The sequence below is a fragment of the Phalacrocorax carbo genome, chromosome 8 (assembly GCF_963921805.1).
Source record: "Phalacrocorax carbo chromosome 8, bPhaCar2.1, whole genome shotgun sequence".
NCBI classification, from domain to species: domain Eukaryota; kingdom Metazoa; phylum Chordata; class Aves; order Suliformes; family Phalacrocoracidae; genus Phalacrocorax; species Phalacrocorax carbo.
The window spans coordinates 28,511,424-28,732,432 of record NC_087520.1 but is presented as its reverse complement, the minus strand read 5'-3'; the positions used below and the strand labels follow the sequence as shown (position 1 = coordinate 28,732,432).

The 221,009-nt window shown below is 38.1% G+C and overlaps 1 protein-coding gene and 2 long non-coding RNA genes across 5 annotated transcripts; 1 reads left to right on the top strand and 2 right to left on the bottom strand.

The window, feature by feature from the left end:
* Positions 1-55,166: 55,166 nt before the first annotated feature.
* Positions 55,167-131,134, bottom strand: TOX3 (TOX high mobility group box family member 3). Of its 2 annotated transcripts, none has more exons than XM_064459400.1 (7): positions 131,033-131,134; positions 79,292-79,357; positions 75,144-75,398; positions 61,731-62,000; positions 60,163-60,390; positions 58,702-58,782; positions 55,167-57,018 (listed from the first exon to the last, which is right to left on the bottom strand). In XM_064459400.1, exons 1-7 carry the CDS (start codon positions 131,132-131,134, stop codon positions 56,284-56,286), a joined length of 1,737 nt encoding a protein of 578 aa, XP_064315470.1. In that variant the 3' UTR covers positions 55,167-56,283. The 2 variants fall into 2 exon arrangements, with proteins under 2 accessions (XP_064315470.1, XP_064315471.1); XM_064459401.1 differs by having other exon boundaries at positions 75,144-75,395.
* Positions 131,135-131,245: 111 nt separating this feature from the next.
* On the top strand, positions 131,246-200,392 carry LOC135314770 (uncharacterized). Of its 2 annotated transcripts, none has more exons than XR_010374249.1 (5): positions 131,246-131,335; positions 142,025-142,251; positions 168,836-168,971; positions 174,885-174,981; positions 197,955-200,392. It is a non-coding gene; the product is annotated as an uncharacterized LOC135314770 (long non-coding RNA). The 2 variants fall into 2 exon arrangements; XR_010374250.1 differs by lacking the exon at positions 197,955-200,392 and adding an exon at positions 183,930-184,796.
* Positions 191,128-197,968, bottom strand: LOC135314771 (uncharacterized). Its single transcript, XR_010374251.1, has 4 exons — positions 197,852-197,968; positions 196,855-197,035; positions 195,302-195,375; positions 191,128-193,759 (listed from the first exon to the last, which is right to left on the bottom strand). It is a non-coding gene; the product is annotated as an uncharacterized LOC135314771 (long non-coding RNA).
* Positions 200,393-221,009: the final 20,617 nt, after the last annotated feature.

Sequence of the window (221,009 nt, the reverse complement as noted above, 5' to 3'; positions counted from 1 at the left end):
TGCCAGCTCAACCTGGCACAATTCCTCAGCATCCAAAATTAAAAAAGAAAAAAAAAAATCCTTCTGCCTCCAGTGAACGCACTGTGGATGGAGAAGGCAGGGTGCTGGGAGAAAACAGTTCCAGGATCTGAAAGCCTAACCCTCCTAGAGCTGATAAGAGTGACAAGCCTTGACATTGCTTCATATTTTTTTCTCAGTTTGTCACTTGTTGTTGTTGTTGTGGTTGGTTTTTGTTTTAAGAAAAATAATGGCCAAGGAAAAGTATAATCCTAATAATTTAAGTCCTAACATTAAAGCTACTTCTCTCCTCCACACTCCCACTGGACCATAGTCCACTGAATTTTTATTTTTATTGATAAATAAAGGCAGAGAACAGCTTCTAAGCTTATCTTTCCAGAAGAAGTTGCTAAGGGGAAGAACTGTCATTAACACATTCTTGCCATGAAAGGTTAAACCCTATCAAAAAGATTCATTTTTTAAATCATTGTCTTTACTGGGAAGCTTCAAGGAACATTCTCACAAAATGCTCCATTCTGAAGGTCTACCAAAAGGAAGGGTATTTGATCTGCAAACAAAGTAACAGCATCTATACAACACGCTGTGGTTAATTTGACCTCTGAGGACACTGAAGCACTCTACTAACTATCCCAGATTTTCAGGCACAGAAGTTGTCCCTTGGTATAATCTGAGTTATTGTCATCCCCTATGAGCCTTTTGAAATTCTCTGAATACAAGTGTTAGGACCTAGGAATCCTTTGGTAGACAGTATAAATGCAAGCCAGAGAACATTGAATAAATCAATTATTACATCTCACAGTGTCATTCAATAGGATTAAATAACCTGAAGGTCTGATAGATACCCCAATCTAACTGTAGCAGACACAACAATGACCACCATCAGAGAATTTTAACTGGTGTTCTGATTTGATGCATTAGCATCAAATCTTGGAAGGGAAACCACATTTTGGGAGTGCCAAAGACTCACTAAGGCACAGAAGTGAATGACCAAATTTGTCTTTCTAGCTTTTTAAAGAACAAAATAAGGACTCTACAATAGCTTCTGCTTTTAGGTTGCCGGGGAAGGGGTGGGGGGTGGTGTGCATCTCTGTCCACCTTCTTCATGATACTGATGCTTAGCATCTCCTGAGCTCTTGTCTTTTGTGATACATGTGAATAAAAATCTCAGATTCTTATAGTCTTAGAAATACTTTTGTTTTAGGATATACAGCTTTTGTATGCAATATCTGTTTTTGTACTCCTTGCAGAAGTAATGTAGAAAAAATAACAGTCTGAAATACAAAGCCTGTGCAAGACTTAGTGTATCGCAGGTTTCCGCTCAGCTCTGCTAATGGACCTTAGTTCAACTTTTAGGATCTTTCTTTTTTAACAAGGCATTACTGCCTGGGTTTGAGTTGTGCTACTCTGTGACATAATCACATGTTCTGCAAGCAGAAAATGAGTGAATCCACTATTCATATTCTTGTGCTTCATCATGTAAACAATGACTTGAACCTGCACCTTCAGACCTGCCATCCTAGTTCACTAATAGATCAAGCAATGCATGCAACCCTAAAGTGAGCAAATGTCTCTGTGGGATATGGCTGACTTCAACTTCAAATTCCAAGACAAAGAAATCCAGCTGAGACCTTTGTTCTTTTCTCACATGGCCAGCACTGAAAACCCCACTGGAAGTTCAGAAGGATAAGATACACTTTGTGGGTTTCCACAGGGGAAGGCCTTAATATTTAGTACTTATGGTTTGTGGAAGACAGGTTTCAATAACCACCCACACAGATTAGCTGGTAACTTTGGAAATGCATTTATTAAAATCTCATCACAATAAGAAAACAATATTTTTAGAAATATACTCTTCAAAAATTCACACAGTTCTTATATTCTTGAACATTTCCAAGGTCATAACTAACATATATAACAGCATAACTAACTTCTGGACAGAAAATCTGAACTGCATTAAATGGTATGAGATTCCACTGCTCTACTAGTTGACAAATACAATTCAGAAAGCTCAGTGCTCAGTTCTGAGTCACTGAGTCTAGTTTGCAAAGAAAACTGAAAAGTTTCTTAAATGTGTATTCTGATGGGGAAAAAATCACTGTAGGATGGAAACAGCAAGATTCCAGTACAAAGGCTAAAGTCAAGACATAATATTGAAGAAAAAAAAAAAAACAAAAAGGAGGAGACATCCACAGTGAAAAGCGGGTGTAAGAAAAACAACTATGAGTGGAAAAAAAAAAAAGGCAATGCGAAGGAATTTTCTGTTTATTGTTAAGTTGCTATTCTCTCATTTTAATTACCATATACTTTAGAAGCTAATAAAACAAAATAAGGAGATGAGAGATCAACAGGAGCAATAAGTTTCACCCACAGATTAAAAGCAGGTGGTAGAATCAGAGAATAACATGAATGGGGGAGGACTTCTGAAGGAGAAAGATGTGGGCTCATCTCACTGCGGCTGGGTTCCAGCATAGCTGGGGAGCATGGCAGCTTCCCCCACCCCCTCCCAGCTGAGGCTCCTGCAAAGAACCCGAGTTTGCAGAGCAACACTGTCCAGAGCATCTCTCTCACTCAAGTAACATGAAACCACAGAAAGAAAACTAGAACCCTCTCAGGTGTTTTAAGTTACAAAAGCTTTTGTGAGTGTCAAACAAAGAACACAACCGAGGCAGTGCCATTGAATTAATAGATAAAAGGCAGAGTTTCAACATGTATTTATAATCTAAGTAGATAAAGTATGCCACATCTATGATGCATAGATATCTCCTTAAAGATACAATCATGGCTGTTATGATTTATGTATAACTAATGTATTTAATGCATATGTAAGCACTATATAGAAAATAGACATTTTATGGGTACAATATAGATCATATATGTACAAATAATCACCCACTGAGAAGAGAGTCTTTACATTACAGTCTTTATGTTATCTTTCCTACACACCCAGCATATGAAGGTCTTCCTAAACCCCACATCAACTCTGGTAGCCCTGAGGCAGGCTTGCGCTGGGTGCCTGTGTTCAGACAACCAAATTCTACTGTCAACATTTAGAACCATGATCAACAACACATATCAAATGGTTTGCTTATAGTGGTGTTGAGCAGCTTCTAAATTTAAAAATCTGAGCATATTACCCATTACCCGCTCAAAGGGGATATTCCTTGTTATTTTTATGTTAGGTGTGATTTACAAGGCCGACAGGTAAACAGCACAAACAAATCCATAACACACAGATGTGACTCTATAGATTACAAACATGCTTCAACTCAGCTGCCCTGCAGTTTATCTTTTCACTTACCTATATGCCTGCACTCAGGCTTTATCCAGACTCTTTTCCAATATTGCCATAGTCCAACAGTTAAAAAATTGAAAGCAATTTCAACCAAGAATTTCACAGACCAACAATGCAAATAGTCTTGGGAAACATGACAGATCCATCTCTTTAATGAGCATTTGTCATTAACTTAAAGAACTATGGCTGGAGGGGGAAAAAAAAAACACCCAGAAAGAACAAAAAGGAGAGAGAAAAAAAAAAAAAAGAGAATAAGAAAAAGTAAAACAAAGTGCTGCCCTACTAATTGACCAAAGTGGTGATTAAAACACAGGAGTTCCCAGCACCCTTAGCAAGGAACTGGTTGGGCAACTGGCAAACCAGAAGCTTGACCAAATAATTGTCTTGAATAACTCACAGGATTGAAGGGAGCATCTACTTGGGGGGGGGGGGGGGGTAGAGCAGGGAAATCCATCAGGCATCTGTCTTCTCATTTTTTATATTATTGACCTGATCACTTGGCAGGGTAGGTGAACAACGTGAAGTCAAACTCTCAAATGGTTTAATTCAGCACAGCTTAATTCAGCTTTAATTTAGCATAGTTTCATTGACTGCAGTCCAGCTGGGCTGATTTATTCCCACTAGAGAGTTGGCCCCGTTCTAATGTAACCAGTGAAAACTATTATCCATGATCATGAACAAAAAATTATAGAAAAGCATAGTATGAAATACAGGGTGCTGATATACTGAATGCTAACAATGTTAGTAGCAAAGACAACTCACTCACTGCTGTGATTACAGTTGCCTTTTGTTACTACAGAGCAAAAGAACATCATCTTTATTGCTTGCAAGTCCATGTGCTCCTCCTATTTATCTTGCATTTGAAGTCTTCACCCTTAGTTTGTGACAACATAATTATCTCCATGAAAACTAAATAAACTGTCATGAAATAGAACACACATATAAAATTTGGACCCTGCTACTTACCTAGCAAGCATACATACTGTACAAACTGCCACTGCAGTCAGATTTTGTATAGGCCCACTCTCCCTTTTTAAAAATGCTAGAAAACAATGCTTTTCCTGTTTCTGTTCATCCAGATTATATCACCTACTACATTAAGACTTCATAACCATCTTAATTGTTCAATATAATGAAGAATTACTCTGGTTTCATATTCAGATATATGTATGTCTACCTAAACCAGGCTTCTGATGATTTATTGAACAGTACAACATATGGAAGCTATCATCAAAAACAAGAACACTTAGCAAAACTGAATTTCCAATTTTGTATCCTGAAAACACAAGTCTAGCAAGGAGAATATTTTCTAACATAAGTTAGAGGTTCATACCATGAAAGCTTAGCAGCAATGAGAAGATTAAGTATGGGAGTTCTGTTGCAGTATTTTCTCCTTCAGTGCTTTTGAAAATCCCACTGTACACTATTAGCTGCAACTATGCTGGGCCAATCCTATTAGCTATCTCCATTAAGTGTTCATAACTTCCACTGAAAGATGTGGTCTTCCATTTCAGGAGGTATTTAATAAGTTAATTGCAGGCTTTTCGCAGTTAAGTTGCATTCATCTTAGTTTAAATTCAGCATGCACTGATGCTTTGGATAGCATTACATAGAGACCCTTGAATACTTCACAATATTCTAAAAATAATAATAAAGTATACACACACACTCTTTCCCGGGGCTAGAAGGGAGGAAAGGGAATCATGTGGTAACATACCATGCTTTTGTAATACCTTGCAGATATCTAAAGGCCAAATTATTTTTAGCCTGCTCTCCTAAAGAAATGAGTCTTTTGTGCTTGTGCCTGTCTGTCTCTTTGAATCCACTGGCCAGTTACCCTTGACAGATATGCAGTATTATCAGAGAGATTGTTGCTAAAGATTTCATGAAAGCCAGAGGCTGGTTAGAGGCCAGAGCCACATTAAGGAGATGCTCAGAGGACTTTGTCCCTGTACATTTTCACAGCATTACTGCTGGCTGCTTGTGCTGAGGACACGTTTACCCCTGGACTAGCAGTGATATGTGCTGTCTTTTGACCCTCTAACTATGCAAGAACTTATGGCTGTTGGGGAAAGGTTACAAACTACTAAATTAAACAACTGCAGTAGAAGACAGGGCTGGAACATGGAAAAGACTTTGAGGTACTTCCATGGAGAAGACATCATGAGGGTAAATAAAATTGCTGACAAGACAGAACACATGAAGAAATTGGACAGAAATCTGCAAAACTTTATTAGGAAAGGTTCAGAAGGGAGTTTTTCCTGGAAAAACAAGTGCCCTCTTATGGTAAGGCAATTAACTGGAATTCACTGTCAAATGTATTACAATTTGGTAATTATTTCAAGAGAAAAATCATCTAAATATACTAATGCTTTTTGTTCCAGGTGAATGCATAAGGCTTCCTGCCGCAAGCTACTAATTTCTAAAGCTGTCCTGTGCTCCAACAACAGCAATTTCATCCCACATTGTATTTAGTAAATTACACTGAAGCGCATGAAGCCTTCCCATAATCTCCGTAAACGTGGCCGTATATCTAAAAGCAACTGTTACATATGGGTCATTATCTATTCTACTGCTCAATATCTCCTATTCATGACCATGTCATTGCAGTAAAAATTAAGTTGTTCTGCATTTAGATGCCAAGTAAGATGTTCTAAAATATATAAAATACAAACATTTCCAGAAACATAATTTGCTATTCATATAGTAGATTATATCATTCATATAATACCTTTAAAGCAAACAAAATATACATCTGGAGATTTAACCAGCTCCACAAGCACAAGGTATTTTGCTTTGGATATGTATACATATTATCTTCTCCTGGGCAGTGGTAATGGGTGAATCTGAAATGTTTTGGAGGTTTTGTCATTGATCTGAAGTTCAGTATAAACAGATTCAGGAAAACAAGAGGCCTGGCACAACAATTTTGCAGAAACTCAGGATGGTGAGTAACATAGTTTACACATACAGTGTGGCACCTGATGCTTACTATGTACAGAACAAACAAGTTCATCATTCTTGTAAAGCATTTCTCCAGTATGAGCCTGCTAAACACCCTTCTCTTCCATTTCTCTCTAATTTTTAGACATCACGGTCTAAAGGTGACAACCACTAACAAAAACATACTATCTTGCCATCAGGGAATAGACTGCAGCTGAGTTCCTCATTTCTAAAGACTTGCATTTTGTGGTCCTTTAAGATCAGGGCACACAACCCACTTACAACAGCTGACAGCACTTAAGAGTATCCCCCTCCCTCATTTCATGGTATGAGTATGCATTTCAGAAGGTCTAGATGGGACTGAAAAAAAACATCTAACAGGAATAGCAGAAAGCCTGTAAAACCAATGCAAAAAAACCCACATAAAATAGAATTGCTAACAACCTGCATTTGAAGCAACTTGGTATAAGTCTTGCTGCAGGATCTGGGCAGTTGCAGTGGTTACCCCAGTGAAATATAACCAGTGGAGAATACTATCCAATGTTATTTAATAAAATGTAGCCCTGTGGTGTTTGCATGAGTAGATACATACAGTGCAACCTCTAAAGGACTTCTCTCAAGGTTCTCTGAGTCATCTCCTACAACACTCCCCATGTCTTTTTTCTTAGGTTTGCAAGAGGCAGAACACATTTAATGACCTAATAATTAGCAAAGAAAAGCTTAAATTATATGATACTTTGATGGCTGGTTTAGGGACAGCTTGCATTAAGAAACTAGATGTCTTACAGCAGCACCTTCGTGAAGCACACATTTCAAAAGTAATCCTTTTCTATTTTCTATGTGCTTTTTGGTCTAGATTATTGAAAGAGCCCTGCAAAAAGGATGAGCTGATGCTGTGGCAGCCTCATGATTATATCAAATAGTATAAGGAAAAAGCACCATCCTGCTTCTCTGGGCAGCTGCATAAGCCAAGAAGGTCTGTAGTATGGCATATCAATTACCCATTCAGTAATTGCCCCCTCAGATTCCACTTAAAAAAAAAAACAACTTTCCATCTAGTTTTCATATAGAAAAGGTGATGCTAGAGGAAGAGGCCAGTATTCTCATGTGGTATTTTTCCCCTTTTAATTAATAATAAAAGAGCAGATTCTGCCGTTTTTAACTTGTATTAGAGTTTAGAGTCACTATAGATTCTGGAACAGCTCAAAATAGAAGTTGTAGAGTCAGGCACAGAATAGTAAAAAATAACTGTAATTCAGAATAAAGTAAACTAAAGTAAATACATATATATCTATAAGAAGCTACTATCTAACATTTCCATATAAAAGTTCATCATGGTGCTATTTTGTGATATTTTTAAAATCTAATTTTTGGGGTAATTGAACTTACATTTAATATCTGTTAACTTTTTTCCCCACAATTTAAAGTAGGAGCTTCACTGTCATTGCAACATTAAAACATCATCTATCAGAAGGAGGACAAAAGACTAAAGCACTATTCAAAGATGATAACATAAAAGGCTTTGGGGGCCTTTCATGCTTTCAGTCACATAGCTCTGAATCCTCCCTTTCTCAATTATTTCTGTATATTACTATATACAACTGTGATTCTATCCAATGACAGATCTCATCTGGAGGTCAGGATTTAGAATAACACTCATGCTAAACCTCAAATTGTTCAGATGCTTTCTCAACTTCAAGGGCTTTTTTCCTAGTTCTCATAGCAGTTATAATAAACAGGTAAAGGTATCTGTCATAAAACAATTTATCCTTAGGGTCAGTATATTTAGGCCCCACACCTATTTATTCATTAAATCTTTATTAAATAATGCTTCTTTTCATGTCTTTAGTGCTTTTCTTGGAGGACCTCAAAGCATTTCAGAAATTACAATTAATAACATCATAATCAGACTCATATTTTTATTCTCATATTACCAATACAGAACGAGAAACAAGGGCAGGTTTCTTCAAGATTTTTTGAAATCTTAAAATGAGCCTGTGGCAGAGTTAAGAACAGAACCCATAATCGCAGATATCCAAATACTGTGCTTGGAACACAAAAGCATTATTTCAGAATGTGTCCTGTTTAGAACAATTTTCTATGCTAGTAATTTTGTAGACAAAATGCAGCAGAGTACTGAAGCCTCTCAGTGTTTTTTGTCTAGCCATAGGTACATGAAGTATTTATGCACATGTTGACATGAATTGTGTCTATGTAGCCTATAAGAATTCTTTCTTATTCTGTTTTATTTCTACTACGTCTTAAATTTTTCCACCTGTCATCAATCCTCCAGAAGTACAGCACATGCATTGTAATGGAGAATATATCAAAGGTCCACAATGATGCCTGGCTACTTAACAGAATGCCAAACTGGTGAATCACAGCTCACAGACAAAACAAAGGCCATTCTAAACACTTCACATGTGCTCAATTTTTAACATCTGTATGCAGGAATATGCTCAATGTATTTTCCTGGGCTCAGCAACATTCAGCTGTGCTTCTATTGTTCACACACCGTTTTTGCAGCTTTCTAGAAATATCAGCAAAATCTCTAACACCTAGATCTGTTAGAACTTTGCCTTTGCCAACCCTCCTGAAAATGTCTTTAAACAACATATTAAAATGCTAGTTGAAGAATTAAAGCGAAAAATTAGGTGGAAGGGTTTTTGCAGAACAGTGTATGAGAGATTTAGACTCTTGTACTTGCAAAAGAGCTTTAAAGGGAATATAATTTATCAAGAGGTAATAAGCTATATCTTAGATGAGGTCAGCTCTAGAAAGCATTGTTTGCTGGAATTAGAGGCAACGGCATGTAAGACAGTTCAAGAATTTAATCCATTTCCAATATGTTCCATCCATTCAGTAATACTGCTATTGTTGCACAGTGCCTCTCCCCTCTGTAGAATCATTTCATTTTTAGTGGAATAAATACATAAATTTGAAATCTGAAAGCTTGCCTGCAGCCATTAGCTGACTATTGACAACGTCCATACATTTTCCATTAAAAGACCCTTCCTTACATCCCTCAGCATTGGCAAGTCAGAGGACAGAATGAGTAAAATGGAACCAAAAGTTGAAAACCAATTTTCTAATCCACGAAAATGTTGGGTTACACCTATTTTTTGTTGATTATTGTCTCTTTTCACATGTTGTCTACTATCAGACCCTCACAATACTGAAGACAACAGTTAGCAAAAAATAAGACGACCTGCATCTCCAAAAGGCGGCACCAATTCTACACCAGCGCGAGTCCAGGGCAACAGGAGAATGGTTAGCACCACAAAGCTTCTGTGATGGAGTGATGTTTCAGGCACAAAAATCTACTCTTATGGCTGACCAGAAATGCCAGGAAACTAATGACAGAAGCCATTCTACAGCTATTTTACTTACACCAGATGTGCTTGTCCCGGGATTGACGCACAAACACCAATCCCATACCAATGGTGACCATAATCCCAACACTTCTCTCCTCAGCACTGCTGGAGGTATGGAAGAGGGACAGGCCTGTGCCCAGGACAGACCATAGGAACAAGGATTTCCATGGCTGGGGGACAAACTCCTCCTTCCTTAAATCTCTTGAATGCCACCTAATTATCCCTGTTGCTGACCAGATCATCAGAGGAGGCTGCCAGGATCTGATGGTGAACAAACAGAGCATCTTTGCTAAGCAAGCTTTCAAGATATTGCTAATGGGATGCCAAGAGACGTCATCAGAGAAGATCTAATAAATCTTAACAATCTGACATCATAGCAGCTTTTGTTTTCTTTAGTCAGAGACCCAACATTATCTAAAAGCCTAGCAAAACTCTGATGTTATTTGTGCATCACATGATGCAGATACTGCTTTGCATCAAAAGCTAAAAGATATTTCTTTCCAAGGCACATAGCTTGTTAGAAGCCATGTGGACCTAGAGGCATGAGACATCTGTAGAAAAACCAAAACTTTCATATGTTTTAAAGTGTTTAAAGTGTTTAGAGTCCATCTACCCTCCCTGCTTTGCAGAGCAAAGCAGGCTCACATTCATTCCTATTTTTACCCCAATACATACCTAAATTAACTGGGAAGTGAGAGGTGTAACCACAGCTGAGTGGAGGCTACAAAAGCAAAGCTTTGGAGTAGAGAAGTTTGTAAGAACTCATCCTTCTGAGAAGACACACCTGAGTATGATATTGTCATGGAGATAGCATTGAAACAAACTGAAAGCAAATAGTACATTAGAAATAAGATAACAGGAAAAAAAATATGTGGGGTTTTTTTTAATATTAAATATTCTTGCCTAGTTTTCCTTAGCTAATTAGCATTCTTTCTTAGTGGTTTAAGTAACTGCTCATTTAGATCAGTGAATGATTGCTCTGAGATTAGGGTGTGGGAAAAATCTTTCTGTTGGGAATAATCTACTTATGCTACTGTTTATTTGAAGCAGTGATAAATATAGAGATTTTTCCTTCCATATGTGCCAAGTGTAAGAGAAAGCAGAATGAATAATGAACGCTTGCATTTTACCAATAAATTACTAACTTCAGACACAAATTTATAGTTTTCATTAGTACAAGGCATCACAAAAAACCATAACTAATTTAAATTGGTTTCATTGCAAGCTTTTTTCTTTGAGAATGTTTATATTATTTCTTTTCGATTTGCTGGAAATGACATTCTGCACACCATTATTTAGAACCTACGAAAATTAATTATGCTTCTAATTAACAGCATGCAAAAAAATTATTGCTCAAGGAGTTACTTAGTTGTAAAGCAGGAGCTTTAAAGCCATATATCTATACACACACATTTCAGTCGTGATCGTAGGGTTTTCTACTTTTTCATTTTATTTTTACTTACTTATTTCTTCCCAGATTTCTGAGGTCCATTAGAGTCTGGCTTTTGTGAAAGTTTTCAGATGCTCATATTCATCTTTTCTTCAATAAATAAGAACTGGATATACAATTTCTTATGCATTTCCTTTCCTATACAATGGGTAAGAAGTCGAAGAAAAATAATAATGTGAAAGAAAAAGTTAAACTATAGACTGGTTAATATACTCCCTTCTCATGGCCATTTAATGAAGTTAACAGTTGTGGAATACACCAAAGATAGCTCCAGAGACTGAAGTCGCATTATCTAGAGAGTATATAAACTGGACAACTACAATGCAAGCTACTTTCTTTTGCCCTACTATTTTATTCAGGTGCAATCAAAAGGAGTTATCTTGTGAGGGAAAGTAGGACAACACCCTGTCCCACTCCATTCTCACCTCCTTTTATCAGGTTCTTAAAAAAATTTAGTGTCAGTTCTCACTGTGGATTTGCAGCAGACTTCAAGGCTTGTTTCTGAGAAGCAGGTCTGACACCATCTCTCGCTTTTCAGAGAGTCTCCCCCAATAGCCGTTACACGATAGAAACTCTCCATTGCAAAAGGGGCTGAGTGAATGCAGCCACACAATTACTCTGTTTGTGCCTGTTTTCCATCCATTTACAAGTTTACGGTAGATGCAGTCATAAAAAAATATTTTGATCTGATGTTGCAGAATATTCAGAGAAAATGCACTTTGCGTCATAAATATTCATTCGCCCAAATTTAAGAAGTAACTACTCCATGCAGGGTACCAGGGAAATTGTAGGTGGTGTTATATCCAGGGAGAACACCTCCAGTTTTGAAATACAAACAGCCAGAAAAAAAAAAATTGAAAATGTTTTATGGGCTGCAGTATGCTCACAGGAATAATTTCAAACATACAAGCAAACCCATCCCGTCTGCTCATGGGCAAACACAGGATAAAGAAAGAAGGTAACTATCAAATTAATTGAATGGTTTGGGTTGGAAGGCACCTTAAAGATCATCTAGTTCCAACCTCTCTGCCATGGGTAGGGACACCTTCCACTAGACCAGGTTGCTCAAAGCCCCATCCAACCTGGCCTTGAACACTTCCAGGGATGGGGCATCTACAACTTCTCTGGGCAACCCGTTCCAGTGCCTCACCACCCTCGTAGTGAAGAATTACTTCCTTATATCTAATCCCTCTTCCAGTTTAAAGCTATTACCCCTTGTCCTATCACTAAATTCTTAATCGTTAAGCCAGAGATAGCCTAAACATTTTTTTTAAACTAAGATAATAAACTACTGAAATAATTTACCTGAGGCTCAATGAACCATTCAAAAAAGCCTTCAAAAATAAAGATTAAGCCATCTAGGACAGTTTTTAATAATATTCCCACTTTGTGTTTTAGGCCATGGTGCACACACACATCTAAAAAATGAATGCTCCTTCACCATGGGTTGTCTGTACCTCTCTCCTTTTCCCAAGCCCCTGACATCAGCTGAGGTTTAGTTCTTTGGCAGAGACAGGCAAGCACTGCCTCTGTTTTCCTGCAGAAACTGTCACACCTGCTTCTGCAGAGCTTGCTTCATACTCTTGCTGTTCATATTCTGCAGCCAGAGCCACTGTACAGCTGTCCACGGCAGCTCCTCTGCTCTCCACCGAGTGAGACAGAGCCAAAGTGACCAGCTCCATATCTCTGGCAGCCAGTCTGCATTAATCTGCCAGCTATTTTCTAGAGATTTGCTCTGGCACAGTCCACTTCAAAGGAAGCTGCAGAAGCAGCTGGAGGTTTTTGGTTGCAGCCTAAATTAATAAGATGTTTAAAATGAAACAGATTTGTAAAAGACACAGCCTTTTATTTGTAGATGGGGGCAACCACTGTTGAAAAGGAGTCCATCATTGTTAGTAATGAGAGTTTTGTGCATAGCAAACACAGTGATGGTTGATGGTGACTGATCTGTTCCACTGAAAATCCGTCAGCTCCTCCTCTTGCTGTCAGTGAAACTGGAGAAGGCTGTTTTCTCTCTGGGGAAGGGACTTCATTTAAAATATGAGGTTTTTATTAGCTGCCAGTGAGAATCTTGCTTCAGCCACTCGTTAGCTACGTAGCATCTGCCACGGTGACATGCTGGGCCCCTTAGCAAGAACAGGAGTGCAGGTTGCTACGTAGCATCAAAAAGAAAGGAGAGCATGATGACAGTCATGTAAGGGCAATCTGGTGGCAGCAAGAGGGAGAGGCAACTCGGAGTCTTCTGAGGGAAATACTTTGTGAACTTGTTGCATATAAATGTACTCCCATAGATCAACATTATTTCAGGCTTCATGCACCTACCGCAGGCTGGACTTAGGGCAGGGATGCTTCTGCTTCATGAAAGACTTCCCACTGCAGAGGTCAACATATGAAAACACCCACACAGAGGAAAAGCGAAGGTCCTTGTCCAGACCCCACTGCTTGAGGACTATCTGGATGACACCCAGCCCAACTGTTTTAACAGGGGGGCAATATACAGAATAACTGAATATAAAACACTACCAGGGACCAAGTGCATAAAATAAGGGTCTTATCAAATCACTGAATACTATGGCACTAAGACCATATTGATCTGAAAATTTACAATAGTGGTACAGCAATTTTGCTTGAAATATACAGCACATATGGAAGGAATCATAGAATTGTTAAGTTTGGAAAAGACCCTTAAGATCAAGTCCAACCACTAACCTATCACTGCCAAGTCCACCACTAAACCATATCCTCAAGCACCACATCCACCCTTCTTTTAAATACCTCCAGAGATGGAGACTCAACCACCTCCCTGGGCAGCCTGTTCCAATCCCTGACAACCCTTTCGGTGAAGAAGTTTTTCCTAATATCCAACCTAAACTTCCCCTGGCACAGCTTGAGGCCATTTCCTCTTGTCCTATTGCTTGTTACTAAGGAGAAGAGACCAACCCCTGCCTCGCTACAACCTCCTTTCAGGTAGTTGTAGAGAGCAATAAGGTCTCCCCTCAGCCTCCTCTTCTCCAGGCTAAACAACCCCAATTCCCTCAGCTGCTCCTCATCAGACTTGCTCTCCAGACCCTTCACCAACTTTGTTGCCCTTCTCTGGAAATGCTCCAGCACCTCGATGTCCTTCTTGTAGTGAGGGGCCCAAAACTGAACACATTACTCGAGGTGCGGCCTCACCAGTGCCGAGTACAGGGGCACGATCACCTCCCTGCTCCTGCTGGCCACGCTATTCCTGATACAAGCCAGATGCTATTGGCCGCCTTGGCCACCTGAGCACAGTCGGCTCATGTTCAGCCAGCTGTCAACCAACACCCCCACGTCCTTTTCCTCCAGGCAGCTCTCCAGCCACTCCTCCCCAAGCCTGTAGCGTTGCATGGGGTTGTTGTGACCAAAGTGCAGGACCCGGCACTTAGCCTTGTTGAGTCTCATACCGTTGGCTCTGGCCCAATGATCCAGCCTGTCCAGGTCCCTCTGTAGGACCTTCCTGCCCTCCAGCAGATCGACACTTCCACCCAGCTTGGTGTCATCTGCAAACCTACTGAGGGTGCACTCAACCCCCTCATCCAGATCATCAATGAAGATACTGAACAGGACTGGCCCCAACACTGAGCCCTGGGGAACACCACTCATGACTGGCTGCTAACTGGATTTGACTCCATTCACCACCACTCTCTGGGCTCGGCCGTCCAGCCGGTTGTTAACCCAGCGCAGAGTGCACTTGTCCAAGCCGTGAGCAGGTGGATTCTCCAGGAGAATGCTGTGGGAGACAGTGTCAAAGGCCTTACTAGAGTCCAAGTAGACAACGTCCACAGCCTTCCCCTCATCCACTAAGCGGGTCACCTTATCATAGAAGGAGGCCAGGTCAGTGAGGCAGGACCTCCCTTTCATAAACCCATGCTGGCTGAGCCCGATCCCCTGGTTGTCCCACATGTGCTGTGTAATGGCATTCAAGATGATCTGCTCCATGACCTTTCCCGGCACCGAGGTCAGGCTGACAGGCCTGTAGTTCCCCAGATCCTTCTTTTCAAGGAAAAGTTTTCCTTTTCAATACTGGCCCTTGATCATCTGTTTTCTGTGATCATCTGTTCTTTGCAAGCCCCATTGGCCATGTGGGTCATGTTGAAAGCACAATGAGACTATCAAAAGATATGTTGGACAGTTTAACAGAGAAGTCTAATAAACAGATGTTAGTAATGAACAGCTACCAAATATATTAACATATATTCTTTCTAATAAAATGTAACATACAGTAGATAGATTTTGATACTCAACCTCAGTAGTGGAGTTAAAACTGAATTATATGGAAGAAAAATCAGCTCTGTTCTGATATCAAAATTATTATGATTTGCTATTATGATCCATCACTAGCAGAGCAGTAGGTGAAGCAATAATAAGTCAGTTATTTATAATTCAGCAAATCATAAAAAGTATCAAGAGGAATTATAATTCATTTTCACTTCAGGTCATAATTAGATATCTAGTGCATTGTATTTTTGCATAGGTATATCAGTAACATGATAATTCATTATCCATCACACAGAATCAAAACAAATGCTAACTCAGTAAAAAAACTACTTTTCTCCCCAATGTATTTAATATCAGCATTAAGTAACTGGAATAAGTACAGATATGCATTACACACAAGTGATATGCAGCATATTTTTTTCTATTATGCTAATATATATCAAGAATTTGTGCAAAATTCCCTAATGGCTTTTGAATTTGAGAAATTATTAAAAAAAATTGAATACTTCCAAACATATATTTACCAGGTCTTTGCAATGCTTTTTGGACAATATGAATAGTGATTTGCCAGGCAGATAGTGGCTGCTGGTTTCCTTCTTGGTTTCTGAGTGCACAGTCATTCAAGGGAGCTTAGTAGCAAACTGGTTCAGATTTGATTCTGAGGGAGAAATTCAGCTATTTTACCTTCTCCTCCTTCTTTTTTTTTTTTCCGCTCATACTGAGATATTTTGCTCCGTGGATCACACAGGAAGCTCTGTGTTGCTGAAAAGCAGCAACTGTGTTATGCACCTGTTCAGATCAGTGATCAGTGGAGTTTATTGTAACAGGGATTAGAGAGTCTTAGTTGTATTTACAAAGAATTTCTCTCCAAAGCAGAGTGAAGCCCGTGCAGCTTGTTCTTCATAAAGAAATTTTTTTTTTTTTTTTTTAAAAAAAAGTAAGTAGCACAAGATTAGTTTGGTCATAAAGATTAGTTTGGTCATAAAGACGTTGACTTTTTCTTTGAGATACTGTAAAAGAAGCCTAGCCTGCTGGAGGCAAAGTGCTATGTTTCCTAGATGCCAGATCCAAGCATCCAAAGTCCGGGACCAGCATAGTTGTTTTTTTAATATACATCCAGGTTTGTACATGCAGGCATTTCTGATGCACAGTTGCTGTTCATTAAAGATGAAAATAAGACACTGCACTGTACATCTCTCAGTGGCACAGACAGCCTAGGTGGCTCCAAGGCAAATGGATACCCAGCAAATGCAAGGCATAAATTCAGAGGCATCTGAAGAAAGTTATAACAAAATGCTTAAACTTCCTATGGATTGTGGTATTACTAATGCCCTGTGTTACTCAACTTGTCACCTCTCCATCCTCTCCTGCTAAGACCTTTCCCTCAAGCACTGCCCCTTCAGTTGGGCTCCTGACACCCTGACCTATTCCCAGCAGTAACAAGCAGCACATTTCAGTTACAGTTTACAGCTGGCCGAGGTCAGACTTTAACACCTCTAAGCATTAGTCTACAATGCTGTTGATTATAGAATTATTTCATCAGAACATCTGTCTTCCACTTGAAATGTATCCTCACATTATTTTTCACTCCTAAGGGCACAGCCGGAGAAAGTAGCCACCCAATATCAAAACAAGGCAACTTCTGAAGAACCCTGTAGGAAATGTGAAGGTAAGCTATACATCATAGTAGTTACTTGTGCTTCACAAGGCTTTAATCAATAAAAAGTTATTAGCGTTATTGCTCATGTGGCAGAAAGGGCATTGTTTCGCAGGGCTCATTCACCCTATACAGCTTGCAGAGCCAGCAGGGTTAAACACATCCTCTCCCCTGCAGGTTGTCATAAATAAAGCACCATTACCCTGTAGGGGGAGGGGATCTGCCCCTCCATAGCTATGTACTCCAGGTTTGGTAGAGACATCTGTCTGATAAATAGCTCATTTTGCAGTCACTATCGTATAATTTAGTATTTTGACAGGTGCATAAACTTAACATGGCCTTATATAAATATTAAACAGTCTTTCTAAAAATGAAAGTTCTGAAATGAACACAGCTCCCTAGGCCTGCCTTAATAATTATTCTGAGGAAAGTTTTTTCTGAAGAAGGGAAAACTGGTTTCTCTAGTGTAAAAGTATTTGAGTAATTTGGTTATATTGTATCCAGGTTTTGTGACTGTCAGTTTCAGATGCTATCAGATGGTACCAGTGATGATAGCTTTATACCAAGCTTTCCTTTCTTCCCTTTGTTTTTGTTTTGTTGTTGTTGTTGGGTTTTGTTTTCTTTTTCTTTTCTTTTTTTTCCTCTTCCACTTCAGGTTTCTCTCTTCTTCACTATCCTGAAGGGAGATGTTTACTATAAATCTGCAAGGATATCATAGAATAGAATCAAGGCTGACTGAACACACAAGAAGATTTAGGAAAGTAAATACATGATAAATTTAATGAAGATGTTCCCTCCTGATGCTCTTCCTGTTGTGTTACCCCTTTCACCCCGTGATAGCCTTTCTATTGTCCAGCCCCTTCCCCCGGCCTCTGCTCCTGCCCCTGCTGGGCACGGCTTTGTTCCCGCAGAGGCACTTAGAGGATAAATCCCTCAGACTTTGTGCTGCTGCCTAGCCCCCCCACCCCACCCCCGACACTGATTTTACACAGAATGCACTCTACTCTCAGCATTTATTGCAATTAACATGAAAATAGTGTGGTACATCTTCTGAGGGTACCTTTCCTGTTTTGTCTCCTATTATAAAAGATCATTTAAGGAGAATGATACAGCTGAATCCTGCTGTTTAACTTCTTGTAAAAATGTTCTCTTCTTTTTCTTGTCCTTAAATACAGCATTTAAAGTAACCTTTTAGGAGGCCTTCCTTTTGCCATAATGAAACACCTGAAAAATAGCGGTCTAAATATTCCCTTGCTCTTGTCCTAATAATGACAATTAAAAGTTACACCAAATGCATGCCTTATTTTAAAGATGCTTAAGGGTCATCAGTTAAGCAATACCATCCAATTTCTTTAAAGAGAATTAACTAAACCTATTAACAACTTCACAATTACAACAAGGAAAATGTTTCTGAACAGTTACAAGTTTTTCAGCACAACTGAAGGAGCCGGTCTAGGACTGAAAGTTAAGAGCCAGAAGCTCCTGGCTTCTAATTCTCCTCTGTGGTTATATCTAATGGCTCTTCTTGGCCAAACATCGTGTGCATGCCTCAAAACCTGACAGGGACACACCATCCAAGACACTAAAATCTCCGTAGGAGACATCATGTAAATCACAAAGCCCCTGTTACTTTCCCCTTAGTTACTTTCTTGTACATCATTTTTGAAAACACCGTCACATTTACCTGTTTATAACCTACTTACTTACTCATTACAGCTTTGTGAAATTCTGTACATTCCATGCTTCACTAGATATTTTTGCTCATTTGTTATTTTTGTAGTATAATGAAATACTTTTAGAGTGGATTTAACTTCGTGATGAGGCTTTCAGGTTTTTCTTTTGTTCTATAACATCAGCTATACTTCAGTCTTTTGTGTCCCTACTGAAATCCCCTGCTAATACATAGATACAAAAAGAAAAGAAATATTCACGCATCATTTCTATTAAGGACTAAGTTCTGGTGGGTATGACATTGAAGGTGAAGTTTTCAAAAGATAAACTTTCCCACAGGAGTGAATGACATAAATCTAAAAAAGCTTTCTTAAAATGGCAATTTATTAATAATGGTCTTATGCATACACAATTACTGTGAAGCTGATTTTTGTGACATATCTGAAGTAAAGTAAGCCCATAAAATCCAGAATTTATTCTTTAGTATTCAGACACTGAACATGTTTTAGTGTCTTTTTTTATTGTGAATTGATCAGATAAGCTCCAATTCATGATATTGGACTATAGCATTCATCTTCCTTTAATATGCAGGGTATTTGTGTATGAACTGGATACCTGATTCTACAGCTCTGTGTCATCGTGATGCTAACAAAGGGGTGAGGAAAGCCAGCCTGAACTGTGCTTTCAAAGTCCAGTCAAATAAATCTGATATTTAATCAATTTAGTGTATTATTTAAAGGAAGGTGCTGATAGCTGCTCACCTCGGGTTTATGTCTTATGTGTGCTATTCTTATGCACATGAGTGATCTCATCTATGGAAAAGGGTAAATTAACTATAAATAAATTTCACTGCAATAAGTTAATATGCAGAACTGTTCCTAGCATCATATGTAATATTCTAACACGAGAAAATACAGCCATGGGCACATAAGTTGAAAATCTAGACCAACTAAAAGATACTTTGAATTCATAATCAAGTTGATTAAATGCAAATTCCAAGAACATTTACCAGAATTTTTCAGGAAAACTAAATCAATTTCTTGTGACTTCTATATTAACTCAATTCTAATTCCTACAAACCTCTATGTGAATATTTCTATACCATGTTATGCTGCCTTCTTACTTACAAGAATAAATCCCCTGAAGTCCCTCATTATTATTTTACTAAAATGACTCCAACTAGAGATTTGCATGTGTTGAAGTGACTTTTAAGAACAGATTTTTCCAGTAAAATATGGACCTCAATAAAGTAAGAGAACTCCCAAAATATTTAGCAGTGGTTATTTTTAAGACCTGCCTGAATTTCATGGACAGGTTTTATCATGTGTAATTTCCATTCCATTTTCTTCATCTCTGTTATAGCATAAAATTTCATCAAGTGTAAATGTCAGATCTTTTCTTTATTATTTGCTAATGTCATAAAAAGCTGAACTGTTTGCTTTGTTAAAGGGCTTACTGAGCATTGACTTTTCTTTATTTGTATTTTACTACCAAAAATGTTTTAAAAAATAAAATGATTAAAAAAAATCCCATCTGAAATGGGATTTAAATAACAGAGCAAGGTTTGCCATCATCATAAATGTATAAAGTGCTTTGTGAGTAATAAAACGGATCATGGATTCTGGATAATTCCAACTGAAATGTTATGTTCAGTATCAAGATTAGATTACATTAATGCAGTTCATTTTAAATGGCTTAAAGGCCATCAGATGCATGTGAAAAGAATCTGTATCATAACATAGAATAAATAGACTGAGACATTTGTTTATAATGTCAATGCTAAACAAATCTATTACTACATTTCTGCATGTAACATTATTATCACAGTTATTAAACAAGCAGAGCATGAAGATAAATTATAGTTTTAATTATAAATATTACCTTTGCAAATTTATTAATTTAAAATGAAACAATGTTCACTAACTTTGTATTATTTATATTTGCTAACTTTTTAATTAACTTTGTTTTATTTATGTAAGTTCTTTGTTGCTGTGGGTCATACATAACCACTTAACTTGTGTAATCTAATTTGTCATACTACATATTATCCAGGAAATCATACAATGCTGTTGTGACTAGTTTTACTGTAAGATACATGTTTTAAAAAAAAAAAGAAGAGTTAATGACTGATGGGAACTCCCTTTAAGCTCACTCTTAGACATAAAATCTAGCCTTGGTTTGTTGTTTGTTTGGTTGGTTTTTTTTAAATACACCTATCTATCCAAGATGTCAGTCATAATTCAAAGAAAAGTCTACTTACCCTGAAATGATTCCATTTGACAATATGTCCTTGGTTCAATATTGCCAGCATTCATTCTTAAAGCGATCTGGGGAGAAAAAAATCACTTGAAGGACTCCATGTTTATTATTGCTCAATAATGAGCAGATAATGGGTTATATGGAGGAATTAAGGTCATAATACAGCCTGAAAATTTTCTTTGCCTGGTTGAAGTATATCAGAGGAAGAGAAATGAAGTTTCCAATCCTTCCAATTTCCAGCTAAAACACAGGAAAAAAAGCTTAACAGAGAAATTTTTACTCTTGCTTTACAATGAACCTCTTTATAACTTCCCATCAGCCAAACTTAGCTAAAGTCAAAATAAGACTCAGCTGACTTCATAGCAATTCTATAGGGCCTACCTGCAAAAATCAGCTCTCAGCAACACGGACTATCTTCAATACCGATGACCCAATAAAAGGCAGTTATGCCAGCATTTGTCTTAGGATGGAGGTCTATGTGTGGCTGGTGAAGTGGGTAAGAGCCAAGGACATTCCTACACAAATACTTTTAAAATTCTTCTTAAATTTTGATATTAAATATTGTCTTATAAGGATTTTCTTGGTCCTGCATAGCTGGAAGAAAATTTATTTAATGCTGTCTCTAGTTTAAATATAAAAGAGAGTAGTAAGAATTTGTCTTATTCTGTATAATTAAAGTTTTATAAAATAAATAGGAAATGCTTTTAAATTTAAGTAAATAACAAATATTTTTATTGTATTTTTCCCTCCCTTGCCAGAGTTGCTTTAGTAAGCATGACTCAGAGACACTAAAGAAAGCCAACTAAACAGGCCTTAGAGTGGAATGAAATACTAATACTTTTTAAATATGAAATAGCTTAAATTAAGTTTTATAAAGGATTTATGCTCTGTGATCCTTATCTTTATTACATTACAGCATCAGATATTCTGAATAACTGGTAAGCTTGGTATACCCTATCTTCTGTGTGTTACAACATTCAAACCCAATTCTGCAAAATTTTACTTGCAAAAGTGCTGAAGATGACTTGAAATCAACATGACCTGTGTTGAGATTTAGCCAATGTTCAAAGAGAAGCTACTGGTGTCTGCTCCACTACAACCAGCTGCACATTATTAGCAAAACAGTGGGTTTTAGCCCTCTGGTCAAGCCCTAGTACATCTGAAATTAAATAATTAGATGGAAGTCTAGATCCCATATTTTGTTTTGCTACTCTAATATTAAAAGGGATGGAGTGGTGTTTTTTTATAAGTCTTTCTAAGTGACACAGAAGAGTTGGACTTCATAGACAGTTCCCTAAAATTTTGGTTCCCCCACCATAACATGGCTGTCTAATTGTCCACATCCAAGATGATGTTCCTGTTGTTTCAGGAAATTAACTTTTTTTTTTTTGTTACTATGACCCCCCAAAAAGGATTATGCTGTTTTAATAGATGTCTTAATTACAAACAAATGAGCCCAAATGTTGTCCTTTTCCTACTTTCTACATCCAAAGCCAAAACTCAACCTCCATTTTTATCTAGGACTCTTTAAGCTTCTATGTCCTTAAATAATATATACAATACTGAGTTACCATCCTTGCAATACAAAAAATACCTTTATTAATGGTAGAGCTGCCGCTTTGTCAAAACCTTAACAGTAATCCCATCTAAGAGCAGTTGAAACTCTTTAGTGAGATCACATGTTAATTTCTGATAATCATCACTAAAACTGTCTAATTATTCCAACTCATTATTCATTATGACAACTGAAACCTCCTTTATCAGCTCTTTTGACCTCTACAGTTTTATTATTCTTTAAATCATTTACAGCATGTCTCTTGCCATAGCTGAAATTGTAATTAACCTTAGCGATATAATAAAACATTTTATCAAGTTCTTCATCCAAAACTTTGGAAAAGGTTGAGAGTAGTAGGCAGAACTAAAAATAAAATGTCCTCAGTGGTGGACCTTGTTCATTCCAAATTTGTTGTGAAAAAATGATGTAAAATTAAGGTTATATACAAATGATAAAGTAAGAATGATTATTCTTCCTTCAGAAGAATATTGTGTTAGTTCCTGCATAAGAAGACAGTATTTTTAATTATATCCAATTAAACTCAATAAACCAATTAGCATTAACTCTCAGGGTAATTACATCTCTGGGCTTGGCAAAGATCATACTTTAACCAACATGCTAGCAGAGCTTAGAGACTAAATAAATGTGTGGTTTACCTCACAAGGTCATCTCCCTGATGATGTTATCCCTGGCAAAGGAGTCAGCACTGCAAGAGCAGAGCAAGATGGCAATTGTGCACACTTGTCTGATCATGCTTTTGCCCAATTTTGTTGATAAGCAAGAAACATCTCCTGACAAAGCTTAGCAAAACTCTGCACCATTCTCACTCTTCTTAACAAAAATGGAGGAGAAAAGCAATCTAGCCATGCAGAAATTAAAATAGGAAGTGCCAAGATAATGCAATTTTACTTTGTATATGCTGGAAAGGCTGGTTGAGCAGAAAGAAAAGCCATCCATGCGTGGTGTACCTGGAGAGATGCTGCAACTGCGAAACTCTTGTATCTGCTTTAGAAATGATTCTTGGGCTGTATTTCCCAACAATTCTATTCCTGTGCAAATATAATACAGAAGAGCAAAAAACAAAATCAGAATCTTTTGCATTCATTAAAAAAAAATTCTACAAATCTCACAGTACCATCTTAAAACATCTCAGAAAATGCCTGAAAACTGAACTATTGATTTCACTGATTCTAGTTATAATTTCAAACACAAGCATTTTCTTCAGTTTTGATTTAGTTTAGGCTTTGCAGAATCAGTCTCCTACTAATCCAAATATGCAATATTTTATTAAGAAAAGAGAAGGAAAAAAGAATTATCTTATTTTCATCCATTTTTTCAGGTGGTTGGAAACCCTACAAGAATTATTTGCTACACAGCATTATAACTCTTCCTGCCAATGTTAACACCTCAAAATGCAAAATTGAAAAAAGGTGGTATGCATTTATTATTACACTGTATAAAATAAATTTATTTCTCATTTAGTCCTAAATTGATCCACAGTTTATTTACTTTTTCTTAATTAGCTCACTCTTCACTAATAATCTTCACTTGTTTACATCAAAACACCTTAAGAAAAGAATTTGAAGAGAGATAATACTAATTCTGCTGTGACATCTTTAATATTGTTCCAGATTTGACAGTTGAAAAAAACCCTATCTCCAGCATGAATCTTAACTATAGGATTTGACTAAAGATTTTAAAAGTTGCATTTGAACTTCAATGGTGAATGCTTCCTATTTTGAAAAATAGAGATGAAGTGGCGCTCATGCTTGTGAACCCCTGAACATCCAGGGCTAAATCCTGCTTTGAAATATAGCAAGCACTGATTTCAAATGCTGTTGCCTTTTCCCTGACTCCAGTGAGAGCCTCCCCAGAGGCCCAACCTTTTGATGAGGGGAGGGGCATAACTGCACCTAATCATCTTCCGGCAGGGTCTCCTCCCCTTTCTCTTAGTGGCAGCTGATACAAATAAATATGAGAAGATACAGATTCCCTTTGTAGGTAGGAGGGACAACTGGCAGGACTTGTTCAGACCAGGCTGTCTGAAGGTTCAGGATTTGTATTCAGCATGTGGGAGTCACATCTCGGTGGCTGGGACTCCACCAAAGTTCTTTTTCAATTTCACAGCACATATCTGAGATGTTGTTCTAAGGATGTTGTGTATATAATCTTAATAACACACTGATTTAATCAGGTCTGCCACAGTACCTTAGCTATCATTTAATTGACTGTGGTTTATATCTTGCATATTTAATAGTTATGTGATTTATCCACTTAACCAAAAATAGACAAATATTAACAATTGTTATACTGTGAACTCAAATTAAATATGATGGTTTTATTTCTCTGGATTTTTTATTGTACTAAATAAAGCTCACAAGCTGAATCTGTAGAGGAAAAAAAAAATGTTCCTAATTATACCTTTCCAGTCTCTTACAAGGCAATTGAAGCATCATTGCAAATACAGCTGAAAAAACCCTCATTATGTCCCGCTCATCCTTAGCTCCAGGTCTTTTTCTAGTAGCAGGTGATCTTTTATCTCCCCCTTTTTCTTCCAGGTTAACTGCATTCAACATTTGCCAAAAGCCTGCAACATGCCTCATGACATTTCATAAGCTTTATAAATTCAGTTTTTCCCTTTACTTGTTTCCTCTGGTAGTTTTAAATCAGTTTATCTCTCCCACAGAGCAGAGGTCCTGACCTGACATGGACCTTTAACCATCACAGTGCTAACACAAGAGCTCACTTACCAGATCCAAGTGCCTTGGAAACCCAAAGACAGCTGGCACTTACTGAGAATGGGAGGTTAGTAAAATTAATGATGCTGTAGTGAAATACACAAGGTAAATATTTTGATATGTTAGAAGAGTGTGTATACCCATAAACATCCATATGGACACCACACATGAGTGTGGCCTGAGCCGGAAAGTGAGAAGCAATACTGAGTGCCAAAAAATGGTTGCTTCCTTTCCAAAAAAAAGTTTCATTTTTGCCTCCCTCATTTTATTTTCTATAACTGAATTTTAAAATCAAAGGGAGGTCACACTGCTTGTCCTTGGGCTTCCTGGAAAATTATTGAAAGTTAGAGATACATGGAAGGTATCATGACCTCTTCTGCACATCCCATGAAGGAGCAGTCAGGTGAAATTCTTAACTCAATTTGTCACCTAATTTAGGACAAATACTTGAATTAAATAAAATATTTTGGGGATAATATCTCTAAAATGAATTTTTGATATTAAATGCTAAGCAGAGATAGATGTTATTTTAGGTAACATATTGATTTGCCTATTTTCAAGAAAATGAGTTAGGAAACAATTGTATTTTTTTGCACAGAAAAAAAAAAAACAAACCAACCTTGACGAAATTAGAGTTTACTTAAGGTTTTATAAAAGCATGGAATACATAGCACGAATGATGTTTTCCTCAGAAATTCACTCAATTTTCATCATTGGAGAAAAAAAAACTGGAACATTTGTGGAACAATCCCTGTTTTAATTGCAGCTCTGTATGGGTTCAAGTTTGCTATTGCTGCCACAATGTTCACGTTTGCTAAAATGTTTTCTGGGTATCTGAGGAAATTCCTGGATAATTATGTAATCTCAAGAAATTTAAGAGGGAGAATTCACCACCTCCAAAATTAGATCGCTCTCAGGAAATATATCTGCAATGACAAACGATAATTCATTTGTAGTTTGATGGAGTGAATTTCAACAGATAAGTTAGATAGTCAGTCTTACCTAAGCACTAGTTTGATTTGAAATTTCACATTCCTGCCTTCCTCTACCACCTCTAGGTCTGTGCTGGGGCCAAGACAAGGAAACACCTTTTGGGGTTTGGATTTACAGCTGGGGAAATATGGCTGTAGTCAGATTCTGCACAGCCTCATCCCAGCAGGGTTGCCCTGCAAACTGGAAAACCTCTTATTCAGCAGGGAAAATGGACCTAGGATATAAGGGTCACATTTCGCTTCATCTTCCTGGGGCTTCCTCATGTACACATATATGAAGAGTGCCACAGTTATCTGGATAGCTAGTAAGCTGCTTCCCAAAAGTTGTGAAATATCTGTAGCTAATGTTTCCAAACAAGTTTTGTAATTGTGAGCGGAGGCCACCAAATCTCACCCAATAATCCATCCAAGTCGTTTGCATTTGTACCAGCAGATACACTGTGGTTTAAAAACATTTAGGAGTAGACAGATTAATGTATTCCTTCCTAATCATTTTTGCTGTTTAATTGTCCTTATAATATCCTGCTGAGAAGTGGCATGTCAGCTGGGTTTGAATTCCACTCAGTTCACAAAGAAAAATTAAACTAAACTTGCACTGTTTAGCAGAAAGGAAGGGGGGGGGGGCGGGATGGGGGGGAATACTGAGGGATGATCAGCAGTAGTCCTCAAAAGTTTGCAGAAGGCATTGGCACAGAGGAAAGGAATCATGTGTGATGGTTACAGGGAGGAGCACTGGGCTGTGTGCAGCAGTGACTCTGGGAAGCCCCTTGAGGAGAGGAAGATACAACAGCACTCCCTGCTGAGGTTTTTGAGGACAGATCCAAAATATCTGTCAAAAAAATAAAACCTTGCATAACAGGTCTGCCTTCAGAAACTGGAGCAGGTAACCACTTGGGAGTCTTTGCAACACAAACTTATGACATTCTTTACTTTGAATCTTGATGGTCATTTTCTACCTATTGCATTATGACTTGGGTTTGTTTGCTGGATTCATGACCACTGTAGTATCAGATCTCTGTTTCTAACATATACCCATACCCACGTTTTATTTTAAGATTTTTCACTTGTCATATAGATGCAGCATGTCTTGCCTTAGGCTAGTCGTACCAAAAATGCAATCTTCACTTTCATGAACTCTCCTAGTAATGGCAATGGGAAAATGTGTATGAGTAGGAATATGCAAACAGGTTTGTTGTTCTTAAATCTTGATTATTCTAGTAAAAACTAGCTTGGCACATAATAAAAGTAGTGCTATTAACATGTTAACAGGAATATTAATATTACTGGTGCAGTTAAGATCCCATAGATTTCAATAGTTTTTTAACAATGGATTTCTTTCCCCACCAAAAGTGTATAATTCAACACAATCACTTGCCATTTACAAGCAAGCTGTGCCTGTATTTTAGTGAAAATTTTCCTTTTTCCTAAGCACAGAAAAAAAAATCAGGCCCTGATGTTAATGGGTAACCCTCTGGCTTTATTAAATACAATGGCAGTTTTGCCATTGGCTTCAGTAAAAATAAATAAATAATTAGGATTTCAGTCCAGTCCTTAGATGTCCATTTTGCATTTCCTTCTTGCTTTTGTAATTAAGCATGCTCTAGCTTGCTTAATGCAGTTTGTATTATTTTACAAATAAATCTTTCATTGGCACTATTCTACAGAAATGGACTAATTGCAATTTAGAACATAGCTTATGGGAGCATAAATAAGGGTGTGTCTTCAAGTTTGACTTTGGAATGGGATTGTCAGTAATGTTGGACAGTTTACAAGCTGTCCCCTAAATCCTCAATGATGTGTTTCTTGCTGAGTCTATTCCCCACAGGATCTGCCAAGCAGGCATCACACTAATCCTGTATTGAACTATTCAAGCATGTGGGAGTTTGAGCTGTCAGGAAATGTAAGAATCATATGTGAGAAACTCAGCTTTTCTCTCTTTTTCTTGCCCATTTCATATATGTTACGACATTTATCAATGTTATGTGTTCATCTCACCACTAGCCTATTTTGATTTCTTGCCTTGAAGAAGCTGCTATAACAAATCTAAACAATCAAGGAGTCTCATATGTTCATTTCAGAAAGAGCTTCTGTGAAGAAAAGGTTTTTACAATTCATGCAAAATATGAATGCAGGGGTAGGTAGCTGACACAGGACAAATCTCAAAGTGATCACAGACTTTCACTGAATCCTGAACAGTAATTCAGAATAGATATTTGAGTCTCTTTTCCCCTTTATCTGAAAAAATTCTCAATATGGCCTCAGAAATCAGTAGATAGTTTGGCAATCAAGAGTTTACAAAAACCATTAACAACCCCAGTTCTTCCCCAACCCCCCCAAGTTTAAAGACAGAGAGGAAGAAATGGGCTCACCCAGTGCTGCAGGATTGTTTGGCTGCATGGTGCTCCTGCTCAGGCTTGCCTTGTTGCTGAATGATTTGCAAACGAAACAGCACAATTTGTTTTAAACACGTGGTTTGGCTTGGCTTTAAGGTTACTATATAAAACCCTGAGCAACTCTTCAGAAATGCCTTGACACAGATTTACTCCTAGGTTACACAGTGTAATTGACCCTGCAGTTCTGAGAAAGGTCTTCAAGAAGGAAGAAAAAAGCCCTAAATATTTGGTCCTGCACAGTGCGGAGATGGACTGTTGCGTACAACCCAAAAAAGGTTAAGAAAAGCAGATCAAGAAGGCAAACCTTCCTGAGTTATGTGACCCCATGAATGGAAAAGATCCCAGCTTGAGCTCTCTGTAGCAAAGTGGGCAATATCTGTTTCAAGAAAATGTTTTTATCATTTATTATGTCATGAGCAAAAGAATAAAATAAACTGTTTATTATCATGTATAAAATGCTTTTGACCAGCCAACTGAAAAACTAATTTCATTTTCTCATTACACTGCCTCAGGCATCCTTTAACGTCAATTTTTATTTCAGACAAAGAAGGGAAATTAAAATGATCAGTTACAGTGGAAGAAAAAACATTTTTTTCAGAATTTTAAAAAGTAAGACTAATAAGCACTGAACCTTTTAATCTTTCTTGGTAATTACCATTAATTTTGCAAGAAAAGGAAGAGAGGTCCTAGGGATCTGTATTTTAATGCCCCAGAAAGAAGTCTCCTGCGTGGAAGTATTAAGGTTTCTAAGAAAACTTGAAACAGTAAAATCAGGTGTCTCTGCAGAGACTGCTAGGTCGCTGGGCACTGGAATAGGAAAGCTAGCTATATAGATGCTCCCTAAAGGAGAATTAGAGGCTTTTATTTTTTTTGCTTCTAAGTGGAATTTATTGCTCTCCTTTGGGTACGATTACACCAGCTTCACCTGCACAGTGACATGCCTTAAGATCTTTTATACTACTAAAGTACATCAGATTGCAACAGTTTTATGGACTTACCAACCAAGACAAGAAAATGCCTACAAGGGAGGTCACTCGGAGCCCTCCCCACCCCAATGGGTCATGTCAGCCCTTTTCCTCCACAAAGGAGCTGTACTAGAGCAATCCCAGACTGAAATTAGGCCCCATGGTGATCCCTGAAAGAGACATGGGGACTGGGAGGAGGGAATCGGCACTTACAAATGGCCCAGCAACTCACTTTGTAGTGTGGATTTTTAGCAGGTGTGAAGGCCTTTTAGACATATGTGGCCAGGAAATCAATAAGCAACAATACTGAAATATATGACATAAGTATTTACTATATTGTGATTTTTTAAAAAAACTTTTTTTTTTCTTGAAAGATTCAAAGAGTTCTCTTGAGCTCATCACCATGAGGTGCCTGGCAGAGCCTATAGCAAAACATTTTGTCACCTGGTTCTTGCAAGACTTTCCATGTGCTTCAGCTTCTGGGGGATTGGCAGGAGGGAGGTCCTCCATGGATGTAACATCAACTGCCTCTGAGCAGTGGTAGCAAAAGTGATGCACTATTTACAAAGAGATTCTGCCATAAACTCTACCAAAGCAGCACATTCCAACAAGACAACAACATAAATGATACCTTTAATAAGAAAAGAGAATGTCACATCTTTTTGTGTAAATATTTCATAAGCATTTCCAGTCTAATTCCCAAGTTAGTCACAGACTTAAAAATTCAGGCTGGTTTTGTTTTCCTAGGACAGTTTTAGGAGCCATTCTGTTTACTTTCCTTTTTTTTCCTTTTTTTTTTTCCCTTCCTTTCCTATCATTTTCTTTCTTTTCTTAGAACACCCTGGACTTCAGTGGAAATGATGAGTTTCAAATGATGACAGAATACTACCTTAAATTACTATCCCTTCCATGGAAAAGACTCCAGGGAAGTATACGTATAAATATATAAAGTTTTAATTTGACTACATATTGAACAATCATCTTAAGATAATGGAGTTGGTGATGGATGGAGGAATGATGGCAGAAGCGCATGCTACAAAAGCAATCAACTTGGTCATTCTCTGGAGTCAAACTATAGGGAATCGATCTTTACCTATCTGCAAAATTCTCAAACTCTGCTAAAATGCTAATTCTTAGGAGGCTTTTACTTTCAAAGCATCCTCCAGGGCAGTCCTTCCAGGGACCCAGGTGAGATGGATTGCTAAGGCAAGTTCAGGCCTGATCATCAGGTGTTGTATTTTGCTGTAGCTACTCTAATTTATTCAGTAATTAGGCCAGTTGATATCAGTTCAGAATATAGTTTGCAAATTTCTGTTTGCAATGATATATGCAGTGTCAAACATGAGATAAAAGTGTCCTCATTTAGCTCTAAGCTCTAGACAGGTGTTTTTATTCCCCGCCCCCCCACCCCGAAAATAGTTTAAATATTTCAGGCAGGTGCTTCAATGATCACCATTAAAAGCTAACTTACCATCAATCTCCTTTCTAAATGACATGTTGATTTAGGGCTGCATGGCACATCGGTCACATCAGCTATAACATGACTAAGCCCATCTTAATTATTCTTTTATTTAAGTCTACACATTATCTGAGTTGTTTCTCTGCCAGGCTAACATTGAGATTGTGGCAAGTACCTTTCACTTTAAAGTACTTCTGACTGGTATGAGGCAAAATTAATGTTATTATTAAGCTGTTGAATCCTAATGTAATTCATATTAAAAACAGGCAGCAGCAAACAGTTAATGCATAAGGATGATGAGCAAAGCTTGCTCTTAATACGCTTGCAGGAACCTACCACTAGCTAATGGTATGCAATGCAGTTTGCTTGGATCTGTAAAACAATCTAGACTTTCAGGACATAAAAGTAATATAACATTGGATTAAGGATACAAGAGGTGCTGTAATAATATTTCCAGAAAGCAGGAAAGATAGTTAAAACAGAATGCAATCACTATACAGAAGTAAATACAGTATTTTGAGAATACCTTCTATTATTCTTGTGAATATTCTCAGGGGGATAAGGAGGCTTTATGTCACAGATAATTAAATGCAGGCTCCTTACTATTATATCTGTTGTATTCCAGAGACCAGTAGGTTATAGGGCAATAGACTGAAATTAGATTTTAGCAGAACATGTGTCCTGACCTTTCTTTAAAGCAGAACTATTTACTTTATAATGCAGTTCATCTTGTAGGAACTGATGTACTCATAGCCAGTGTAAAGGTTAAGACATATGTGACACTTAAACCTTCTTGCTTCTAACTCTAACATAATTCTCTTTGTTTATATTGTGCAAAGAGATACTTTAAAAAGCCAGTGTAGAAAATAATCTTTTTTGTGGTGATGTTAATTTCAGCTATCCTAACGTTTATGCATGCAGTGGAGCAAATGCATTTCTAAATTGCAAATCTAATGGACCTGATCTCAGCGTAAATCAGAAGAGCTCCACTGAATCAAATACTGAAGCCAATGAAATTTCACTGATTTATATCTAGGTACCTAACTCAGAGCTTAAATGGATTAAACCCAGATTTACATGATTGTAAGTGATAAGATCTTGGCCTCATGTATTTTGATACATTATGGGCCAGATTGTGAAATGCTCATGTCAGCGGCACAACTTGCATGAGTAAGTGCTCACTGATGTGACTGTGGGCTGCACAATCTGGCTCTGTATTACACAGATGTAAACAAGTAACCAAGAGAAAGTTATTAAGTGGCTTTGATGATCTCATAAATAAACACGTCATGACACTTAAGTACCTTTAATAGTATCAGAACCAAAAGAAATATGTACAGTCCTATATTACAGATGCCCTGTGTTATGGTCTTTAAACATAATGGATGAGAGAGGATTCAACTATATCATTCCATGATTCTGGATACCATGAGATTTGCAAAGAAAGAAATAGCATAAAATAGGACAATGTTGCACTCTGCAATGCAAATAGGAGGTTTTGCAAATTCCTCACTACTCTGTTGTTGTCTATTGATCACCCAAAACCTTTTTCCTTTGGCTTGTGATCTTGGGTTTTTTCCTCTTGTTCTTATTTTATCCTCCTTCATGTAATTTATTTTCCTAGCAAGACCTTCACATTTGAGCATTACCCTTTTTTGCAGTAGGTAAATTTATCCATTAATACTGCTAGCAATTGAACACTAATGCATATAATAGACCTTATATGTGTGTGTTTGTGTGCACATACACATTTTGCAGACATTAATACATATATACATATATTAACAAATGCTGATTCTATGTACATCGCGTAGGCTAACTTACAAGAAACAGAGTCATAAATTTTAAGTGGTGACAGCATCCAAAGTCTTGAGGCAGTTACTATGTAGGGAATCTCTCAAAATCCATGCCCACCCCTGGAGCCACTGCCATGTTGTAGCAGAACAATGCTTCGTGATGTGAAGTTCTGCTGCCATTTAGGATCTGTACAAACACACTCCCATAACACATCACTTAGCAGAAGGTGAGAGATTATTGAATTAGCTCATTGACCACGTCTGTAGCTCTTAACAGTGAACACTATGTAAATTATCACAGCCAAGCTCATGGGTCTTTCTCTACTAACAGTACTATGAACAATTAAAAAAAAATGGAAAAAAAACCCAAAACATTTTACTTTCAGACAAATGGTAGTTCAGTTTAGGGAAGTTTCCTTTAAACCTACTCTGTTTGACCATTTGCATGTTGACCAAAATTTGCAACATATAGGGGTAGTACTCAAAACATCAATTGAGTTGGGAGGGGAAGTGAGGAGCAGCACCTCAGCAGCTTCTCAAATATTGCAGGAAGCAGACCAACAGAAAGCTTTTACAAAAGAAACATCTAAAAACAAAAGAGCAACTAAGAAATTAGTTAATAGGGCCTACTGGAGGTGCCATGGTCTTCAAACTCATCCCACACCAAAGCTGCTTGCTTCTTCCAGCGTGGATTTGTCATGGACCAGGTCAGTCACTTCCCAAGGGGCAGTACTCAGCTCATAGCACATTCACTAACAGTGGCACCTCACAGCACTGGAAATACAGTTCCCAAGGAGCACTCTGTCTATCTGAAAAATTATTCTGAAAAATGTGTTTCCATTTGGGTCAAAGGATATTCCCAACAAAGTTAAAATAATCTGTACACACAAAATAGAAAGGTAAAAGCATAAAATATGTTGTTCATCTACAGAGCAACACAAAATTCTACCATAATCTTCTCGAGAAATATAAAAAAATTAATGCCTTAGAGAAATAATTATTTTTTTCTTTTTAATAATTTTCCATGTTAGTTTTTATACTTCTTGCTGTTGCCACTCCTCCCATTCATTGTATGGGATTCATATGAATTACAAATTCCAGTTTTAAGAAGAGCAATAAGTAGTAAAACTAGGAGATTCCAAGGGGACAATCTGGACTGATAGCTCTGTTCTGAAATGATACCATAAATATCGATTCATCTGGTTGTTAGGCCTTTCTATTGGATTATCCCAAGTTTGTTTTTATTAATGTGTGCACAGACATATGAAACTATACAGCAGGTTTTAGCAGTTAGCAACTAGTATCAATGTGGATTCCCAGCCTATACAGAGGTGATGGCTCAGCATGGGAAGAACGGTTTGCAGCTTGGGGAGAGGTGCACCAAGCAGCAATGGACCTGGGAGCTCTCTGAGCAACCTGCCTCCCAGGTACTCAGCACCACACCTGGGATCATCTAATTTGCTAGTGTCAAGTCACATATGTAGGGTACACAGAGAAAAGAAGGGTCTGGGGACAGTGTTTGGTAGGCATATTTGCTCCCTGGACTTTTTGTCTGAGGACCAGGGGGAGTAAAAGATTATTTTAAAGGATGACTCAGAGTAGGAGTTGCACTACTGCAGAGAGGAGGGGGGGCCAGGAATCTTACGATGGCTAGTACATACAGCTGCAGCCTAACCACTATCATTTCTGCTGTAGAAATGGGAACTTTGAGGGCTGCAGCCACTAATGTTGCTGTTAGTGTCATGAAGAGAGGGGTCCTCACAGCAATGCAGTGGCACAGGGGGGTTCCCTGCAACATCCTCTGTGGGTACCCAGTGATTCCAAGGTTTCTGGCAGGACAGCAAACTCTACCCCTGCCATAAGAAATGGGAGGCAAAATGGCAAAGAGAAACTCCCTCTTTTTCCCCTCAAACGGAAGCTTTCCTGTGAGAGAAATGATCTGTCCTGGAGTGAAAAAAACGCCTATGAAAGGACAGAGCCTGTATGATGGTTGCTATATACAGCCTGCTTACAGGAGCAAGAAGTGGCTGAGAGGCTGTAACAGAACATACAACATGCTGCAGTCTGTGCTTCCCAGCACTGCCATGGCGCTGCCTCAGAGGCAGCCATGAGATTTTGCCTGCGAGCACTAGCATATGCACAAACTGGCTGAGGAGAAGTTCTTGCAGCCCCTGGTGAATCATGGAAAACAGTCATTAATGCTGAAATGCCATGTGCGGCACTTTTTGAACACATTGCATGGGGTTAGTGTTTTATATGGATTTTTTTTCCAGTAAAAGACGAGGCTTTCTCTTACAACTAAAATAAAAAGCAAAGAAAACTACAAAACAGCACCAAAACCACAAGCTTGGTAGCCATCCTCAGTAATGTAATTTCAAGTCCCACAAAAATTTACTTATTCTGGAAATCTCAAAATCTGCAGAGCAATTACCACCAGCACAATATGGGATATCAGCACTACTTTTAATGTGAGTGAAATGGCTTCTGCAATGCTCTTATATTATGGAAAAGGCCTTACATAATAACCTTTTTGTAAAGCTTGGATAGCAAGATGATTCTGTAAGACACTGAAGTCACGTCATTAATCAGAAATGACAGTCTTTATTCATGTATATTTGACTGAAACTGCATAATTTTAGACTCCAATAGCCCTGGATAAATGACCTTAAGTATAGCACTTTTTCAAATTGACAGTGATTGATGATGGACCAAAAAATTATGAACACAGAAGAAGTAAACATGAAAAATAGACAAAACCTTTAGTATCAGATTTCTTGTTTTCACTTTTCCAGCTCTTTCCCTCTCAGTTTTTATATTCATAACCTTGCTTATCATGTTTTAATCATTTTTATGCTAGCACATTTGTTACATTTTGCCTGCAGTGCCCCCGCACTAAACCCTGAGCTTGCTGAAAGATTCATTCAGATAAATAGAATTGATTTCATGTTTTCCCATTCATGAAAAAGAGTCTTCAAAGTTAGAAACTCTTTATGCAGTATGAAACTACAGCAACTGATTACTTCTAGGAGGCATTTATCCATATCTCTTGACAAAACTGCAGAGCACTTACTCACATGAGCAGCATCCCTCACACAATGAGTCATTAACCAGCCTTAATGGGGCTGCAAAAGCCCTGCAACTTCCAAGTTTCCGTTATAAACACAAACCACCTGACTGACCATGGGATGAATAACAGAATAATGTTTTTTAAGTAATTTAAACCCCACCCTATTTATCTTCTCACAACCCACTATGTGCTTACAGTAATTGATGAAATAGTACGGAGAAACCAGCACCTAATTAAACTTTTTGTGCATAAACTAGTCCTCATCTGTAACAGTAACTGCTGCCGCAGTTAATTACTGACCCCCACCTTGGACCCAGCACAGCTCTGCACTGTGCCTCGGCACCAGCTGATGCTCCCTACATGAAGGGGACACAGCTCTGAGCCTGGAATTAAATACAGTTGATTATATACCTTCTTCAAAGTGTCTGCTTGTATGTGAGCCTGAGTTTATGGCAAGACATCTGTACTGGGGATAGTGTGAACAACTATGATGTGGCAGAGGGGGTTCACGTACTTGCTGACAGGGCTGGTCTGTCTCACTGTGACCCACCAGGATGGGACCAGCTGGGAGATGGGGAAGCGCAAGCACTGCCCTGCACCTATTCCCTCCGCTGTGTGCAATCAGCCGTATGGCAAGACATGGTTTCGGATTTCAGATGGGCTTTAGATGGTCTAGTCTACAAAACAAATTTCATACTATGAGCAAAATAACTGAGCCAGTGGAAAACCAGTGGCTTCCAAAATGCATAAATGTTTGGACTTATTTTGTAATTCATCTCCTTATGAAAAGCTTTAAGATCTTAAGATTAAACTAGAAATAGATGGTGGGCCTTTTTTTTTCTTCTCTTCAGATTATGTATTGGCCAAGTATGAGCACAGTCCAGAAATCACCACAGCCCTGCTATTTTATTTTGCTACCTAGGTTGATGGTTGAGCTGATCCATCACACACCATTTGATTTCCCCATTGCAGTCAGCAGAGCTGAGCGTGTGGCAGCGGTTAGTCGTCCTAGCAACTGAAATGCAGTTCTAAATGCTGCTTTTATCTGGAGCTATATGACAACACAAAACTCTTCTGCCTGTCAGGCTTAAATGAAAAGTTGGGGGGGGGGTTGTTTAGTTTTGTGGGGTTTTTTAAACCAAACAATTCTTGACCTAAGCAAGTACTGGCTGTTGTTATGAAGGTAAAAATGAACCTTTAAAACTGTTTCCATTGGTATTAATTCGCTGTACCCCAAAGCTTTGAACGGATTCTGGGAGATTAAAATTCTGCATCATTTTATTAAGAATACACTGCTGCATGTGCTGTTAGCCTGTACAAAATTAAAGACTTTTATTGGCACTTTATCATGAGAGTGACTTTCATATTGGTTTAATAAGGCTAATATTGCCACCGCATTATCGCTTTATGAAAACTTGCTTATGAGATTTGAAATTGCTTAATGAAAATATCCCAGTCCTTCCAAACACCTACCCTGCTGATCACCTGCTGAAAGGTGGACTGCATAGCTGGTCCAAAAATGGGGAGCAAGTATTTGATGCCAGGAGAGACAAACTTTTATTTTCTCACACACTGCACCATGTAATGTCATTCCACATCAAGGTCCCCTGAGTTACACCATGTCAGCCCAGCTTAGGGATTCATGCAGTGTAACAGAAGGTGACACAGTGTAATCCAAAGCAATAAGCTTGAAAGAGCCTGTTGCCTTATTAAAGCATTTGTGCAACAGGGCTGGGTCCTGCTGTGATCGATACTCCCAGTCTGCTGAGCCCCGCACCCTGCTTTGAGCAGGGTCAGCATAGGACCCCGGACCAGTCTCCACATTGGGCAGCCAGACCACACTGCAACCACCAATAGTCATATACCCTATCACAAACGAGCTGACAGTTCCCATAATTCAAAATAAAAATAATTTTAAAAACTCAACACAAAACCGCAGCAACAAAAGTTATCCCCTGCTTTTTACTTTGAACAGCTTCCACTTTTGGGTCAAAAATGAATGGCGCTTTACCAGACATGTAGTTTTAAGCTTAGCTTGTCCCACTTTGCTATTCCTTGCACTGAAGAGGCAGAGCGATGGTTTGAACACTTGCAGGAAGTAGCTGCTGTTTTGGATTTGCAAGTCGGAAGATCTTGAAGATATTTACCATTCAGACACTCCCAGGAAGCACTTTGGGACTAGAAGAACAATCACTATATATATGCAGACCTAGTTCATGGATTTGGGACAGATCCATTTAGAGAACCAGTTCTCACTTCTTACAATAATTGCTGAAGGCCATCTGACTAGTCTGGAAAGCAATAAAGCTCCATTTTTTCCCCTCAATTCCAGCTGTCACAATTTTCTACTCGGCCATGAAGACAAAGAAAAGCTGGAAAAGTCTCGGTCATGATACTGCATTCCCTGGCATGTTTCTCACCCGTGGAATTATGCAATGGAGGAATCTGTCCTCGGGTGTCTGCTTTTCTCCTGCCATAAGTCATGGCTTGTAACACTGCATTCAATACCCAATGAAAGAAAAAGAGCCCCTCTCTGTAGGAGGCTTTTGGCTTGACTTTAGCTGCGCAAAGGGTTCAATGCAGGGAGCAGTGTGCTGTGCTCTAGGAAGCGCTGAATGCCAGTGTTTATCCAGCAGGAATCTGGAGCATCTGAATTTCTTTCTTTTTTTTCTTTTTTTTTTTTAATTCTTTACTATCTTTTCATCCAAGTGAAAAGCTTATGGAGAAGACCGACTGTGCAGTTTAAAAACAGATTAGTGAGCAGATGTTCATCTAATCTGAGCACCCACCATGAATTTTTGTTTATTATTAGATCATATGTAGGCCACAAGAAAAATGAGGCTGCTCTTAAAGGTTGCATGCATGTGTGGCTCATCAGGGCCATGTTACCGAAGGTCTTAATGCAGAAAACCCAATCTTGGATGCACAGCCACAATAACATTAATAGGTAGCCCTTAGGTCAAGCAGTTTACTTTAACACTGAGCTCCTGGTGCCACCCAGATTTGCACCAGCTGGGCTTCACCAGCACTACAGAGACGTCTGATGTTCAGCTGTAGGCCATTAGGACTGATTTCCAAGCATATAGGCCAGACTGTCTTAGATTTACTGTTTCGTTTCATTTTACTTCTCTGCAAGTTGGTATTATTTCACTTTACATCTGGGAAAAATGTACACCTTGATTTGAGCACTATGCCAAAGGCAGGTGGATCTATTGGTTATGTCACTAATTAGTCAATCCCCAGCACAAAAAGCATAAGCAAAGTTACATGAATCAATGTTAATAAAATATTAAAACAAGGACTGCCAAACAGTCTACGTGTATTGATCAGACAAGGAAAACCACAGAAACAAGCAAAATCCCAGCCCCTAAGCCAACATCCAACATGGCATTTGAGGGACTTGGAGCTCCTCATTCTCATTCATACAAAGGTTACTCTGGCATCACTCTGGCAACATAAAGACACTTCAAAGGGAATATAAATATTCAAACCTTAAGGCCCACTTATATTGCTAGAGAGGGGTAAAATGGCCTTAGGGTAAATGAGAATTAAGATAATAGATTTTAAGGCCAGAAGGGATCACTGTGATTACCTAGTCTGACCATAGCATTTTACTCAATAATTCATTTATCGAGCTGATGTCTTCTGGTAGCAGGAGTGCATCTCAGTACCACAGGTATTTACTGCACAGTGAGACATGACAATATTTTGCAGTGAATATGAAAAGGCTACACAGTGCAGTGAAGTGCTCTTGTGGTATTCTGACATCCCATTTGTAAGAGCTGGGTCCCTTGTATTTGGACTGGTTCCCACCAGGCTGGAAGTGCTCAGGCTAATGGCTTTAGCATTTTGGCTGGGGCACAGCAACAGAAACAGCAGTCAGGACAGCCATCCAGGGAAAGTACTTGCTAAAAGGTGCTCTTTTTTAGACAGTTAAAGCAACTGACTTTACACATGTGGAGAGGTCACAGCCTGAAACAGTATTTATATTAATCCCATCCTTCTGCTGCTGGTGGTCACAGTCACTGGTGGAAGGAAACATGGTACTGCAAAACACAGTGCTGAGAAACACAGCTGTAGAAAAACACGAGGAGGTGGGAAGACAGCAGCTCCAAGGTGGGTGAGATAGCTCCAGTCTGAAACATGAGATGATGCAGTCCCTGACCTCAGGGCTCCTCTCCTATCCTTCTGGGTACAGAAGTTCATATGCATGGTGCTGGATCAAGCTCTTTGTGCTCTAGATTACTTACTTGTAAAAAATTGGGTTCAAATATAGGCCCTTGCAGAAAAACAGATGCTGCAAGTGAGCTGAACAATCTTGGGTAATTAAATGGTAATAAAAAAATTGCTTCATTCATTAACTATGGTAATTGACCAAAAAGCAATAGGACACCTGCTATTTTCATTAGAACTGCCCCAACATGATTCAGGGTGCAATCTCCATGTGGAACAGGTCATTTAGATTTAACATGGCTTCAGATTATTGTATTAAACAGCTCATAAATATCCTCACTTTGTATTTCCAGTTGCTGCTTTCAACAGAGTTTGACCAAAGATGAATCCTTAACCCAGGATTTCTAACAGACAGTGTTTCATCAAATTTCTAAGAGTGTTCGCACCTTCTTTTGCCCATTCCTCTAGGCCCTATCTAGAATGAAATGCAGTCTTTAGAGATCTCTCAAAGTTCAGCAGCTGTTGCCTCCTATTTTCTTTATTTGTTATTTAAATGTGATAATGTACTGACTTACTGTTATTTTTATTGTTTACAATGTGCCAAATACATTGAAGTGTCTCCCCTACAGTCTGACAGAAAAATGTTCTGGAGATGCAAAAGAGGACTTTTATTTTTCAGCAGAGGGCTTTTGCATTTTTTCTTTTCTTTTTTTTTTTTTTTTTTAAACATCCAGTGTAATAGGGATTTATTGTCTAACTGTATGGATGTCAATGCTGAGCCAATTCTGTGTCCCAGTCAGACAGGGTTCTTATTACAATAATGTATTTACCCAGATAACAAGCATTGTGGCAGTTAGTTGCAAGGACCCAACCAAACACATTCCTCCTGGTTTTAATTTAAGTAGTGATGGAATAGTGATAAGTAACAAGAAAATGAAAAGACAAATTCATATAAAGTAACAGTTTCAGTGGTTTCTTGTACTGTCAAAACTACCCAAAGCTCCTAAGTCATGTCTTCAGAATTTTAGCTAAGCTGCTTCTTGGCTGTGTTTTGTAAGGGCTCTGCTTATTTTGTTTCAGCTGTACAACTTGTACAGCACATTGAATGATTTAACCAAGCAGATTTAGAGTTCAGTAGACAGTGTTCTTTGTTAGATTTTAGTCACATACCAAATTCAATAGACTCTGCTGCAGGCATACGTCAAAATGCCAAGAAGGCACGAGACATTGTTGAATATGTTGGAGTTTATTGTTTAGAAAAAATTAAACTCGGTCTCTCATTCAATCTTTAATTAAATAGTCATACTCTAAAGCTCAAAGGACAAAGGAAAAAACAGAATAAAGACAGTTGTTCTGTAAAACACAACAGATATTTCTTTATATCTGTATTGAACAAGTCAGTATGTCATCTTCTCTGAAAATAAATACAAGTATTTTGGGTAAATGTGCTCCAAGCAATGAATTACCATCACTACTGCTCGCTGCTACCTATATAAGATCATTAACAAACAGACAGCTTTTCTGCATAAATAGAGCTGTGTTTGTTTCCTAATAAGAACTGCCATCATATTCTCTGCCGGTGAGTTTTGGAAAACAAGTCTTAGATCTCTCTGTACAGACCTCACACAAAAACTGAACAGCCATATGTGATAGCTAGCTAAAAAACAAGTCATTTCTCTGCTCCCTGTCTGCAAATTTGTCCTTAAACATGAACACTGAGCAGACTGTATGTTAGATCCTAGGCATCAGGCATCAGCATTAAATTGCTTAAGCCTGAAGAACTGCCAGGAGTCTGCTCAGCCTCCCATTTCAAGGAATCCTTTCAAAGGCCGCTATTAGTGGTCTGACCCCAAATCCACCCAACTGGATTTGGAGTGGGAACACTCGAAAAGTGCTTAAAGTGTGGTGAACCACACCACAGAAAAGCAGTAGCCCTTAACTATGTCACCCCTGCAATGGTGGAAGTATTTGCACTCTCCAGGGATCACCATGGGAAGCATGCTGCTCTCCAGCAGATTTTTTGCTTAATTCTGTTAAACCATGGAAGCAAGACTTTTATTTCATGCCCTCCATGGAACATGGTCCCTACCATTCTATGCCATGTTTGCCCAGACAATAAACCATGTCATCAACCTACATTAAAAATAACAATGGTTTTGGCTGCTTTCTGGCATTGACTGTATGATCATCAAAATAACTAATAACAGAAAAGACAAATTTCTTTTACCCTAGTAATTGCTAAATTATGTGATGGAAGCCCTTTATTCCTGCAAATGTAATGAGAATAGGAAATGGTACAAATTCTAACCCATTTAATTACAGTCTTTAAATTGTAATCTTGTTTTTCTCATTGCAGCCCTTATTCATCGTCACTTGCAGCAAATCCATCAGTAGCACTTTAAACTGGGCTTCTTAATATTCATATTCTTAATTATCTATTTAATGTGGGTAGTGAAAGTTCATTATTCCTCTTCACTCCAAATATTTTTAAAAGCAGACTGAAGTTTCACAGAGTTATGGCCAAAATACACACTATTTTCTTACACTGAATAGTGAAGGACAGTAAAGTCATCCAATTAACAGTGATCAAACAGCAGCCACCGTTGTACAGGCAGGAGCCTCCATCTGTTCCCATTGAAACTGAGAGTTACTTGGCCAGTTCAGCAGAGCAGGGTTAGGTCAAAGCTGAGTGGTACTCAACTTTAGTAATATTTGAAAAATAGAATAAGAAAAACCTCTTACTTTACATACAGTTTGGTTAAAAAAGAAAATTAGCAGTTACTGTTCAGTGCTCGATAATTAGGCTTAAGGCTTGGAAGGGACTGACTTAACCCAATATAGTAAATTTTCCCATTTTCTTAGCCTCCCATTTGCACAGATTTTGCCTATAGAGTGTTCATGATACTCAGCTTTCCCTTCCCCATTCTGAAACTTCCCAAAGCTGGAGTAACCTTTGCAGCAGTTTTGAAATTAGTCCTTTAAACATAGGACCTAAAGACAAGCACAGCAAAGGTTTACCCAGCCCATTCTCCAGTGTCCAAAACCAAATGCTGTGGTATGAGGGTAAGCACAAGACACACACAACATGGTATTTTCCCAGGTTGCTTTCCAGTCTCCAAGAAATTTTATCTAGGGGGCTTCCCGAACTAGAAATTGTGTCTTTTTGTTGAACAAACTTGAATGGATTTTCCTTGATAAGTTTGACCTGTCCATCCTTTGAACTCACATAAACTTTTAGCATCCTGTCAGGGGGAATCCCACAGTTTGATTACATGTTTTGCAAGAGCAATGGGATGGCGAGTACAAGTGCTTTACAGGCAAAGAGTGGAGGATTTAATCTTTTTCATGAATATGTCAGAGAAGGTCTTTAACTGAGAGTACAGTTGCTATGTGGCAGTTTTGGTTTTGGTTTGTTTTTATTTTTAAGCAGAAGTTAACTTTTTTGTTTAGTTGAACAGGCTTTAAGTGAACTCTACTTACTTTCATTTTCAATAGCCAATAATCACAATCCAGGTGCCAGGGAGGTGTGCAAGAACCTTTTAAAATGCAAAATAACATGATTCTGTAACAAATGGAAAGGAAATCATTTTCAATCTAAAAGCAGTTGGAAAATTCATTATGTGTACTCATTAAAATTGCCTTTAAGTTATGAAGACAGGCTTTCTCTATAAACACAAGATGAATAAAAATGGTAAGTAGCAGCTATGATGTACAAAACACTTCAATAAAAACAGTTGGGTTTGGTTTATGCTGCTGGGTTGTATTGGTTTTATTGGTTTTTTTTTTTTTGTTTTGTTTTGTTTTTTTTAAAGCAAACCTGTAGTGCTTTAAAGAGCTGTACATGGACCAAAAGCGGGAAGAAGAGTAGGGAAGATAATCTAACCCCACCACTATGTGAAAACAAACAAAAAAAAATAGCCAGGCTGATTTAGTTCTGTAACCAAATATCAGGACAGTGGAGGCAGCATCTGTTTTTGTAATGACTAGCTGCTTAATTGCCTAGTTGTGGAAGACAAGACACTGCTCTCACAAATACTTGAATCAAACCATGCTTCAAGGGGAAACAATATCAACTCTTTCACCACCAACTGCATCCCCAGTTTCTCCCCAAGCTCAGTATCACTCACAATCATTCACACAGGACTGCAAAGCTAAACAGTCAAATGAGTCAAAATGGCCTTCTCATAGCTTACAGTAGGCATTTAAGCACAGCTCTGAGTTATAATAATTATTTTACTTAATAAAAGTATTGAAGGTGCTCTGTCAAGTTTTGGTCCAGTAACACCGAAGTCATTGTGAGCTTTACAGTTTATTTCAAGAGGTGATGGCTAAAACCCCACTCGCACTAAACTAAAACCATAGGATGGAAATGCTATATATGATACTGTAATGGATTAATTAATCTTTATTCAAGTGCTGTTTAATTCACAGAGGAATCATCTATCTACAGTACTCCAAGGACTCAGGTTCTTTCAGTACCCTACCAGCAAACCTCAGCCACAGCAGTATTTACCCTGAGCTGCAGATAATCAGCCAATCACCCTGTGCTTTTCCACACAGGAGACCCAGGAGGATGTTTTAAAGAAACAGGCACAGTTATCAGCACCTAAACATCCCAGACTTTAATTAATCACCAAGAATAATAATGACCTGGTTCAGCTTTTCATGAAGTCACCTATTTAATCTGCTGCTTCAGTTTTAACAAAAACCTCCCTAACAAACTTTTCTTCTCACTTCACTTTCATAAAATTAAATCCTTAACAGAACCGAAAACTAAAATAAAAGTAAAACACAAATCCTTTGGGAATTCTCATTATTTCTATTTCCAAGGCCTGGAGAAAGATGAGATGGATTTTGAGCAGTTACAGGCTTCTCTGCTGTTCTTAAATCTTAATTATGTTTCCTACTCAGGAACATAATTCATAATGAGCTTAACTTTAAGCACGTGCTTAAGAGTCATTGAATCCAAGAGGAACAAGGTAGAGCCAGGATGCTGGCAACCAGAAATGGTCTCTTAGCAGCCCACAGATACCATTAGCTTATCTCCAGGTATAAAGGGTGACAGAGACCATTGGTGCCTGTGGGACACTTAGACTGGTTTGATTTGATCGGGGCTTTCATTAGTGTTTATAATTTTTCTGTAATTAAAATCTTTTAATTTTAAGCAGTTTTTTACACCTAAACACATGCCAAATCATTGTCATCTGAATATTAATAGGCTTGAACACATGCTTTTACACTGTACAGTAAGGGCTGAAATAAAATTAGGCCAGCCCACAGGGGTTGGTGCCCCATACTCAATCCCAATCCTAACATCCATCACAAAATCAGCAGCTGAACATTTAGTAACGCTCTTCCTCTCGCTAACCAAACCATACCAACAGACAGGAAGGCAGTGAACCCCCTGGAACTGGTTTCCTTCTGTAGGCATTTCCAGTCAATTACACTGTGTCCCACCTTTCTCCTCATTGCCTTGTTACCAAGTATTTTTCAGTAGCGTACAGCGTCCAGCTGCAGAGATCAGTGCCACATTACAGTATCTACCATCCCAAGAACAAACTCTCCTTAACCCCAAGGTGTTGCAATTTAAACAGCTAATGTTTTGCAACAGAAACCGAAAAACATCAAACAATCGAAAGTGCAGAATTACAGGCTGGAAATCATCTCTCTCCTGTCCCTCCTACTCCTCCCCAGGCTTTTATCTTACAAGGAACACATAATGTTTTCTGCATGTGCATTAAGCTAGTCCTTTCCAATAACTTCATACTGACTGTAGTTTTGGATCCTCTAGTGAAGATATTTGAAGGCAAAAATTATCACTTGTTTCTTTCTGCTTATCTAGTGATGCTGCTGCACAGTTCACAGCTTGCACACTTCCTGGTTCTTTTGCAAACAGCCTCCATTGGGGCTGCCGGCAGTGCCTGTGGCTGAGCCACCACAGCAGCCACAGCAAGGCTCCTCCTTGCCAGCAGTTCCCTGAAGGCCACCAGCACCCTCGAGCACCAGCACAGCAGGTGTAGCTTTCCAATTCAGGCAAGTTTTTCTTTCCCGTTACATCTTGCTCAGGCAGCACCTACAGGAGCAGCTTAAATCAGCAAGATAGAGAGGCTGAAATGACATCCCAGGTAAGCACTCAGAGGAGACCTGCAGAGCAGATACATCACTAGGCACCTTTCTGTTTCCCCATGCCTGATACAGGCAGCAGTCGAAGTGCCCTTGGACAGCAGGGCCAGCATGAGCCCATGCACCCTGTTTCACAGGGAAGGTTCCCTCACATCTCAGGGGCTTCTTATAATGGTCCTGAAAGTCACGTTACCATTGATGTTGCCTGGCTGGGACTGGCTGGCTGTTGAGAAGAGGCTTCAGAGGCTCTATGATGTGGCCTCAAGGCTGCATAAAAATAACAGTACTGACCCAGTGGTAACAAACAGAAACTAACATTTGCCCTCCAGAATGTAGTTTGGATATTGCCTACACATGCAGGGACTCTGCAAGTCTGTCATGTTACTCCCACTTGAATATTAGGAGCAACAAATACAATTCTGGAGGAATTTTTACTGCCCATAAAAGCTCATGCAGTCCATAATTTTAAGAGGAAAAAAAAAATATTTTTTTGGTACTGTCAAAGAACCTGAAAGGTATTTAATCTCTTCTTTATATGGTTTCTTGACTTATTCAACTTTTATTTGCCTGTGTTCTCTGTTGAGACAGTACCCATGTGAAATGCTTCTGGTTTGCTGAACCAGATGATGCTGATACAAAGTTCTCACGTATCCTGGCACTTCCTTGGCTCCCAGAGGTTGGCTGAATATCTGTGTAATTAAAATCGTGCTTCGCCATACAAATGCTTATTTGGAGTCTCTGCTCTGAGTAGGGCAGCAACTGCTTCTTTTTAGGGTTTCTTAAGGGTGCAGATTATCCCAGGATACATAGTATATGCAGTCTATCCCAATATATGTAGAAAAGAAAATATCTAGTAATTTCCTTTTTCTAAGATTACTTCCATTTCACACCTTTACCAGCAGAAGGGAGGGCTTGTGCGGTCACCACCCTCCCACCTGGCAGCACCTGAAATGACCCCACGTGAAAGCCATGACTGTGCCACAGACAGGCTTGCACAAGAATTGTGTAACTCTCCAAAGAGGTGACCTTCCTCTGCCGCCTGGGCTCATGTTATCTCAGTCCATCTGTTTGTTTGGGCCTCTTGTGCTCCTGGCCCCTTGGAATGGCCCTGGAGAACTGTGAGTTACTGCCTGAGATAAAAAAGATAAGGCCAACAGTCTTGCCAACTGCGATGGAAAGATCTTGAAATCCACCTTTACTACATTTGTATGTTAGCCAAAACTCATGCTCAGTTAGGAATACTACAAGTATTTTGCATTTTGTACAGATAAGGCACCTCATACTGTTAGCAGCTATTACCAAGTATAATTGCACTGTAGTTCCATAAAATAAAATGTAATATAATACTTACACTTTCCAATTGCACAATAGTAATTGTAAATAATTATACAAAATCTTGGGGTTTTTATGGTCATTTCTAACACTGAGTTTTTGTACAGTATATAAACACCATCTGTAGAGAATGTAAGACAACTTCTGTTTGAGCACAGATATGTAAAACTGTATCAACTTTTCAGTGAGCATCCAGTGAAACAGTTATTGTCTGTATCTTCTTCTAAACTACATTAATTCAGCAGCTCACCCTTTTGGATTCACACTCCTGCTTCATTGCACCCAAGCCTACATACCTCCAGTACTTTAATGCAAGAACATTTATGCATATGCCCTGAATCCCTGACTTCACCTTCACGCAGCCCTCCCTGGGCTCAGTTCGGCACGTGCACCACCACATCCTGCCCCAACCCCTCCATGTGCGGGTATGGTTATGCACCAGAGGTTGACACAGAGCAGTGGTTTCCAAATTCTTGCCATGAAAAGCTTTTGAGGTGTTTCAGTAGAAGGCTACTAGCTGTGCATACCAAAGCAGGGGCTTTCCCCTCTGCAGAGGCCCCTTCTTAAGTATAAAGTACAAACAATGAACATGAAAGGCAATAACAAAAGGAGAGATCAGGGCTTTGAATGCTTCTTAGGGTCAAGCACTAAACCCTCTTTTGACAGCTACACAACCCGCACTTGTTCTCCTCAAGAGAATTTGACCTCAAGTAAGGAATTGAACAAAGTACGTATTTTGTCTACAGAGGAGAAATACGTTGTTCTAAAGCAACAAACAAACTTCAGATAAAATATACAGATAGTGATAGGGCAAAAAACCCACACTCCGAGAAATGAAGCCCCACTATAATTTATGCAAATTTTAAAAAAGAACAAAGTATTTCTGATTTCATTGACTTTGTGCTGTACGGCAGAAGGTTAATCAAGCTAAAGTGTTACAATTCCCCTCTGTTATTGATTAACCAAAGTCAAATAACATTATCATTTTCTTACTGCATTTAAATAACGAATATTTTCCCAGATGCTCTGCACAGTCACTTTGCAGATTTCAGTGCAAGTTGTTTACATGCTGAAGCATTGATCCTGCATAAAAACACTTTGCTGTGACAGCAACACATACCCAACAGTTTTCATTTTCTCAGTTCAGGAGGAAAATTGCTGTTCCTCCCTCTCTTTCAAATTATCTCTCTTTCTGCAGGAATTATTCCTACATCGTTTGAAAAAATTACAAGCATGCTCATAACGGCTGCATATTTGTGCCCATCTTCACCTAAACCCTGGTCCAAAGTCCCCTGAAATCACTGGGATTATTTCTACTGGCTTCACGACCTCTTATTTAGCCCTGAGTACACTGCAAAGCTGGTTTTCAGTTTTAATAGTCCGGTGATCAGTGGAGTTGCTTATGCAGAGAATTTGGCCTAATGCCATAGAAGCGATCTCCTGCCCCACTGAAGTGACTGCAGTTACACAACCGATGGCAACAGGGCCAAGATGCAGTGGTCCGCAACTGGCTGATCTTCCTCCCTTTGAAATTATCAGTTATATTTTGCATTGACTTTTAACACTAAGATGATGTGAAATGAGATGAGAACGGAACGGAGCCCGTGCTGATGGACTCGCACTCACTGCCTGCCGTGTCCATCAGCTGTGCTGTGGGTACCAGGCCTGGCACAGATTCCCAACAGGGATCTGCCTGTTGTGCAGCTGAACTGGCAGAAATGCAGAATCATGTATCAATTAATTTTTGCTGATCAGCAGCTTTGAAAATGGAAAGAAATAATCAGAACAAACTCAGCCTTGTGTTTAAAGCCAGGTACAGCTTCAGCAGACTTCAACAGAAGTGAATGTGAGAATATTACATTTTTATTACTATTTTTCTTCACAGATGTTTCATTTGTCCAAGACTGTTAGCAAGCTCTGGCTGTTTTCTGAAGTGATGGATAAGGATTTCATTTGCATTGGGATTAAGAAAAAGGAAGAAAAAAAGAGAGGCTGCTCTTTGCTTACAGAAACAGAAGTATCTCTAAATTGACATTTGGAATTATGTATATTCTACCAGGAGCTGAAGATCTGCCATAACATGCTATCTGCTGTAAAAGACCAAAACACTTATAGATTTATCTGCCACAATATTATAAGGGAGAAAGTCTGTTTATACAAGGATGATTCAGTAACACTAGCTTCATCTATATTCTGGCAGTGCCACAGTATGCTAAGCTGTAACCAAATCCTTTGGCTGCCTGTGCTGCAATGCACCTAGAATATTACCCAAAAAGTCCCGAAATACATGCCTCATTTTCACATATATTTTGGACATTTTCCACATAAAATTAAGTGCACACATCTGGGCACCTCTTTATGTAAACAAATATGTGTCATTTATGGGGACTATTTATTTGTTTCCTTGTGATCATCAGGAATAGGAGGAACAAGAAAGGGGTTTGAAAGAGGAGCTCTTCAGGAGGTGCTTTCCATAGGTGGTGAGCAGGTAGAAGCAGGGTACAAGAGCTAGCATGGGGCAAGTAAGCCCTGGCTGCTACTGTGATTAGCAGAGCAGAGAGGAAGGCGGAAAGGGACAATAGGAAAAGGGGGAAGAAGCTGGGAAGAATGGGGAATATGATTTGGTTGACGCCACAGTGCAGCTCCCCAGCTGTTTGGCCCCACATCGCTGAGATCAATACCAAAACGCTCACTACCCCATGCTAAGGGCACACATGGAAGGGCACTTTTGTGTAAGGCTGGAGTACTTACATGGATTGCTTGCTACTACCCATTTATACTTACATATACAGACATACGTACATTCATCAGTGCAGCAGTGAGAATCCTGATCAACAGCTGATACAGCAAAATTTTCAAAAGTGACCTATGATTTTCAGCACTTCCAAAATTAGAAACAGGAAAGAAATTAAGCAATGGTATGGCTATTTATTTTTTAAATATCCATGCTGTATGGTCAATTCTCATGATTCGTGGAACACCAAAACCAATTCCAGAATTAAGCACCTATAACCACCAGTGAGAAAAGTATAACATGTGGAATTTATTATCTATGTACTTTATGCTAATGCAATGTGTATAGGTTTTTTCAGTACACTATGGGATATAGCATTAAAAACAAATGAGCCTGCAGTAACTATACCCTTTAGGTTTCACAAATATTGCCAGTACGTAAATGGTGCTTTGTTTGCCTGCATTTACTCTCTGTTTTGTAAATACAAATATTTGGTCCAGGCATCTGCTAGTCAAGAGCTGTGACTGCTGATCCAGGTACCGGTTTTCAGACCTGTGCAGCAGAAACCCATCTAAATGACTGAGTATAAAAATCACCAGTCAGGCGGTTAATTCTTTACACATTTTATGATGATGCACAGTCACTGAACCAGCACAAAGGTTAGATACCTGTGACTTGTTTAGAATAGAATTTAATAAACTAAAATGCAGAAAATATAAGTTAGGTTATGTTACTTTTAGGTTCTGATTATTCTTATTATCGCCACTTGGAATTGTTTGGAAAACAAATACAACGTTTTGCAGTTAGAGCCCTGATCTATGAAAGCACTTGAGCAACTGTATAACGGAGCATATGAGTAGTCACTTTAATGAAATAACTACTTATATACATGAATTATCTACTCATTTTAAGTGATTTGCTGGATCAAAGCCTGTTTCAATTAGAGCAGCAGAGTTAAAGTAATGTAACAACTCCAGTTTGGAGAAAATAACAGACCAAAGGTGGCCGCATCAATAAAGATATTCCCACTGGGGATGGAAAATAAATTATACCTGTAGGAAGTGCCCATATAACTACGCTACATCAAGTATAATTATCCTTTCAACTTTTTTTTACCTAGAAGATTAAAAGAAATTTCATTTCAAACCTTGTGAGAAAACTGCGCTACTTTGGTTTGTGTAGGGGCTGAAGATGTTAATGCTCCAAGAACTTAGTCAAAACCCTCTATTTAAAATACCACTTCTACTTTTTAGCTGAGATAAACAGGGTACATTATAAATCTCCAGCGTAGCCTACTGAAGTGTCAGAACAGCTCATTCAAAGCAATACATTCTCTTCTGAAAGACTTTTGTATTATAATAGAAAATTCTCTCCCTCGGATGCACCTGAGAAGCATTAACTTCTTGGTGACTTTAAGAACCAAATCCTTTAATACAAACCTAGATTTTCCCACAGGCACTTGAAAATATTTAGCATTTTTTCAGCTGAATGCAATTTTCATAATAAAGTAGCTCACTCGGCTACCTGACACCACAGACAAAGACACCGAATAAGCAGCTCCTGCCAACTTAGGCAGAGCATGATCACAACCCCCGGTTACATGCGTAAGTAGGCTTTTAAATATCCCACTGCTGTAACAATTAAAGTAATTTATGTATTATATGCTATTGTTATATATTTTATTATTTGTTAATATGTATTTTTTCCATAACATCCAGACACAACCCTTGCATAAGCAATGTCTTTCAGTCAACCTTAATGCAGGATACAACAGATCTTAAATTTCTGTAACATTTAAATTCTACCTCTGTGACCAGTTTTAGGATACCATAGCAGCCCTTTGCTACTCTAAACCCAATCTGGATGCCTGGTTCTAATTTCTGTGGTTTAGGGGCTGGTAATAAGAATTTGCTTAATATAATATCCCTTCTGCTACAAAGTAGATTCCTCCACATAAACCCATGTCCCTTTCTGAACAGCACCGACTCATCATTACTGGTGCTGCTCCCTACTTTTAGTCAACTGTTCATTTAAATTTCACTGGCAAACCTCTCGGAAAAGTATGGGAATGAGGTATATTTTGTTCTGTGCCAAAACACTCAGTCCAGTCTATCAAATCCAAAATCTCCACATTTAACTGCATCTCTGGCAGTTTCAAGGGTATAATTTTAAAACTAGAGTATATTTTGTTAAATCAGGCCCCAAAATGATCCTGTCTTACTTCCGTCCACTTAGCCTATTAATGCAGGCTAATACTGCATGTTCTTGTGGCAACAAAACCTAAAGTGTACCGGGAGACTACAGTGATAGATTACATGTACATGCTGTGTCATATCCAATTAACTCAAATTGACTGTGTACTGCATTATGCTGTTAGTGCATGGAAGATCAATAAATATGGAGAAAATCCAACGAGGCTCTCTCCATTCCCATCCAATTCTAGTAGGTCTGAGACAGATCATGCTCTTATGATGTGTATGCTGCTGCTGAAGAGGGCAGGTGGTGCATAGACACCATTCAAACTTGGCCTATTCAATCTAAACTCCTCTAACTCGCCATTCATGCATAGCAAAACACCATCTGGTCCTATTTTGCCTCTAGCAATCACAGCTGACCAAAAACTATAATAACAGCTGTCGCAAAACAAAAGCCAAACAAAGGGGGGAGGGAAAGGTTAGAATGAAGTCCAGTGCTGAAAAATACTCTATGAAGTGAGAAATGGAAAAGGAGCCATTCAAGTAGACAACCCCCATTGAAAAAAGTCAGCGCAAGACTTCTGGTTAAACTCGAGATATTTAATCCATCTGTCCTGCCAACCACAATGGTCAGGTGATAATATAAAATTGACATTAAGTTGCATAGAGGTATTTAAAGCCTTTGTTCTCTAAGTTAGAAACTAATGACCCTGTGTCAGCTAAAAATTAAACCTCCTTATGTTCTTTCATCGTGTGTCAACCTGGGTTAATGTGAAAGTGGAATGTGGTTAACTGGGGTGATAAAGCATCTGAAACCTCGGGAAAAGAAGGGAGCAGTTAAGTGCTTGTAAATGATATGAAGGAATACATTCTTTAAACTATGCATGACACTGAAATCATATGGATACTGCATTTTTCCAGTATAAATTGCATATTAAGTGATTTAAGTTTACAGTTTTGTTTATGACCTATGATAGCAGTTACTCAGACTTAGGGAATATGAACACCACGTGCACAGTTTGAAACACAAGATGTTCTGCAATATGCTACTGTGGGTAATGTAAAATATAATTTGGTAGCAAGCAGGGGGATGCTCCAGTTTTTCAAGATTCAAATTTTGATATTTAAGATGTACAGTCCTGCTTGATGATTTGGTTTTTTTAGCTGCAGTAATTAAAACTATTTTTCCTGGAATTGACCATCAGTAGTTCAGCAGCTCTTAATCAAATGTGATAAAACCCAGGATTTATGAAATCATTTAATGAGTGTAATAACACCTGCTTCTCACTGCAAATAGTTGAAAACAGACTTCAGTTCTAATTAACTGTTATCACTAGTGACATTTTTCCAATGATACTTCATAGGTCTTCAAAATGACAATTACAGAACTAATACACAATTAGTGTCACATGCAGTTTAGCAATTATTTCTGAAAACATTTGTCTAAAGGTTTCAAAACGACTATAAAATGGTTCCCTTTGTTATGTAACATTGGTTAAAACCGACAGAGAGAAAAACCTCTCCCAACCAGCGTCTGCCGTGCCGTTTCTAAAGCAGGCAGGCTTCCTTGCGCTTGGAATAAACATCCGCCGTCCCAGACATTATTAGATAACATACTAAGGTTATTATGAGCATGGGTAGCTGTCAACGAACACTTATTATGAAAAGCTTCAATTTATACAAGATTTTTCCTGCTTCAAGAAATCTATAAATTTATAATTAGAATCTCTTGCTGTTCAATATTTGTACATAATAAACAGAGTACCTGAGGATGATGAAATATTGAAAGCTGAATTCATTATTAATAAACTCACACGGTATAGCACCTCTTCCCTCAAGTCTGGCTGCAACTTTTCAGGGATCTATATTCCATTATTTTTTGGTTGTGGCCTGCACATGGTAGCTATGGACAGAGTCTCAAACAGGATTAGGATTCTGCTCAGGTTTGACACTTGCTGTTTTTAATTTTCATTTTATCATAAGCAGTTTAAGATTATTGCCAGTGGTAATTTGCAATTTTTATCAAGACCTCTTCATTATAGCTTCTGACAGGACAGATGCTGTAATTAATCATGCAAGACAACTGGGGATAGTGGTCAGACTGCACTCGCAGTACAGCTACTGCAGACAAAGAAGGGAAAGAAGAAAATAAAGGATTTCTCCTCTCTATCAAGAGTAAAAATGTATAAACAGCACTTATATCCTGACAACACATTGTATGTGAATGTTTCCACATCCTTCATATGAAATACCTGCCCTCTCCACCCCTTCTATGTCACATCCTACTTTTATGATAAAGTATAGATCAGACAACTCGGGGTTAGAGTTAAGGGCTTATACGTGAGAAGCCCATGGCAGTTCCTGCATTTGCATCTGAAACTCAAAGATCCAAAGAAAACCACAATTTGTGCTTATTTGCATCTCTCTCTGAACACTGCTGCTGAGAGGTTTGCTGTCCTGTTCCTGTGGATAAATGTAACATGGGGTGGCACGAATGCTTTGTAACTCTGCCACCTGCTTTTTCTCTCTGAAGTAAGGCGTAGAAACCTCAGAAAAGTTGTACATGACTCTTCAGCAGCAGATCTTTATGGGCAGAAGAGCTGATCACACACTTGGTTGCAATTGGTACCTGTTTACTCAGTATGTTTGATAAAATAAAAACCCAAAAAGTTAAATAGATTTTCCATGAAAGTGTTTTCATAAGGCAACATTTCTGGTTTTTGTATCAAAGACCATCGGCTTTACTGAAACATGTTTATTCTATAGCAAGATAAAAGCATTTATTTTAGATAAGCAAAATACAAACAACTTAATTGCTGCTATCATAACTCATAAAAAAGTATAAAACAGCATAAAAACACAATAAGCAATGTAGCAATTAATAATTCATGTTACCAGTGTTTACATTAAAGCCTCATTTATGAAAACTTTACAACGCATGATATGAAAACATACAACTTTTAAAGAAAATATTTACACTGATTATTCGATTGTGGAGTTTCCTTTAAATATTCTACTGGTTTTACAGTGTATTAAAAACTCTTGCATTTTTCATCTTAGCTTTCTGTAATAACAGTTTTATTTAAGTGCATTTCCCTTTTAAAAATACAGTGTATTAAATCTGAAACTCATCACTTTGACACAGAATATAATATTCACATTTGTTCTGTAATTGGAATTAATGTAAGAGGGTAAATGTCAATATATATTTTCTTACAAACTATGGCAGGTTTTTTTGGAGAACTGAAGTGAAAGGTTGGGTCAAATGTTTCAGTTCAGTTACTTGCATTTATTTTTCTGAAGACATTTAGAAGAAAAAATTAAGAGCTTTGGCAAAAATCTGTGATTTACTCTGTTTTTTTCATGACAAAAAATGCCATCAACTAACCCATGTCATACAAGATTGATTGTATGAAATCCAATCATCATGTTACAGGTAGTTACAACTGTGCTTTAAGGGCTCCATGAGTTCATACTGCCTTGAAGTGCATTATTCACTTTTAGAAAAAGAAGGGTTATATCATATAACTCTGAAAGGCCATTTTGCAGTCATAAGGTCCAAGTATTTATTAGGCCATTTGATTCACATATTGCAGGTAAAGCTTAAATAAATTAAAAGGCATCACATGAAAAAGAGCACAGATTTTTTTTTAAACAAAATGATTTATAGTCAGCTAAATGATACACAGCTACATTGTAGTTCTTTATTGCCTATCTAATAGACACTTTAGAGGATCATTTGATCTGTTATGCATCCCTGCATAACTACCATCAAAAATTTACAGTTTTCAGCCAAACATGGTTTACCCCTACCCCCTCCATCAACAAAAAGCCATGTTGCGAGATAATTTATCTTCAGAAAATACTGACCTGTGATAATACTTGAGTCTGTGTCTGAGACTGTATTTGTGACTGGTGCTGCTGAGGTGCTGGCTGAGGGCTCCCAATGGCAGGGATAGGAGAAGTGATCTGAGAAGCTACCGGAGAATGCTGCTGAGGAGAAGGCTGTGACTGGTGTTGCATATGCTGCATTTGCTGCTGCTGCATTTGCTGAAGCTGTATGTGCTGCAGTTGCTGTTGCATTTGCTGTTGATTAATTTGCTGCTGAAGATGCTGCTGCTGCAAGTGTTGCTGCATGTGGTGCTGAAAATGCTGTTGTTGCATTTGTTGTTGTATTTGCTGATGCATTTGATGCTGATGTAGTTGCTGCTGTTGCATCTGCTGCATCTGTTGTTGCTGGAGCTGCTGTATCTGGTGCTGCTGACTTTGCATTGAGGGACTGACTTGAGATGAAGATGGTGTTGCCACCATATTTGTTCCCATAGAGCTTATCAAGGGACCTGCAATGTTTGTTGGCATGTTTGGTGCAATGGTAACAGAAGCTACAATCTGATTCATTGGCAGTCTCATGGTTAAAGGTTTTGGAGCAATTGCCCTGGGAAGGGACTGCTGAAGAGTTTGAGGAGATGCCGATACTGTTGCGTGTTGAGAAAGAGAAGTATTCAGAATAAGGGAGGAAGACAAATTTGTAGATGCCAACGTTTGCTGAACAGAACGAATTGTCTGGGCCTCAGCGGATTCTGCAGCAGCCTGTGTTTGGAAAAGAAAATCATTGTATTTTTAACAGAAAAAACATTGTTACTGTTTACATGGAAATAAAAGTCACAGCTACTCAGGGACACTTTTTTGTCTTTTGTTTTCTATCAGAAAAGACCAATCAGCAATCTGAAAAAGATCACTGATCCACTGATCCATTACATCACCTATTCATCTGTCTCTGTACATGGTACCTCCAGTTCTTACTTGGACAAAAAACTAACTTGTGCACTTGTTCAACACCAGGAAGTCACAGGTGTCACATACTTAGTGTGGCTGATAGAGCTAAAGAGGGCCTAACACTTTCTGTATTTACATGTTTTCAAAAAAAACCGTGTTATTTGGGAGACAAATCTGAGCAGAAGCATATCACCCTGCACCAGCTATCATGGCATAAGAGTAGTGGACAAAATAATAAAACTTCTCAGACAACTTTTTTAATTTGCTTGTTGCGGTTCTTCACAAAAGCTTCAGCAAGGATGTCTTAAGTTCAGGGAGATGAATTCTGGCCTTAGGATGTAATTTCCACTCAGTCTTCCCACAAGTTTCTTGGCAGCCTAGGTCCCATGGATTTGAGGAGAAGATATGATTTGTGATAAAAGGCAATTTAGGATTGACAAAAAAATTCCTAAATTCCCTCAAAGACATTTACAATTGTAGCTGCCATTGAACTTGGCATTGGAATACGAAAGGCTTTGAGAATATTATCTAAGTCCTAGAGACAACAGAAGAACGCAGCTTCTCAACACAGAAGAAATCTTGTGGCTTTAAATATCTGTTGTATTTCTGCTGTTGTATTTCTAAGCATTTAATTAAAATACACAGCAGCTTTCAGTGTGAGTTACTAATGCTCCACAGCTGTACATTCAAATAAGTATTCTCAGGAGTTAGATATCATCATGTGCTTCTGTTGCTTTCTTGTGATCAAAGATATTTTTGTAATTGATCTTTATGAAATACTATTAGAGAAATAACCACCTTGATTAATTTTCACCCATATTTTAGATGTCCATAATCATGCTTCCATTTATGGTATTCAGATGCAACAGATCTACAACCAGTGTAGTGCTGCCGGTTAGAAAGGTAAATTCTCAAATAAGACAGTGGAACTTTGTTTTCTTCATGAGTTCTGTTTAAACTTGGGATCTGCTAAAATACTCCATGTGGCTCACTACTGGCTAGTCCATTTGTAAGTAGTCTCCAAAGTCAGAGCCACCATGCGTTCCCCCACCACCACCTGCAAGAAATACTTAAGCTTTGTCATACAATAACTGCTCTCCAGCTCCATGCAAACCAAGTCTGTCTTTTGAGAAGTAGCACTTGAGGAAAAAACAAAACTCTGCAAATAGCTTGCAAATGTTAATGTCAAAAGGTCAGTATATTTTTCATGACTGAATTTTACTTTTTGTAGTGAAGTGCATTATTTTGCCTCCATAGATAAAGGAAGATGTACATTTACACAGTTACTGTTTGGTAATCATTACTGTGCCATTAGAGAGATGACTTTTTTTTTTTTTCCCCAGAGACTAAGCAGGGTCAAGCAGCAGCACATCATCTTGTCTAGCTGTATTACAGAAATTCTAGGATTCCACTTTTATTTTGCGTAACACCCACCCCCGTTTAAACACCATTGCCAAAAGCTAACTTGCATTACATTGAAGGCATTATTAGGCTTACCTTAGAAACAAGGCTTGCTCTATAGGCAGCAAGTGCCTTTAGGTATTCTTTTTTGGCAGCTTCAGTTTTTCTTTTATATACCTATTAAAAAAGACCACAGTTTCATCAACTTCAATATTAAGACGTTTTTGCCAGAATGCTCTCAAAATCACTTGCAAAGATACAACAACAACAACAAAAAAGACCAAAAACAACTGAAAACACTCTACTGTTAGGTTTGCTTTTTCTTCCCTGAAAGATCTCAATATTCTTGCAGGTGATTACAGACTTTCAGGTCTACTCGCTGCACTTGCACCACAATTTATGTTGATTTATTGTGAATAAAATAGCTGCTAGAGCAGCCAACTGTTTGACAAGGCTACCTATGTACACCTTAACTCCCACGAAATGATATTTTAATGATTTTAAGTAACAGGGATATTAGAATGCTGAGTATTTCAGATGCTAAAAATCATCTGTAGTAGTATAAAATAGCAAAAAAAAATGCCTATGCCCTATGCAATATTTTTTAAAAAACAAATATTTGAACTACATATAATATATACCTTTAGAAAAGGCAGTTCATAGAGCTTGGACAGTTCACCTTCCCCAAAGCCAGTATGAGAGAATCCCATTGAGTTAAACAAAAACAGTTAGGCAAACGTGAATTAATCTGTATTTTTAATCATCAGTAAATTTAAAGTTCATTTTAAAATCATGTTCACCATTATCTGTTAGATCAGACTGAAAGTTTCCAGATGTATTTCACAAACAAGTATAATTCATGTCTTGCCAGAAAGCATCCTACTTGGGAGTCTACTCTTCCATTGCAGCCTCCATTAACTGTTACTGGGAGCTGCTTAGAGTATCAACAGGCAAACAGCCTCAAAGGGTTTATTTTTCCCTTCAATCCCTGCGTAGGAGTTACATGTGTATAGAAAGAAGAATAACCCTCGAGGAAGAACAAAACTCATCATTCTGTACCAAGTTTGAGTTGGAGATAACATTTCACACACGCCATTGTAACGAGGCACTGAGGATTGGCTTCAAAGGTTGGAAATCAACATGCTTTGTAACAAATTCATAAGGCAGATCAATGGAAAATGCTAAATGTGCTGTACCTTCCCTGTTTCTCTTCTAACTTCTAATTAATGGGAAACAAGACCTTTGAAATAGGAATAATCAAAAGACGGTCTTAACAGGAATTTGGACAATATCACCTGAGCTTTTTTACAAACTTCCCTTTAAAATTTAAAGACAAATACAGCCATGTAATACTACCTACTGACTCTTACAGCAAAATGCTTTTTAGATGCCAGGTCTTCAGCAAGTTCAAAAATCAGTGTAGCTTCTGAGCTCTACAGAGGAAGAGGTCTACATCAGCAAGTAACATAGTCCACTCAGAGCAGAGGCAGGAAGAGTTTCTTTAAAAGGAATATTATTTTACTTCTTGTGAGACAACCATGCATCAGTTTTTTTTACCTGTTTTTGTTCTTCTCCTAAACTGTCCCACATAGATGCCACTATTTTTGAAACCTCTCCAAATGTAGCATTTGGGTTCTGCCCTTTAATTGCAGCTTGTGTATCCCTGAAGAAAAGGGCATATGCTGACACTGGCTTTTGTGGCTCATTGGGATCTTTCTTTTTCTTCTTCTTTGGAGTCTTGGGCTTTTTGCCAGAATCTGGGGCAGCTCTTTTTTCTCCAGTAGCCTAAGAAACAGTGAAAAGAACAGTCAATATAACAATGATATAAGTCAGATTATTTCCAAAAAATTATTAACAGTCTGGCTTAATAATATATGGATAAAGCTACTATGTAGGCAACATTTTGGAAAGTCCTGTTGTGCAAGCCTTTCTCCTACCAAAGAGTACTTAGTCTCAGCTTAATCTCATCAGATCTACTGGAACTAAACGCATTAATAATTACTACTCACTGTAAGCGTGGCTCAAAGTCAAATCTTACAGAGCTTGATCTGAAAAAATACACCCCAACACTAATTTTAAGCTTTAAAGTACGGTATATTTTGAATGGGCAATCTATGTTTTTCCATTAAGATGTAATTTCAGTAGTAGAGACTCAAAAGACAAGAGCTTGGAGGCATTTCCTGATTCCCAGACTTAGACTGTCAACTTAGACACAGCTCAGGGGTTAAAAAGCCCATCCTTCAGGCAAAAAGCCGAAGCAGCTCTGTAGTTTCTATCCACCTTCAGCAAATACCCACAGGTGACCCTGCACCCTCTGCCTCCGCCGCTCCTTGCGCAGGGTCAGGGGCCTGTGCAGTAGCACCGGAGGCTCTGTTATTGGCAGGCACCAGCCCTGCACCTACGTCTCCCTCTCACCTCTGGGGCAGGGAACCCCCAGAACAGCACACCCAGGACTACAGGTAACTCTGGTCCCTGTGTGCTCCTCGTGTCCTGTACCCTCTTTTGTTGAACTGTGTACAGATTATTGCAACAAGGGAATGAAGTGGCTCTAAATATATTTCTATGATAGTTATTTTACTTCGATATTTTGAGGATCCTGTACAATGATCTTTCCATATGCACAATTTCCATTAACTTAATGAGAAAACCTTTCATGGAAGTCTAAACTAGGCCTTTTAAATGTACAACATTTGTGCTTTATTTTGTTGATAAAATATTCCTAACAGATTTATTTAAAGCAAAATGTAAATTAACTAAACCTTCAATTAGAAGAAGCTTATTTTATTTCTATTTAAATGCATCTGTTTTATATGACTCCAGAGAACGCCAAAATGACAAAACTGTCCAAAGTTGATGAGTGAATAAATTTACCAGATCTATAAAATCTGAAATGAAATATGAATGTATTAGACCAAATACATATATATATTCTTATGCTTATTATTATGGAGTTGTTATGGAAACTTCTTAAGTAAAGAAGCTAAAAAGCGAATTAATCATATACCACTATAATGTAACGTGTATTTTTATTACCACATTGCAGCTGAGATGATACTGCCACATTCATGAAAATATAGCATATAGACCTGTAAAGCTTACTCACTACAGTGCATGGAATAACTTACTCTATTTGATTCATCTGCATCTTCTTCATTTATAGAGCTGGATGGGGAAGGAGTGGCTGATTTACTTGCAGGAGGGGAGGGAGAAGTGTGTGGCAAATTAGTGCCTCCTAAATTTAGCCCCAGCTGCGCACTTAGCTGGGACTGGTTAATGGTGGTCAGCTGAGAAGGAGCCATAATTCCCGAATGAGCAGCGTCAGTCATATGGACAATAGATCTCATAATCAGAGAGTGATCCTGGCGATACTGGGAAACTTGTGTGTGACTCTGATCCTAAAAGAAATGTAAACATTATTTAGCCACTAGCAGTTACCATATAGCATTATCAGGTCAAGTTATTTCCACAGGCTTACAGAACTAACACCATTAACTTGCAGTGTATTTCTTATTCACTAATTAAATATATTTTTAATAAATTAAATGCAGCAACAGTTACCACACTTGCCCTGGACTTCACTTCTGCCCGACTTGTGGGTGGGGATTTTTTGTGGAATAAAAATTGTATTTCTTCTTTTTTAAACATTTCGTCTCTTGATGGGTTGCAAAATACCCACATAAACACAATACAGGCGTTTCTGGCCTTTACACCGAGGCAACAAAATGTGATGACATGGGTTACAAACCATTTACTCCAAGTCTTGTCATTTTGCTTGCATCTATGATTTTATTGAGACTAAATTCTCTTGACTTGCACTGCCCCAGAATCTAATTTTATACACAAGCCATTGAATTCTTAACTGTCCCTTTTTCTGACACTATTTGATGCTTGTGTGTTTTTTTACATCCACTTATTTAATCCAAGTTTTTCTTTTCTGTATCTTTTCCTAATTTTTTATGCTGCTTTTTTTAATCTTAAAAACTTCAGTAAAAGCCAGAAGTGGAAACAACAATATTTTGCAATTGGCTATGGAACACCAAACAGGTAAGACATATTCTATACAAGAAAATATTTTGTGTAATTTCAGATCTCTTATTTACATCATATGTGCATATGATAACAACAAACTATATTTTCTGCACTTTGAATTTAAGTTATATGGCTAATCAATATTTTTAAAAATTAAAAAGAAAGGAATGGCAATTTTATTTTTTACTTTATGGTACAGTGTTGTGGGCCTCAACAACCTATGGTACCTATAGAAGAGCTTTGAGACAAGGAAGCATAAACCATTTTTTATGTTTGTACAATGGCTTGGCAAGTTGCAGGAAGGTACAGGAGCTAGTCAATAGCAACATTAAAGTCCACAGCATTTGTACATAGCTTCTGAGCAAACAAAATCTTCTAAGGAGGAATCTATAACCAAGAAAACAAAATTTCCATCTATTATCTTAACACTCATTTTTTCCCTTATATTACAGACACCAATACTAAACCAAAAGGATCAGTAGCATTTCATTATGCACAAAATGTTTATTGAAGAAATGGTTACCAACAAAAATCATCTTGCATCAGGAGCATGCATGGAAATACAAATGCACTAAAACATCCACATGACATCCTAATTACATTACTACATGAAAATGGAAAAGCTCATGTATTCAGAATAATCCATGGAGAATACTATGAAAATTTTAGAGAATATCATAAGCTCTTACATAAACTTAACCAGAAGTAAAAGTGATACACAACTATTATGAGCATTCAGGATTTTTGCAAAATTATGCAAAAATGACAGATTAGTTCTGACAAAAATTCATTAACTTCTCAAGTGGACAGAATCAAGTTTTGATTGAGCCTGATCTGCTTTACAGTCTTGGATTGAAGCTAGGCAAAACTTGGTGATTTTAACACAAGTCAGGCAAAACTCACTCATGGGTTTACTCAGCATGACAATCAAACAAGGACATAATGTGTGAAACAGAAGACCAAAGAGTAATAACTTGTGTGATTCCTCCACAGGCTAAAATTACTGTCTCAGATCTCTCTGTTGTTATCCTACATGAGTGCTATAAAAAAAACCCTAAGGTATAGAGACATTTACTGAGGGGAATGCCAGCTACCTCTCTGGTCTCTTCAGTTATACACATGGATAAAAAAAGCAAAGTCCAAAATGTTCACCCCTTCACAAGACAACTTTATGGTGACTGTATCTAGGTACATTGGCTTTCCGTCACCACTCTCTTGCACAGTTCCAATAGCACATATTATAAAGACATTCCACATTTGATGCATAGAACGCCTGATCAAAGAAACCATAAGGATATCCATCCATCAAACTATCCTACTCTCAACTATTCTAATCTATTTAGACTGTCATGCCAAAGAAGTCACATTTGGTCATATTGCCAAAGGGCACATGACTCATGACATTTGCTAAATATATAGCTTCTTTTACTTTGATTTGTAGAAGTATAAGTTCTCAAAAATTGATAAAATATCAATTCCTCAACAGCCACTGGAAAGCAAAAAACAGAGCAATGAGACTTAAAAATACGGAATGTGTGAACTCCCACGCTTTAATTTGTAACAGTTTTATCAAAGGTGTTTTTCAACAATAACTGCACCTGAGCCAGCAAAAGCAAAATATACCATTGAGTACTAAGGGAAAAATTAAGGTAATAAAAGATAGTTCATTCTTCTGTTATCAACTCATTAAGCATCCAGTAGTTAATACAGCTACTAATACAGCTAGTATTAATTTTGACAGATAAATGCAACTAGCTATTACATCAAAAGGTGCCCTAAGTTCCACTTATGAGAATCATCTACATACAGTAGCTTTATCCTCATTTCTACCCCAATACAATTTTAATCTCTAGCAACACTGATCTTGCTATTGAAAAATATAACTAGGAAATTACTTTTTTGAACATTTTGCGTAATATTGAAGTCTCAATTAAAATCAATGTCTACAGCCTTCAATCATTTAAATAGGCAACACCTCCAGTAAGACTCTTTCTAGCCACGTCAGCACTGAGCCCATGGAATTGCCTAGAGAAAGATGTAGGGCTGCGATCTCACCCTGTACTACATGAGCTAGTTAATTTTAAGGAAAGTGAGAAATCTGCCAACAAAAATAACTATGTAAAACCCAACAGTTACAGTTCGGCTCACTGTGCCCTGGTTTCAGAAGTTGACTTAAAACATTATATATTCTGTTGCCTTAGGATTTCATCACTGTCAATGTAACATAAGCTGATGTAGTATTTTAAAAGATATATTTAAGTTGAAGCAAATGCACCTCAATGTAAAGAATGAAATCCTCTGTTGACCCTGTCTCTAAATTACTCCCTTTACTTTTGGGCAATTCAGCAGATCTCTAGAAGAAATCCTCGATACTCTTTTTCTCCGCAAGTAAAATATAGATAAAAGAATCCATTAATCTAAATTTTTTGAAGATTGGTATTCACTGCCAATCAAAACAAATCAAACTAACAGGATGCTTTTCTCTGTCAGAGATTAAATCATTACTCAATAGAATACAAAACAGTTGCACTTGGTACTGCCACGACTGGAGAAGTGTCCTTCCTCTCCCTCCTCAGTTACTGCCATCAGTAATAGATCTGCCAAACTGCAGTTATCAGAAGATCCACTACAAGCAGCAGCTTCTTTTCTTTGGAAATAACAAAACTCCCATGTTTTGCTTCACGTCCCTCTAGAAAAGTAAACCTTACCTAATTTACCAAATAAAGGCTACAACAAACAGTACATGTCAGTTTGGAAAAAAATTATGTCCAGCTGGATCTAAAAGATTGGTTGGTGACAGGAGGCTTGTGCACTTCCTGCTGCCTGAAGAACATGAAGAATACACTAGTTCTTGGTCTGTGTGCTCCCCCAGCCCCACTACATCAGAAATTACTCTTTTCTGTTCACAAAGAGCACATAAGTCAAGAGAAGGGACATGAAGAAAAAAGAAAACAAACAAACAAACAAACAAAACCACAACAACAAACCGAAAACAAACATGAGGGCCCACTGAGTCATTTCTCAAAACTCTTTCTGTTCTTGCAATCTCAGATGTCTCTAGAAATTCATCTCCTGCTATGTGATAGAATTCTCCTACATGGCTGCAACCTCCAAGTTAGTTTAACATGTTTTATTGGAATCTTTCTGATTTACTCTCCCCTGCTTTTCTTTGGGCTCTGATCTGCAACCACGTTTGCAGTGACCCCTCGCACGGCTGGTATTCCCCACACTTCCCTGCGCAGCTTCCTCCAAAGCAGACAGCCTGGCCTGTCACAGGAGGTAGCAAGAGTGCTGTGAGACCACCAAATCACAAATTAAAGCCATTTCTTCTATGGAACCACATTCAGGGATCAGGCAGCAAGAGCACACTGACACCAGGCAGTGCAGCACCACCTCAGAGATGTGATTCCAAGCAAGAAGGTGCCAAGGAACAGGACCAACCAGCCTGAGCACCTGCCGGACCAACACTGCTCCCGGTCCCAGGACTAGGCACCTCTTCAACACTGCTCCATGGCCTCTACTGGTACTAGCTCATTCACAGCATGCTCAGCTATCTCTAAGAAAATGCTGCTTTACATGGTGAAGAAATACTAAAAGCTCACAGCCATGCCAAAATCTCACAACTATCAAACTAAGAGACAAAGACTCTTTTCTGAAGTGCTTATACTTCTTACCCAAGATGCCCCACCACCCTAGCATGGAGCATTTGCTGCTAGGAAACTTTGTTCTTAACTATTTACTTTCCTGTGACCCCATAGGTTCCTCATGCAGTCCCCAAAGTGGGCTGAAGGGGTAATGCTGCTTTGTTGCCTCAGTTGCTCTGAGTTGGCTTTGTGTCCTGAAGCCCCGACCCTCCTCTTCCTCCTCCTCCTCCCCCTCCTCCGCCCTAAAGCCTTATGAGACTTCGAGAAGCACCTAGAAGTTCAGCAGCTGCTTGTTCCAACCATGAATGCAAGAAAAAGCCTTTTTTATTATTATGATATATTTCCCCCCCATTCCTCTTCTTTTTCCTCCTCCCTCCCACCCCATGCAAATGCATCAAGGTGGATGCAGAGTGCAAAAAGATATTTGTTTTAAAAATGCCCATGGAGCTGACGCAAAGTTGCATCTGCTTTTGCAGACAGACAGCACCATAGACCGGCTATAGCCCTTCATGCATCCACAGCGGCTCTACTAATGCTTTAACATCACCTAATTCACAGTTCTTTATAATTTAATTTTTACACCATTTTGTAGAGGCATTTCAAAACAGACACTCCTCTCTCTTCTCCCTAAACATCTACCATACTTTTAAGCATATTGAATCACACTCCTTTTGGACAAGGTACTCAACAGCATGATCACAATACATGTGTGACTCAGATCACAGATCTGGGCTCTGATCTGACGAGTCTGTTGGCATGAGGACCTCCTCTCCAAATTAGCAATACAAGCTTAGGTCTGCTGTATGCAAACAGCGAAGGCACTTTGCAAACAAACCCTGGATAGTTAAAATTAAGCCCCAGACTCCCAGAATAATGCTGTTAGCAGTTTTGTTACAACCTCTGCAACTTCAGGCGCTTCAGCTACCAAATCAAAGGCACACTTCAAAGGTCCTTATTAGGCAGTAAGCAACATGGGGAGAGAGTGCAAGAGTGCAAGGAAGCATGACAACTAACAAACATTATCAAAGGTAACAAAAATCAAAAATTGTAGAAGGAATTGGGGGGGTGGGGAGACTTAGGGGTTACATGCCATTTGTTTAAATATTGCTACAAGTGTTCACAGCTATGTTTGGGTGGGGCATTTTTTCTTTGGGTTCTTGGGTGGTTTGAGGTTTTTTGTTTGGGTTTTCTTTGCTTGCTTGTTGCTGTTTTTTAAAGCAAATCAGGAAAGTAGGTCTCATTATCTTTTGTATTACCAGAGCCAGGTATTTTTTTTCCAGCTACCTGACAACACAGAATAATTTAAAACTCTACAGAGACTTAGCATTTCTTTATAGCTAGAGAACTTGAAGTGGAAGCTAAGTATTCCATAAGCTGTCCAAGGGGAAACACAGGTGGTAGCAGCAGAGAATAGCAGGAATTTCAAAGGAAGTTTTCAAATGACCCAAGAACGAGGGTGGCTGGACCCAGCAAAGCCTTTGGGCAGGTACAACATATCCAGACCAGCTGCAGCATCTGCCTCATTTGGCTGACTTAAGAAAGCAGCACCTGATTTTCGAGTTTAAACTCAGAAGGCAGAGTAGTTTAAAGCCATGGCCCAGGCTTAATACACAGCTGGTGTCCACGGTCATATGCGTCCACGTTCCTTCTGAGCTCAGTTCTTCGGAATATCAGGGGTTCAGCTTCCACTCCAATTCCTGATGGCTTCCCCAGTGGGGTGTACAGTTTTCCACATATTGATATGACACCTCACAATATCTTCTGGAGCTGGTGGATCTTGATTTAGGCATTATTAATATAAAATATTCACAGTCTTTTTTTCCCAAACTGTTCTGCCAGTGTTACTGTGCTTCTCTTCTTTCGGGTAACAACCTACTTGATCTTTTTATTTTATTTTTTTTTAACATCAGCAGTACCTGCTATTCAGATAGGTCAGATAGGTGTCTTTGGCAACTGCTGCTGCTTTGTTTCCTATGAACAGGTCCTTTCTTGTGGTTACTATGAGTTGCCTATGTTTGAAAAGAACACCAGAATATGTTTTGTTTTCCAACGATAACAGCTTATTAACAGATGGATCATTGTGTCCGTATCAATGAGAAAGGAAGAAAGAGCATGCCTCTCAGAAAAGTGACTGCATTATCCACACCAATATTACAATGTCACTGAGAACATGAAAACCTACACACTATTAAAACCCTGATGTACCCATAGTACATCAGGCTAGCACCGCCTGATACCACTGTCATGTTAAAGTCCTACCATGTAGCCACCGCTGTCTGTTGCCTCCAGGGTTTTCAGCCCTCTGTCCACCTTCCCCCAAGGCCCCATGAGCTGTGCACACACACTCCCTGAAAAGTAACTAAAAAAGGCACAACTACATCATAGACATAAATATTGAACTATATGCCAATCGAAAAGAAAAAAAAAAAAATCTCTGTAAAGACCTGAAAGTTTATCAGCAAAGGACATAGCTCAGACCTGTGGGCAAAAGCCAGACTGTCACAGCGCTGAGCTGATAGCGGGCACCGGAGCTTCAAAATCCCAACTGAGTCCTAAAGGTCTAATTTTACAAAGCATCCACCACCATTTGAAAGGCTCTGTATATGGCGAAATGTCACTGATCTGAGCCACCAGAACATCATTTAATTTGGTATTAATTTTGAGATTAATTTTTCTTGGTAACACAAATTATTAAAAAAGGTGAAATAACACCTACCATTTCTGCTGGGAAATTTCAATACAAACCAGATGAACATTGTTGATTTAAAACTTGAGTTTCGTAATCCACCATAGTAATCAAAGAAAAAAATCAAAATAAGAAAACTCTGAAGATAATTTCTTTTAGTAATGACGTGTGGAGAGCAGACTCCACAACCTGTAAGGTTGTAAAGTAGGTATGTTTATTCAGCACTGGGCAGCACGGGGGGTCATCCCGCCAAAATCGTGCGCGCCCGCGTGGTAGCTTGTCTTGGATATATACAACAAAGTGTTACTTATTCACAAGGTTTCCCAATACGCTTATACATATGCATGACCTGTCCCCACTTCGTATTAAAAGTAGTCCCAAGAAGTCATTTCCATAAACTCCTCCTGACTGCGCTTGCGCAGCGCCTCCTCGTGGTGGTCGTCGGGGGTCATGGAGATGAAGGCTGATGGCTCCTCTTCATCACTGCTAGTAATCTTTTGGTCTTGCGCAGACTCAGTTATCCCTTGACTCTTACCCAAACGGCAGGGTCGATTTTAGCCGGTTCTTAAAGCAAGTTCTAGGTTCTTATCGGGAACTGTCCTTCACAGGTCTTCTTGCTTCAGCTCATTTGCACAATAGTTGGCAAAACATTAAGCACTATCTATCATTTTGATACTTTGGGCTGCACCGCAAGTAAGCAGCAGTCTATCTACTAAGATCCTCTTAACCCCTTCTCTCAGTAAGAATAGCTGCTATAAATGAATAATTACAACCTTCCAGAATTAGTTGTATGTTTTGTATTAAAGATGACAATAAACATGTTCATAACAATAACAAGAGCTTGTTTTAATAGACGGTTCCAGGCGTTAAACACATTAACGACCCATGAAATAACTTTCATCTGCAACACATTAAACAATGTTGTTATAACGTCGTATTAATTGAAAACCTACTCCATTCTCTCTAGATAGGAGATTAAAGACTGGGTATTAAAAGAGAGATTTACAAGTAAGTTTCTTTGTAAAGGAAAATTAAACACACAAATTAGAGGCATGTTGTCAGGTGCGTAGTGAAATAACTGTCTTTTGCCAATTTTAAAGCAACTTTTTTTTTGCTGTTGTTCTTGCAATCCTCTGTTATTCTATTAATTTAAAGTTCATTAGTAATTTGGGACTTTGAATTACTAAAAAAAAGATTTAGACCTATAAGTAAAAGGCACCACTGTTCTGAAACATTAATAATATTTCTGTTGTATGCAGCCTTTATTAAGCTCAAATTTGCAACTCAGCTCTTTAAAGCCACATCATTGAGCTGTTTATTTAAAAAGTCTCTTCTTGAAATAAAAGCAGTGTCACCATCATGTCTGATTTGAGCACAGTGCCACTCCTAAGCAGTAATGTAATTAAAGATGAGTGTATTCCACTGTGAATTAGCCTTATCTGTGCAGAATCCTGAATGCACTGACAGCACTGCAACAATTATAAAATATAAACAGGCTCAAATCTTCATCAAATAAGAAATACATTTCCTCCCGCAGCATAAGTAATATGGGGAGCAATATATGTAAAATTACAAGTCTGTTTTTGTAACATCCATACTTTTTTGAATAAAAGAAAAAAATCAGTCTGAAAAGAGACAATTATTTTACTGTCTGTTTCTTAGATATCAGAAAGAGAATTTTGAAATTCATCAAAGCTAACCTTCTGTAATGTACAACAGGCTAAGCTGAAAAGAATGTTAACAAGTTCAATTTTCATTCAATCAGCACTACTGCTCTCTGAAATGTTTCATTGCAGGAAAGAAATAAAAATAATCTATATGGTAATTATGAGGATGAATCCCCCAGTAACTTTCAGCTACATGAAAGGTCAGTTCTATTCAAGATATTTTATCAGTCCCCTGCACATACTCCTGTCCTGTCATTTTAAATCTGAACAGCATTTTATTTTCCCATTTACAGCTACCTGCAGAATTAAGTACTTAAGCCAAATAAGAAAAAAAAAAAAAAAAGAAAAAGAAATGTTGAATGCTGGCAAAGGCTATAATAGCATGGAGATAAATCGTTCAGCTGCTCTCTCTCAAGCCTCTGGGGCTGCAGATTTTTCTTCTCCTGGTGCACTGTGGGTATTCAAAACTTGTTCAACATGATTTCATTTCATTTCAGGCACTGCCTGAGAAAACTAAATTACAGAATCAATCATACAGAAGGTCAGAGTGAGACTTCATTACAAGTATTGCATGCTTGCATGAATATCTTTCATTTATGACTGACCCAATATGTCACAATAGCTGTCTAGTAAAAATAATCCACTTTCTGAAATTGATGTACTACTGATGTCAATGCTACTCAGCAGGCTGGGCAGATTATAGAGAGGTGTTAAAAAAAGGAACCCTCAGGAGCACAAGTTGTAGTTTTATAGAATTGCCACAGTTTACAGATTAAAATAATTTTTTCTATGGGCAGCTCGACAGAAAACAGAGTATTAATATAAAATATTGGGGGTTGATTTTTAACAAGGATATCGCTGCTGATTTCCACTTATTTATGTTCAGGTATTTATAGGGACAATATTTGCATCATGTAAATCCACATGTTGAAGTCAAATGTACATGAACACTCCATTTTTCAGTGACTCGTTTCTGAACATCAGGATTTTATTTGCGTACTATTAAAATACTAAAATGAATGAAACTGCCTCCATTTTATTTCCTCTTTTTGCTGATGCTGGTTTTTAAATGTAGAAAAACGCTGATAAGTGAGATAAATATGTGGTGTTTGTTGCCAATAATAATGAAGTTAATCAGCATAGTGATAAATTGTCACTCTTTCCATAGTATGTACATCTTAATAGCATGAACAATTGTTAACTCATCAACATGATCTTTTAATAATTGCTAGGCCACATTTATGCTGAGAATAAATATCTTTCCTGCACTGTGAATGATTTTTTCAATATAATAATACACAAAGAATATGAAAGAGAGAATGGTTGGGGTTTTTTTTTGTCTTCCTGTGGGAAATCTATGAGATACTTGCAGAAGTATTACAAGGTAGCTACCCGACTCCACACCCTAAGGGAGACATAGGAAAACCTTGACATAACCTATTTTTAACCATGCCTCTGGCGATTCTGCATTCAAGTTTATAGGTGAACATGTCAGGTAGTACATAGAAAAAGCCAAAGACACACAGTATTAATCATAATTCTGTCCAAGCCCATTTTATTTTTTCTACATTTGTGATTTAAAATCTTATGACATTTCTTCAAGGTGAAATTTTTCTACTGGACTTTTCAACATGGTAGGACTACCTTTATCTAAACTAAATATTGCTTACAGTAAAGCTCTCTAGTGCTTCACAAGATAACCAATAAACTCAATGCAGTTCATATTAAAATAATTTAAGTTTGTATTCAGCTAAAGAAGCTTTAGTGATTAGCAATACACTATTAATACAGCCTTTAAATAAGGCTATCCTAGTATCGCTGGATAAGAACATCGTTCTCTAAGTGTATACGAACATCATAATTATTTTACAACCCCATCTTTAGTTCTTTCAGATATAGTAAATTCAATTGACCATGAAATGAAATTTCATAGTCAAAATGCCTCCTTTACATTTTTTATTGCCGCAATAAAGTTTTCATAGCTCCAAGGCAAGGTAATTCATGAAATGTCTAATTTAAAGATGAATTCTAATATTATTAATAAATATTTACCAGTTTAATGACGTGCACATTCCTGAAGCCACCCAGCATTTATAAGCAGAAGAGAAAAAGTCTAGTGACTAAAATACAATGGCAGGGGCTACTCCATCTCACAGTATAAAAACAAATCAAGCAGTTGTGGAGCAGTGTCTGACACACAATCCTCCCTGTGTTGCTCCTCCATATCAAATCACGCAATTCCTCATCAATTCTCCACAGCAAAACTACACACAGGTTCCCAACCCACAGCTTTGAACTGGCAATCACCCTAGAAAATAACACTGGACTACTGGGATAAGAAGGCATATGCTTCTCTAGATCTTCTCTTCGAACTGTATGGGAACAAATTCTTACCACTGAAGTCAATGTAAACTATGCCATTAATTTCTACATTGCACAGTCTAGAAACAAAAGGAAAAAAAAAAAAGTAAACCCTCTCATCCAGTGCAAGAAGAGGTGAGAGAAGAAATATGCAACCAGGAGGCCTCTTCTGGCTGGAACTGTTACGGTGACAGCATTCACTCACGGAAGAATCACATTCAGTGAAAGCATGCAAAATAAAAGGCAAAACTAGGCCAGGTTAGAAACAACTTGATAACTTTGAGGGGTACTCATATGTGTAACACAACACCTATCCAGCCCATGATATTTATTACATATTTCTAAGGAAGCATCATTATATTCAGTGTACACATGCTCCATTACTTTAGTTTACAGACATAACATTCCTGACTCTCACATTTTATTAATCTGATCTTTATTCAGTAGTCGACCACCATGTCCAGTGCATACAAAATCCCATGCCAAATGGGATCTGAAAAAAAAAAAAAATCTTATCCTTCAAGGCCTGTTTTTGGCAGTCCCTGCTTTGTATCCATGGAATTACTGAATTCTGTACCTCTGAAGTAGTGAGCGGTTTGTGCTTAATTCTGTATTAGGCCTAGCTACTCCCCATGACCTCCAAGGAAGTATTAGAATTTGCAACAAAGCCAGCAGACTGCAGAATATTTGCTGCTTGTTGATTTATAAATCCTTTATTAATTTTTGGTTGCCAGAATAATAATAATAAAAAATCTATATGAAATCATTACATGACAATGTGATGACCTTTATTACAGTCCAGCAGTAAATCTGTATTTTCACTACATTAAGTTTAGCAAAAGGTCCTATATAAAACAGCTTATCAGAAAAAAATGTTGTACAATATCTGTTCAAGCTAAACATTGATGTTGTCTTCAATATGCAATACAGAAACTGATTCTAATTGTAACCACTGAGTTTAAAATGCTAAATATGATACTGACTCACAGCTGTGTCTCATCACTATAAGTATGAACGTTACTGCACAAAGCTTAGAGAAAACTATGCAGGGATATCCCCCAAATCTGAAAGGGAAATACAAGAAAGTGGAAACTGCCCCATACACACTCCCACTGAGATCACAGCCATACAGTGTGTATAGATTATGGAGAAGACTCCGTACAGCCTTGGTTTTGATTGTTCTAATTAACAAGAACAATCACTGGAATTAGCCTGACAGTCCCTGTCACTGAGCCCCTCCCCACACCCGGATCATCCCTCCCGATTCCAGGGGGCTCGGAAACAGCCCAGGAACAGTAGAACAGGCCCAGCCTGCTCCAGCCTCTATGGTCAACAAGAACACTGGGCAGAACAAAGTCTTTTTATGGCCCTGTATTTCTGAGTATGGTCAAGGTGATACATCCCTATCACTTCTATTCTGAGTTAGAAAAAAAAAAAAAAAGTTGATTTCCACATCTAAAGATTTAGCGCATGGAATACACAGAATATAGTGAAACATATGGGTTTTTTACTGCTGGCATACTGTGTCTGGCTCCCTTTCTGAGCTAATCTCAACACTGCACTTTGAAAACATCCTGATGGCTGTCAGATGTGGGTCCTATACTTGAAATACAGACAAGTAATTCCTTCTAAATGCTGTAGTTCACCTGGGCCAACACAACAGTTTTTCAACTCTTGATGCCAGTGTCGACTGTATAACACATTTTTGAACTTTAGCAGCACTTGGGATACACCTGATGCCAATGGATATGGGCTTTCAAGCCCATTCCCAGAATTAAAATTCTTTGTTCATAAAGCTTGAGTGCTTCTTCACAAGAGATCTGTTCACACACAGTATAGCATTGCAGAACCACGTTTATGTTCCAGAATCCACCAATATTAAACTCTTAACCATTTTCCAACTGCCTTAGGGAACTGAATAATAGCATATCATTGCTTTCTGTGTAACACTGACAACACATGTCATCATTCATACAGAATAAGCCTGCACATGATACAGAATGTTGGCAAATGCTTGGTCAGGCTGCAATACCAAGAAGTCATACAGATCTTCTGAGAGGTCAATTAAAACTGATAGATGACATAAATCTACATTACTATGCTTTGACAGACAATATTAGGCAACAGAAACACACAAACTACTGGACCTACCATATGCAATCCATTGCTGTGGATGACGCTGTCTTGTTCCACAAGATTTCGGGATATTGTAATAGAGGGAAGATCCAAGCTCTGGGGGGGAAACTGAGGTGTAAATTCATTTCCTTGTGCAGGCAGCTGGTCACCAACACCCTGAAAGGGCAGCAGTATATCTGCCATCCCCAGTGCAGGGTCTGACTCAGGTGGGGGGGTAATGGGTGGGATTTCGAACTCCTCATCCCCAAGGCTTGGTGTATGGAACGTCTGCTAGAAAAGGACAGGACAAGGCAAACCATGTTAGGGCACACTGCTTTCAGCAACCACCTCCAGACCTGCAGTCCAAGTCTTGTTTTGTTCTCAAATGCAAACTCTATATGCAACAAAATTTTTAAGTTTTGTATACTGAAGGGTTTTGTGGATCATTCTGATTAAAGGTTTAAGTTTCATTATCATATGGCTTTAATGGAGTATCAGTATTAACAGTTTTTTAATGTGTACTTAATTAGCAGCATCTGTCTGTTGTTAGTCTGAATATCAGCTACATTGGATTTGGCTGCATAACAAATTGCGACTTTATTGATATGTTAGTAAAATAGTACAAACTGCTTACATTACTCTTGTGCTTCATAAAATACTGACAATTTTGTAGTGCACACGCACACAATATTAATTCAGCAGTGACCATTTCACATCTTTTGTTTCCTTTTTATCCACTAATTAACATGAAATATTACAATTCTGGTCTTTCTTTTCTTTTCGATCCCAAAAGTACAATGCACCCTTTAAACAAGGGTTTGTAATTTGGAGAAGAGACATGTACAAAAGAGCGAGGGTGATTACAGCAGCTTCCAGTGCTTTCTGAGGCAAGCCAGCTTTGTTTGAACAGTAGGTTTGTTACAAACTAAACACCTGTTAAGATGCCTTGAGCAAAACATTTACTGCCAGTTATCTTCAGGGTTTGTGCATGTTTGTACGTGTGCATGTGTCTGTCAAAGATAATCTTTTATTCAAGGAGAGTCTGTATCTGGCTTCAACACTGCTGACTTTATTTGGGAAACAAATGAGCTATGCTTATTCAAATTTCTTGCAAGTTAAGTGAACTTTCATGTATTATTTCAGGTCCACTGCTACTTAATAATAGAAATTCAGTGCTTGAAATTAGGCCATTTTAAATGTTCCCAAATAAGGACAGTCTTGATCAAATTGGGCAGTTGGCAATCCTAAAATAGGCACTCTTGTCTTGTTCTGGACATGCAAGGCTGCTCAGGGATTTGTTTGTTTGCATTAGTTCAGGATTCGTGTTGGGGGAAGGGAATTGTTTTATGTATTCTTTACATTGTTTGAAAGAGTGACTTAATGCCTGTTAATTTAAAAATGATATGTTCAGTGAAAGATCTCATTAACTGCTGCAAATTGTCATCCTTCAAACTGTTAATGATGATATAAATTAATAACCGCTTGAGAGAAGATGGAAACTGAAACTCAAGAAAAATCTTTGCTTGCATATAGAACCTGTCAGCTGTCATTATTGGTCTCACACCAGAAGTGATGAGGTCCCAGATTGCTGCAGTCTGCAGTACCGTCAGAGTCTGCTGAGACTCTACCCATCTCACTCAAACTGCAAGACTGTAACTTAATTCTGGATGTGAAAGCTGGGCCTGGATTAGGGAGACATTTACCTTCCCCACTGCTATATTACAAAAGGTGTGAATTTTTCTTCCTGTGGACCACGTAGCTCACAAACACAAAGGATGGATTGGCCAGAAGAGGGTGGCTAATGAAGATAACCTTATGGCTGCATTTGCAGTTATTTTGGCACTAATGTGGTCTAGTAACAGATGCAACTGTAATTTGTGACTCATTTGCTACCCCATTACTGCTTAATGAAATCTAACGTATCCCATTAACAATACGGATAAACACTCATTCTTGATATGTGGCATTTGGCTGTTTTCATTACCACTGTAATTAACACTTGAAATATTATTTCAATAAATATTTAAGGTGCTCTAAAATGGGTCGTAGTAATTATGACATAGAGTCAGAAAACAAAGCAACTGTGTGGCTTCTAAGCCTGAATGTGCTCTAGGATTATACTCTTAAGGCATTATTTACAGGAATAAAATGGGCTTCTAGCTAAGCAGTGCCCAGGCCCAAAGTCATAGTGAGAAAGCTGCATTCATGTTATGTAAAAACACTATAATTAAATACATTGTAATGCAGTAATTGCAAAGTTAGGTTCATGCTTTAATGTGAACACTAACACTTAATCATATTTTTATTCCTTGTTCAAGCAAAAGAATTTGGTGAAATCAGTATCATTATAGTATCTTTGACCCTCTCTTTACTTGACATATTTATGCAATAGTAGGAATTAAAAGAACTGGATCTTTTTTTCCTCATCTAACAGAATAACTCTAGAACAGCTGTATAAATAAATAACACAGCTAGACAATAATAAAATATTTTACTTAGAAAAGTAGCATTCATCTTAATACTTATAGCTTACTACAAATGGGAGAGTAAATTCATGAATACCTTAACATTTTTTAAGTGTTTAAGTCTCACAACATAACTTGTCCAAATACGTATATACTGTTTTTTAAAAACATGTAACAGTCCTAAGATTGAGTATAAAACAGATGTAATCTAAGAAGAAAGCAAGCCCCTTAGTGAAGTAGTCTTAAATCCAAACCACTGGGCCATTCAGTCCGTAAAAAAAAGCCTGAATAGTATGCAATTTGGGATTGCAGAAAGGTGTTGTTATGACAAAAAGATGGTATTTGCAGGATTTATCTTACCAATCACATTTTTTAAAGTTACTAACTTTTCAAATATTTATATCTTACACAATTTTTTAAAAAACTCTCTGCATGGTTAAATGCCATCTGTACTGAAATGTTCAAAACATTTGTTCCTTTTGATAAAAATGCAAATCTGGAGAACTGTTGTATCAACATATAACAGCCAATGTCTGACACGGTGAATTATCACAGCTGGAATTAAATTGTCTCTGAACAGCTGCTGGCAGCAGAGCTTTCATCAATGTTTGATTCAAATGTAGGAAAGAAATTCTACAGAAAGAAACATCGTGTTGTCATTACAGATGGGGTTTGTGTTCATTATCACAAATAACACTGGAGCTAGTGCCAAACAATATTCCCCTATCTAAGCAGTCTTGCTGAGTAAAAAGAGATGGTGACCATTGTATAAATGATTCATAAAATATGACTCTTAATTCTAACCTTCGTATTTGTTGTTACACCCTTCTGCTTATTTTTCCTGAGATCACTTTTTTAAAACTGCACAAGAATACCTGCAACTGAATCATCACTTACCACTTGTAAAATCAAGGCCAGTTTTCTAACCTTTCCTCATGTTGGGAAGATGCCCCCTATTGAAATACTTAGTTCTTGTTCTCCATATTACTAGGCACATTGCTGGACAGTGCATCTTGCAACTTCCATCCTTCCCATTGGAATAAAAGCTGTTGGTTTTTAGTGATGAGCAAAAAAAGGTGTTTTTGTCTGGAGCTGAGGTCAGCATTAGCATGCTGCTAATCTATTAACTGGCTGTAAGGCAGCACCCCTGTAACAAATACAAGGAGACTGCAGACCTTTCTTTTGTTTCCATTCTCTTTAAAGGCAGCGATCAAACACATCACCTCCATAGCCCAGACAGCCTTGACCAGCCCGGCCCCTGGGTTTGTTCTTGATCCTGGTCAGAAGTTTCCTTCACACAGCACATACGCTTCAGGCAACAAAGTAGCTTTTGGCTTTCTATCTTATACGAGTATTAAGAACCCAAATTAAAATATTTGTATCTAAAACAAAAATTAGCACATTAGCTAGTAATGACTATTACTAAGCTTGCTTTCAAACTGTACACCTACTGTGCTTTTTGTTTCCTTCTGTTAATAAATTTTTCACACAAAGCATATTTGTTTCTATTGACATGCTATGTAAGTAACAGCCTTATGGACAGCTAAATTGACTAGTAATGGAGAACTGTCAGGTTATTTTCTTTCTCGTTAAAGTCTTTATTTTGTGCTCCATAAAACACAGAAATCCAGCACTTCACTCGTCATCCATTCAAAGTCTGTTAAATTATCACAGCAAACAGCAGAATATGAGCATAGATAAAAAAAGAAAAACATCTACCTCATTTGCAGCAAGAAATGCATTATTTGCCTCTGCCATGTTCATGTAGTTGTTATTGTTTCCAAACTGAAAGAAAAATAAATATTTTTATTTTAATGCATACCATGAGAAACTTTTCCTTACCCCATCACTGACATAGAAAAAGTTGAAAAAAAAACCAACAACAAAAACAAAACAACAAACAGGTAAGATGTAATTTTGCAGATGTTCTTTGAAGTCAGAACTAGATTGGATTCAGCATTATCATTATTATTATTACATACTCTGCATCCCCAGGTCTGTACATGGAAGATATCCATCTCTTCAACTTTCTCTGTCCACGTAGCAAAGCCACCCCACAGACCCAGAGGTGACTTTGGAAATTACGTGTCCATTGGAAAGAGACTGTTCTCCAGAAAAGACATTTCAACTCTGCTACATCTTTTCTGGCATGCATTATAATATTTCTGCAGATGATCCTGATCTGGAGGACTGCTGCAGCTAGAACTAGCTGGCATATTACTATTCCAAGTAGTCCTGGTTTTAAAGAGATGAAGGTCAATAAGGGAAGAATGAGAATATGCAGCATTGTTCTTAAAATCCCATTCTTTCCACAAAATTAAAAAGCCAAACAATCTCTGTTTGTCTGTCCTTCATTCCAGTTTAGCTCCCATGCCACCAGTGAACATTAACACCAGAAGAGTTTGCAAGTCAGAGAAGCTGTATCACATTGAGACCACCCAGGGTGGAATGGGCCGAGTGCCCACTTGCTCCCACTGAGGTGCAACTCCTCTTACACAGAAATGATCTGAAAGGATCTGCTTGGATGCCATAGAGTCATTGCCTCCAAATTCCCAAGTATAAACATCTGTTGAAGAAAATAGGTACTTTTCCTTTTACAGACTGAGCACAGAAAAGAAAGGTATTATCAACATTTGGTTAATTGGCATTTAATGTGCCTTATTCCCTTAAACAGCACTTCCAAAAAGCAGGTAGTCTGTTAACTATTTCTGCATGTGTACCTGGAGCAGGCAGGAGCCTAGAGTCTTTGCTTCAAGGAACAGACACCATGCATGTCATGCAGCTACCACTAAATCACTAAAATCAGAGGCTTCCACATTAGGCACAATGCACACTGCAAAGAGTATCAAATGCTGGAAAAGTCCCTGTGCTGACCCTACAATGCCTTGTTACATCACTGCTGCTAAAGCATTCTTCCCTTAACTCCCATTTGCAAGTTCTGTAAAGCAAAATTTTTTTCAGGAAGGCTTTGTTTTATCTTGCCAGATCTTGATAGACCTGCCCCCACCCCAAACCACGACAGCAAACACCACCACCACCAGCATAAGCTCTGCGACATGTGCATGAGGATGGGTAACCATGCACTTGCACAGATTGTTCTTTCCAAGCAAGAAACTGTTGGGCTTTCAGAGCAGCTGAACCTGTCCTGAAATGAAAAACACTTTGCTCCACCTCAATTTGCTAATTTGCTACTGCAGGACTTGGTGCCTGACTGCTTTTAGCAGGGAAGTGTTTCAGAGCCTGACTCCCTCCAGTTCCCCCATCACCCTACAGCAGTGGAGAAGCCAGTGTGATCCTTTCAAGAAAGCTTTTTCCCTGAAAACTCCAAAATCCATTTCTGAAAATAAGACCTAAAGTTAAAAGGGGGGGGGAGGGGGGGGGGGGGGAAAACCCAAACCAGAAGGAAGCTATAGTGATAGAGGATGAAAAAAGGAAGATGGACACAAAGAATTGGAGCCTTGTGTACCTGATGAATTCTCTGATTGACAAAACAGGCCATCAACAAAATCAGAAGACAATCATGGGGAGGAAGGAATATGAGATGAGATTCTTCATTCTGAAGTATGAAATTCCATTTATGTACTTAACATGCTGAATCTTTCAACCTATAACACGTTAAGCAACAGAGGCCTTAACACAATATGTAGGCTGCCTCATAGCTATTAAAACTTTGTTATCCACAGCTATGCAGATACTCAAGTAATGTCATCCATTTTTTAAAAGTCCAGATGTCACCCATTTTTGGAGATTAAAAAATTCAAATTAAACTGCACATTCAAATTACTGTTTTGGCACATAAGGATGTGTATGTGTGGATTTGTTGCACAAAGACATAGTACTTGAGCTCAACAGCGAGATTGACAGGATATATTTTTTTCATGTTGGTTAGTGGCAAACTAACTAAATCCTTTTACATTAAAAACTCAAATGGCTCCAACAGAGCTGTTCTTCTACAGTAACAAAAAAAAAAATCAGATTTTCAAATTGTACCTAAGTGCAAAGGTAAAATAGGCAAGTATAGCTCTAACATTGGATAAGTAAGTGGGACAAACCCTATCCTATTTTAATGAGTTTAGCATCCTAGGGGCTCCAGTGCCTCAAAATGGAAATGTAGTTGATTTATACCTTGAAGAGTAAAATTCTACATTGTTTTGATCTACATACATTCCTCACGCCACAGCTACTCCTATTCTGATTGCCAAGTGGTTTTCTTCCTTTTTCTTTTATTACAGTAAAACAAAGGGGAAAGTGACAACATAATTTTCCACTTTATCAAGACTGTGGAAGCAAATGATGTAACAAGGAATCTCAAAGCTAAAAGTTACAAGTACATATCCGTAGACTCATTCAGTTCTTGGACTACAGTATTCAAGACCCTATTGTGTTTGACTCAGGCACTGATGTCAGAACGTGGCATATTTAGGCTTTTGTTAGTATGGATCATAATAAATATTATTTAAATTTAATTTTTATCTCTGAATTAGAAATCCATTGAAGGCACACAACAATTATCAATGAGTATTTCTAAGATTAAAATTCCTTATTATCTAATGGTACCTACAACAACAAAAGAAAATAAAATGGTTATTATCTTAAGGACCTAAACAATTCAAAAAACAAATTAAGCTTAGAGTGAAATAAGAACTGGGTTAGAAATCCTCTTCTGAACAGTTAGTCTGCGAATGTAATTACTGAAGAAACTACAGCTAATCAGCTGTGAATTGTATCCATTAATTAGTATTTGCCCTGGAGAAATGAGAAAAATCAGTAACAATGTTAACACTGGAATGCACTGATGAGTACTGAAACACAGGGCCGTCAGCATTTAGTCAAGCAGGTGGCTCCAATGGTCCAAGTAATTTAAAAAGCTCTCACCTGAAGTGCAGAGCTGGAATTACAAAGCACTTCTTGCATATCTTTGTATCTATATAAGGCTATAATTAATGGCTTTTAATTTAGAAACACTTTGTGATCAGCTGGGAACAGTTATAAATCAGTCTAAATAGAACAAGGGGTTCTTGTCTATTTTAGTAAAATAATTTGGAAAATGTTTTTTGTGAAATAACTTGTTACAGCCACCATTTTTCTCCATTTATTTTCTAGAGGATCCCTTGCCCAGACCCCTCAATAAACATCTCAGAGCATTCCTATAGTTGACAGCAGGCATTCAAATTAAAGGCAAGATCCAGAAATTTGGTCTGCCCAGGTGTATTCCTGTGGGGTCTTACCTGTTGGGTTTCCCTGGGACAGAAAGAGAGTAAGATGGAGCACCTAGTCAAGCCATCTTTTTGTTTTGTGCTGGCATTGGGATGGTTTGCAAATTACTTAGCCATAGCAATTAGCAAGGTTTTGTGTAAACTTTCGCAGCTAAAGATCTCAGAGCACCCTCAGCCTGTAAATACGAAAGAATAAAATCTTTTCAGCTTCCTTTGGCAACACATAGAGTTGCATTACAAACTACTATTTCTTTCCTTTGATTTCAGGAGCTCAACAAACTCGATCTTAAGTTTCGATAAATATATTGAGCACGAGTACCACAACTTACTGCCAGAGCAAACCAGCAGGAACCACACACATATGCTGATTTCATTAAATGGACTGCAGACAAACAAAACCTCTTCTGAACTTGTTGTGAATCACAGCTTTCATTCTTCATGCAAATCACTACATTAAAACTATGACTCTGTTCTTTTTTGTTGCAAGGGCCCTGGAGTCTTGGCCCTAGTGAAATCCATACCAACTGACATGAAGACTGTAATGAGAGAGACTAGATAAGCCCAACATCTAGCTTTATTCATCTTTTCTAGGAAGGGTGTATATTTGCAATGCTAAGGGAAAAATTAATGCCCTCTATTCCTTCCTCAACGCATGCCCTAATGAAGACCAAATCAACTCCTGCCCAAGATTGGGGATATAAAAACTTTATCACTGCCACACTTCTACAAACTGCACCTTTTCATAGAGCAAACCTCCTACGCCAGATGTTACAATACTGGTTTGCAAATCAAGGGATTCGCCACTTTGAATCAGCACAGCACAATGCTACTTGGGTTTTCAAGCTACCCTTTGCACTCACTAGAGCTTAAAAATTGATTGGTGATGAAAGCTGAGACTAATGGACAGTTGTTTTAAGAAAGAAGTCCGATATGATTAACATCACAGAAAACCTTGGCAGTTCAGCATAAAAATCAGTGACTAAAATGTCCAGAGTCTGAATTCCTAGTGAAAAAAAGTCTTCAGAAAGTCTCAAAAGGTTAAATAGTGGCTACTGTCTGGGCTCTTCTTTTGCAACTGTGATGAGTCAAAAGCCATAGCAAGAAATAAAACAAGCAAAAGAGAAGTTTACACAACAAAACCCTAATATTAAAAAAGCATTAAAAGTAAAGCCAATAACTAATTTTGAAGGTGTTATCGACACACAGAATAACATTTTGGGTCCATAAAAGTTAATGGGAATTTTGCTACTGATTTTAATGGAGAAATAATTTTCCTTACAACATTCAGTCATTAGTATTTATTACAACTTTCTACGTTTCTGTCTTTAAATCAACTCAGTTGTGGCACAACTCTAATCTGAAAAACATTAGAATTCACACCCACTATTCATTTCCTAAGAAGTGCAAACACAGAAATACATAAGTAACTTACAACCAGACACAGAGGAGCCCAGACTTTTGTTTGAGCGTCTCAATGGAACAAAAATGAATTTTTAACACACTAGCATTTTTATGCTTAACAGTAAAATTAATCAGGAAAATATATCTGATTTTCCAAATAATTCTTTTTATAATAATGCTGCTTAATTTAATAGTGCAACCAGAAGGAAGAAGAAACCATTGGGAGGGTTACTGTTCCAGCACAGAATACCACCAAAACCATGGAATATGAATAAATGTCCCAAATGAAAAATTCAATCAAAATATACCCAGGACATGGATGAAACACATTTTATCTTTTTCTCATAACTAAACTGGAGACTTACATTTTGCTTACAAGGAATGATTGCAATTCTGTACTCAAAAACATATCATATATCTGAGAATAAATAAAAAAATTAATAGCGTTATTACAGAATCCACTCTTTTTTTTAATTAAAGAAAGCCCTATCCCAACCCTTACTGCAAAACAGAATTCAGACTTACTTATCATGACACTAACAGTTCTTTCATAATTATTAGTTAATGTTTAGTCAAAACATATGTTTAAAGTTTCTTGGGATAGTATCTCCAGACAAAATTCTCACTGTCTTGATGCTGAACTATTGCCAGCAGAACTAGAACTAGATCTAAACTAAACTAGTTTTGTCACAACACACCACATCCACTTGCGTATCTATTTTAGATAGTTACACATCCAAATGCTATCATTTCTGATGCCAATTTATTGCGTATGGAAAATGGTAGCCTCAATTGATCACATTTACAGTATTTCTGGAATAAAATTAGAAGATGTATTTTTTAAAATATTGTCATTAATAAAATAATTTTTCATGGTGTGAGCATGCTCAATTTTTTAATATATATAGAATAATATCCACTTGAACAAATGTATATTATGGCATGGATCTCAGTTCTATCTTCATACTCGGCAAATGAATTCCTCTGAGGTTACACTATCCTTATGAGTAAAAAGAGAGATAATGATCCCAAAAGATGTAATTACAGACCAAAACTAAATTACTTTGCAGGTCTAAGCACTGTAGCTTAGTAATTTCACCGGAGAACATCTTCACTGCATTTGGACAGATTTGATTTTGCTGCCTGACCAATAATTACAGCTCTGGCAAATACAATGTCTGATAAGGACATCAATTAAGAATGAGCATTGTGTTATTTAAAAAAAAAATTCATCATGTTCACAGCCTGTCTGATTGAATGAAATGCCAAATTAAATTAATGGAGATTGCTAAGTCTAACTGGCTGGTGGGGAACCATGCAGAAAGTGGGACAGCATAGACAATAAACTCTCTGTAATTAAAAGATGAGAAGCTGGACTAATGCTACTTCAGCCTGATTACTCCAAACAAAACAATATACACTAAAATTATTCTGGCAACAAAAGTAGATGGAGTAGGAGGAGGGTTGGGAGAGGGGGCTTTTTTATTTATTTATTTATTTTTATTTAATACTGTCAACTATCACCATCTATGCCCAGCAGTGTCCTCATCAGATATATTAAATTAAATATTGGGGTTTTTCTCATCAGGAAACAGAATTTATTTTCTCAATGAATGTAAAAATAACACATGAGAATTCTCCAATCATTTCTGTTCTATATGATAACCAGCTAATCTCTGTAGAGGCTTTATTTTTAAGTATGATGTGTTCATAGCAGGAGCAGAGTGTTCTTTTCTGGAAGAGCAAGTCCTTCATGGCAGTTTTGGTACTTCAAAAACAGTAGGTGGTATTCATATTATTTTATAAAACACAAATATTCTATTTTATGTTTGCTACTAGAAACAATGAGGCAGATTTTACTAGCTGGTTCACTGACGCAATATCACTAAAATTGTTAGGTATTTATGTTGTTGCAAGTGTATAAGGCATCTTTTAAAACCTGAATTTTAAAATCTTGTAAATAAAGAAGTAATTTTATCTCAGAATGAATGTATCCTCGATTTTGACACTACATAGCTACCCATGGAAATTTCTGTACTCCTCTGGTAGGATGCTAATATTTTGGAAGAAATAGCACGCACTGCCAGATGCAAGAAGTATTATTTACCATAGAAAAAATGCAGCTATTTGAGGTTAAGGATTGAGTCACTGAGTATAAAGGAGACGCAGAGTTGGACCAGATGTAGTCAAAAGGCTGTCCGTTCGGGTCAGCCTTTGACCAAATGTCAGTAAGCAGATAATGTATGCCAGTTACATTAAAGATCAAACAGCTATGTGTGTGTGCACAAGGGTATGGATACATGCACAGAGACAATACTTTTGTCAGCAAAAGATACAATTTTTGAAGAATTCCGTGAAGTACTGGAACACTGGGTAACATGCATTATATATGCCAAGTTTATACTTGAGCCTTTCCATTCATATTCTCACAGGAAATTTACTGTTAGTGATTATTACAGGATAGTATGATAGAAATAAGCTGTCTGAGACAGATTACAGCATTATTCTTCTTTTCAGTAGATAATATCTTCTGGAAGTGGGTTCACTTCCTGCTAGGTTCTGCCTACAGATCTTCTAGAAAACATATGTGTGTGAAAAACTAGCCGGGAAGTGTTAGCCTTGGTGATTTCAGACACCAGAACCTACTACATGACACTTATTTCTCTCCATTTCTTCCACATCAGGATTCTCTAAGACAACATATTAGGAACCTGCAATAATCAGGAGGAAATGCAGGCCCCATTGAAAAGAAAACAAGTTCCTGTAAGGGCTTTCACACCAGAAAGCATGATTTGCCTAAGAACACATCACTGATGAGCAACTAGCCCACAACAGACAGGAGCACAAAATGTTAAAATAAATGTATCTAAGTACCCAGTTTTGCAGTCACATCCCCAATGCTGAATTTTAGGCAAATTAATAAATCTCATTAGTGGTTCATTAATTATTGAATCTGTACATAAGTATCTGTACGACCATACATTTGACAGTCTTCTGATATTTAAAATCTTAAAAGCCTTTAATTCAGGGGACCATTTAGATTCCAATTTTTGAGTCTGCCGCACTAATTGTTATATATATGTTTATAAATGTGTGTCCATGCATGTATATACGATTACACATGTGTTCTCTACCCTTTGTTTAGAGGCAAAAAAATCTCAGTGGGATAAAATACTTGAGCAAGATCCTAAAGAAAACACGACATTTATATTTTATTTATATATCCTCAAAAGTCCATCAGGCACACTGCTTGCAGATAGTACAGATTTAAAAGTTTTAGGAAAGCAATTAGAATGAAAATATTTGAAGTTACTTTAGAAGCTTTCAGGCAGCAAATAAAAACTTTGACAATAACAATAAAAAGCACTGACTTAATCTCTCTAATGCCAGCCAAACTCTTTAATATGAACTCTTTCAATGAATTCCATGGCCAAAAGCAGTAACTGAATGATATTTTGCCAAGTGTGATACTGTACGAGTCTTAGGAACAATAATGAAAGGATTATTTAATGGTCTCGTGTTAGACATTTTCAGATCTCTTAAGAAGAATACAGTCTATAAAAGTTTTTATATGCAAGAAGTAACTTTGCATGAATATGCACAGTATTATTTTCTGTTGACTGACAGTCAAGGCAATTCAATATCTGCCAGATTTTTAATACTACTTCTTCCACATTTAAATGCATAAATATCAAAAGGTGGTCCAAAGTGCAGTCCTGGTCCCAGTATTTATACAAGATTAAGGTGCTGTAAAATTAGTCTGAATCTTGAAAGTTCTCTCCAAGACAAACATACCAAATATTTTGCTGTCACATGTTCAAAGAGTTTCAATTTACCATTTTGGCTCTTTGTAGACAAGAATGGATTTTCCATTCCACACACATTGCTACATTCAAAGGTAGTAAAACAGAGAATCAAACAGGGATTCTGGGTACATCTCTGCATCCACTTACATGTACTAAGACTACTTTTCCTCTGTACAAGGCAATACAAATATCGAACTTAGGCCAACTCACTAAGGTTCACATAAAGACTCAACAAGATCTACAGATGTTACTTCAAAGAGTTCTGAAGTACATTCACTATCAACACACCCTTTTGCTGCCTGAAGCTTAAAATACAGGAAGAGACCAAATGTTAAGATAAACACATTCGGTAACAAAGCTAAGGAGAGGCCACTGTAGTTTAAGTATTTGTTTAAAAATATATGAATACTTAAAGAACATGTTTTTCTTTTTTTGCTTTCTAACCTAGAGGTGTTTGTGGTGATGAACTACGAAATTATTTTCATGATCACTCTCATGAGTATGTACTCGTTGCTGGAATAAACCTGATTAGACATAAATGTCATGGGAGGAATATATTGCTCAAATGCAAAAAGAACAAACTTATATGACTAAGTGTCTTGTTTATATATATTTTTCTACAACTTTGCTGCAATTTGTATTGCACGTGAGAAAGGTCTTCTCAAATATGCAGTTTCACAGGATCCATTCAATGTATGTATTTTACGAGTTCCATTTCTCTAAACAGCTCAAATTATACATAAAATCCTATTTCTGATGACATCAGAGGGCAGATGGTAGTTAAATTATGCTTTTTTTCCACAAGAGCTCTAAAGAGCTCAAGCAAGAGTAAAGCACAATTGCTCCCCTTCTGCGGCCCTGTGAGGGGGTAGAAATGTCTCTGTACTCCATGACGTTTAACAAATGGAAGATGACCAACAGCCTCTTAGATTGGCCTCAACGTGTACATGTTGTACTGCAAAATAACTTGCAAGAGAGACCTAAACCAAATCTATGGACCTAATTCTGGGGCTGACCCTCCAATCCACCTTCCTGCTCCCCTCCAGGTTGTGGTAGGAGCACCGATGGCAGCACTTGGTGCCCTGACTGGAGGCTGCTAGCTCATGCCCCACTCAGGGACAGCAGTTCTCCAGCACACATGGAATCTGAAAGCCAGCGAGGTCATGAGAGAGAGCAGCACCATGCCCCCTCCTGCCCTAATACACCAAGGTCAGTATTAAGGGTCCTTCTTTAACTCCCCCTCAGCAGGCACATAAGACAACTCTACACCTCTATTTGAATATCCTTTTACCCCCAACAGTTTATTTTTAACTTCTGTAAGGGATATTTTTATAGGTTCTTTTCAGGGGAAAATGCATAAATACAGAACTGTTTTTGCCATATGAATACTTCTGTTTCACCTTCCACTTGAGGCATTAAGTTCATAAAAGCAAGGTGTTAATCATGTCTACCCCCCTCCATTTATTTTATGTAAACTGTCTAAGCATTGAATCTAAGCGTTTCTTAACATAATTACAGCATTTTATTCTTAAAATCTCAATAAATAGTTTTATATCACTATATTCAAGATTACTGTAACATTTTCTCACATGAATTTAAAGTGATATGATTATACTGCAATTGGGCTGTAAGTAGCTTTTCTTAGAATCTTATATCAAATTTCACTCTAGTGAAAATTGTAAATTCCATTCTAGACTGTGATTCAGCCCTACTACAGTAGCAAATTATATCAAGGTTTAAATATAAAATTGACAGAGAGAGGGTGAAGCAGATGTAGACATTTTATAATAATCATAGTGGAGGATCAGTCAAGACACCCTCAGGCTAAAATCAATACATGCAAAAAATCTTAAATATCTCAGCTCTCAGTCATGTTGATTACATGGGTTCCTGTGATTTTTTCCTGAAATTAAGTACTTTCCACTTTAGCAATACTAATCATAATCAAGTAGAAAAATAACATTTTTTTAAAGTCTACATTAACACTACTTCATTATAGGCAAGGCTGTACAAAGCAAACTGTCTATTGCAAAGACAGCCTGCTCTTATTACAGACATATCCAGATGAGAAACAGAGAAAAGCCACCCAGAAATACACCAACTCCAGCGGTAGAGATGGTTGCCCTCAACCAAAGCTCTAAGCTGCAGCATACAATAAGCAGTGCCCTTCTATGAGGGGAAGAGCAGGAAAGCACAGATGAAGCTCAAGCATTTCATACGCTAACCCTGTAAGAACAGAGGTCATACAAGAAAATGACTGACAGGCAAAAGATTTGGGAATTTTCCTCAGGTTTGGAAAAACACTACATTTGGAAAAAGTTACGTGTATCGATATAATGTAGGTTATAGATGCATTTTGGAAACAGGCACATAAAAAAACAGAGGGAAGCAATGTGTTATCTTACATCAACCTTAAACCTGGAGGATTTCTCCACTATTTCTAGTTGGGGCTGGGTTACAAGTCCCACAGCTGGGAGGCCTCTGGAGAGTCTTCAGCAACAACTAACTTTAATTCTCCTCTACTGTTATTGCAGAGCATTGTATCCAATTCAATCTTGCATGTTTAAATAAATTTAAGAGTGGGATAATCCCTCATGCTAGCTTCTATTCCTAATTTATGCCACTGAGACTAATCAAGCTTAATTTATCTATCTTTAGCTTCCCACTGATTCATTCCAACCTAAAGGCAGTGTTTTGGGCAGCAGAAACTTTATTTTGTAGGTGAGTAACCTACTTTAATTGCGTTTTCATCCATTACTACAGTGTAGCATTCCCTTCATTTAATTGGGTCACTGTATTTCTTCTTGTAAGTGGGCACAGAAATTACTTCTGGTGTTGATTGCAGTCCCTGAGGTTCTGCCGAGGGTTGAGGACACACAAAGGGTACATGGTAAATTCCATTTATGACAAGTGAAATGAATAAAGTTTCACTCAAAACCTTCACTCCCAGTAATAAAAAAAAACAACAAACAAAAATCCTAACGTTAAAATACTGAAATCTTATATTAAGCAAATTGATGCCAGTTAAGTAAAATCAGGTTGCTCTGTTTATAGTGTTATTTCAAATGCAACCTGACCGATAGCCTCACACATACAGCACCATTACGAAAGCCAGGCCTCCCAAGTCATCAGGTGATCTTCAGCACTGATGTTTCAAAATACTAATGACTAATTTAGCATTAGAATTAAGTGCATATTAAAAAGCACACCAGGCATCTCAGTAATGTAGTATCTCCTCATAATTTTCAGATGCCAAAGAAAAAACAATATTTTTTTAATATAAGATGAAAAATGGTATTTAAAGCTCTCTTGAATAGTCAAATATTACATTTCATGTCTTGATGTAAGCAAGCCTGAGCTTTGATACATGTAAATTCTTGAGTTTCTTTTCTTGAGGTATAAGAGACATCAGATCCTAGTGGCATTTCTGCTGCCAAGCTGTTCCACAGCTCACAATTCATGCTCTGGAAATATTCTGCTAATTTAGTGGACTAAGGCAATTCAGTGTCTTATGCTATTCACACCAAAGGTGTGCAAGAAGTCGAATACTTCTTAGCTGATTTTAAAATAATCAGATTTAGCTTTAGAATGAATTCAAACCAGATGTATAAATTAGCTGTAATCTCTTTATGAACTTTTTTTGTCTGAATGTTCAGACACTATGCAAGATACTTCTAAGAATACCTGTTAATTACAAGCCAGGTTAATAATTGGAGGTCAAATGGAAAAGTCACAAGTTTATATTAATCTAGCACTCTCAAGTTTTCCTTATCAGCTGATAGCATGATGGTGAACTGAGGTCTACAGCGTTTCTTTGGGGGTCTCAGAGACACCCAAGTCTTGACACAAATGATTCTGATGGAACCAAGTAATACTTTGTACCATAACCATGTGCTTCGGACAGGCAGATGCCTGCTACAGCTGGCTGCAAACTACGGAGAGTTCTCTCATTTTTATTTTATGTCTCAAACCTTACAATTCTACCCCACTTTTAGAATAGAAAATTTTCCAGATATCAGAAATCTTTGCATAGTACAAGTGAGACCTGGACTCAGTGCACTCTCAGAAAATCCTGTGTAGTCAGGTTTTTTTCCTGGGTAGGGCTAAAGCTGTCTCATTACTATACTATTTTTTACATCACATAAGAACTTTAGCCAAGTTTTACAACACAGAGAGATTATGTTTCTGTGATATCAAAGTTGCATAAGAGTTGAGAACTACTAATCCCATGTCCAGTTCTGATGAGCAAGTAAAATGATGCAAAACCATGCAAGGGAGCATGAAACATGAAAATTGCTTTGTATGTTCACAGTAAGAACAAATCACAGGATATCCACAGGGCTGGTTGCTTTATTGTCTGTAAAAGTGGGGAGATTTTGCTCTGCCATAAAATTTCTCAGTCATTTTTTCCACCTGAATTGGGAGACACCGCACACTGTTAGTGTGAATGCAACGAAGAAGGCAAGAACAGAGGAATCACACATGATATTCTGGCAGCTCTCTTGCCACTAAAAGAGGAAAAAAACAACTAAGGGTGGGGAAATAATTAGTGATTCACAGTAAAATCTAATTGGTATTATAAATCATTCTTTATTTATATGAGCACCTAGAATTATTTTTGATAATATTTTATTGTCCAGTGATTTTTAGACTTAAAAAAATGCAAACCCAAACCAAACTTTCCTCAAGATATTGGTTTTGCCTGTAATTGCTTGCCCGATCTGCCCTGAAATTATTACTACAATTCTCCAGTGAAAGAGTTTTCCTTTGGTAATCAAAACAAGGTTGCTAAATGGTATTTTCAAACCTTGTTAAGACCAACATAAAAATACATATGTATTTTAATGGGAGAACTGAGTTGTCAAATATTATATACATAGTCTGGTTTTGAGAGGAATAAAATGATGTACAAGTGCTGGGTACAAGGCAGAGAAAGGGTGGATGAAATGCCCATAGAAAGGTATAGTAAGACAATGATTATCAGAGCAGGGTAATAAAAACTAGCTTATCAGATAGAAAAGATAAACCGAAAACTGGTAAGAGAAGAGGGATGAAAATAAACTTTGAGTAAAGATTAACACAAAGCAAAGGAGAGGTATTAAAAATTAAAAGATTAATAAGTTGGTGATATCTTGTAAAACAGGATTTTTCATATAAACATCATTTTTTCATGTTTTGAAGAATAGGACTGGTAGTAACAGTAAATATGAAATTTAAATTATTCTATAATTCCAGACCACTGATAGTTGTAGAGAAAAAGGTCATTTTCCTTTGTCTCCCATACAACCTTATGGTTTTGCCTTCCAAACAGCATAGAACAGTTGTCCAAGCTCACATATATCCATGGGAACTCTGGGTAACATGCCACAATGATCCTTCACACATCTCTGTGCAGGACCTTCCTTCCCACCAACTGAAACCAACAGCGATAGATTATAACTGACACAGGAGTCTCTTCCAGTGCTATAATCTTACCTTCTTCCAACCGTATATACAAACCACACCTCTGCTTCTATATACATATACCAAAACCCCAAACGCCCACACCTCTCATGAAATCAAAACACAAACAATAATTTTTGTAGGGTCATCTAGGAAAACCAGAAATCTGCAGTGGTACTTACCAGGAAGCAAAAGGGTGAAGGATTATTTGCCAACATAAATCAGACTGTACCATTTGATTCAGGTGGCGGTGGTGGTTGTGTGCTATATTCCAGTAACTGGACTATCATCTGTAGCTAAACTAGCTACTATAGAAAAAATAAAAGGGCTATCAATTTTCATGTCAACATATAAATATATCATCATCTGATACAGGAAAAAAGTTTCTACCATGTTGTAATATTTAACCATGCAAATGTGAAAAGGGGTTAGAGAGTGAGTGAGGGTGCATGTGTTGATTGTGTTCCTTACAGCAATGTATACACTAAATGCTTCATAAACAGAACACTAAATTGAAAGAATACCCAACCTCTCTAAATTTGGCAAGTCTCTATAAAGCCTTCACCATTCTCAAATGCAAATTCACTTCCTCCTATGTTCACTCCTGCTACATTTTGCTCCATAAACATAAATTTGGGGAAGTCCCTTTCTGGTTTCTTTATCCCCTCCAAAACACAACTCATGCTGCTGGCTCCATAACCCCTGTCTCCTTCGGAGACATAGAATGGTGTTCAGCTTGGGAATATCACAGTGCTTCAACATCATTAATGGATTTTTTTATTATCAGAATCTAAAAATGGCAATTTTACACACTCCCCTCACACCAGAAGTTCCCGGGTCATCTAAACAGAGTCACTGACATTTAGAATGATCATCAACAGTGAAGGAGATTTACAGTATCTCCAGCTTCCACAAAATGGTTATATGCGGGATTCAATTCCAGCTATCAGCAGTAGTAGGAACCAAACTAAAGGACATCCCAGTGACTCAAAGTCACAATGTCAGCACTGCCACCTGCAGCCACACTGTTAAGTGAACTCAAGTTCCAAAGATCTAGTGCATCATGCTTCAAGCCTCCATCTACTTGTTTATTTAGGAATTCACTCTATAATTCAGTATCCCTTTGCTTATGCCGATACAACTGGTTTCGAGGTCCCACTGCAAAACTGAAGTACTGAACTCATTAGGATTTGGGGAGGTAAATGCAATTAAAGTTCCTTTTGCATCTGGAGCAGGAACAAGGAGTGGAGGAAGGAACTCCTTAAGCTAGCTATAATGACAATCCTGGCACCTGATGAAACCACATATTTATTTATGAATAGAAACAGGCAAATTTTCAGTAATCATCTTGCTGGCTACAGGGCACTTTTTTGAAAAAGTCAGCTTTTACAGAGAAGCTAAATTATTAGACAACTGGCCTGGAAGGGACATGCTAGACATTTACAAATCTTATTTACTCTTTTAATTACGTCAGATATTCTGTATGCAATTCAATCCTGACTAAGCAATAAAATGCAGATGACCTAATGGAAGCCATGATGATTAAGATTTATACAACCAGTAGATAAATTATGCTTTGCTGTTGTGTACTACCGAGCAGCTTACAGGACAGAAGCAGGATTAGTTCAGGACAAGGGACATTATACATGTAAGAGTTAAAGCTTAAGAAAAGAGATCTGGCTTATATCAAGTTGACACTTCAGATAAGAGACTGCATTACAACAGGTTATAGTTGCAAAAATAATTTTGATTGGCATATCATTTATACTAACTACTGCTTGGAACCCACTCAGAATATGCAGTGTACTATAAACTGTTCGGAAATATATCTGTGTATTGTTCAATATTTACAATGTGCTTTATTTTGTAAATATAAGACCTGGCAGAAAATTGTAGAGTATTAAAAATAGTTCTGCTTAAAAAGAATACCCTTCTCCCTATAAAAAGAAGTATTTCACTAACAGCAGTTTATAATTTTGTTCAAAAACGTTCACAGTGAAGCTAAATAAACTCTCAATGGGAAAAAATTGATTGCTTTGTTCAGCTGCTCAAACAGATCTCTATCTCTACTTATTTGCATATTTCTGAATATTCTCTTTCAGGCCCAGACCATTTTTGTTAGCAAAATCAATTTTCTGTTGGACAAAAAGTGAGATTTGGTCTAATGATTTTAAGCTTTTAAATAAACATGAACCGAATGGTGTAAAGAGTTCTCCTTCAAGAAAAGATCCTTGCTGTTTGGAAGGAAAAGAATTCTTTGCATTCACAGATATCAATTGACAGCCACAGATTTTAACATGGAGAGAAAAAAAAATATACAAGGGCAAAACAAAAAGAGCTGCAACCTAATTATGTAGCTACAACACAGACTGATGCTAAGTTTAATTTTTAAGGAACATTGCATCCATACATCCATATACAAAATGTAAGAAACATTATGATATAAAAGCTTTATTACTGATTTTCCAAAGCTCAAACAATACTCATGTTTATGAAATTGTTTCCTTCACACCTGAAGAAAAGGATTGTTCTAAAATCCTCAGTTCTGCAGAATCCTTAGCAAACACCAACCAAATGCAATTTTTTCTAGGTCTGTTCAGCTCTGCTAATAGTTACTGTTTGCACAACTGTAACTAAGTACATTACCAACTAGTTGTTCAATCTATATAAGTTTAAGAAACACACATTGCCAAGAAGTGACTCATATATCAGTCTATTATACGCTACAGAGCTGACTGTATTAAACAAATCACTTTCCCTACAGCTGAAGAATAGAAGCTATATACAGAGCAGAGGTTATTGTCTAATTTAAATCTTGGCTCCCTTCCCAGAGCTGTACAAGATTCCAATTTGTGGAAATGTTACTCTCTGCTAGTGCCAGAAAGGCTACAGAAAATGGTATTGGGTGCCTTCCAGAAATATGTCTGCAAAATGCCAATCAACAAGTCACTAAAGATTAACAGTATGACTGTACCAAATTAATTTAAATTATAGAAACATATGGCTAGGATGTTTGCACTGCACTTAACACAACACCTGCTTCACAAACAGCTAAATTTCCTTCCACAGTATAAAATAGTATATGTCAAACACCTTGAACCTAATTCCTATAAATCCGGGGGGGGGGGGGGGGGGGGAGGGGAAAACAGTTAATAAACAGTAACCAGGGGTTACCACTATTAGCTACAAGCCACCGTTTTGCAATGGTTGGATCCCTTCTTTACTTAAAATTTTACATCAACCCAGATTAAGTGGTCTTTTCCCACCATAGAAGTAGTAATTAGCAGCGACAGAAATGAGGGAAAAAAGATGACAGAAATTAATATCTTTATATTCCATTTTAGAAATCCAGATTTTAAGCTGATTTCGCTAAAATACTTCCAGTCTTATAACAGTCCTTCAAATACAGTGTTATTTTATCTTTTTTTTATATACATATACACAGATATATATATATGTAGGGAGAGATATAAAAAGTTGACATTGTTAAGCAAAAGTCACTCCTGAAAGGCACTAGAAGCTCATGAAAAGTTACAAGATTAAAAATCACACACCAAAAGTAAAATATTTTATACTTCTTTGATGTGGTTTTTCATTATTTTTATAAAGCTCTTTAATATAATCACATCATCAAATAAAAAAAATTAAAAATATTTTCATGTTAGTGTATGCCATATTTCAGCTGAAGAGGAGCTGCTTTATGTTTCTCTCCACTGCTTTTCTATTATTGCCTAGCTAATGAAAATACCTCAAACAAATGTTCTACAAGACCAATAAATATTAAAGTTGCCCTATCCATCTGGAAGAAATGAGAACAATACTGCTCACTTTTAGCCCAAATATGACACTGATAAATGAACCCATGAGATTCCATCACACTTTCAGCAACCTGGGCTAAGTGCCCACCACGTGATTCTTGTACCAGCAATTTTCTCCATTCATCTTCATTAGGCAGTCACTTGACCTGCCTCCTAACATCCCTGTCAGATTTGAACCTTCAGAGGGCTTGTTGTACTTTCTAACAATGTACTCTAAAATCCGTGTTCCCTTTTGGAAAAAAGCTCAGATTAACATAAAAGAATACATGAGCCATTTCTTCTGAGAGAACCATCAGACGCTAGTCATGATTAAAAAAGTTGATCACAGCACCATATGTGTGAGAATGGGAACAGCAGTGTTCCTACAGCTCAGAACCAACAACACAGACAGGCAGAAAGCACTAGTGGGCAGAGGAATCACCCTTTCGGCCATCAAAAGACAATTGCACATTCAAACAGGAATGTACATAACCTCTTGCCACATATGAAACACCCTCCATTTCCTCCCTCAATCACTGCTTGAAGCAAGCTGGAACAAGCAGCCATAGAATTCTTAACCTAACATAATAAGAGTGCTTCATCACATTATTTTCTTTTTCAACAGTATAATAACAACAGCACTGATTTGATTATTCTGTAATAGTGAAAATGAGTACCAATTCAATATGAATTTGCCAGTATAATAAAAAGCTCCTAACAGGATTCTTAGACACCTCCTAGAATCACTGTTTATAACTTTATGATCACTTAGGGAAATCAGAAAGGCTAAAGGCACCAAAAGGCATTAAGCTTTTGACATTAAAACTATCTCAGACATTCATGCAGTTGCAATACCTTCGTTATGGTAGATCCACAATGTTTATATGACAAACATCCGATGTACTGACTCTGATTTTCTATTGCACACAAGCTGCTTATCTTTCTTTTTTCAAAGAAGTCTTTAGAATTATAAATATCGTAGACTGCCACGGTAATGTAGCAATTAAAATACACCCACATAGATTTCTCTTAGGCGGTGAGTTCTTCAACCCTTTTTCATGTTGATCAGGTTTTACATGAGTGGTTCCTACAGCTGCTAAGCACACCAGCGACTTACTCATCCAGGAAAACATTGGTGAATGCAAGCAAAGATGGCAGAATCAAACAGAAAATACACATTTATGATACAGAGGTGAGATGGATTTCACTGTGATCACCAGAAGATGACCAGAGACAACTTTTATACAAACTAAATAGAGTCCTTTCATGAACAGATACTTCAGTCATGTTAAATTGGATTTATAGCACTAATGCTTTTCTTTTTAAAAACATTCAAACTGTATCTGACTTCAAGGGAAAACTTTGAATCATAGAATCATTAATGTTGGAAAAGACCTCTAGGATCATCAAGTCCAACCATCAACCCAATAATACCACGTCTCCTAAACCATGTCCCAAAGTGCAACATCTCCATGTCTTTTAAATACCTCCAGGGACGGTGACTCCACCACCTGCCTGGGCAGCCTGTTCCAATGCCTGACCACTCAGGCAATCTAAAACTCCCCTCATGTAGCTTGAAGCTGTCTCCTCTTGTTCTATCACTAGTGTCCTGGGAGAAGAGACCAACACCCACCTCCCTACAACCTCCTTTCAGGTAGTTGTAGAGAGCAATAAGGTCTCCTCTCAGCCTCCTCTTCTCCAGTCTAAACAACCCCAATTCCCTCAGCTGCTCCTCATAAGACTCCTTCTCCAGACCCTTCACCAGCTTCATTGCCCTTCTCTGGACACACTCCAGCAACTCAATGTCCCTCTTGTACTGGGGGGCCCAAAACTAAACACAGCATTCAAGGTGTGGCCTCACCAGTGCTGTGTACAGAGGCACGATCCCTGCCCTGCTCCTGCTGGCCACATTATTCCTGATACAAGCCAGGATGCCATTGGCCTTCTTGGCCACCTGGGCACACTGCTGGCTCATGTTCAGACAGCTGTTAACCAACACCTCCAGGTCCTTCTCCACTGGACAGCTTTCCAGCCACTCTTCCCCCAGTCTGTAGCATTGCATGGGTTTTTTTGTGACCAAAGTGCAGGACCCAGCCCTTGGCCTTGTTAGACCTCCTACAATTGGCCTTGGCCTATCAATCCAGCCTTTCCAGATCCCTCTGCAATGCCTTCCTACCTTCGAGCAGATCGACACTCCCACCCCATTTGGTGTCATATGCAGACTTACTGAGGGTGCACTCAATCTCCTCGTCGAGATCATTGATAAAGATATTAAACAAGACTGGCCCCAACACTAAGCCCTGGGGAACGCTGCTCATGACTGGCTGCCAACTGGATTTAGCTGCATTCACCACAACACTCTGGGCTGAGGGGAAGGGTGAGCACCTTATTTTCTGCCACTATTTTACAGGGTTCTATGAATATCAAAAACTATGCTGAAATACTGAAAACATTTCCAAAGTGTGGACGAGAATAATTATTATCAGATGTGCAATTTAAAATCAAGACCTATCATAGGTGTATTTGTGGTAGGTACATTCATTTCTTGATTACAGAATGCATTATAGGTCGTAACTAAATAATCACTGGTAAGATGGTGCACTTCCCTGCACAACATAATGAATGCTTGCCTATAAGCTGGAATGTTGATCTGAGCTTCTGTTTAACCATAATTATATGTTCTTACATCGGCATTAAAGCAATCGCACAACAATCCCTGGCACCATTTTCATCAGGGTTTTACAAGACAACGGACAATTCACAAGAAAGCCATTGGTAGCATGATGCCAATCCAGTATTACGCCATGTTAGTATTACCTGCATTAGTAACTGTAACTGTAAATGCCTTTACCAATAGATACTGAGCCTCTCATTGGAAGGAAAAAAATCGGTTCCCTCTTGCTTGTCTGAGATGCTTAAGATTTCAGGCCCTTTGCATTGATTCCAAGTTCAAACTTTGTCATGTTTCCTTCACTGATGGCATAGGCCTTGGCTATTTTCTTTGTACGAACATATTCTTCTCAAGAATTAATGAATGTCTCTATGATGACAGAGAGATTAAAAAAATTCACAAGTGGTTTTCACATGTGGTTCTGTCTACAGCTGCTTCAGACGCTTGGTTCTCAACATAAAGCAACTTGGTAAGATCCAGCAGTTCTCAAAATCAGCCATGTGTCCATTATCTACCAATTCTCTTTAAGGTGACTTCTTCAAAAATATTAATATCAAGTTAATAATAAAACAAACTGCTCTGAACAGAGTCTCTGGTTACAAGATGACAATGACTTTTCAATATTTTACTGAATTCCTTTCCTGAACAAAGCCTGATTCCAACGAGATTAAAACAATTGTTTTAATAGAGGAACTACCCTTAGAGGTCTCATAAGATCTGATTAAGGGAAAAAAGCAATCATTTTGTCTGTTTCCAAGGAGACACACACACACACACACACACACACATATATATAGGGAGAATCCCTATATGCGAGAGTTAAGAGGGGGAAAAAAAACAAGAAAACAACAGATATTCCAAGAAGCGGAGTCGAACAAGAAGTGAAGAAGATTATCACGTCAGCTAGCTCATGTTTGCTGTGGAACGTTTCATCAAAAGTGATGACGATGCGTAATTATAATGTCAGTTTTACCATCGCCATCATCTGTCATGCCAGAATTATTCTATGGCTCTTGACAATGAAGTGGTTCTTCAGTTCTTCAAGACTGAGTGACACTGAAGCAACCTGTAAAAGCATTTGCTAAACACCTTCAGAAAAAAAGAAACAAAAGCATTCTATATTGCTTGAGTTAGCCTATGCATATCTTAGCACAATATTCTAGCTGCAATTAGCCTTTCTCCAAGTAGAAACTTCAATGAGCAGTTGTACCTTCACAGCAGGCAACATATCTTAAATTTCATTAACTTTTCTTCCACATTACTTGAACTTTATTCAGAATGCCCTTTCAAATGCAGTTCAGCCATGAACTCGATCATTTATACTGCAGCATTGTTTGTGTCGAGCCTTTGCAGCAGGTTTATCACTACAGGTTAATGTATTTGTGTTCTGAGAAGCCATGATTAGAATAGGTTTACCAATAGTGACCCGTGTTCTGCATTATACAGTGAAAAACATATCTAGCAGCGTGATTGTTATCAACCGTCAAAGAGAGACTGAGAGCTGTGTGTACAGACAGCGCTAAACTTAGATGTTTTATTAATCTATATAGGTATTGTGCAGTGGTTAAATCCAACGTGTACAAATCGCTGAAGTGAAGATCTGCAAAATAACAGTATCTATAAATGGTAATGGCTTAGTTTAGAAAATTATATGCAGGATTTCAAGCACAGCATGAATATATATTTTAAATATTCATGGAACTTTAATGGACATTTTCATTAGCAGAGGTTATAACAATGGCAAAAAGCCTGAAATTTTATACAAGGTGTGACGTTATTACAATAATTCCACAAAATTCAGAGATACATTCTTATTGTTGGAGAAGACATTAAAAATAAGACCCTTGAACTCCCTGCCCGATACAGCTATTCCAGTAGAAAAATCAAGTACAAATAAAGGAATAAGTTTACGTAAAGGCTTTTTAAGTTTTGTTGTCCCTTCAGTAAAACTTTTAAAGCACTGTTCAGTACAAAGTAGTAGAAAACTTAAGCTGTCATGGCTTTTATCTTCCTCTTTTTCATTATGATACGGGAACTGACATCAAGGAGTAAAAATGCAGAAAACTCATTTATATTTTAAGTGGACTATAGAGCTGCTTGCTATACTAGCAGGGCATCAGAAATAGTGATTAGAAGCGCATTTAATAGTAACTATAACATTAAAAAGAGTAAGTAGTACATTCAAGGTAGAAGGCCACCTAATCACCACAATAATGCTTGGTGTCAGAACAGACTGCACATACAATGCAGGCTTGGACTTTCAAACCATTATGTATGCACAGCTACAGCCTTCCCTTCTTCAAAATTGGACTTTTACACATTGATTCTTTTAACAAATACAGTGATACTGCATTGTGATACTGAACCCATTCAGTTATAAAATGTGCATCAATAAAAAAAGCTTGCAAGGAAAGGCTTCAATGCACAGGCTCAAAATTTAAGCACTTCATAGTATCGTGCCTAGAAAGTCATGACTTTCATGTTTCCAGTTCCTGCAAAGGAAAGTATTCTTTCGGAGTTAAGTTCAGTATGCTTGGAACAACTTGGGCTATGGGGAAGAGTGATTTCAGATGGTCTGCATCAGTCTCATTCACAGGTATGACTTAGAGAAGCACAGATTTTGACAACTGCTTGTCCACTATTTCAACTACTTGCAGGCAGGCATTGCTGCACTCCCCAAGAGAAGCAATGACTATGTATTGCACGTACACAGCTTCTGTGGTCCAGACTGCTGAGTTCAAAATGATACTTTAAAATTCAGGTTGCTTTTTTTTTTCTCCCCAATAATCAGCCATGAATTGTCAAACCAGTTAGTTACGCCAACTATTTATTACACTTAAACAACATTAAAGAATCCCCACACACTGCTTTTCTTCAGAGGGAGTAATATATTTGTATCTGACACATGTCATCCTCAGGATATAATTTCGTTGAGCATCTCTTCCTCATTTACTGTAGTAGTTTAATCTGCCTTTGTTCTGGTTACAGCTCATTTAAGCTGTTCTCAGATTATTTTTTTCTACTTAGCACCTATTGCACTGGCTATAATACTTCTGACAGAACATGCTGTGCCAGGAGTTGCTGATGATCATTTCCAGAACAGTGCCACTGACACAGTGCTTTCAGTAATACTCCTAAAAGCACTTCTCTTTAGAGGGAGCTGATCAAAAGGCACTAGAAAGGTCCTTTGTCCCTTGAATATTCTGCTAACATGGAATTTGACTGGTGTCTCCACACAGCACACTCACCAGCTTTTAACCAAAACATCGGTTTATGACTTGCCAAGACAGTAACTCCTTGAAGTGCCATCTTCCAGGTTTTCTGACAGGAACCTCTGTCACAATGAATGAATGATCTCTGGGATAATAATAATGATTCCAAAATAACAACCTCTGTAAAATACTGAAAGACTGAGCTTTTAAGATAACTGTCTCACTTCTGCTGTTACCAGTTAGATAAACTGCCTAGCCTAAAGGCTGTATTTTCAAAGGCTTAAAGTTGTCACACCACTGGCCAATGTACTAACCACTACTTGTTCAATGTGATAGGACAAATTCAGCACATTCCACTCAAATAAGTGCTTTCAGGATTCAGTTCCAAAGAACATTAAACTCATTTCTGTAGTGAAGTTGGTAAGTACTGTCTACAGAAAAGCATCTTACATGGAACCACACTATGTTTAAAAAAATAAACAAAAAAAACCCCCAAAACACCAAACCATGAGTAATGGAGAATTCTGGCATTCATTGAACTGAGGCACCAACCATACCGAATTTTTGTTACCCAGATATCTACAGGCCTGAGATATTATTGATTACAAAATGTGGATTCATTATTTTCAAAAATCCAGATGCTACAAATGAGCTGCCTTGAAAAAAAGCAGTATTTTGAATGCCAAGAAAGGAATTTAATGCAATGTGATGCAGAACACACACTTCAGTATTTTTCAGGAAAACATTCATAAGCATTACTTTTTTACAGGGCTTAGTGTATTTTGAAGTGTACATAAGAAAAAAACATAAGCAGGAGATTTGATTTTCAAAGGGTAATGTATTTGTCTTTTACTGCTTAAGCAAATAGCTGGTAGTTCAGATATCATTTTATTTTGGAGGAAATTAATTTGCACCTTATTGGTTGGTAAGGTCTGTTCTTGAAAGCAGAAGAGAAAATGAAAGTTAAGAGCACCTAAACAATGTACAGTCCAAGTAAAAACACTTTACTAAATGTACAAAAACCCTATTAAAAACTCTACATTGCTAACTTAAATCTGTATGTCTATGTATGCTCATTATGAATTTTTTTAAACAATAGTATGTGTCATTTAAGTTAGAATCAAATCTGCAAAGTGTGTCTATCCCTGAGCAATAACCAAGAGAAACATATTCCTGTGAATATTTTATTTTTCTGGCACAAGAAGTTATTCTCACATCTGTTAGGGCCGATTTGGAATCACTACTCTTGGAAGACAGATTCTTTTGTTTATTTCTTGAACGTGATTTGCTGAAGAGTTAAGGAGGCCTCAGACACACAAATGGGGTAACCTAGGAAAACCCAACCTGTGCCAAGTGGCAGGGGAAAACAGTTTTAATGCTACAGTGCAACCTCCTGAGCCCAGGGAACTGTATCCAGCCTGGGGAATTTTACTGATTACAGTCCAATGCAGCTTTCAGATTTCTTCCCTGGAAGCCACTGATACACATGGAACAGTCTTAGGGGAGTTACCTATAGGTTTCTGCATCTTACTAGCAAACACTCACTAGGAAAGGAAGGATGGAAATACAGCTAAGAAAACATATGTACAATTCCTAATTCTGCTACCTGAGTCTGCATGACCTTGATCAAGTTACTTAAACTTCCTACAACTCCCAACCCTGAGTATCTAATGAAAATAGATATAATGAAAATAAACAAACTTCTAACATCACAGGATTTTATATAACACTAAAACCTAAGTAAGAAAACTTAAAGGACTGCTGTTCCAAAGGCAAAGAGAATAAGCCAAAAGCACTAAGATCTATAAGGATAAAGGATAAATCAGGCTCCAAAATTTAATCATCAGGTAATATGTTAATATCCAGTTGGGTATCAAATTAAGGAGGCAAAATGTGGTAATATTCATACAGCCTTTTCTTACAGAAAATTGCTGATTAGAAACTAATCCTTTATATTTGCTTCTATTTCTGTTATGTAACATTTGTTAGACAACCAAAAACAACAGAAAGCCACATTCTTACAGGTTGAATTAAGATAGCAGTCTTTCTTTGGATGCATCCTGGCATTTGTTTGCTCCTTAAGTGTAACAGTACCACATTTAAAAAGACAAAGTCTCCTTCCGTTGGCTTATGGCTAGATTTGCAAAGCACCGTCCTTTGATTCTTGCCTGCACATAACTTGTAGGCATCCAAGTTCTACAACAGAGGCTACAGCCACAAATGAAAGGAGGATTCACAATCTCAAAGTTTCTCTTTGACCTAGGTCTATCAGCCTGTGGTCTTCTCTTTGCCAGGCTTTCTGCAAAATGGTGGCATTGTTGGCTACCTATAGAAACACAGGAAATTTTTCTAGGTATAAATGCTTCCGAGAAAAACTGCAGGTTCCTATGGGCTTTAGGGAAAAGAACACTGAAGCATAGATTTTTAAAGCTCATACTTTTGGATTTAGACAATGTCTGTTTAGACCCCAGTCCTACACACTAGGGTATAAACTTCTAAACCATTTAGGTTTCTAAATGACAGAAATATTGTTTGGCAAATTAGTTCTTGGCACTACAGAATCACAGAATGAAACAACCACTCCTAAGTGACTGATGGATTTTATCCTGGTAACTCATCTGGCTGACTCAAATAATTTAAGACTTCTTTTTTCTTTGTCAGTATAAGGAAGACTGTACAATGCAGAATATTAGTGATATGAAGCTATTTCAGCTGTACATGTAGTATTCATGTGCAACTCAATCCCTCTCCCTACATATGCATATAACTGCACAGAGCAGTGACTGCTGCTGCTGCCTATGGTAGAACTGGAGAAAGCCAAGATTGAAGATTTATGTTCTTTAAATACTTGCTTAATTCTCTTGCACAGAGACTTTTTTCCATTTTTGACCTTGATGATTTAAAATGTAAGTGATACTACCTCTGCACTTTGAGTTAGTGAAGTTTTATAAATGATTAATAGAGCTTAAGAATGGCTGCTCCCTCCAAGCCAACAAATAAGGCATGTTAACGCTGGTGTGAGATCACAGCCAAAGTCCAGAGCCATTCCTTATTGCAGTTAAGAATTCAGAACCCACTTCAGTACCATTTAATCTAGTTTTATTCTAGTGTGAAGTTGTTGGTTACCTTTTAATCTAGGAAGTACATAAAGGTTTATTTCCGCTGCACAGTCCTGCATGGAGAAGGCATAAAGTCATCAATGTTCAATGTGAGATAATCTTTGTATCTTAAACTATGATACTTGTATTATATATGCTATTTATTTATATTACGCATGGCACAAGTGGCAGAGCGATCTTACTGAGCAGTGCTGACATGCAGCCTTCCTGCAGATGAAAGCCAATGCCTTCCAGAGCTAGAAGCTTTTGCTTCACTCCCGTGAGCTAGATAAGGTGACACTGAAACTTCTGAAAGGTTGCCGAGGACAGAGGAAGGAATGGTAGAAACTGCTGTGCTGGAAAATTGCACTGCAATAGAATAAATCATAGGAGAGCCATAGGAGTTGCATTTTAGTTCTTTCCATTTTTGCTAAGAGAATGAAAAGGAGGTTGGCCCAGGAGACAGACTCCAGATAGCCACCTAAACTGTAGGCACAATATTTAAGACTTTTATCAATTACCTTGCTTACACTGTGCATCATTCCTCTATCTAAAAAATGAAGCATCTAACAGGTAAAAACAACTTCCTTGTTTTAAAGATGTGGGAAGTTTGCATTTTGTTTCTTTTCTAAACTGTGACTTCAAATACATTTGTTTTGACACAATCTTTGCAACTGCTTTTGGAACTAATACTTAGTGCAGAACTATTTATACTGCTCTAAATCGTTGGCTTACAATGCCTGTTTTCTTATCGAACTACCTCCACTGCAAAAGGAACACCACAGAAAGAATTCTTCCCCAGAAAAAGAAAATAGGAAAGCATAAAAGATGCTACCTTTGCAAAAATACAGCATTCAGATACTAGATTATAATTAGGTTAGGTTTCTATTCCAAATATTTCAAGGCACACTGTTAACCTCAGACAACTGTGCATGAACCTTTTAATTAGCATGTTATCTTTGGTGCAATTAATATCTTGTACCTCATATGTTATCTTCAAATTAAAACTTTTAGTATCTGAGCATTATTAATTAATCAATGTGATTCTAAGAGGAAATAGACATCATTCAAGAGAAAGTCGGTGTTTTGAGAGTGTCACCGCCACGGACATTTTAGAGCAATTATTTAGCTGTCTTCAAATATTACAAGGCTACTACCTTTAGCTTACACTGCCTTTGTAGAATATGCACTAAAACCATGTTATAATTATTACATACATTGTTTTACACCTGCAAACAAATGTTATTGTTGCATTGTACAAAACATCCAACTACTGCAGTCAAGAGAATTTTAGTAAAAAAGAAAAAAATGTTTTTAAATCCTTAGTAATGCCCTCAATACAGTCAAGAATCTTTCTCTCTGTTAGGGTCTGTAGCAACACATACAGATAGTAGCACCAATTCAAAGTAAGAAGCAATGTGATTGTTTGACCCTGAAGATACCAATATAGATTATGATCTTTTATAAGCCACTCTGCCAACTTGATTTACTGTGATGAATGAATAAATTCATAGCCTAATAACTTGTCGCAATACATTTGATCTGAGACAATAAAAGAGGAAATAATTTCAAAAGATGATTGTCCTTTTGAAACACTTAAAAACCCTAGAAGACTTACAAATTTTCTATCACACATCAGATTTCATAAAAGTAAACACAAACCAGCATAATGTGGCTAGTCTCCATCAACAAATAAAGCTATCTTTTTAACAATAAATTTCCTGTGCTTAAACCAGAAACTGTCTTATGTCTGTTTAATAAGCAAAGGACTCCTTAATCTATATTGCAAAAAAAATTAGTACAATCCCAAGAAAACACAACAGGAACTGGTTGCAAAACAATGTGTTTTCTTTAATTGGCTTAGAAAATGAAAAGTCTGACCTAGAAATATTTAACAGATGAGATGAAGATTTTCTTAGAACTGTGGCAGATCGGATTCCCAGATTTACTCCACAATTACTTGATCCCATACAGTCTTAAACATGAAAGTTTAGGACAACTGGGCAGCTACCTACCATACAGTATTGCTGTCTGCATAATGATATAAGCAGATTGCTAGTGATTTGACTCCTCTTTTTTGCATAATTATTCGGTTTTTATCAAACACATATAAATTAAAATCCATGTGTACATTATTAAAGCATACCTACTTAAAAAAAAAAAAACAATCTTGACACCTACAGAAATAGACATTCTGAGTCAAAACACCTGGGAATTTAAGAAAAAGAATTTGCTCCTACTTCTTACATCTTTACTCTACTATAATCATGAATGAAAACAAAAATGTCAGTAGTGTCACAAGGTGACTCAGTAATATAAACTATAATTATACAGGATGGCAGTCAACCATGCTGATACACATTATATATCCACATATAACAACATATATTACACATAGTCATAATACGCATTAATGTATAGAAATGACTGCCTTAGTGCCTAGGCAGGTCTCCCAGAGCCCTCCACAGATAGCAATGAATTAAGCTTCAGAGCACTACCAGGAGGTCCCTATATATTATCATCTCCATCTTCACAGAAAAAGTCAGTGAGGGACAGGCACAATAAACAGCTTGCCCAAGGTCATACAGCAATGCAATAACTGAAATGGGATTGGAACCCAAATGCCCTGACTTTTGTTTTAACAAACACTCACTGTTTCTTCTCTTACAATAAAGGACAGAAACAGAACATATGTTATTTTAAGAGAATACACTTGCTAGCTTGAAGTAATCAGGTTTCATTAGTTTGTTTAGAAATATCTTGAACTATGTTTGCAACTATGGATGCAACTAAGGATGAAAGAAGAATAACAGGACAAATGACTAATAAAAGAACCGCCACCAGTTTGATAAGGAGTGAACTAGATTTGTATCACATCCACATCAATGTCAATCAGTGACTTTTAAAAAGGATACAACTGTTTAAGCATAAAGACTTTCACCAATATTAGTATATTTTACATTTCTTACCAAGAAACTAGACAGCTTTCACTAGATGTTCAAAATGAAATGCAGAGGTATACTGATGGTACTAGTTTTCAATCAAATATAATCTCTATCTAAATGCATTTTCTTTAAGTCGTCACTTTCTTAGTACAATAAGCCCCAAGAAATAAATTTCCTGCTGAAATTACTCCACTCCTTTCATGCCATAGGGAGAAATGCAAGTAGAATAGTCTGAATGAAGTTCTACTTGCTTAAATCATCTTTAGCAAAGCCCAGAGGCCAAAGGTCACATTAGTGCCGACTCACGCGCATGCACATAGATAACAGATAGTCTGTTTAGATATTGCTAACTTTCAAACATTCCTAGCCCATAAAAATAATGCTAATGGCTTATTACAAATTACTACAGTACAAAATCTACAGATTTTTAACTATTGCTTCAAAACCAAATCTATTTTAGATCTAAATAATCAGTGGAGAAGACTGATGGAAAAAACAAGGTAATTAATTCCATATATAACTGAAGGAAAGAGTGTGGTGTCTGAAGAGATCTCTTTTTTTGGACTTCCAGAGAAGATTTCTTTGGAAGATCCAAACCATGAAAGACCCAGAACCACCCAACTGTCTCTACGTTCCCTGAGAGCACAGGACAACCTCCTCAAGATTCACAAACTTGAATGCATTCCTCCAAATCCACCTGTCTTAACATGTAACCACAAATTTTTTTGCCAGGAGCAGTGAAGACAGGGATAGGATATATGTTGTTGCCCACACACCTACCCATTGATGGTTCATTTGTCTTTTTTTCCATGTTTAGTGACACAATTACCATTTTTACATGTCTCAAGCTTTGAAATTCCAAAGAATTGTAAAATACAATACAGCAGCTTCATCCAAACCACAACTGTGCCAGAAGTTATTGCTTTTACTGACCCACCTATCAGTTTTTCAATTCTTACGCTAGTAAAATTACCACACACAATAATTTAAAAGATTAAAGTATCTAATCTTAAACAGACCATTGCTGAGCTTTGGATGAATGATGGACGTCATATAATGTATTTTTAACTTTTAAAAAATTCTTTGGTTAATCTGCAACCATTATTTTGGATTTTCATTTCCAAGGACACAATGACTCTAAGCAATTTATGAAACTTTGTAAAAATGTAGTTTTCAACTACATTTAATAAATCTTTGTTATAAATGCGAATAGCTGCTTATGCAGATTAAGAACATTAAACAATTAATTTAATGTTACTGAGCAAATGTCATTAACATTTTTTGAAGATTGGATGAATATTAGCTTTGTTGGTAACTGACATTTTGAATATTTAGGGTTTTATAAGGGTGTTCATTTCTTTATAAAGCAGCAAATCTTCAGACTACTCTGTTTGCTTGTAGAAAACTACAATTGATATCTTTTCCATATATACTTAACCTCCTACAGATTTATTTGATTCTCAATAATTACTATTCTCCGGTAAGAGGCATATGTTATTACAGCACACTGCACTCCCACAAGCTGTCCACTCAGTGTATTTTAATAAATCTCTGCCAAAGCTGTATAAATTTGATCCTGTTTAAATTTAATAAGGATCAGAATATATCAAAGCACAGATTCCCATGGGAGAAATAGATATTTTGCATAGTTATTGAGTGCCCTATTCATAAATACAATGTGTAAGACCTAAACCGTCAACCTTGAATTAAAAAGAAAAAGAGATTAATGTGTGCAAAGCCAGCTACTTCTTAAATAACTAGTGAAATTAGTGTTTAATAAAACATTTTTCCCTATACTACCGTTAAAGACAGCAGCACTGCTACAGTTTTAATATTAGCATTCTAGAATGTCACTATTGAATATCTGCAGTATTGAAATACCTTTTCAAGTACCTTTTGCAATTCTTTCTTTAAAGATTTACCTGCATGAGGTCACAGATTGCTAAACATGTCACCAAGTGCTTCTCTTTGGGTTATGCCTTATCCTTTTCTATTCAGTGGGACCACTGCCTTAAGTGGAAAGCAGATCAGCAGCTAAGAGCCACAACTATTGCAGAACCTGAACTAGGTTAGGACAATGAATAGCATGAACATGTATTTGATGCCCATTTTCTTCCTTTTTCTGGAAGGATGTTAGACAGGAAGAACTTCTTCAATGCTCCATTAATTCTAGGTACGTTTTGGTGATTTTCCATAATACCCCATAAAATTTTATGTTCTATTAACTAGATCATTTCAAGTGCTTGCTGTGGCAAAATAGTAGGAGACACAGCTATCTGTGCAAACAGATGCTGATGTAGCATCTTATGAAGAATTTTGAGGACCACTATCATAAACACAAATACTGCATGTCTTCCAAATACAAATCCATTTATTTAATTAGTTCTTCAAACTCCAGTGTTTTATTTAATGTTATTGTTTTAAAGAAAACCTGCATATAAGGGGAAGAAAACCCTAATACCTAAACCCCATTTCCACCAGCACATGTAGAGACCACACCTGATAGCTGCTAGTTACAGAAATGATTCATTAGTCTTCCATAGGAAAGCTGCATTCCTTATCATTGGCTTCTATTAGTAATTGCCTATATAACTGTGTATACAACCTACCATTTTCAAAATTGCTCCACTTCCCTCCACCACCTTTGATGTTTATCATGACAATAGGTATGGGAAAGAAATCAGACTATATTTATCCTGATTTAAAATTCATATTTTCCGAGTAAGAGCACGAAAGTCAAGAGACAAATCACTTCACATGGACTACAGCTCTTTCCCAAGGGGAAAAGAAAAAAAATTTACTAAATCAATTTGCCATTGTTTTACAAGTCAGCCACAGAGAATGAAATCACAGATGGCTGAAATTAATGGAAGTTTTGCCATTTACTTCAACAGGCCAAAGATGTCATCCTCACTATTTTACTATACACAGAACCCTGATGCCAGAATTAGTACAGCTTTATGAAGTACAATACAACATAATTCAATCCATCGAAGTGAAGCCAATCGTATCATCACTCACTGTCCCCACTCACATCTATGGTGAGATTCATTCCTGTTTTCTTTTCTCTTTACCATCATATAGGTGTTGGAGCTGGGAAAAACCTCAGCCATGTTTGTCAGCAATGTTCCTTTATCCACTGTCAGTATTATGTTGTTATGGTGAAAGTGCGGATATAAAGATGAAGTTGAAAATTCAAATTATATCAATGGAAATGCGAGGAAACCACCACACAGGCAACATAGCTTTGCCAGAATGTTGCCACTGAAATCATAGCTTTTAAAACATAATTACTTTGAATTAGATCAAACAGTATCGTGATATAACTGTTCATCCTGGGTAAACACATGGCTAGGTCTTTTATGTGCCACCTGTAGCACAGGGTTACAATCTGTCTTTGTTTTCAAGAATTTCAGAAAATACTGCACATCGAATGGTGATAATGTTGGATCCATTCGTTTAAGAGATTCAGTGCTTAAGCACAAAGAGGCTGAGTTAAGAGTACAGTGACTTAATTTCCTTGCTTTTATGGGTTTGTGTCTTTCAACTTTAATTTTATTTCAGCAGTGCTTTGTGTTTATTATGGAGATATTCTGCTGTATTTCCCTTTTCTCAGTTCATGAAATTTTCAATATAACAAGAAAAAAACAGCTCAAATTCCTATTTTGAAAACCATATTGCCATTTTTATTCATCCTGTATTTTAATATAGCATCAATATTTAACTACTTCATTAAATGAAGTGTGACTTTTATAGTGAAAATGTCAGTCTTTGCAGTTCATTAAATTCATTTAAAGTATAGCTGCTTGATTTTCTTTTTCCCTGAAGGAATAAAGGACTATTAACTGAAGGCATAAACTTAGCATTAGCATGTACTTTTTCCTTCAAATTAACACTCAAGATTTGTAACAGTCTTTACAAATTTAAGGGATTGTTTGTATCCTTTTGCATTATCCTTATTTTTATAATAGATGTCACTTTTATAGCCTATACAACTGTTTATCACAGTTGGATATGACCAGTAGGATGTCACAGAGGATATTAACACGTCACGTGCTATTATGAATCTGTAGAATTCTACAAATAGTATTAAAAATACATTATTTTGAACCACAGCATCTGGAAAAATAAACTGTATATGAAGTAAAATGTAATAACTCTTGGAATACAACAGGGTTTATGAGTACTGTTTTTCTGTTTCACAAAACATTCTTTGATGAGTATCCTTTTTCAAGGAGGGTTTCCATTACCTAATACAAAAGAAGAGAGGGAAAGCTCCAGTTCCAGAAAGGTAGCACCATGTTTTTGCCACGTGTAAGAAATTCTGGTCCATATCTTCTAGTACTTCTGTGTAATGTCTCTAAGGCTGGAAAAGCTAATTATCTCTGATTAATAAATTGATGTGATTATAAAATACTTTTGTAAGAATTTAAAAAAAAACTGCTTTGAAATATATTACAATATAAAAGTGGTGATACTTTCTTTTCAACCTACTACTCCTTTCAATGTTTGGAGTAGATCTCAATGACAGTGGAATCTTTGGTTTTACAAGACAATCACGAGTTGTCTCCAGTTTTAGTGTTTGGGTCCCATCCGTCCCCCTCACAAACAAAGCAATTTGATTAGGCTGCTCTCTTGTAATAGTGATCTGAATCACGACCGTGATGATTCTCACACTTTCTATTCTCAGAGTGCACTAAACAGTTAATGCTTAATCTATTATAATACAGATAGTGATTAGGGGGAGAGGTTTGGACATGGACATGCGACATTCCAAAGGGCTTCATTTTCATAACTATAATATCCATCCTCTGAAAATCAAATACTTTTCTAATGTCTTAAATGTATAATCCAAAATACCGTACTGCACACAAACGTTTTGGGTACCATTACACACCACGAAGATTTATGTTGGAACTACGACTTTAAAACATATCAAATTATTCAATCTATGATTTTAAAGTTCACCATATTCCCCACTCCCTTCACACCTCGGAACTTTAGCCTCCACGCAACCAGCAACTGGCATCAAACTAGAGCGCTTCCTTCAAGAAACATCATCAATGAATGTTGTGCACAATGAAGTTTTATTTTCTAGGAAAAATATATCTCCAAATTTGTGCTAAGCTACTGTGATTTGGTTTTCTATGTGTCAAATTACAGGGTTTACAGGAAATTCTGGTGCTTGAACTACCTTCCTCTGGATGAATTTTTCTAGGGAGTACTATAGAGGATAATAATTGAATTATCTTGTGACTGTAATTCTGAAGAAAGAAAGATGAAACTCTAAAACTTAATTATAGAAGCAAGAACCCAGGCACACATGTAAAAAGCTAACAGGAACCAGTGACACATATTCCAGACTGGAGTTTGAAAGAAATAACAGTGTATAAACACTGATCTCTATACTGTAACATCTGCCAAACCAAACTGATGGGCTCTCACTAGCAATCCCTTACAGCAAGATTACATGGAGCTAAACAAAAATTATTTCTTTTAGGATGACATGAGTTAATATGCAACTACCAAGGGAGAGGTATGCAGCTGGCTGTATTAAATCCATATGCTCTGGACAGATCATAATTATCAGCTTGCTCACACCAGTACACACACACCCCCTCCAGGACCAGGATTCCCATTGTAGACCTTCATCTTGAAAGTAAACTCTCACCAACAGAGTTAAGATAGCTGTCCTGAATAGAAAACAAGTGCTTGGTTCTCCCACCACATGGACCTTCCAGGCAAAGGGTGAAACAATGCCACTCTTCCAGATCCATTTTTTCTAAAATCGTACAGAGAAGGATCAAATTAATCTTTGCTACCTATTCACCTTGTGCAATCATAGGATCGTTCAGGTTGGAAGGGACAGCAGGAGATCTCTAATCCAACCTCTGCTCAAAGCACAGGCCACACTGAATTCAGGAACTGTTTGCTTGGGGCTTGTCTTCAGTCAGGTCTTAAAAACCATCAAGAATAGAGACAACCTTTTGGGTAACCTGTTCCAATACCCCATTATCCTCAAAGGGATTCCCCCCCACCCTTATATGCAGTCTGAACTTGTGCCTTTTGCCTCTCGTCCTCCCACCATGTACTTCTGTGAAGAGCCTGGCTCCATCTCCTCACAGGTGCTGGGGCTGCTGTCAAGTTCCCTGAAGCCTTCCCTTCTCCAGGCTGGACAAGTCCTGCTCCCTGAGCCTCTGGCTCACAGGGTAAGCATGCTAGGGACTGACCATCTTGCTGGCCCTCCATGAATCTGCTCCAGGTTGTTGATTTATGCTACCAGGCAGCAGGACTCACTGGTCCTTTTCAACAGATCTGCTTCCCAGCCAGTCAGACCCCAGCCCATATCTCTCAAACCAGTAGACCATTAAAACTTTTTGATATATTAGGCCAAGGCTAAATGCACTGACATCAAACTTCAGGATTCTGTGATAGTAAGAGAGCCTCACAGATCTCCCAGCCCCTTTTTTAAAGTCCACCTTACAAGAAAAAGCAATAATTTATATTTCATTTTTTCATCCAGACAAAATACTTCATTACCAATTTGATGCACAAGCATAAACAAAATCTTACTGTTAGTATTAAGCAGCTGAAGTAGGAAGAATCATTACTTTGGATAATTGAGGCTTTCAAGAAAACTTACATCAGCTATAGCCACCTGCTTCAAACTTTAACTCCAACAACAAATGAACCCAGACTTCTAAAAAAAGACAAAGCTAGAACCCTCTTTCAAAAATTGATTACTGGTTCTTAGTCACACTTTAATTGTACAGACTTATGTTCTTGTCCCAGGCCATTCTAAGAAAAAGCAGCAATGAAACTTGACAATTAGCTTTTTGCACTCAAACTGCCTTATAACCAAGCAGCAAATCTTCACAGTACTTTGAGTTCAGTAATTTCCAGGGAATCATGCTGCAAATGCAAATAATCAGACCTCTAAAAATGAGGCTACTGGTGTTCAGAAAGAGCCATCCGATTCTTAAAACCTCAGAACTAACAGATATTTCCTACTTTTCAAGTTTTTCTGGACTTCTGAAATTAATCTACAAATTACTTAAGTCTGAGACTCAAAACCAGTTCAACCGAATGATCACTTCCAAAAACATCAGCCTACCACATTCAGTGCTACAACTGAGAGGCTTTAAAAAAGAGCTATGATTAACTAGATCTTTGACTATTGTACCACTCATTTGGGCCATCTCTTTTGTAAACAAAAACTAAACTGGTTCTGCCCTAGTTGAAGAATTCTCAAGATACTGTTTGTTGACATACAACTTCTGCTCAGATTTACCCTTATTTAATGCAACTTTTCAAAGAAAATGAACGGGAGGAAGTTTCCATTTTATATACTCCAACCAGAGGACCATCTCAGGAAGTCACCAAATAATCTCTGTTTAAAATGAACAAACATGCCACCTACGTTTTTCTAATAATACAGGATAAAGAAATATTTAAAAAAAATCATAAGAGCAATTAGAAAGAGATAATAATCATAGAGGACAGAAGAAATTTCCCTGTACGAGTAGGTGAGAAATTATGTTGTTATTTTTGTACACTGGACTAAACACAGAAACAAATGAAGATCACAGGATAAAGAAGAAAGTGTATTTCCTAGGAATGCTGCATTCTCAAAATCTCCTAATTTGCTTGCAGAAAATTAATACAAGAGCTCTTTTAGAACTGAATTCCTTTTAGATTAATTTACTGATCTAGTAAAGTTAAGCTAAGATAGAAGTATCCTTGCAATTCTAGACAAAAACAGGTATTTCATCACTATGTATGCAAGCACAAATACTCTATAAAATGATATAAGGAGTTGTATAAAATGCATCGATTTGCTACCTAAATAGGATTATAAACTGGACTTTTCAAGGAAAGATTGAACAACAGAATTATGCTGTACCTATGTACCTTTGATATTAACTAGTAATCCATAATTTAACTCTAATCCTTAATTTACTCTACTGTAATTCCACTTTTATCATATATATATACAAACAACTGGTGCTGTCAACAGTCTTGCTTAAATTTAAAAATGAAGAGACTATGTTCTGCAATGGCAGAAAATACCAACTGTATGAAGGAATCTGAGTTTCCCCTTTGCCACACAAACCAGTCAGGTCAGCCTATGAGTAATTAAGTGTCCAGACTTGGGGTGGAGGAGTAGATCTGCAAAGAACTGAATAGTTGTAGTAGCTACTCCTGCTAGGCTGGAATATTTACAATGGTGCTGGCAGATGGCACTTTTTACACAAATAACACAAAATACTTTGTCTCCATGGATTAAAAGCAAAATAAAGATACCCACTATCATAATTTCAAATTTATGATCTCTAGAGAAGAGAAACAGACTTGCATTGCTCATGAACACAAATGGACACCAAGGCGGGCTGCAAATTTTTGCAAGTGTTTCATATACTTCTCTGAAGGGCTACTTAGTTCTATTGTCCAAATGCTTTTTGAAAATTAAGTTCTTATTCACATGCCTGACACCAGATTATTTTTAGAAACCTGGAACTGAGGTAGCTACCAGTTAGCAGAGCATGGAGGTAAAGAAGCAGATGATTATCTGATGTGCACTGTCAGAACACCCACATCAAGACAAACTATCTAATAATTTGATACCATGCTTCTACAGACTGTCAAACTTCTACAAGATGTGGGTTTTTCCATCGCCTCTTTCAGACACTTAAAGACCTTTCCCCTCCCCACCACCACCAAGGAAAAGCACACCATTTCTAAAGGAATAACTAAGTAATCTCTCTATGTTCACAGATACTAGGTAACTCCCTAGCATCTATAAATCTCATTTGTAATAGTTTTCCACTATAAAATTAGACTTCAGGCACAAATTTTCTTTACTAGCTGTTATGCATAACTCCAAAGTTGGTGTTGAGTCTGTAAGGCAATCACATCTATGGTTGCCTTGTCCAAATCAAAGATTCACTTGGGATCACAGAGTGCATAACAAAACGTTAATATCATAGGTTTAGGAATGTAAACACAAAGCCTAAAAGAACCACATTAAACAAGATTAAAAGTACAATCAACCCCATGGTCCCTGTTTCAGCCAACCATAGAATATGACATTTAGCATAAACTCAGAGGCTTGAAAGTGACTACTACTCCTTTGCCCCCACTATTATAGGAAGGCTGCCTCAGCACCTTACTCCTCTGGAAGCAAAAGGCTTTCTTCTCATCCCAAATCTAAGCTCATAGCCTGCATGTATACAGCCACGCCTGTAACAACACTGTCTTCTCTCTCACCTTGCTGTTTCCAGTATTACTGTTAAAGCATAGATACTTCAAGTCTCTTATGTATTCTTTTCTTAAGAAACATCAATTCTCCAACTATAAGGTAGTTATTTGGAAAAAAAACCAAAAACCCAAAACACCACACCACCCAAAAAAATCCACACCACCTTTGTTGCCAGAGCTGCAATTTTGTGTGTCAGTTCTTTCACACTTCAGAGATGAAGATTATCTAGACCTTCCCAACTTGAAGCAACTGAATGTAGCATTTTGTTTCATTTTTGTTTGGCATCTATACTGGAGAAAACATAATGATGATTCATTTATGTAGTAAAAGTGCAGACAAAACCAATTGGAGACCATTTTTATGATTTCCAGTGAGGCAAATGTGTTGCTTCTGGCAAGGATGAGAGGCCAGATAGAACTGGTGCTTTTCAGAAGCCAGAGTACACTCACCAACATTACAGCCTGTCCCCACATAACATATTATCAGTACTGACTCCTTTGCTTTGTCAGCAGGTACAAAGAAGTGGCTTTATCCTTTTAGGAGATGAACGGTTCAGTGCCCAAGAAACTACTACTTCAAAATACACCCTCCAAGCTGAATTTTTTCCATCAAGTTTATGAAGCTCAATCCAAAAGCAGAAACATCTCTCTTCTTCAAAGAGGATATATGTGTAAGAGCAGGATTGCACCCATTTCTTTTGAATCCATAGAAGATTACAGAAAGTAAGGATGAGAAAGAAAAAGTTGAGTATGTTTTAAATCAGTTATTACATTAAGTTCAGTTTGTTTGTCTCATTGATTTTTTTTTAAGATAAACATAAATCATCTTCGCAGGGAAAACTTCAGTAGTTGGGATCAATAAAGCAACTTGCCTTGCTCTAGCATACATACTGAGATTCATCATCTAAAATCTTGTTATTTCTTATTTCTACATTCACAGATCACTGGCAACTAGAGTTTCAGAAAAAGGCAGCAGATAGGAGCTCCTCTGCTTGGGTGCCATACGCCAACTGAATGAAGAAGCAAACATGAACCTCTCTCTTTCTTCTGATCAAATGAGAACCAAAGATCAGTTTGCCAAAATGTATAGGAAATCTTTAAATCTGAATAACATGTATTTTCACCCTCTTCTCCCCTGAAAAAAAGAAAACAAACAAACAAACAAAAAACCCACAAACACCAAATCAAACACAACACCCAAATCTGCCAAACAACATCCAAAACTGCAGGGAGTTTAGACACGCAGGCAGACTGAAAATTCTCGATCCCCAAATTGTAAATGTTTAACAACGTTCCCCAGACACCATTCCCTCTTTCTCATTAAGGTGTTTCACAGCCACTTCTCTATTCTTTTTCTAAATTAACAAATGGCCATTTCCTTTGGCAACAGAGAATATAATGACTGCTTCTGACCACAGCAGTGTGGAAGATGAAGTAAAATAGTAAGACTCAACAAAATAAGAAGAAATGGAAAAACAATAGTTAAGAAGGAGGAGATCAAAGGTTTCTCACTGTCAAAATTCTGTGCCAGATTTGTGGTACATTGCTTGCACTCACTGTACCTGCAAAGTATCAATCTGAGTTCATGATTCTGAAGGACCAGAACTTATTTTCCTCCATGGAAATTATTCCTTCTTTTTTACTTTCATACTTATTTTAAAAGAAAAAGGTTACATCTGGACAGCAGAAAGCAAGGTGTATGCTTGCTATCAGTTCTCACCCATGAAGAGAATAAATGAAACTCGGAAGATCTACAAATACCTTATCAAGTCAAAAAGTATATGGATAGCTATTATATTCTTATGATTTCTAGACTACCCTTTTACATCCATTTTAAATATTCACTCTATTTATGTAATGGTATTTTAATGGTGTTTATCATAATTTTTGAGTCACAGAAACACTGAGAATGAAGCATAACAACATAATGTTCACCTGCAGTTAGATATAATATGAATCAAGCTCTATCATCACTGTCTCTCACTTAACGCCTCATGATGGAATAACCTTAAAAACTTATATTTAGAAATAATTCTGCATAAACACAAAATAACATGAAATATGATGCAGAGAGCCACAGTGGAATTCAGCTAATTATTGGTCCAAAAGTTAAAAGCGATGACAAGGAGCCCCATGATCTCCAGAGATGATGTACGTATCCTGATGTGTCCTGTAGAGCAAATAGCCTCTGCCCACATTTTCCAAGCATGGAAGATTGTTTCAACTGATGCAGACCAATACACATTGTCTGCATTTTAAAAAACATGTGACTGTACAAGAGTCACATTATTGATTCAACATTCATTAGTGACATGTACTACAAGTAACAGCTGCCATTTTTTCCTTACAAAAACCAACACAAAGCTCAAAAAAAAAAAAAAATCAAAAAACCCTTTAATACATTACCAAGTGAAGAATCGGGATTCTTTTCTAGTATGCAAACTCTCTGCCAGACTATTAACAAAAGGGCAAATTCTGAGACCTTCCTTGAAATACTGCTATTTACTAGAGACAAGAATACAGGAAGATAGGCAGCATACTTGTATATGTTATCACCAGCAATGTATTTGTGCTGATAGACGCCAAAGCCAATCTTCACTACCCTTACTCAAAATACTTTCTAATGGAGAAGACAGAAAAAGGCTGCTATCCTATCACAAGTTGTTTGCCAACTAAATTTAGAAAAACAGTTTGCTACTTAAACCGGGCAAGCTATAGTCCAGATTGAGGCAAAATAAACATAGAAGCTCACAATACAATTTTATAGCTGTGTTTTGAGAAGAGTTACAGGTAGAAAAGCAAGACTGGTCTCCAAGCTGTACACTGGACATATCACAAATCTGTGTATGCCCAATACCGAAGTGCTATTGGTTTGCCTACGTGAGTAGGTATTTAATCAACAGAACTACTATGTTTTCCTTTCATATTATATTTGATTAATCCCTCTGAGTTCCATTTGGCCCTAGATTGCACTGCCCGCCTTTCACCTTCTTCAGTCAGAGCTGCACATCAACTGAAATTCTGTCCCCAGAATTTCAGCAGCTCCAAGAATTTCAGGCTTTTGCTGTATGCTATCGGCCAGCAAGTCTAAGCCAAAGCAGGCAGCAGAACCAAGGGGACATGGGAAAGTTGTCCACAGAATGTGCTGACGCAGAGCACGCTGCAAGGGTCCTCCCACAAAGCTGATTGCACAAAGGCAAAATCTCAGAAGTAAGTCATCATCTCCGTAAGGCATGATGACTGGGGGAGGACGGGGTACTGAAACACTTCACTGAAGCCACTGATACACACATCTGATTCGAACATTACTTTAAGACGACCAAGGTAAGACAACCATCAGAACTGAGAATGCACATATGTCAAATCCCTGAAACAACAATTACATATTTTCAACGAGCCATACAATACCCTATGCACCTTACAAATATCAACCAAGATCCCAGAGCAAACTATTATGTTAAAAAATGCTTAGATAGAGGTATGAGAACAAAACAAAGGCAGCTTTCCTTACTAGCACTTCTGCTATGTCATAAACAACAGGTAGATCTCTATCATAGAAGCAATGATGCAAGCCACATTTAGGAAGCCAGGCTGACTTGTATGACATAACAACTGATTTACCACTCAACATGCACTCCTTGGGTCTCATCTGCGCCACCACGGCAGCATAAAGATAACTTTAAGTAGGTTTTAATCATGTCAGAAGGAAAGGACAGCAGAAGTGTCTGTTAAATCCCTTATCCTGCTCCTGTAAATTATTTGGCAGGACAGAATAAATTGATACAAATTACTTCATTTTATCATTTGAAATACAGTTACTGGACACTTTCAGAAAACCACAAACAGAATGTCACTATTATTTACTTTAATGATTAGCTTGTAGTGCAACTCTACATTAAGCTCTCGTGTTTGCACCTCACAATGTATTTATTTACATCTGTGGTGCATCCCGTGTACAGTCTTGAGATCAGTCTTGTTTTTACTTACAGGTCTGCTGTGAAAAAGAGCAGAAAATGCATTGTAAAATTCTGTTAATTTTGCCACATATATAGAGTAGGCTTTGTTTTTTTAATGTAAGGTTAATATATTTCAAACCATATCAAGCAAAACAATAGGAGAAAAAAAACCATGTTAGGTTGTGGTAGGAAACCACAACTATCAAGTTTTTCACTAGAACAAATAAATACCATGATATCCCCATATTTACATGGCCACCTATTATTATCACCATTTCATTTACATGCTTGCCAAGAACCCACAAAGGTAACAGCATTAACCTACTAAAGCAAACAGAATGGCTATTTTCACATGCCTAATCAAATTCTTATTTAAGAAAGCAAATTGCTTAAAAAATAGAGGACTGCTAATCCTTTATCAGTAAAACAGTTTACTGATAAAAGTACAATTTAACAAAAGCCCTTTTTTAATAACAAAGTAACACTGAAATACAGTATCCTAAACCATTCAAAATTCAACTATTTGTCTAAACCATATGACTATAGAGTAGCATAAAAAGAACAGCAGAAAATTTGATCTATTCTGAAAATAAGCTATTCCACTATGCAGCAATTGGCTTTTGCATGGTTTTAAACACAATTTTTCATATCAAAATCAGACAGTTAATCAACACTAAGGTGTTTAAATACATCCTGAAACTACAAACCTTTATATCAATCAGTCACTTTAAATAGAGGAGTTGTCCCATTGGGATAGAAAGGATGATTCATACAGCTCAGGTTGTTTCCATGCATGGGTTCCTTGCAAAAAAAAAAAAAACAAACCACAGCACCCACCAAACCAAACCCCAAAACCTAATACTTTATGAATTCGCATATCTAAAACTATTTATTTTTAGATCCCTATCTAATTTCTCTGACATTAACTGTTTACAGAATTACAATGTAAACTATATCCACTTTGAGTGTTACACACAGGAGAGTTTCTCTTGAAAAATTCTCATAAGAAAAAAAAATGGAGAGATGAAGACAACATGCTTCAAGTGACCAAAATCATCTGGATGTGGACTTCATTTTCCACAAATCCTATCATACTGGTAATTTAAACATATTTACAACCTTTTGTTAGGGTGCCCAGTTGACCAGAACTCTTCAGAATATCAAATATAGAGAAAACAAAATCCAAATGTAAATGTCTCTATGCAAGCAATATTCTGCTTTAACATAATGATTTTACATAATCATCAATTACATACTTCATAAAGCAGATGAGGAAAGTGAGGAGATATGCATGTTATTGCTTCTGCAGCCCTCACCTCGGCCAGTAGCAGATAAAGTCATGCCAACAACAACAACAAATTTTAAAAAAGCAGAAGACAAACAGATCCCTTACTTCAGAGGTTGCCAGTCCAAATACTGGCATTTCATCCCAACATAGCCTTCATTTTTTACTTCGCTATGTCACAACCCACTCTTTTCCATAAGATTTAGTCATAGCTCTCAAGTCTTTGGCCAGGAAGGATAATACATGCTCATAGTGACCCAGACAGTAAGAAGGGCTATAACCTTACAACAGCAAAAATAAACCATTGAATTGATGACAATTTCTCCCATGAAATGCCAAGGGCAGGCCTGATCTAATGCCCATATAAGTAAGTGAAAGACGCCCACATTGAATCAGTCTCCAATGAGCATAAACAAAGCTGAGATACAAGTGCTAGAGGGGAAAAAAGCTCCAAGTAGTTTTCTACCCATGATTTTTTTTTAAATCAAGCTTAAAGGGATATTAAGGGATACTTTCAATTTGCAGTTTTTGAGAATGGACAGCTTTACTTTTCTCTCTTGATACTTATACAGGGCTTGTCAACAAAACGCTGGCTGCTGGGCAAACTGGCCACGAAGGAGGAAATGGAGAACACCAATGCCAATAGCTGGCACACGAACTATACAAAAAAACCTGAAAACTAGATGAACTGTTTAAAACTAATATTGTCTAGGTTTTGTAGCATACCTTTTCCAAGAGAATTGAGTCTGCAGCACTGGTCAATCTTATCTCCAGCACCCTGCTCATAAAACTCTGTTATTTTTAATGTGATGAAAATAGTATTTTCAGCCTGTCTGTCCATTACCATGAAGTGTCTGAAAAAATTCATGAAAACATCTGTTTGGATATCTGAGGTACCTGTGGCAGAACCAGCTGTATAATGACAGTCTCCCTTTTTGGTTTTGCTAGTTCAGCAGCCCTATAATGCCTGTATTTTTCAATATATTGTTTTAGGTACCAACAGAGAGAATACATTCAAAACAGAATTTGGATTAGTCTGACAGGTGCTAACATGCAGCTGAAAAGGTATGAAATAGAAACCTTGTTACAAAAATAAATAATGAATAACATGGCAGCAAGCATGATCTCATCAAAGTCTTCATCTGAACGGAACATAGCAGCAAAGACTAGAAGGCACTTGTATGACATTGTTATCTAAAGCCCTGATTACATTTTCACCTCAGAGTTCTCAATTTTGGTAGCAATCATTGCAAAGATACTATGGTGACTGGCACTCTATAACTACATCACACAGACAGGTAACAGCATAGAGGACGGCTATCAGATAAGAGTTTGAAGCATTTGAAAATTCAACCCTGCCATTAGGTCTGTATAACAGTACTCAATTTTATGGCAGCGGAAATGTGATTACAGATTAAAAGGTAGGAGTAGTGCTGTACAAAGTCTTCTCCCCTTAAATTAGATTATCATCATTCAATAGCATTAGTTAGGTTTTTAAGGAGTGTCAGAATTCAACAAATATATAAACATGTATTAACTCTAAATTTAATAAAAGCCTGCAGCATAACCCAAAGGTCACAGTTTGATTGGCCTCGCCTTGCTGGACACTGCAAAAAAACGCAACAAATGAGTCACACAACTTACAGTTAACGCAAGCTACTTTCATTTCATATCCGCCAAAGAATATAAGCTATTATTTCCTCTGTTTCTATTTTAGATTTTATTACAAATTCATAATATTTCCTTATAGGGCTAGGTGGGACTTGGTACCTCTGCATGAAGTATGTTTGATGCAGGCAACACTATGGGAATGAGGCTCTTGTCATCCCAGCAGATTAGGTCAATATTCCCTCACTCTAAAGCCAGACATGTGAGTGGGTATCCATGTCCATGGTATGCATGCACCAAAGTTGTGACTGTAAATTATCATTATTTTAAAACACACCCACTAGTAATTTCCAAACATACCACAAGTACTCCAGATTACCTCTAAGCATTAAACTCAAACTCTTAATCTATTACTGCACATTATTACAAGTATCTTACTAACACATGGTAACCCACTGTAATGAAAACACCTAAAGTATATTTTTTAAAATTGACTTCTACTAAGTATACTTTATATACAACCAACTCTATATGTCTTGATAACAAATGGTTCATTCAGTATAGGATCTGCATTATTTCATCAACAAAAAATGTACACTGCATAATCCAATTAGTATCACCATTACACATGCTCATTCTGAGCAACATAGGTTTCTGTACAGTTTCTGCCTTTGGCATACAGAGGTTTCCTTTCAAAGCCGGCTCTTCAAGTACATCATGACACATGTGGGATGACTGATCCTGAAAAACAACATAATGGAAGCCATGGTAATCATACAAATTATAATAGTATTCATGTGAACATACTCATCTGATCATTGCACTTCCTCTTCTAAGCACTGGGAATTATATATCCAACATTTTTAGTGCTGGATTGGACAGCCAAATATTTTGGGAACTTTTTTGCTCGCCAGCAGTAGTTGCCTGCACAGGTTTTGAGACGTCAGAGGCAGAGGAGGGCTGTTCTGGGAAAGAAGCAGTTCAGCACAGTTGCCACATATGCCAGAAGATGAAAGGGAAATACTGAAGATAAAATGGCATTCACTGAGTTGATACTGCAACAGAAAGTTCCCCATCCCTTATTTAAACTGTCTCCACCAAGACCCATATTTGTGTCTCTGCTTATGCATCTCTACTCCCTACTTTGTGGGAACTCCTTGGTGCTTTCTGCTACTCTCCCATCACCTGGGGCTACCTCTGTCATGGTCAAACCGTAGGTACACACATGACCACAGCACACATCATCTTCCAGTCACCAGAGACTACCCTGGCCGCATCAGACCAGAGCCCAGAAGTAAACTAGCATATATGCAGGGCAGATGATGAGCAAGCACAGAGCTTTCTATCTTAGAAGAATACATGCACCCATTGTCTCTCACCATCTGCTATATGAAAGAAAAACCTACACACATATAGCCACACTAAATTTGCAAGAAGAGTAATTTTCAATCATTTGCATAACTGTAATCCATTTTTTCCTAACAACACACGCTAATAGAAATTACTTATGGCCCCAGTTTAGCATGCTACTAAACTACTGCTGTCTTCACTTTACCTCTGGAAGAACAAGATAACCTTCTGGAGCTTCCTTTGTAAAATGCAAAATATTTCAGCCAAAAACATCAAGCTCTGACATTCACACATATGTATGCTAGTGCCTAAATTAATGTATGTATGTCTGAAATTTGTATCCTTCAAGGACAATCTGTGTAGAAGAGATAAACACTATAAAATGTAGACACAGCTAAATAATGAAGTAAGGATTCTGGAATTGAATATAATGATAACTCAAGGACTGAGCTGTATGTGTTTAGGTTTTGGAGTTTTCCTTTTTCCAAACTGCATTATAAGAATTATGGTTCCTTTAATTAAAAAAAAAAAAAGTATTTGCTACGATGAATAGTAGTTCCCTAAATATTTTTAGTACAAGACATGTAATTTACTCAAAAAGTAAAAAAGTTTGTTCAGAAAAACTACTCAACCATAACAAACAACCAAAATCATTCTCTACCTGCAGAACCATAAAAAGGATCAAAACAAAAGCAGAATGTTTTACAACAGCTGGTCTCCCTCAACTTTCTGTAATTTTTATAGCTATCTTTTTGGTGAATGTTTTTTAGTACACCACAGCAGGACTCTTCCAGAAAAAGGCAGACCATGATTTCACTCATGCAATTCCATGAGTAGAGGTGGATCGTTGTTATCCCGAACCACCACCAGCCAGACACATGCAGGGTCAAGTCATGTACTCTCACACAAGCACTGACAACTTATCAAATATGGCCCTGATCCAGCAAAGCACTTAAGCACATGCTTTAGTTTAAACATGTAAGTAATCCTATTAGAGTGAATGAGATTCAGCATAAACCACTGGACTGAATCTCAGAATACCTTGGTCGTGGCCCTGATTATGTCAGTGACTGACTGCATAACCTTGGACAAATCACCGTATTTCTGTGTCTTTACTTCCTCTTTTGCCCTTTACATGTGCTTACGATGTTGCACAACATCTCAACAAAAATAATCCCAATCTGGAATCTTCTAGAAGCTGCTGTACTTAACATAATGGCAGAGATACTTATGTACTTTAGTCCCTTTTCAAATGCCTGTCATACTCAAAACCATTGCTCCCCCCCCAAAAAAAACCCCCAAATTACATACCTTACCCTTAAGTCTGAATATCCAGTATTGACAACCGATTTCGAAAGCACGACAGTGCTGTTAAAAAGCAGCTTGGAGAAGGAATCCAACTGAAGGGTACCTGCAGGTATGGGCCAGGACAGCTCCCAAGCACATGTGGTTACAAGGGCAGGACTCCTGCTGCTGCAATCCTCCTCCCACTGCTAGTCTCACCAGGCACGGTGAGATCCCATGGCCTGCCTGGAGATTCATGGGTCAGTCTGCCACACTTTTGCCAGTGCTGTACCCACAAAAGGGAAAAAAACCACACAGTCCTGGGAAAACCTGTTTAAAGCATGCAGGTGGAAGACAGCATTGTCTCGCAGAGTGCAACGCGTTTACACTAAAAGGCTTTAAGTTTAATTGTTTTCAGACATTGTGATACAAGTTACAGTTTTCCACAGGTAGGCCATACGCCATCAACTCTTTCTTAATGATCCTGAGAATATTTTCACATAAATAATTCTCCTTTTGCACATACATACTACCATGCAACGTGTTTACTCTTGCCATCACACTTCCTGCTTCCTGGCAGTTGTCACAAGCAATGTCACTGTCACAAGGAGAATATGGATTCAGCTCCTAACAATGAAGCAGGCATGGATGAGTGAGCAGGATACTCAAATGAGTTTCAGAAAGACTTGAGGTGAAATACTGTCCCCAATGAAATCAATAACAGCTCTCCCATTTACTTCAGCAGAGTAAATATTTCAACTCGTTTTTTCTATGCCCTCTGGACATCCCAATGCCTAACAGAGTAATCATTTATTTTCCATAGGAACACAGGGAAAAGGACAGAAGGGATAGAAAACGAGGGAGGGAAGAAATATTTCAAAATAAATGTACTCTTTTTCCAGAACAATTTAAAAAAACCAAACAAACAAACCTTACAGTGATTCCTATAATTATAGATTATAAACAATGCAGAAAATAAGATTAGATTACCACAGTTAAGATTCTTCTTTCTAGGAACTCATTCACAAATTCCTCTTCCATCCTTGAAACACCTGTACACCATGTTGCTGCTTTCCCAGCTGAGCCAAAGAAGAGCTCACAGCAACAGCAACACAGCTTTGCGTGTGTCAGTCTGCCCTGGATCAGGCCTTTTGCATACAAAGATATCTATTATAAGACACACGCATCATGAGCTGCACTCTGTTAATTAAAATATCTTCTGCTGCAGATTGGAAGCCTGGCCTACAGATACTTGCCAAAATTATGTTCAGGAGCACAGCAACTGAAATGCATTTTTGAATAGGTCAAAAGTTAGTTACTTTTGACTTTTTCTGAATGCGTGCTCTGTTCTCATTGTACAATGAAGAGAAACACAGTCAAAAGGTTATATATAACTGTGCATTTGCAGCCACTTCATGGACACAAAAAAAAAAAAAAACGCTTTTTGGAAGACATTCAAGATTTTGGACATAAAAAAAAAAACCACAACAAAAACCTGCACAGTAACCTGTAACAGAGCCTGAAAAAATGCATGCCATGCATTACATAATAAAGTTACTGAATAAGTGAAATTTACAGTAAGCTTGCTGTCAGTAAGCGTTACAAGTTTCCAAAATTAGTTGGCATATCAGAAAGCAGCGAATATTTACTATGCATTTTAGTGCTCTTGAAGTCCTTAGCAGCATTCAAAGTTAAGGTTGATATTTCATCTTTAATTCATGCTCCTGTGTCTTTCTATATTAAGTACTAACAAAGCAGCATGCTAATGCCTGGGCACAGAGAGCATGCGCAAGGCAGGGGCTGCGGACGCTCCAGCGGAACGCTGCTCTGCATCTCCAGTGAAAGTACATCTGCGCCTTTCGACCAGGGAGGCAGCCACCGCATCAGCACTGACAAACTTAAACATCGCAGCAGCTGAGATAGAGGTTACCGTAAACAGCAACGGAAAAGTATGCTCGTGAGCTCTACTTAGAAGCCATTTCTCTAGGAGAAAGTTTTCTTCAGCTACTGAAGCTCCTTATTTGAATACACATTATTTCTCCCTCTTAAAGTGATCTTTGTAGTTCAAACTTTATCTACTCATTTGGAAAGGGTTCTAAAAAAAAAAACACACCCAGGTTTTAACACAAGTTTAGACTTCGCGTAGCACCCTTCTTTTCCCCAGCATCTCATAGAGTGCCTCACAAAAGGCCCCAGAGGTTGGACAAACATAGCACCAGAAGAAACACAGTGTGAAAGGGATCTTTATGTGCATGTGTGAGGGCCCAGTGCTAATAGCTCAATGTACTATTGACACATCACAGCGCAAACAGCTAAGTCTTTTTCAAAATAGCCTGAGTCACAGCGTCATCCTTAACTTTGCCTTTCCGAGATTTGGGTAATTTGTGAAACAAATCATCCCGTATTATTAAAACATATTTTTGTAACTGATGGTAGCCACTGGGAAACGACTATTGCTTCCGGCCGTAAGGTTTACTCCGTGAACTACGCACAGCGCGGAGAAGGTGCGAACAGCCAGAAGTGATGCTGCAACTTCTCTGACAACCCTCGCCAAATCACAACGGCTGTTATCTCCCCGTGCTGGCAGCTGATGTACTTTCAGATAATCCTGTTAGGTATAATCCTTTAGTTAGAAACCGGCCGGAACGGTCCGAGATCGGGAAGTAGCGGGAGGCACGCCGTGCCCCCCCTCGCAGGGACGCCCGAGCCACCCAGGGCTCTGCCGGAGCCCCCCCAGGGGCTCCAGCCCGGGGAGAACTTCTGCAAGTCCGGGCCCGAGCGGCGAGCGGCTGCGCGCTCGGGAGAGCCGCCTTTTGTTCCCCGGCCGCGGCGGGGACGGAGTCGCGGGTCCCTGAAGTTACTAGCGGTTCTTTCGAGGTTTGGGACCGGACCGAAGCGCCCAACAGCCGGGCCAAGGCGGCGGCCTGGCGGGCAGATCCCCCGGGGCGACCCCCGCCGCCGGCGGCCCCCTTCCCGGGGACGGGTGTCCCGCCGCCCCGCAGAGACCCGCCGCCGTGCCCCGCCGCCTCGGGCATCCCCCGGCCTCCCCCGCCCGGCGGAGCCCAGACTTCGGCTCTCGGGGAACCGGCCCCGGTGCAGCGCGAGGAATTAACACCCGCGGGAATAATCACCTTGTTGTAGTTGTAGTAACCCAAACACTGGGCAAAGTCCAGGTTGGAGGGGTCTCCGGGAAGCGAGCTGCCCGCCGCAGCCGGGTAAAATCTTACATCCATGCCGGTGCTTTTGTCCAAGAAGTGTACTTGGAGAAACCGCCGGGAGGTTTAATAGATCCACCTTCAGGTGCCTTCCCCGGGGCTGGGGCGCGGGTAAATCGCCGAGGGATCGGGGCTGCGGAGCGCCGAGCCTTCCCGAGAAGCGGGGACGAACAAGGGCCGGGAGGGACGGCGAGGGAGAGAAACGGCGGAAAAGTGCAGGTAAACAAGGTAGAGACGAGGGGGAGACGAGAGGAGGTGGGCGGCGGAGCCCAGGTGGGTGCCCGTCCGCCTCGGTGGGAGGAGGGGAGGAAGGGAGGGTTGTTGGTTTTTAAAAGCTCAGTGCCAAGCCACGGGCTTTGCCTCCGCATTCAGGAGCAGCTGCTGTACACAAAGGAGCCACGCGCCCGGCGCGGACGGACGGATGGACGGACCGACCGACCGCCGCTGCCCGCCGCAGCCTGCCCGCACCGCTGACAAAGGCAGGGTGTTGGGGGGGGGGGGCCGTCACCGCCGCGGGGCCGGGGGAGCGGGGCACCGCGGTGTCACGGCCGCCGGGGCGGGGGCGGCTGCCCTGGGGTCGGTGCAACAGGGCTGCGCTGGCCGGGACGGGCTGAGCGGCGCGGGGCGAAGTGCCGAAGGAGCCGGCGCCGCGCTGGCACCGCTCCTCGGGAGGAGCGACCGGGCCCGCGCCCCTCCCCGCCCCGCCGCCGCCGCCGCCGCCGCCCCTCCCGCCGCCCGCCCGCTGCCGCCCCCGGCGGCCGGTGCCGGGCCCCAACGACGCACGCCCGGGGGCGGCCGCCGGCCCTTACCGCGGCTGCCCTCCCGTCTCAATGGCTCTGGGCGAGGAACTTTCACCGCTCCCGCCACTTTTCTCTTTTTTAAATTTTTTTGGGGGGGGGGCAATGCACTTTATGGATTGACACCGCTGCCTTGCTGCCTGAGGCTGGTGGCAGAAAAAGGAGGTTTGTATAGTGTGCTGTCAAGAGCAGGACTTCAAAACATAGTAGCTTGCTCCACAGAAGCCTTCTTGAAGCCTCAAAGTCACTGGATGCTGATTCAAAGCAATCCGCTAATAATCCAGAGTTGTTTAGTCAGTCATATGTGCTGCACCAGCTGTATCTGCTACCCTGAGTGGAGCTTTCCTGTCCCAAAATCTTGCTCCAGAACGTTTGGAGGAAACACTAAAGCAGTACAAAGGCCATTTAACCTCCTCATGACTTATGCCATGCAGACAAGGTGTGAGGAAGGAGGTTGAAAACGTGCACTTGACTCAAGGCTCCTGTGACAGGGAGAGAATTGCCTTTCAGGTCTAGGGCTGAGTCCTGTGCAGTTGTAATACAACTGACTATACACCCCAGCCTGTCTTTAGTTTACTCCATTTGGTGGCAAAATAGCAATGACAATGCAAATATACAAGGTTTAGCTGTACAACACCAGCAAGACATTCTCTAAAGGTCCATGCATCTCTGCTGTGGCTGCCGAGGACAGACATCCTGGGCCTATGCTACGGTCCCAGTTCAGACAGAAGCGTGCTCCTCGGGGGCTTAATGCCTCAAACCTCATGTCCAGGCGTGATTTTGCACTGCCTAGATAGATTGGGAGCAAACCATAAACCAGTCAACAGCTACAACATGTAGAAAGGGAACATCTTCCCAACTCCATTCCTAGAAACCTTATTTTCGATATTTATGGTGACACAAGTAGCTCCTTCCAGCACAGGAGACACCACATCACCCTTGTTCAGGGTACTGATCCTGAGGCATCACAGTCTGAAGCAAAGAAAGATCTCTAAAGTGACGTTTTGCACTAAGAGCAGAATTAAACATAGCACAGATAGACATCAGTATTTATATGGAGTATTTAGAATTTAACTTTCTAGAAAAAAATATCTAGGAACAGGTAAATGCCTTGGTAGAAAAGAAAACAGGCATATTCCGTCAAATACTTAATCCAATTTCATACTCATTGTGTCAACCATTTTTAACCAAAGGGAAAAAACTGCAAAATCTACTTTGTTGCTAGAAGGGAAATGCTTCAGGAACAGACAGCACAGTGTTCACACAGGCACAACCCATACCTGTGGCAAAAATTATTTATGCTTCTGAGAGAAACAAGTTGTTCAGAAATAAAAAGACATTGAATCTGCTTCAGAATGCAATGTTGCATTTGAGTATTCCTCCAAAGCAGTGACAGAAAAGTGGTAGTGTATAGACATAGCAAACTCATTTCAACATTTCAACTGAGGTTAATAAAGTAAGATGTGCTTTGTTTTCTCCACTGGGTGACAAACATTTCTGTAAACCCAAGTGTAAAAGTTAGAATAAGCAGATTCTCAGGTACAGGAACAGATTGTTGGCACCAAGTTCTGAGGTACCTGCTATATAATACGGGCATTTCCAGACTGCCTTGCTGTGGTTTTCTATACCTTTAACAAAATCTGGAAGTACATTCCTGTTGATTCAGAGGGAAATTGCTTCAGTGAGGGATGAGCAGCAAATGATTCCAAGATTAGGATTTGGTCCTGTTCTCATATTGAAAGGAGCCGCTGAAGGGCTGCAGACCTATACAATATATGGCTTCTGGGCAGCGCATGGCCTACAAAGCTCTTTGGCTGTTGCAGTGTTCCTGCCTTGGCTGGCAAGGGGCTTTACGGATGCCCAACAGGCCACACCCCAGGCTGACCAGCCCAGCTTACCCCCTGTCCCGCGGCCTTGGCAGTGGCCTCCACTCCAGAGCCAGAAACACCTGCCTGTAGAGCAAGGGGTGGCAGGTGGGAGGCACACAAGGTGCCATGGTGGGTGGGCAACTACCACCTCTGGGTTACAGGTTTTAAACTCAGAAGATAGGCAAGTAATGGTGGTGTAAATAATGATGATTTTAAGTACTGTGATAGAATATCTGTTTCCAACATAGTATATTCTAACATTTCTTCTGAAAATAAAAGAAAAAGCATAGTAGGGAAACCCCAAAATATTTCATCTTGACATCACCAGCGCAGAAGCTAATGGAAAATTGAAATGGAATAAGTCAGCATTACAAAAAAAAAATTAAATTCCAGCTAGGAAAAACACCCCCAAAACTTTATTTGGTGAAAAGTTTTGAAATACTGTCTATTTATACAATTATGAAACTAAAATATAGAAATTTGATGATACCTCCAACAAAAAAAAAATCCTGTTCCTGACTATAGTCTAGCTTTGGCACCTCTACTAAGCGCCCAAAGTAAATCTTTTGCAGAACTAGTAAGACTGCAGTGAAATTAATGAGTGATTTAAAGAAAACCAGAAGAGAAACTAGGACATATATGCTAATTTTTTTTTTTTTAAAACAAAATATTAGATTTTATGTGATATTGTGCCAGCGTGAATTTTACAAATTAAAAAATTAGGCATGTGTGTTTTCCTTTCTCAATACCTCTTCAATGTAGTTTATTAAATAAGTTGAGTAATCTCTGCTACACTTTAAATCCCTATACATGATGTCAAATCTGTTTGTTAGTAACAATGTATTTATCTCAGGAGTACATTAATGATAGAATATGAGCCCAGGTATTTATATCTTTCTGTACATTTTGCTTGAAAGGAATCCAACAGATTCTTCTCTCAAGCCATTCTCTTTAAGGTCCTTCAAACTATGGCTTTGGAATTCTTTTTTTTTTTTTCCTGTCAGAGCAGTTGGAAATATGAAATATTTGCAATTTTGAGTAAGCATTCCCCTTTTTTGGCTGGTTTAATAAAAGTAAGCATCTACCTACAGTAAGCGGAGTATTCCAGTAGTTTCTCTGGTCCTGAGCAGCCTTTATTTCAAAGAAACTTCTTGAAAAGCACTGTTCCATAAAGATTTGAATGTATGCCTACCAATGCCAACAATCATGATTCAGGCAGTAACACACAAACTGTGACTTTGTTCCATCTTCGGCTATACTTTCTTCTGACTCATCATCACAATTCAATTTTAAAAGCCATTAAGAACACTCCGACTGCTTCTCTGATGTAAGAGCAGAAGTTTTATCGGAGTGAATTGGTCATATACAAGCTCAAAAGCGTGCATGCACAAATTCTCACTGCTGCCCAGAAACCTTTCTACTTGCACAGGTAAATACTAATGTTCCAGGCCTAGCTGATTGCCACACGAGCCTGGCGAGTCCTTTTCTTTGTACCAGGACATAGCAAGGGAATGTGTTTAATGGTTACGGCTTATTTGCTTTATCTTTAGCTGGTACCTTTACAGCCTCTCCAAACTACTTCGCAAACCCTGTGTCAGCCTCCCAGTCTGTAACAGGGATACAGCACCAGAGGCACAGTAACATTTTCTTTCTTTTTACTATACAGAAGTAAAAGGCACTGGGAGGAGATTTACTCCAACAAATAGTTGACTTCATTACATTCAAGGTAAAAGATCAGCCTTGAGAAAAGGAGGCTTCGAGGGGATCTCATCACCGTGTACCAGTACTTAAATTAAGGGGTAGCTACAAAGAAGATGGAGACTCCCATTTTACACGGAGTCACATGGAGAGGGCAAGGGGGAATGGACACAAGTTGCTCTTGGGGAGATTCCGACTGGACACAAGAGGGAAATTTTTCATAGTGAGGACAGTCAACCATTGGAATAATCTCCCCAGGGAAGTGGTTGACTCAGTCACATTGGACACCTTTAAGAGTCGTCTGGACAGGGTGCTGGGCCATATTGTCTAGACTGCTTTTCCTAGAAAGGTTGGACTAAGATGATCCCTGAGGTCCCTTCCAACCTGTGATTCTGTGAAAAAGCAGAGTCAGGAAGAAATCTCAGAGATAAGAGCAGACACACCAGCTCTCAATCATCCAGATGTTCGGATAGCCAGCCAAGTCTTCCACAAGTACTGCAACTCAACAATTCCCATGTCTCTGGCACAACAGTCCCCTCACTGGCAATAATAGCAAACATGAGAGGGGGCAGGAAAATAAGGAATAAGGAAAGAAGGAGTGGAATTGGGAGGCTGGACCAAGACTCTTTGCTCCAGTTTCACAATGCAGAATCAACATTAAAAAAGACCTGACATTCATTTTCACACTGCAGGGTCACACCTATCGGCTCCTATAAGAACTGGGAGGAAGAGGAGATCAGAGAATACAACATCCTGGATGTCACCTGTTAAGGAGCAGTATCTTAGCCCCTTCCTCCCAGAGCACATGCGGAGGGTGAAAGGGCACAAAACATAAAGGATGGAATACAGGAGGAGAAAAGGAAAATTGAGTATCAACCAGGTCTGGTTTAGAAAATCATGTAAAGCCTCTCAGAATTAATAGGAAGTCCCTTTAGTTGATTGCAATGGGCTTTGAATTAGACCTATGTTCTACTTATCAAGTACAGCTGCTGAGAATCAATCATATTTTGACTTACCCCTCAAAGCAACAACTACACTGTCAAATTTTGGCTAAGAAAAAGTACAGTTAACAGCATATTAATTCATTAGAGTTTATCTCACTGAAGTTCCCTTTTCATCAGGTTGTAGAGTCACCTGGCATTTATGAGTGATCATGCAGGCATGAATATCTTTTATAAATGAGGCAGTAAAGAAAAAAATTTTCTTCTTAGCATCAATTCAGATCAAATATTCATTGATATCTACATTTGTCAGCAAGTATCTCAAGCAGAGATCAATAAACACTTATTAGTAACTGACCATGTTTCCTGCAGTGAAGGAGGGAATGTCACCCAGCAGATGGGAGCAGCCAAATAATTGGGGGAGAGGGAGTCTAGTGCTTGTCTGCCAGATGATCATTTACCTTCTCTTTGTTTCAGTTGCTGCATCTAGAAAACCATAGATCAAAGGATTTTTTTAAAAAAAGTAATTTTAGTAGTCCTTCCTTAAAAATACAAATAATTATTTCAAAATACAAGTATTGAGCATTACAGGAAAAAAAAATCACAACTGAAAGTTTTGGTGTGTGAAAATTCTATTTCTTTCAGGCCCAAGTCAGGAAATGCATTACTTTGTGAAACTGCGAAAAACAAAATTATTAAACTTTTCAAACATTGACATATGCCTGCTTTGATATTTCTGTGAATTGCTGAAGTCTCTCATCTTCCCTGGAGTATTTTTCCACCTCAACTCACATAGGACAATTTTAACCATATTCTAGCAGAAAACCAAGTATTTGAGTTGCCTACAGAGCAGAGACAACCACTAATACTGTTGAACTATGCTGCTTTAAAGAAAGTATACCACAACCCTCCAAAATAACTGGTGTGTAATGGACAATATAGGATTACTTTTTGGCAAAGTGAATATCCTGTTGCTATTGACTGCAGTGTTACAGTATCCTGTACAGTTATGGTGAGATAAAGACCACACTGAAAAACAAACTGATTGCAGTACTGAAACAGAAAAGGAACTGTCCAGCAATATAAAAACTAACTTATTTAAGAGAACAATGACTGGAACAGTGTTCTTTCTAAATTAGCATTGAAGAACAAAAGCTTTAACTGAAACTAAGTAACTGTTGCAATGTATTTCCTTCTTCCAGGGATGCCATTTTAAAGCAAGACAGGAAAACTTGGTTAGAGATGGCTCGTGTGTTTATGTGTGTGTATATATCTATTTTTTTGTATATATCTCTATATATTCCATTTATGTCATCTGTCGATATAAAGCTATGGAAGCCATGTGGTATGTTTCTGTTTGTTTGTTTTTCCCCTTGGGTCCTCTCCACATTCATACATTTGTTGAATTTAAACTAAAAGATTTATTGAAAGAGGGGGGAAAAAAGCTGCTGGCATCTACTTTTTAAAGGGAATTTACAAGGCCAATGTCTACAGAAAGAAAAACATACACATCTCAGCAATCCAAATTCTTCTTTAAATTTCTGTATTAGTCTAAAGGAATTTGTCAGGCAGAAACTTTCATTTTTCAGTAGAATCAAATCTAATTACTACAAAAATTACTTTAATGAAACTTATCTGAAAAGTCATAGTGAGATATGGTGAAGAGTATTTCTAGGTGAGAAAGGTTACATTTAATCCTTGTATCTGCTCCAGATTCACTCATATATGTTTTTCAGTTTTAATTTCATCCAGTGTTCTATCAGGCAATTATTTGAAATATACACCATATAGCTATATGACCTCTGATATATCTCAGGTGCATACATTTTATTATAAAGCATATAAATAAGGATGTGGTGGTGTTCCTGGAGTGATCAAGAAAATACCTTTCTGTGATGTTCTGGGTTTAATGCAATAATACTGGATTTCTCCAGAGAGAAGGCATCTTACCCTTGAGAGCCTGCATGGTACCCTGGGGAGATATGAGGAGCAGTGCCCCAGCAGAAGTGGTTGTAGATACTCTCAGTGACTGCAATGCACATCTTTTGCTGGTGGGAGTGGAAGGTATGGGCTTTTGGTCAACGCTTGGAAGCTACTGAAGGACTTGACAAGACAATGCCAAGATTTCAGCAATGTATAGTTTTAGTCATGCCTTAGAAATAAAAATCATTATTTAAGAATGCTGCTGTTCTCATGTCCCTTTCAAAGGGTGTGGAGCCTTATTGTGATATTAACATCACCTTCTACCAGCACAGGTTATAACACAGAATAATTAGTGACTAATAATAGAGAATATGTGAAGATATACAAAAATTTATCCACATTTGATAGGTCTGTAGACATACAGCTTTATTTGGACAGATCAGATCCATACTGGAAGTAGACTTCTAAGGGATGCATTAGTTATCCTTTAGGTCTCCTAATTAATGATGTAGTCTTCTGAGAGTATATTAATAACTCCAGTATTAACAGCAGCTAATTCTAGCTGAGAATTTTAAAAAAATTAACCACTTTTTAATAAGTACTTGTACAATAGAATTTGGGACTTAATAATAGACACATACATAAATTCATCAGATTAAAAATTAACAAACAGATTTCTGGAAGTGTGACCTAGGGACCATGATAACACCTCCAAAATGAACTGCTATACTTTCATTCAGGGGACTTACATTCAGTTTATAGAGCTGAGCTCTCATTTTTGATGCTTCAATGGGCTGGGTTTTCAACATTGAAAAGCTGAAGACAGATTTCACCCAGTACTCTAGACTATTTCCCCAAGCTCATAAACAGTGTGTGCCAAGCTGTTCTTAAAGAATCAGCCCTCGTTTCCATGAATGGCTAATATTTAATAAACCATCTGATCACAAACCAAATCTAAAAAATCAGTACTAAAATAATACTCCGACTTGCTTCTAAATGCAATGTTCTTTGATATAAGTCCATTTCAACTCCATTTATTCTAGGGTTCTACAGCACTCAAAATAATCAATGCAGCATTTTCCATGAGATTTACACATTGCTTTTTAAAATGAATTGACTGAAACAAAAAATGCTTATTTCTGCTGCCTGGCTTGCTTTGTAAAACATATTCTCTTTCTTTTAAGGCGAGAGAACGACCTCTGCTTCAGGAACAATTTTCTGAGACAGTGTGTTTATCAAATGGCTTCTCTGCTTTCATGAAAACAATTTATTTTCACTGAATTCTTCAAGATAAGCATTGAAGTCAGGAAGAATGTACAATGACATTTATAATTACATTCAAGAAACAAATATTTTCCTGCAGAAAGGTTTTGGATTTTTATCTTAGAGATACAAAATATTTTCTTTCCTCCAACATACCATTTAAAGTTATTTTCTCCCTGAAATTACAAAGTGTATTTTCATATGCAAGGAAAGAGAAGCCCAGGACAGTAATCTCCTCATAGAAAGGCTACAGTATGCATCCTAAACAATGAAAGCTGTAGCACAATCCTTACAACCAAATTGCCTTCCCTGCCCCACTTTTAGGAAATAATCTGCAGACAAATGACAGGGAGGACAGGGGGATTCATGACCTTGCAGAGCCTCCTCCAAATGCCCCCCATATGCCCAATCTTAGAAAATGGACAAAAAAATTGTCCCTTGGAATGGCACGTCCATCTCTTCAGCTTTCCTCACACATTTTCCCCTTGCTCAGACACAGTTTCTTAAGCCTCAGTGCTCTCCACAGAGCCTACAGACATAGGGCATGGTGCCTCCCATTTTGGGGGGAAATAGAGGATCATGCTTAAAAAAACCTCTTTCCTTTATGGATTCAGCCCTGGACTCCTCAACTATCAACAACATCATGCCAGACAATTACTGCTTCCTGCTATATTCCGAACTGTCCCTAAAATCAAGGTAGTCCATAAGGTATATCATCTTTCAGAACAAAGCAGCCACATATTTGGCCATATAGTGCCTGTACTTTCAAGCACAAATTCAATAACTACCTATGCAAAAGCTGTCCATTAATATATTTAGAGGTTCCATTTGGGGTGCCTGGAAACATGGGTCTTACTGGATTAAAAAGATATTACTATCACTCCAATGAATGCCCTTTAATTTGTGGGAATTCATTTTAGAATTAAAAATTTAAGATCTGGTTTATTCCTTCTCAGTCAAACATCCTAGCTTTTCCTTATCCCATCTTTTTTTTTCAGTGCATGGAGATAGTTCTCATAATAAAGATTCCCTGATAAAGTTGTCCTCCGGAGATGTACTCTTTCTGTAGGCTCAGATAGTGAAGAAATATCATTCATTTGTAATACTCATCAAAGAGAAGCGGAAAAAAAATCAAAAGCAGCTGAAAAGAGATTGTATTTCCCTAATATACACCAAGGCTTTATTTAAAATATACAATGTTAAATTTGAACAAATGTCAACCCGCCATTCAGAGTGAAATAATCTCTTTTAATTTGCATGTATCTGTGTGTGCCAAAGAGAAGCGTGTTTGCTTTCAAGCAGGTGCACATCCTGCTATGACTAAACCTCTAACTCATCAAATTGCTTTACCAGTGTGGGACATGCCCTCTTTTCTGGAACAGCTTCAAGCATTTTCCCCAGCATTTCAGCCACCTGTTTACTGAGTTCATACTCCAAAGGAGATGCATGCAATTAGAAACAAGGAAATGAAAATAAATGACCTTGTTTGTTATAAATAACAAAGAGACTCAGCAAAATTAATGCAGTGAAGCCTGACCTTCTGACCTGAAAGAAAGAATCACCTCATTCCTTTGTAGCAGGCTTACAATGCTGCAGCACCAGGCATTGTTATGCAGCTTTGCCTCTTTTGATGGATCTTAGAGGAGTATATTCTAAATATTAAATGTTTTACAAGTTAGATTAGGAAATTTGCATTAAAAAGCATGTTGAAACAAAGTCAAGAGAGCAATGATAAAGATTATCACTGCTTTATTTAGAAAGCACAGGTAAACCCTGTATGCATTAGTTCACTATACTAGAGTTTTTCAACTAAAAAAACAAAGGAATTCCAGATACTAAAGAGCCACGGAATGTCTCCTTTGGTGAATTGATCAGGTAAAGTTTTTAATTACCCAACTCCAGGAAAAGGAAACATTTTTCTTTTGTAAATTTCTTGTACTATGATGATCTGACCTTTGAGAAAAAAGCAATGTAGTTCCACAACTACTGCAAAAAATACACTTTTTTTTTTCATTATCCTTTAATTAGACTTTTGTATGAAGTCTACTGAATAACATTTCTATGGGTTACATTTTCACTTTTGAATGATTCATGTCATTCTGGAACAGTGTCCAGCTGTAATGGAGGGCAAGGTGTTAGAAATCTGTTTTGCTGCTTGTGTTTGGAGGTAATGAGAATACACAGGTTTTTTATGGCAGTCCTCACAAAAAGAGCCGTGTGTAATTACAGTGCTGGTTCCCATCTTGTCACTCTCCAGAACAAGTCCGTTAGTAACAAAGCAACTCAGAACCATTGCAGAAATGAAAGGATAATGCATTTGTATCCCACTGAAAGCAGTTCCTACAACAGGTATTGTCTGACAAGATTTTTTCCAAAAGTTAACTTGGTTTTGTTTTTTTTTTCTTCTCTAACTTTCAGTGACATCCATCCAGCTGCTGAGGTAACTGCAAGGCCCTTCATGCCAATCAAGGCCTCAGCTCTGCAACTTTCTCTTCAGTCCATAGTGAATTGAGTGGGACAAAGGAGATGGAGGGGGCAGCTCTACCTGCAATGCCTGCAGGGTGAAGGGCACATCCCCTGTGACACTGAGGGCCACCAATGCCATGGGACAGTGGAGGGAAGGCATGCAAAACAGTCACGGAGAGGTACTGTGAAATTGGTCTCTTACACGGGAGGCATCGGGGCTGGGCGAGCAACAGGAGCACGGGAATGCAGACCCCACGTCATACCACAACAGGGAGGATCCATGACCAATGCAGTGCTTTGGGGATCAGGAGCATGAGGGTGCAGCAGCTCTTTTCCTCGCCAGCCTCTCACCCATTCTTTCACATTCTGTATGCGATGGAGCAACTCCACCCCCTTAGGGACTCACTCCTACTCCCATGCTTTTACAGTAAAAGGGTGGCCTGAATTAATAATTTCCAGCAGAAAAAAAGCTGATGAACACAGCTTCCCTTTCTGTTCATTAAGTGTCATAAACAGCTTGTGTTTTTTTCCAAAGGTATGTATCATTTAAAATTAAATAGCTTACATGACCAAAGGAAGGGATACGCTTAAGTATTTGAATCAGAGCCCTTAGGAGTGTTGCCTTATCAGTAAATCTGCATTTGCTCACAGGGATTGAAACCAGACCACTCACATTTCTAAATACTGATCTGTAAGGCCCTGTATGAAAATCACATTTGAAGAAGAGCTGCACAACAGCCTTCTGAGAGCTGAGCCCAACAAGAAGAAATTCTGCTTTTGTGGAACATGAAGTCATGGTCTCTGTTCTGCTCTGGGGCTCCACACACCATGTGTGGGCCAGCAAATACCCTGGCTAGAGAGGGGCTGCGGCTCTGTGCTAGGCCACCGTCGCACGATATGCAAGGGCTGGAACAAGGAGAGCAAAGCTGGGGATCCATTAATGTGTCTCATGGTCCAAGCATGAGACCTTACTGGCCTATAAATTGTGAATATTTATGTGAATAACTATTGTGAAATGCCTAGACTGGGTTTCTTTTGTTGGCTTTTACCGGCTTCAGCAGTCAGCATGCCTAGTTCCAATTCTTTGTGAGGGATAAGTAGAAATAATTGATCATCTTCTGCAAAATCTCATTTTTATCCACTCAGAATAAATTCTAAATAAATATTCTTCAACAAGTAACTTAAAATTCACATGTTTAATATTTGTCCTCAAACTCACTTATTGAAGGATTTGTGGTATTTCAGCTTAAAAAGCACATCATTCCAGGCAGAGCAAACTCAGGGCTCCAGGAAAAGTTTATTAGCTCCCCCACATCTGCTTTATTGCAACCTCAATATATGATGTCTTAAATGAAGAAAATGGTATTGCAAATATTCTATTGTTATGTATTTATTCAAGACAAAGCTCCCAGATACCTGCAAGCTGCCTGAACAATCAGTGAGTGGAAATATTAGAAAAATTGGAATGTAGAATTTTCTTTTTTTTTTTTTTTTTTTTTTTTTTAAATTACCAGAAAAATGACCCTGAAGAAAGGCACTCAGGGTCCCTCACTAAGCACACTAAGACCCCGGCAGCTCCAAAGCAGTTACTGTAGGTAGCTAGTGACTTCCATAAACTCTTCCCTGTCCCTTGAGGAATCCTCCTTTCAGGTCTTTCCAGATTTTTTGCATTTTGGTATGCTGGTTTTGGCTGAGAAGGGGTTAATTCTCCTCACTGTGGGGGTCGGCTACCTTTTCCAGCTTCCCCGCTCTGCCGTGTGGCGGGGGGGGGGGGCCTGGGAGGGGCGGGGCCGTGGTGAGGGCGGCTGACCCCGACTGGCCAATGGCAGGTTCATTCCATACCATGTGACACCATGACCAGTATATTGAGGGGGGGCAGTTGTGGCTCGGGGGTGGTGCGGCGTCGGGTTGGCGGGCGGCGAGCGCGGTTTGTTTCGGCGGTTCGTTCCCCCTCTCCCCTCCCTTCCCCCCTCCCCCGGGGCTTTGCGCCTCTCGTTGTTCTCCTTTACATTGCATTTCTGTTGTTGTTTCTTTTAATTTTAATTATTAAACTGTTCTTATCCCAACCCACGAGTGTTACCCTTCTGATTCTCTCCCCCATCTACCGGTGGGGAGTGAGTGAGCGACTGTGTGGGGCTGAGCTGCTGGCTAAACCACGACAGTCTTTTTGGCGCCCAACATGGGGCTCAAGGGTTGGAGATAACAACAGCTGCTGGTCACAGCACCATGTTGTCCTTTTTGCAGTTGGTGTTAAAGATCGGTGTTGGTTTGTTTAGTCTGCTGTGTTCTGCTGTGATTAGTAATGTTTTGCCTACAAGATTTGTTATACAAACACTCATTTTCAGCTTTATCTGGTATTTGGGGTTTTTGCTGAAACCGTTACTGTACTTCGGATACCACCTTGTTGAGGCAATTAGCAATTATACCTCCTCCTTGGAGAGACTTTATATGGAGGAAATACAGAATAGTAACTTTGCAACTTTATTCTATGATGTCTGTGCCTTTGTTACAACAACCTTTTTTGTATCTTGAACATCCTTGGGTGGTTAAGGTGCACTTATTGTTAGTTTTTGGGCATGTTGTTTTGGTTTTGACTAAGCAACTTCAGAATATCACCCAGAAATCTGCCCCGAGGTTTGATAGTTATGAGTGGCAGGGCATGTGGGATAGCATGGGCAAATACCTAGGGCAGTGGGCACCCCCAGTGTTTTGGAGTTTCACCCCCGAACAAGTGCAGAATCCTAAAAAACTAGTAGAATATTTGGAGAAAGTATGTTGTTATGCTGGGAACTCCAGAGAGACACAGATAACTGCAACATGTTGGGGTCTGGCCCATGCGTACCCAGCCCTGCTCAACAGTATTCAGTGCTCCCAAGGGGAAGAGAAGGTCTCTGGATTGAAATGCAAAGTGACTGGCACTGTAGTCACTCCAGCCCTGAGGACAGGCACTGCAGCCACTCAAACCCCCACAACAAGTACCGGAGCTAGCTCAGAAAATAAACCCCTACCAGTATCAGTTGCCCCCATACACAAGACGAAATATTGGAATAGGACATCAACTTGTTTAGAATGGGATGATGAAGAACTAGGGCCATCACAGGGAGAGGAGGGAGAAGTAATAAATGAAATAGAGACCACCTGATCCCTGTCCTTAAGCAAGTTGCGAGAGATGCGAAAAGATTATAGCTGTCGTTCAGGTGAGCACATTGCCACCTGGCTGCTCCGATGCTGGGATAATGGGGCCAGTAGCCTGGAACTAGAGGGAAAAGAAGCCAAACAATTGGGACCCCTTTCTGGGGAAGGGGGCGTTGACAAAGCAATTGGAAAAAAACACAGGCCCTCAGCCTCTGGAGGTGACTCTTGTCTGGAGTGAAGGAAAGGTATCCCTTTAAAGGAGATGTTACATATCGCCCAGGAAAATGGACAACTATGGAGAAAGGCATCTAGTATCTAAGGGAATTAGCTGTGTTTGAGGTGATTTATGGTGACCTGGACGATCAACGGTCATCCAAAGATCCAGATGAAGCCGAGTGCACACGACCCATGTGGCGGAAGTTTGTACGGAGCGCACCATCTTCGCATGCAAACTCATTGGCAGTGATGTCCTGGAAAGATGATGAGACACCAATGGTGGCGGAGGTGATTGATAGACTCCGGGATTATGACACAAATATCTCTTCCTCGCTCATCTCTGCTGTGGAGAAACTATCCCAAGAGGTCCAGCAACTCAAAGAAGATCTGTCCTACTCCCCACCTCGACAGAGCAGTGTCTCAGCTGTTAGGAATAAGCGTCCTTTGGCTCAAAGGAGGGGATACGCACCACGGGCCACCCTATGGTTCTACCTGCATGACCACGGAGAGGACATGATGAGGTGGGATGGCAAGCCTACTTTGACCCTACAGGCACGAGTGCATGAACTGCAAGGAAGAACAGTCACTCAGGGGGGCTCTTCCAGGAAAGCTGCTGCTCCAATTTCCAGTGATCCAGTCCCCAGACAGAGGAGTAGAAGCGCAGATTTTATTTCTAAGTGTAATAGAGGGACTCCTGATTCACATTTACAGGAAGTGAGTTGTGACTGCCATGATCAGGACTAGGGGGGCCCTGCCTCCAGCCGGGTGGAGGAAAGGGATAACCGGGCTTACTGGACTGTGTGGATCCGATGGCCTGGCACGTCCAACCCACAGGAGTATAAAGCTTTAGTGGACACTGGTGCACAGTGCACCTTAATGCCATCAAACTATATAGGGGCAGAACCCATCAGCATTGCTGGGGTGACAGGGGGATCCCAAGAGCTAACTGTATTGGAGGCCGAAGTGAGCCTAACTGGGAATGAGTGGCAGAAGCACCCGATTGTGACTGGCCCTGAGGCTCCGTGCATCCTTGGCATAGACTACCTCAGGAGAGGGTATTTCAAGGACCCAAAAGGGTACAGGTGGGCTTTTGGTGTAGCTGCCTTGGAGACGGAGGAAACTGAACAGCTGTCTACCTTGCACAGTCTCTCGAAGGACCCTTCTGTGGTGGGGTTGCTGAAGGTCGAAGAACAACAGGTGCCAATCACCACCACAACAGTGCACCGGCGGCAATATCGCACCAACAGAGACTCTCTGATCCCCATCCATAAACTCATTCACCAACTGAGGAGCCAAGGAGTCATCAGTAAGACCCACTCACCCTTTAACAGTCCCATATGGCCAGTGCGGAAGTCTAATGGAGAGTGGAGACTAACAGTAGACTATCGTGGCCTGAATGAAGTCACTCCACTGTTGAGTGCTGCTGTGCCAGACATGCTAGAACTTCAATACAAACTGGAGTCAAAGGCAGCCAAGTGGTATGCCACATTTGATATTGCTAATGCATTCTTCTCAATCCCTCTGGCAGCAGAGTGCAGGCCACAGTTTGCTTTCACATGGAGGGGCGTCCAGTACACCTGGAATCGACTGCCCCAAGGGTGGAAACACAGTCCTACCATTTGCCATGGACTGATTCAGACTGTACTGGAACAGGGAGAAGCTCCAGAACACCTTCAATACATTGATGACATCATTGTGTGGGGCAACACAGCGGAAGAAGTTTTTGAGAAAGGAGAGAAAATAGTCCAAATCCTTCTGAAAGCTGGTTTTGCCATAAAACAAAGTAAGGTGAAGGGACCCGCACAAGAGATCCAGTTCTTAGGAATCAAATGGCAAGATGATCGTCGTCAGATTCCAATGGATGTGATCAACAAAATAGCAGCCATGTCTCCACCAACTAGCAAAAAGGAAACACAAGCTTTCTTGGGCATCGTGGGTTTTTGGAGAATGCATATTCCAAATTACAGTCTGATCGTAAGCCCTCTCTATCAAGTGACCCGGAAAAAGAATGATTTCAAATGGGGCCTGGAGCAACGACAAGCCTTTGAACAGATTAAATGAGAAATAGTTCATGCAGTAGCTCTTGGGCCAGTCTGGGCAGGACAAGATTTAAAAAATGTGCTCTACACTGCAGCCGGGGAGAATGGCCCTACCTGGAGCCTCTGGCAGAAAGCACATGAGGAGACCCGGGGTCGAACCCTAGGATTTTTGAGTCAGGGTCCGAAGCCCGCTATACTCCAACTGAAAAAGAGATATTGGCAGCATATGAAGGGGTCCGAGCTGCTTCAGAAGTGGTTGGTACTGAGGCACAGCTGCTCCTGGCACCCCGACTTCCAGTGCTGGGCTGGATGTTCAAAGGAAACATCCCCTCTACACACCATGCAGCTGATGCTACATGGAGTAAATGGGTTGCACTGATCACCCAGCGGGCTCGAGTAGGAAACCCCAGTCGCCCAGGAATCTTGGAAGTGATTATGGACTGGCCAGAAGGCAAAGATTTTGTATTATCACCAGAGGAGGAGGTGACACGTGCTGAAGAAGCCCCACTGTATAACAAACTGCCAGAAGATGAGAAGCAATACGCCCTGTTCACTGATGGGTCCTGTCGCCTTGTGGGAAAGCACCGGAGATGGAAGGCTGCTGTATGGAGTCCTACACGACAAGTAGCAGAAACTGCTGAAGGAGAAGGTGAATCGAGCCAGTTTGCAGTGATAAAGGCCATCCAGCTGGCCTTAGACATTGCTGAATGGGAAAAGTGGCCAGTGCTCTATCTCTATACTGACTCCTGGATGACGGCAAATGCCTTGTGGGGCTGGCTACAGCAGTGGAAGCAAAGCAACTGGCAGCGCAGTTCTTATCCCAACCCACGAGCGTTACCCTTCTGATTCTCTCCCCCATCTACCGGTGGGGGAGTGAGCGAGCGACTGTGTGGGGCTGAGCTGCCGGCTAAACCACAACAAATTTTCCTTTTTTTCTTTTTTTTTTTTTAAATAATTACCAGAAAAATGACCCTGAAGAAAGGCACTCAGGGTCCCTCATTAATAAAGCACACTAAGACCCCGGCAGCTCCAAAGCAGTTACTGTAGGTAGCTAGTGACTTCCATAAACTCTTCCCTGTCCCTTGAGGAATCCTCATTTCAGGTCTTTCCAGATTTTTTGCATTTTGGTGTCATATTCCAGCCATTTCTGCCCATGGTGCCATGGCACATTTGTGTCCTGTCGGTTGCACATTGCTCGTACCTGCATAGTATATCATGCGTGTGACAAAAACCAAGTCAGAATATCATAAAGGCTAGCCAGCAGCCTGTGCTCAGGGCTGCATGCTAAGAGAAACTGCAGGGCATTCTGGAATGAAACTCTGTCTCCAGGTACCTCCATCAGAAACCCAACACTTACATACCTAGCATACCATAAAGCCAAAGTGCCTGGAAAGGGATACCGTGTGGCCAGCCATGGGCAGATACACTGCTCCTGGAATTCTGCCTCATTTGCCACAGAGCTAAGCTCAGGATGCTCTTGCAATTCAGAGACGAGCCACACTGCCTGCAACATCCAAGGCTGTGCATCTGTTCACTTTAGGATTTGTTTAAGCCACACTGTAATACAGATTACCAGAGTATTATAAAAACTATAGTGTCTGCTGTAGACTAAGGAGAGCAATTTGAGTGTCCCTGATGACAACAGCATAGGATAAAAGCCATTTCCATTGTTTTCAGGCCATATAGATCTCAAAGGTTAAAAGCTGTAATTGCAGTGCCATCCTGGTATTATTTACAGACAGAAGAATAATAATCTTAGTCCAACTAAATAAATTTCCCCCACTAATGGAAAACTTGTATGGACTACTCAGAGATGGCAGGAAGCAGAACAGAGCAAAATCATTTTCTGTGTCACATGAGCAGTGTGATCTTCCGGATCAGCAGTTCTAGCCCCTTTTGGGCTGGTTTCTGCTTTAGCATGTGCCTTATAACCAAGCTTCACCTAAGACAACTAAATACATGCATTTTTTCCCTTCTTCTGCAAGATTCCCAGATATGTACTGTCTCCTTCGGCTGATCACCTTTATTTTAGAGCAATTACTCACATCTTACATTTCCAGCCAAGTTTACTGCAAACTGTGCAAGCACATGCACATGCTAATGTGCAGTTCAAACACGCAAGCTAGTTGTGCAAGGACAACTGTTTGCTCTGCATCACATGCTTGAATGTCCTTGCATTACATTGGTGAGACAGACCTCATTGCTGGGAAGAATGATCTTGCTTTTCCGTAACGATAACCTAAACCAAATATTAAGAAAGGCAAAGAACACAGCAGTGTTACATCCAAGAATCAGTGCTAGAGACATGCAAATAAAAACAGTATTCCAAAAGGCTGTAAATAAGTAGTGTCCAAAATGAGTTATATTATAAACTGGGTTTAAAAAGCAGCAATTTTCAGGAGCATTAGTTTACATGAATTAGATGCATAAATGGCTTTCAAATTTAGCTGAAGTCAGGTCCCCCTGGAAAGCAAATCATGTACTTTTACTGCTTGGCTGTTTCAACTACTCAGAAAAGGTAGCTACGACACTGGAACAGGAGAGCACATATTTGTTTCACAAGAATACAGGAGGCACACGCTGACCAAGAAAATAGTTGTGGAGAACACAATTCCTACACACAAACTAGGCTTCACTCAATCGCAACCCTTGCAATTAACTATTGAAGGTGTCACATGGTCAAAGTTATTGTCACTAGCTACAAGTTAACAAGTTTCCTTCTTTTTTCCTCTGGTTCCCATCCGAGGAGAGGGTAAGCAATACAGGACAAAGACAGTGTCAGGCCAGTGTCCACTGTCCCAGCACAACAGCCCTTGCTGGGCATGGCCCTGTGAGCTACTGCTGAGCACATAACGATTTTGCATTGAAACACTAAACAAGCCATGCTCTGGACTGAACAACCACAACTCGAACTCATTCCTTCATTAAATGCTTTGTCATTCCTTGAGAATGAGAGGTTCTATAGAAAATCACATTGTCCTGTATTCCATCAGTAAACAGTATCATATATATATTAAACTGGTTTACAGTAGTCATCTGTTCTTTTCAAGATGTGACAGGACTTTGAATTATTTGCTATATCAGCAACTGCTGTAGTAAATTCCCCAGTTATGTTGTGCATGGCAGGCTTGTGGAAACACCCTTGACAATGAAGCAAGCAGAGAACTCATACATGATGGAATCCACTCAGCAGACTGGTTTTTGGGGACAGTTGGGCCTCAACAAACAATCCTTTCTTCTCAGTGTATAGAGGAGCTGCACTGGGGCCTATTTTGGCCATTAGTCTAAGGAAAGCCTTTGTTGAACATATAGCTGCTTCTCACATTGAAAGAATAAATCACATTCTTATTCTGGATATGTCTCCACTGCATTCACTGATGTGAATGTTGTTCCGTGGCTGAAAAACTGGGTAAACAGCTTGGCCTGTGCTGGCTCTGTGCTGCTGTGGCTACAGTACTAGCTGAGCAACCTAATTTAAAGTCAGCTTGGATGTGCCCGTAAGAGTGTCAGCCCTGGCATAGATCTGTAGTGCACAGACTGTACCCCCTCTTTTCAGGAATATTTAATTCTTCAGGCTGGCTTACCAGGATTTGAACCAATTTGGGACCCACCTTGCCAGAGAAGGAAGAGGGAAAATCATATCTTTTCTCTGAGCTTAATGAAGCAAAACCCAATCCAGGCATGTTTCAGAAATGGCTCTGAGTCTATAGGGTTTTTAGGGCTATGCACATAGATTTCAATTTCTTAAGCACATGTATGAGAGGCACATGTCCTAGACAGTGGATGTCGTCCCCCCATCCCCCCCAATATTTAAAATCCACAGTAATCAATGATCCTAACTGCTTCAGTGTACAGCAATTCAAGACAATCATCTTTGCAATCATATGTCACTCCCCATTCTTCAATTTGCTTTATCATTTGCTTTATCAATTACATTTTTGCCCATCTTCATAGCCTTGAAGAAAAATGGAAGACCCATGTTTCAGCAGATCATAGGGTCCTCTGCTGACAGCTTCTATACAGACGGTCATCTTTCAATGAATAGACATGGTCTTGCATGATACCTGAGCTTTAGTTATTCAAGATTAAGATTTCTATCTGACAGAATGAATCTGATGATCCACCATCACTCTGGCAGAAAGGCTGCAGTTCCAGGCGGGACACTACAGCCTCATCTGAGCTTTTGAGCATTTCCTAAGTATAACAACAAGTAAAGCACGTGTTAGCCTGTGGCACTTACAGACAGAATTCTCCATTTTGCCATTTAAACAGGAGTTTGTCTCTGATAAAAAATTCACGTGTCCCTTTTACTTCACATTTCAGTTAGCTCTTTTCCATTAAGGGCTGTGCTACAGAAGAGGACCACGGCTGAAGAATAAGGAAACTGCTGGTTAGACAGGGAAGCTCTCGGGAAGAACCCATCCCTATTTGTGTAAGAAATTCAACTCATTTTGCCATCCATTTCTTTCAGTTCACACTCCCTTGTTATTGCATCTCAAAAGAGTTCAACTAACCTGGTAGCATTTATCTTGTCTATTCCCTTCAGAGTTATCTCTGACTCAATGAGATGACCTCTTAATTTCCTCTCTTCTACAGACCTGCTTTCTCTTACTTTAACAAATAACTATGGTCTCTCTGTCCCTGAACCATACTAGCATCAGTTTGAACCTTGTCTGCTTGTACAAATTTATTTTTTTTAAATAACTAAAACCAGAGACTGGTCTTTTGAGCATTACCAAAATGCTGTCATCTCTCACTGATATCAGACTACATGAAGCCACTCTATTTGCATTTCACAGTTTTACATGATACTTTTTGTTGTTCACTCATTTTGTTGTTGAAAAGTCTTCAGCTTTACTGCTGTCCATTGATTTGTGCCATCTTTGAAAATTTATTTTATACATTCTTTACTTGATTGTGAGCTCATGGTCTTCTCTATTCTCTCAAGTACTGTTCATTGTGCCTTCTCCAATTTTTAAGTCAGCTTCTGAAAATTACCACTACTTCCATGTCAAAATGCCATTGCATATCTTTGTGTTTTCTCATTCTGGGGAGGATTTATATATGCCTAGTGTTTGGAACTATATGGGATGATGACAAATAGGATACATATTACTTAAGAGTATATACATCCAAAATTGCCTGTACAGAAACTCAGTATATCTAATTTTTCTTATATAGAAGAATTGGGCTAGATTATGTACATTATGATGAACACAAGCACCAGCAAAGCACCGTGAGACCTTGCTTTGGCAGATTCTTTCTCTTCTTCAGCTGCTCTAGTTGTTAAATTTACCATTAAATACCTTACTCAAATAGAATGAGGATGTGGCCTCTCATCACTGCTCCTCTGCACCAACCTCAACTTGGTCCTATTTTGGTGCCCTTCTCTCTACAGCAAACTAGAAAAAAAAACCACATCATACACAAGGATAATGGAAACCGCTGTGTGCAAAACTATTTTTTTGTAGCCAAAGACTATCTAAAACATCTGTCATTACTTAAAGTCTGCAAAGAATTAAAAGTCTTTGACTATACTTCAAGTCATCAGGCATTTCCAGCCAGCCAGTATTTCCCAAGATGTGTTCAGCATCCTCATGGCTACTCCTGAGCGTTTTAACTTCTCACAGAAAACTGGGTTGATTTTTTAAGTCCTGGATTTTGTCAGTATTCAGTCTATAATAATTCGTTACCCTTTTTCTGTTTGTGTCTTATTTGTCTTATCTTTATCTTCATTTAGAAAACTGAGTCAAAACATTTAACATCTGAATAATGCATTTCTCTCAACCAAAGGTAGGTTACCTTTGCAATGTCTCAAACTACTGCTTTCTCCAGTGACCTCATTTCTTTTGTATTCAGAAAATCTCTTATTTATCTTAGCCCTTTGCACAAACCTCTTTTATTTTGTACCTTTTGCTTACACTCTTGCCTTTGTTCTGTTATTTGTCAATCTTCCCCAGCAGCTTTAATGTACAGATGATTGATATATGCATTTCAGCAGTCTCAACTGCTATTTTATTTATCCCAAATAAATATCCATGCTGGATGGCAGGTATAATTCTCTAGCTACATAACTTTAGCTTTGAAAATCTCCTTTTTTATTTTCCATCCATACCTTTCCTTGATCCTCATGCCTTTTAGAGCTTTTCTTTCTCCATGCACTTTTTATTTAATTACAAGCTTAACTTGGTTATAACACCTCACATCAAGATATTCTCCCTTTCTTATATCTCCAGTCGTGCTATATTTATTAGGCACACCTATGACAAGTCTTGTTCTCTTTTTAGCCCAGCCTTTTAAATTGTGTAAAGAAGCAATATTATAGTGTTCAGTCTGTGATTTGGGCTACACACCCAGACTGAATTAAAGCTAGATGGAGGGGCAACTCAGGTATGTAGTATGTTTAAAGGTCTTTGTGTGAAAGAAAAAGAAATCTATAACGTTACCCTCAGGATTTCAGGCAATGATATTCCAAGTTTGAAAGAGAGGGAATAAAGAAACTGAGAAAGGATACACACCACTGACCAATCAATTGAAAGTACAGTAAATGGAAAACAGAAACCTCCCTGGATTTGCCTTGTGGGCTGACAGCAGTGGCTTTGTATAAAAAGAGAGAGCACTTATGATCCACTTTCTACCTGAGACATATAAATTAGTTTTTCTGAAGGTGTAACCCACCATAACAAATTCTAGGGTGGTGTGGAAAAATCCCACTGCTCCTTGAGATGAAAACTAAATGGTGCCCTGTCTTCAATGGATCCCATGGCTCCTTGCTGAGGCAAAACCTATCTCTGGGAAACTCAAAAGCTACTGAAATGCCCCACCCTTGATTGCAAAACTGAACTTCAGTGAGGATGACTGCAACCTTCATTAAGACTCAGGAGACTTTTTGGCTAGGCCTGAGCAGACAAGTTACAAAGGCTCCTGTGATTTTGTGCTGTTACCTGTGGGAAGGAAACCTGCCTACAGACTTAGAATGAAGAAGAGAGGAGCTCTCCTACACCCTAACTTATAGAAGGGAGCCTGGTTTCCAGGCTCCTTCCCAACACACAGTGCCTCACCACTGGCAGTCAGCTCCATCTCATTGTACTGACAAAGTCCACCTCATTACTTCTGGACTTTAAATAGATCTTGAGGACCAAAATTAGTGAAAACTCAGTATGTGAGAGAGACATTATCTGGAGCAGGATTCTTCAAGTACCTATTACATATCTGGAAAACTGCAGAAGTCTCAAAAGGATCAAAGTGTGGGATGTAGTCTCAGACCATAGCAAGGGACAGAAAGAACCTCTCAGCGGACCAGTTGTTTTAGAGTCAGCTGGTGATGTCAGAGTCAGAGCATTCTCTGCCACCTTTTTGAAGACATGTAACACCATTCATTTCTCCTGTCCTGCTTCTAATTTTCTGTCAGCTCTAGGAGTGACAGTGGCATCTCTCTTAACACATTGGGCATTATAATGATACTGTAATGATGTTAAATAATCATTAGCAATAACAAAAAGAATGACATGCTAGAACCAGAAAAAAAAGTGAAGTCAGGCTTGTCAGTTGGGCCTCCTGCCTCCTTCAAAAACTTCCTTTGGAAACATGGTACAGAACAATGTAGTAGTACTGAACCATGTAGAAACATGGTACAGAAGCCTGTGCAGGTTGGACCACTCTGCACTCACTGGCAGCACTCTCCAACCAGCCCAACAGGCACATTCAACATCATCATGACTTCTCTAAAATACTAATTGTGATTATTCTTCAGTAGGATTCCTTGCACAAGAAAGATCATAGGAGGCTTTGCAAGCTCAGTCCTAAAAGACAGCAGGCAAAATACTCTCCTCTGCAACACTTTTCTCAAACAAGTTGAACTTATTTTGCAAACCCACAACTCACCTTTTTAGTACAGGGACACTTCAGGCTGTAAAAGTAAATAGGCAAATATTAAGTGAGGTGACTCAAACATTTACACAAGCAAAGCTACTCTTATTTTGTCAGAAAACAAATAAAGTTCAATGTTGGCAGAGTTTTATAAGTCATCATACTTCACTTTGTTTTTCCACTTCTTTTTCACAGCCCAGACTTGAAAGGCAAGGTAACCTTGGTGACTGCTGAGGTCACAACACAACTGCTCAGGATTGTCCCACAGTTCTCAGGACTTCACTGGGTCAGGACACATAGAGGGTAACTCCTCAGCAGGTACTGAGGGCTACAGGAAGGAGCATATTAACAGTGCATGTTGAAAATGTGATTGGGATAAAGAAAAGATCAAGCAGAACCCCAGTCTTTGTTTTTATTCTTGTAGAATATGGAAAAATTATACTTTTTTTCTTACATAAGTCCAATATATATAAAAATGTAAAAAAGAGAGCCTGAGGTGACTGTTTATATTACAGACACTGAAAATTCCTACCTTGATATCTAAGTCATGTAATTTTTTTGCTACATAGGTCAACTGCTATCAGATTTCTCAGAAGCTGGAAAGAGAAAATGGAAAGATACATTCTAATGGACTTGATAAACATCTTTTGAAACAATGCAATAATTCTACAAGGACTATACAAAAGCTACTTAATTTTAATGACAGATTTAAGTCAGAACAAATCCGTTTTTACTGAAATGCTTAGCTTAGCTATTTTAGCTTGTGACTCTTGCTTTTTTTTGTGTACAGTTTAAGTGATATAACTTGATAGGGAAGACATTGACGGGACACTAGAAGCAGACATCTCTATTCCAAAATGAGGCATGTAAAGGTTGTAAAAATGTTTAGTGGACAGTGCCCTAATTCACTACAGAATGGGATTTGTATACTTACACAGTGAAAAGCTCAGATTAGGCACACAACATAATTTCCATTATGTTAATGTTGCTTTAAAATATATTGCATGGAGTGCTGCAACAATCAAATTATCAATTATAATGTCTACTCAGAGTAGAAAAGTGTTGCAAACAGAGGGCTGATTACTGCTTCAGTACTTCGAATCTGCATACTCATTGTTTAGTACAGGGAAAACAAATTATCTTGTGTTGGCCCTAGTTCAAATTTAATTAAATGAGTGCAAAGCAATTATAATAAAGTACAATAGTATAGTAATGAAAGGAAAATAACTCATTAACCTATTAATCTTTATTTATGTTCTTCTCAAATAAGTACGTAATTTCTTTATCCCTGCATCCCATAAGAAATAGCAAGCTCTCACTGCTCATGGCCTGCTTTAGCAGGGCTTATTTTGCTAAAGATCATTGTATGACTTCACTGTTACTATTTATATAGATTTTATTTAACATGTCTGATTTTTCTTCTCTCCTTTAGACCATATATTTTAAAACCCTTTCCCACATATCTGTGATGTAGATTATAAACCTGTTCTCACCCCCCTTTTCTTTCAACACTTGTCAATTCTGAAAGGTAAACCTCTCTAGAAGCATTGGTATGCTTCTGTCATTGCGTAAGGGAGGCAGCACTCCCAGAACATCTGCTATAAAAGACGGTCTTACATTAAGACATAAGATGAAAGCGTATTATTTTTAAGAGGACGTGACACAGCTATTGCTTTACAATCTTTATGGGTATAACAACATATCCCATATTTTCAAATGTGCTTTTTCAGTTCATTCCAAGTTTTATCTAGGTTGTTGGGTGATTTTGCTATTCTGACAAATCTCAAGTTTAAGGAAAAACAATATTTTTAGATGATTAGTCAAATATTATACTGTGGTACATTTTAATCATGCTTGCTGTATGCCAGCTATCATTATTACCTTATCTCTCCTGAACTGGTTTTGTTTTCATTGACATCTTACATTCTAGTGTGTACATTTAATGTCATGCACCAGTGCTTAGCTTATTGCAGCCAGTCAGGGTTGACTCTGTCCTTTCACTGAGCTGATCCACTCACAAAAAAAACCCCACACCCAAACAAAAAAAACCCAAACCATCACCAAAACCAAACTGTAAGGTAGCAGCCTGACTGTGAGCAAAAACTTGTTTTAGAAATTCCTACTAAATAGCACTTTCTCTTTTTTTAGGTTGAGGAAACTAATAACATTACCATTAAATTTTTTTCTGTTAAATAAAATGAAGTAGAGGCAGTACTGTACCTTATGCAGTGACTGAATATTATCCTGGAGAAGAGGAAAAATTGGTAAATACTATATAAACCGTAAGAAAATTATATTAGAACTACAGTTTTAAAACAAAGTCTCCAATTCTGCATGCACAAGTGTAATTACTGGCACTTACAGAAGACTAGAGGTACCTGTGTAAAACACATAATCAACAGAAATATAAGTCTGACTATGCATAAGAGGTGAATGAAGGCTCCATTTGAAAACTGGGAAATAAAACCTTCACAAAAGACCTTGCAAAGTTAGATGTCCCTAGGCTTTTTCCTTTCCATGCATGGACCCTGTGCAGGCAAGGTCCAATCTTACTGCCTTACAAGAGTCAAGCAGGATAGCTTCCAGAAAGTTATTAACAGATTCCCTGAGAGGATTGTAGAGGTGCAAATTTACAGCTCAGATGGCTGAGAAACATACAAGTTCACCATATCTTTCCTCTTCACACATAGCAAAAAACCTTCTGCCTTGCAGAGTATATTTCTGGTTTCACAATCTGCTGCTGAGAACTCTGTTAGCATGAAATGCAACTCTTTAATCTTAATGACACTTAATGAGTCACTCTATTCTTTGCACATTTTTAACACTCAGTTCTTTATTTCACACTTATTGCTCAATTCTTGCTTTTATATTATTGCAGCACTAGTACTGCATTAATACAACTGTGCACAATGCTGTGTGGCTCTATTGTGTTGTGTGGGACAAACGACATTGTCATGACGTTGCTGCTGACCTGTTGGAATGAGTGATCAAGAAGTGCAAAGCCACCACCAATAGGTGGCATATTAGCATTTTGCAGACATTAGTGCCATAATTCATTTTGTTTGTTTTTGTTTGTCTGTTTGCTTTGACAACGATTCATGTTTTAACTACATTATTTCAACATGTAAAGTAACTAAATCTTTAAAAGGGGAAGAAAGGCAAAAAATAAATTTTGTTATGTACAATCATCGTAATCTCACATGAATTGTCATCTTTTTTTAACCCAGAGTTAAATACTTGTCATGAAGCTAAATTAATGTTTATTCTCTGTGTAGAGCAACCACTAGAGGGGAGTTTGACGCTCATATTGCAAGTTCAGAACTATATGTTAAACTGCAGGGAAATGTAGATCAGAAATCCACAGTAATTAAAAGAGACCATCATGCCAAACCCACAAATTCTCACCATCTTTCCAGATTACTGAGTGAGATGATTTTTATCTGACTTAATAAAAGTCTAAATTCTGCTGCCTGTTGAGCTGACTTTGTCCAGCTTCTGATTCATAACACGAAGAAATGAAACTGCAGTGAGCTGAGGAAGAATATGAAGCATGCTCAATTTTGAAGACAAATATAAAATAGAATTGCCTGAGATGAGACTACACTTCACAGTCACTGGACTTTGCAAGCCCTAGGACAGTTACAGAGGTTAAGACTTTCTCTGTCTTCCTCCTGCCTGCAAATCGCTGGTCTAATATGGTATTTAGTGAAAATATACAACTTGAAAATATACAACATCTGCCAATGTCTGCTGTCTGCACCTAAGCTGTATTCCTAATTGCCCTTGATGTTTCCTCCTGTGTGTATCTTGGTTTTATTTAAAGTGAATTTCTACAGTACTGAGCACCACAGGGAGTGACAAGGTCAGGTTTTCAAAAAGCATCGGTCTCCCTGTGCAATGGATATAATGCACATCATAGGTGAAATTTTCCTTTAATGCAAACAGACAGTTTCACTCAAGTCAACTTATAGCTGCAAAAGATTTGGCCATATCCATATGAATCATAAACATACCTGCCAGAACATCAGACATGTTGCAGAATGCTTGGCTGCAGCAGGAGTTAGAACACAACTCCTCAAGCACCTGGGACACAGGGAGGTACAACCAATTCAGGATGATGACCTCCCCAGTTTTGATCCTTTGTGCACCTAACTCTTTAGCCAGAAGGAGTACTTAAAGCCTAATTGATTTATCCTATTAATCATATGCAATTTCATCATAACACAAGATCTTATACCACACAGCATCATATGGAACCCCTCTAGTAAATAAAACAACAACACAGAGCCTGCAACTTCCTTAAAATTGTAGTTTGCATGACTGTGGATATTGTCAGGTGCAAACATGTATCTGTCACAAGCAGACTATATATGAATATGCATGTGTGTATACATATACACACACAGACACATCATTTTTTCATAACTGGGTCTCAGATGGAAAAGTCCAGATACAAAATAATAAAAATGATAATATATCTTCTAGAAGAAAGAAGTGAATACGCTGCATGTTACTTGTCACAAAGAATGTATTTAACCCATCCTCTTATATATAGCATCAAAATATTTTTGATAGCAGTAAGGAGAGTAAAAAGTCAAACATGGGACAAAGCAAGAAACAAAACCAATTTAACTCAAACAATATTTAAAGGGACATTGATCATGTAAGAATATATAAAGTATGTATTTAAAAGTTAAAGCTGTCACCTATTACAATGACACTGCCTGCTGTGTGTCATAACATACTATCCACCTAATTTACTCTAACACCTACGAGTCTAAATCAGGAGTTATTCCACTGACAACAATGCAACTTTTCTGGCATACAATTGATGCAAGTGGAGAATTTGTCCCTATATCTGAAAACCTTCCATTAAAGAAATAATTAGTGTACACAGGTGTTGTTTTTCCCTAGTAATTGCTGTGCAAGTCTAACCAGCTCTAAAGGCTGGCCATTTGCTTGAGACACAAGAATTTATTTTCCTCAGAAATGAGCACAATTTCATCATATGTATGGGGTTTGGTTTTTAATTCACAAAGTAGAAAGACAATCTATATTTCAGCATTCAATCTTTCTCATGCCTAAACCTAAGGATCTTCTGCAACTCCACAGTTTATGCAAGATACAGCAACTAGCCCTACTGCAAGACACCACCTTGGGCACTGGAATGCACTAATTCCTCTAGGTTTGGAAATGTACCGAGAATACCAAAAGCGTGGAGACTGATGCCGTCAATGTTCGTACTGAAAAGCTTCCAGGAACCCAGAAATAATTCAAGGCAGGTACTAGAAACCAAAAGGCAAAATGACCACAAAGCATTTCTTCAGGTTTGCAACTGACTAATTACAATATTTTGCATGCCAGCTCTTCCTCCACAGGTGCGGTGCAGTTTAGGACAGTGATATCAGGGACACAACACCTGGTGATGGGACCAACCTTATAGAAGTGATCACGCTTTGGCCTACAGCGCTGGCAGCAGAGAATCAGTACTTTTGTCCATCATAAGAATTATCCTTTGTAGATTAATTCCCAGCATCAAAATTAAGAATATATGCTCTAAAATTATATTTCAAGATCACAGTGTATTAGTTGATCATGAAATGGCTATAAGTCTGCAACATAACACTCTCACCCCACAAAGGCTTAAAACGATCCTAAAATGTTTCCTGAAAACAATTAGAGCACCATGTCAATTGTTCCATATATGTGCTGCAAACATGCATCTGGAACATTCTACAGGTTATATTCTGTTCAATATTCTACATATTGAAGAGGGTCATATACATGATAATAGGATGAACATAGACATCAAGACCTAATCTTACACAGACCACTTAAGAATTTGCCAGCCTCACAAAACAAGTAGCTCTAGCAAAAACCCCTTAAAGTCACTGTTTTCAAAGTGCTATTCATCTGTTTAATGGTGACAGAGAATTCAGTATGTAGTCCAGATGGTTACACAGATAACAAATCTAGCCTGGCTTTTTGATGCTATGGACAGACTGTCTGACTGTTTTACACTAAGGTAGACAGATAGATAGATAGATAGATAGACAGACAGACAATGACCTTCTCTTCTTGAAACAGTTTTGCTGTTAATATACATTTTAGAATAAGAAAATCCAGCTATGCATAGACCTCACTAATCTTTCAAACTAGTAGAGGAGAGACCTGAAAACAGGCAGACTTTTATTCTAAGTTTACAAGTTCAGATGTTTCGGTTGTCCCCTTAGGAAAGAAGAGGGCAAGGACTGAGTTTGAAAACCTATTCAATAATAGATCTTAAGCTCTAAGCTAGAACAGGACAATTCTGGGCAAGCACAGTGATTCCCCAACAGCTGGTATATGTACTTTGTAGTACTACAAGCTTTTGGCAAAGAAACTCAACTGACTCTGGATTCTATTCCCAGTGCTGCCTTTCCCCAGCTTTTAACCCAGGGCAATTTACCTAACTTCTGTCTGTTCCTGGTTAGCCATCTGGTAAATAGATAATATAATTGTATTCTTTATAGGCTCATTGTGGGGCTTAATTAGTGAACATCTTTAAGATATGTCGAGGTTCTTGGTGAAGAGTTGTGCAACCCATTAATAAATAATAATGGGAGGGAGCACTAAGAGGAGGGGGAGCATAAAGCTGAATTGTTGCATAAGAGAAACAATAGCCAAACTGAGGCAGAATAAATATAGGCAAATGATTAGTTGACATGATGTGAAAAGGAAGGGAGCAAAATCAATAAATTAATTGCACTAGAAAACAGAGAAGGAAAATGGGCTAAATTGAAATGACAAAAAAGTAAAATTGGACAAATGGGAAAGGACAGACCTGGCAAAACAGAGTAAGTTTCATGTCACTGGAGAGGTGTTGAGATTGGACTGAGCCAGGAAGCTTAAACTGACTAGAAGAAGAACTTCTCTGTGCTTTACAATTCATGTTTCATTCTGTTCCAGTTTGCTCATTTTACAGTGTAGCTTACGCAGATTGTTCTAATGGACAGCACTGCCACAGGGCATATGCCCCCTTCTATCTCATCTGAATCGGGTGGTACCTCAGGGAGTTGACAGCTTCTCCTGAATGTGTGGCATTTCTGGGACAGACATCTGCACAGACATCTCTGTAACAGCCTAAGGAAGCAGCATTGACTCTCTTCACCAGATTGATTATCTGCAAATTACATCATACAAACTACTTTCACTTCTCAAGCATAATTGATGTAAGTGATACATCGATTGCTATCTGACACTTAGCTTTTCTGTTTTCATTTCCCAGATGTTTCTGATTTTGTCATCACACTCAACTCCATTTTATCAGAGATGTGACAACATATATTGAAAGGACATGGCCACACTGCAAAGAAAGAACTATATCAGATAAGTACAGTAGAGAATCATAGTGTTTAAAAAGGGTTATCAGAAATTTAACAGTTTGCAAATGAAATACAAATACCTTATTGTTTATTCAGTGCTCATCAGAAAAGTTGCTTTCTATACTAGATTTCATCATTGCCAAGGCCATGCACTTTAGATAGCATAGCAACAAACAAAACCTTTGCCCTTAGTTTTCTGAAGTGCCCTAATTTTTTTGAAGCATAATGGATATTTATTTAAAGCATTTTTTTATCTGCAAGTCCTTGTTTGAATTGAAAATCTTTGGATAAAATTAGATTTAAGACCACCAACTTTAACTTCTGCTTGTTTCACATAGTTTTAAGTTATTGCCTCTTCCTACTATAAATATAGTGAGTACCCATTGGAGCTATCACTGGATTCAGTTCTCCAGCCCTTATTTACATATAGTATTATAAAAGAAATGCACCAATGTGAACAAGGTGATGAGATAGTCTGCACAATAGGAACTCAAAGGCCTTTTTTTTTTTTATATATTTCACTATAATCAAACCAAAGCAGGGACAACTAGATCTCAGATTTATTTTTTAGGAATTACGTTGTTTCCAAATTTTACAGATGTAGTACATTATGTAGGCAGGGTACTTTTTATATGAAGATAATTGAGAGATTGGTAGACAGCCAACGTCCACAAAAACTATCCTTATACTAACATTCTACACAGTAACTTTTGCAAAATCATTTGGCGTCATCACTTGGTACTGCACACTAGAATCACAGAATCACAGGTTGGAAGGGACCTCAGGGATCATCTAGTCCAACCTGTCTAGGAAGAGCACAGTCTAGACAAGATGGCCCAGCACCCTGTCCAGACGACTCTTAAAGGTGTCCAGCATGGCCGAGTCAGCCACTTCCCTGGGGAGATTATTCCAATGGTTGACTGTCCTCACTGTGAAAAATTTCCCTCTGGTGTCCAGTCGGAATCTCCCCAAGAGCAACTCGTGTTCGTTCCCCCTTGTCCTCTCCATGTGACTCCTTGTAAAAAGGGAGTCTCCTTCTTCTTTGTAGCTGCCCCTTAAGTACTGGTACACAGTGATGAGATCCCCTCTGAGCCTCCTTTTCTCAAGGCTGAACAAACCCAGTTCTCTCAGCGTATCCTCATATGGACTAAGTCTTGCTCAATCTTGCTCTTAAAAGTACAAGTGACTCTGAAGAATTCCATGCCTTTTAGATCCAAAATATTAAATACAAACACTGTACTTACCTTTCGTCACTCCGCTACTCATTTGTCTGCTATTGACAATGAGTATGCATCATTTCCAATAAAATTTCATTCCAGCTTTCACGTTTTTCTTGGAAAAGAGAACAGATGAATCCTTGATCTGTAAAAGATAAGTATTTTGTTCTAGTCTGTCTGACCAGTCTATCAATGACAGTCATTCATCTGCTGTGGAGAAGTGAACAGTGCACCATGAATTTGCTAACATTGCACCTGCCATTACATTTTTCTTTGATTGTAGGTGAGGAATAATAAACCTTGATCTCTTTTGCACACTGTTTTTGCTTGAAAGTATGATTCATTGGCTATTTTCTACCACATATTGTTCCTCTACAGAATCACACTCTACAGTCACAACAAATTTCTTCCTTGGATTCAACAAAACCCACTTTCTATTATTCTTTAAAAATAATAATATAACAGAGGAAACTCCACATGAATATTTTAGGCCCACATTTTCAGTGCTGGCACCTGCTGAGTGATGCATCAGAGAAAGAGGGCCTATTATCACCATACGAAGTCAAGAAAATTCTTCCTGAATTCCAGTAAATATCTTCCTTTTCAACAGCTTATTCAAAATATATGAATGCGATGAAATTCTGTGTTCTGTGTGAGTGAAAGCACTTTCATTTTCATTCAGAAAATAACAATCTATAACCCCAATGACGTTAGAAAGAGTATTTGTCTTTGCAGTGCTCCATGGAAGTTGTTTGAGAACCTCTGTCAAAACTTTTCGGTGTAAAAGCTACATTGGTGATCATTTACACACAGAATTGATCCTTTAGGGGCTGGAAAAATATTCTTAGACCTTTCACTGCCTATGCAATGGTATTTTCCTAACAGTACACATTTCAGTAAGTCTGCTTCACAAATAGAGTGTACTACTGAGCTGCATTTTTCCTATAACATACTAATGACTCACCTTCTCCTATTATGCTTCTTCCAGAAGAAAACTATAAGGCAAGGAGTGCACAAGTCAGTTCATGTCTTTCACCCAAAGTCAATGGAAAAACTATTAAACCGTATCACAGATTTCTTTTCAGATAACTGTTTCTTTACATAATATTTATTGGCTTTCCCCTATGATTTGGGTAAGTTTCTTCATCTTTTTAAGGCAGGGAAGACGGGGAAAGAGGAGAGGGTCCAAACTAACGTAAAACAAATAAGCTACACATGGGTGTAGTCTGATTCAAATAATAGGTTTCAGCTTGTGCATACCACTGTATTTCACCTGAAGTTAATGGATTCACAATAACAGACATATTTTGAACCCAACCCAATATGTTATCTGTACACAGATGAAATAACATTAATTAAATAAAATCACAACAGAAAATAGCAGTAAATGCTCCTTGCTAAAGGTATTTTGCCTGTATATAAGAAAGCCAGGATCAGTATGAAGATTACTTTGACTCCACAGGTCTTTCCAACACTGAGAAGCAAGTGAAAAAGATTTAAAAATAATGAGATAGGTTTCTCTCACTCCAACACTGAGATTCTTTTAAAAAATAAGTGGTAGGAAACATTCCTGTATGAGTAAATATTACTTTTGTTTTATATATTATTTTATTCCCCCTGTTTTTTCATCTTGATCAGTAGAAAATTATAATCTATTATACAGAAACATAACGTATTATAAGGAAATAAAACAAGTAGGTACATTACATGCTGAGTAACGCAATGCATGATTACTGGATATGATACAAATTAATGCACTTTCTATGTGTTTCACGTAGGAAACACTTTTTCAACACTGTGCTAGTAATTTCTTGCCCTCCAGTTCTATTTTGTTTATTTCTTCAAGAAAATTTCTCTTCTAATGTATACACGCTAGAGGAAGACTGCAACTGTATTTTTAAGTACACAAGTGATATTCACTGATACACTATATTCTTAATTGATGTGTCAAGAAAAAGATTTGAAACAGTGTAACTCACACTGTAGCTACATTGTGAAGCAGCTTCCACTTATTAAGACACTGAAACATAATGATCATTTAAACAGTAACAGAGGCTCATATCCATGAGCTTTGTTTGCTCAGTTAATATTAAAATTCTTTCATGGATTCACCAGAAGATATTTCAGTTTTTCCTTTAATATATCAAAAACTGGTGAACTCTTCTTCCCCTAATGTTACTTTCCATATTCAGAGCAGCAGCAAGAACAAGACAGGAAATCATCTTCAGAAATGAAAGTATTCACCTGACTTGTATTTCTAAATTATTATGAATGTTGTTATTTAGCCTTCATTTTATGGCAGTGCTGAAGAAATCAAACTCGGATTCAGTACTCCCTTTGACAATGACAGGTACAAAAAACAGCAAAGCAATCCTTGCTTCAAAACGAATACATATAATCAAGTTATGAAAAATAGTTAACACTGATCATTATGCTGTGTCTGTAAGACTGCATTTAAATTAATCAGCAGATGCCACATCAAGCACTACGTAATCAGAAAATGTTTTATAGTCTGCTCAAGGACACAAGACCAACACTTCTGATCCACAGCTACGGGACCGCGGCTTCACTGAGCTTGAATACTTGAGCAAAGTGAATTCACAAAATGCTTTTGTTGCTCCTCTTCTGCTGGAGCAAAGGCAAAACATAAATATCCTCTTGCAGGAGCATGCAGCTAAAATAGTCTTTAATTTTAAGGTACACAAACCTGAAATATCTTACACTGTTACCAAGTTCCTAGAAAGGGCTGAGTCTGTATAGGGTATTAATTGGAGCTCATACATTTCCTAAATTCCAGCAGGTCTGCAAAGTTTTACTTTAATAATACCATTATCATCAAATTTCACTGCAAAAAAAAAAGAAGCAAAAGGATATTTATATTCTTAAAATAAACCTTGCTACCTGACTTTCAGAATTATTTGCATGCAATTCATACACAGAGAAATTTATGCACTTTTTTTTATAGTCATCTTAACTGCACAGCCAACAACAGTATGTGAACAAGGTAGACTCCATAATAATTATGTCGAAGTGCAAATTCCATGTTTGCTTTTGCAGTTCTGAGGCTTTGATTCATAGTTTCAACATGGGGGTTTTTTGTGTAAAGATTTATATTAAATTCTCACCACTAATAAATGATATTTCCTTAAACAACATGCTTCCTTAATTTACAAGGCTTTTCACACATAAAGGTTCAGCCATTAGCCATTCTTACTTCAATAACTACAAGATACATGACATGGGTTAATAAAACCTATTATCTATGCTAGCAAAAGTACCCTATAACACATTAGGCATCCATCAGTTTTGAAAATGCTAATATACAAATGGTTTGCTCTAGATTTAAAAGTTGAACTAGACTGAGAACCTTTTTTTAAGCTTAAGGGAAAATGTAGTCATAAAACTGAGGAAGCTTTATGGCAGAAGGCTGTATTGATAGCAGTACTTATGTCCTTATCAAGAACAGGTCAAATAATCCTTTCTTAGAATTACACGGGGATGAGTTCAGATAAATAAACCAGACCATGTAATTCATAATCCTAAGCAGTAACAATCAATTTTCAGAATCTGTCTCATGTGAAAGAGCACCAGTGTTTCAAAGCCATGATTATTTTAGCTCTGATTTACTCATACCACAGTGTGTATTGGCCTCCTTCTGAATAGATCTGGAAAGCTAAGTAACTAGGCCTATAAAACTATAGTCTGTGGATTTCATTAGTCTAAATGTAAACAACAGAACTTACAACTGATTGCCTTTTAGATAAAGCTGACTTAAGCAACTGAGATAACAGAATCCTACAGTACTCTGGATGAAACAAACTAAAAATTTGAATTAATAAGTTAGCTGATATTGAGCTCCAGATGTTTCTTACTCTGGCAACACTCCTTAAGTGATGATAAGCAGATTTACATACTTAACTAATATGTTTATTTAAAGAAAATTTCCACATCCGGACTACCATCCAGATTTCTTATTTGGCTTCAGATCAAAAGACATACTATAAATAAGGATGGCATCCAGGAAAATCTTTTCAACATCTGCTTAGAAGTAAACAACAGATATTTGATTTTCTGCAAATTTAATTTCAGGCAAAATTTTACTTCAACCAATATTTTTTATATCCTCAAGACAGCCTGACCTAGTCATTCTGCACATTCAAGTCTCAGAATACAGATCGTACACCAGCAGAGACAGCAGTTGCTAAGGAGAAACTCTGTTAGTTTGTAGTTTGCATTTAAAATGCTATAAGCAGTTTCACTTAGTGTGAGAACAAAAGCTTTTTGGAAGCAAAGCCCTCCCCTCACCAACAATATCAGTGATTTAATGAAGCCGGTTCAAAAAGCCGGTTTGTACATTTCTTGTAATCTAAAGAAACTTAAGTAGTTAATAACAAAAAATTCAGCTGTACTGTTTCATAAGGTTGAGGAAGGGAAAATAATATTTCTGTCATAGTTAATATTCTTTGAATCTCTCCCTTATGAGAAGTGGTTACTGTTGCATTTAAGGAAAAGTAAGACAAGACCCATTTACAGCAAAAATTGAAAACAAAATACTTGGAGGAATCGATACTCTTCCAAATTTCTTCCCAGATTACAGAAAGGAAAACACAAATATAATATCCACTGGGAGGGAAAAGTGTGTATTCCAGGGCTGAGCAAGAAGAACTGACCAGGAAATATAAAATATAGACTTCATTTTCACAATCTATTATTTTAGAAGAGAAATGAAATTAAGAAAAATGTTTTCAAACAAGTTGAGCTCTTGCATAAGTTATCCTGAAAGCCAAGATAATGATTATGTAAACATAAAAGAGATAAATGTTAAGCAATCCATTATAGCAGTAGATATACAGGCTGAGGAATGATCCCAAGGATTAGTAGAGATAAGAGTAAAAACTACCCGGTGTTTCTTGTGGTTCCTAGGTGTACATGAGAGAACAGGAAATATGCCTACCAGGAATTTGGGACAGAAGAAAATCTTCTGGATCTGGACAACCCTATGACAGGATTGGTCTCTAGGACCTCACACCCACAGCTTTCAACCTACTTTGCAAAGCATGTAAGTACAAGAAAACTGCTAGTCCACATCACCCTGCAGGGCCATGGGAGATCAGAAATATAACATAAGAAACAAGAATGCCCTATCCACTGAACATACTGATTTCTTTACATTAAAAAGACAAAGTATGCTTCTACTTTTCATTTGTTGCGGAAAAAAAAAAAGGCTGAAAAATATGACAGGAACGTTCCCTAAATTGTACTCAGGAATCAAAAAGAAATAAAGGGAAGCTTATTACTTTGTTAGGAATGTGTGATTTGGGTTTTATTTTATTTTATTTTTTTAAGATGGCATCAAGACTTTGGAATATCTGGGGTTAACAATACTGCTATCAGAGGGAGTCAGACTTTCCCATTGATTTGTCTTTGTAGCTAAGTGATAACAATCAGAAAATTATATTGTATTAGTTTGTTAGTGAAAACAGTGACAATGTAAAGTTTTGGAGCTGGAATTCTCTACCATGCCTGTTAGCTTATCCCAGGTGACAACAATCAAACATATATGAATGAAGGTGAAATATTTCACAGCTTTTATACATAATTGTAAATAAGCTTCAAATGGTGAGATTTTTAATAGCTAATGATTAGTAAGGTGGTTTTTTCCTATGTTAGCACGGTGTCTGGAGTTTATACTTCTACATTTTCCTAACATCCATAATGTCCATCTAGGAAGACATACTTCCTTTTCAAATGAGCTGAGACTTCAACTTAATGAACTTTCTCCAAGTTGTGATGCTTTACAGCAGATGTCACAAAATACAGCCATGCTACTTTTAGAGGCAAAAAGGCTTCTCTTGGATCCAGTATGGCTAAGCCCTGCTCACTGCTGTTCCAACCAAGGAAAGAGTCTAAAAAGATCTGTGGACATGGAAAACAAAAGGAGCAGCAGCACCCAGGTGTCACCCAGGGTGAATGCTGGGATGTGCACCAGCTGCCCAGATCATTTTTTACAGTCTGAACTACATTAGGAAGCACTGATACAACACTAGGCAATACATTACCCCCTTTAGCTTCAGCTAGCCCCTAATATAACAACTGTGTCTCACAACATCTCTTCCTCTATATACTTTCCTAATTCCTCTTCCATTTACTACACATCTTTTGGCATTGACAGATTCTTCTAGTCTATTTTTTCTTTTTTTTTTCATTTTATTCCATGTGTAAATAAATTTGTCCCTAATTCTTTCATACAACCTTTTTCCCACAGTGATTCACATCCCAAACTACCTGTATTTGTCACAAGTACAAAGTCTCTAATAATAACAGTGGTTTCTGGTCCTTCAGGATTTAAATACACCAGTAGTGTCACATTTCATTTTCTTTTTTTTGTGGATTTAGTTTTCCTGATCTCCCTTTCTGTAATTAAGTTCCTCAAATCCCTGAACCATTCCAGACTGCTCTTCCGAGATCCTTCCCCAGCTCTATAATATCTTCTAAGCATGGTAACAAGAATGGAGCGTGAAACAGTATTTTTCATTTAAAAATTTGTTTTGCCACTGGGTCCTCTCATTGCTCCTCCACCTCGAAGACCACAGCTTTTCACTTCTTAAAATTTGCATTCTATAACAGATTATTATTTAATGTTTTTGGCATCATGATTTCTTCCTTTACATTGCAGAACAACCAAATATACACAAATTCTACTTTTGGTTTATCCTAACTGCTAGTCTCTTTGCCATATTACTTTAATTCCTCTTTGCTTAACTGTAGAATTAATGATACATTAAATTGCCCATAATATATCCAGCCCACTGTGCCTGAGCGCAACAGCAAACATAAACCAGTAAGGAAGCCTGCAAACTGTTCAGCTATTACTTAACTTTACAAAGCAGCTTCTGTTAAGATTATTTTCCCAAATATGGTTCATGCGGTATCACTAGGAAGGTATTGGCATATAGTTTAAGTCTGACCATGGAGCAATCTGGGCTAAAGCCTATGCAGTGCTAGTGCAGGCAGAAATAGAATGAGACAAATTTGTGCCTCCTCTCTTCCAAAGACCTGCTCTGTTCCAGAATCTGTTCCTGTATCCAAGATCCCTGCAATGTTTCACAGAAGCACAGACTAACTGGCTCATGAGAACACCCCGCTCCAGTTCCTGTCCCATCCTTGAGCTACACTCTTCCATCCAATATGGCACCAGCCTTCAATCCGACGGGCAAACACAAGGCAAATGCTGCCTGGGCTTTGCTGTTTCCTAGGAGGCTAGGCCTGCTTAGTCTACCCTTTGTACTAACCTCCTTGGAATGTTCCCCTTGCAGGGCAATCAGGCAATAATGCAATTTTTAATCTTAAAACCTTCACCAAACCACAAGTAAAAATTAAGGTAGCACACCATTGGAAATATACTCCTTCGAGGAAAACAAGGAGCCCTCTACCTCTTTTGCTGTTTAATTCCTCCCAACAGAGGTACAGATGTGTATTTCAAAAGTTTTGCTTCTTTGAGTGCACCCTAAGAAATTATGTTGCCCTTTCCACTGTGCAAATTCAGTCAGAATTCAAAGACGTGTAAAGCCACATATAGCGAATCTGATCAAATGTGTTATAGTACCAGAGTCATTTATCTTCTCATATCATATCCAGGCCTCTCTCCTGAAAAAAAAAAAAAAAAAAAAAAAGAGAGCTCTATTCACTATAAACCATAAAATACTTCCCTCTAATTATCCTGACACCACTGGCCACACTTGGTGTCTCATAAATTAATGTAAATCATGTAAGTATTGTTTATCATAAAACATACATCTGCAAAGCACAGTAAAACCTTCTTTCCTCCCTTCTCAGGCAACAATATGCATTTTGTTTGGTCCAGTTTAACAATGGCCTAATATTTAATGATCCAGCACTGTGTTAGTCTGTACTATTACAGACAGCTAAGTATAAACCATTGAACATTAACACTTCAAATAGAAGAAACAAGAACTGGTATATAACAGATACAATGGAAGAAATGATAACTGGTATATCACAATTCCAAAACTATTTCAGTGACATAGGAGCTGCATTTCCACTTTCTGAAGTGACTTAGATACAAAACAGATTTTGAAAATTGTAAATCTGTCAATAATTAGGCATTTGTGTGAATGATACTTTTTATCTCCAGTTAATTACTCACTTCTGTGATTAAATAGATTTTGTTTTGAAGCAGTAGTACATTATTCCTAACAGCTTACTGTAAATGATATACTAACTACTTGCAGAGTAAGGAGGTTTATGTAAGTTCCCTGATTGGCCTCAATAAAAATTCAGCCTGTAACAATTGCCTGAGGACCACAGCAGGCAAAGGTGGTTATAGGGGTGGTCTTCTACCCTGGAGGAAGGACAGCTGTGAATCAGGAATGGGAAACCCATAAAAACCCAGCAAGCAAGAAGAATTTTTTCTTTTTTTCAGGTTTTTGTAAGGGAGGGCTCAGGGTGCTGTTGCTTTCTAGAGAAGAAAAGCTATGCAGGAGCTAGAAAGAAAAAAAAATTTCACAATAAAAGAAGCTTTGCTAGCTACGCTCTGTGGGAAAATGGGCACTCTGAAGGCACTTAGGCCATCTGATCAAAGACTCAAATATTCTAGAGAGGAATTCCTGGCATAAGCAGCAGAGAAATTGACATGAGAAAGGGTTCCTATCTTGTCCTAAAAGAATAATAGAAAGAAGATTATAAAGTAAAATCAGGGGCGGGAGAAGTGTTCTCTTTCCAGGGCAAGGCAGGGAGATTTCCTACAAGGTCTTGGGCAGCTGTGGCAAACAGATATAAAAATAGCAGCATTCTTAAGTGACTGTGCTGAACTTTACAAAGAAGGTTGCACCAGAGATACAGGTGTGCTCTGTCTGCTTCTATTCTTGATTAAATTCATGAGTTCTCAAAGCTGCTACACAGTTACAGAACCCTGATTATAGCACAGTCATCTCATGTGTCCATCCCTTATCTCTGTACACAGTGGACAATCTTCCTGTTCCTCCCCTGCCTTGATATACTGGTTTTGGCTGGGGTAGAGTTATTTTTCTTCACAGTAGCTGGTATGGGGCTATGTTTTGGATTTGTGTTGGAAACAGTGTTAATAATGCAGGGATGTTTTCGTTCCTGCTGAGCAGTGCTTACACAGAGTCATGGCTTTTTCTGCTTCTCACAACACCACACCAGCGAGTAGGCTGGGTGTATACAAGAAGCTGGGAGGGGATGCAGCTGGGACAGCTGACACTGACTGACCCAAGGGATACCCCACACTATATGGTGTTATGCTCAGCATATAGAGCTGGGGGAAGAAGAAGGAACTGGGGGGGATATTCAGAGTGATGGCATTTGTCTTCCCAAGTCACCATTACACATGATGGAGCCCTGCTTTCCTGGATATGGCTGAACACCTGCCTGCCCATGGGAAGCAGTGCATGAATTCCTTGTTTTGCATTGCTTGCATGTGCAGCTTTTGCTTTACCTAATAAACTGTCTTTATCTCAACCCACAGGTTTTCTCAGTTTTACTCTTCCGATTCTCTTCCCCATCCCACCAGAGGGGCGTGAGTGAGCAGCTCTGTGGGGCTTAGTTGCTGGCTGGGGTTAAACCACAACACTTGAACATAATTCCCCTGTTCTTTCCATTTCTTTGTTTTTATTGCTGTAGGTGCTTTATTGCTGACAAACTCAGAAAGTTTGAAGTGTTAAAATGGAAATGAAGATAAGAATTTAACACACCAAAGTGATTTCAATATCAACCTAGTAGGTTTCCCAGGTTGACATTCTAATAAACGAGTGTTCCTTTAGTATTGTAAAAGTCATCAAACCATGATAAGGGAGACAAAATCACTTCCAATCTCACCTGGGTACTTGCAGCTAACAGCACAATTACACATGATACTATGGCAGAAAATACTAAAGCAAATATTAGGAGGGGGTTTATTTGTATGTATTCTGTCTATGCAGCAGTGTCAGAGTTGACAGCTCAAAAGACTGCATTTTCCCAAACTCTCACTTTTTAATAATCTGCAAACATGATTGAAGGAAACAGTAAGAAATCTAATAAAAATGAATTCAGAAAGGATTACAGAGACAGCTTCATGACAATTTACAGGTCTACATAGCAGTCTCTTGCTATGAGTTGTGATAAGATAAATCTTGTTTACAGTGTGTTAATCCCATGTCCCAGTAATTCTTGTATGCAATGGATTCAAGTCTTTCTTAGAAGAATGGAGCTGCTTTTGCATTAAATGAACAGCCACTGGTAGCAGCAGCCTGAATGAGAGAGCAGAAGGTCAAGGGTTATTCTAGATTACACTTTCCAATGAGTCATTTGCATCTCACTTCTTCAGAAAATGTTTGATGTAAATTGTTTGGATGTAAATTATAAGCAAAGCTTTACCTGAGCTTTTCTGGGTCAATGATTGACTTTTATTGTTCCCTATAGAGTAAAATGTAAAAGTTGGCTTTCAGGTTTTTTCATATAATAGAGATTTTATGCATATTCTATAACTAAAGACAACCCTTACGTTGTGACATATCTTTAGTCATGAACAGACAGTGTGTTTATATAATATCAAATACCCTCCTAGATGAATTTCAGCTATGAATGTAAAACTTCATATTTCCTTTGCTGAGCCAGTAAGAGTCCATGGACTGTAACCTTTTTATCTCTGTATAGGTGATAGGTCCTATATTACCTGCTCAGGTCCTACCACTTCAAAATATTAGCTAATTAGACATTATCTAAGCTATTGCCCCCAGCTGGTAATGGTTTGGCCCAGATAGGACTTATGACTGGAACTTAGAAACCAGATTATATTTCTACATCTGATATTTAATTTTCTGGACACTTTAGGCAGCTCACTTCACGTTCGGTGACTGTTTAATCTTCAGCCTTTCTTACTGTCTATACTGACTGTAAGAGTTCAAACACTCTTTTTCTATATAGATACGTTTCCTGTTTTGTTTTGCAGCATCAATATTGCACTAGAAACAAAATAATGATAAAAATAATTGGACAAGTTACAAGAATCCTGTGCAGAGACTGGTATCTGCAGTTGCTGCTTATTGGTAAGAACAATCATTCTTGTATTGCACTATTTTACTCATGTATTTGAGAATTTGAAACCACGTTTCTCTATGGGCTGCACTATAAGTCATTGGTGAAAAGTTGGCTCTCTGTTAGTCAGCTTTTCTTTTCTTTCTCCCCAGTTTGTTCTTAGAAACAAAAATCCAAGTTTCTTCTCTTTCTGCTGTTTGAATGCCCGCATTCTGTATTGACTGCTAACCAATCTGAAAGTTATGAAGCTGTATTCTTTTTAATCACATCTGTCATTATAGAAGATGGTCACCTTAGCAGAAAGATCACTATAATGGGTTGCTAATGGGCTACTAAGGGGCTTTCAAATATCAAGATGATCATAATAAGTAAGAACTGAGAGCTGTTCTTTATTTCTGCGTAAGATTAATTTTTCCCCAGTACTTCCATGGATTAATAATGCAAGGTTTGTGCACCTCAGGAACTGCTTCATGGTTTCTTACCATATGCTACGCAAATTCAATAATTGGCTCTTGACTTCACAATTTATAAATAAGGTACTACTAACTTAATTTAGGTATGGGGAAAATACCAAGGTGAGCAAGCATTCTAAAAGAAACAACCAGATGATATTGTAAAAAAGATGGTATTCTTCTTGATTTGATCAGAGTTTTCAGAATTACCTTAACACATATTCAGTTATAGTCCAGAAACATTTTAAAACAGCACAATAGGATGCTGGGTTGCATCAAAAAGGGCATCGCCATCAGAGAGAAAGAAGTCATTATCCCACTCTACTCAGCGCTTGTCAGGCCACACCTGGAGCACTGTGTACAGTTCTGGTCCCCACTATAGAAAAGGGATGTGGACAGGCTGGAAGGGGTCCAGAGAAGGGCCACCAAGATGATCAAAGGACTGGGAAGCCTGCCAGATGAGGATAGGCTGGGAGAACTGGGTTTGTTCAGCCTTGAGAAAAGGAGGCTCAGAGGGGATCTCATCACCGTGTACCAGTACTTAAATTAAGGGGTAGCTACAAAGAAGATGGAGACTCCCTTTTTACAAGGAGTCACATGGAGAGGGCAAGGGGGAATGGACACAAGTTGCTCTTGGGGAGATTCTGATTGGACACCAGAGGGAAATTTTTCACAGTGAGGACAGTCAACCATTGGAATAATCTCCCCAGGGAAGTGGTTGACTCGGCCACATTGGACACCTTCAAGAGTCGTCTGGACAGGGTGCTGGGCCATCTTGTTTAGACTGTGCTCTTCCTAGACAGGTTGGACTAGATGATCCCTGAGGTCCCTTCCAACCTGTGATTCTGTGATTCTGTGAAATGCACAATATGTTTGCAAACTCAAGTCTTGCTTTATCATTGCATTGTTCTCAGATTAATTTCTGGATACTAACACCTTTGAGAACTTTGTAGACTATACAGAAATGTTCTACATTCTGCCTAAGCTTGCACTCTGAGTGGATAACCTTTCAAAAGAAAGGAGAAAATGCAGAAAGTGGCACTAGACATTCAGATGTGAAATACTGAACTCATATTTTTCCTTATATAATAAAAAGAAATTGAGAAAGTAGGTTCTTTCCATTCCCAGCTGGTTACACAACTTATAATAAACTGTCAAACAGTTTGACTTATGTCAGATTTTGCTTAGGTATAGTTTTCAGTTTCTTCTGAGTTGAACAGGTAACTTTTGCTGATAGACAATAGAATAAAGATGTTTACCTCCACTTGGATCTTTCAGCTTTATAGGTTACTGTTCCAAAGTTGTACATTTATATATATATAAAAGTAATATATATACAAAGGGGTTTTTTAGCCAGCAATACACTTATTCTCAAACCCTTCTTTCCAGTTAAAAACTTCTTTCTGCCTTCTTCTAGACCTGCATCCTGATCAACAAGGTTAGCATGCCCTATGCTGAAAAGGGCTTTCTGAAGTTCCTCTTTCGATTTTGCCTATATTTTTCTGACAATCCAGTCACCTCATGTGGCATCTCTTCCTCTCCTTTACTATTCTAATGCTATCTTGGAGGATAAGTGTCAGCAGGTGTGAACAGGAAAAAGGAGATGAGTGGCACCATTATAGCATTGCTTTCACTTGAGAGGGGCTACTTTTAGGGGAAAAAAAAAAAAAAAGCACTTGCAGCAACTCTTATTTGATTGGCATCATTGTCTAGTGAAGCTGGCACACCATCTTGTGAGCAGGCACAATGCCATCATAACAGATGGGCATCTGGATAGGAAGCCAAAAGATAATGTATGAGTACCAAATGTGTGTATTGGAGGGCAAGTTTCCCAGTCAGGGACATCTGAACGGCAGTTTATATGCTTCTGCACCTATGTTTAAGGGAGATAACATACACATTGCGTCTTTACAATAGATGCGTGGGTAACACTCTGAAACACTAGAAAGGGACCTGCGAGTATGGAATTCAGCAACTGCAAAAGGATTCATCATATCTATGACTTTGTGTAAATAAAAGAGCCATGTAAAACCTATATGTACAAAGACTAGAAATGCTACACTGAATCAGAGTAAAATTCTTGGCTATGACATTGACCGAGAGGGGATAACTGAGGACCAGGAACCAGGGACTGTATGGAGGGGTCCTCTCCAAGGTATACCTTCCAAACAAAACTTTCTGAGCTGGAGTTTTTGTGTGGGCCATCATATTTAATAACAGCTGGACTTAATTCCATGAATTTGTGTTACACCTTTATGAATTCATTTATACTTTTGGCTTCCACAATATCTTATCTTAATGAGTTCTACAAGTGGATTATTCAGCATAGAATGAGTGAGCACTTCCTTTGATTTCTGTTAAACTTGCCACTTGATCAGTGTCATGGGGTAGCACCATAGTTCTTATGCTGTCAGAGATAACTGCTTCTTATTCCTCTTTTCTATGTTGCTTGTGAATATATGGACTTCTACAATAGTCCCCTACTGCATTAAGTTATGTTTCTATTTCACAGCTATCATTTCAGGCCTCTCAGATTTCCCCAAATGGAACCAAGCTTAGGCAATTTTTAAGATCTGGTCTGAAATCTTGTCTTGGCTGGAATTTGGTCTTTATTTACTTTTGTCCTCCCAACACCACCGCTACCATAGCTAATCTAGTCAGCAGCAATATTATGTGGAATACAGTATAAGAAACTAAATCAGTGGCATGATAAATATTCATGAGTGATATCAGTCAATTCAAGCTTGGAAGTGTTACATGTCATCTTTAAATGGGCTTCAATCACAAGAAAAAGCAGATCACATCAAATAATGCCATGTTTTACTTCAGTATGAAACCACATTCTTTGGTCCCCTATAGCACATGTGCCTCATGAAGCCCTAAAGCATAGTAGTAGAATTTAAAAAGTAACAATGGACCAAGGAGATAGGATTTATACCAAGACCTGATAATGTGTATTTCTCAGCAGACAGACAGACACTGCATCCTACCCTGTCAGCCCATTGCATACCAACAAAATTACATAAAAGTATCCATTCATATTCTCTTTGCTAAATATTTTTCTTAACCATAGCCTTTTTTTGCCCTATTAGTAACCAAAAAGTAAACGAGGATGTGATTATAATCTAGCTGTTTTCATTCCACCATGGGGATTTTTAATACTGCGAACAGGTACACCCCTAGACACCTAAGGCAGGACACAGCAATGTTACTCTTTATTCCCAAGAACAACAAGAAACAGCTAACTGCTCCAAGTCTAAATGCTTAGTATTTTATACCAGCAAAACTTCAACAGTCTTACACAGCACAAAACTACTGCATACAGATAGCATGTGATACTTGCTTACCTGTACAAAAAAAGACATCTCTCTGTCAATGTAGCATCATTGTAGGATATTGCAACACAATAGAACAAACTGAAAATCTAAACTTTAATTTTTTAATCTTGTGTACTATTTTTCTCTAGTAATGCCATTGGATTTAAAGACTTATAGTATACTGATGTTATCACTTCTGTACTGCTGAATACATGCATATGAAAATTCTTTGTTTTAATACCTCTGACTTTTCAAACCCTTTTTATTACACCTTAAGACATTTTAAGAGACATTATTATGCTTCACCTCCTAAGCTTTTTTCCCCTGAGAATAAATCCAGCCTGCTCCATTTCCTTTCTTTTATACATGTTTCCATACAAACACACTGAAGCACATTTTATTCCTAGTCACAAAAACCTGAAAGAGAAAATCTATGATCCTTTTTGGTATATGTTGGAGCATTTTGCTATCTTCTTTACTACTCACAGTAGAATAAGTGATAATCAATAGTGATATCTGCTTGAATCTAGAAGGTTTGATGGAAGTGCTTTTGAAACACATCATGGTGCCTAATTTGCTGTAACTTGGTCAGCTCTTCTTACCTCTTCAGTAGCACTGTATCTAAATTATACCAATTGTTAGTTGAAATCTATTATGGGTTATTATTAGCATTTCAAAATACAGTTGTACCTCGCTGGTTTGTCTCTTGTTAAAATTGGCCAGATGGTTTAGCTCTTTTAGCTTCAAATCTGAAATAAACCATCCACAGAGGCCATAGGTGTCAACAGCAACACATGCAGTCACTGTTATGTTTCTGGGTTTTTGCTGTAGGGAGACTCTCCCTCTGCTTACAGAGTCTTCAAATAGTCATGCAAGTCAGAGAATTACAATTATGTGCATTAAGTTATTCTGGAACACAGAGAGTTCTCCTCCAAGCCTGAAATAGGACCCAAACCCTATGGTCCTTGCACCTGTTTAGCTTGTTTGAATAGGATGCCTCTGAGACCGTCACTTATTGTATATATTTCATTACTCCTGGGTCTCTATGTTAAGGAGGCCATTTTGATCACCGTTTAAAGATACAAGATTTCACAAACTGACTAGGGCTGTATTTCACTCTCCAGCCTAAAGATACTATCACCTTTCTGACCATTTTGTGTGCAGACACATTATTTTGCCACTAATTCTACCAAACCAACTTTAAGATTTTCTGAAAAACAAGGCAGAAAATTATTGCAGTAGTGATTTTACATGATTTATATATACAAATGTTCACATATGCCCTTAGAAACATGACAGATGTTGGCATATTTTAAAGCTTAGTGGATCTAGCGTATGTATTCAAAACACGCTTTCTGTGTGCTTCTCTTCTGCAGTAGGTTCACTTTTTCTGGAACTTAGGACTATTAATTAAAAATATTTTTTCCAGTACTATTTCCCCAGGAAAATGCATATGTGAAATATAAAAACTTATTTTTAGACTTCTCATTTTGTTCCAAATTTATCACAGAGCATTCTTTGGTAATAATTCTATTTCTAATGCTTTTATGGGGAAACTGCTTGCATCTAACTCAATTTTAATTTAATGTGAATTCGGATCTAGGTAAAATGCTGCTTACAGAGTCATCTGCTAGAGTATAAATTGCTCAATACTAAAATGCCCACCCCCTAGAGAACAACTTCTGCAGGTACTTTATAAGCAACTGCTGAGGTTACTCAACCTGTTAATTACTGTTGAAAATTCAGCCTAGATTCCAAATTATGTATGTTACAAAGAATGCTTATGCCAGAATTGTCAGCAGCAAGCTGCCTTCTACGTCCCACCCCCACTGCCACTCTGTAATACCCTTGAAACAAAGCAGATACATTGTCAGTGAAGAATAAAATGAGGAATTCATGGGAACACTCATATACTCTAGGTACACAGTCTGTAACGACATACTACTGCTCTGTAAGCAGTTCTTATACATCAGACGCTCACAACCTAAGTTACACACCTAAATATAACTGCTTGTCAGGAGATTGTAAAGCAGGAGGAACAAGTACTACTTGCACCCGAGTCCCTGAAACCAAATGGATAAATACTCTAGCTTTAATAATCACGAGAAGGACCATTTCAGAGCACAATTACAATTGATCTACTGATGAGATTGGGTTCAGAAAAGGCTACTGACAAAAATCCACACCTCAGGATAAAGTTAATGAGACTGTCAAGGGAGCAGCAGGGCCAGATTTAGTGCCAAAAATGTACTAGTCACACTAGAGAGCCAAGGAAGGTGAAGAAAAAGCAGTGCGAAGTGATAAGGAACAATGCAGCTCAGTGACAGATAGATTTAGACTCCTTAAGTCCAATAAAGAGATGACAAAGATTATTAAATCAGTTCATAAGAAATATGCTGAATCCTGACTAAAATGCACATCAGACAAATAGCACAACATTTAGAGGTAGGAAATATAAGTCGAGAGGTAATTTATGTGTCACGTGAAATATGAACAAGGACAGGGCTATCTTGGACTCTTTGTAGGCAGTTCAATGCCTTCATGCTGAGCTATAGCAAATTGCTACCATCATGATGACGAGGACATCCTGGCATCCTTTCCCTGGCATTTCAATGGCAAAAACCAGAAACAACTGCAAAGGATCATGACATCAGAAAGGACCCTTAGTAGGGATACACTCAAAGCTCAACACAAAATTTCCAGTTCTGTTTTCTAGAGCTTTTGAATAAAATTTTCCAGCCATTTTGGGGGGTTGGGGGGTGGGGGAGTGGGGAGTGGGCAGACAGGGAGGGGAGGAGAATGAATAAATATAAATATGGCAGAACGTACAATAAGTCACTAAGTTATAATGGCTCGTTTACGTTACATATGGTTCAGAGGTAAAGTGCCATTTCAGTGAAATCCTGATATGAGGTACATGGCAGTGGATAACTGCTTACATATCTTGAGTCCACTCTAAGTTAGCCAAATCAAATTGGGAAGTCCATCTTGGGATCTCATCAGTATAATGCCAGAGCGAGTTCTTTCATTTAGTCCAAAAATACACATGTCCAAATACCACAGATTTCAGTCTGTGCTTCTGTTAAACAGTTATGAAAGAATGGAGACTTTTTAATAATTCTATCAATCTTCAACTCCGTTTGGATTTCTTATTTTACAAAACACTAATAGTGCCCGATGATGACAAATCTGGTGTTTGGTGTACTTAATGAACTAAAAATAAACAAGGCAGGAAAATTTATAGAGAATAAAGTTATTTAGGTTTCTCAAGTCCTGAGATAACTGTAAGTATCCTTCAAATGGCTTAATAATCTAGGTCAAAGCCACTGCAGAATAATATTCAATGTTGATAAATGAAAACTAATGTACATTGTGAAGAAAATGGAAATCAGTCATTCATCTTAGCAAGTTCTGAGCTGATACATTATGGGAAAGGCACATAACCAATATTGTGAAGTCCTGAACGATGGCCTGTAGCAGGAACAAGAGCTTGTAAAAAGAAAAAAAGTTTCACTATATAAGGAAAAGAATGAAATAATATGGATAAAAAAACCCTACAAATTTTCACCATTTCATAAGGAATATTGAAGAAATGGTGTTCACAGAAGCAGGCAAATATGATAGAAGCAAAGAAGAACTCTCAGATAAGGATAAACTGCTTGTTAAACTCTTATTTTGTTTATTTTCTTGAAAGGAAGACAAATAGAAACAGGCATGACAAAAAGTGTATTAAGAAGTAATGAAAGCTATAAAGGAAGTCAACTGGGAGCTTTTCTTCTTGTCCATAATACAATAAAATGAGGTAGTTATTAAATTGAAATGGGGCAAATTAGGAACTGATAAAAGGAAAATAATTTTTCTCACAGAACACATAATTAGATTTTGGAACTCCTTGCCACAGCATTTTGCTAAGGCCATAAATTTAACAAGATTCACAGAGGGATTAGATTTCACATAGACAAATTATTGAGATACACGGTGGTTGAAAGTAGGAATTTTACTTAATGTTGACAAAGAATTACTTGAAGTGATTTAAACCTCCATGTTTCAGATATTAAGACAAACTTAATGAGTGCTTCACAGATGACCCCTGTTAGTCAGAATGTTGGACTAAGCCATACAAGAGTTCTCCTCAGTATTGCAATTCCCAGGTACTTATATATCAAATATTACTCTTCATGGCTATAAATCTGAAGGTATGAATTTACACTGCCAAGCAGATAAAGACAAGTTCAGGGTCAGGGAGTTGAAGGGAAGGGGATAACTCATGGAGCAAACTAAGGGGCTTCCCAGTTACTCCTGTTTGAGGTTTACAGCCACATATATCATAGCTGAGGAGAGATTCCATATGGAAGAAGCTTGCTGTGACTTTTTTGTCTCCTCCATCTTTACCAGATATTTTTACTCTCATCAGATCATTTTTTATATGCCTATCATGAAACATTCCAATATGGCAGTTGTCACACTAGAAAGTACAGTAATTGCTTATTTAAAAAGTTGGAAAAATGTGATCCTGCTCATAAAGAGCAAAAACCTGTTACATTTCTTTCCTAAATGTTGAAGTCACAGGGCCAAGGAATGCCACTGGATGTCTCTCTTTTTCAGTGGCAGTGGTGCTCAAGAATGGTGTTTGGCCATTCTAACCAAATAACATGCACAATTTACATTGGTTAACCTAAAGAGCATTTTTTTTCTGAGTGGAAAAAGAAAACACTAATTCATATAGATCAAGCAGAAAGTAGCTGCTTGATCAATTTATCACAAAATATAAAAATGTTCAAATCAGAGTATTTCAGGTACTGAAAAGAATTCAGCCATTTATGGAGGAAATGTCAAGAGACTAGCATGAGAAATGAATGGAATGGAATCAGGAGAAGAAGAAAAATGATAAAGGCTGGCAATTGCAAGAACAGATCCAAAACTGGACAGGAGATTCTGTAATTGACAGTTTGGCCTAGAAGGAATACAGAACTTTTACAAAGTAAAAGAAATGTCTCCTCACAAGTGTACAGAAATTGCGTATTAGACTACCTTTGTTGGCCTATCCTCTGTGATAAGCTATATGTCAGGTGTTTAGGTCCACAGAATTTAATTTCTTTTTGCTCTTCTAACTTACAATTCTTTATTGAACTTCAGTATTGATTTACTTCCAAATCACATACTGTACCTTCTTGTGCTATTGCTTTTTAGGTAAACACTAACAACACTACAAGATGGAGCTGATCCAAAGTGTTTTCTAATTCATCAGTAGTGGGAAACCTACGTGTTTTCAAGCAATGCAGATTGGTTTGGCTTCTGCACAGCTCCTACTTTTTTCAAACATGGATGGCAAAGGACATTTCCCAGGATTCATCTCAAGTATTAATTTTAACAGCATTAATTTATGATGTGTGTTATTCCATTCTACCCTGTGCAACATGACTTATTCAAAAAGCAAGCAATTTTCCAAAGTAAACACTCATTTTCCATTCTAACAGTGATACTCTTCGTGAATTTTAAGAGAAAGGGGCATAGTCTGGAAAATATCTTTTCTTACACTTTTTGCTTTGGACCATTCATGGTACTATTAGGATATTTTAAATATCTCTCCCTTCCTGCAGCATTTTAGAAGTATCTGTCACACTGTATCTATTGTAAAAGTGTAATTATTAAGTAAAATTGTTACTTTCCAAAAGAAAACTCTTCATTTATTTTTACTGCTATTATTTTTGTTTGCTTCTCCATCCTCAAAACACCGTAGATCATTATAGGATCACTCAGCTGAAAAAAATAGAATTTTTCAATACAATGTTGAACTAATTGTCAGCAAGTCACCTAACCTCCCTTATGATTCAGGGAACATGTCAATGTAACTGTGCCCTTTGTGCTAGAGTGAACTTGTCTCCCCAGTAACCTTACTGTGATATTGGTTAACTATACCAACTGCATTCGTAGAGCTGCTGGGACTGTATTTTTTGGTCCATGTACTCCCTTTTCTTCTCAGTGTTAAGAGGGAGGGCTGTCAAAACCCAACACTGGCTAACTGGTAGAATTGATAAATAAAGCAAAATGGAAGCTTGAGCTGTTGTTGAAAGTCATGACACAGATGTATGTTCACAGATTGGCATGCCCAGGATAATATTAACACTGCAAGTCAGCTTTTGATTGTGATTATGATATACAAAACAGGGGGTGGGATTTCTGGCCAAATTTGACGTTCTCCACTTAAGCTCTGTCACTTGAAAGACCATTTAATTAAAATATATGCAATAATACCGGAATAAAGTCATTAACTCGGACAGGCTCTGAAAGGCCCTGTGCATCTTGAATGCAACACAGCAAGGTTGAGAATTGCCAAGACAATTAAACCTGGACAATTGAATATGCTGTGGTAGCAAAGTAGAGTGTCTGAGGACAAAAAAAAAAAGTGATTTAGAACAAAATATGGCCTATGAAAATTTTCAGAAAAAAATTTTTTACTTCCTGAAAAATCTTTTTAAAAGTACCTTTTATCCCTACATTGACCTTTTATTTCAAAATTATTAACTGCCAAAGAGAAGGTGAAATACAATCATTCTGTTGTCATGAATACTCATGTTATACTCTGTTTTCATAACTAATAATGTAAGATCAGCTAATTAAAGACCCTCTTAAATGGAAATTTGCATGAATTTTTAATACACTCACTGTTACTAGCATGGTTCTTAATAGAGCGGTGCTCCATAGTTTATATCTAAATGCGATTTTCAGAACCTGAGTCAAAATTATGCCCTTGGTCAGCTAACAGGTAAAAAATGTGTGGGTGTATGCATGAGTGTGTCTGCATAAGAGGGAGGGAGTTTGTTATCACGTTGCTGGTTGTAATTATCACCAAAACACATCTCAAAAATAAAGCTAGAATTTCAAGAAACAATTTTTTCTAGCTCATTGATAACACAGGATAATACATGTATTTCTACTTGAGATTTTATGCTGGAAAACTTCAAATACTAGGCAAGATTATCATATACGTGAGCAGTGAAAATGTATTATCGTGACATGATGAGAAGCAAATCATACAGCTGTGAAAAGGCAGGTGCTAGGATATCTCTACACATAAGAGAAGCCAAGCAGGTGACAATGTCAAGCTCTACTATCACACAGGCTATAGCGTGTAATACTGTGGTATCTGGCATTATGTGATAGTTCTTCACATGAATGACGTCTTAAAATTGGAACACTTAAGCCTCTGCTGCAGTTGGCACTGAAAAAAATTTCTGATTCACTTATTTATTAATATAAATAGCATGCTAATAGAAATTGGTCAGGAAAAGCCTTGGCATTATTCACATTCTGTGCACCAACACACCGTGATGAAAGATATACTGGGTACAAGAAGGGGCAAAAATGTACTACAGGCATAAAGAATGCGTACATTGTTACAACCGTTCTACCAAATCTATGAATAGCTGATCGCATATGATGTTTTTATAAAGATTAAGCCATTTACCACTTCTCTAACCACATCAGTGAGGTCATAGCCATTAATACTGCTGTATTAAGTAGTATTTGTCCATCAGTACTGAATACTCAGGAAACCTTCATGCTGCACTGCCACGACATACTCACTTAGCGATCCTGCAGGCTAACTACTGGCATCAATCAGCAATGTAATTTGCAAACCTGAACCCCCAAACTGGCAGCCTCTGTCTGGACTAACAAAATCAAGAAAAAAAAAAGTACTAAATGCATTTGGGGTGGTAAAAATAAGAATAAAACACTACAAAAAATCTATAACGGTCAGCAGATCAGAACATACTGCTCTGTTTCATTTTCACAATAACTACAGCTTGTGTGAAGCTAACAATATTCAGCATAAATAACACTTGGAAAATTTCAGAAGGCAAATTGCCTCCTGCAATGTGACATCAAGGTGGTGCAATGAATTTTATATACAAATTTTATTTCCTAAAATATATTTGAGGTATAGCCCTGAATGTATACAGGAGATTTGTACTCAAAAGCAAAACCAACCTGAGCTTATACATGACATGATATATACATAAAATGACATTTTTGAGAAATAGTAATTTCTTAATGACTACAAAAACTTCTACTGATAATTCAATTAGTATGTCACGTACAGGAAAATACCATGTGTAGTTTTAAATTATACTCCTTAGTAAAAAATTTAGTTTCTGGAAAATCCATACACAATAGCATTTTCAAATATTAATGACAGCACCTTTCAATAGACGTTTCAGATTTCTACTCAACAAGGACAATTATCTCTCTATAAAAATGCTTTTCTACACAACCAATATTTATTTTGTTCATTTCTAGCAAAAGAAACAAACAGACTAAGTAGCTGTTCTCTATACTTATTTTTCTGTTTTTAAAAGCACTCTTTTAATTCTATAAAACAAAAGCAGATTTCTCTCAACAGCATTTGCAAAAGTGAATGCTGAAGGAACTGTTTTGGTTTTCATCAGCTCTTAGATTTTTGATTAAAATAAAAACAAATGAGAAAATAGCACTGTTAGCTTTCCTTTTAGAGCAAACTCCAAACTATTTAATAAAAAATCTTTTCAATATTTGGAGTTATGTACAGCTAGTATTTCACCCACTTAGATTTCCCCATGAAAGATCACCTTTTGAAATAACATCTAAGAAAAAACCCACTCTGTAGATATTTTTCTCTTTAAATTTAATCCTGACCTTGAAATAAACCAAATAAATTCTATGTGGATCAAATGCTTACTAAAATAACCCATTTATAAAGAGGAAGCTACATAGCCATAGAAATATTTATAAATAGATGGTGCATGTAGAAATACAAAAACTGATCTTGCGGAAAAAGCATGTTTTTAAGAGCTCTGCAGCTGTTCTCAACCTTTAGCTTTGCCTATGTAAGCCAAGAGATTTTTGTCTAGTACTGAAGCTAAATTAACTTCATGGCTTGTTTTTTATCCCCTTGGGTAAACCCTTGATGTACACAGTACCAGGCAAAAATCTTACCCTCAATTTCATTTTCCCCAAATTGAAATACTTTAAAAAATAAGCATAAATGTATTTCAAAACCCAATTCCTTTGGCCCTAAATCTAGCTTTTCTTGGCAGAGTGCACTTGTTTTTAATCTGAATGCTAATATTTTGCCATGTTGCATCAGATATAAAATACTAATTTACACTGTGCCAGATACCTCTAGTATTTCAGTACTAGTCAATCAATAAATGATTAGAGAAATGGGTTTTTTTTCAAGGGAACTTTATTTAAACTATAACATAATGCTGCAAATTATTATATAGATATGTACCAAAATGTCTAGAGCAGAACTGAATTCATTACAACTGTCTCAAAGAGAGGGGAAGAGGGACAGAAGAAAGACTTGTATGATTTTAGATTAATCTGTTAAGTATGTGTGAGATACATATGTGCAAAGGTTATACTGAAGGAAGACAAATCTCATTAAAATCTTAATCTGAAGATCTTTATACATATTTTGAAAAACATCGAAAATTGGAGGTATTTGCAGATTTGGAGCTTCAAGTCCAACTTTTATTATTGTCAACATACCTTGCTTTTAGTAGGGAAACAATTTAACTTGTTTCACTATTATGTGAAATATATTATTTATAAAGTTAGACCATTCTTTACATGTAGACATAGGCAGAATTTGTAATTGGGCTTTTTTTTTTTTTTTTTGTAAGACTGTAAAACAAGCTGTAGTATTAATTCTTGGATGTTAGTTGCTTTTCTTTAATATATTGGATTGTATTTGATTTGTCAGAAATATGCAACCTGATACTCACATGCATCAGGCTAATAAGCCCTATGCAGTCAACTCCTGCTACTAACTGTGAGAACTAAAGAAACTGTCCCACTTATAGCAGGTAAAAGTAAAACTTCTAACCAGGCTTTTAGCTTACTAGCTGAGAAAATGTAATGAGAAAGCTGAAGGTTTCTTCTATTTAAGCAAAATATTTCTCCACACACTACCAGAAGATTTGCATGTGTTTGAATAGCCTGTTAAAAAGATAATTTTGAGATCATTTTATACAAGGAAATCCTTTTCAGAGAGTTATTGCCAAGTTTTAAGGAGGTAAAAATTTTAGCAGAGGAAAAGATACATATATGATAGTTTTTCAGCCAATAGGTTTCCTCTGAGTCCTTTAGGTTTTTGAATATGATGGAGACTTGGCTTTTCACAATGACCTAGCTGAACTAGTGCATAGGTGAACTGATAAACTACTACTTGGACAAAGCTTTTTTAAAAAAGAATGACACATTTTTCCTTCTTTCACCAGCATAGGCATGATATCCCCAGCTACATTCCTTAATAAAATAATCAGCTGGGTACTTCACCACTTACTGGACAGGTGCATTGCCTGCTAATACAGATTTCCACACCACATCCTCCAGAAATAGTCTAGCCTGAAGAGGTTCACTATTCCAAGCCAAAGCTTTTCTATTAATCCAAGGCTACTGCCTTTCCTACTATTATTTACCCCGATACATCTTCTGAGTTGGTACCGAGTCTCCGTGGGATGTTTCATGGATCTGCCACATAATTCATAAAGCCAGACCACGAAAATCTTTTGGGTCAAGTAAGGAGACTCCTTCCTGCTGTTCCCAACCCCTCCCTTGCCTTCCCAAAAGCATAAGATCCTACTCACCAACTTATATAATGAGGTGGGAAGGGAGGATGTGGCTGAGGGAGGGCTGAAGATAATACTACAAGGGTTACACAGCTCTCCTGCATCCACCCATGCAGCAAAGGAAAGGCATCAGCTGAAGGCTGTAACAGAGAAAACACATAAAGTAGTTATTTCACAGTAGGGTAGCCTCTTCTCTTTCAAATATTATATGCATTGGGAATAGCAAACTGCTGGTTTATAAAGAGAAAAGGGCCAAAGTGCTGTATTAGTGGTGTTACACCATGGGAACACAAGATTAGCACAACCTACTTCTTTCCTTGACATCTGCAACCATAATTATTTAAGAAATCTACTTACTGAGGAGAGCAGAGCAGGGGAAGACATAGTGGCCATGAAGCATTTAAACATTTAACACTGCTACTGGAGCCAAAGACCAAATTCATCCAGAACTTGGGCCGGTTTTCTGCACGTTCTAAGGATAGCAGTTGTGCAGGCCTGAGGAATAGCTATTACATAATGATACTAATTTTAATACCAGACTATACAAATTTTCCTATTTCAAGTATTATACTTGAATTTTTCCATTTCTGTAGTCTTAGTCTTTTCATTTTGCTATGTATGGATTGATTTACAGTATACTTTAGAATATAGTTACTATGATATTGCTAGCTTACTGTATGTGTTTTATATGAAGTTTTACAGAGCAGAAGCTTTCTTATTTCATGTCCTTTTACTGTGGATTTTTATTTTAATATTGGGATTTGGTTTAAAAAAAAATTAATGATCTTGTCAGCCCAAGTAGCTGACCAAGGATTACTGAGCACAGAAAGAAGAATATTTTCAGTTAGTGTAGGACCACAACTGAACAGGAAAAATCTCTGGAAGTTTTAAAGGCTAAGACTATAACCATGAATCCACAAGCAAATTCATCTTGCTGCACTCCACCTGTAGAATGTGCACAGGGAAACAGTTTTTTAAGTGATCCTTTCATAAAAAACCCTTGCCGGTTTTACTAGCGCAAGGAGTTAGCTTAACTTTCATTGGATTCCTATTTCTTATTGTGATATATACACATATTCAGCAAGCTGGTTTAGTTTTAGTTCAATTGTACAGTGAAATATCAGTAATATCTGAAGCCCTGCTTAGCGCCTTATATTTTCTCTGTGGAGTATTACTGTATTCCTTATTTAGTTCACGGATCATATGTTTAGACACCTGATTTACTTGAGTCTGAAAAGCAGTAGAAAAAAGGTCTGGATTGGTGATAGGCCAGGGGCCCACCTAGCTCCCTCTCCCACCATGTAGGAATAGCCAGTATCTTCTTGATAGTCGGGGTCTTTTTCCTTTCAACATACCACAGACACGGAGAATCAGGGAGAAGATAGAGTGCACCTTTTGTGAGGTGTTTTGTAATGGAGTTGGAATTCCAGTTATTGATGGAAAGATCAAATCCCAAATCAGTGGAAATGTAAATAGCAAGAGAATAACTTTTTCCATTATTTTTAGCTCCTATACCCAATGTGTTTCTTAGTTTATTGGCAAAATTCTCAGGGCTGCCGCAAGCAACAGCACCCACCACTGGGGCATAAAAGTTGAGAAACACAGTACTCCTTGGGGATATTTTAGCTCGAACATTAAGGAGTATAACAGAATTTCTACATGAAGAGGTGGCACTTTTCTCCCTGGGTTGGTTTTGATTCAGGTCTCTATTTGCTACTTTGACAATAAAAGTAGGGATTGGGTAAAGCAATTTTAAAATTCTGTATCTTTCACTTATTCTTTATTATTTAGTCTGTTAGGATATGTATTATATAACAAGTAATATATCATTCATTTCCATTCATAGCTACATGCAGTGTATATGTTAGCATATGCTAATACGTTTCCCATATATATCTCAGATAACAATAAGCTCAAAGTCATTGTGTATATGGAAAATCAAGGACCTGAAACAGCAACATAATCAAAACTAAAAAAGGCAGAGGAGACAGATAAAGCACCAATACTGCAAAACGGAGTGGAGTGTAACAGCAATCAAACAAAATAGAGGTGGAAAATAAAAAGAATGTTGTAACAGCAGTTGAGATAAATTATGACATTTTTAAGTACAAAGAAAGCAGAGTTTATTACAGGAAACAGTATGACTTCTAATGGCATGGGTCTGGTGACAGAAGTTGTAAACATACAGTAGACATTGCTTCTAGAAAATGACATGAATCACTCTGTGAAGAAAGAATAAAATCTGCAGGAAACCAGGAGCACTGCAAAAATTGAACATCTGAAGACTGACAAAAATGACAACATCAGAAGGCTTCTAAAGAAAAATACTTCACAATCTTGGAATGTTTTAATTTTAAGTGGCAAGACAGAAGAAACATTAAGAAATATCTTTGAAAGCAAAAAGACAGGTGACAATTTCTGGGTGATAATATAATTTCTCAACTACCACATGCTACCATAAATTACTTCTATTTCCTAATAAAGGTTTCTTGTAATATAAATAAAAGCAATAGAGTAATTTATATATGCAAAACACTGTACAATCCACAATCAAGATAAATTAATACTGGACAACCAAGAATATATGCAAGTTATCTCAGACCAGTCACTGAGTCAGTAGCAGAAACTAAAAATTCAAGAACTGATAGGTCATTTCCTCCAGTCAGTGAATTTTAGCCTTCTCCATATGGTACCATCATCTTGCAACAAAGAAAATGTAGTATCTTGGTATAAAGTGTTGGAAGTAATTGCGATCCACAGTTGCAATTTCCAAGTTAATACCCTATGCTGTAAAACTGATGAGCATTTTGGACCAGTATTCATAATGAACAACTTAAACTGGCAGGAAATGCGGACAGGCTTGAATGCATACCCCAGAGCCTGAAGGCAGACCTATAGCTTACCTGTGCTGAGATCTTCCTATAAACCCTGTTGCTGGAACAGAGGAGAAGCTAAACTGAAAAATAAGTATATTTTTATGCACCTTTCACTTTTACACTACATTCTTACGCTCCAGCTGGTGTTTCTTACCACCTACATCCTTAATGACAATTGACAGTTCAGGAATTTTATTACCTTGATTCTCATTTTTATAATGGACTTCTTGAAGAAAAATATTGTTTTGGGACAATCTGACCTGCCAAAGTATGGCAGACCCAAAGTATTCAGACCCAACGTCTGAATCAAGCATTCCCAATGTGTGATTCATGTAATGTTATTACCAGTCAAGAGAATATTCGTAATACTTTCAGGCAAGACAGCAATTAAAGGCTGCCTTCTGTGTTTAGAAACAGAAAGATACCCTCTTTTGTGACTATCATTTATTCTGTTGCATTGAAAACCTAACTTGGTATCTATCTCACTATTTGAATGCAGTGACTTCTGAATCACACATCAAGAAACCCCTCCTATGTTCCTGCAACTTCATTGTAAACTGTCTTACAGGCAAAACCAAATCTGTTTCATCACTGTCATCTTACTTGGGATTTATACATTAGCTATTTACACGTATCACTAATAGAATTTAGTTTTTCATTTTTACATCTGGATATTTCCCGAATCAGCTTTCAACCTGCCTCTACTTATTATTCAGAATTAGAAACCACTTTCTTACAGCAAATATGCAGCTCATTGCAGACCTAGTGCCTAAAATAAGGCACAGATGCATCCTTTTTATTTCTTCCATTTTTCAATGTTATCTCACTGGAGACACCTACAGCTATAGCAAATCAGTTCCACCCTCTCTGAATCAGGCCCTTACTTTGGCTTTACTATAATCACAATCAATTTGTTGCCATTAATTACACAAAGCTATGATTAGAAGCCAACACATCTTGAGGTGCTTAAATATTTAGAAAGCTCTAGAGCAAAAGATACACATGGTATTTGCCTTACATAGAGGCAACGTAAATATATGCAGAGAACAGCCTAAGCTCACTAGTCATCTGAAAAGTAGTACATTTTGTTTGTATTTTCTAAAAAACCCTATTGCATTATGTTAAATACCCTGAGGGCTTAGCATAAAACACGACTGGAATAAATATAAAGAAAAAACTTTCTGTCTCATTAGATAGTCTGAGTTTCAAAATCTGTTCTATAAGTGTTGTAAAGTGTGTAGTGTTGTAGATTAATGCACTGAATACATTTCCACAGTGCTTGATGTGTTTCATAAAAGGTCCATTTCAAAAGTGTGCTCTATTATAGGTGAACACTCGCAGTAAATAATCTTGTTACAGAAACCTAAGCAATTTTTACAAGGCATATTTCTGGCTGACTGAACAATTTATTCTCCAGATGTCACGTTGTATTTTTCCAATATAAAATGAAACAGCTTCTTTGTCTTTTTTTTTTTTTCTTCTTTAAGGCAGACTCTTTTGTTTGGTGAGACTGGATCAAAGGTGTTTCCTTAAAGAGAAAAATCTATTATTAAAAGCTGTTGTGGTATAAAATTTACACTATATGTGATCACTATATGTAACTTGTCATTTAATTTGATTTAAAGGTATAAAAGACCACACCAAAGTGTGAACATTGCTGAGGATATCTGTGTGCGTTTCAAAAATAGGAGTCATTAGCTCTCAAACTGATCATCTGTGTTGATCCTAAAGGTTGCAAGCATCTTGACTAGCTCTATGCATAGTTAAAACTGTGTCACAGTTAATTAAAAACATTTTCACTAGGCAGACATCATCAGTAGAGGTAAACAGGGTAATTTTCCAGCATATATTTTTTCTGGCTTCAGAAAGGAAATACTTTCACAGGAAGCTCTCACCCAGGAAAATTCACAGACTATCAGCGATTTATTTTATTGATTAAAAAAAGGAAACATAATCCTATGTACTAGTCAGTATCACACATGTCTGTTTTCTTGCCCTGATTTCTTGATTATACACATGGAAAATTAGTATCAAAGGATAAATCGCTAGATTTTAAAAAATATTCCCCTTTTTACTAATCTTTTAATTATGTTTCTGTTTCTCTTTCTGTCCGCAAAGCTGTGTATTCATATAGACCCATATAAGAGAGCCAAACAGTTGAATCCTAGAAGCATTTGTCTATTAATATGTCCACTTAGAGAAAACCACGTCAGAACCAATAGACGTTAACTCTAAAGGGTGACAGAGTTCCAAAAGTTTCTTCTTCAAATGAAGCTGCATTTTATTGGAAACAGACTCAGGATTAAAAGTCTTTGGTTTTCATATGTCAGTGCCTTTTTAGGAACACTACAGACACATTTGGGTTCTGCTACATACAGGGTCACGCTGGAAAATACTATCATCTGACTTGTCTCAAATGTTTTTCTGCCCTTCCTACCCCATCCAACCTTTGGTGAACATATCCTTATTTAAAGCCTGCCAGTAGGCAACAACCCTAAAGAGCTAAGAAATGCCCAAAGGCATGCATATATGTAATATTTAAGCAAGCCATTGCTTACGTTGATCTCTCTTTGAACAAAATGTTTTGCATTGGTCTAATGTCCTTCTGTTCACACGTGCTTAACTGAGTCATTAAGGAACCTCTTTAGGTAAAGATAGATAGATAGATAGATAGATAGATAGATAGATAGATAGATAGATAGATAGATAGATAGATAGATAGATAGATAGATAGATAGAGTATATATAACTAACATAAAAGTACAGCCAGGTATGAATGAATTCTGGATACAACAAACCTTTTAAACCCAAATTTTCTCTATGGTATACTCCTGTGGCTAGCTCCCTGGCTAATACATTGTGCTTTTGTGTTTGAAACAAGCAGTGATCTTTGTGCTTTCATGCTAATTTCCCACATATTCTTTAAATGCACACATCTCCTAGGTGTGTTACACCACTTTCAGGAACTTATATTAAAACTGATTTTAACTGAAGATTCTTGAAGATTTTTAAAGTTCTAACAATTTTTACATGTATATGGATGGCTACTAGAATTTTTAGAGATACTTACATGTGTAATTATCTTTCAATTCCTTAAATTCCTTTAAAAATCGGGTCTTCCATGAAAAAATGCAGGTGGATTACCTAAATCAAAAAACACCAAAAATTTAGGATATCGATTTTCCAGTGAGTGATTTGTTTGATCTGAGACCTAACTCCCTATTCTACATCTAGGTTTTTGAGGGCTATGGGCCTTACAGCTATGAATTTTAGATGGTGCAGAGGCAATGGATATCTGGGTTTCATAAGGGACTTTACATGCAATAACAGTAAAAATTATTAGTTGTGATGATGAACAAAGACTTAACTTCTAAATAATAAAATAAAACTTCTTGTCTGAAACTGCATGTCAGACTCGCAAGACCTTGATTCTTGACTCTACCTGACAGTGCTTAAGCAATACCTTAAACTGCAGCCCAAAACAATTTGAAGGGGAAAAGAACCAAGTTGCAACATAATAGGCAAGTACCAAAATCTGTGTATCAGGAAAATTCATTTTCCCTGTAGATTTTTTTCTATTTTTGTATCAGAGGACCCTCCAGTGATTAAACATTAAAACACAATTCAACCTTCTTCAGAAACTGATTTTTTTGTTGAGTTTTTATTTTTGTGCTCTGTGTTACTCTAGTGAAGTTAAGGTCAAAAAAAGTGTACCTGCAGTCTGAGTTTGTTGTAGGAGGTTTGGGCTATTTTTTTGCTTTGAGAGAGTTCACAGCATGGTCTGTACCAGCTATTGAGAAAATGCCATCTTCTCCAACTGTCTGCTTTAATCCTGATTGTGAAAAGTTCATCTATTAAAGAAACATAGCACTGAAGATTTCACCTATATTCCTGCAATTCAACTGAAAGGTGACAAAAGTATTATAAACCCAGGCAAGATATTTATATTCCAGGATAAAGTGGAATGTGCCTAACCAGTGATGACAGAAAATGTTTCCTGAGCTGCTGCTTGCAGAACTTTAGTGTCAGGGAAGAATCTAAGACCAAATGATAGACTGGGCTAAATTGCTGTCATGCTCTTTTCTGCTAAGGAACTCTTGTAGACAATTTAAGATAGGACAGACACAGAATTCGGTATCAAGTAGGTACAGAAAAGGACCAAATACAGGATTGATTTTCTGAGGACTACACAGTTAAGAAGTTTAAAGGAAGATACGACCAGCTGCATCAAAATTTGCAGTTCAGAGTCCTATATGACAAGATCCTCCATGTATGGTTTCAGTTCAGCCCAGCCTAAAGCAACATCATGCCAGGCTTGGGATGTCTGCTTCAGTTATGTCAGATTAACTAGCTTCTCTCTAACCCTTTTCAAAAAAATAGATTTGAAACTGGGTAGTACTCAATTTGAATGCAACTTCAGTATAGCCTCTGGAGAAGGTGTTCTTTGTTTAATCCCATTCCCATAATGCTTGTTTTTTTCTCATTTTCACTTGAAGTCCTATCACTGCTTCTCATCTGACAACAGAAGACAGAAAAATTGAAAGAATAAGGAGAGGTTATTCATTTGAGGACCAGAGTGTTGATCATAGTACTTATTGCTGGCTAGCGTATGCAAAGGCCAACCTAAAATGACGATGGTTCACTAACTCTTCAGCTTCTCATTCACTTCCAGTGTCCTTTAGGAGGCTTTGGAATTCCATTCAAGTCCATTATTTTTTGAGGCTGAATCAGGATAATTGGTCTGGCCTGTCTTCTTGCCTGAGAGCTGGAAGGTCTCTGATAGTCTTCTTATTAAGGTGATAACCTGTCAAACATAAGAATGTGCTATGATATCCTCAGTCTTGACAGACAGTCCCCTTTGGCCTACAGTGCAGGTTGTATCAGAATTTCCCCTTCAAAGTCCAAGGGAGATGAATGAGGAAATGAGTTTGAGGCTTTTCTATCCATGACTCATTATTCATATTCAGATACTGGGTAAGCACCATGAAGAAACCTTTCATTGCTAGCAAGCTATGAATGACTACAGAATAGCTATTTTGACTTTTGCTTCTTACATAAGTTCAAATGGATTTGAATGAGGTTTTCTCACCTAAGACAGGCCCAATTCATGATTGGATGAAAGCAAAGCAGTACCTCCAGGATCTTTCCTGGTTAGGTCTTCAATATGAACATCAGCACGAGCTGTATGACTTTGTATTCCCTGCTGTTGGTTCATCCTGTAGCTATCTGATATCCTCAGATACAGTTACTTTGGATGGAATCCTTTTTTTCCAGGGATACTCCCTCTACACTAAGAACAGCCCAGCTGAAGGACTTCTTGGGCAGAGGAATGGGATATAATTATCATGCTACATGAAAGGAAGACCTGGACCCTGTGAGTCCTGAAATGAGGCAGAGCTTTGGAAGTCATGAAAGGTGCCAGAAACACAGGAGTTACACAGTAATAGACTAGACATTATAACAACACTCCCAAAACACAAGCCAATGAAATTAGACATTCTTATCCTTAAAATAAGTTCTCCAGGATGTCTTTGTATGCCTTTCCTTCTTACTTACTTTGGAAGAGGTGTGGAAAAGAAGGCAGAAAGACAAAGTTATATCTGTAAAGTATACTACTTACTAGCGAACAGCATGGAGGCAAAAAAGAACAGCATTATACAGCTGAGGGAACCAGGGACCAATATGGTGGTCTCAGCTTAAAAAGCCTTTTCCTCTGCTTCCAGGTTTTCAAGCTTGAAAATGAACCTGACTCTCCTTCACTGCTGTTTTAGAAGGCCAAGAAACTGGCTGGACCACAAGGAACATGTTCCACCACCACTGCCAATCCTGTTAGGGAGACGAATATGCCAATGTGAGGGAGAGGATGCCAGTATGAGGCTGGGAGTGTGAGAATCAGGTAAACATAGGTTTTTAAAACTTTAAAGTAAATAGCATCTTCTTGCCTTAAAAATTTGCAATGAGCAATTACTGAAGCACAAATGAAGAGACTATAATGTAAGGCATAATGGTAAAAGTATTGAAACATATTAATTAGTATTTCTAAGAATATACTTAAAGTACTGGTGAGCTTATAAAATAATAGAAAATTTCACATTGGGGAAAGGAACCCTCTCACAAAAATACCTTTAACTGGCCATCGTTTCCCATGCTCCTGTTTTCTCCAACTAAAGACACTTATGTCCCTGTTAACTCTGCTGCCCACACAGTCCAGTCGTTCTTTTTCCTGATCCTACAATGAGGCAATGACACTGTGCTCATCATCTATCCTATTACCATGGAAATGATAGCAACGTCATAAATTCAGCAGTCTGATTCCTTGACAGGGTTGATTAGGAACAGATTATAAGCTGGAGAAAAGCTGAACCCTTGATTAAACACAAATAGCTCTTACAATGAACAAATACGGGAATAAAATATATTTGAAATCGTGTAAAGAATGGGTGTCTTCATATTCTAGATTAGAAATTGTTTTTGTATTTCACTGATTTTCTAGAATTGTTTGAATTTGTTTGCAAAGTTCCCTAATTTATTTTTAAATCCCACATATATATGTAATTAGTAATCATATATACTCCAGGATTCACAGAAAAATCAGTGTGGGTACAGCTTGTAAAAGGCTAGTTAGGACTTTTCATTTCATTCATAATAAATGTATTTAGTATTACAAATGCACTATAGCTAAATATACCCATCCACACAAATACAGATAAACCATATGCTTTTATAATTTTCAACCAGATCTACTTGAATTCAAAGGATGTGTTATTTAGGGGCTTTTCTGGTAAATTCTGACCATTCCCTTGATAAAACCACCTCCCATGAGGTGCTCTGTATCTTGTCTGAGTCCCAGAAAACCAATTCTCCCTATTCCCAGTGAAGACCTTGGCTCAGTAGGATACTGACACACTCCTCTCCCACTGCTTCAATACCTTAATGAATGCGTCAAAGCTAGATACTTTATTGTCTTTTGAATCAAGACCTGTATTGAGCCCACAGCCACTAAAGATAGAAAAGGACTATTTGTATCATTCAAACTATTAATCCCTAAAGAAGTATCTTATATGAAAATAGAAAAGTGTTCCAATACAGTTCAATGTTTGAGAGGCTGTCTTTTCATTTTAAATTCTCACACTAAGCATAAGCGCTAAATCCTTAGTTCATACTTTACTGGAGATTTGACAACTCCGATTTCAACCACAGCTTATTTTACCAGTAAAAGTGTGCAGTAGGGTGTGCATGCCCATTCCAGGCCATCTCTGTTCTCAGGCCTGCTGCAGTGTTTCTTCTACTTCAGACTATTTACTCAATGCCATTAATCAAAATCCTATAGCAGAAAATGCATGCATAAGTCCTACACATTTATTGCCATGGCAACAATTCAGGCTCTTGTTCATATGTCAAGCTACATCAGTGGAGATAAATTCTATTGTTTTCACACTGACAGTTCTCTCTGTGTTGGGCTTAATCCATAGAAAAATATAGCTTTGCTCTTTTTAAAATAAAACACAGACCACCCAATGCTCCAAATTCTCATTCTTCATATCGTATAACTGAACAATCTGAATAGTTATAAAAATATAGTTTGCTCTTTAGGTTTATGATAGCAATTAAAGTGTAAAAAAATGGACCAGTCCTCATGATATTTTTTTAGTCTGTGGGATTGGTTAGGAATTTAATTCTTCATGAAAAGATGAGGTCTTTGCTGTGAAGCTAAATAGCTATGATACCAGAGCACTGCGTTCTTGCATTAGATTGCAGTATTTTAAAATAAATGCCTTTAAGCTTTGAGTGAAGTTGGTGTAATTCATTTTCCAACTTAGCTGTAGATACTGTATTTTTCATAACACAAAAATTAATGATTAATGCATAATATCCAGAGAAATATTTTTATATTTCGTTTAGCTCATGACAAAATACACTCTCGTGTGGGTGATTCACAAGTGCGAAAGATAAGCATCATTTTTTGTGAATAAGCCTCTATATGTTTACTTGTATATACTGTATTATGAGTAAGTCTTAATGCCTGACATAATTTTACATTATTTTACTGTGTACTAGACCACAGTTTTGATTCCTATTATTTCCACAGACACCTCATCTTTCTCATTATCACAGACTAACAAGAAAACGGTCTTTCATTAATAAAATACTTTTAATGCTTCATACTCTCATTATTTCCTGTGTACGGTGCATCATGCTTCCTGGAAAGGCACAAGCCTTATATCACCACTAAAGACCCGTCCTTTTCAATCTGACCCTTTTTTCACTTCCTCATGCAGATTTAAGTCCCTGATTTTACAGCATGCTTCATATTGACAAAGCTTATTACCATGATATACTGTACTGGAGTTCATTTCAACTAATATCCACCGCTACATCTGTTACTGTCAGTACCCAATCTAGGTTCCTGTGTCAGTGAAGATGAAGACAACCATTATATTTACTCATTGTCACGCCATGTTATGCCAGTATCAGAAACTCCCTCACATATACACTGTGTGTGACTTGCATCAAATATATATATTTTTAAATGGGGGGCTTTGTGCAATTTGTAAATATCCTGTGAACTTCATTCATATTAATGAAGCAGCATTTGCACTTTACTGCCATTTTTATGCAAATTACAGTAACTCTTTGTGTGCCGTGCCTCTATACATGACACAGGCCACACCTTCTAAAGCAACACTGTGATTTGCCTGGATGAGCAGCATAGACCGTGTACAGAGCATGACTTCTCCGGTCACCTAAAAGAGACAACCTGGGATTCTGAGGAGGTTAAGCACAGAATATGCCAAATAACTTGTCACATAATTTATTTTCTAATCCTGACATGTTCTTAAGGAGAAACACTAACAAAATATCTTTCAGGGTCTGTACAATTAAGAAAAAGAAATATCTCTTCTGAACTCCAACAAGTAATGTTTTACAGTTGTTTTCCTTGCTCCAGTTAAAAGCATCTTGTTTCTCATTGCTTCTAAAACCAGATGTACACTAGTTTCCATAAAATATAGTTTTAAACAGTAATATTTGAAGAAGAACAAAAGCAGCTTTTTCCATACATATGAATTACACATCAAAAAATTCTAGTTCCCAGTTTAGCACTGCCCTCTGGTGATACATATCTTGGATATGTATGTGACCCATTTCATCCTAGTGTATCAGGCCCATATCTGGACAAGAACTAAAATGAAATTTAGGCATTTAGATCTAATACAGGGATTCTAAAAAGCTTTGTTTAACCCATTCAGTGCTAACATCTCAACGATGCTATCTTTCTGTCCACTAAGCTCCCCAGCTTGAAGCTTGCTTTGTGCATAGATAGAATTACTGCCATCTTGGTGGCTTTGGAGTGGTTCAGCTACCTTGCAGATTTGCCCTGTTGTCTGCTGCAAAAGTCTCCAACACAGAACTGGGTTCTCAGCTTCCTAACGTACACCTGCAAGAGTACTGACAACCTCAACCATACTTTAGCTTTGAAAGACTTAGGTATCTACCATCAAACAAGTGTTTTAAGCCATAAATCTGTCTCTAGGTGATTGTATCTGCACCGCAGGGAGTCATCTTAATCCCAGAAGGCTGAAATTTATGAACCCTCCTTTCAGCAGACAGTTTCCCGCAATGTTTACTGGCTGTCTGTGTATCTCATTAGGAGGCATCAAACTACCATACTGTTATTCTACAGGTCAGTTTTTCTCCACCTTTTACAATCCATTAAGTTCTAAACCTTTTGAAAAAGAATTCTTGTACCATGATGGCTTTTACTTACAATTACATAAAACTAGGTTAATTTTCAATATTTATTAATTACTATTAAAGAACATAAATCTCCAGTCCTAACCTACCACACTGGAAAACATTAGTCCATTGTTTTTGTCATGAGACTAATGAGCAACGCTCCACTTACAATTGGATATTGTGTGTCTTGAATGAGAGGTTGTATGAATAAAGGTCTGCCACATATTTGTTATCCGTGTTATAATCCTTTTCAAGGCTCATTTAGGGAAGCTATCAGGTGTTAGGCTACTTTGAAACTCCGGCCTTTCATATGGGTGGCTCCTCCTATTGTTGAAGATGCAGTAACAAGAAATGATACCAGGTGGTATTCTGATTATAATATTTTTCAAGACCTGACAAATTTAAGATTCTTTGAGATATCATTTTAAAAATAGCAAGATTCTATAATGTTTTGGGTTCTTTTTAAATACACCAACCAAAACAGTTGTAGCTAAATGGAGAATGCCACAAATATATGAACCTAATTTGTCTCCTTAAATTATAATCAAAACAAAAAGAATGAACTTTCCTTCCAAGTTCACTGTGCAATACTTCACATTATTAATCAGAATTATGTCACAGGATTATTGCTTTGCTTAATAATGTGTTTAATGCAAATTTAATGTAAAAGATCCATGATAAAGGCAGTCAAAGCTCTATTAAAATCCTTTTGCAAGGTTCAGCCACTGCATTAGTAGCTTTAGGCTAACAGCCTAATGTTAATTTGGATTCTAATATATTATTTTGCATGATATTTAATGTGGCTTTGTAATTAGATTTTTTTTAATAAAGCAAGAAAAAAACATATGGGTCAGAGTGCATGACTGTCATTAACTACAGTGCATTTCTGGGACATGTATAATCATAACACAACTTCTGCAATGAAATAGTGTAGATTATACTCCAGTCAACAACCTGTCTCATCTTGTAAATGAAAAAAAAGAGATGACAATCAAGTGATAAAAACCTGCAGATGTTCACACATACTGTTCCAATTTAAAAGTTCCTACCCTCTTAGCTGGTCCAGAATATTAATTCACATACTCATCCCTAACTCTGGTTCGGTCAAAAATGAATGAGACTAACATGTCTCTGATAAACTCACTTTACTCCAAATGAGAGTTTGAGAAAAATTGCATGATTAATTGCTTGGAAGAAGCGATGACATGGTAACCTCCAGGAAAAAGGGCACAAGAATATCCAGGACAGGACAGGTGAATACAGCATTCCTCTGAAGTTACAGACAGAAAGAAGGCCCGTAATAATAAGGAGATATATCTCCTTTCCTCAATTTCCTTCTAAATTCCCCAACAGAATTACATTAGTCTTAAAACAGTGATCTAGAATAACAAAGTAGAATACTTCATTATTTGCTCAGACTCTCTTAAGCCTTAAATTGGTTTTCAGTACAATAAATTACAATAAAGTAGAAAGAAACATTTATGATCTAAAAAGAGTTCTTCAGTTCAGATGGAGACTTGGTATCCTTAGATAAAGGTGAAAACTTAGAAATGTAAATTAAAGCAGCATTAGTTTGCTATTATTTAATTAAATGAGGAATACGTACACATTGCTTAATTTTTATCTAGCCTGTTCAGCTATGTGGCCAGATCTTGCTCTTGCCAGTATTAATTTCAACAAATTTTCTCTCTTCAGTGGATTGTCCTACTAAAATACTGAAAAATTATTTCAGTTAAGCTCTTTGAGATAAACCACAGCCTAATCTGATACACCTTGAAAGTTTATAGAGCTAACAGTATAGCAAATAAAAAAGCTTCACTTTGAGGGAGCTCCAAATGCATATTTTCCTTTAAAAAAAACCACTAAAAAGAAAAACAACTACAAGAAAATTTCTAAAGTTATAGGCTTGGGGCTCTAAAAGCTGTTTTCTTTTCATCAGGAACATAACTATACTCAAATATTTAAGTCACTGATTCCACTGGAGAACATGAAGGACCTTTTGAGAAAAAAAGTCTGGTTAAATGTTTTTTGAATGAAACATATAAGAAATCTAGACAACAGTAGATACCAGGAGTAACAATTTTGTATTCTTCAAAGTACTGCATATTCAGACTTGCTTTAGGGTTCTTTATCTTCTTACTACTTGCTTGGGGCTCTGTATGCTTTTTGCCTTGAGGAAGAAACTAACCTTATCTGAACAACGTATAACAACATTATGCTGGCAGTTTGAACATATCTGAGAAAAGAACAATACTGTTGCTGTCATGCAGTAACAAAAAATACCCTGATGGTACAGAATTTTGTGTTACATAATTGAGCTCTGGAATATCAGAAACATACACTACTTCCAACTGATGATATATTTAAGAAGGGTTTTCTATCAATGCATCGTGAAGCAGACAGCTGTTGATAAGAAGCCCATATCATTCTCCAATCCATTTCTCAAATAATTCTCCTCATGCTAGTGTTGGTGGAATAGATATGGGACATTTAATTACTTCATCTCCCTTCCCCTGAGATAGCCCTAGTGACAGTGAAAATACCAGACCTGGCTACAGCAGATATAGCAGCAGTGAGTTTTCTTCTGATAGATCATTTGTACCATACCAAAATATCTAAGAATCAGATCTTGTGTCTAAACACACAGTCTAGGTGTCCTCTCATTCACCTTTTCTTTTGCAAAGAATCAGAAAATGTGGTAAATTTTATTTATATAACACTTTCATTGACATTGAAAATTATGTAATGATGACTGTAACATAATTAGAAATTAGCATCCTAGTCTCAGGTCTACTGCATTCACAAATCGGTTTGACTTAATATACCTTAGTTTACCACTAATGAAAGGCACTGATACTGTTCCCACCCTTTGAAAATTCATTTGTACCTGTCAAGGGCTGAGATACTTTGGTAAAAAAGTCCCATATAAATGCCTATAAAGAAATAAGTTATTATCCTGCAACTTACTTGCTTAAAAAAAAAAAAAAAAGAAAGAGTGAGATGATTTGCAATTTTTTCTCAGTGAGTGGTAAAGCCAGCAGAGGGATAATGCATCTTAAGATAATTTTCATTACACTCCTAAGTTCTCTGCACACAATAGAACCCCAGTGAATGGGCTCTGTATTGGGACACTACCAACAAAATAGGTAAAGAAACAATCCAAACCCATAGCACCTATAATGATATACCAAATTGAAGCAGAATCCCAGTGCTGTTGAAAGTTTGCAGTCATGCTGTCAAAGAACAGACATTATTGGCAGTGTAAAAAAGTAATTCTAATGTGAGACTTGAGAAAATAAGTATTCCACTAGTCACTCCAATAAAAAAAATTACTATATTTTATTATATATCCTGTTGCCTGATGGCCACACTCTCCTTCAGCTATCAATGGTAAGAAGAAGTAGGGGAGAGAAAAAGCTTCTGTCATACTCTCATCATGCAAATGTGAAAAGTAATCAGTTAGGTCAGAAAGCCTCCAGAAGTGTCTTTGGGATGGAAGAGTATTCGATACCCTGTCTTCAGTTCTTTTAAATTTCACAATCATGGGCCCTCTTAGGTTTCTCCCTCCCCAGATTATCTTCTAGAGTCCCTGTTTCTTTGCCGGTTGCAGCAAAGGTACAGATTCTCTGTTGTTTGGTGTTCCATGCAATTGCAACACTTCTGTTGTGCTGGGAATCATCTGAACTACTAACTTCTGGCACTATTTCACCCATTAGGAATATGTTAAGTTCTCCTTTTAAGAGAGCTTGTAGATTTTCTAATGTTGTTTACCACTTAGAATTAAAATAGCACACTATAAGCGTTTCGTATTGTACCTATGTATCCACGTAACAAATCTGGTGGAAAAAAGGTCATCCAGAAAACAATCTTTCAGTTAAACACTTCTTATATTAAATGTAAACCTGAACAATGCCCAAAGGCTGGGAGGGGGAAAAATATTCTGGAGGTAACTGTGGTTTTTCGTAAAACACAGTTAGCATGGATATAATGTAACTAAGTCAAACAAGATAAGATTGAGTTATTATATTGGAATCCATTAAAAGTATTCCATTGCAGTTTTAAAACCATATAGTCATTAAATATCTTTGAAAACACACATTCTCCTCCATCATTATAAGATATTCTTGACAGCACATCATTTTTAATGGCACCATTATAAACAGGACTCATAATGGCTCTGTTTAGTATGTAACAGAATTGGAAGTCAGTACTATACAGACTTGTATTCAACATAATTAGATAACAAAGAGCACTGAAGGAAAGATGAGTGCAAAAATAATATATGAATAATTATTTTGTGTAAAATGAAATGCATTTTGGTGTGTCAAACAGGCATTAAGATGAAAAATGAAAGTGGAATAGATTTGATGTACATTACTTACAAGTACCTCATGAACTACTGGTGCTGATATATGATCTAAATAGGAGAGGAAAGATGGTGCCCAAGATTAACTGAAGTGATAATGCTGGTTTCTAATTGCAGCAAAGTGTTATATGCTTAAAACAACTCCCAGATCCAAGACGTGTGCCTTAAAACATGGCTTCAACTTAACCCTTGCTTTTGTTTGTGGTCCTTTCTAATAGAAGGACATCTGAAGAACAACTATTAATGACTTTTGTCCCTTCAAGTGCATTGGGGTAATTGGTCTTCAACTGTCATTAGCCAGCTTCACAGTAAGGAAATCGTGAAACACTATTCCGTTAAATAAAGGATCTCAGGAACATTTATGTTTACTTTTAGTTAGGTTATAGCTTAGGGAGCCAGGCACTTGAAATGAAAACCAGGTCCTAAATTAGGAACACAATAGGCAAGAGAGATTTATATGAGGAAAAAAGAAGGGAGAATTTTCCTATATGCAGTGCAACCCCTCACTAACAGTGGTATCATGAGAAGATGTCTTCTGACTCACCATAAAAAGTAATGGGACTGTAGCAACACATATCAGCACAACCTGGGTTGTGCTCACTCCAGGTACCTTCTCCCTATAAGGCCTGGCAGTTCAGGGAAAAGGATTAATAACTGAAAACAAGAGTCTGCAATTAAAGTCTCAAGCTGACCTCTGCTGCAACATGAACACATTAACATAAAGCCATAGGGTGCTTGTAATTATTTCTTATTATGTGTGAAGACATAAACTGACATCTAGGAAGATCCTAACCAGCCATGTAACTTGTCATAACTAAAACAAAATAAATAAAAACATCCTATAAAGGTCCATTATTCTTTCAGTATAAATTCTTAGTTATAATGTCCTCTGGATAAAGACTGGTCTGAACTCTAGTTTGGATAAGGCCTTGTACAGCCCAACTTGCCTCTAGCTGATAGAATTTTACAGGAAAAAAACACTCTTAAGATAGAAAGGTGCCAATTTTTTGTACTGGTGCTTAAAAGGAAGAGGTAAAAGACATTTTATGCTACTGTTCTATTTCTCGTTTTTCTGGACTGGAGCTGATTCACACTTCAGTGCCACTTAAAGCAACACCTTTACTGGCCCAAATTGATTGTCCCAGTGGGGCTACTGCAGCTGTATGTATACATACATATCTGTGAATATATAAATGTGTATGCATACACAGATATCACTCCACAGAATCTCTAGTGCTTGCACAAGAGGGAGGAAGCATAAGTAGAGTTATTAAACCAGGTCTACACAAGTTTCATTTCTTCCATTATGTCATTTGTAGCAGTGCCGCCCAAGAAAGGGAGGAGGTGCCTACATAAGGCAATAAACCAGTCAAACTGACAAAAATTATTATATACCTCTGTATTTGTAAAGAGCTGGCTTATAGCCATACTGTGGTAATAAATTTAACAGTACATTTATCTACAGGTATTAATGGCTGCATATATTTGCATATTTGTATGGTTTTCTGTAATCTGTTCATTTGTATAGGATATTCAATAATAGTATAATCTAAAATAAGGAAATACTGACTTATTTACAAAGCATCACCTTAACTAGTGGTGATATTATGTTTCTCTGATCTTCCTAAAATAGAGAAGATGCCTGAATGTTTAAATTCATTGTAACATGTTGGGGCATTTACTTTTTGGCATGTGAGCAGCACGACTGTAGAGGTTTTTGCCTTTTCTACTATTAGAAAATTACCTTTCTATATAATTAGAAATATATCTTTTCCCCTTCCACCTTCTACACTAATGTATAAAACAACATACAGGAAAACATGTAAAGGCTGAGACTAATGATGCTGGTAATAAGTATGTGAAAGTCCTTCTGTGAGAGTACTTTTCCCTGAACTATAGTCAGGCATGGCTCCATAAGTTCTGTTTGCCATTTTGGCCCTGTCCCCAAACTTCTTCTCCCCTCTGCCACATCAACCATAAGCCTAAACTTTATCTCTTGTATATGTGAGGATCTCTGCTTTCTCACCAGTGTTATTACTTTGCACTATTATTCAATGTCCTATACAGATAAAAAAGCACTTTTCTACCTGTAACACAAAAAGTAATAGAAGGATTTCTACTTGTTTCTACTTTTCTAAAAGTAAAGCAGAAATGTCTGTAGAATATAAAGTATAACTTACTCTAGTAGTCTAATTCTGTCAGTACCACCAGAACTTCATAGCTAACACAGCCAAGAGATAATAACCAGTACACACTCTACCACAGCTGAAGTCTGTCATACAGGTGAAAGGTATAGATCAGGTATGAAAGTTTTAATAGCTGGATATTAGAAACAACAGGGATTTTGATAACCATGGAGACTAAGATGGAATGGTAGTGAGGATGCAAGAGTTGAAGGGACAGGGAGATAACTCAGTAAGACCTATGCTGTTCTGCTTCTGCCAGACCTGCATGTTGCTGCCTAAATAGCAAGCTGCTTCTAAACCAGATTTCCCAGAGGATATTGCTAACTACATGCTCCTCAATGTCAGAGGCTCAATTCCCAGCACAAGTTCACCTTCTGAGCCAGGTCTGCAAGAACAATGCTCTGAACAGTTCAAATACTATACAAGGTCAAGTACTAGGAAAAACCAGGCCATGGAAGGCTCTAATTTTACAATCCACAAAAGTATCAATCTTGTAACAATGATCTCTCAAAGTTTTAGATCCCTAGCTGTAAAATGGGAATATTACTAGGCAGGGCTGTTTTAAGGAAACATTTAATCACATGCTTAAAGCTTTCTACACTACAGTGATAATTTCTACAGAAAAGCCAATCAGAATTATATTTTGTCAGAACTGTATCAGAATTACAACTTATTTTGGGTCAGAATTATTGTTTGTTAGAACAGTCTGAAATAAATAGGGTATAGGAAACATACTGACCTGACTGAAGACTGCATCATAACATATATGAACAATATAGCCTGAATTTGGATAATCTGTAATTTTTGAATGTTTGGCTTTTAAATCTTAATAGCACTCTTCTGGTATACGCCTTTGTTGGATGTCTAGTATATAATAGAATGACCTTCATCCATCGCATCCTTGTAGTAGAACAGCAGCATTTACTATAGATTTTATTATAAATGCCTTAATGAAATTCTAATCAATAATACTTTAGAGAATGGTAAAGAAATTGAATACATTCATAGGTAAAAGGAGATGTTATTATCTCAGTTCAGTAACTATGAAATAGAAAGATGAAAAAGTCTGTTTTTCATATTAAAACTGAGCACAGCTGCACAGTTATATAATAAAGTATCACTTGTATCCATGGCAATAGGGAGTAATTGATGCACCACAGTTATTTTTATAAACCCAAACATAAAAATTCAACTGGAAATTTCTTTGCCAGTTTTTTGGCATTGTATGTTTTTTATCTGTACATAATGTACAAATTTATAGTCTGAATACACTCACTGATCTGACTCGTTGAATAAAACATGCTATGTTTTGCTGCATATTAAAGAAAATGGGGCTCTCACACCCAACAACCAAGTCTTTAATGAAAGATTTCATGATAAATATTTCTTGGAATAATATATGTTAAATTCAGATTGCATTGGGTTTGGGATCTATACACCATAGGGACTTTTTTTTAATGATTAAAATGTTTTTCAGATGTCTTACAATGGTAAGTTTAGGAACATTCTAGTGAAAGTCAATAGATGGCTATAATATGAAAAAACCTAATGGAGAGCCAAACTCTTAGTATATATTGTGTCTTGGACCTTGCCTGATATAGTTAAATCTCTTGGCCCTCCTTCAGTAAAAATATGTCAAAATACACACTGTTTTAAAGGAAGATCTGTACTTTCCAATTACTCCTTGAAAATATACCAGGAAAAGATATTGCTAAAGTTTTGTTGCTTTTTTAAATATCTCGTAATGTATCCACTACACAACTAAAAAAAGAATCCGGTGCCCCCCATCAGTCTATTAATAATAATGTTGCCTACAGCAGAAGAGAAAAAGGTAACTTTAATTTCCTTCCCCCCCACCCCCAGTGCAGATCCATCTACTCATAACAGGGTTTGCATTTGCAATCACCAGTGTTTACTTTATTTGTAAGAAGATACAGAGATAACAATGTTTTGCTGTAAAGACAAGTATTCTGCCAAATGGTAACCTTTGTGCTTTTTCCTTGTCACATTCTGTTGCAATAGAATAATTTTCCAGTGGCAGTCAGATGACCATGACAACAATAGCTCTTGTGAACTTTTTTGATTTTGCTTTCTGTGCTTTTTGGTTGGTTGGTTGGGTATTTTTTAAGAATTCTGACTTGAACAGATTTAATTGTTGTTTCAAACTCAAGATGAAACATGCTGTTTGGTTTCCGGTTTTATCATTAACTGACTTCTGGTGATGATTGAATAAATTACATCTTTACAACAAAGAACAGGCAAGACCTCAGGACTTTTTGTTAAATGATAAGGCATTATATGTAACCCCCACAGATATTCCCCGAAGTATACGATATGGAACATTTAACTATGTATTCAGTACTGTATTTCCCTTCTTTACACAACATAGTATCATGTCTTTTTCTCATTTCTTTCAGTGCTTCTTTTCACTTCCCCCTTCCCCAGTATCTGTATGAATCCTTTGCCTGAATTATCAGATACACATGACCCACAAGTCACTTGCTTTTTGGAGATTAAAAATAGGTAGTCTCTTAGAAATGCCAGCTGCTCTTGTTTGTCAGGGATCAGGAGATCTGGATAGGCTGGAGGAGTAGGCCAGCAAGAACCTTATGAAGTTCAACAAGGACAAGTGTAAGGTCATGCACCTGGGAAAACATAACCCAGGAGTGCAGCACAGACTGGGATCCACCTGGCTGGAGAGCAGCTCTGTGGAAAGGGACCTGGGGGTCCTGGTGGACAGAAAGCTCAACGTGAGTGAACAGTGTGCTGCTGCGGCCAAGGCGGCCAACAGGATGCTGGGTTGCATCAAAAAGGGCATCGCCAGCAGAGAGAAAGAAGTCATTATCCCACTCTACTCAGCGCTTGTCAGGCCACACCTGGAGTACTGTGTACAGTTCTGGTCCCCGCTATAGAAAAAGGATGTGGACAGGCTGGAAGGGGTCCAGAGAAGGGCCACCAAGATGATCAAAGGACTGGGAAGCCTGCCAGATGAGGATAGGCTGGGAGAACTGGGTTTGTTCAGCCTTGAGAAAAGGAGGCTCAGAGGGGATCTCATCACCGTGTACCAGTACTTAAATTAAGGGGTAGCTACAAAGAAGATGGAGACTCCCTTTTTACACGGAGTCACATGGAGAGGACAAGGGGGAATGGACACAAGTTGCTCTTGGGGAGATTCCGTTTGGACACCAGGGGGGAATTTTTCACAGTGAGGACAGTCAACCATTGGAATAATCTCCCCAGGGAAGTGGTTGACTCGGCCACATTGGACACCTTTAAGAGTCGTCTGGACAGGGTGCTGGGCCATCTTGTTTAGACTCTGCTCTTCCTAGACAGGTTGGACTAGATGATCCCTGAGGTCCCTTCCAACCTGTGATTCTGTGATTCTGTGAAACTCTGCATCACCATTTGCTCGAGCAATAGTACTGTTCCAAAATTTTTCATTAGATCAGCCTGAGAGAGCCTTTAAACATTTGGAGTGGAAGAAGGCAAGAATGTGTATAAAAATCTACATATCTGCAAGTTTAGTTTGTTTCCTCCACCCTGGAATTTACAAGTTTATCTCTCAATTCATGGTAAGTGGGCTTGACCTGGGTCCTTAATGCAAGACAGCAATGCAGTACATGTGCACAGGCACACTTTTACCTAATGTAAACTAGTTTTAGCTGTAACTTCCCTTCTGTGCTTCAAAAATTAATGCCGTTTTTAATATAATTCAACTCCTCATCAGCTAGTGACTATTCTTAATTGTGTTTGTATTTAAAGAAAGCATCTAAAAATAGTTCTTCTCCATTATTTTATCTTTTTAGGCTATTTCTTCTCCTTCCCTCCACTACTATATCACAATGCCTTTTTGTCCAGGGATACTGAACAGGGGATTAAAATGCATTAACAAATGAAAGGTTATGGACTGTGAGTCAGCACAAATAAAAGAACCAAATACATCATGTAAAAGCTAATAATATTTAGATAGGGAGCCCAGAATTTAGCATTTTCATTATATTTTTCGGTTAGCATGAAAGTTTAATCTTACACTAATCATTTAAAATGTAAAATAAACAGGGGTCTCCGCATATCACAGTCTATACTCAGGTCCCCAGGAGAGTGAAAACCACAAAAGAAACCTAACAATATGATGCTATATATTCTGAGATATTGCCATTCAATCTAATTTGCCACATGCCCATACATTTTAATGCTGACTTCCTTATGAAATCTCTTCTTGATTAATCATTGGTGAACAATGACTAAATTGCACTCCAGCATCAGCTTGAACTGGGGCATTGTTAGCAGCAACATTCATTTGAAAAGCATACCAGATGGGCCAAGGAAAGGTCAGTATGGTACTACCACAGTTACAATAGACAAAGCTCATAAACCGGTTGCAGAAATAGTTGAACTGAGACTACAGTAGCTTTAGAGAACACGCTGTGAGACTGGTTAATCTTTTTTTAAAGCATGTTCAAGAAATGTATTATAAAAATAGTTTATAGCATTCACCACCTCACTACTGTCAACAAAAAGAATAAAAGGCACATAAAGATATTGAAGCTTCTAAACCATAAGTTGAAGTGTGGATAGACTTTGCTATGGACTTCTGCACATTAAGAACAATTAGCACATTTGATTTTATGTTCTCTGACTATATAGTTTTCCATGGTATTTGCATAGCTGCTTAGCATCTGACCTAGTCCCAGTCTGAAAGGTTCTTGGGTCCCATAAGACTCAGAATGTAACTTCTCTCATGCATGCCAGTTATTTCTGCCAGTGTGTGTTAGCTTATTGCTTTTATGGTAAAGACTTGCCTTTACTATCAGATGTTTCTTTTTAACACCTACATAACCCTCACTGCAGTGAAACAAAAGGTCTACTATCATTTTCCCAATTTATAAATAGACAACCTATCTCTAAACACAGACAACCAACAAATACTTCCAAAATAAAGAATCATGCTAAGGTGCTGGAGTACAAAACTGTCCTAAAACCTTCCACAGCTGCAAATTCAACACTGGAAGTGCCACAAAGCATTCCTGATTCACCTAAAATTTTGACAGACCTCCCTTTATTTCAGCCTTTTCTCACACTCATTTATTGACACTGATTTGTCATTTCAGCAAATTTAACACTAAGATCATTTCATGTTGGCTTTTTTTTTTTAAACCACAATGTGAATTTTAATAACATTATGTTAGTCTATACACTTTATTACAGTAGACATATTTCAAGGTTAGTAAATTCTGGCAAATTGATATTTTGAAGTTACTAAAGAAAATGTCATAAAATAACCTTATATTTGACATTTTAAGATGAGAGAAAAAATATCAAAAGAAAACTGTAATTCATGACTTCTAAACACCACCTTTTTCTTCTAATAAACAAATGTAAGTAAATATTTTCTTAACACTTAAAAGTTTCCCTTAAATGTTTCGTCACATCAAATTCTACTTCATACAATGAATGCATGACAATTAGCTGGTAGACTAGAATTTTTTTTAAAATGCTTGAAGTTATATACAGAGGTACAGTCTACGTGTACACAGAGTTTTTCTGTGTAGTCTGAGATGTTTTAGGAGTCTTGGGCTTGTTTCAGCAATTCACGATAGATGAACTTCAGATATACAACCAAATTAGCTACTGGAGCTATACAAAACTATGCGGAGCCAACTGGAAAGATGCATTTTTCTGCTAAGCTATGAATTTCTCACAGATGAATCATGTCAATTACAGGATAGGAAAGATAAATTTGCCCACCCAAAGCTTGTAATTTAATCCTATATATCTATTTTTGTAACATATATTTACGGGTTTTAAAATAATGCAGAAAACAGTGAGTATTGTTGAAATACGCCTTTCTTGCTTACTCAAGGGCTTTTCAACTAACAGCAGCACATAATATAAAACAATTGGTTTTGTTTTCAGTGAAGTTAATGTCCTTTCCTAAAGGATCACAAAAAGCACAAGTCAGATGTTGAGTTCGTAGGCAATATAGAAGGGTCACCTGAAAGACTGCAATAATCAAAATCTTATAAAGGAAAGGCATAGCTACATGAAATTCATATGCAAGTGACAATCAAATTTTGCATATAAGAGTTTTCAATAATACATAAAACTAGAAAGTTACTTTTAAGACTTTATATTAAGGAAGTACTGCAGCAGGTGTGGCAAGAATTATAATACAGAATTTCAAGAAAACAGTTTCTAGAGCCACTCTAGCACAGATCGTAGAAGAGCCACGGTGTACTTGCTTGAGATTACGATGTTCTTGTGGTAGTACTGCTAGCTGAATAAACCACCTTTACCTAGTACTCATAAGAAGACAACACTTAGACCCTCCCTACACTGCTTACAAATGGATAAACCCACACTCCTCCACCTAACACATGCTCCGCCATGGCAGACAAAAAAACCCCATTGTCCATGTTGTGTTGTGCTGAAACTACAAAAAGAGAGAAAACCCTTCCCTGCAAGCTTACAAACCAATGAAGATATCATTACACAACCTTCCTATGCTTATTCAAAGTAGGGTTGGTTCTATGAAGATCAACATATTTCTGTGAAATTCAGTTGTGAGTCCCATATTGTTCATTATAATTTCTCTTTTCACCTACATGATGATATGGCCTCTGCTGTAGGTTGCTGGACAGCCATCAAAGTTGAATGACTTTCTTCCATTTTTTCTTCAATGGACACTGAAATACTCATCAGTGGAATCTAAAACAAGGTCAAATTCCTGTAGCCCACACTTTGCTCCTTTGGTCTCTTTTAGCTGTTGAATCAATACGACAGAATTGCTCTCTCAGCTTGCTGCACTAGTTGCGTACTGCTAAATGGATTGTCTTCAAGAGATACACCTTCATTTATCCCTGATTACAAAGCATTCATAGAATTATTAAGATTGGAAAAGATCTCTAGGATCATCAAGTCCAACCATCAACCCAACGCCACCATGCCTCCTAAACCATGTCCTGAAGTGCAGTGTCTACACATTTTTTGAACACCTTGGGGGATGGTGACTCCACCACCTCTCTGGGCAGCCTGTTCCAATGCCTGAACACTTTCAGTGAAGAGATTTTTCCTAATATCCAATCTAAACCTCCCCGATGCAGCTTGAGGCCAGTTCCTTTCATTCTATCGCTAGTTACTTGGGAGAAAAGACCAACACTCACCTCACTACACCCTCCTTTCAGGAAGTTGTAGAGACCGATAAGGTCTCCCCTCAGCCTCCTCTTCTGCAGACTAACCAACCCCAGTTCCCTCAGCTGCTCCTCATCAGACTTGTCCTCCATACCTTTCACCACCTTTGTTGCCCTTCTCTGGACACGCTCCAGTACCTCAATGTCCTTCTTGTAGTGAGGGCCCCAAAATTGAACACAGTAATTGAGGTGCAGCCTCACCAGTGCCGAGTACAGTGGCACTATCACCTACCTGCTCCTGCTGGCCACACTATTCATGATACAAGCCAGGATGCTCTTGGCCTTCTTGGCCACCTGGGCATGCTGCCAACTCATGTTCAGCTGGCTGTCAACCCGCATCCCCAGGTCCTTTTCTGCCGGGCAGCTTTCCAGCCACTCTTAACCAAGCCTGTAGTGTTGCATGGGGTTGTTGTAACCCAGGCGCAGGACCCAGCACTTGGCCTTGTTACACGTCCCAAATATCTGATAAATACTTCTCATTTATTCACACTGAAATGTAATTTCAGCAAGTTCAAAACTAAGATCATTTCATCTTGGGCAAAGTCTGCCCTCTGGAACTCTGTGGTAGTAATTTTTCTGACCCCCCTCCTTACTTCACCAAGAATCGAGAACTCTATGATTTCATGATCTCTAAGCTGAAGACAGCCTCTAACCACCACATCTCCCACCAGTCCTTCTCTGTTTTTGAACAGGAGGTCAAGCAAGGCATCTTCCCGTCTAGGCTTACTCACCACTTGTGTCAGGAAGTTATCTTCCACACACTCCAGGAACCTCCTAGACTCTGCTTTCCTCTCTGCTGTGTTGTATTTCCAGCAGATGTCTGGTAAATTGGAGTCCCCCATGAGAACAAGAGCTAGCAATTGTGAGACTTCTGCCAGCTGCTTTCAGAACGCTTCTTCTACCTCTTCATCCCAGTTGGGTACTCTGTAACAGACTCCCAGCAGGATATCTGCCTTGTTGGCCTTTCCCTCATCCTTACCCATAAGCTCTCAACCTTATCACAATCTTTGAGCTCTATAAAATCAAAACACTCCCTAACATACAGAGCCACTCCACCGCCTCTCCTTCCTTGCCAATCCCTTCTGAAGAGCTTATGGCCATCCACTGCAGCACTCCAGCCATGACAGTCATCCCACCATGTTTTTGCAATGGCAACTAAGTCATAGCTATGCTGCTGCACAATGGCTTCCAGCTCCTCCCGTTTGTTGCCCATGCTGTGTGTATTGGTGCAGATGCACTTGAGCTGGACTATCGATTTCACCCCCAGCCTGGGCATGCCACCCGTATGCTCCTCTCTAGTGAGCCTGGTTATATCCCCTTGCCCCTTCAAACCTAGCCCTCTTGATGAGCGCTGCCAACTCATGAGCGAAAATCCTTTTCCTCCTTTGAGGGGGAGCTGAACTCCATCTGCTGCTAGCAGGACTGGTGCTGTGTAAACCTCCCCAGTTTGGAGCATGACCTCCTTTTCTACAGTCTAAATCTACTTTTCAACATGGCATCCTCATGTCACATAAGAGGACTCTGGATGAAGTATGGCAACATGATCTCTTTCCAGCACTGCCACTGAGGACAGAAAAGGACAGTCTTTCAAGTTCCCACAGTGCCAGAGGCTATGCTTATTGCTTAAAAAAAAAAAAAAAATGCTGACAGAAAATCATGGAAGGTACTTGTGGCATAGAGTGTATTATTTGGACAGGGGATTGCAGGAAAGGACAGATTATAAAGTGGCTTTCTCTAGTATAAAGAGGAAGTAATGTCTACTATCTGTGAAACTTGATTAGTTATTAAACCAGTATTTCTGAGTTTCTTGGTTTTGTTATTAATTCAAATTAAGAGCTTTCCCTTTCATTATCATCTTTAGGAAGTATTTTGTTTGGTGACTACCTGAAAACTTAAAGATCAGAAGGTAAGTGCCTAGTTTGTAAGAAATTTTTCCAGCAAGTAGGTGGATATTCTGCACTTCTATCTACATCTGATTAGCTGCATTTGATCATTTTGGTGTGTAGTTGTTTAATATGATTCGGGAGTTTTACACAATGCAGAAAGTATATAAAGGGATTTTCATGGTTTTGTGCTGGCAGAGGCTACTTACTGTAGGCATAGTGGAATGTGTCAACCATCTTTATGATTTTGCTCAACTCTGGTTTTAGAACCATTCAGCTGGTAAATTTTAGACTGCAGGGAATTTATTTCTCATTATAACTTGAACAAGAGTGTGCCTGGCTGAAGGCTAGATGAGGGTATTATGGGAAGTTTCTTTCAAGGTGAAGCCTTGTTAACATAATTTTTTATATAATATAAATGTTATAAATATAAAAATTATTGTTTAATGATTTTTCCATGTAGGTTCCTAAACTGTATGTTACAATGAGATGTATGTAATCCATAGGGTTTCTTCCTGGATTGAAGCAATTCCTTATAGGAATTTAGTTGGCTTTTCAAAAGTATATTTTGTTCTCCTAGGAGAATAGCCTTATTGAATAAAAGTCTTAATAAGATAGTGTCGTGGTTTAGCCCCGGTCAGCAACCAAGCACCATGCAGCCGCTCACTCACTCCCACCCTGCTGGGACAGGGGAGAGAATCGAAAGAGTAAAAGTGAGGCAGCTCATGGGTTAAGATAAAGACAGTTTAACAGGTAAAGCAAAAGCTGTGCATGGAAGAAAAGCAAAACAAGGAATTCATTCACTACTTCCCATGGGCAGGCAGGTGTTCAGCCATCTCCAGGAAAGCAGGGCTCCATCACACGTAACAGTTACTTGGGAAGACAAATGCCATTACTCCAAACGTTCCCCTTTCCTCCTTCTTCCCCAGCTGTATATACTGAGCATGACGTCATATGGCATGGAACATCCCATTGGTCAGTTTGGGTCAGCTGCCCTGTCTGTGTACCCTCCCAGTTTCTTGTGCACCCGGCAGAGCACGGGGAGCTGAAAAAGTCCTTGACCTGTGTAAGTGCTACTCAGCAACAACTAAAACATCTCCACATTATCACCACCGTTTCCAGCAAAAACCCAAAACATAGCCCCATACTAGCTACTACAATGAAATTTAACTCTATCCCAGCAGAAACCAGGACAGATAGGTATAAGCACTCTGCTTGTGGAACATGCAGTTATGTCTGATAAATTGATTGTATATTAAAAATGGTGTGCTGTGTTTGGATTGACTGCTGTTTTTACAGAGGTTGCTTCTATGTACTGTAGCTTGTAAACTATTAGATTTTTTAAAAAAATATATTTTACAGAGTGGTTAGGAGAGCACTGTAGGTTTAGAAGAATTTCAGAGAGAATCTGATGGCAGGATGAATACCACCAAACTTGTAAAAACCCTGTGAATCTAGGTTTTCCATTTCTGATATGTCATCTACATAACCGCATGGGCTTTGTGATGAGATTATTTAAAAATCTATTCTTTGCAGCAGCTCTGTAAAAGGTTGACTCCTCAAGGCTATGTGTGCTTATAGTTTGGAAGTGCAGATCATTGGAAGTAACATTTTTTTTTCTGTAAAGTTTAAAAGGGTGAATGCTAAAATATCTTTGGGACAATGTGACAAATCTGAGTGTGAGCTTACGGCAGTCACAGGCAGGTAAAAAAAAAGGGGAGCTACACAAACTAAGTAGTGACACATCCTCTGGAAAAATGGGGTGGGAATAGCTTTCTACGTTAGAAAAAAAATCACTGAATGAATACTACTTAGCTAAAACAATTAGAAATTTTTTAATTACTGCTATTTTTTAGGCTCAACTCTGAGCTCAATAAAACATGATGGAAGACTAGCTTCAGATCATCTGCTGTGTATTTTTAGTGACACTTTCAACATCATACAATATTGTGTTTTTCATTAGTACTTCAGATCCTACTACAGCATTTCTAAGTAGAACCAGTATGTCCAGAGATACACCGACTAAAGAAATTCCTCAATTTTATGTTTTTTTAGTATAACCTTAGGGACAGGTGTCTACTTGGGTTATCAAATGCAAATATGCATTTGGTTCATATCCACCATTAGTCAACAAGAATACCACAGTCACAAGGCAATGTCCTGCCCAAACTATGTGGCTGTCTTCAGGTGGAAAGCATGATTCACATACCTAAATCTTTTTCTAGATATTACAATGGAACAAATACACACAGGTGTCACACTACCCAGTGCTATTATGTTCCTCCTCACTTATGATTCCAGCCAGGAAATCGCAAACTTCACCCTTGGAGAGACTCACAAATAGTTACGTACCCTCTATCAACCGACGATAAAAGGGAAAAATAACCAATAAAACTACATAACGAACAACTACTGAACAAACAGAGCTATAGCACTCAAACACAGTCAAGTTATTGCCTAGGCTATTACAAGGATTTTACAGTAATATAATCTCATTTTCTAGCTTCATGGCAATTATATCAAAGGTCTTTTACTCTTTTCAGATGTGTATCATTGCTTTAAAATAAATTCTGTTATGAAGTCCAAGGTGGGAAGGAAAAACAAAAAAGTTGTTCAAGGTCACAGATAACCATGTTCAATAGCTTACTGTAATTTTTTGTCATGTCATCTTTCTTTAACTTCTGGAAGCCAACTGATGGTATATTCTGTTTCCTATCCAAAGAATGCAGCACAACTTTTTTTTTTTTTCCCTCTTGTCACTATAGATAAGGGAAGTTCAACTTCTTGATTCTGGATGCAAACTGGAATTTGCACAGTTCAGATTAAACTGACTTTGGCTTCATCTCACAACATCTGAAATACTGCAGTTCTCCAGTGCTTTTAGGACATAATTAGATAAATTCATAGATTAAGCTGCTCCTGGCAATACTTGCTCTTCTGTGAATAGTGAGCCAATTCCACAGCACATTGAAATACAAACTGTAGTTGCAATACCAAGTTGGCAATGCATCTTTGCTGTCGATTGTTGTGTGCCATATGGACCCACTTAAGCCTCCTCCTCTTTTGGCTCTTGAAGAGAAGGCAGCCATTGTGGCCAGTCATGAGGTCAGTTTGGAAACCAAATGGCCCAGGTGCAAAAACTTGAGCAGGGACATCTGCATCCATGACTGTTTTTTTGGTTAGATTTATCCCTGCCCGTATTTAGACATGATAGCTGCCTTCTTGTGTAATGTTACCATTTTCTGCCAAATAGAACCCAGTAAGTCTGTTCTAATTTGTATTGTAAGTGATCACAAAATGCAGACGGTATATTGCTATTTTTTGTATCCTATTCTACTCTTACTCTTCAAATATGAAGCACTAACATTCTTTTTTTCAAACTATTTCTTCTATCAGATAACACACAAAGAAGTTCAGG

What these genes read in the sequence shown, in the direction of transcription:
- TOX3 (XM_064459400.1), bottom strand. Translation starts at nt 131,134, where the DNA reads ATGGATGTAAGATTTTACCCGGCTGCGGCGGGCAGCTCGCTTCCCGGA. An exon ending in GTTACTACAACTACAACAAG is followed by an intron (nt 79,358 to 131,032) that starts GTGATTATTCCC and finishes TTTTTCTTTCAG; the next exon opens with TTTGGAAACAATAACAACTA. An exon ending in TAGGAGAAGAACAAAAACAG is followed by an intron (nt 58,783 to 60,162) that starts GTAAAAAAAACT and finishes CTTTTTTAATAG; the next exon opens with GTATATAAAAGAAAAACTGA.